A 288,358-nucleotide genomic window follows, 5' to 3' on the forward strand; every position below is an offset into this window, starting at 1 on the left:
TGTCCTTTTTAAAATTAAATGGAATTCTATCATTTCGACGCTCCCCCTTCACAAAACAACTTATTAATACAGACCAGTAAAACAGACAGACACACACCCTTCGCACGAGTTAAAAGACTAAAGGAGCTGGAAGGAGGTCCCTGAGCAAACTCCAGACTTCCACCCCTTCAAATCAATGGTTTCAACGCACGCGATTTCCCACCCACCCAACAATAAAATGTTCCTCCAAGGTACCGGTGCTCGGGGTCCAATCACGTAACTCAGAACTGGGCTTTCACCGCCTCGCTCCCTCCTTGACGAATCCGCAACCGCGCTAACTGAAAGGGGGGAGGAAAAAGAAAGTAAGCCGGTTCTCATGGCAACTGTGGCGTCTTACCCCTCCCCGACCAGTCCCCTACGGATAGCGTTGAGAGGCAAAATAGAGCTTTGGGGCGGCGGCCGATGCAAAGCGCCTTAACTCAGAGATGGCGGGGCTCGGGGAGCTACAGAAGCAGGGCTCTCTGGAGGGTCAGGTGAGGGGCTCACTCAAACCGTCGGGAGGGGGGTAAGGCTTGGGCAGGCCCCTAGCTACGAGGGGGCCTGTGGGGGCACAGCCCTCTTGACTTCTGGAAGAGGCCCCCTGACTCTGGGGCCCCAACCAGCCCCTGGGGCTTCTGCCATGGCTGCAGGGCAGTGCAGAGGTGGCTTCTGGAGTGGGGAGGGGGGCATAAGCAGTCCCAGCCTCTGGCCTGAGTTAAAGGGCCTCCGATCAGCTGTTTCACGGACCCTTTAATTTGAGGGGGCTCGGGGCCCCTTCTGCTGCCGGCTGACGGGCTGTTTTAGTGGCAGGGAAGGGAAGGTGTGGCGAGCTCACCGCTGCCCTCTCTTCCCTACCAGTGCCCAAGTTAAGGGACCACAAAACAGCTGATCCACGGGCCCTTTAACTGGCTGGGGGCTGCTTCTGCTGCAAAGGGCATTACTTTTACTGGTGGGGAAGAGAGGGCAGCGGTGAGCTCGCTGCAGGCCTCCCTTTCCTGCCACTAAAACAGCGCGTGGGCTGGCAGCAGTCACAGCAAGCAGAGGGAGGAGGAGTGGCCAACCGGCAGCAGTTGCGGCGTGCGGGGAGGAGGGGCGGCGAGCGGGGGAGAAGCGCAGCAGCGGGGGGGGGGTGGGGGGGTGAGCAAGCGCCGTGGAGGGTGGGGGCGAGCGGAGCGCCGTGGCTGGGGGGGAGTTGCCTGCCTAGGGCCTATTCGCCCTAGAGCCGCTCCTGGAAGCAGGAGCAACCCCCACCCCTTGCTACTTAAAGGGCCCGTGGATCAGCTGTTTCGGGGGCCCTTAACTCATGCAGGGACCTGCTTCTGCTGCCAGCCTGCCTGTTATTTTACTAGTGGGGAAGAGAAGGTGGTGGTGAGCTCACTGCAGCCCTCTGTTCCCTGCCACTGAAACTGTGCGTAGTCCCCAGCCCCTGCACAAGTTAAAGGGCCTGCAAAACAGCTGATCCATGGGCCCCCAGCCCAAAAGCAAGTTGGTTGAGGTGAAGGGCTGTGGCGAGAGAGAGGGGGGGGGGGGCAGGCAGGGAGGGAGCCACTAGAGGGAAGGTTGTTTGGGGCACTGGGTGGGGCATCAGTCCCCCCCCCCCCCGGAAAAATGTAAATGCCCCCCAACCTTCCAAATTCTGGCTACCGCCCTGGGCTCAGGGGAACCAGAGCTTCTTAGAAGACACCCTAAACGTTCCTTCTAGCTCCAACGCCCTCCCCTGCCCTCAGCAAACCTTCGTCTGTAGGTAAAGGACTAGAACAGGGGTGGCCGGCTGTTGCTCGGGAGCCACATGTGGCTCTTTTACACATATTGTATGGCTCTCAAAGTCACCACTACCCCGTCCCATTGTCTGCCTTGGAGAAAACATTTATCTCTTTAAATCACTTATCCAAGCCAAGCAAGCCGGCTGCTTGGAGAATGCATTTCAAGTTAAAGTTGCTTTCTTTCCACTTCTCCCTCCCTATCTGCCTTCCTTCCTTCTCTCAAACGTCTGACATTTATGTCTTGCGGCTCTCAAACATCTGATGTTTATTTATGTGGCTCTTATGTTAAGCAAGTTTGGCCACCCCTGGACTAGAAGGTGAGAGACCTTGGTTAAAAGCTTGCTTCTGCCATTAGGTTCTGGGACTAGTCAGTCTCTCAGACTATTGTGCCTCAGGGCTGGTTTTGAGGATAAGATGGAGGAGTTAGAGCTACTTCCTGAGAATGCATATTCTTCTGCATATACACATATTGAAAAATTCTGATGGGAACCCAGTGGGATGATCCACGCATAAAGTTTGTAATGTAATTTTTACATGGATGCCTCATGAAGACATTTTGTAGCCTTCCTATGCCCAAGTGTGGGAGTGAATGATGGTGGGGGGGAGGGAGAGAGAGAGAGATAAGGTACCATTTTGAAGGGAACTTTGCATATGGTTGCCAGGTCTGTGTTGGAAAATACCTGGGGTTTGGGGAAGAGAGGGGCCTCAGAAGGGCACAATGCCGGAGAGTCTACCCTTCAAAGCAGCCATTTTCCCCAGGGGAGCTGATCTTTGTCAGCTAGAGATCAGTTGTAAAAGTGGGAGAACTCCAGACCCTGCCTTGAGGCTGGCAACCCTTGCATGTCTTTTTGCCATGTGAGCTGAGGGCACAGTTAGGGTTGCCAGCTCTGGGCAGGGAAGTTTTTTTTTGGGGGGGGGGGTAAATCAGAGGAGAGGAGGGACTTCAGTGAGGTGTAATTCCAAAGCTGCCGTTTTCTCTGGTTGAACTGATTTCTGCTGTCTGAAGATCAGTTGTAATAGTGGGATATATCCAGCCACCACCTAGAGATCGGCAGCCCTATGCACAGTCCTTGTCTTCTGCATATACTATAGGGAAAGAGGTGTCAGCACTTTCAGGTACGCTGAATGCTGCAGTTTCAATCCACTTTAATGGCCCTTTGCAGGTGGATTTTGCCATTTCACACAGTAAAATGCAGTTGCAAAGTGCACTGAAAGTTGGCTGAAAGTGTGTTATTTGGTGTGTGTGAAAGCACCCAAAATCAGGTCAGATACAAATAAGCTCATAAGGTATGCCAAATAAGTGTTCCTAGCTCCTGGGGAAGAAAGAGCCAATGTGAGACTCCTAGTGAATGGTAGGATATAATTCCAATTGCCACTTCCTCCTCCTTTTTCCCAAATGAAAGCTTGATGGGTGAACTTGGGCCAGTCACACACTTTCAGTTTAGCTTACCTTATGTTATGGACAACTTTAAAGGGGATTGGATAAGGAGGAGGAGATTGGATTTATAACCTGCACTGCACTTGGAGTCTCAGAGAGGTTTATAATCTCTTTCCCCTCCCTACCCCACCCCACAACAGACACTCTGTGAGGTATGTGGAGCTGAGAGAGCTCTTTCAAGAACTGCTGTTGAGAGAACAGCTCTGAGAGAACTGTGACTGGCCCAAGATCATCCAGTAGCTGCATGTGGAGGAGTGGGAAGTCATACTTGGTTCTCCAGGGTAGAGTCTAATGCTCTTAACCACGGCACCACACTGGCTCTCTAGGATATTTCTATCAGTGAGTACTAGCTCTGGTGACTAAAGGTAATCTCCATGTTCAGAGTCAGTCAACCTCTGAATCCCAGTGTCAAGAGGGATCCCTGGGCCTAAGGAGGCCAAACTTAAAACAACTAGGGAGCTGGCCTTCTCTATAAAAGCGGCCCAATGGTGGAATCAGCTGCCGGAGGAGGTGCGGGCCCTGCGGGACCTCAACCAGTTCCGCAGGGCCTGCAAAACTGCCCTCTTCTAAGAAGCCTTCAAGACGTAACCAGACTGAATATTACACTGCCTGGATAATACAGAGACTGTAGCACCATTGTATTGTTTTTAGCTTTTTAAAATTAATTTATATTGTATTTATATTGCTGATTGATTTTACCTGTATTGTTATATCATGATACCATATCATGTTTTGTAAGCCGCCCTGAGCCTGCCTCGGCGGGGAGGGCGGGATAAAATTAAAACTAAAAAAAAAAAAAAAGAGGCAACATCAGAGGAAAGCCTCAGCCTCTATGCCCTGTTGTAGGCTGTCCCGAGGAGCTGGTTGTCTACTGTGTGAGATAGGATGCTGGACTAGATGGAACATTGGTCCAATCCAGCAGAGCTCTTCTTATGTTCTTGTCTTATAGTGTTATTGTGGGAATATATGGTGTAAGTTGCTTTGAGTCCCCATTGGAGGAAAATATGTTAATAAATAAAATCATGCATATGTACCCATCTTTTTTGTTCTTCCTGGACTGCAGTGTTGAATCCTTTCTCTAGGGCTTTATTTTGGCGCAGCTTGGGGTTTCGATGCCAGTATACAGCTCCTGAGCTTATGAAATTTAGCCATTTTCCAGTTTTGCAAACAAACTTTTTAAGCAACTGATCCACTACTTGTATTTAACAGTAATATATAAAAATAATGGTTTGGATTTAACTGAAAATCTGCACTAATGGAAGGATCCTCCCAGAAGACAGGGGATTCCCCCCTCCCCAAAAACCCCTCAAACACCATGGTGATAGAGAGAGGGCTTTACCAGCTATCTGATATATGCATACAAATTGTTTTTTAAAATATTTTACAGAATCAATTGGCTACTCCTGCAAAAATAGATCACAAACATTTCTCAGCTTCCTGATGGGAGAAAAATTAACAGCTTATAGACTCCATTAGCATGCATTCTGGTTTCACGTGTTCCAGTTGAGTAATAAGCACTGTTTTTCAGCTAACTACATGAATAGGTAGGTGAGTGGCCAACAGCTCTAGATTAATATAAATCCTGGCATTATGCAAAGCGCCATATATGTGTTAAACTACACCTGTAGCTAAACTACACCTTTTTTCTTTGTTGTGTGTTGTAGCTGCTCTCTGAAAGAGTCCTGATAACAGGCGTTCATGCCAACTTTGAACTGCCAGTTTCCACATTTGAACCATTTGTGGCTACATCCTAAATACTCACAGTAGAATTGCCCATGGACCAGTCAGAAGAAACTACAGATCCAGCAACTAAAGATGAAACTGCGGTTACTGGGCCTCCGGATGGGTCATTTCCTGATGCTGTAGAAGCACTTGGAAACTTGCTTGTGCAGTCTGGAACTCAATATCCATATAGTCTTTCTGTATCACAAACAGCTGCAGTCATATCAGCACAAGCTCTTGAGGTGGCTCAGTTATCAGAAGTGCAAGCCACTTTGGAAGAACCACATGTTGCTTCAGAACAAGCGTCAGAACCACAAGCTGCTTCAGAACAAGCGTCAGAACCACAAGCTGCTTCAGAACAAACATCAGAACCACAAGCTGCTTCAGAACAAGCATCAGAACCACAAGCTGCCTCAGAACCACAAGCTGTTTCAGATCACGCATCAGAACCACAGGCTACAACTTCAGCAACCCAGTTCCCAGAGGATACGGAGCCCATGCCTGAGGTGTATAACGACCCCTTTGAGGTCTCACTTAGGTACATGGAACAGCATCACATTCTGCAAATATTTCAGGTGAACTTTCCCTTTTGTAACTTTTCCCATAGCTCCCTTAACTGGGCGTGACTATTTGCAAGGGTAGCCTGAGCTAGCTCTACTTCCTTAGATTCTGTTTTTACACCAGCAAGTCCCATTTTATACACAGATTTCTGGGATCTCAGGATTTAGGCAGCAGCCAGGCCAGTCTTCCACCCGTTTATCTGCACCCCAGGAATGAGGGAATTGGCCATAGATCTCACACAAGTGACTCTCTGCCTAGAAAAGATCATAAAAAGCCCTGCTTTTGAAGCCAGGCAATTGGAGTGAGATCCACTCATCTGTGCCTGGCCCATTGTCACAGTATGGAAGTTAGACCTGGGAGTAATGCTATGATGGGAAATTCCCAGTGAGGGGCCTAGAATACTGGTGATTGTGCATATGACACTGGGGGTGTTCCTTGCACATGCAGGGGTAGCTTTCAACCCCAGACTTTGTTTTCTCTACTGGAATCTAGTTTTAAATCAGGGGTGGTGCAAAGGATCAGATTTTAGGTAGAGAAGACTGCTTATGAGGGGGGAGTGAAAAGAATGTAAAGTTGCCGGCCACCTGGAGAAGGAAGAAAATCTGTCCTCTCCCTTTAATAGAAGTTTAAAGTGCAGAAATGGGCTGCTGAAGCTTTTTCATGGCATGGAGGTAAATAGTGGCCCCTGGTAAATAACATCCCATTAAGTGTCCATTAAAGGGACAGGACATTTTTTTTCTACAGCCTGTTGGTACCCTAAAAGCACTACTGCATGTGGATCTTCTCATTGCAGTTCTATGGAATGGGGGGGGTCTCTTTTTTCCCTTGATGATCAGGCATATGAGTGCTGCTGTCTTTGTTTGTGCTATCATTTTTGTTCATTTAATTTGTAAAGAACTAACAATGAGTTAGGGTTAACACATCCCAAAACATGGATCCACTTCAAAATGACTCTGTACATCTAAGGTGAACAATTGCACCAAGTACAATAATCGCAGTTAGTTAAATCATGAAGGAATGTTATGTAACCAGTGACAGACAAACTAGGTTTCATTCTTTTTTTTGTTTCCTTTAAACAAAAAATTAAAATATACAATTAAAATATAAAACCAACCAGCTTTTATTTGCAAAAATAGCAAATTGAGACAAAAACAGAAAATGTGTGTTTCCCCAGTAAAGGATCCACTTATACTAGATCTGAAACTGAGTATGGGGAAATGCTCTCAAGGAAATCCTTCTGCAGAAATTCTAATTCACATTATCCTGTTGTTTGTTCATTTAAAAATCACAGTTTGGGATGTTGCTAGATGGTTTGGAAGAAAAGAGGATATGTACTACTAAATTTGATGAGTTAACAGTGTAATATCCCCAATGCACAGCTTAAGGTTTTATTGTTTTTAATTGTCCCTCTAAAATTAAGTTTTTAAAACTGATGTTTCAGAAATGCATCCAGTTTCATTTCAGTTATATTAGGCACTGTCTACCAGGAGCTTCCACAGGAAACCCTGGTTGAAATGAATGTCAACTTTCATCACGTGTCAAGCTGAATTCAGAATATGGACACTTTGGTATGTACGGTAATTTTGAAACCTTTACACAGGCTTCTATCCTGAATGCTTTGTTAGTATACACAACACACTGACCTGACTACAAGTATTTTAATTCCAAAAAAGTCCAAGGTTAAAGAAACCCTAAAAAGAACATTTTTTTACTAAAACATATTTACTAATTTGAAAGCAGATGGAGGTGGAAATGAAAAGTTGGTGTCGTTTGCTAACCAGTTTCATGTTTTCAGAATTTGTTTTTACACTAGCTCTGAGTCCTTTGCATACTATAAAATTTGTGCCAATTTTGTTGTTATGGCTTCCCCCCCCTCCCAAGGGATCTGGGTATTCTAGTGTGATGAGGGTTCTGAATATTCTATTATTTGCATGTTGGTATCCCACCTTTCTTAGTAGCTTAAGTACAATTCCTGGGAGGATTCTCTTATGTGTATCAAGTTGAGTAGCATTCACCAGGGTTTGCTTGCTTTGGATTTAATCCCTGGCATCTCCAGTTAAAAGGGATTAGATAGGAGCTGAAATCATAGAATCGGGACCTCCAGGGTCATCAACCCCCTGCACAATGCAGAAAACTCACAAATACCTCCCCCTAAATTCACAGGATCTTCATTGCTGTCAGATGGCCATCTAGCCTCTGTTTAAAAACCTCCATGGAAGGAGAGCCCATCACCTTCCGAGGAAGCTGATTCCACTGAGGAACCTCTTTAACAGTCAGGAAGTTCTTCCTAATGTTGAGCCAGAAACTCTTTTGATTTAATTTCAACCCATTGGTTCTGGTCCGACCTTCTGGGACCAGAACCAATGGGTTGAAATTAAATGATAGACCTCAGCATAAGACAACCTGGAGAGCTGCTGTCAGCCTGAGCAGACAATACTGACTTTGATAGATTCAGTATAAGGCACTTCATGTGTTCATGCATATGTGTTTGATACTGCTGTTCCACCGACCCATACTCTGGAACTGTCAGAGATTTATAGTATCTTCTCCCCAAACTATAATTTCTTGGATTCACTGTGTAGAGGAAAGACAAAACTCTGTAGCATTTAGATGCACTTTAATTTGTAAGTATAAATTATTCTTATTCCAAGTTGGAGGAATAATTTGCAGTTGTATTTTGAAGAGAATTGTATGAAGTCCATTTTACTAGTTTTGCAGTGCATAAGTGTTTACCATCAGTTGTTCTCTGTACAATTTGGAATTTCATACATTTCAGGCTGACTCTGATTTACATAATTACATGCAGTTATACAAATTATAATCCATCCATGCCTTTGGCAGTGGACTTTGGTACCCTTTCAGTATTTGTCTTCAGGTGTTAAATGTAATTCCTCATCTGTCTATTTCAATCACAGGACATCACAGAAAACTTGGTGTACGAGAAGCCTGATGACCCTTTACAGTTCATGCTGAAACAGGTATGTGGGCTTGTCAGGACACAGAGGGCCTGGTTAAAGGGCACCCTGCCTCTCTGAGCTAGTAGAGAAGAAACCATGGCTGTGAATATATTCTTACAATTGTAGTCTGGGAAATAAGAATCAAAAGATTATACATCCAAGTGTATAAGTCCACAGTTGTATCTTGGAAGGGAAAGGCCCTGGTTGATGGAAGAGATGGTAGAAATATCACACACTTCTCAATTAAAAGGGGGGTCTTTATTTTAAAGCACTAACAAAAAGGTGGTCACTAAGATGGGGCAGGGGGGAAACTTCAGGTGAGGGGGAGAAAAGAATCAGCTAAGGAAAATGCACACTAACAGCAGGAAACAAGTGGAAATCCTGAGCTTAAAAGGAATTGGGGGCAGATGACCAAAGAGCATACAATGCCCTTGTGGGGTGAACTGAGCTAAGAAGGTTATCATGATTTGATAGCCCTGAGCATGCCCAGCATCAGAAGAAGGCACTACGTCTGGTCCTTGTGTGTGTTGTGCTTTCCAGCTTATGGCAACCTTATGAATTAATGACCCTGTCGTTAACAGCCTTGTTGAGGTCTTGCAACCTGAGGGCCCTGGCTTCCTTTGCTGAGCCATCTATCTCATGTTGGGCCTTCCTCTTTTCCTGCTGCCTTCAGTGTTTCCTGGCATCATTGTCTTTTCCAGTGAGTCTTGTCTTCCCATAATGATTGCCTCAGTTTGGTTGTTTTAAATTCTAGAGAGTGTTCAGACTTGATTTGACCTAGAACCCACTGGGTTTTTTTCCTTTTTGGCAGCCGAAGGTATCTGTAAAACTCTCCACCGATGCCACATTTCAAATGAATCAACTTCCTTCCTCTCAGCTTCCTTCATTGGGATGGCATGTTTAGCCTGCTTGGGGTCAGATGCTGTTAGATGGAATTTGTGTTTGCATTGCTTAGCAGATACAGATTCAAAATTACACCTGTGGCTCCTTTTTCCCCTTACCCCAGCACTGAGAGCAGGGCTGGGGCCTGCAAGCCTACATTCAGCAGAAAACAAAGAATCCTTTTGAATAAATTGTAGGCTTTATTTGAAACCACATAAGCATCCTAGTAAAGTGTCACTCATACTGTTCACTCACCTAGGGTGGGGCTGTTCAGACTAGTTGTGTATACAGGTTGCTCGAGCAGGAGATTTCCATTGATGATGGCAGTTGGGACTCTCCTCCAACACATCTGGGTTCCCTTCTTGGTAGGGCTGATGACATCATGGTGTACCTGCTTTTTCTTCACCTTTTTAATCCTTTCTCCTTAGTCTCCAAATGTGGGTGTAGCCATTTCTTGCTCAATACCAGCTGTTCCCTGTTGACATCTTTGTTGCCCCTTTGCCAGGCTCATCAGTTCCATCCATCTCCGCGATGATTTGCCCTTACATCACCATGCTAGTGGGGCTGACTACACAGGGAGGTTCAAGCACATCACATGTGTCCTGCTGGAGTTAGCTTGTTAGCTGTTCTAGGGCCAGAGTGTGGTGTCCTCGAACTTTAGCATATTTTATCTTTTCGCACATTCTTGCAGGAATTCTCTGTTCCTAAAAACATCTTAGGAAATTTCAAGCTAAAGTTGCTGAATGTGCAGGATAGTTCGGGGATGGTCACAGTCTGCGAATTGGCTGTTTTCTTGGTTCTGCAGACTTGGAAGCAGACATACAAGCATTAATGAGGCTTACTCTATTAGCAACCAACCTGCATTCCCTATCTCACACCACGTCATGTTGTTCACTCTGTTTATGCTGGGGTGAAGTGATTTGTCTTTTGAAAAGTACCGTTTGGTTTTTGTTTTGTTTTTTAAGTTCAGTTTTTGGTTGCCCTCCATGATCTGCATTCTCAGGCACATCCAATTTTGTTTACACTTGGCCCAGATTTTTATGCAACTGTGGCAACTGGCTGTGCAGATTTCCCTTGGGGCAAAACTGCACCTCAGAGCAACCAGCAAAGAGGACTCCTTCATTGTCCCACAAACTAGGAGGGAAAAGACATCATACCTGTTCACTGCCATCAAGAAGTCGAGTTGGGGTGACAGTCATATCAGCAGCAGACTCTGTTTTATGTACACCTTGTTGAATTATGTTGAGGCAGTGAATTGTACCTTTTCTTCTGTCTGGGAGAAAATGATGTATTGATTTGGTTCCTGTAATCAGGAGGCCTCTATTTTTTTTATGACTCTTTTCACCTCAGTGGGTATGCAACTGTTATACTCAAGCTGGCAAAAAAAAATGACATAATACTGGTGTGACCATTCCAGTTCCTGCTACACAGGTGAGATGTGTGTTAAGATACATTAAAGAGGCATTGTTGTGCAGTAAGGGGCTGCTGTATTCCAGGCTGCAGGTAAAACGAGATCTCATCCTATAACTAGTCTTCAGAGTTTGTCAATATCTGCTGTGAGGCTCTACAGTGATCAACTGAACTCTGCAATTTTTGCTGCCCTTTAGGTCCAGACTATGATAAGACACAGAGAACAGGAAGAAAATGAAGAGTCAACGTACCAGTGAAATGAAAATCTGCACACCATAAGAGACTGCCTTTGGATGCCTTCAGTGCTTCACCCTAAATGGGTTCAGCGTTTTCCAACACTGCTCTTTTCATATTTCCTCTCTTTGCAGATTCCATCATTTTGAACAGTGTCAGTGATAACTGATTACTTCCACCATGGGTGCAGTGCTGGGTTATTTGGAAGGACAGAAAATAAACAGCTTTCTAGGAACACAGATGGTCCCTTGATGCCTTGTAGGAAGTGTATCACTGCTCTCCTGCAAAGGCTATCCAAAACATGTGAAGGTTCTCTGCCTGCAATAGTAAGAGCCATTCTGCATAAGCAGCAGACTCAGCCAGTGCAGTTTTTGCTGGTCGGAGCCCTTTCAGATGGGGTTTTGCATGCTGAATGCTCTTCTAATGGGAGGGGAAAAGAACCCTTCTGGGCATACAAAAAGCTAACAGGATTCCAGTATGGTGGTGGGCAGTTCTTCCAAAGGAGCATTCAAGCATAATCAGCTGCTGCACAGCATAGAAGTATAGTCCAAGAAAATTTGAGTCATATGCTTTTGATGGACACATAGATCAGCTGTAACATTTACCAGGAAATCATCTCAAAGATCACTTTGTAAGACTCCAGCATCAAGACTTCCTGACCTAGTGTTTGATCCATAGTTCATACTTTGATGTAAGGTTGTTTAGCACCATTAATAGGACTCTGAAGATTTGAGTGACAGGCCTTCTGCTGAACTGGCTTGTGAATTGGATGGGCTGACCGGCTGTGCTACTGTGAGAAGCCTTCACAGTTTGAAATCTGAATTAACTGTACTTATCTAGAATGCTGCTTCTTAGGAAAAAGTCTTTGGGGTTTCTGATTGATTCTGGTATTTAGATCTGTAAATGGAATGAAGTGTATGTCTGTTTGCAGTTCTACCTGCAGTGGTTAAACCCAGTTTGTTGCCCCACCACCACCATTTGAGAAAGGTGGAGGTGGTCCGTTGATTCTTCAGAATATGTAAGTCCAGGTGGGATAATAACCAGCAAACCCATTTTTCTTGGGGATCTTTAAATGAATTCTAGAATCTTCGGGCCGATTCCAAATTCCAAGTAGGTCTCATGTTTTTATAATCTATTTAGGCCTTTTGAAATGCATTTAAAACCAAAATACTTCAGTTTAGTCACTTGAGCTGATGGGATTCATTTACCAGTAAGGCCGCCTTTGCTGATGGTGCTTTTTCCTATGTTTCCACAATGTGCAGACTACTAGGATAGTTGGGTTTGGGGTTTTTTTGGCGGGGGGGGGGGGGGGTGGTAAGCCAAGAAATAGTTGATAGGTTCTGCCCTGAAACTTTGCATGGAATTTAAGGGTGACTATCTTTCTGAACAGGATTGCATTGCCACCTTTGTATAGCCACTGATCATGTGTATATAAAAGCTTTTGATTCTAGTGAATAAATTTATTTCACTAAGGTAGCCTGTGTGTTCACTAGTTGCAGTGTCTGATTTGGGAGCATTATGTTTCTGCTTTGGGGAACAGAACACTGCTGTCTGGGTATTGAGGTCTAGATCCAGCTTTTCTGTCGGTGTAAGAACTAGAGTTTTTAAGTTCTTACTCATAACATCCCTATACAATTTAAAGCCTCAATAAAATAGAAGACAAGGCAGCTATGGCATCTCCTGCCTGTTTCCTGCCCAATCCTGTTTTGTGTCTCTGCAGTGCCCCCCCTCCTTCAGCCGCCCTGAGCCTGCTTTGGTGGGGAGGGCGGGATATAAAGTGAATGAACTATAAACTATATTACCTGTTTATGAATGAAATGGGGAGGCAGGAGTAGAATGGAAAAGGCTGCCACTGAATCATCTCCCACTTCATCAGGGGCTTTAAAAGTAGGGATGGGCATGAACTAAGAAAATGCAGTTCAGTCTATGGTATGTAGCTTGCTTGGTTCATGAACCACAAACCTTCACAAACTTTTAGGTGCTGAATGAGCCAGTTCAATTTGTGAGGTTCGTATTGTGGTAGAGCACCCCCCCCCCCCTCCAGCATGCTACATCACCAACCACACAGAGGATCTCTGGCTGACTCTTCTCTACCTGCCTTCCAAGTTTGGTGAGGGTTGGATTTACAGGGTCTGAGTTAAGGTCCCCAAAGTGTTTTCTGGGGTCATGCCACAGGCAGTCATTTGACAGGTTCAGATTCAGAATGGATCCTGTGCAAGCTAGAGACAAAGTCACGGGGGACCTCCCCCGGATGCTCCTCTACACGCCCTCCAAGTCACACACACACACACCATTTGCTTTGGATTTGGTAAACATTTAGATTGAGTAGAAAAGAGAGTCTTTCTGGAAATTTATCCATTCATGAACAGCTGGAAAGTTCATACTGGTTGACCTTCCACAAACTTCACTTTGCAAACCACGAACTGGCCAACATTTGTAATGAACTTCATGCCTGTCCTATTTAAAAGTACAGAGGTATTCCCCTGAGGTGCAACCTGGAATCAATTAAAAGCTCCAGGACATGAAGGCAACTTTTAACAGCAGCATAAAAACTGAAACTGCTCTTCTCTCCCAGTGCAGTAGGGTGCAACAGGAAGAGTCACTCCTGCAGCAAGAGACAGGGAAAATAAAGCGGCAGAGGGACCATTTAAGATGTAGAGTGAGAAGCCCTGACAGTACATAGTGTCTTGCTTTCTCGGAGTTTGTAAAATGGCAGTCAAAATCTCCAGGAAAAGAACTGACAATATTGTCAGAAACTGACATAATTGTAACATTGTTTCTTGTGACCAGTAGGTGGCAGCAAGAGGTCATAGAAACCTCTTACTAAAGCAACTTTTAATGGGAAGGGTTTGGCTATAATGCGACTGTTGGACAAGGTCGAACAGTAAGCCAAGGAGCAACAGTTCATGTAATACCTACCTGAAACTGTTGGCAGGCATTCAGTTCAATGCGCTGTGAAAACCAGGCTTATTTCAGGGATTACAAATGTCACAGCAAGGAAACCTGTTTATGCCAAATCGGAGTAATAGTAGTGCTATGTTTTCCTTTCAGATCCCCAAAGAGGGCGGACATTTCTAAATAAGAAATACTTAGCACTTACAGGTGCTCTGTAATGCTTATAGCCTTTCACGCTATCTCAGTAACCCTTACAACAATCCTGCAAGGAAGGACAGTATTACCCTTGTAAATGGAAAGAAAGTGTCAAAACAACAACACCCCACCATGATAAACTAATTATTATTAAGCTAGGGTTTTTTAAAACAAAAAAAAAAACTATCTACAAATATGAGCTCTCATCACTGCATTGTCTGAACTGACAAACAAGATTCCAAACTTTTCCTCAGTACTGTTTCAGGGCTGGAGGATCTTATGTCAGTTTCAGAAGCTATCCAGTGCCCTTTCTGGTCTCTCACATCCTCCACAGAGCACCTCTGAAGCAAAATAGGACATGTTTCCTTCACTCTTTGATGGTTTTCTTGAATGCATGAGGACATACATGCAGCTGTGTTATACTGACCATCAGTGCATCAAAGTCACTATTTGCAAGACTGGCAGGGGATCTCCAGGGCCTTAGACAGAGATCTTTCACATCACCTACTGCCTAGTCCTTTTTAACAGGAGATGCTGGGGGTTGAACCTGAGATCTTCTGCGTGGAAAGTAGAGGCTCTTCCACTGATCCATGGCCCCTCCCTTGTTAGCTGGGCCGGGGCTGCACGTCAATGGCATACATAATCTTTTGCATACAGTTCAAACCCTAGTATTTCCTGAAAAGGTACTGGGGTAGCAGATGCTGAGGCTCTCTGCCTGAGAACCACCACCAATTGTAGTAGACAATGCTGAACTAGATAGACCAATGGTCTGTGTTAGTTTAATGCAGTTACATATGTTCTCCAGCAGGAAGGAACCTTTTCCTATAAGTATTTCTTGGCAACCAAGATTTCCTTTCTTCTCCTGTGTCTTCTATATTTTCTGTTTGTTTTTCAGGCAGTTTTCTGCTAAGCAGAATTTAACATGGGACTAAGTTGTTGTTTTCCCCAGATCCTAGTAACTGCATCTGTCATTTCCTCCAGGAGTCCTCTCTACAAGACTCAGCTAGTTATAAATTGCCCACAGACCAAGGGCTGCAAACTAGTTTATCTTTCACAGAAAGAGCCAAAGAATATTTGTTGGTAGGCAGTTCTTGTCACTTCGAAAAGGCTCTCTCTTGGTTTTTCCACTTTCCTCTTGTTCAATGAATAATCTTATTTTGGTTTACTCAAAGTCATTCTTATATGAATTTATCAGAGCTGTCTATTTCTGATTCCATCCTCTGGAATTCTGAGAGTTTGCTCTGCTCCATCTGCAAACATCAGCTTATTCTATGACACAGCATTGATTTTTATGGGCAAGATTTTCAGGAAGTGCTCTTGGTTGTCAGAAACCAGTGTCTCCCAGCAGATCTGAGAAGGACTTGGCTGTGTTAATCTGTGGCAGTAAAGCAAGGCCTGGGGAAGGGCTGTCAACTGGGCAAGAGAAATAAAACCAGCAGGCGATACTTTTCCAGGTTAGAGAGATTAATATTATCACCTGCTAATGCCTGCCCATTAGGTTTCTGACAATGCATCAAAAAGTAATCAGTAAAAAAAAGTCCTGGTTTTGTAGCCCTTTGAAGATTAACAGATGTATTGCAGCCTAAGATTAGAGGCCATTTGTCACATTTTCCTAAGCAGTCTCTGGCCCATGAAATTTTGCACCACAATCAATCCATTTGTCCTTAAGGTGCCACAAGAAGACTGTTGGTTGTTTTTCTCTGGAGATGTCTTCACTTGAGCAGCGAGAGGAGGAGGAGTCATTTGGCAAGATCCACTCAATGGGCCTCCAAGCACCAGTGAAACACAACCTTGGTTAATATGCAGGAGCTTGTTATTCGAGGCATTAACAAAGGGCTGATTAATCACCCTGACTCTCATTTCAAAGCTATTTGAAAGCACTGGTGGAAAAAATAGCTGTGTCTTCTACTGTTGCATAAAAATCAAATCTTCAGCCCTGGTTGTTTCTCCTCAGTGTCATGGAAGTACATGGAAGCCGGGTTCATTCACACACTGCAGGGAAGCAGAGCACGTTAGTTAAAATTGCCTGCAAGATGGATTCAGAATCTCTTCTTATCTGCTACATGCTTCTCTCTCTCCCTCCACCCCCAATTTTCTTATCTCTTTCACCTCTTCCGTGTATCTATATTGTATCTGATTCTTGCAGTGTATCACATCATTTATTATCTCAGTTGCTATCATACCCGTTACCCTTACAAGATACATACAAATGTGAAACAAGGATAAGAACATGATGATCTGTTTGCTGGAGAACCGTAATCAAGGCAAGACTTCCACAGTGCAATATCTGAAAAAGAAGTTTTGTGGCACCTGTGAAGACTATTGAACTTACTGAAGCATAAGCTTCTATGAGTTGGAGGTCGCTTTGCCAGATGCCTCAGACTCACCTGCCCTGTAATATATAGCTCATAGTTATGCTGGGAAAGCCGGTGGCTCAGAGGCAAAGGATCGGCTTTGCATGCAGAAGATCCCAGGTTCAATCCCTGGCGTCTACATTTAAAATTATCAGGTGATATGAAAGACCTCTATCTGAGACCCTGGAGAGCTGTTTCCAGTCCAAGTCTGCACTACTGACCTGGATAAACCAATGGTCTGACTCCAGATAAGGCAGCTTTATATGTGTTAATTCTGATACAAGAAACCAGAGAAAAGGTTAGTTTGCAAAGCAGACTCTATTCTGAAAACATGAAAAGGATCCTGGTTCTGTTGGTTGCAGGCAATTGCAAATGTAGTGCTGAAACATTGGATTAGACTATTTCAGTGTGTTCTTTCCTTTTGTAATGCTTGAATCCCACGGAGGGTCAAAATGACTCCATTTTTTGCTAGTTTTCCTTATGAGCATTTCAAACCCTGCTATTTCAAACCCAGATGACTGGATTCTCAACTAAACAGTGTTCTACCCTTCCAACTGTGTACTTAAAAAAAAAAAAGCAACTGGGCATCCAATCTGTGGCTATGGAGAAGGGCCATGGTTCAGAAGTGAAGCTTACAGATAGTCCCGTATTCAATCCCAGTTAAAGGACCTCCAGTAATGTTAATATTTTAGGGGGGGGGGAATCTGCCTGAGGCTCTAGGGACCACCAATAGTTTAATTTGGGATAAGGCTTCATTCCTCACCCAGATGAGGGACTGAGTGTGTGACAAAGACGGCACAGCATGCAAGTATCAAAAAGACTGAGCACCAGTCATTGGGCTATGCCTGGCCCTTTAATCCAAAGCACCCTGGGCCAAAATATGCAGTTTGTTTTCTATCAATGCATCTGCCCACCTGTCTTACATGCTTCCATGTTACCTGACAGAGGGAAAAAGGAAACTCAAAAATAGCTTGATGGGGAAATAACCAGCCAAGCTTGTTGAAGCTGCATCCTTAAACTGGGGTTATGATGAGTATTTAAAAAGAAGATTTGAGTGGAGCGGGGGGTGGTTAGGGTTAGGGTTACCTTGAGGTCACCCATTGAATGCTTTGGAAGGTTAAAGTGTTCTCCCACAGAGTTCTCAGTTCTGTAATTCCTAATGTCAGATTTGTGTCCATTTATCCTTTGGCGTAGGATTTGTCCTGTTTGCCCTATGTAGAGAACTGAAGGGCATTGTTGGCATTTAATGGCATATATAATGTTGGAAGATGAACAAGTGAATGAGCCTGAGATGGTATCATTAATGTTGTTAGGCCCAGTGATTGTGTTGTCTGGGTGTATGTGGCAGCAAAGTTGGCACTTGGGTTTATTGCAAGCTCTGACACCAGCGTCCATGCTCAGATGAGATGCTGTATTATTGTGGGTAAGGAGTTGTTTGAGGTTGGGGAGCTGTCTGTGTGCAAGAAAAGGTTTACCCCCCAGTGCTTTTGAAAGAGAGCTGTCACTGTCCAAAAGAGGTTGTAAGTTGTTGATGATACGTTGAACTGTTTTGAGAGTTGTGTGTGGCCACGAGTGGTATTCTGTTATTTTCTCTTTTGGGTCTGTCTTGTAACAGGTTTTCTCTGGGTATCATTCTGGCTTTGTTGATGATATGTTGAACTGTTTTGAGAGTTGTGTGTGATCTGTGTCCTGACTTCATCAGCTGGGTACTTTAGTTCCAAAAAGGTTTGTTGTAGAGCTCTCAGGTGAGAATCTCTGTCAGCAGGATTGGAGCAGATGCTACGCCAAAGGATAAATGGACACAAATCTGACATTAGGAATCCCAGAACTAAGAAATCTGTGGGAGAACACTTTAACCTTCCAAAGCATTCAATGGGTGACCTCGAGGTAGCTGTTTTACTGCAAGGGAACTTCAAGAACAGAATGGAGAGAGAAACTGCTGAATTACAAATTATTATGAAACTTGGAACAAACACCTCCCCAGGACTGAACAAGGATATTGGTTTTTTATCTCATTACAGATGCTAAACCCACTCTCAGTGACTATAGCTATACATCCACAGTATTCCAATGTGTTTTTCTTTTAGAATTGTGTATCAGTATAATTATTTGTATTGACATACTCAAAATAGGGATATTGGCTGAATATCTCATTACATATACTTTACCCATTTTCACTAAATTTTATTGTATTCCTTTTTCCTATGGCAAACTAGAATGATGTTTACATGTTAAAAAGTAAATTAGTTGGACAAGAACATCACTACCCAATGTATGTCTCTTTTAGCTGTATTGACACACTCAAACAGGGACTTTGGTTGCTTATCCCATTACATATATTGAACCCATCTCCCATTGTCATTGACAGACAGTCTCACATTTTGACATAATACTGTTTTGTTGCTTTCGCATGCTCATGCTACTCAGATCAAAGGTTTACATTCTAAACCACTGCCTACCAGATAATTTTACTTCACTGTCATTGGTTCTTAAATCTGTACCATGTTGCATTCTAGGGCCACTGCCTACCAGCTAGGTATGGCTCTGCTCAGCTATGTATGGCTTTGTTCACTGTGCTGGATTCCTCGTCTGATGAAGTGTGCTTAAGGGCACATGAAAGCTTACGTTCTAAATAAAAATTGGTTGGTCTTAAAGGTGCAACTTGCCTCCTGCTTTGTTCAACTTTCAAAATAGGTTTGAGAAACATCTTAGGAGTCTTCCCCAGTCTGCCAAAGGGAAACTACAGTCTTGTCTTGTTTCATTAAAAATGGGAGGCCGCGGGGCCTTCTTCATTCTCCACGTGCAGAATACCAACCAAGAAGGCCAGCTGCTTCAACATCTAATAGGGTTGCCAATCCCCAGCTGGGGGCAGGGGATCCCCTGGTTTGGAGGCCCTCCCCCTGCTTCAGGGTCATCAGAAGAGCGGGGAGAAGGGGAATGTCTGCTGGGCATTGCATTATACCCTATGAAGACTGGTTTCCATACAGCATAATGAAGAATCAATATGTGGGTATCTTGGGCTTTGGGGGGAGCTGTTTCTTGAGGTAGCAGCACCAAATTTTCAGCATAGCATCTGATGCCTCTCCTGAAAACACCCCCAAGTCCAATTGTCCAATTGTATGAGCCCCAAAAGAAGGTGCCCCCATCCTCCATTATTTCCAAAGAAGAACATAAGAACACAAGAACATAAGAGAAGCCATGTTGGATCAGGCCAACGGCCCATCAAGTCCAACACTCTGTGTCACACAGTGGCAAAAAATGTTATATACACACATACACTGTGGCTAATAGCCACAAGGGAAGGCATTTAAAAGGAGCATGGTCCCTTTAAATGTGATGGCCAGAACTTCCTTTGGAGTTCAGTCATGCTTGTCACAAGCTTGCTCTTGGCTCCACCCAGAAAAGTTCTGAGATATTTCTTGAGTCAGACCTAGCAAGCCTAAGCCACAAAACCTACCAAAACCCAGAGGACTACTTTGTCAGGGGTTAAAAGAGAAGGAATGGAAGTGGGGGGAGGGGGCAAGTGAAACTTCAAACAACCAAAAAGAAGAATTTTGAAAAAACAGGGTGGGGAGACAGGGTCAATCAAAGAGGGCAGGCCAGCCTTTCTTCTTGGGCCACAAGTTCAAAGGGGAATGCAAATCACGACTTTGTTTTTTTAAAAAATCAATTGCTTAGTTTGACAGCTTGTTTATATGTATATCAAATTGTGTTATTTTTAGCATTTTTATTATGGCTTAGGAGCCTCAAACCTGGAAGTGCCCTGTACCTCTCTGGATGGGGACAGGGAGGAAAGGAAGTCCATTGCTTAATGAACAGGGATACTGTTCTGATTCATCACACAACAAAAAGACTCTCACCTGAAATAGCTGTACCATGATATGCATCGCAGACTGCCTTCCTGTGAGTCACAGGTAGAGAAAAATCCCTGCTATCCTGGATAGACGGGATATGATGGAAATGTTTCCTGAAAAGCAAAGAAACGCAGGAGGGTTTCAGTCTGTCTTGGAAGCCTAAGCTGTACTTGAATCTAATTATTTGGGGAATTTGTGTTTCAGGTTGGAGTCTATCATCGTTTTCTCCTTAGATAGAAGTTAGTGTGCTCACCTCAATGCTAATTGTAGATCAGGGACTGGATTGAGCTGAAAGACAGTCCCTGAAAGACAGTCATTGTGACTTGTCACGGTATATGAGCCTTTGACCGCACCTCACCTTCATCCCCATAAAGCAGGGTTATGTTGTCTTTGGTGTGTGGAATTTACACATCTATAGAAAAATACGGTGACCTTTAAATGATGCAAGAAAATACAGGAAGGGGGTGTGTGGCTAAAACCCTAGAATTCCTTGTTCATGTTGAAAGGAGTTTACGGATTACATTGTTATCATTGCATAGGCCTGGCATGCTGAGGGTGTGATTCTTCATTCTGCCATGAAAATTCCTGTGTAACACTGGGACTATATTCTACTCTCTTCTTGTGAGGATTAAATGCAATTCATACAATTTCATCTGGTACAGAAGACATCTCACTATACTCCCCCCTGTTTTGTTGCCATTTCATTGGCTCCCACTTTGTTTCCAGGCCCTGTTCAAGGCTGGTGTTGACATTAAGGGTCTGGCTGCGTGTTACAAAGTCCACATATTCAGTGAGAACTGGCAGCGGGACTCACACCATTCCTTTTCTGTTTGTGGGCACAGCAGAGAGAGACAAGCACCTTTAGTCTCTCCCTTCCCCTGCTGTTTTCTCACCCTCAAATATCCCCATTGACCTGCTATTTGCTTCACTGTAAACATCATCTAACTTTCTTGGCTGCCTATAAGTTTCATAATAATAATGGTACCCTGGGGGTGTTTGAGGATGCAAAAACAGCAGGGGTGGGAAGAGGCTAAGGCCATTTCCCCTCACCTGCTGTTACCACAATCAGAAAAGAACCAGCATGTGTCTGCAAGGCATAAAAATCCCATAATGTGGTTCCCCAATAAGCACAAGGATCTCATAATTTATAGCTGGACCCGTAATGCCTTAAATGTCCTTGGCCAGGGACATCTCAGTACTGCTGTGTCCATATGAGCTTGCCCATAATCTAAGATCTTCTAGGGCTGGCCTAATCTGTGTCTCAGCCTCACATGGGGTGAGGAAGGAGGGCCGCTAGGGATGGGAGAGGGACTTCTCAGCTCTGGTTCCTAAGCTTTGGAATTCCTTGCCCCTACCTAGATGCCCAATCAGCCCCCATCTCTGGTAACCTTCCAGAATTCAGCTGAGACCACTCTCTTCCAGAAAGAAAAAAAGCTAAAACCAACAGAGCTGTTTCTAGCCTAGGCTTTTCTGTGACAGTTTTTGGCGATCTGTTGTTATCGCACTTGGGTCTTTTATTTGTAATAGAAGTATTTCATTGTTATGTATTCATTTATTTACCTCATTTTTATTCTGACTTTCTCCCCTATGGGAACCCAAAGTAGCTTACATCATTCTTTTATCATAGTCACCGTTCTCAAAATTTCTAGTGGGTTTTCGTGATTGAATTTTTCTGCTGATTTCATAGGGGTTCGAAATTGTTTTGTCAGTGTTGGTTTTAAAAGTCAGTTTGTTTTCTTTGTAATGTTGTAAGTGCTCTACCTGGTACTAGCTTCTAATCTCCAACTCAGTTGTGTCAGGAAGGTAGATGATACAATTCTAATGCTAAAGTAAAGCATCCACACAAGATTGCTCTTATACCTTCCATGTCAATGGACCTGGTGGAGGAGAATTTCCCAATGATTGTTCTCTGGGGGCAGGGTTGCCAACCTCCAGGTGGTAGCTGGAGATCTGCTGCTATTGCAACTGATCTCTGGGCAACAGAAATCAGCTCACCTGGATAACATGGCCACTTTGGAAGGTGGACTCTATGGCACTGACTCCTACCGAAGTCCCTCCCCTCCCTATTCCCCCTCCCCCCAAAACTCTAGGTATTACCCTATTTGTAGCTGGCAATTCTGGGGAGGGGGGCTGACTCTTTTAATTGGTTAATTTGCCATAAGCTTTCAGAGCTCACTTTATCAAATGTGCTTCAAGTGGACTAGCACCAGGCCACAATTCAGTGTTGTGAGCACACATCTCAACTCTTCTCTTTCCAAACCTGAATTGCTGTTCCTTCTCTTGTGAGACTAGGCTTCTTTATCCAATCAAGCCATCATGTTGTTCCCTTGCTAAGCTAGTCTGGCAGAAAGCGGCCTCTTGCCAAACAATACTGGCATTAAAGAAGCAAATTCCATTCCATTCTCCACACCCTGCTGTGTTTAAGGAGGGGATTTCAACGAAAAACCTGTCTGAAACCTTTGCAATATCGATATACTAGCAACAAACACTCCAAAACAACCAGAGTGCCTCTCTTTGTGGCCATAGCCCTAAAACCATACAATCCCCATTCATCCCATACAGCCAATCAGATGACTTGGTGAGTGGTGGTTTGGGGATTTTGGGTTCCCACTCATTGTACTCTTGGCTTCCCCACTCCCTTTTGCTTAGCAATTTTCAGAAATCTCATCAATGAGCTCATAGTGCCTAGTCCTTGAAAGCAAGGGGGTTCCCTACTTTGGAAAGAAGTTTAGCTGAGTGTGCCTTGATAAACTTTATGACAGGGTAGGAAATTATGTGGTTCCAATAGGGCTTTTTTTGGAGTAGGAATGCACAGGAAACCAGTTCCTGCTGGCTTGGTGCCAGGGGTATGGCCTAATATGCAAATTAGTTCCTGCTGAGCTTTTTCTACAAAAAAGCCCTTGGTTTTAGACATGATTTGCCTAGTGGCCAGCCACCCATGACCAGACTCCTGGGCAGCAAGCTGCTTTCATAGAAGAGTATGAGGGGCAATGAGCTGGCACCTCAGCCTCACCACCTTAGCTGACTTGCCAGCAAGTTCTACTACTCTACAAATCCCTTCTGTTAGCCAGAGAAGGGCAAGTGGTACTTCTCAGGAGACCAGATTTGGTCCAAAGGCCTTCAGCTGCTGAACCCCAAAATGGGGAAAACTTAAACTGTCTGTAAAGATCTGTAATTCCTCACCATGCTCATATTAAACCATTATAACTATGAATATTTTCAACTTACTTTCCTGTTGATACCCCAGTCCCACCTATGAGGTTAAACTGTGTGTTCCTGATTCTTTTTAGTGTCAGCATTTCTGCTGCATTGGCACTTTTTGAAGAGGGGCAAGTTCTGTCATGGCAGAGAGAGATTTCTTTACCTTTGTATTTAATCCATTTTCCTGCCTCCCCAGGAAGCAAAAAGATGGCCCAAAAAGAAAGAGATAAGAACAGCCTCTCCACTATAACAATCCCCTTAGAAGTGTTGCCATGGAGGCAGCGTTTTATTCTATTTTTTTTATTATTATTTTTTGAAGTCACATTAACAGCTAATGTTAACCTTTGTTTAGTTCTGGGGACAAAGTCACATTTTTTAATTTTTTTTTCGTTTCCCTCATATTCACCCCACGTTTTTTGGAGAATATTCTGAGTGTTTCCTCCATCTCCATTTCTCTACAGTACACAATACGGAGGCTCTGAATAGCATTTATGGCTGCCCTTCTTCCTGCCTTTAGCAGCTCCTAGAAAGTACAACTAGATTCAAGTCTAGAGGCCAGCAAAATATATATATATATATATATATATATATATATATATATATATATATATATATATATATATATATATATATATATATTTGGGGGGGTTATGAGCTTTTAAAAGTCAAAAATCAGAGCTTTGACTCTTAAAAGCTTTTACCCCAAAAAGAGGGTTGTCAACCTCCAAGTGGGGCCTAGAGATCTCCAGGTATTACAGTTGATCTTCAAATGACAGATATCAATTTCCCTGGAGAATGTGGCTGATTTGGAATGTCAACTATGGCATTGTACCTTGCAGAGGTCTCTCTCTCCCCCAAACCTCATTTTCCCTGGCTTCACCCTCAAAATCTCCAGGCATTTCTCAACTCAGAGCTGGCAACCCTACTCAAAAATCTCATTGGTCCCTGAGGAGCTACTGGGCTCAAATCTAGCTGTTCTACTACAGACTAATATGGCTACCCTCTGAAACTCCAGAGATGTGTTCCCCAAGAGAAAATGGATGCTTTGGAGGGTGGACTGTATGGCATTGCACCCCACTTAGGACTCTGTTCTCCACAGGCTCCATCTCCACATCTGCAGTTTTCCAACCTTGATCTGGCAACTCTACTGGGAGGACACATGGAAGCCATAATACAAATTCAAGAACTAAGATTTCCTGAGTCTCTTGGAGATATAGTGTTAAGCATTGTCTCCCCAAAAGCTGGTCATCTCACCTTTGTAGGCTGCTTGGTATACAGTAATTTCATATATGGGTATCATATAGTAAAATAATGCTTAGACCTTGTGTGTCACTTGAGTGTCCATCTGATTTTATCCATGGATGCTGTTTCCTAAACAGAAGTGGCATTTGGGTTTCCAAATGTCAGACCATGCTCCTGGGCTGAAATCTGTAGGCATCAGCAAACAATTTACTTAATCTCTATCATGCTATAAAGAACTTCACCCTGGTTATTTGCAGAACTGAGACCTTTTAAAAACACATGAGACAATCAGGCTGGTTTTTCCTCTGGTCATTTGGAGACCCTAAATGATATCCATGTATGAAATCATTTTGGTCAGTTCACAGGACATTTTTATATGTTGGACTCAACAGTGACATTTCCCACTGTAGATTTCATTGAGCTGAACTGATATTTTAAATGCTTTCACATACATAGCAATAACAACTAGTAGGTGGTAAGTCACAATCTGGGCATATATCAGGGCATTTGCAAGATCCCTTCAACACCCAAAACCACCAACAAAGTCTATTTTGTGGTATTGCTTTCATCGTATAAATATGGTTGTTTGATTAATCTCTCAAAGTGTGGTAAAGTTATTCCACCTCCTTGCTTCTTTTTATTTAGCTTTACCAAAGAAAGGAAATCTGAAGGAGGGGGAATAGTACAAAAAGCTTACATTGGTGAATAAAATGGCCTTACACAGCAGATTGGGGGAACATTTAGTGGCTGATGAACCATCTGTTTTTTTGACAATTAGAGGCTGGGGCTATCTCAGGTGCTAAAATGGAAGCAGATCCCTCCCCAGCTCAAATTTCTTGTGGAAGGATAAAGTCACAGATCAAATACTCTTTCAAACCTTCTTCTCTGATATTAACGACAGCAGGATAATTTGTATATGCTCCCCACTAGGAGTATTAGGGAAATGATGTGGAGTTTGCTGAATCTCCATTGTGTAGGCAGTGACCTTTCTTTGCATTGGTACATGAGGAGGAGGTGGGAAAGAAATGTGTTAGCCTTCAAACTGGCAGACACAACTCTTCCTATAGTTATTCTTCTATGTTGGGGAAGGTTGCAGCAGATGAATTTTTGCCTGTCACACATCTGTTAAAAATACTTGCAACCTTCCAGAAAATGATAGAACCTTCTTTCACTTTCAAATCAATGGAATAATCTCCACTAAGAAGAAGAAATTCAATTTATACCCCACCCTTCACTCAGAATCTCAGAGAAGTTTACAATCTCCTTTCTCTTCCTCTCCCCACAACAGACACCCTGTGAGGTAGGTGGGGCTGAGAGAACTCTTGAGAGAACAGCTCTGCTGAGAACTTGTGGCTGACTCCACTCCAGCAGCTACATGTGGAGGAATAGGGAATCAAACGAAGGTTCTAATTCCTGCTAGCCTTGCCAACCATTGGCCTGGCTTCTTCCTAGGCCTTCAGCAACCTAAAAATCACCAGACAATGTTTTCCAAGGCATGTAGATGAATTCTATCACCTGCCTAGAGCAGTCACAACAATTAATCAAATATTATTTAACAGATTGCACTAACAGAAGTGTTAACTATTTATATAATACTTCCCATTTCTGTGTCATGATAGAAGACACCAGTTGTCCCCAGTCTTGATGAGCCTATTGAGGAAAGAAAGTGGGTGTTACCATAAAATGGCTTCCATGGGGTGCCGAGGCCAATCACAAAATGTTGGTGTGTTCTCCTACAATGGAGGCTATTTCTGAATAAATGTTCCTTGGAGATGCAAAGTGTGACAGACAGAAAGCTGTCCTGCCCCTGAAGTGGTAAACAGCCACTCAGCTGAGCCTATGAGAGTGCTGTTCCAGAATCCAATCACCTTTTAGAAAGGGGATGGAATGTTGGAGGGAAGCACAACGGTAGTTAGTTCCAATCAGTTCAGATCTATCTCAGGAAGAGTTAGTGTTGCCAGCCCCCAGATCCCACCAGGGTGTCCCCCAGTTTTGGGGGCTTCTCTCCACCATGGACCATCTGGGAAAGTATTGTTTTGTGTTGGCCAGCATCAGATTTGACCCAAATCTAAGTTTTTGCACCAGGGGTGTCTGGAGTGCCTAAAGAGGAGCACCATGTGGGGGCACTCTGGTATCTGGGAAAACTCTATGGTTCTGAAGGTGAAAAAACCAGTGTTTTACCCAAATACCAGAGTATCCCCATGCGATGACATCACTTCTGGATGATGTCCATACCCACCCACAGAATGTCCCCCAAATCCCTCAGCTGGATGGGCAAGGAGACCTGGCAACCCTAGGGAGAGTGCAGTGATGGTCTGGGTCTGCCTCAGTTTAAAGGGTGGCATTTCCTGGTGCCATGACAAAGTGGTTTAGCTCTACCTTTATGAGAGAATAGAGTGAACATTTGGTCATTAGGCCTGCCTCTGCTAATGAGCAGACCTTGTAACATTTAGTTTAACTCTTGGATAACAGCAGGCATGTGGGTGGAATCTAGGGTTGGTAGCCCCACAATGGTCACTGTTGGGGGATAGGGTTGCAAGATTCAGGTTGGGAAACTCCTGGAGATTTGGCGGTGGATGTAGGATTTCCAATCCTTCGTTAGGGGCAGGGGATCTCCTGGTTTGGAGGACCTCCCCTGCTTCAGGGTCATCAGAAAGCAGGGGGGGGCGGAATGTCTGCCAGGCACTCCATTATTTCCTATGGCTATGGAGACCAATTCCCTTGGGGTATAATAGAGAATTGATCTGTGAGAATCTGGTGCTTGCGGGGGTGGGGAGCTGGGGGGGGGTTAGATAGAGGCACCAAATTTTCAGCATAACATCTAGTGCCTCTCCTCAAAATACCCCCCAAGTTTAAAAAAGATTGGACCAGGGAGTCCAATTCTATGAGCCCCCCCCCAAAAAAAAAGGTGCCTCCATTCTCCATTATTTCCAATGAATGGAAGGCATTTAAAAGGAGCCCGCTCCCTTTAAATGTAATGGCCACAATTCCCTTCAGAGTTCAGTCATGCTTGTCACAACCTTGCTCCTGGCTCCACCTCCAAAGTTCCCAGGTATTTCTTGAATTGGACCTGGCAACCTAGGTGGACCCTGGGGAGGATAGAGACACCTTCCAAAGCATCCAAGTTTTCCAAGGAGACTGTTATCTGTAGAAGAAGATATTGCATTTATATCCTGCCCTATACTTTGAATCTCAGAGCAGTCACAATCTCCTTTACCTTCCCCTCCCCCCAACAGACACCCTGTGAGGTAGGTGGGGCTGAGAGAGCTCTTGCAGCAGCTGCCCTTTCAAGGACAACTCCTATGAGAGCTATGGCTAACCCAAGGTCATTCCAGCAGCTGCAAGTGGAAGAGTAGGAAATTAAACCCGGTTCTCCCAGATAAGAGTCCACACACTTAACCACTACACCAAACTGGCTCTCAGTCTGGTGATGAGTTGTAATTCCAGAGGATCTCCCAGTCCCACCTGGAGGTTGCCATCCCTAGTGGAACCCAGCATCTAAGAGAGGACCCAGCCTAATAGCTAGCCAGTAAAGGACTGTTTGTATTTGAAAGCATCAAAGAAAATTCAAACTGCACTCTGGAGCCATAGATAGCTTAAATTTATGTGCCTCAGATAAGTTTCTCCTCTGACTATCTGAAGACCTGTGCTGCTGACCACTTCTTTGAAACCAGCCTATAAATACAAAAGATCCTGTTTCATTGATCTCCATATTCTACTTGCTCACTACAAAACTTACATCACGGTGGCAAACCCAAAGCCTACACACCTGATACCTTAAGATCACTTGGTAATTGAGGGTTTATAATTTAAAAGAAACCTAGTCCACCCCACCCCCCTCAAAAAAAATCATAGGAGGCTCTGTAGGCCTCTCCAGATGGTAGAAAAGACCTGTCACAAAAAAATTACACTTTTTTTTTTCTCCAGCAAGGTGGAGGAAAGCTAAGACCGGCTATTTGCTTTGGGAAAGAAACATGTGGATGCCAGGAAACCCATTGGTGGCTATCGTATTGGGAATTTCTGGCATTCATCTTTAGCAGTTATCTGTCAATATATTTATTTCAGTTATTACTAAGAGGCAGACAGCATACTTCACATACAGAAGACCTTAGGTTTAAGTACTGACTTCTCTAATTAAAGAGCTGAGGCAGCCCTTTCTGGGAAAGATCTCAGCCTGAGAATCTTGGAGAGCTGCTTCCAATTAGTTTATACTGGGCAGTGGTCTGTCGTGGTACAAGGCAACTACATAAAATAAAGTTCCCTTTCTTTTTTCCAAGAAATACTGTTTTCATTATACCTGCTTGGTAGTTGACACAATCCTTGAGATTTCTGTGAGTACCTGTGTAACTTTTTTTTAACTTGCCTATTCACTTTCAGAGATCACATATAGATGAGTCACCTGTCCATATTTGACAGAAATGCAGTAACAGAGTTTAGTGAATGGCTGTGTGTAGAACAACATTCTGGTATAATCAAAAAATCTTGCAGGCAGAGACACCCACTGGTCCCATCACAGCTGAAGAACTGGTTTGACCAGAGGCAGAGCTTTCTCATGTGATATCCCCCCCCCCTCAGTTATACACAACTGTCCTTAGGTGCCTGGAGCGCTATTAAAGAGTGATTGAGGAGAACTTGCTGAGTGCTGCAGGTGTTTGAGTCAGCACAGAGAAGCAAAGAAGGTAAGTTTTCTGGGTCAATGTGTTGCGACTTGTCTTCTAATTTCTGTTTATTACAAAAAACAACTGTAAGGTTGATAGATATTAGCAACTGGTAGATATGAGGCTCCTTTTCCTCCCTCCTTCTTTGTTCATATTTATTCTTTCTGTACAAGGTTGCAGTTCTCTACATGGCTATGCTGCTTCTATCCCAGGAAATTCAACGGGACTTCAAGCAGCACAGCTGTGTGTAGGATTTTGCCTTCAGCCTTTATTGTTTCTTTCAAGAGATGTTGCTTAGTGATAATACAGAGTTAAAAGGCTTGGGAGATGTGCTGTAGAGACAATGAAGAGCTCTCATCCCCCCTCATCTCTTTTACTAAACAATCACAAGCAGAAAGAGTTCCTCCTTGTTTAGTACAGCTGACAGAAAAGTGATTATACCGCTTTCCTGCCTGGTTAACTATTTGTAATGCTGAAAGAACTGCTTCACTGTTCTCTTCTCAGCAGCAGTGCTTTGAAAGGGATGGGATTGATTTCTTGAACAGTATTTTCTTGACAAGCTCAGAACCATCTGAAGTCATTTTTTTTTTTTTTACTAACTCTAAACTCAGTGGTGTATCTTAGGTCCAAGCACAAGCAAAGGGCTGTGTTCTGCTTCTGGTATCAATCTATACTAGGTGACTGGAAACCAATTTGTGTAATGAGGGCAAGCTGTGAGGCCTGGACCTGTGTGTGTGTGGATATGGAAATAAGTCCCTCAGCAATTAGCAGCGCTTACTTGCTGGGTAGTATGCATAGGAGGCTTGCACTGGGGAAAGGCATACATTGGCGTTGTGCATCAGTTGGCGTTCAGACTAGGATCTGGGAAATCCTGTGCTGTTACAGAAACTTGCCAGGTGACCTTGGGCCAATCATGTTCTCTCAGCCTTATCTATCTCACAAAGGTTGTTGTGTGGATAAAATGGAGAACAGGAGTGTTGTAAGCTGCTTTGGGTCCCCATTGGGTGGCGAAGTTGGATAGAAATATGTAAACATTTAGGTGTCCAGTATGTTGCCCTGCCAATATACTCACATCCCAAACAGGTGATTGCTGTTTTTTAAAATGTTTAAGCATTGGTATGTCCATTGCAAGCTCTTCTTACAAAGTGAAAGCTGTCACTTTATTTATATACTAGTATACCATTTGTGGATTGCTCCTCTATACATGGAATGCTGTTAGAAAGATGTTCAGCACAACACAGGGCTGTGTATTCCCACATGCTAAACTTTGCCTGAAGGAAAAGGAAAGGTCCCCTATACAAGCACCAGTTGTTTCCGACTCTGGGGTGACGTTGCTTTCACAAACGTTTTCACGGCAGACTTTTTATGGGGTGGTTTGCCATTGCTTAAAATGGAGAGACCTCACAGTTTGCACTGAATGTGGAACAGGCTGGGATGCTGACTGCACTGTAACTTGTGGGCTCAAAAATAAGAGAGCAATCAGCAGCAATTGTAGTGAATAATGACCACCTGTCATGAAGTTGCTTGCTGGAGAAGAGCTTCACAACAACAAAACTGTCTGAACAGCTGCTAAATGAGAAGGTCACAGCATGTACTAGGTGGTTGACAAGGTTAATACTGTCATAAATTCATACTTGTCTGTCTGTATGAATGGCATTATTTTTGCTAGTTAAAGTACACATAGCAAATCCTAATTGCTCATGGAGAGGGGGAGAGAGAGATCTATACTGACAAGCATGGAGAATAGTATAAGATGCTAAATATATTTTGGAGTTGGTCTGTGATTTCATAGAGTGGGAGGGCTGAAGGATTTAATATTTCCCATTTTCATCCTAAGTAATATACACCACAGTGCACCAGATGCTCCCATCTCACAGAGCCTTGGGGCAAAGCATTTGCTGCTGTCCAATGGGAAATAATCAGAAAGCTGTATGCAGTCCATTGGTGCAATGTAGGTGTGGCTGTGAGAAAATGGAATGGGCTCAGGGCATGTTAGTGCACAGCTCAGGGCGCTTCATCTTGTCAGGGCTTTGGGTTTGTTTTGACTGTGGTTGGATGACTCTCAGTGGGCTTATTGAAGTATCCCCACCCTGCCCTGAAAGGTGATGAATAGCTCATCGAACCAAGGAGGCTGATGAGTGGCACTCCAGACATCCCAGTGCAAAAATTTAGACGGGTCAATTTGAGAGCTGGCCAACACAAAACAGCACTGTTCCTTGGGACTTTGCACTTACTCAGCTTCTCAAATAAATCAGGCTGCCACTCATGTGAAGCAGTTGTGCATGCTCTGTAACTGCATTGTGCAGGTAGCTGCTTGGTTTAAATGAGACACTGTGCCAGTGCAAAGTCTCACACGTAAGTGCCTTTTTTCTTAGCCAGCATCAGATCTGAATCAGGCTTTATGAAGACTTTATAGAGAGAGATGGAAACTACAGACACCATAGCCTAGAAATTCTGACATGCTGTCTTATCAAGTCCAGGTCTAAGTAGAAGCTTAATATGGTTGGGAAATACCTGGAGATTTGGGGGGTGGAGCTTGAGGAGGGCAGGGTTTGGGGAAAGGACCTTAGCAAGGTACAATGCCATAGATTCCACCTTTCAAAGCAGCCATTTTCTCTGGGGGATTTTTAAAATTTATCACGTGGCAGAATTACACACAGGAAGAATATAATAATATAAAATATGTAACCAAGTTGGCACAATGGGTATACAGTCAGATTGAACAATCCCACTAAATACTGTCTAAATTTTCAGTCCACTCAATCATAGAATCATAGAGTTGGAAGAGATCTCCAGGGTCATCTAGTCCAACCCCCAGCACAATTCAGGAAATTCACAAGTACCTCCCCCCCACCCCCAATGGTCCCTTTTCCTTGTTCAGAAGATGGCAAAAAAAAAACCCTGTCTCCATGATCTCTGGCTAAACTGGTCTGGAGAAACATTGCTGCCTGCCCCCAAAGTGGTGATCGGCATTTCCCTGGGTGTGTAAGAAGGACCATGAGAACTAAACACTGATACATCCCTTCCTGCCCTCCCTCTCATTATCTCCCTAATTCACAGAACCAGCATTGCTATCACATGGCCATCTAGTTTAAAAACATCCAGAGCCCACCACCTCCTGAGAAAGCCTGTTCCACTGAGGAACCATTCTTCCTAATATTTAGCCAAAAACTCTTGATTTAATTTCAACCCATTGGTTCTGGTCCAACTTTCTGGAGCAACAAAAAAAACCCACCACCCTCTGTATAAGTACTTGAAGATGGTTATCATATCATCTCTAAGTTGTCTCCTCTCCAAGCTAAACATACCCAGCAACATTTCCTCATAGGACTTGGACTCCAGACCCCTCACCATCTTCATTGCCCTCCTCTGGACATGTTCCAGTTTTTCTATGGGCCTTTCCACTATAGACTTTGAATCCTGGTTCAACCCTGTCTCTAAAACTGACATTCTACACTACACTTGATTCCACCCCTGTTTTTATCTTGGGGAGAGGGGGTTGTTTCCACATTTATTTGAGGTCATCCTAGTTTTGGGTCCTGCTATGTCGCCCCGTTTAACAACAGGTCAGTACATCTGCCAAAGCCTGTTAATATTCTGTTAGCCATCTTCCATGCTTCATATGGCATGTCCTCCAATCCTGCAAGCCTCCTGTTGGTGTTCATCAAGTGGAACTGATTGTATCTATGTTCACAACCATTCATTTCCTAGGTCAAAATTCTGTGATTACAGGTTTGTGCAGGTCTTATTGGTGTAGGGTTGCCAAGTCCAATTCAAGAAATATCTGGGGACTTTGGGGGCAGAGCCAGGAGATTTTGGGGGTGGAGCCAGGAGACATTGGGGGTGTAGCCAGGAACAAGGGTGTGACAAGCATGATTGAACTCCAAGGGAGTTCTGGCCATCACATTTAAAGAGACAGCACAACTTTTTAAACGCCTTTCTTCCATAGGAAATAATGAAGGATAGGGGCACCATCTTTTGGGGCTCATAGAATTGGACCCCCTTGTTCAATTGTTTTGAAACTTGGAGGGTATTTTGGGGAGAGGCACTAGATGCTATACTAAAAATCTGGTGCCTCTACCTCAAAAAATAGCCCCCCTCCAGAGCCCCCAATACCCGCGGATCAATCCCCCATTATTCCCTATGGGAATTGTTCTCCATAGGGAATAATAGAGTGCCCAGTAGACATTTCCCTCCCCCCCGCGCTTTCTAAAGGGGGGGAGGGCCTCCAAACCAGGGAATCCCCTGCCCCCTCCCTCTCTCACACACACAAATACTTACTGGGTCTTGTTCCTGCAGAACTTTACTTGTTCAGAAAACGAAAGCAAAACAAAGGGAGGGGCCATTCTCCGAAGCCCTTCCTGTTTCCTGCTCAGCTTTAAAGGCACATATTTTAAAAACGGACCTGCAGGTGCTCTAAAATCACATGGTGATTATGGGGGGGCGGGGCTTCCCCCGCTGGCCAGCTGGCTGGGGGCGGGGAGAAGCCTGTGAAAATGGGGGATCCCCCGCTGGGACCTGGGGATTGGGAAGCCTATATTGCTGGGTGTTGGGATCTGAGTCTGGCTAGATCTGCATCAGCCATGTCTTTGTGGATGGACAGCTCTCTGTATTTTATGATCTTTCTGTCTTCACAAAGAACAGCATCTTGTCTTTGGATATGCAGGGGAGCAATGTGGCACAACATAGGTAGCCAATAGGTTTAATACATCTGCTGATGGTTCTCATTGTTGTATTGAGTTGGTCATCAAGTTTGTGGACATGGGGGCTGTTAAGCCGCACTGAAGCACTGTATTCCGTAGTACTATACACCAATCCCAAAGCTGAGCATCTAAGTGTTGTAGCAGATGCACCCCAAGTTGTACCACATATTTTTGGGAGAATGTTGTTTTACATGTGTATTTTTGCTGCTACATTGGTAAGATGGTTTTATAGCTCAAGGTCCTGTCCAGGGTGATAGCAAGGTACTTAGGCATATGATTGTGTGTAAGTCGGGTACCATTAAGGTAGACATTCAGTTCACAGTTGGCAAGATTATTTTTGAGATGGAAACAGAAACATTCTTACCGTTTTCGCACACAGCTAACCTCGCAGTCACAATCCTGTTCCCTCTGCAGCATCCGGTTGGATTTCGCACCATCTGCGCCGGAGTTACTGGAAGTGCCACAGCTTTTGCGTAGCAAACATAAACCACTAAAACCCAGTTTTCGTTTGCTACGCAGAAGCTGCAGCACTTCCTGTAACTCCGGTGCAGATGGTGGGAAATCCGACCGGACTCTGCGGAGGGAACAGGATTGTGACTGCGAGGTAAGCTGTGTGCGAAAACGGTATCTGCTTTTCCTGGACATGGAATGAGCTACCATTTATGATAGTAAGTCAGCCAAATTTTCAAGGTCCCTAATTAGTATTTCCTTAGACCTTTCAATTGATTTGTGCTTTACTACAATTGCCATGTCAGCATAAGAAGACTTCTTTGATATCAGGTACATCTGAGATGTATAGATTGAGAAGAACTGGAGTGAGGACCAAGCCCTGGGGTAATCATTATTCAGTTTCTTCTGCTTGCTAATTGGCCAACCCATAATTACTTGGAAAGTTCTGTCATTCTGCATGTTATTTAATAGTCAAAACAATTTTCTGCAGTGGAAAATTTTTTTTTACAAAACTTATACAACACGGCATCCCCCTAGACTGTGTCATAAACTGCAGTCAGATCGATAAAAATTGCTAATGTCTTAAGACACTTCTGATACCCTCAGTGAAAGTTAAGCCAAGAATCTGTTCTTCACAGACAAGGTCTAAATCCTGCTTGTTCTATAGGATCATGTTTGTTAATTCTGTCACTGATTCTGTTCAGGATTAGCCTCTCAAGGTGTTTATAACAGGAGCTCAGAAGGGAAATTGGTCTGTAATTTTCTGCCAGGTATTTTGGTTTTCCAAGTTTCAGAATCTTTTACTTCTTGAACTAGGAGTCTTCTTGTTATCATGATGTCAGTGATAAACTCTGGGAGCCACTTCTTAGTGAGTGTACCACTGCTGATCAAGAACTCATTATGGATGCAGTCAAAGCCTGGTGACTTCCCACTCTTGATATCCTTCAGTGCCTTGGAAATCTCACCAGCACTGAAATCCCAATAGCTTGTCTTGAGGGCAGGTGTATTTCACATTCTGGAGTTCTTTTTTTTATCCTGATCATAAAATCTTGATCCTTTGGAGCTCTGTATAGGGATACCAGTTGGGCAGCTGCCTGGTTTGATGTTACCTCTGGATTTAATCGGAGTTCAGGTAGGCTTGCACCTAGCTTTTTCAGCAAGCTTCAGGCTTTCCTATTGAAGTGCCTGAAATTTGTTACATGCTGTTGTCCTTTCCTTTCTTGACTTGTTTGAATAAGACTGCTAGAGCATCTGATTTGCACACCAATAGGGAGACTAACCCCTTTTTCATAACTCACCTCTTGCTCAAAGGAAACATGAGCATGCATGGAAGCAATCCAATGATTTGGTCACATGAGCCACTGTGGTCTTTCCAGCAGAATGTTGGGTTAAAGGTCATGACTTTGTATAAAGGCTCAGCCATCCCTGTGCAGTAGAAATGGTAGCTCTGAGTGATTACTATGCTGCAGTTTAAATACTGTTGCGCATGCTGGGAACTTACGGGTGTTTGTGATGCGGCTCATCACCCACCACCAAAACACACTGCTAGCTAGTTGGTACCCTCTCCTCCCAAACTATTTATCATGTTTTTATCACACCTTTTGACCCAAGAAGCTTAGTAAAGATGGCAAGTAGTTCAGTGTTGGGTGGACCTACTGTACTAGCTAGGATCTTCTTTTGGTAACTCTGTGGTTAGACCTGATTTGACTGTTTTAGGCTGCCCTATATGAGGGTACATCTGAAATACACTATTTCTTCAATTTCTTAAACCTAGCTGGGGCATCAAACGTGCAGCCCAAGGGCCAAATCAGGCACCCGGAGGGCTCCTATTAGGCCCGCAAGCAACTCACTATAATCTGCTTTCTTTTCCCTCTCTTGCTTCTTTCTTCATTACAGCTTGTTCTGCCAAGCATGCTTAATCACACAGGAGCTACAGAGCAAAGTCTCTATTTTCTCCACTGGCTGACCAACACATGAAGCAATTTACGTACAAAAGCTCACAACACCCAGCCATTTCATATTTTCCCCTGGGTCTTAGGCTCAAAGCATTGACCATGAGATTTTTGTAATGAATGTCAATAAATCAAAAGTGGGTTTGCAACTTACAGACACATGCCTGAACAACACCTGAACTCCTAAAATTTATATATCTGCTACCTGGCATTACATTTTACGACACACATGGCCCGTCCTGATGAGGTTGCATTTATGCTAAATATGGCCCTCCTAACAAATGACCTATAGCTTCACCAGAAAGATGAAATCCCTTTATCAAACCTAAACTTACTAAAGGATGTGGTTTAATTGTATGAAGGAAGTTTATTTTGCTCCTTTACTCAGCGCTGGCTAGTCTCTGTGTAGTGCCCTAATATCAGCTCTGTTACTTTGAGCTGACTTGTGGAGAACCAGCAGATTGATTAACTTAAAAGGACAGGATCTACTTGCTTTTCCCCTTTGTGAAGAGAAACTGTGTTTTTGGTGGTGGTGCTTTGCTTTGTACAGTGCTGGCATATCTGGGATGGGAAATCTCTATTTCACTGGAATCTAGCTGACGTCTTTGGGCTAATGTAGAGGCCCCAAATATGATGTTCATGGGGACTGTGGAGCCCACCGACAGTTCTCTTGGTGCCCACCAAGTGTTTTCAGAAAGTGGGTGTAGTCAGGTGGGGCTATTGCTTAGCAGAGCTTCTGATTAGCTATGTAAATTAAAATTATATTGTGTTATCAGTCACCACAGTGTTTGTTTTATTCTCTCTCCACCCCCTCTCCCAGTATATATATTTTAATTACCCCTCTTCTCCCCTGCACTCAGGCTTCTTCTGTGTGTGGCTCTGCAGCTTGTGGCAGCCATTTTATGATTGTGCCCACCACCCTGTGTCAGAATTCCAAAAGCGCCTACAAGTTCAAAAAAATTGGGAACCCCGATCTAATAGAACATTGGTCTGATGAAGCTTGCGCAGAATCATATGGCACCCATTTGGGATGAAATGTGTCCTGCACAATTTAAAAACAAACAAAGCAATATGGCTATGTCCCAGGCTCTCATGGGCTCTGGGTCATTAAAAATTATGCTACAATTCTTAAGCCTTGATGTCACCTTGGGATGATACTACTTCAGTATGTTCCTCTACTACAGCAAGAACTGGAATGATATAATACACTGGAAAGTCCTATGGGGAGTGGGGAATGTATTCTTGTACATTCTATCTTGATATCTTACCAATAACTTAACCTTAGAGGCATGGCTTTATTTTATATTCTGTTCGTGCTTGGCAAATAATCAAGTAATGCTGAAATCTGGCACATTTTGTGCTAGGAACAATAAATACATAAACGCATATGAGATCAGCAGGTCTGAGTAACCTTCCAGTGTTACTCTGGGGTAAATGGAAAGCAAAGCCTGTCTAACCTGTAAATCAACAGGTCTGAGCAGGGATGTTTTAGTTCCTGTGACTTCCAGAACAATGTCCTTGGGCCCAAGAGTCCTGAGGTCAAGGAACCAAAACAAACTTTATTTCTTTCAGAGAAAGAATGTAATGGGGAAGGGGGAAAACAAAGAAAAGTGTGTGTAGGCATGTAAGATCAGGCCTCAGATTCAGTGGGAGCTTACAGGAGCACAGCTCCTGAACTTTTGTGTGAGTTCCACCTCCTCCTTCTGAGAGTTCTACCTCCTTGTCCATTGAATAGTATGTGCAGCTGCATAACAATCCCTGGATGAGCTCCACCACCTATTTTTCTACAAAATGTCCTCTGTATCTCCTGTTTGCACATCTGCTTTCAGGACTGACCTACACATTGTGTGCATGGGAGACTGGTGATCAAGTCTCTCAATGTATTATATAATGTTAACTGGGGAAGAGCGCAAGAGAGTGGATTTAAGCCTTCCCTCCTTCTTGACATATTTAATCTCCCCATCAGGAGCAATTCACCTGGAAAGGAAAAGAGACTTTTATTGTAGCATTCAAGCTGTTGTTCACTAAAAAACTAGCCCTTAAAACTTTGTACAGACTTTCTGTATCTAACAAAAGTTAGAGTCCAATGGCACCATTAAGACAGAAAAAGTTTAGTTCAGGGTATGAGCTTTCATGTGCATGCACACTTCCTCAGACACCCTGAATAAAGCTTTGCTGGTTTTAAAGGTGCCATGGACTCTAACTTTCTTCTGTTGCTTCAGACCAACAAGGCTACCCATGTGGATCTTGCTGTATCTAAGTTACAAATGGGGTATAAATCAGCAGGTTCAGATTTTTCCAGCACAGAAATGCAGTGATGGAGAAATTTCACTTGTGTATTTCAGCTTGTTAAAAAGTAAGATGTCCTAGTAAAAAAAGATAAGTGGCAAACGTAGGTGATGTTGGTGTGTTGTGATACAAACTGCTCCTCTCCTGTGTAGAGAGGAAAGTGAAGGGTGGTATCCTAACAGGCTGAAGGAAGTACTTCATCCTAAGGAGACTTCCTCCAACTTAAGTGGATTTTCCACTGGAAGAAGACTCCCTAGCCTAAAAGGTACAGTAGAGTGATAGGATGCAGGCCACTGTGGTCTACTGCAACTTCTCTTGTTTTAACTGATATAGTAATACCGCCAATATGTGTATATGAGTATCCTGGTCAATGGGAGTGTACCTTCCATGCAGAATATCTTGGAGTGGAATGCAAGATAGTAAGCAAATCCATTTCAGATATGTGACTTGGAATGCTACTCTCCTGGTCTCCCATGTTCTAGATGCAACTAGTTCTTTGTGTTGCCTTCTCAAGTATGTTCTGCCAGGGCTGCTGCAGCATAGTTCTAGTTTTTAACATGGGTGGGACACTTTGAGCTAGAAAGGTTGAGTCAGATTTGCTGTGTGCTCTTTGCTGCATTAGGGAAGGCAACATCCATTGTAGGGTGTATCGCATAGTCCATAGTGAAGAGCCTCCCAATCATGGAGATGGGTTGAAAAATGATGGCACTTTTCACATAGCACAGTCTGAGACTCTTCTGGCTGGTAGCATGTACATGAGAGTGAGACTATTGTGAGCAAGAAACTGAGGATGCCCTTTGATTTGAAGAAGGAATGTGGACTTCCCCACAAACTGGGACTTAACTTGGTAACTTGAGATACTACTGTCTCTATTTTAATTTAAGTTTATTTTTATATCCCCTCATAACAGACGATTTCAAAGAGGTGTAAAGGTAAAACATGAAATATTCACTCAGTAATAAAAGCAGCAATGCTTTTTAAAATGCAATATAAAAACTTCAGAAATGTAGAAATAATCCACTAGCATCCTATTGAAATATCAAAAACTTTAACTTCTGTGATGAAGACCAATGCACTGGGTTACGACCAGTTTCCACATAGAAAACAAATATATCTCTTTATAGGAACAAGAAGTTTAGTATCAGAAGTTAACTGAGGGAAGATTTCCATGTTTTATTTACTGACATGTAAAACATTTCTATCCTGCATTTTCTCATGAGAGGATCAAAGAGACTTGGGAAAAGGCTAAGTATCGAAGTACCACTTGACCAACAAGGTTGAAACAAACAGCTGGTTTCATAAAACAAACATTTTCATCACAAATATCAACAGAACCAGCTCACTGATCCACTAAAAGTGATTTTGGTTTAGACTGGATTAGCTCTGTGTGAGACGATACAGTGTTAGTAAAGTAAACTACCTTTAGCTATAACTCAGTATCATTCTGCCATGGAATTCAGTTTTTATAATGCCATTCGTCAAGAAGTTCAGGATGACCTACATGGTTCTTCTTTCCTTCATTATAGTCTCACAAGAATCCTGTAAAATGAGTTAGGTTGAGATAGCATGATTGATCCACAGTCATCCAGCAAACTTCACAACAGAATGAGGATCTGAAGCCAGGCATCTCAGATTCTGGTCTGATACTTCAACCACCACACTGGCTCTCAAACGGCCACCTGAGCAGCTTGCTCTTCTCCAGTTTTCTAAAGTATATGAGGGTGTAAGCTTTCCTCATGGTTTCAGGAAGACTGTCTGTAATGCCTATGCCAAGTACTGTAAAAGCCCATGACTGACTAGTGGCAATAAACCTGCAATAAATAACAGTTAAAAAAAAAAGCTGCTGGGATGACCAAAGTTGCCATGCAGCTGTGTATAAGGAGAGATGGTTCTTAAAAATCACAAGCTTATTCCTCAGTTCCAGCAACCAGAACTTTGCAGTAAGGGGGAATGCTCCAAGCTGAGAAGAGAATTGGGCACCTTTTAATCATTATGCTTGCCATTGTAGAGAAGAGCAATCTGCCATAGAATAATGTTTAAAAGCTCACAACAGTGTGGTCACAGTGGGGGGGGTGCTGTCCTCACAGAAAAGGTCCATTTCAGAGGCTGATATTACAAAAAATGCCATGGGTTCAGCCAACCAAGAAATATTTTCCATGGTACTAGTGTGATTTTTCAAGGAGACCTAAGGGATGTGCTGCTCTTTAGCATCTGATGTAACTAGGTGTGTGATGCCCAGCCCACCTGCTTAGGCAAGGCTGAACTTAGAATCATCGGGTGTTTTCGCACTTACGTTTTACTGGTGCGACGACCCTCCTCACGCCGGCGGATCTGCAGTGATTTCGCACTAGAAGCGCCGGCGCAGCCCTTTGCGCCGGCTACTTCCGTTGCTAAGCCAGCGCAAACGTTTTCCTGCTTCTTGGCGGTTTCCGTTTGCGCTGGCTTAGCAACGGAAGTAGCCGGCGCAATGGGCTGCGCCGGCGCTTCTAGTGCGAAATCACTGCAGATCCGCCGGCGTGAGGAGGGTCGTCGCGCCAGTAAAAGGTAAGTGCGAAAACACCCATCGAGTTGGAAGGGACCTCCAGGGTCATCAAGTCCAACCCCCTGCACAATGCAGAAAATTCTCAACTACCTCCCACACACACCCACACCCAGTGAGTCCTGCACTAATGCCCAGGAGATGGCAAAAAACCTCCAGGATACCTGGCCAAACTGGCCTGGAGAAAATTGCTTTACTTAGGATTCATGACTGAACTCTGTTTTGAGGCTAGCTCTGGGACTCAAGTATTGATGATCTTTGTGTTATATGTAGTTACTCTGAAAATACTATGCCTCTAGAGCTTATATGAATATAGCACCCTTCGCCATGTCTTTTAAGCATTCATCAGCTCTTAAATCATTACCCAGTAACCTTCCAAAGCAACTCTATAAAGGGATAAACATTATAATCCATCTTCTACATTCTTTTAAAGTCTGTCTGTAGAAACTTAATGACAAAAACACTTCAGAAAATGCTCTATAGTTAACGTGTTCCAATGTATATTCTGAAGTGTCTGTGTGAGAGTGAGTGTTGTGAAATGATGGTTTATTCTTGAACTTGAATTGCTTCTAAATCTGTAACTGTCTTGTAGGTTTCTGGAGATGGCCAAAGGGGAGACTGGCGTGCGATGTTTCCAAGGCTTGCTTATAATGGGCAATGTCATTATTGGGGTAGGTGAACTGTGTAAATGGGGAGGGTGACTACTCTAGCAACTTGTGGGCTTATTGTGAAAGGTGTGTTATTATTTCTAGCAGACATTGGCAACAGACATTTCAAAGAGATTATAATCACAACATGAGCACATAAAATGAGCCCTGCGGGATCAGAACATCTAGTGCAGCATCCTGTCTCACATAGTGGCTAACCAATTCCTCTGAACAACCAACAGCAGGGCATGGAGGCTGAGGCCTTCATCTAATGCTGCCTTCTGGCTCTGGGATTCAGAGGATTAGTGCCTCTGAATGTGGAGGTTCCCTTCAAGCCACCTAGTAACCATTGATGGGCTTATCCTCCATGAATATATCTAATCCCATTTTAAAGCTGTTTGTTTCTGTGGCCAGCACTACATCATTTGGCAGTGAACTCCACATTTTAATTACTCTCTGTGTAGAGTAGTATTTCCTTTTGTCCATCTTGAACTTCCTACCCATCAGCTTCATTGGATACCTTCAAGTCCTAGAATTTGGGAGAAAAAATTCTTTGTCAACTCTCTCTATCCCATGCATAATTTTATAAACCTCTATCACGTTCCCCCTTAATTGTCTCTTTTCTAAAATGAAAAGTCCCAAACTCTTCAGCCTTACCTTATAGCGATGTTGCTCCAACCACTACCACCCCCAATATCACCTTGGTCGGCCTCCTCTGTACTTGTTTCGGCTCAGCAAGGTTCTTTTTGAGATACAGTGACCAGAACTGTACACAGCATTTTAAATGAGGCCTCATCATACAACTATACAGGGGCATTACAATACTGGCCATATTATTCTCAATCTCTTTCCTAATAATCTCTAACTCAGAGGTTGCCCTTTTCATCACTGTAGCACACATGGTTAATACTTTTATTGAGCTATTCACTATGAACCCAAGATCTTTTTCCCTCTCAGTCTCAGCAAGTTTAGACCCCATTAGTCTATTCTTGAAGATGGGATTTTTTTTTTCCTTCCTAATATGCATCACTTTACACTTACCAAAACTGAACTTCATTTGCCACACTGTCGTCCAGTCACACAGTTTGTAGAGATCCTCATGGAGTCTTGGTTTTCACCATCCTGAAAAATTATGAATCATCTGCAAACTTGCCCTCTACACTACTCACCCCTAGTTCCAGATCATTGGAGGACCCCGCTGCTTATTTCCCTCCATTGTGAGAACTGTCTGCTGAGTCCTACTCTCTGCATCCTGTCATTTAACTAGTTTTTAATCCATAAGAGAACCTGTCCTTTTATCCCATGACCAGGGATGGGCATGAACCAGGAAAATGGTGGCTTGCGAGAAACTATGAACCATGGTTCATGAACCTCCATGAACTTTTCAGTTTGCCAAACTGGTTTGTAATTAGTTAGGTTTGTGATTGAGCATCCAAAAGATGCTCCTGAGCATCCTCTCTAATATCCAGGGGTCTAGTTCCGGGCCCCTCCTTTGCTACTGCAAGCAAACTGTCTCCCTTTTTGCCTTCTGCTTCCTGGATCAGCACCTTCCCAAGGCACTGGAAGACCCCATTCTTTCACTGTTCACACCTGCTGGCCTTCCTCTACCACCTCCAAGGGCTGGCCCACCAGTACAACCCCCACAACCATCATCAAATCCACAGTGCCCCCATTTCCTTGTTGACAGTTTCCTTCCCCTGCATCAGTAGCTATTAGCCGCAGTGTGTGTGTATATATAAACATTTTTTGCCACTGTGTGACACAGTGTTGGACTGGATGGGCCATTGGCCTGATCTAACATGGCTTCTCTTATGTTCTTAAACCCCACCTTCCTGGGGTGCTGGGGTTCACTGGAAAATCAGAAGATACTCAGTGCCCTCTCCAGTATCCAGAAATCTGTTTCCTGACCTCCCCCTTGCTGCTGCTCCAAACAACCCCCACTTTTGCCTTGGCCCCCCTGCAAAAGCACCTTCCCAGGGTGCTGGATACCTCATTCATTGAAAGAATGAGGTATCCAAGTTCAAGATCACTATCCCTCTGGTAGACTCTGTGACCAAATGTTCCAGTCATTTATGATGTCTAAGAATCTCATTTCTACAGTGCAACTTGAGCACATGTTTACCCAGTCAATATAAGGGTAGTTGAAGTCTCCCAGTATAATAACATTATCTGCTTTCATCACCTCCCTTATTTCCTTCTTTATCTCAAGATCAGCCTCAAGGGTTTGATAAGGTGGGCAATAGTACACCCCCACCTTTTAGTAACCCTTAGAGCCCAGTATTTCCACCCATATAACTTCTGTTGGGGAGTTAATTTCCTGATGTTTTCCAGCTTATTTGATTCTGTGCCCTATTTGATTTACAACACAACACCACTGCCAACCCATCCTTCCCTGTCCTGTTTCTGAGATACCTACTATATCTAAATTGTAATTGAACACCAAGCATTCCAGTTCCCCCATCATGGCTTGGAGTCTTCTAGCGTTAGCATACAGACACCTATAATGTGTTTCCCACTCCAGTAACCCTTGCCTTCCTTGGCCACTTAGTTGCCACACACGGCCCTCAATCACCATCATGTAATCTCTCCAAAGTTCTATTACACTCCTATCAATATTACCCTAAGTTTTTGCACAATCATCCCTTTGGACTCACTTGACCCAAACTGCAGGCTCCCCAGGTCCTGTTGGCTTTCCCACCAAGATAAGTTTAAAAGCTGTCTGCCACCCTTTTGATATCAATCACCAGCAGCCTCATTTCCTTTTGGCTCAAGTGAAGCCCATCTCTTTGATACAGGTTCAGCTTGCTGCAGAAAGTTCCCCAAAGTCTAATAAATCTAAACCCTTCTTCCAGCACTGCTTTCTCATCTACTCACTGAGTAGATGATCAGTGCCTGTCTAGCTGGCCCTGCATGTGGAACTGGCAGCACTTCTGAGAATGCTTATTAACCTGTTTTCCTCCAGCACCACACAACTACATTTCCCAATGTCCAAATATGAGTATTTGCTGGATCTGGAGTACCTTTAAAAGGAACATGAGGAATATATGCAATATTTGAACATACTGGGCTTATACTGGGTTTTTGTCTAAAGGGGACGTAAAATTTGTAAGTATTGTGTTCAGATGGAATGACCATCACTTGTCCCTTGTTTGTAGCTCTGTGGCCTTGCCCTGATGGCAGAGTGCATATTCTTTGTGACAGACCAACAGTCATTGTATCCTCTGCTGGAAGCTACTGACAATGATGACATCTATGGTGCTGCCTGGATTGGGATCTTCACTGGCTTTGGTTTCTTCTGTATGTCTGTCCTTGGTATTATTGGAGTCTTGCAGTCAAACAGAACAATGTTGTTGGTGGTAAGTTGCATGCTAATCAGTAGTGCGTGAGTTCTCCTGATCTAAGGAACCAATCAGCTGGTTGAGCGTTGGTGTATTCCTGGCTTTTGCACAAAGGAACTTCCTAAACAGTGATAAGTAAATGTGTGGGGGATTCTATTTCCTTGGCAACCTAGTTATTTGCTGTATCTGCAGAGTTCCAGGAACTAGAATAATCGTGAGCTTTGGCACTTTCTGAACAAATGAAACTTGCTATTTCAGCTTCCATGCTGCAGCAAGCCTAGCAGGGAAGAAGTAGGAACTGTTTTCTAATTAGAAACGTTTGCATAGTTTGCTGTCAATCTTTGTGAAAGGTACAGCAAAAAGAAAGAGAGAAATTTCATACTCTGAATAGATCCTTATACCTTGCCATTGTCATCTCTCAACTTGGTTGCAACCCAAGAATGCCATTGGTGGAATTACAGCCATATGCCATTATTTGGATGGGGAAAACCTTTCGGTTGCTTATGATTTAAATTGCAGTGTAATGTAAGGAACCATATATTAAAACTTCAGCTCCTTTCTTAAGGAGGTATTAGCTCTTCAGTGGAAGAATAAAGTGTGACACTGATCTTTATATATAATTAGGAGCTGATGTTAAAAATGGATTTCCACCAGGTAGCTTTCCACTGCCGTACTGTGAAGGATGAAATATTTATGTTTCTAGTGAATATACACAAGCCAAGTTTGGATGCTTTTCCAAGTTCAGTCTTCATTCTTGTGTTGATGCTTACTAAGAATTTAGTATGGTAGGGAATGATCTAAGGACTGGTTCACATGTGCTTCATCATCACTTAATACTGGAGAGGTATCAAGTGAAGACTTGCATGTATTAGTAGACCATGATAGGCTGAACACCACAGATAAATACTGTGCTTTGAGCTAACATAAAAACTCACATGCTGGCTAATATTTGACACTTGTAGGTAAATGTGAAGCCATGGCAGAAACTCTTATTGAGTTTGCAGATTACACAAAATTGACTGGGATAGTAAATGCCTTAGAAATTAAATGTGAATAATTTGTTCGTTTCAACCTAGCCTTTCAACCTGACAAATGTAAAGTTTTTCATTTAGGTCCAAAGAATCAAATGCTTAAGGAGAGCCAGTTTGGTGTAGTAGGAGAGCCAGTTTGGTGTAGTGGTTAAGTGTGCGGACTCTTATCTGGGAGAGCCAGGTTTGATTCCCCACTCCTCCACTTGCACCTGCTGGAATGGCCTTGGGTCAGCCATAGCTCTGGCAGAGGTTGTCCTTGAAAGGGCAGCTGTTGTGAGAGCCCTCTCCAGCCCCACCCACCTCACAGGGTGTCTGTTGTGGGGGAGGAAGGTAAAGGAGATTGTGAGCCGCTCTGAGACTCTTCAGAGTGGAGGGCGGGATATAAATCCAATATCTTCTTCTTCTAAGTACAGATCAAGGGATATCTGTCTTAGAACTAATACATGTGGGAAGGATTTCAACATTTTTGTAAGGGTTGTGGATAACAAGGTCGATATGATTCAGCATGGCCATGTGGCTGTATTAATAGACTTAAATCATTCAAGTCAGAAAAAGCAACAGTTCCATTCAGCTGCATGGTAGTCAGACATCATCAAGAATACTGTGTCATATTCTGGGCACCATCTTTAAATTAGACAGACTGGAACAGGGTCAGAGAATGGCAACAAAGCTGGCTGGGAATTGTAAAACTAGTCCTGTAAGGGTACACTGAAGAAACTAGCATGTTTAGCATGAAGAACAGAAGGCTGAAAAAAGAAATAGTCGTGCTATTCTAAAGATCTACCACATGGAAGAGAATACAGACTTGTTTTGTGATGTGCAAGTGATAAAACTAGATCTAATGGCTTAAGGAGGATTTCAGTTGAACACTACAAACGTCTTTAACAGTGAGAATAGTTTGACAATGGAGCCAGTGAAGTTGAGGTAGACCTCAGTGGAGGTCTTCAAGCAGAAGACATCTTAACTCTGGCTCATGATTTTCTGCACTGAGGAGACAGAAGATGACCCATAAGTCTCCTTCCAGCTCTAACTGGTGGCATACTCAAGTTTTTGAAGTTCTAACTCATAATTTAAAAACAGAAAAGAAAAAGTACCCCAAAGGCATGTTTGCTGCTTGCCAGAGGGACCTAAATTTAAGATCTAACCATACCTACCATTCTGGGTGACATGTTTTGTTTTTGTTTTCTAGTATATCTGCTTGATGATGATTATCTTTGCCTTTGAAGTGGCCTCTAGCATCACAGCAGCTGTGCACAGAGACTTTGTGAGTATTCCCTTTAAAGGTGTTTTTTTTTTTTTTTTGCTGTTGCTTTAGTCTTTCAGAGTTGTTTGATTTCAGCCTTGAGACTAAAAAGATATATAAGGTGCTTGTCTACAGAAGGTTAGAAGCTTCAAACAGAAATGAATATGACAACAGTAAGGATGTATGTGGAAGACTCGCAAGAACTTTGTGGGGGGAAATGTTCTCCTCTTGTGATAAGGTTTATTTTTTAATAAGAAAGTAGCATGAAATTATATAATTCTAAAGCATGTTGGTCTTATCCCAATAAGAATGTGAGCAGTCTTCTGCTTAGTAGGAAGGAACAATGAAAGGGAGACTGGTCTCAATTAATCTACAGGGAGGTCAAAGGCTTTAATTTTTTCTATTATCATTTTTCACTTGAAGGGACTGCCTTTCTGATAATCATTCTGAAACTTCACTCTGCCTGACCTTGTGCTTCTTCTCCCTTTGCTTTGCCATCCAGCTCACTCCCAATCTATTCTTGAAACAAATGCTGGAAAAATACCAAAATACAGAGCCAGTCAACAATGATGACAGTTGGAAGAGCGCAGGTATCATCAGGACATGGGACCGTCTCATGTTACAGGTATAGGTAACTCATGGTCAACATGGGGTTTCGGACTGGGCATCTAACCATGCATGACTTTTAAAATGAAGTATTCACAGATGTACTTTATTGAGGGGGGGAACCCATAGTAACAGTGTTAAGTCTGAAAGAGATGTCTTGATTGCAAAAAGCTTGTCCTTTTTGGTAGGTTAATTAGTCTTCGATTTTCTGGAGTGTAGGATTGGGAGTAGCTTAGATAAAACTTCAGCATCCTGCCCCTTCCCTGAAGTGCTAAAGGCTGCTTACAAAAGAGAAAATTAACAGCATAGATAGAACCATGGTTTGCAATTCTGTAAAATTCCTCTAAGATTTTTAAAACCTTCAGTGTTTTTTCAGGCTCCTATATGTCTAAGCAGACCAACTCTGTGGGTTCATCTTTAGCCTGTCTTCAGTGCCAACATTCCTCATGTTAATATATATACTGTTTATGCTGTACTTTAAAAAATTCTACCACTTCTTGGCACATGGCTCCCAGGGAGGCTAATAACAGAGTATAGATTAAATAATACAGCATTAAAATCCTAAACTTGAGTAAGCGACCTACCGTTCAAAGAAAAACCACTCCTAGAGAAAAGGGTGTCTACATGCATATGCCTACACCATTGCAAGTACAATCAAATCCTGGAATTAAAAAAAATGTTGTCCCATCTGGTAGATGTGGGGGTAGAATTATACATGCAAAGTGTTATAAGAGAAAAGATGCTGTTTCTGTGACCATCCAGCTCACAGATGGGAATGCACAGAGAAGAGTCTTGGTGGTAAATGATCACACTATATAGAGATGATCTGAACCGAGGCTGCAATTCAGTTTACTCTTTTCTGGGAGTAAACACAGTTGAACATTGTGGGACTGACAGGTGTGTGACTGCCTAGGAGTGGACAGCATAGGAGTATAAGCATTAAATCCAAATTTGGCTCTGATAACTGTTAAGATTGATACCTTGGCTTATCCTTTTGCTATGTAGATTAGCACCATCTTTCAATACCAATATGCAATTAAAATTATGTCCATTGATAGCCTTGATTATTCTCAAATATTCAGTTTGCTACTTCTTATTTTCAGCTTTCCATCAATGTGAATCCTATAGAAATGATTTGGCCCATGCTTAGACTTCATCAGAAATCTGTGTTGCTTTTTTAGAGTAATAATTTTAATTTTTGCAAAGATATGATTTGGCTTAGTAATCTCTCTCTCTCTCTCTCTGGTTGTGCTACATCCCTGCAACATTATCATGTATAGCCACAAAGTTGTTGTTGATGAACGAAGTCCTGGTCAGTCTTGGGTCACATTGCTTTCCTTCCCAGCCAAGTTTTCTCCTTTTCTCCTGAATGACCAGTAAGGTGCTTAATGTATGTAGTCCTAACACACAATGTCTCTCTCTCCCCCTGCCACCAACCAAGAATAAGTGTTGTGGTGTGAATGGGCCATCCGACTGGCAGACCTATACCTCTGTCTTCAGGACTGTGAACAATGATGCAGATTTTCCCTGGCCACGACAGTGCTGTGTCATGGATACCCTAGGAAAACCAATCGACTTGGATGGCTGCAAACTAGGGGTGTCTGGCTATTTCCACAATGTGGTATGAATTGATCCTCTGTTTTTTACTTTGACAGTAACTGAAAATGTAACACTGGTTTTCAGTGATACAGCAGAGTGTCTAAAAGGCTGACCTGTGGATCAGGAAGCACATCCTCTCAAATCCAGTTTGGCTCTCACCTTGGTCATGAAATTAATAGAGAAACCACTTGTCATTCTGCTTCAGCTTTCTCATCTGTATTATGGAATGATAATACTGGCCTACCTATGGATAATGGGTTGAATCCAATTGAAATGGGGGACCAGCTTTTGTTGATTCCTCCTACTTCCCCCTCGTACTTCTCCTGAAGGGTCACAACCCCCAAAAGCAGCATTTTCACAATCATTTCAGAAGGAGAAGAAGCTGTGTTTCCTTGAACAGAACACTTAGGCAGGATTCAGAATGATCTATGGGAACCTTTTGAAAGCACTAGACAAGTGATTTATTATTATGCTGCTCCTGAATATCACTGAGATGCTGCAACCAAACTGTAGTGTATAGTGTATTATTAAAGCTCTAGGACTAGAAACTGTGCATCATAGTACTCTCTCACACACACACTCACTCTCTTGGGTTTTCTCTTACTTTTGTGGCACAAACATAATAAAAGAGACTGGTGGCTGACAATTGTGAAAAGAGCAACATGAGAGGAGTAGTATGTGTTACTAGTCCATGTATTGCTTGATGAAACTCTATGAAAATATTTTACTAAACTGGAGAAGAGATCTTTGTCACCATCAATATAAGTGGATGTAGCACTTGAGGGTGATTTATCAAATCTTTGGGCCTTGCCCTATTCACTGTTGCAGTTCCTCTACAGCCTAGACCTAGTCCCAGCAGGCTGTGCCTCAAACAGAATTTAAAAAGTTAGCTGGAGTTGGGGAATGCAAGTTGAGCACCACAAATTGTATCACAGTGAACAGTAAGCCATAGGTTACTGCCACAGAGAAATCTTCTTCCCCACTGAATGACCTCCTCTTGTGGTCATATATTGTTCTTCTTAACATGCATGCAAAAAGGAGGTATGAATACATTTGCACTAGCGGCACTTCCTTCCCCACAAAAGGCAGACCCACCTGAGCATTCCAACCCATGAGTTGAAGACAACTGTTCTGGTGTACTTTCCTGAAGATAACAGAAATCAAGTGAAAGTTAATGCTGCAAACAAAAAACATAAAGTCATACAAGGAGTGTTGGTTCCTATACAATAACTTGACATGCAAATGGATTGTGTTTTGAGAATCTTCCGGTAATGTGGCAGCAGAAGTCAGGAATGGAGGTACAGTTCAGACTAGCATGTGTGAACTAGCACCGTCCTTGATCATACAGTGTACCAAGTGTGGAAACTGTGCATCATAGTACTTATTCTCTACAATTGTGATAAGATAGCTGTTTGAATACTCTTAAGAATGTTGGTCATTTTCTTGTTCAAAGATTGAATATTCAAAGTGGTTAGCTAATAGTAGGAGGTCATCCTTAGAATTAGGTTTCCTGAAATGTGTTGCTAAGGTATTGTAAATGACTTTCTTTCTTGGCTGATTCTTCAGGGCTGCTATGAAACCATTTCTGGCTCAATGAACAGACACGCCTGGGGTGTTGCCTGGTTTGGCTTTGCTATTCTTTGCTGGACAGTGAGTATCTCATAATTACCACATCCTGTATAGTTCCACGAAAACACACAAGTTCTTTCTTATCTGACTGGGACTGCTCCAGTTCAGAGCAGAACATGCTCAAGGGCATAGCTGGGCCAATGCAATTTCCAGTTATTCAGAACCACTCTGGATTTCCTTTTTCTGCGGTGATATGATCAAATCAGATTACTTTTGATTGGTAAACCCTGCCTTCTACATCTGCTACATCTACATCTGTTCTTGTACACTCTCATGCAATTTCTTAGAGGTTCTTCTGTAGGATGTTATTGGTGCCCAAGCCAACAATTTGCTACTGATTATGAGAGGGTTTGGTGTTGGTGTTTTGTAGGTAAATTTTCATATACATGCTGATAAATTTGTTCCCTTTTACTGGACTTCAAGCTTCTAGTTTAACTATAGTAGTTGATGTTACTAGCCTTGGTCTTCTTTAACCATGGAAATGTGATGACCTGTTATCACAACAACTTCAATTTTTACAGCTTAATTTTTACACATATCAGCAGCCAGAACATCATCTTCTCTGAGGCTGCATCCATACACCACTAGATATTGTTCTACAGCAATCATTCTGGATTATCAGCAACTAGATTATCCTGTGTGGACAAGGCTATCCAGTTGTAAATGATAGCGCATACATAAAGATGCAGCCCAAGTGACACAAAGGTAATGGATGCATAAAAGCACTTGCTGTCACTGCTGTTTTCCACAACCAATTTGGATTGCAAATGCATCGTTTCAAGAGTCTGTCTCTTGCATCCAGTTGGGGCCAAGCCCTGCTTTCTACCAGCTTTTATGCTGGTTTTTATGCTGCTGGTTTTACTGGCAGCTGTTTCATTGACATTTTTCATTTATATTTTTTTTTAATTTTTCATTTAGAGTTACTTTAATTTGATTTTTTTTATAAATCAAAGTATATATTTATTGTTATAGCTGCCTCAGGCAGATTCTGGAGAGCGTGGTATAAAAGTATTTTCGAAAAATAGATTTTAAACTGGTACATAAAGTGCCAAAAGACCTCTACATGGACGGTAAAACCAGTGTAAGAAGACTACATGTTGTTAACTAGTCAAATTTTAGTCATGTAGAATCTATCTTCCTCACAGAGATTCAAAGAATATATCACTCATGAAATGGCATAGCAAAACACTGCGGGCAACCAATGTGGTGGTGTGAGTTGAGTGTCTGGGCTTTGATTTGGGCTCCTGCTTAGCCATGAAGTATGCTGGATGACCTTGGACAAGCCACATTCTCTCACTTCCCAACTAGTGTGGCCAGGTGGTTGTTTAAATAAACTAACTAAGGAACCAGGGCTTTTTTGTAGCAGGAACGCCTTTGCATATTAGGCAACACACCCCTGATGTAGCCAATCTCCTCCTGGAGTTTACAGTAGGCCTGTACCAAGAGCTCTGTAAGCTCTTGGAGGATTGGCTACATCAGGGGTGTGTGGCCTAATATGCAAAGGAGTTCCGGCTACAAAAAAAGCCCTGTAAGGAACCATGAAGAATTGAGAACGGGGACAAGTAAAAAGGAGAATGGACCTTCTTGTCTCTTCCTCCTGCCACTCACCTATTGTAGAATACATGGGACTGAAGTAATAGTTTCTTTATATTTTGAGTCCTAGTCTTCAAAGTTCTGTGAAATGTGACAGAAGACTCAGTGAAAATCCCAAATTAAAGGTGGAATAAATCTCCATTGGAGTGGAACTGGGGGAATTCAGTCTCCTTCCTTAGTTTCTGTCATCCTTTCTTTTCCCAGGTTTATGGTGTGGGGTCTTGGGGAAAGTTGCCATAATTTCAAATAACAAAGGGTAATGAGTAAATACTTTTTCTGCCTCAAAGCAGGGATTCATTGTAATTTAAAGCACAAAGGCACAAATACTGAAGGCTAACAGACTACAATATCCAGGGTGATTTTGGAGAAGTGAACAGGAAGAATCTAGATTTCTGGAAACTTTCCTGTAAAGTCCATGAGTTTGTTTCCAGCATATATTCACCAATATTTCTTCATAGCAGGTACAATATACTCGAGAAACCACAGTACAGAGAAAATCCACCCCACATAGTTATGTTGTTTGTACAGGTTTACCACAGGTTGTTCTTCTGGTCAGTGGAGTCTTAGTGTGGAAATTCTGGGCAAAATGGGTAAATAAGACATTGCAATGGCAAACATGTGGGCCATTCTTGATTTTTTTTTAATCTTTTCCTTTCAGACTTGGGTCCTCCTTTGCACCATGTTCTACTGGAGCAGAATTGAATATTAAATGAGCCACTGTGTACCAACTTGTCCTCCCTGGAATCTGCAAATTAGGTTTTTTTAAATGCAATATGTAGTCTCCCCATCTATTTCCTTTCTCAAGATTCTGAAGATCCTTCCTTAACTCTTGTATCTCTGCTCACTGGTAACCTCTTTCCAATTCTCTTCCCTTTGAATATATCAGACTCATACCTGCAGCAGTAGGATCGAGGGATGGGTGGTAGAAAGGGGTAGCTTCCTTTATCTCTCATGCTGTGCTCGGTCTGCTTGCGTTCAACACCATTTGATGGGTATGCTTTGTCCAGAAGTAGCAGTATGGAGGAAATGTCTCCAAACCAATTTGAGGGCTTTTGTCTAGAGCAAACATGTTGTGTTTTGTAACACTCCATCAAGAGTATTACTGAAATGATTTCCCTCTGCTTTATAAACAAAACACATTTTAGCATTTCTTTGCAGAGGTAATAAAACACTTCACGATGTTTCATTTTTTTTCATTGGTTGACGTGAGGGATGTAAATTGTACTAGGAATTGTGACTAAATTGGGTTTGTTGGTCTTGTTAAGAGCTTTGATCCATGAACTATATGTGTGACACTGTTACTCATGGCTACCTCTTTTAATGGATCACAGGTAACTTAGCAATGGTATGCGCACCATCCTGTGGAACTGGGCCCAACCCATGTTCTGTTTATTCAGTGACTCACTCAGAAGAGACGTTTAAGGTACAGAACATAGTAGCAGAAGAACTGTATTGGCAAAACTGTTAACAGAACAGTTATATTAAAAATGTTTTCCTTTACTCTTATTTACTTATTTGTTTTTCATGTTTTATATAAGAAAACGCCTGTTTAAACACAGCCCAGTGTGATATTTCATACCACTTAGACCAAACTGTGTGCCTGTTTTGTGATATCTTGTTCCTTGTACATAACTTTTTTTCAAGACAACCTTTTTCCTAAGGGGTGCAACTAGATAAGGTGCTAGAGAGCCTATTAAGATCTCCAGCTGACATTATTGTTCTTTAAAAGAAGCTTCAGAGAATTAATTTGGATGCTGCTGGGACAATGAGAATTTGGTAAGGTAATCATTCTCTCCCCCCTCTCCATGCTCTTTTTCCAGTGCTCAAATTGGAAGAGCCCAATTTCTGTTAATTTGATACCTAGTGGGGTTAATATAACTCAAAGGGGGATGCAAGAAATGGGGGGGGGGGGGGTACTACATCTTACCTGACACTGTCCTGATTCAAATCCAGTTACAGATCTACTGAGTCTCATCTGTGTATCCTGAGCTCCAAAAACACACCACCTGCTCTGTTTAAGAGTTCCTGTGTATTTGTTGTCCAGCCTTTAACAATAAAATGGAACTTTAAAAAAAGTCTAAATAAATGGAGTTTGTTGATGCATATTCTATACCATCTAGACACTATCACTGCGTGTTCTAGTGTGTGGAACTCAAAAGTTTGGCCGATTCAAATTTTTCAGAAAAGTTCAAGCTGGGCCTTGATGGCTATTCCAGAGAAGTGCCATCGCTCAGTGACTGAGTATCTCCTTAGCATGCAGAAGGTCCCAGGTTTAATCTCTGGAATCTCTTGTTAAAAGAATCAGAGTAGATGATGCAAAAAACCTCTATCTGAGACCCTGGGGAGCTTCTGCCAGTCTGTGTAGACAGTACTGACCCTAATAAGCCAATGATCTGATTCAGTACAAGTTAACTTCATATGTTCAAATGTCTGACTTTATGATGAAAATAATATTTCCCTGCTTCTTGCATAGAACTTAATACTTGCATATTATTCAAAATATAAGCCTACAACCTTGCCTGTTGCTAGAAATCACTTGAAGCTTCAAGAAGAAGCTTTATATTCAAGCTGTAAGCTGAAGACAAGACACCGAATGAATTAAGACTCTAGATATGTGGTATGGGGGGATACTAAGGATGATGGTTAACCATGTCAGTTTTGGGGTGGACGTTCTAGCACATATCTGAGGACTTTTTCATAAGCTAAGAAAAAGACAATTCCCTACCCTAGGGTTGCCAGGTCTGTATTGTAAAAATACTGGAGACTTTGGATGTGGATCTGGGAGAGGAAAGGGTTTGGGAAGGGGAGGGGCCTCCGCATGGTATAATGACATAGAACCCAGCCTTCAAAGCAGCCATTTTCTCCAGGGGAGCTGATCTCTGCCAGCTGGAGATTAGTTGGGAAAGCAGGAGATCTCCTGGCCCCACCTGGAAGCTGGTAACCCTACACCTACATTAAAGGAGTACATAATCTAAATGACCTTTTATTTCTTTGTTCTTCTTTTGTTCTGGGACATTGAAGCATAACAAAACTGACACACTTCCCTTTACCCTATGCTGGTAAAGGAAGCAAGATCAAGCCTTTTGCCTAGCTTGATGGATCTTATTTAGGGAATTTATGTGTCACCTCCCCAGAGGAGCACTTCTCTTGTCTCTACTACTCCCCCATGCACACAGGATAAGTTATACTGATCTGGCACTCGGCACAAATTGCTCTGAGAGGATATTTCTTGTGGTCTGGTCGGTTTTCTAAGTGTGCTTTCAACAACTGAGAAACTGCTAAGCTGCCATTTTAGAAAAGAGTTGAAAAGGCTTCTGCCCAAAGGTAGCCTCTGTGTGAGATGAAAAGAACTCATCAGTCCCCACTGTATTGTATGGGATTGATATGCTGGTGTGAGTCCTGCCCACAGCACCCTGTGTGAGACTTTTCTCTCCAGCACTACAAGCACAACACAAAACATTACAAAAGGATAGCCAATGTTCTTGATCAAAGGCAGATCCATTTCAACACTCCAGTTGCTGATTGATTAGGCCAGGAGCCAGTACTTTTTTGTGGAAAAGGGAGCTGAAACACCTCTCTGAAGACAGTGGACGTGGTGAGTTTCTGTTTCTAACAGTCTCTTGCTGCCCCTTGATAGAATAGATGGCTAAATAGTGGGCTGGTGCCAGAAGAATGCTGCCAGGCAAGCTTATCAAGAATATCTGTACAGTCTGCCCAATCCTGTTTGCTTGCTCTTGCAATTATCTCATTCTGGTTTTTACTGCCATCCATGTCCTGTCCACTTCCCCGCCTCCTGAGATGGGGGATTCCACTGCAGGGTTGGTAAAGATCAGAGCAGAGATGCAAATCTGGAGGGAGAGCAGAAGTGCAGACTAACATACTTTGTCAAAAGATTTATGAGGTTCCTCCTTGTATTAAGGTCACCATCTCTCTCTTGATGGTTCCATAAGATAAAGGCCAGTTCCAAAACAGCTGAAGTGCCTGCTAACATGATCCTTCATGAATATAAGCTGTGGCTGCCAGACCACTCCTAGAGACAACTGACCAAGATCCCTTGCAGGCATGGAGACATCAACATGCTCACAAAGCTTCATTGGTTCCATGTTCACATTTTCCTCCAGGGGAATTCCTATGACTTGGCTGTCCATATTTTCCACAGACACTCAACAAGAAAGATACTCTTACAGGTCCTTTCTCAAAGAGCCATGTAGATTTAACTGGGTGTCATACTATCCATATATGAGCCTCTCTGAGATTAATTCACATCTCCCACATATCATTACAGGAAACAACAAGCTGAAACGTGGCTCTTGTCCTGTGCTGTATGGGATCAATTTATCTATCTAGCCTTGTTTGTCTTAGACCGATTCCTACCTAGCAGTTGCTCTGCCCCCAGCTTCTGCTTTCCCCAGCTCAAGTGATCAGTTCCCCACCAGTTGTTGCATGGGTGCATTTTGATCCACAGCTCCCTACAACTTCCCTCACAGCTTCTGGATTTCTAAAAAACAAGAGCAGGAAGCCATGAGAGAAATTGGAGGGAGCCGTAGATCAAAATGCACCTGCACAGCCAGTGGTGTTTTTTACATATTAGAACATACTCCCTAATGCCACCATTGTTTCACACTTATATGAAAAAGCTCAACAGGAACTCATTTGCATATAAGTGGCCACACCCACTGACACCAAGCCAGCCAGAACTGCATTCCTGTGTGTTCCTGCTAAAAAAAGCGGGGGGGGGGGGTAAGCCCTATACAGACCATCTGGTGCGGAATTGAGCCAGGGCACTTGTTTGAGCCAGGGAATGCAGAAGCCTGGAGGCAGCAACTGCTAGTGAGGAAGCGGTCTTATTCTGACTTGCAATAGATCTCTTTCTCAAAAATCCATTAACTGGAATTTCCAGCCATAGAACCTAGAAAATATATATGACATGCCCTACCATTGAGATATGACCACCTTCAGTCAAAATGAATTTATGCTTTACATCACAATGCTTTACATCATTTGTTATTTCTTAAGCAGTGTACTGTGTTATTTTTTTTAAAGTTGTGTCTGAATGCTGGATTAAATAGGAATGACTGGGCATGTATGAGTAACTTTTCCTCTTCTGCATTTCTTTGACACCATAAGAGCACATAAGAACATAAGAGAAGCCATGTTGGATATATACACACACACACACACACACACTGTGGCTAATAGCCACTGATGGACCTCTGCTCCATATTTTTATCCAATCCCCTCTTGTATGCATGTAGCCGCCACCACCTCCTGTGGCAGTGAATTCCACATGCTAATCACACTTTGGGTGAAGAAGTACTTCCTTTTATCTGTTTTAACCTGACTGCTCAGCAATTTCATCGAATGCCCACGAGTTCTTGTATTGTGAGAAAGGGAGAAAAGGACTTCTTTCTCTACTTTCTCCATCCCATGCATAATCTTGTAAACTATCATCTCACCCTGCAGGTGACGTTTCTCCAAGGTAAAGAGCCCTAAGCGTTTCAACCTTTCTTCATAGGGAAAGTGTTCCAAACCTTTAATCATTCTAGTTGCCCTTTTCTGGTCTTTCTCCAATGCTATAATATCCTTTTTGAGGTGCGGCGACCAGAACTGCACACAATACTCCAAATGAGACTGCACCATCAATTTATACAGGGGCATTATGATACTGGCTGATTTGTTATCAATTCCCTTCCTAATAATTCCCAACATGACGTTGGCCTTCTTTATTGCAATCGCACACTGTCTTGACATTTTCAGTGAGTTATCTACCACGACCCCAAGATCTCTCTCTTGGTCAGTTCACACCCCATCAACTTATATTTGTAGCTGGGATTCTTGGCCCCAATGTGCATTACTTTGCACTTGGCCACATTGAACCTCATCTGCCATGTTGACGCCCACTCACCCAGCCTCAACAGATCCCTCTGGAGTGCCTCACAATCCTCTCTTTCTCACCACCCTGAACAATTTAGTGTCATCTGCAAACTTGGCCACTTCACTGCTCACTCCCAACTCCAAATCATTTATGAACAAGTTAAAGAGCATGGGACCCAATACCGAGCCCTGCGGCACCCCACTACTTACCGTCCTCCACGTGAAATGGTTCCACAGTGTATGTAATAGTAGGCACAAGCATGAGTACTGACAGCCAGTTTGGGGTAGTGGTAAGTGTGTGAACTCTTATCTGGGAGAACAGGGTTTGATTCCCCGCTCCTTCACATGTACCTGATGTGACCTTGGGTCAGCCACAACTTCTTTTAGAGGTGTTCTGCTCAAGAGCAGTTATCTCCTACCTCACAGGGTGTCTGTTGTGGGAAGTGGGAGGGAAAGGAGATTGAAAGCCACTCTAAGTAGGGTTGCCAATCCCCAGGTGCGGGCAGGGGAGCCCCCAGTTTGGAGGTCTTCTCCTTGCTTCAGGGTCATCAGAAAGCAGGGGGAGGGGGGGAATGTCTGCTGGGCACTGCATTATTATTCCCTATGGAGACCAATTCCCATAAAGTATAATGGAAAATTGATCAATGGGTATATGGGGCTCAGGGGGGCTGTTTTTTGAGGTAGAGGCACCAAATTTTCAGCATCACATCTGGCATCTCTTCTCAAAACATCCTCCAAGTTTCAAAATGATTGGATCAGGGGGTCCAATTCTATGATCCCCCCAAAAAGGTGCCCCATCCATTATTTCCTATGAAGGGGAGGCATTTTAAAAGTGTACAGTCCCTTTAAATGTGATGGCCAAAACTCCCTTTGGAGTTCAGTTATGCTTGTCGCACCCTTGCTCCTGGCTCCACCCCCAAAGTCTCCAGATGCTTCTTGAATTGGACTTGGCAACCCTAGCTCTGAGACTCCTTTGGGTAGTGAAGGGCAGGGTATAAATCTAATCTCCTCCTCCCCCTTATCAGCTAGTTGGCTCATGGAGTATGTATGTACCCACTTTTGTTTTGAAAGATACTAAGCACTAAAGAGTTGCTCATTATCAAATCAGTTTAATTTGTGCAAAGCAAATGGCACAACAGGGTAGTTAACAAGCAAATGATGTTCCCCAATAATTGTATTCTGAATGTGGCCCTTGAGTGGGATCAAAAAATCTGTACAGTGGACAAATGTGGTGAAAAATCTGTTTCTGGAACAGTCTCGCATTGTTGAAGAGTAAATAAACTAAACTAACATTGTTGAAGAATAAACTAAACTAAACTAAAGGAGGGGATACAATTTTAAAACTTTAAAAATGGCAGGGTTGTGGTGGCAGACATTAGAGTAGACAACTGCCTGCCATTTTCTAGGCAGTTCAAAATGGACACTACAGTTCACTTGAGGTGACTTGTGAAGAGAGACATATGTGCAAGCAGAAAACAAAAAGGAAAACTAGGGAGAAAAAGAAGCCAGAGTTGAAAAAAAATGGTTAAAAGTCTGTACTTCAGAGAGTGAGACACATCAGCTATCAGCATGCTAGGAACACAGCAGTGTCCTGTTCTTTTTATGGATATGCCCAGAGCTGCATGCATTTTGTGCTCAGTATCTTATCTTTAAATGTTGTGCCAATAATGGCTAAAATTAACAACATATACAAATTTAGCATAATTCTGCATCCAGACAAGGGGTTTTTTTTTACTATGTGCTAGCAGAACTGCAGTTTACAGAGTGCTGTCTCTGTGTGACCTGTGTCTCACATGCCTGCCACATTCCAATCCTTCCTGAGTTTTAAAAATCTAATATGTCACAAGGGGAAGCCTCTCTCAGATCACCCAAGAGCATTTTGGGGGGATTAAACTTCTGGTTGTTTTTTTGTTTTGTTTTTTAAAAACCTATTCATTTTTTTTTTTAAAAAAAAAAAACCCCTTTTGTTGTTTATCCTCTTCTGCCACCCCCACCCCCCTTTCCCAGTGCAAGCCAAATTGGTACTGGGGCTAAGTCAGCGCATGCAGGCTGAGAATACCCTCACTTCCCTTCATGCCTCCTTCCCATAGTGATGAGTTCTGATATGTCCAGGTGCTGTGTCTCAGTGGTTAGGACCCATCATTCCAGGGTGCCTAACATGGCATTTTCTGAGGTGCATAAAAGGCACTGGGAAGGGGAGAAGATTTTCTGTCCCCTTGCTGTCCTGGCGGGGATCTCAACAGCATCACCAACTCAATCAACCTTCTGTCATTTATGAGCTCTAAATTAGATAGTGATGTGCTAGAATAAGGAAGAAATATCAATATTATTTAGGGAATTCCACCACTCCATGGTCCTGCTCAGTAACAATAATATTAAAATGTTTATGAATTGAGGTACTCTGGTCCAGCCACCCTTATTAGTTTTCCTATGGGTTTTGGAGTACCAGAGTTTTGTTTCTCCAGATCCAGTGCATTTCCTAAAGAAGTCCTCAGACAGTAACTGATCAGCTGAGCCAAATAACAACCCCCAGTTTCCCAGTCATCCTGCATTTCAGTTCCACCTCAGTCTCTAAGACAATTAAACATGGCATGTTTCTCATGGTGGACCTCCTGCTGAGTTTCTGTTTATTAGTTCAAAGAACTAATAAGTTGGAAGTCCTACAGAGTGGATGCAGAAAAGCCAGTCTGGTGTGGTGGCCAGCATTCCAATAGGACCTGAGTTCAAAACCACATTTGGTCACAAAGCTCACTAGGTGAACTTGGGTCAGTCAGTCCCTCCTCTTTGTCTAGGCAACCACTTAGATTTTCTGGGAAGATGAAGGGGCGGGGGGGGGAGACAACGGACCATTCCCTGAGCTCCCCTGGAGAAGGGCAGGACAGAAAAGTATAGGGAGGCAGGGCTGAGCAGGTTCCAAGTTGGGGTTCTTTTTAAAGCAATGTGAGTGCCTCATAGCTCTTTCAAATAAAAGAACAATTCTGACCATTTTTCTTAGGGCAAAATTCCTAGGTTGACCAATTGCCTGAGGCAGCAGCAACATGATATCAAATGAATACTATATATATATAGTATATATATAACTTTTTAAAAAAATGTGGGGTTCCCTGGGCATTTGAGAATGAATACAACAGCTGGCTTCTGTTTGCTTGTTTCCATTTTGCCTTTTCCCCAAACTGCTCCTTGTTCAGGCCACTTGAATGCCGTTATTTCATCCCTCTTCCTCCTGCCTTTAATCCCATGGTTTGTTCTTCAGCAGCTGCTGTATTTTCTTTGAAGTGCTAAGGTCTTTTCCACTTGCCAAAATTAAATATTTCTGGAACAGGGATTTACTAAAGCCAAGAGAATGTGCTGCATTTCCCTTAGTCCACCAGCATCGTTGAGATTCTGTCAGAGAAAATTATAACTGCAGTGGCTGTGTATTCAAGATCAGAAATCCAGGGCAGAATCAGTATTCCAACGCAATTCCAATACACAGGACCCAGTGTTAACCATGTTCTGAAAAAAATGTATCTTCCTCCATTTAAAATATATATCTGGAATTTCTAATTTGAAAATGTAATGTAAAACTTGGAGTAAGTCAATACAGGGAGGGAGAGACTAGGTAGTTCATTCTCTCTCTTTAAAAAAAACCCTTCTTGTAATAGGCCAGTTCTGGCAATAATATGGAAAAGGGCCTTCAGGGGTAGGGTTGCCAATCCCCAGGTGGGGGCAGGAGATCCCCTGGTTTGGAGGCCCTCCCCCCACTTCAGGCTAATCAGAAAGCGGGGGGGGGGATGTCTACTGGGTATTCCATTATTCCCTAGACCAATTCCCATAGGGAATAATGGAGAATTGATCCACAGTTATCTGGGGTTATGGAAGGGCTGTTTTTTGAGGTAGAGGCACCAAATTTGCAACATAGCATCTGGTACCTCTCCTGAAAACACCCTCGAAGTTTCAAAAGAATTGGACTAAGGGGTCCAATTCTATGAGCCCCAAAAGAAGGTGCCCCTATCATTCAACATTTCCAATGGAGGGAAGGCATTTAAAAGGTGTGCATTCCCTTGTGATAGCCGGAATTCCCTTTGAAGTTCAATTATGCTTGTCACAGCCTTGCTCCTGGCTCCACTCCCGAGTGTGTCCTGGCTCCACCCCCAAAGTCCCCAGATATTTTTTGAATTGGACTTGGCAACCCTATGGGAAATATTTTGTGGTTCAGAGTGAAGCCAGGAACCATGGCTTTTTCTCAGATGTAAACTTCTGGTGCTCTTACAAAGCTCTGCAGATCTGATTAGCTATATGGAACCATTAGCTACATGATTCCTAATGAGCAGGAACATGTCACCAGCAAGAATAACCACATTTTTGCAAAGGAGGTGATTCCAAAACAGCTGGGAAGGTCAGCAAGCAGTAGCTGAACTAATAATAATAGTGTCTAGACCAAGGGGATGTCGGATACTAAGTTCAGGGCCTTCCTGACTCACTTTTTTCACCTTGAAAATGTTCATTCACAAAATTCCAGCTCAGGCCTACATAAAATTTTCCAACATTTTTGTCCTTTATCACTCGGGAATTAGTAAACTATGTTTGGGACCAACCGCTAGGTATGCTTCCCCCCCCCCCCCCCCCGGGAAACGATGCTCTTAATCGGTAAATAGAAGGGAAAATTCTGGCATGGGCCATTTCCCTGGCACAAATGCAATGACTGAAATTCCTCCTTGTGTGCAACTTCAAAAGGCACAGAAGTCTTCTTGCTTTAGTGCATGTGGATGTTACCTGGAACTGGACATGGAAGTCAACTCATACAGGATTTCAGTGGGTTGGATTCAGATTTTCCACTCCACCTTGCCCAGTTCACCTCCTTACTACATTCTGTGGCCCACATGGTGTTTGTGCATGCAGGTGGGTCCCATAATCCCCAGAATAGCCTTTTTGGTGGTGAAAGGAAACACTTCCATCATTTTGCACCAGCAGAAAAAATTAAACAGTGCAAAATAAAGTGGCAGGCAGGATGTAATAGACACAACAGCTATTGGCAAAGGAGCCAGCTGGAGCATTTCCCTTGTAACTCTAAGTGTGGTACTCAAAAGAACAACTTGAAAGACAAGATGGATCAAAATTCTTGTGTCTTCCCTTTAAAAGACAGGTAAATAACTTTTCTGGCATTTACATTTTTCATACAGTTTAAGACACAAGAAAGATCCCAAAAAACACAGATAGGTTTTCAAAATGTGTCAAGAAACAGTTGAGAAAGAGATTTGAGACCATTAAATCACTCCTAGTCACAAGCTTGTGGTGACAACAGTCAAGATGGATGCTTTGTATAAGTATGGGATTCTGCTGACACCAAATTCAATGCTAGATTTATTTTAGTTGCTGTGGAAACAAAGAATTATATTCTGCTAGTTTGCATTTGAGGAAAACTACTAGGAAAGCTGGGATATCCAGCACTTCACTGCCTTCTACTGGCCTTCATGAACAGGTAAGCCATGATGCACCTCTGTAGCCAAGTTTGTGCTTGTGTGTTAAGTGCTGTCAAGTTGTTAAGAATTAACATTCTCCAAAACCATTGTTAGCAGCCATTCTCAGGTCTTGCAAACTGAGGGCTGTGGCTTCCTTTATAGAGTCAATTCATCTCATGTTGGGTCTTCCACTTTTCCTACTGCCTTCAACTTCTCTTAGCATTGTCTTTTCCGTTGACTCTTGTCTTCTCATAATGTGATCAAACTAGCTATGTAGTAGTGGTCTATTAATAATCTTCCTTGGCTACTCTTCCTTAACAGCAAGAGTTACCAGGTTTTGAAAAAAAAGACTATAGATTTATATCCCGCCCTTCTCTCTGAATCAGAGACTTGGAGCAGCTTACAATCTCCTATATCTTCTCCCCCCACAACAGACACCCTGTGTGGTGCGTGGGGCTGAGAGGGCTCTCTCAGTTCAAGAAACATCTGGGGACTTTGGGGGTGGAGCCAAGAGACTTTGGGGGTGGAGCCAGGAGACATTGGGGGTGGAGCCAGGAGCAAGGGTGTGGCAAGCATAATTGAACTTCAAGGGAGTTCTGGCCATCACATTTAAAGGGATCGCACATCTTTTAAATCCCTTCCCTCCATAGGAAATAATGAAGGATAGGGGCACCTTCTTTTGGGGCTCATAGAATTGGACCCCCTGGTCCAATCTTTTTGAAACTTGGGGGGTATTTTGAGGAGAGATACTGGATGCTATGCTGAAAATCTGGTGCATCTACCTCAAAACACAGCTCCCCAGAGCCCCAGATACCCATGGATCAATTCTCCATTATTTCCTATGAGAATAAGTCTCCATATGGAATAATAGGGTTCCCTCCCCTCCCTCTGCTTTCTCTCGCTAACTCACACACAAGCTTAACTGCCTCTGGTGCAAGTGGGCAGCCATGTTGGTCTGAAGTAGTAGAACAAAGCAATAGTCTCTGGTGCCTCCACAACCAGGTCTGGAAAGTACAGGGGCTACCTGCTCTTTTACGCAAACACTTGTCCGAAACGAAAGCAAAACAAACAGAGGGGCTGCACTCTGAGGAAGTCTGCTGTTGCTAACCCTTCCCCATGAAATACTTCCTGCTCCAATTTAAAGGCACACACACATTTTAAAACCAGACCTGTTTGCAGGTCCTGCCCAAGATCTAGAGGTACATGGTGGGTGTGGAGGAGAGGTTTCCCCCACTGGCCAGCTGGCTGGGGGTGGAGGGAAGCTTGTAAAACCGGGAAATCCCCCGCTGGGACCTGGGGATTGGGAAGCCTAGGGCTCTCACAGCAGCTACCCTTTCAAGGACAACTCCTGTGATAGCTATGGCTAATCCAAGGCCACTCCAGCAGTTGCCTGTGGAGGAGTGGGGAATCAAACCCAGTTCTCCCAGATAAGAGTCTGCACACTTAACCACTACACCAAACTGGCTCTCTGGGGTTATCCCAGCCAGTCAAGGATCATGTAGCAGTATGATGATATGTAGTCATACAGCTAATCAGTTCTGGCTACCTGGTGATGTTACAATGCTAAGCCAGAGTCAGACAATGCTCCTCCTCCAACTTCAGATCAGTCCTAGGAAATGCCCCCAAATTTCAGCCAAATCTTTTTAAAAGGGTCAGAGAGATCTTTAGGTTTTGATGCCCTGACACCAATGAAAATTTTTCCCAGTGATTGTATAACCTCGGATTGTGAAGCACCCAGTTTTAAATCCTGTGGTACTTCAGGCTAGCTAATCAAGTAACAGAGACCGCAAAGGAAGTAAGAGAAGCAGCGTTCATTGTATTTTTTTTTAATCACGATTAAGTATGTCCCCAAACATCACCAGGACACATATATTTTTTTTAAAATATAAAACTCCAGTTTAATCTCATGGCTGAGACTTGGCAAACCTCTAAAGCAATTAAGGCACAAAAACAGATAGTCTGCAAGAACAACATTCCATGGAAACAATACCTACCAGGTCTATCAAAAGGAGTGCAACATGTTAATATATGTCCTAGACCTCTTCACCTTTTGACAGATACTGTGTGTGTCTCTTCTCTACACTGAATGGGATTAGTCAAGGCAAGGAGCTAGGTTTGGCCCCCTCAGGAAAATGGAGCTTTAAGGTAAGAAGAATATTAAACAAACTGAAAAATATTGTCTCAGGTGCTGTTTTCCCCCAGTTGAGATTCTCAGTATATACTTATCCCCAACTTTAACTAAGCTATACAGCATCCAAGCAAACCTTGTGCTAGGAGTATAGGGTGTAGACACCTCCTTGTATATAGAAACCCATGTGCCTATCTTATGGTAGAAGATCACCAGGTAGGGAGGGGAGCTCGGTGCATGTTTTTGCATATGCATGTCCATGAATGGAATAGCTTGCAATTATCCTTTAAGATTTCATCCAACCAAGTTTAAGAGGGTTAGGTCTACTGTAGTTTGAATGGGCTATAGATGAGTTGTGGCTAGACCCAGTGGCTTGGGTAGGCTACAACGTCCAGCTGTTGATACACAGCAAGAGTAGACAAAAGCATTTTGCTTGGCACTCAGAGCCAGATCTCTCCCCAAGCTAGGGTTGCCAGCTGGCAACTGGCAGGGGATGTGAGCGACTTACCAGGAGTGAGGAGGCCCTGGCTACGTTGCAAGCAATGCAGTGACATCATTTCCAGCATGCACTGATGGCATTATGTTGTGCCATCGCAGTGATACTCTGGTGGTCAGTCCCCTGCTGGCCAGCTGATCACTCAGAAAATGTTTTGGGGTACAGAACAAAATCTGCCCCAGCAGATCAGATCAGCCCTCTGCAACTGGCTTCTGATGACTGCATAAGAACATAACAGAGCACTGATGGATCAGACCAGTGGTCCATCTAGTCTCACAGTGTCCAACCAGTTCCTCTAGAAAACCAACAACAGGGCGTGGAGGCGGAGGCCTTTCCTTGATGCTGCCTCCTGGCACTGGAATTCAGAGCTTGACTGCTTCTAAATGCGGAGGAGGAACGTGCAAGTAGTCTGTACCTGTGAATACATGTGAACAAGCTGTGAGCAGCTGAACAGCCTGTTGATTAATTGGTTGCTTGATCACTGCTGCTGAATGGTAAGTATGCCGAACAGGCTGGTATTTGAGCAGCCTGAGAGATAATGCAGAAGGGGCTGGACAAGAGAGATTTATTTCTGACTGGTGGGATTAAAATATCACTCCTCAGTGTTATTCTTTATAAAAGGTTTGGGAAATAAGAAGAATTTCAGAGAAGAATAATTTTTGCATATACGATCCACTCAAGATTCATGGATGTGATGGATGCTGCTTAAACAACTGAGTTTTCAATTACATTGTAATGTATTTATATATATTCTGTTTATACATAAAATTAAACACAAAATTAATCAGTTCAGCTATTTTTAAAAAATCTCTGAAGACAGAAAAGGCTAGCAATAAGTTTGCAGCATGAGTTTTTAAAAACAGCTGTCACTAGAAACTGCTCAGGCCCTGATGCTGTTTCTGCATGTTGTCACTTGAACACATGCTGGAGCCATAACATGTCAAAACTCTGTTTCAGAAAACTTCTCTGAGGCTGACAAGTAAGTCAAAGGTCTAAAGCAAATCCTACGCTTTGTTTGCTGAAGGGGCCATCCCTTCCAACCAGGTGAGTCCTACACACCTCCCTTCCCAGGTAGATAAGCAGTTCATTCATTCTGCCTAGACAGGTAAACCTTCCCTGCTATTCACGGAGAAGAATGCCATATTAATCTCCTTTCTTCTGTTCATATAGCTTGCTTCACTCCTACACTGATTCATCATTCTTTGCAATTAAGAGGACAGTCCAACAAGGCTCCACCATGTGCACCTGCAAATAAAGAGACATCTCGTCTCTGCTTTGCTCTCTTTTCCAAATCTCATAGACAACATACTGTGACATGACTAAACCTTATGGCACCTGCAGCTGCCAAAAATTCTGACAGATACCCTATGCTCTATGAACTCAACTTGTGTCATCCTTTGGATGCATCTAAAATGCCACAGTAGCTATGGCTTCCACAGTCATTAAAAAGCACAACGGTGCATTCCTATTAATGGGTGGAAATAAAGGCAGTACCGCCATTTTTCTCCCTTACAAACCAGGAAAACAGGCTTGCTTTGGGATTGATTGAACTCTACCACCTACTATTAAATTTTGCAAAACAAACTCAAGGGTTCCTAATAGTAGAGAAGAGGAGGGGCTGTGGCTCAGTAGTAGAGCATCTGCTTAGCAAGCAGAATTTCCCAGGTTCAATCCCCAGCATCTCCAGTTAAAAGGACCAGATGGTAGGTGATGTGCAATACCTCAACCTGAGATCCTGGAGAATTGCTGCCAGTCTGAGAAGGCAATATGGACTTTGAAGGACCAAGGCCCTGATTCAGGAGATGGCAGCTTCATGCGTTCAATGGACGTGGGCATCCCTGCTGATTTGTGAAGCAATCATTTACAACACGAGCTGCGGATACTAGGCAGAAGTACATGAGTCAAAAGTAGTTAGTGAGTTGTAGGAGACTAGAGTTTTGGCACAAGGTGCAAAAGTGCAGCTATCTTGTTCAAACAAGACCTTTTTTTTTTTGCATGCTATAATATATTTCTAATCCACACTACAGCATGTCTTATCTACATCTCCTTTATCTGCAGCTGGGTATCAGAGCCAACTACAGTGCATCCTGGAGAGAAAGAAAATGTGAATATAGATTCCAACTTTGTGATCTAGACCGTGTTCTTTGACAAGATGGAATTTAATTTTTTAAAATTCTGAAGCCTTGAAGTCCCCGCTTAGTGACTCATCCATGAATTAGCACCAGGATTTATTTTATTTTTTTGCTAATCAGATCCTACATCTTTACCACTTACAGCCCTGATGATGCCAATTCAATGGCAGCTTAAAGAACACGCTCCTTCTGAACAAACAGCAGCCACACTTCTTGCTGGAAGAAAAAAGAACCCCTGCCGTGCTGGTCCTCAAACAAAGAGCAGCAGACTCTAAAAAATGCAGCTGGTGCATTGGAGTGCAGTTTATTGCAACTGCTTTGCCTACCTGCCATTCAGCAGACACCAAGGCCCGTGGCTGACAACAGAGCAAAAATTAGCAGGGGAGACAGCTCTAAAGAGCTTCAGCAGGATCAGCAGCAAGGGGGATCTTGAGACAGCAAGTAGTTTTAGATGGCTATCTGTACAATTCCTTATAATCAATTAATACAAACACCCTGCTGTTAGTTCTATATTAAGAACAACAACAACAAAAGTATAGAGAAAGAAATGCTACCGGAACAAGCCCATGGAAACAAACAGGGGCTTACCTTCAACAACTGCCTATCAGTATAGGGTTTTAGCTCAAAGACATCCTCTATCCTTTCCAACTGGTTATCTGAGTGCCTTTTACACTTATTCCAAAGTTCCTTATAAATTTGTACATAAGCAAGTGAAAGAAGATGCTGATTGGGATTGCAGGACTACTACCCAATCATGATCAAACAGGAGTCAGTATTGTTGAGATGACCCCTGTGGTCCTTATCTACTGCTGGAATGTTGCTGAGAAGCTGGGAGATGAGGGGGAGTCTGTGGCTGAGGAAACAAGGGCCAACTGCTATTTCATTTGATGCAGAATGCTACTTTCACTGACACGCCCTTTGTCCACGTAGACAGGAGGCCAAACCCACAGAATGCTCTGCCTATCAATTCAAAATGACTAGCTGTAAAATAAGGGTAGCTGGGAATTGGCAAGCAAGTTTTTTTATATATAGTAGAGGGATAATAACAGTGTCATCATTGTGGATCTCAGTGTGACCACTCTCATCTCATCCACCAGGGAAGAGAAGTGACAGTGAGTGGGCATTATTCTATCTGCCTCACGCTTCTCCCATCCAGAATCACAGACCTCCTCTGGGGTTGGTAAAAACAGCTTGTGGAAGTCTCTAGTCTCTGGCCATTCTTGGGAATAGTCATCTTGTTCCGAAGAGTGACCCCCTCCGGGTTTGTCCCTGACAAATCATTAGAAACAAGACCTGGAGATGTGGTTTGTGAGGGGCTTCTTATGGGAGAAAGTAACACCCTGGAGTCTGCAGAGGAAGATGGATGGTCCATGATGGGGAAGGGAGGACTGAATAGGATAAGGCTCTGTGGTCTCCCTGGCCTAGATCTGTATGAAGGCTTGGAAACCCCTGATGGCCTCTCCATTTTTGAGCACTGCGGGTTGTCCGTGGTAGTCTCTCCTTCAGAAGTACGCTTTCGGCGAAGAATTGGTACATCCTGGATGGAATTATGATTTGAGAGGGGTGGTTCTACCTTTCCAGTTGTTGCTGAATCCATAAAGGTCATGCTGTTATTTTCTTTCCCTTTTCTGTCTCCCTGTGGACTCTTTGGGAGCTGCAACTGACCATGAGCATTTGGAGTTGGCTTGCGTTGGCCTGCATTGGCTTCTGCTTCCTTGTTTTCTTGAGCCTTGCAGTTGGGGTTCTGTGTCTGCAGAGGCTGGGGGACCTGAGTGTACTGAATCTTAGGTGGTATAACTGGCACAGCTCTAGCCTGGCACATCTTAACCATGAAGGATGTTCTCACTGCTGAGACACTCACTGGAGCTGAGTTACGGCGCCCAGTAGCAGCATGAGCCATCATGATATAATCTAGGTCTAGGTCTTGGTGATCAAAATGAGAACCCCAAAGATCTGCTTTATCCTTGTTTGGGCAGGCAACAGGTAATGATGGGACAGAATCACTGCCCCTAATCTCTTTTGGGCCACAGACCATGTTCCCAGGTGGCGTGGGCACAGAAAGACTCTCAAAGTTAAAAAGATTGGCAGTTGGGAGAACAGATTCCAGATTTAGAGAAGTGGGCCTTGGTTTCTCTTTCCGCGAGACACCTTCATTTTTACTGCTCTGTAATTCTTTGGCACAGCCTAGATCTTTGATGACAGTCGTTCCAGTGCCACTAGCCTGCTGAACTCTGGATGCACCTTTTTCTGGACTGCTTGAACTTAAGCTCTCTTCAGAAGTAAACTGCAGCAAAGGAGACTTAAGCTTTAAAACTTCCTGGTGGTCTTTGTCCTCATATGTTTCCTTCTCCTCTGATACTTTATGAGTGTCAGGGTACAGTCCTTCATGCTCAGGTGGCAGTTCTCTAGCTGTGAAGCCTGCTTCATGGCTCAGAGGTCTCCTGCTGGATTCATCTGGCTTGGAAGCCTTCTCTGAAAGATTCAGCCAAGCTTCTACTCTGTCACTTCCTTTCCACAGTGCTTGGGAGGGCTCTTTGATCCCTGAGAGGAAGACCTCATGAAGATGCTCCTCACCTGTACTTTTGAAAGGCACCTGGACAGCCCAGTGCCTCTTCACAGAGTCCTTGCTGTCTAAGGAAAAGCTACGACTGAAAAAAGGCTTCTTGAAATGGGTCCTGCCCATTCCTTGGCCTGGTGTCTGAAACTTGTGAAGCATCTCTCCTTGAGTGTCCTTAAAGGTGGGAGAATGGAGAGGACTAGTGACCCACTGGTGATCTTCCCATGGCTCCACCAACTCTAAGCTCTGCACATGGTCTGTCCATGTGTCATCATCTTGCTGGTCCAGAAAGTCTTGGGTTTGATCACTTGTAATGCCCTCTTTGAGCTGGTGGACTCCAATATTACTTAAATGGTCTGGATCCCTTTGATCTGAAAATGCTTTATCAGCTTTCTCTGTCTGAGTTACAGCAGCACCTTCCTTCTGTCTTTGACAAAACACAGTATTATTTTCCCACTCTGATTGGTCTACAAGCTTTTCTTTGAAATGTGATGACTTATCTCTTGAAAGAGTTATGTTCTCTTGTAATTCTAATGAAAGCTTCCAGTCTTGAAACTGAGAAGGAAGGTCATTTCTGGTCTCCACTTCTTCCAGACATTGTTTTGGACAAGGTAGTTCATGTGGCACATTTTCCAGTTTTAGTAAGGTGGAAGAAGCATCACTGAGCAGTTTGGAGCCCCAGGCAGGTGACTCTGTTGCTGCTCTGGAAGAGCCACTAAACAAAGAAACGTGATGTACAGCTGGTAGGGTTTGGATCATGTTCTCTTCAGATGGTGTTGGAGGTAGCACCAAACTACATGGTAAGCTGTTTGCTTCTGGGGATGAAAGGGATACAGGGCTGTGTTTAAATTCTTTCTGTTTCTGGTTTTTTTCTGGAGCAAGTGCCAGTGGGACTGATGTCTCCTCTTCAGACTCAACGATTTTCAGCTCCTGTTGAATTTCTGGCCACAGCGGTTCCATTACAGCATTGGAATGATGGTCATCAACCTGGAGAAGAGAAATGACATTAAAAGTCAGTTGCCTTTTTTTGCTTTCTGTTTTCTCTATCTACCAATTCTCCTTTTGGGGGAAGAAAGGTAACATATTATAGCCCAATCTCATCAGATCTTGAAAGTTAAGCAGGGGTAATACTTGGTAGGAAGACTACCTGGGAAGACTCTGCAGACGAAGGCAATGGCGAACCATTTCTGCTTCTCACTTGCCCCATCAGCCCTTTGCTGAGGTCACCACAAATTGGTTGTGACTTGAGGGCACTTTAGACACCCAGTTTGCTTTCTGGGGGATAACTAAAAAGACACATGATGAACATAATTTATTTCTGTCTACAAACAGTATGTTTGTGCACCCATGCCACCTCAGTTCAGACTGGGACTGCACAGGGAGTAGAAAGATTTAACTTCTGAACTCCTTGGTAATTCTGCTAATCTAAAACAGGAACTGAGCAGTTATCCATGTTTAATGGAGGGGAGATATGTCCTTTAAAATATTTTTTTCATTTTCAAATAAGTCTAAATTTTTCCTGTACAAAGTCTAATTTTATTTAGTTAAACCAAATGGGGGTTGAAGGATTACATCCCTCCTCTTCCCACATAGCCTTTATCAAACCGTAGCTATGCACACTCACAATTTCCCTTTACAGACTGATACTTCATCTTTATCATGTCTGCTTTAGGCCTAATGCATGCAAGTATACAAATTAACCATGTGAAACATTGTTAACAGAATATATCCATTGGTCAATGAATTCTAAAGGTGGTCTTGCGAAGCAAGAGCTAAGCGTGTGCCTTGTTCAGCGAATTTCCTTCAGGCCTTTCATTCGTTTTTTTCCATTAAAAAGACTCTGCCCATTAAAAAGACATATCCCCTTAAGTAAAACCTTGACAGATAAAGAATACATCTACTGGAAGATGACTACTGAACTTTCAGCACTCTCTTTGGAACTGATGCTAAAAATCCAGAATGTGTTTGGGAATTATGGAGCAGGGAAGCAGAGTACAGCCATTGTCCCACTGAAATAATTTCAACACTTTCTGTGACTTAAGAGTTTAAAGAACTGGAAATAGCCTTTTAAACAACCCAAGAAATAATTAATTTCAAAGAGCAGTAGTGCCCCAGTGAAGGTCAGGAAGGAAACTGTGGAAGAGTGAAGATGACCTGAACTGAGCTTCTGTTTTGTATCCTGCTACAGGTATGTCTCACCATAATCAAGGGGGGGGGGGGTGTGGACACGTATGGTATAACCCAAACTCATTGGATCTCAGACACCAATCAAGGTTGGTACTTGGATGGGGGACCACCAAGGAAGACTCTGCAGAGGAATGCAATAGCAAACTACCTCTGCTTCTCACTTGTTGTGAAAAACCCCTTGCTGGGGCTGCCATAAGTCACTTGCAACTAGACAGCACATACAAACATAGGGCCAAGAGTCAGGAGCTTTTTCGTGCAAGCTAAAGAGCAGCAGCCAAAGGCCTCTGGGCCCTTGAATCTTTGCTGAGAGTTCACAGTAGGGTTGCCAGCTTCCAGGTAGGCCTTGTTTCCACTACCCTACAAAGTACCTTTTTTGAATTTCAGCCTCAGCTGCTTACTACACAGGGCTGCCAAGCTCCCAGTCCATGTGGGGGTTCCCCCGCCCAGGAGGCTCCCAACCTGGCAGTCCACATTGGGTTGGGGGGGGACCTCCCCCTACATTGCCAGCGTGATGACATCACCTGGAAGTCACATCATTGCCTTGGGGTGACATCGCACAGCTGCCACTCTAGGTGTTTCTAGAAAAATCTATGGTTTTCCCGAACAATCTAGACATTTGGGAGGAAAAACTCTATAGTACAATACGATAGAGTTTTCCCAGAAATGCCTAGAGCAGCCACATGTGGCACTGCCATCCCAATGACATCACTTCACATTACATCACATCACATTGTGGTGGACTTGGCAACCGTATCACTACATGTCCCTGAGACTCAGAGCCAAACTAAACATGAAGGCATCCACAAGGCCACTGTTGCTGTTTTAAATACACTGTTAAATGTCACAAGGGCCCATTGTTCTTGTTTTCCCCTCCCCATGCTTTTTCAAATGCTTTTGATAAGCACCCCTTTGCAGGTGCTTTGGCATTTGAAAAAGAGCAGGGGAGGGGAACAAGAATGCCACACTGCAGACCGTGAGAACATAAGAGAAAACATGTTGGATTAGGTTAATGGCCCATCCAGTCCAACGCTCTGTCACACAGTAGCCAAAAAAACCAGGTGCCATCAGGAGGTCCACCAGTGGGGCCAGGACACTAGAAGCCCTCCCACTGTGCCCCCCAAGCACCAAGAATACAGAGCATCACTGCCCCAGACAGAGAGTTCCAACGATAAGTTGTGGCTAATAGCCACTGATGGACCTCTGCTCCATATCCTTATCCAATCCCTTTTGAAACTGTCTATGCTTGTAGCCACCACCACCTCCTATGGCAGTGGATTCCATGTGTTAATCACCCTTTGGGTAAAGAAGTACTTCCTTTTATCAGTTCTAACCTGACTGCTCAGCAATTTCATTGAATGTCCGCAAGTTCTTATATTGTGAGAAAAGGAGAAAAGCACTTTTCTTGTATTGTGAGAAAGGGAGAAAAAAACCAATCAGGATCAGGCCCTCGACATTTTAAAATGGCGGCAGCATCCTCTTGATGGCTGTGAGGACACCATCACATTTGGTTTGACCCTCAGCTATGGAGAAAACCTAAGCAGGTCTACTTAGAAGTTATCCCCATTTTATTCAATGGGACTTACTCCCAGGAAAGTGTTCTTGGGATCTCCTTAAACGTAGCAGTGGATCCCTCTGCTTCCTCTTGGCACCAGGCATTCCCTCTCCACACACCCACTCATCTGTCACCCTTATCCAGATCAAGATATTCAAATTGCTTCTACCTTATCAAAAAGAGAAGAGCTCCAGGCATTTGACAAGCAGGGACAGGCTCAATAAACCTGCCTAGTTTGATTAGCTAAGATTATGGTTTCCAATTCGCAGGGGCAGAATCAACCACTGGACCATCAGCTAGCACTGACTAATCAAGCTGACCAACATTAATTGGTTACTAAGTATGAATCATCTGATGGGTGGGGCAGAATTAAACCAATTTGCAGGCACACCTACACAGTAATTGAAACTTCAGGAGGAGTGTCAAGAGGGTGCCGTTATAGCTGAAGGGCATATTTGGGACAGCAGAAGAGGTTGTGGAGGATTTTAACAGAAAAGAACAGAGGGAGTGGATAGTTAAGAGACAAGTGGCTGACGCACACAAAAAAAAGTTCTAAACTTGTATGTTCACTTAGGGTTTCCAAATTCCAGGTGGGGCATGCAGATCCCCTGGAATTACAACTTGTCTCCAGACGAAAGAGATCAGCTCCCCTGAAGGAAGCAGCCTCTTTGGGGGGTGGACTCTGGAACTCAGAAGTCCTAGAGGGACATCACACCCTTGCTGAGCTTCCTCCCCTCCCCAAACCCAGCTACCCCCAGACTCTACCCTCCTAAGTCTCCAGGAATTTCCCAACAGAGTTGGCAATCCTAACTTCAGCACTGCAGTCTCTAAAGGCTGCTTGGTGTGAGGTGAGCACAATGGAAAGGTGCATCACAAACAGACACTATTGAGGATTTGGACTTTCTCTGCAAAGTGGCTCTTCTCCTAAGTCATTTCAACAAGGAAACAAAGGGCTTTCTTCAATATCTTCTCCTTACCAGCTCCCTTAGAAGTGGGGAGTCCTCCACTTGACTGCTTGGCCCTTCCTGCTGCCAAGAGTCTTGTCCTGGCCTGTTCTTCATTTTCAGCTGACTGGCTTCATCTCCATCTGCTGGGGGTTTCTGTTCCTGGCTACGTTTTTCTCCTGAAGCTGAGCTCTTGACACTGCTCTTTATCTCTTGGATTGTGATTGCTGGCTGAAGAATACCTAAGGATTCAGGCTTCTGAGTGGGCATTATTTTTTCATTGGTAACATCTGTATTGAAGGCAAAATAAGAAGTTATTAACCCTACCCCCAGGGGAAAAAAACCCACTGAGAGTGGCCCAAACATCCCTAGAATTGGAGCATGTATCTGACCCCAACCCAAGAGATGGTCAAACAACGCATGATTTATTTATTTAAAACATTTATTAGCCAAGGAGGCTTAAAATATAAAATAAAAAACAGTTTCAAAACACATAAAAGATGTCAGTTTAAAATCTCAATTAGGACTGCAATATTTTTTTAAAAAAAATCAGTCAAAATGCAGTTTGAAATACAACTGTCCTTAGCTGCCTCCTGTGGATTAAAAGTGAGAGGGCCAGGCATACCACCCCGGTAAGGTTGTTCCATAATGATGGAGCTGCCACCAAAAAGGCCCTCTCTTGTGTACCCACCAGATGAAATTCTTTGATTGGTGGGACATTCAGAAGGGCCTGTCCCTGTGATCTTACTTCCCAGGCAGAAACATAAGAGAGAAGACAGTCCTTCAGATACTCAAGTCTCAAGGGTTTTAAAGGAAGAAACCAAAACCTTGAATTGGGTTTGGGATTGCATGCCAGTTAATTGCTGTAGTATCAGAGTTACAGGGTCATGACTGGCCAGCCCTAAAAGGAACGTGAGGGAGGAGCTCATACGGACCAAAAAAGATACTCATGTTGTGCTGGTCTTTTTCTGTTCCAAGTCTGAGGGTGGAAGCATTTCCAATTTGGGAAATGGCACAGTAGCATAATAGAATCATCGAGTTGGAAGGAACCTCCAGGGTCATTTAGTCCAACCCCCTGCACAATGCAGGAAATTCACCAATACCTCCCCCCCACACACACTCCCAGTGACTCCTACTCCATGCCCAGTGACCCCTGTTCCATGCACAGAAGATGGCAAGAAACCTCCAGGATTGCTGACCAAACTGGCCTGGAGAAGAATTGCTGCCTGATTCCAAAGAGGCAAACAGCATTTCCCTGGGTGTGTAAGAAGAGGCCATGAAAACTAAGCATTGATGCAACTCTTCCAACCCTCCTTCTCATGATCTGCCTAAGTTCACGGTATCAGCATGGCTGTCAGATGGTCATCTAGCCTCTGTTTAAAAACATCCAAAGAAGGAAAGTCCACCACTTCCTGAGGAACTGCTCTGTCAGGAAGTTCTTCCTAAAGTTTAGTCAAAAACTGTTTTGATTTAATTTCAACCCACTGGTTCTGGTCCAACCTTCTGGGGTAACAGAAAACAACTCCACACCATCATCTATATGATAGCCCTTCAAGTACTTTGAAAATGGTTATCATATCACCTCTCAGTCATCTCCTCTCCAGGCTAAACATATCCAACTCCTTCAACATTTCCTCATAGTACTTGGTCTCCAGACTCCTCACAATCTTTGTTGTTCTTCTCTGGACATGTTCCAGCTTGTCTATGGGCCTTTCCACACTCTACTATTAATCCTGGTTCAACCCTATCCCCGAAACTGACATTCTACACTGTACTCAAGTCAACCCTGTTTTTATTACTGGAGGGTGGGGTAGGGTTTGTTTCCACATTTAATTGAGGTCACCAGTTTCACCTAACAATTGTCCTGGGATATATGGATGCTGTAATAACCAGAGACAAAAGCAACATAAATGGCCACGAGTAGAACTCAGAAAAAAACGGTTTGAGATCCAAATGTGGAAAGGGCCCATATCCTTCTTAAATTGTGGTGCCCAAAACTGAACACAACATTCTAGGTGATGTATAACCAGAGCAGAGTAAATTAATACCATCACTTCATGTGATCTGGACACTGTTCTTCTGTTGATACAGCCCAAAATCACAGTTTTCCAACCTGTCAATGTCATTCTGTATCTGTCTTCTTCTGTATTTGCAACCCCTCCCAAATTAGTATCATCTGCAAATTTAATAAGAATTCCCTCTATTCCTTCATACAAATCATTTTTAAAGATGTTGAACAAAATAGGCCCCAGGACAGATCCTTGAGGCACTCCACTTGTCACTCCAAGATGAGGAGCCATTCACAAGCACTCTTTGAGTGCAATCCACCTAACAGTAATAGGATTCAAACCACATTGTACCAACCTGTCAACAAGAATATTATGTAGAAGCTTATCAAAAGCTTTACTGAAATCAAGATAAACTATGTCTACAGCATTCCCCTGATCCAGCAAGGTAGTAACTCTCTCAAAAAACAGAGATCAGGTTAGTCTGATATGACTTGTTCTTGAGAAACCCATGCTGGCTCTTAGTAATCATAGCTGTCCTTTCTAAATGTTCAAGGACTGACTGAAGATTTGTTCTAAAACTTTTCCAGGTATGGACATCAAGCTGACAGGTTAGTAGCTACCTGGATCCTTTTTCCTTCTTGAATATGGGGACAGCATTTGCCCAGTAGAATTACACTCCTCCACCATCTAAATCTGTAGTCTTACCACTCAACCCTGGACTACTTTGGAGGAGAAAAAGATGTGCCTGGATTTCCACATATAATTCCTCCCTCAAAGTTAACCTGCCCTATGTTTTAATAGCTGTTTTATTTTTATATGCATGTGTGTGTATTTTATCTCAGTTTTAATGATTCCAATAATGTGTTTTTATTTTGTTTAATGGTTTTTAAGATGCATTTTTATTATGCATGTTTTTAATCTGTTAGCCACTTTGGTAGGCCTGAAGAGGGCAGAAAGGAAGAGATCAATTTTGTAAAAAAATAAATTTTGCTTGGTGCTCTTAGGGAAAAAAATGATGACATCCCTTTTATTCTTTGAAAAGACCAACATTGTTTGAACTATGAAGATTTTCTTGGGGTATTTTCTTTTTTATCACACATGTCTAACAGCAAGTATGTAGGAAGAAATAAAGAAAAAGTTAAAGGCTTTTATAGCCCAAAATGTTTCAGACATTTTGGCTTTCTACCAACATACGTGGATGAATTCCTCCTACATTTTGGATTGGTGTAGCTCTCTTCTCTTTGGGGCACTTTATCCATCAGACTGTACCCAAACTGGGTGCTATTCTTCAAGTACAAGAGGAGTCTACACAATGCCCCCAAAGATACACTGGCTGCTGGTCCCATTGTGCGTGAAGGATTTTTAGGCAGCTGAATTCTATTTTTGAGTTTTTAAAAAAATATAATTTAGACTTCAGTTCTTTCCTCCAGCTACTTTGGATTTTCAGCTCACCATGCTGCTGATACAATCTAAGGTCCAAATTAGAAGTTACACGCCAGCAGAAGAATGTTACCTTTCTGGCCTTTAAAAAAAACTACACTAAAGTTTTTAAAAGGACAATTTGGACACAGGATAATCAGGAGGAGAAGAGGTAGGACAGGAGGGTACCTCATGTTTTCCTGCCAGTCTTTTTCTCCGCTGCCAAATTCTTATCCCTCTCCATACAGAATTCTAGATTTGTGCAATTTTGTATGCAGTGGGAGACTTTCTCTTTTGCAGTGCTTTAATGAACATGAGATGGGCCCATCTAGATCTTTCCACTGGTCTATCTAGACCAACATCCTGTGTCACACAGTGGCCAACCACTTACTCTGGAGGGCCAACAACATGGCATAGTGACCCCTGATGTTGCCTTCTATCACTGGGTTTCAGAGGTTCACTGCCTTTAAATATGAAGGTTCCCTGTAGTCAACATAGCTAGTGGTTGCTGATAGACTTATTGTCTGCAGATCTGACTCATCCCCCTCTAAAGCCGTCTATGTTATGACCTCTGGCAGTTAGCTTCACAATGCTGAGGGAAGAAGTCTTTCCTTTTGTCTGCCCTGACTTCATTATCTGTTACCCTCAGCACAACACCTTCACCAGGCCTCACAACTGTCTGAGATGTAGGAGATGCTCCATCTTTAATAGAAAACCTGAGAATAAAGATTAGGTTATGGGCAGTTAAGAGGTTAGTGTATGTGGGAACATGACACATCTCAACCAAAGCTTTTTTCAGTGATTCTCTGATGCCCTGGCCATGACTAATGACCAAAGTTTGCATGACAACAAAAACTTCTCAGGCCATTCAGGAATTTCCCTTATAATACAAGCTCCTCAGGAAACTGAATAAAATGTATCTCCTGAGCCACTGACACTAAGCTTTAGGTCAGCCGCAGTGGAATTATGCCATTCAAACCCTTCTAAAAGCAACTCCTTCAGTGAACATTCTAAATAACCCCCTAACAGCAGAACAGATCCAAACCACTGGACCTATCCGTACCAGCAAATGAAGGGCTATGGGCATTTGCCCCAGTGGCCAATTCCCAGGTTAAAAAGGGTTTAATTTGGGTACCCCTAAACCAGAAAGTTAGGTCCAGTCATCATCCCGGACTGTTCCTTCACCACTTTGCCAGGATATTTCAGCCTGTATAGCTTCCATGCTACTTTGGTACATCTTTGCCTTCCAGGATCAGGTGACTTTCCTCCTTGCTGCTCTAATCTGCTCCCACTTCGCCTCAACCTCCGCCTCCAATGCCTGGCTTCTTTGGTCTAACTGCCTTCCTGTTTTCCAAGCCCTGCCCACAGAAAGACTCCGACTCCACCTCCTGCTCCTTTGTCTTCTCCTTACCTTCACTCCCTCCCTCCTTCAATCTACTCCCCCACCAGTCTCCTCTCTCCAGAGACAACATACACTCATAACAGACATAGGTGGGTTTCCAGTCCTGACACCAAGCCATGGGAGACACATCTAGATTTAAAAGAGGTGCTTCCATTAGGAATTATTTGATTGGCTTATGGATTGCTTATTTTCCAAAGGTTTCATCATTCTATATATATCTAGTCATTCTTAGTAGAACATATCCCACAATTGTAGAACAGTATATTGCACTTCTGTTGAGTCTACCTATTTTTCTTTGTATTTTATTTCTGTATTTTAAACGTTCAATAAAAACTAAAAACCAGTTGTTGTCTTCCTCCATGATTCCACCCAAGATATTGCTCTAAGTTCATGTGCATGGAGGCGAACTTAAGAATCTTTACCCTGGGATACAGGAGATGAATCTTTACCCTGGGATACAGAAGATGTTTACTCCCTTGGTAACATGTTCCTCAACCTCATGTGATGCCACCAAGTTCTATTATGACTAAATGTGGAAGGATGATTTTACTGTAACATCTTCCTGATTTTACTGGAGCATCTTCTTGCATGCCATCCTTTGAATAACCCCTCCCAACTTTCTTCTCCTGAGCTTACCTGCTTCTGCTTTGGGCTCCACCTTCTTTTCTTCCTTGACTGTAGTATGTTCTGGCTTAGCTCCTTCTAGGACTGTAGAAATGGCACTGTCTAACCCCAAGAAAGAAGATTCTTGCAGACTGGAGAGAACAGCCTTTTCCTTTTTAGGCGAGCGGCAGGGGGTACTGTTGATACTGATGACAGCAGACACCCGAAGGGGCACTGAAACTGCAAAGGGCTCTGAGATATTCAAGGCTTTGTGCTGGTGCCGGGGGGAGGCCTCCAGGGGGAAGAGAGTCCCATGGAATCCTGATTTGGTAGCCCCATCATTGGAAGTGTAGAACATGCGGCACATCTTTGGGGAGGTCTGTTCACCCTCCAGGTCTTCTGTGGGCCGGAAGACTTTCAGCTGCTCAGGGAGGGGCCTGATTTGGGTTGGCTGAGAAGCGTCTTTGTCTCCTCTGTCCTCTGTGCCCCCCTCTGCCCCTTTCACGGCAGCCTGTGGAGCCCATTCACTCTCCAACCTGCTTAGATCAGAAGGGCCACCTGGCCCTCCCATCCGCGGTTTTGTCAATGGAACGAAAAACCCTCCAGCCGCGGCTGTGCGCTTGAAGCGGCTTTTTTCATCATCTCCTGAGAAGAAGAAAAGAGATTAGATTTATACCCTGCCTTTACTTGGGGTCTCAGAGCAGCTTACAATCTCCTTCCCTTACTCTCCCCTCAACAGACACCCTGTGAGGTAGGTGGAGCTGAGAGAGCTGTGAGAGAACTGCTCTTGAGAGAACAGCTCTGTGAGAACCCTCTAAGGAAGGGAGGGTTTAAAGCAGAAAAGTGTTGTCAAGGAAATGCTGATCCTCAACTATCCTAAGCATGTTTACAAGAAAAGTAAAAAACCCAGGCTAAATACAGTTGCTCAAGGACCTTGTCAGAGATGGAAAGCCCCGAATTCACATTAACTCAACACATCACTCACTAAGTCTTCTAAGCCACATTTTTCTTTCCAATATGTGGAGTAGTTCTGGCTGACTTCAGTAGAATCTTTGAGTACAAAATGTGAACTGATTCCTGAACACAAAACATGAGCAATCGTCGGGTTCGCTGCAGCCGGAATTGCTGTCTTCCATCAACTGCATTAAGTGCTTTGAATGGCAGCAAACAGCAATCCCCCACAACGTAGCATCATTTATGAATGGTGTGCATGCACACACACACACCCATAAATTGAGGGTTTTCCCTCAGTAAAATACTTGCTAGAAGGGGAACTCATTTTTTACTGGGCAAGCAGGTAAGTTTATTTGCTGCAGGGGGAAAAGGCCATTTATATACATGTGTGCTATTCATAAATGGCACCTGCACCCATTTTTCTAGGGTGATGAATGATACGTTAGTGCCACACATACTTACTGGATGATGCCTGGGACATCCGTCCAAGCTCCACTACCAATCTCACATTCACCAGCTCATGCCTATTTGAAAAATCACTTGCCCATTAAAAATAAAATAAAAAGCATTTTCCCATTTATGCCTTTCTTCCATGCAGGCTGTGCGTGTAACTCCAGAAATATGAAAATACCCCTTATCTTTAACCACACCACAAGCACTGTCTTTTGCATCAAAGGGAGGCTACATATCATGGCCAACTTTACAGGGAAATGAGGCAGAGGTCTCAGGCAGCAGATCTAGGTTTGAAACAACTTTGTCTTCACTCCCATTGCTTCCCACAGGAGCATGAGCAGCTAATGCTCCTTCCCCATCCTGGTTCCCCAGACATGGGTGGAAAACTGAGCATATCCAGTGGAACTCTCTGATCTCTTGTGGGTGGTGTAGGTCACAGTGGGTGGAAGTGAGAGGCAAAGGGATAGTGAGAGAGGTGGCAGTGGCAATGGGTGGCAGTGGGGATGCTTGCCTCTGGTGACACCCCTTTCTAAGCTACCAGTTCTGCCCATTCCATGATGTAAAGATGACGATGTCTTATATTGTTGCTCAGGGCTTTTGGGGTAGAAAAAGCCAAGCAGGAACTCATTTGCATATTAGGCCACACCCCCTGGCAACACCATTCTTACACGTAGGACTTCTTGTAGGAAAGGCCCAGCAGGAGCTTATTTGCATATTAGGCCACACCCTCTGACACCAAGCCAGCCAGAACTGCGTTCCTGTGCGTTCCTGCTCAGAAAAAGCCCTGCTGTCGCTAATGTGAGTCAAACACTCGTATAGAGTTGCCAAGTCCAATTCAAGAAATATCTGGGGACTTTGGGGGTGGGGCCAGGAGACTTTGGGGGTGGAGCCAGGAGACATTGGGGGCGGAGCCAGGAGCACAGGTGTGACAAGCAGACTTGAACTCCAAGGGAGTTCTGGCCATCACATTTAAAGGGACAGCACACCTTTTAAAATGCCTTCCTTCCATAGAAAATAATGAAGGATAGGGGCACCTTCTTTTGGGGCTCATAGAATTGGACCCCCTAGTCCAATACTTTTGAAACTTGGGGGGTATTTTGGGAAGAGGCACTAGATGCTATACTGAAAATTTGGCACCTCTACCTCAAAAAACAGCCCACCCAGAGCCCCCGATACCCACGGATCAATTCCCCATCATTCCTTATGGGAATTGTTCATGGAGGTGCATAATGGTTGTGGGGGTGGGGCTTCCCCCGCCGGCCAGCTGGCTGGGGAAGGGAGGAAGACTGTAAAACCGAGGGATCCCCCGCTGGGACCTGGGGATTGGGAAGCCTACACTTGTATCATGATAGGGAATGAATTTTCTTCTGGACTGTTTCTGAGTGATCACCCTTTTCAAAAGAAAATTTCCACTGGGGACCCCCTAGGTCAGACAAGCTGGTTCGATTTGGCAAGCACTTTGTTTCCAAACAGCATCCAGTTTCATATTGCTTATTTGAAATGGGTATATCCTTTTCAGTTTCAGTTTTGTTTACTGGGAAGGTTCCAGACTTCATTGTTAAAACACAATAACCGCTGTGTGACACAGAACGTTGGACTGGATGGGCCATTGGCCTGATCTAACATGGCTTCTCTTATGTTCTTAATCCTTAATAACAATAATAACAATAACAATAACAACAACAATAATAATTTTTAGAAGCAATTTTTAACTGCTGGGCAGGTTGTTGTGGGAGCAGAAGCTCTTTTAAATATTCTGATCGCAAACCAAATCTCCCCCCACCCCTGCCCTGCTTTTGGGAGTCATAAAAGCTGTTCACTGTGCAGAGCATTTGTGTAGGTTGTGTAGGTTGACTGAAAGAGGAAGAGACAAGAGAAGGGCCCTGTCAGTTGGATAGAGAACTTTTAGTGTCCTTCCAAAACTAAAATTCTATGCTCTGGAACATAGAGGCCCACACACAAGAGCAACAAAGTTCCTGGGACCCATCAAGAAACACAATGATATTGTGAGTGTGATGCATATAAGTGAAAGCCCACATAGGCTGCTGTAGGGTTGCCAGGCCCTCAGCAAGAAATAATAACAAACAATGCAGAAACTTAACAAAAGCTTATATAATATGAGGTGATGATTAAAGTAGAATTATTGCAGTCTCTTATATACACAGAACATCTCAAACAGAATCCTGTTACTCTCAACCGTGATTCTATTTTAGTTTGTTCAGGCCCCTAGCAAGGGCAGAGGATCCTGATGTCAATCAGCTGACTGGCAGGGGACTTACCAGCAGCAAAAGGAGGCCTCAGCCTACATTCCTGGCAACACAGTAATGTCACTTTTGGCACACACCAGAAGTGATAATCAGTTGCCATAGATGAAGGGACACACTGGTATTTGAGCAAAACCTCTATGTTAAAATGACTTGTATCATAGAGGTTTGACCAAAGACCAGAGCGTCTTCATGTCACAAGCAATGTGATGATGTCACTTCCAGTGCAAACTAGCACTACTGCTCCCATATGGCCAGCAACATCAGCTTGGGCTTTTCTTTGCTCCTGGTAAGTCCCCCCCATGTCCCATGTGTCATGGGGTACCTATCAACTCTAGGCTGCTACCATCACCATCCATATATATGTTTAGCATGAGCTGGTGGTTCTGCATGTTTGGCAGACAAAATCTCACCTCCAACAGGAAGCGAACACAGCGAGTCCATGCTTTTGGCTGGCCGAATGGTTGCTTTTTCTGTAGAGAAAAGGATTACAACACAGGTTAAGCTCTGAAAACATAACTCTGAAGCACAGTACAGTTAAAAGACCTAAGTGTAAGAAAAAGCCCCCTACTCTTCATACACATGGACATCGTGATCACCAGTATGGTTGCCAGGGTGCCTGGAGTTTTGACTCATACACATCTGCTCTAAGAAGTGGACTTTGCCCACAGTTTCTAAGGCTTATGTGAATACTATAAGCCTCAGCTTTGCAGCAGGATTCTACATCTCTGGATGGGTGTTAGCCAGAACTACAGACGAGCCTCCAGCCACTCCTTGCGTGCACAGTCTCAGCCGTTGCAGTGGAAGAAGCCACGCCGCCATGAACTGTACAGGCAAACAGTTTCCAGCCTGTTTCCATGAACCAAAGGCTAACACCACCAGAATCCATCTTGTTTTCCTGACTCTATTACAGCCAAGCAAGAGACTCACGTATCCAACAGCTGCTTCAACTTCTGCATAAGGCAATCAAGCTTATCTTAGGCGTGGATCCTGCCAGACTGCCTAAGCTTTTGTCCAACGAAACCCAAGTCAAAGGATGGTGCCAGCAGAGGAGTAAAGAAGAGTAAGAAAAGCTTCACTCAGAGCCATAGTTATTGTATAAATTGGGTGTCACCTTAGGTATCAATTTGGCCATCTATTGTCACTTATAGATAAGTTTGGATAGCTTGTTTAATCACCTCCACCCAATACCTCCACCCATGCCCTGCCCTAACTGTCACCCTGGAGCCTCCCCCTTTTTGGCCCATTGTTACCTGGAAGTCCAATCAGGTAACCAGGGCCAGGTCTGCTCATTGTCCAGGTATGGACATCCAATCAGGTGCCCCCAATAAACTGGCTATTGGCTACCACACAAGTCCAGCCCTTATGGTCACTGCGGAGCCTCCCCTTTTTTTGAGCTCATGTACCAGCTGACCACCTGTCATCCGCTCCTGCACCTCCTACCCCCTAACGGCTCAAGGTAGTCCTTATAACCACAGTCCCAACTCCCCACAGGTGTGCATCTAGCAGCACCCCATTCCTGCTGTTTAGATACATCCCCGATTCCTGATCAATTGAGGGTCCCTTCCCCCTAGTCCTCGTTTGTCGCCATTGGAGCCTTCCTTGAAGACTAATTATCACCCTGTTTGTCCATCCTTATCACCCTGTTTGTCCATCTATGCATTTCTACTTTTATTAGGACTGTATGTGTGTTGTATGTATTCATTACCTTGTATGTGTTCTATATTTTTCTGTAATAAATCCATGATTGTTTTACTTAATTAGTGTCCTTGGTAAATTTAGCAATAATTTCTGGAGGTGGAATCCTGTATACATAGATTCTAGATCCCTTTTTAAGCCAAAGGTGCCCACCTGTCAATTCCCCAACCTCTTTTGAGGGCATTTTGGCTTTCAACGGTGCGCCACTGATACCAGTGCGCAAAGTCAAGAGCCTGGGAGTGCTACTGGAATCCTCTCTATCAATGGAGGCCCAGATAGCTGCCACTGCTAGATCCGCCTTCTTTCATCTCAAGAGGGCGAGGCAGTTGGCTCCCTTCTTGGAGCGCAGCGACCTAGCAACTGTGATCCACGCAACGGTCACTTTGAGACTAGACTACTGCAATGCCCTCTACATGGGGCTGCCCTTATATCGAACACGGAAACTTCAGGTAGTCCAGAACGCGGCGGCCAGGCTGCTTGAGGGACTACCACGGTGGGAACATGTGCGGCCTGGGCTGCGGGATCTGCATTGGCTGCCGGTTGTGTACCGTGTTCACTATAAAGTGCTGGTTATTACCTTTAAAGCCCTATATGGCCGGGGACCTGCCTACCTAAGGGACCGCCTCTCCCCATATGTTCCCCAGAGAGCACTGAGATCTAGCTCTCAGAACCTTCTAACAATCCCTGGGCCAAGAGAAGCTAGGTTGAAGGCTACTAGGGAGCAGGCCTTCTCGGTAATGGCCCCTCGTTGGTGGAACCACCTTCCGGAGATGGTGCGAGCCCTGCGGGACCTGAATCAGTTCCGCAGGGCTTGCAAAACATTTCTTTTCCAGCTCGCTTTTGAGACAGAACCTGATTAACCTGACGTGTGGCCACCCAGCCATCTTGTGGATATTATGATTTACAGTATTTTAGCACCTAATTTATATATTTTATCTATTTTTAAAATTTATTATGTAATTGATTATATTTAAAACTGTCTACATTGTTTTACTTGAATCATGGAATTCCATGTCTGTGAACCGCCCTGAGCCCGCCTTTGGCGGGGGAGGGTGGGATATAAAAATAAAGTTGTTGTTGTTATTATTATTATTATTATTATTACATAAGTATCCTCAGTGCAACTTCAAAAAAGAATCAGATTCGCTTGCTTCCAGTTTGGATTTCATGGAGAATTGATGAGCTTTCCAGTGGGGGAGCTCACCAGACCCTCTATTCTGGACAGAGAAGGTGTTTTAATATCTGCTGTCTACATCATCTAGGCAAGATGATAGCCAAGATATGCTTAAAGTTCTGAGGAGAGGTACTTTGGCTAACGAGAAATCCCAGGGGGGGTTCTTTTGGCTTTGAAGAGTCTCCGGAGAAGAACCGCTTCCAACGTCTATAGAGGGTATCTGAGGTTGTTAAATCAACATAAATTCAACGTGTGCCAAGCTTCTTAAGGGCTAATTAATCGTGGATGAGAAACAGACCAGTGTGCTTGATGTCGGGACTTCAAAGGTAAATAAATTTTTATCTGTTGCTCCGGGACTAAATTGGGAAATATTTGGAAGGCAAATGAAGGTCTGTTCCCAACTCAATGTGTTGGCCCCGCACAATGCTTAACAAGCTGGACTTCTGCACATTCTCCCCTACTTTGTCTGGGTGCCTTAATTGTACAACATTTGATATAACTGCTCAGACCTGTTTCATTATTTGCCACTTATCTATAGCTGCTAATATTTGATTATCAAATCAGGATTCAAAATCCACAGATATCAGCCACATCATAGTCCCAGGAGAACATCCATAAGATGCTGGTTTTTTTTTCATAACTGAATGTGAAAGAAGAACTCCTCAATTCAAGACACAATTCAAGATGAACTGCTGGGCAGAGGTGGGACTATGGCTCTATGAGAGAACATCTGCTTTGTGTATAGAAGGTCCCTGATTCAATCCACTGGTTCAATCTCCAGTTAAAAGAATCAGACAATAGGTGATGATGTGAAAGAGCCATGCTGAAATCCTGGAGAGCTGCTGCTAGTCAGATTACACCATTCCAGTCTTAACAGATCAATGGCCTGACGGTATATAAGGCAGCTTCATGAGCTCAGCAACCCAACCATTCTAAGCCTCTGTAGCAAAAACAACTAGTGTAGACATACCCTTAGCAACAGAGCTATGGAAGACTTTTCTGCTTGCATCAAACTAGTCAAGGAGATACATATTCAGTGATTAATATTATTCACCCCAGTCCTATAATGGGGAGCATTCACACTAGGCAGCTTGTATGCACTGGGCTATGACTGCCTTTCATTGTCCCACTGAAGTGATGGTCTGCATGATGCAAGAGGTCAAATATGTGATCTGCTCTCTTCAAAACCATTTCACCCTGTCCGAATTCCTGTAACTTTACCAGCATGAATGGTCTTTTTTTTCAATGTGCAAAAAATGTTTTCTGCATTGCACAAGAAAGGAATAAGAGGGCCAAAGAAGTGGAGAAGAGAAAAGCCCCAGCAGTGAAGTCGAAGGATGGTCCTCACCCAACAGCTTCTGCCCTCGCACAAACACACTCCCATTTCGGCTCAGTTTCGATTTGGATTCTGATCCAGACCGGCCCAGGTTGAAAATGGACTTCCATTTCTTGGATTTCGTAGATAATTTTCTCCTGGAAGGGAAAGTGATAACGGATTCAGAAATCCTTAACTATGAAGGCAGGGAACTTCTCAGTCTCCTTCACCTGCTTCACTTTCAGGGGTTTTTTTTACAACCTACCATATTTTGAAACAAATCCTAAATGTTGCAAAGCAGAGTCAAGTAGCACCTTTAAGAGCAACAAAGTTTTATTCAGAATGTAAGCTTTCGTGTGCTCTAAGCACACTTCATCAGATAGTAGGATGGAATGGCAAGCAGTCCTAAATATAAAGTGGGCAGTGAATCAGCATGCAAAATCATGGAAATGTCCCTTAGCAGATTAAAAGAATCACAAGCCGGGGCCTAGACTGCCAGCCTATGCCCACTGGGCTAAAAAACCCAAAAAAACAGTAATAAACGTTCATTAAGATTGATGTTCATTAAGTATTCTGCAATAAATGAGAGTCTGCTCTGGGTTAAAAGAAGGGCATAAGGTTCTCAGAGGCTTAATTTAAACATGTAACACATATAAAAACATCATTCGATTTTGCCACCCGGATCTATCAAATGTTGTAAGTTACAGTTTTCCAAAACTTCATGCCAGAAGCCTTTAAGTGACATAGGAAAGAAGGACTCAAACCCCCATTCCTTTTTCAGTGGGAAAAAGTACCCTTTTAAAAAATCCAAGCACTAAAGGTTATTTTTGTTTCAAGATTCAGGTTGTTAAAAATATATTGGGGTGGTTCTTATGGTCCCCTCTGCCTGTTCATGAAGCCTTCCACCAAAACAAAGTGCATCCCTCCAGTGGAAAAGATGTGTCCCACCTGCAAAAAGTTCCTCATGTTAGAAAGCTCCAGTGCAAGCAGAACACTGTCTTAAGATCCAACCTGTGGAATTTACCTGACCAGGATTATCATAAAACAGCTGCATCTCTCGACATGAGGGCTAATGACTGATGAAAGAAATCTTAAGATGATGTATGAGTTTTAACTGATTACATTTCCAATTGAATAAAAGTTATGTTTTCTAGTGCAAAAATAAAGCATACTTCCTTTGTTTATTACTGATGCACATATGCGCACCACAGTAGGCATCATCTTTAGTGAGGCATTCCCTCCTGGTTGTGAGAAAAGGACTGCTTGTTTTTTAGATACTCTCTGTCATCTGCAGCTTTTGTAAGAACATAAATGTGTTTATGTGAATACGTGCATATACACACACTCACACATAAATTTGCTGCGCAATGACTCATAGCAACTGATCAAAAGTTTTCCATTACTTTATCTAACCGATATATTGATAAAACAAAGTGGTCCAAGATTTCATTCCCCCCTCCTTCCTGAATGCATCCTCCCAGCCATGTATCAGGACCTACTGAGTGCTCAGTAAACCTCCTGTTCTGGGTGGAAACACAAAAGCAGGGCTGATGGGTTGCATTTATGGTGGTAGGGAGGCTCACATGCTGTGCAGGCCTACTGTACTGATTACTCAATGATCTGGATCATCGAGAAGAAGTAATATACAAACAGTATTATATTCTCATCTTGCCGTTGGGGAAATGAATTCAAGAGACAGGATCACTGTACACATCCTGCTCTTTTTTAGACTTAATATGCTTTGACACAAGAGCTATCATGCAACCCACTCATATATTTTATTGCATGTGTAAGCTCCAGGAAGCCAAATTTGGCCTATGGTTCCCAGTGCATGTACATACTAATAAATATAATAAATATATACATGTAGTCATCACTCATAATACATATGTTGGTTGCACTTTAAATGTAACAAGTGTGGAATGGCTACCCTTACAGTTTGTGGACAAGCTGACACCTGACAGCCTTCTCAGGATTCATAAATTTATTACTGGAGTCTCACTCAAAGGTCACAACTCAGCATTCACATGAAGCTACCTTACAGGGAGTCAAACCCTTGGTCCATCAAGGATGGTGTAGGCCACTCTGACTGGACAGGGTTCTCTAAAGTCTAGATCTTTCACGTTACCTACTCTCTAATCCTTTTAATTGGAGGTGCCAGAGATCAAACAGGGTCTTTCTGCATGCAGAGCAAAAGCTTTACCACTAAATCACAGTCCCTCCCCAGTGGCTATGATCTACTAGGAATATTGATGGTGCCATATGGAAGATGCACACACCACAATTTAAATAACTAAAAAGGCAGTGCTAACAACTTCATCAAGGTCAGATTACATCAGTGTTCCATTAGTACTTTTGCCATCTAGCAGCAATCTCTGCACTATGCAACAGGAATGAAGAGTAGATCGTATCGACCATCCTTCACACACATGAACAACTACTGTATGTGAGAGTTGTACAAAAATGGATATTGCTTGTGCAGTTGAGACAGGTCACCAGCAGGTGACTCTCTTCTAACAGCCGTCTCAAGGCCTCTTTCGCATTTGGTTCACGTTGATCAAACATTCTAAATGAAGCAAAGCACCAAAAGCAATTCTTCCAGAACAAGCCTACATCCCTCTCTTTTACTAAACAGTAAAAGACCTGACATTGGTGAAGGACCAGAACTCAGCTGCTGTGCATATGTTTTGCATGCATAAGGTCTAAAGCATCTCTGCCTAAAATAATTTTAAGGAACAGGGCTGGGAAAGACTCGTGCCAAAGACTTTGAAGAGCTGGTGCCAAACAATACTTGGCAAGAAAGATCCATCGTCTGTCTCCATTTCATGCATTCATAGCACGCTGAGAAAACTGCTCAGACTACTGAAAATTAAAATGTATATGGATTGTTATTATTATTATTCTCTTGGCAATGTTGAGGTGCAAAAATGGAATGCAGAGCATAAGGAAGAGGCCTATTTGTCTTTTATGTTCTGCTTTAAGATACTAACAATCTACTTGCCTATGTGGTTACTGGCCTATCACTATCAGGGTGATGTAGAAGGTTCTCTCCTCTTCCATTTTATCTTCCCAACAATCCTATGAGGTAATTTAGGCTGAAAGAATTACTTTCCCAAGGTCATTCAGCAAATTTCACAGCTGACACACATGATTTGAACTCATATCCCCTAACTCTAATCTGGCACACTAGCCACTACACCATACTAGCTTGACAAAATGGGACCACTTACTTGCCATCTGGTAGGTCAAGTACAGTATGAAAGAAAGAGCCCGTGACAGGGACAATTTCAGGCAAACTGTTCTCCCTCCTCTCCTTGCGGGCAGGGTGGCAAGCTGACAGGCTTCGGGCCTGAGCTTCTTCCAGGCTCACCAGCTTCATGGGAAGAGAAGTGGAAGGCAGCGTCAAGCTCTTCACAATGGGCTTGTTCTCTGGAAAGCAGGAAGGAAAAATGAGACTCCTTGCCTCACTTGGTGGTGGGTGAGTGGGAAAATTGTAGAGGAGAAGGGAAGATTCTTAAAAAGTCTCTCAAATGTTTCCTTTCTGACTAAGCACTTAAAAGTGAAAACAATGTTTAGAATCGTGGTTAGCTAGTAAAATGCTCTTCTTTTACAGCAATTTGATCCAGTGCCCTGCTTTTCCATCCCAGCAGGTCCTTGGTCACCAGCCAAAGTACACAGTCCTGTGGTATGCATCTTCAGAGGATGGGGCCAGAGGGATGCCTGGTGCACTGAACATCAGGAAGACTCCAACCCAGAGGTGGCCTTTGATGCTAGGCAGCATTCTCAGCCCACTCCCAATAGTTTCAGGGGATTTGTTTTGAAACTCTTATCCCCCTCCTTCCATTTATTAATGACAACTATGGTTATTGAGAAGAGCCAAAAGGCCAACCCTGAATCTCAAAGAAGTTTTGTTTAAAAGGGGAAAAACCCAGAAGTTTCCTAATTCCAAAGAGGGGACTTTATGGATTAATCATTAGCAAACATCACAAGGAATGGTAGAAGATGTTCTGTCACCACAAACACGCTTTGCAGAGCAGCAGCGAAGACAAACAATACTAAACAAAAGCCAGAGAAAATTGGGGAGGAGGACGGGGAGGAAACAGGTGTGTGCATCCTGCACAGCCATTGCTTTGAACTGCTATGCTTACCAGGCATGATAATCCTCATTGGCCAGATCAGTATCTTTCAGACACTGATAGCTCCAGGGGTCATTTGTAGAGAAATAGGTGGTGGAGCTCACCCAGGGATTGTTATGCAGCTGCACCTGCTATTCAGTGGACAAGGTGGGAAGGAGGAGGGGGGACCCTCAGGTTCAGGAGCTGTGCTGCTGTGAGCTCCTGCTGAATTCAAGGCCTGGATTTTATGGAATGGCCTTTTCAAGAAGGCCTACAAAACTCTCTCTTTTCTCCAGGTTACACAAGGTAATCCTTTTCTGGAGGCTTTTGGTGATTAACAGCAAATATCCTGGTTTATTGTTGTTGCCTGGAGTAGGTTATTGTGATAACTGTTCATGATCTATGGTTGGTTCTTATTGTTAGCTGACTGGGGTTTTTTAATTGATATTGTTTTTTTAAACGTTGTTACTGCTAGAGAGCCAGGGTGTCTGTCTATCCTCTATCTTTCAGTTAAAAACGTTTAAAGCTTCTGGAAGGATTTGAAATCTTCACTGCTGACATGGAAGAAAATAGTTCAGAAAGACTCACCCTCAGTCTCCTTTGGTCTGACAGAGCCACAGTCATTAAAGAGTTCATCCGTGTGGTTCAAGATAAACTCAATCACCAACTGTTGGACCCGCACCTCCAGGAAAGCTGCATCTCCATTGCATCCCACAGCCTCAATCTCCTTTGACCTGCATGTACCACAGTAAGGGGGACAGCTGTGAGAAGTGTGAGGCATCGCTTCCCCAAGACACTGCTTGTGGGGAGGGGAACAGATCTGTGGCCTGTCATGTGGCCTGTCTACAGCCTCCCAACAGATATATATCATGTGGCCTGTCTACAGCCTCCCAACAGATATATATCATATATCTGCAAAGGACATTTTTATCTACCAACTGCAGATAGCACTACCTCTCCAAGATCTCTCATTTTGATTTCCCTGGTGATTTCCCTCCAAAAATGCATGCACTCTAGTGCTTAAATACTTTTGCCTCTTTTATTTTTCTATGTGTGGAATACATAAGATCTGGAGATGTGAAATGCAACACAGTTTTCTATTTGCATAAGAAAAACACGGTAATTGTTTGATAGAAAGATGGGCGCTGGTGGTTCAAGTCTAAAAAACTATTTTCATTACCATGGTTGCATAGCAAATACATAAGGCTGCCAATCTTCAGGTTGTTGCTGGCAATCTTCTGGGAACACAACTGATCTCCAGGCAAGCGATCAATGGCCGGTTTGGAAGGTGGACTTTAGGGCATTATACTCCATTGAAGTCCCTCACCAGACCCCACCTTCTGCAGGTTCCACCTCCCAAATCTCCAGGTATTTCCCAACATGGAGCTGGCAACCTTATTTGTATATAGTATGCAGGCAGCCAATCACAGAGTCTACGCTTTACTCAGATCACTCAACTTGCTTAGCCAACTGTCAGCAATGCTTTTGGTGAAGTGTCCTTAATCTTGTTGAGCCCACGGGCACTACTGGAATTCTGAAACAGGGAGTGAGCATCACCACAAAAATGGCTGCCATGAAGGAACACAAAATGATGTGATGGAGAGCTGGAACCCATTTCAAAATATTGTGCGCTGAGCATTCTCTTCCAGTGGAAGCAACCCTTTTCGATACAAAAAATATCTACTATTCCAATGAGATGGAGGAAAGCCAGTGCTGGCTCTTTGCTTTAGAGAATAGCTATATTGTCAAAGAAGCAAATTGGCATCAGGAAATTTATTGGTGGATATCATGGCGCCCACAGGTACCACATTGGGGGGCACTGCCTCTGGGGTCATCGGCATTCAAAACAGACCAGATGTTCTACCACTGAGCCACTACCTCTCCCCTGCACCAACCACTTCAAGGCCTAATGCTTGACTGCATTCCTTTGATCCCTAAGTCCCAGAGCAGGTCTCTTGGGACAGAATCAAAGGAACCCTTAAGATCCAAGAAAGCTTTCCTATATTTATCCACTAAGTAACTTAACAGTACACAATGACCAAAGGTCGATTTTCCTCTACAGAAACAAATTTGCTCTATACCTAAAATTTGCTGTTCAGAAAAGGCTGTGACAAGCATGACTGAACTCAGAAGGGAGGTCTGGCCATCACATTTAAAGAGACCATGTTCCTTTTAAATGTTCCATTGGAAATAATGGAGGATTGAGGCACCTTCCTTTTGGGTTCATAGAATTGGACCCCCTGGTCCAATCTTTTTGAAACTTGGAAGGGTTTTTGAGGAGAGGCACCAGATGCTATACTGCAAATTTGGTGAATCTAGCTCAAAAAACAGCCCCCAGAGCCCCAGGTACCCATGGAGTCTCCATAGGGCATAATGGAGTCTCCATAAGGTACAATGGAGTGCCTAGAGGAATTTGCTAACGGAATGCTCAAGCCTGGAAAAGCCACTTGGATGTGATCTTGTTCCAGGCTGGAAGGGACAGCCCAAGAGACAGTTCAGGGAAACGATGGCATGCCAAATTTCCTTCCCCAAAACAGCTGAGCAGTGAACACGATCAGAGCTAAGGCGTATATAACCAGCCATTCCCACAAAGGCTCTTGTTGCTAAAGCTGCATCCATCGGGGAGCCAGCAGGAAAGGCTTGAAGCATGGGGCTGAAGGAACTCACAGGTGTGATTTGCATCCTATAGCAATTGGTGATAATATTCCCAAGGATTTCACTGGGCCCACGTTCAGTCTTATGTAATTTATGACCCAGTCCTTTGAAGTAGTGAACTGAGAATCAGTTCATAGAATAACAAACAGTATGTTTTCTTTATATGCCTCTCTGAGGAGAATGCCTGCTTTTCTGCAACGAGAGCTGGTACCTTCCAGGTCACACAGGCTATTGGTGCAAAAGGCCTTTGGTGGTTATAATAATGGAGGCCTCAGGAGTCGTAGAGACCAGCCAAAAGATGCAGCACCTAATATTTCTTGTCGGGGCAGGGGCAGTCCTCCTAAACAGCTCTACTCTTCAAGCCACATCTTGCTCTTCAGCTGCTGCACTACAGCAGCACAAAAATCTGCTGCAGATGCTGCAGCTTAAAGCTGATCTGTAGGATTTAGCTTATCTCTGAACAGACCCATCACATCAAACCAAGATCAAGTAGGGATGGAAAAGAAAGCATCAGTTGTGAACACCACACATCATTTTGATGGATTTTGTGTGTCTGTGCCTTTTTTTTTTTTTAATGACTGCCTCATGTTTTCCATCGCCCCACCACTAACCGCTAAGCCAATCTCTGCTCTCCCACCCCCTCAGGAGAAGCAGAGAAGCTGTCTCTTATCTTGACATGCCAAAGTGTTCCTGAAGGAATTATCTCTGGGCAATGGATCCTTTGTAAAGTTAATGGCTGGAGTGCTAGATAAAACTCAGAAGGGACTTTGCAGAACGATAGCCATGTAAGGGAAAGCATGGCTGTGCCTCCCGCTTTTTTAATTGTTCTCCTTGGGACTTGGATTTTTAAAGAGAATCTGACTTCAACAAATAGTAGTTGGAATGAAGCTTTCCCCCCAGCAATGTGTTTGTGTAGTGTATTTGATATCACTTGTAGTAATGTGACTAGCTCTATCTGAGTTACAATAGTAGAGAATGAGTTTGTTTATTCAGGGCTATTTGGCCAGAGGCCAAGATGCCTAGTCCTGTCATGCAACTTCTTCTGCTATCTTCATCCTGGACCACCTTTATATGTAGCCAGTATTCCTTCACACTGCTATCTGTAGAAGCCAACAAAAATTGCAGACATACACACAATAAGCACACAGTTGTCCAGAAGGTTATTTTTCATAACACCCACTAAAATGAATGAGACTTGTCCAACTGTTCTGGTGAAACTCGCACATTTAATTGGGCCTCTAAAGAGACATACCTTGACAACAATATCTGGTATTGTTCACAGAATATTCCAAACCTTACCTGTGGTCAGCAATTGAATTGTTCTCTCAGCTTCTATTAAAAGCTATTCTGGTTGCTCAGGAAATGGGAGGGGGAAGCAAGACATATACTTTCTATTTCAGATGTGAAGAAAAGATTCATAAATTTCTCTCTTGGCAAAACCCATAAATCTCCAAGGAATGCAGAGAAATCTATCTACCCATCTATTGATCCCACACTTTTCTCCCCAATGAGGACCCAAAGTGGCTTACAACATATTCTCTCCTTCCATTTTATCCTGACAACAGCAACTCTGTGTGGTAGGTTAGGCTGAGAGAGAGTGAACAGCCCAAAGTCATCCATGGCAGATTGGGGATTCAAACCCAGATCTTCCAAATCCTAGTTCAGCACTCTAACCAAAACAGCACATTGTCTCTCCAATCTATTTTCACATGTGTCACTGTAGTAAGTTCTGAACTGAGCTGCACCTCAGACTACAAAGAATGGTTTGCAGTACAAGCACCATCCAATATGCAACTATCTAGTAGCCATGAAATTTCATTTCTCTACTTCTTACATTCCAACTGCCCTCAGTTTATGTCAGCTGGGCACAAGAGTTTTTTCTTTTCTCACGTTCTCTCTTCTTGCACAGGCATCCTCAAGCTCAAACACCAGAATTTTAAACACATACACACAGAGATAGGGTTGCCAAGTCCAATTCAAGAAATATCTGGGGACTTTGGGGGTGGAGCCAGGAACAAGGGTGTGACAAGCATAATTGAACTCCAAAGGAGTTCTGGTCATCACATTTAAAGGGACAGCACACCTTTTTAAATGTCTTCCTTCCATAGGAAATAATGAAAGATAGGGGCACCTTCTTTTGGGGCTCATAGAATTGGACCAATCATTTTGAAACTTGGGGGGTACTTTGGGGAGAGGCACTAGATACTATACAGAAAATTTGGTGCCTCTATCTCAAAAAACTGCTCCCCCAGAGCCCCTGAAATTTCCAGATCAATTCTCCATTATACCCTATGAGAATCGATCTCCACATAGGGAATAATGAAGTGTTCCCCCCACCCCCGTTTCTGGTGACTCTGAAGTGAGGGATTGGCCTCTCTACTCACGAGTTGCAGCCAACTTCTTCCAAGTAACACAGACACCCCATCCCAAGAGGAAGCCTTTCCAATATCCAACATCCCAAGAGGAAGCCTTTCCAATATCCAACATCCCAAGAGGAAGCCTTTCCACCCCAGCTGACGGGGGGTGGGAAGGAGCCTGGGAAAGCGGAAGAACCCCTGCTGGGACCTGGGGATTGGCAAGCTTACACAGAGATGGTTTATTTCTGTTCTCCAACAAACAAGATTTCCATTTCTCACTCAATATCTACAGGTTTTGAATTACTTATGCACATTTTCCCATGAGCTGCTAATAAAAAGCCATTATTTAAGGCAAGAGGCATACATGATGATTTTTTTTTGATGATTTTGGATTTATATCCTGCCCTATACTCTGAATCTCGAGTCTCAGAGCAGTCACAATCTTCTCTACCTTCCTCCCCCACAACAAACACCCTGTGAGATAGGTGGGGCTGAGAGTTCTTTCATAGCAGCTGCCCTTTCAAGGACAGCTTCTATGAAAGCTATGGCTGACCCAAGGCCATCTCAGCAGGTGCAAGTGGAGGAGTGGGGAATCAAACCCGGTTCTCCCAGATAAGAGTCCGCACACGTTAACCACTACACCAAACTGGCTCTCAATACAGTCTATAAGGGCAGTTTACTATGGCCTGCTGCACCAGTTCCAATACTGTTTTGCAAAATGACCATATACTGCAACTACAGTTAGAGAATCGGGTTTATGCACTTATGGCTCAAAGATTCAAAATGGACTCCATGAAGTATGTTCCTTAAAGTTTATTGAAAATGAGCAAACAGCCCTTGTCAGTTTCCCCTGACTGCTGTCTAGTCAGATGACATCACTGTGACACAGAAGGTCAGGTAGTATACACAATTGATCATTTGGAAATGACTGAATTCTAGCACTATGGATGTCACTGACTAGTTGCAACCCAGACAGGTAATCTGGAGGTTAGGTGCTGACTTAATATCTTTTTCTTTCAACTGGATTGTGCCAGTAAGTAGTGCTCTGTTTTTTGATCTGCAGCCATCCAGCATTCCCACAAACTATCCCCACCTTCTGAAACAGAACAGGAAAGGCTTATACCATACCTGAGCAGGTTAGGGGCCCACACCAAGGCCAAGTTCCTGGTGTGCATGTTGGTCATGCTGCTGAAGGATGCTAGATGAGACAAGTGCTTGATCAGGTATTCCAGTGTCCTGCAATGATTTGGTTAAATAAATAAAATAACTCTTACATGAAGCTTTGTGCAAATGTTTGTGTCATACCCTACTGGCTGCATGCAGAAGGCAGGCGACAAGGATGCCAAGAGTTCTCAAGCCCAAAAGCCACATGGGCCCAAAAGCCCTGATCAAACAAAGGACTGCTGCCTTTGCTTCTGATGCTATGCCACCAACTGCACCCCTTTCACTGTTAGTTTCCGCAGCCCATATTTATTCTCCTACCAGTTTGCAGTCAGTCTGCTGCTTCTGTCCTCTGGTTTAGGAGCTGAGAGGGGACGGCTCCTCAAAATGCTCCCAATTCCTTTCTGTTTTAGGAACTAACAGATTTTCCCAGGTATTCTATCTTTACTCCCAGGGTTCTGTTCTGATGATGTAGCAAATATGACACAACTTCCGAACAAAAAGAGTAAAGGGAGTGCGCTCTTCCCCTTCTCCCCAGGGTCACGGCATTTATAGGCCTAGCCAAGCTGCCTTATACTGAGTCAGACCATTGGTCAGCACTGCCTATGCTGACTGGGATGGATCTCCGGAGTCTCAGGAAGGAGTTTTCACATCATCTACTATTTGGACATTTTAACTGGAGGTACTAGGTGAACCTGTGACCATCTGCAAGCAAAACAGATGCTCTACTACTGAGCCAGAATGCCACCTTTCAGATGGGTTTCATTAATGCAGTTTTTGCTTGTTTTAGTTTGCTAAATTGTTCTACATGTTATTTTTAATGTTAAGGGTTTTTTGTATTGTTTTATGCTGTTAGAAACCTCAAGAGATTCTGGAAAGAAAGGGCATTTTAAAAGTCCCATAGATGTATATTTTTGTGCCTCTGAGTATCCAGGATCCCAGATAAAGCACACATATGTGTTATAACATAAAATGTTAACAAAAATAAGAGAAATCTCTTCAAAACAATCCCTTGGCATATTGGAAACATGAAAACCTAAACAATTTAAAGTGGGGGGGGGAGATGCAGAATGCTATTCTCTCTTTTTATGCCTGTTTCTATGGAACAGAAGATCAGAATTGTGTTGTTCTCACCTAAGAATACAAAACATTGTAACTTCTTTCCTGACTAGTCCTTTGTGTGCTAAAAAAGTAAAAACAATTTTTACAAATATTATTGCACACAGAAGTTTAATTTTGAAGATTCCTTTTTTTTTAAAAAAATCTATGTTTTAGAAGAATCCAACCACATTCTTGTTAATCATAGAATCAAAACAGTCCAATTAGAAACCTTTTCAAAATGGGCACTGCTGGCCAACTAGAATCTAAGAGTTCCAGAAGGCTGCTTCAGAAAGACCCTGGCTAAGTAAAAAGGGGGATCCCAAACAAACATACTCACCAGCCCAAGCCTACACATGATTCCCCTAATTCCTACTACAATTGATCTCACAAAGATCACTCTCCATGGCTTAGTAGCTAGAGTTTTACCTGTAATGAGACGGAGGAAGTTCCTGGATGGCATTCTGAATTTGGACCAGTTGCTCTTCCTCCGGACAACTTGAGACTGCCTCCTGCAAGGACACAGAAAAGAAGGAAGTGGTCAGAAAACAAAGATTAAGCTAGGGAAGAAGCAACTCTTTGGCGGGACCAAGGGGCACTGGTTGAATCTCATTCTGGGAGACTCAGTCAGAACACAAGAAGGTTGTGCTCTGTTTTAGCTGATTTTAATTGGTTTTAGTTTTGAAAATAGTGATTTTAGCTTTTGATTTAAATAGTGTTTATTCTTAATTAGTGTTTTATCCTTTTTTGGTTTTAATTCACATACTAGGCAACCAATTATATGTAAATAAAATGTGTCACATTATTAACTCACTCTCACTTTCATGGATTTGTTTTCAACAAACAAAGTCATGAAAGTGAGAGTGAGTTAATAATGAGAGTGAGTTAATACATTTTATTTACATATAACTGGTTGCTTAGTATGTAATATTTGTGGCTGAATTTTATGTAGAAATGCTTGTTCAGTTTACATGAGACTATCAAAAATGTTTGGCATACTTTACAGCAAAAATTAAAAGAAGCACCACTTACCTACTGAATCAACAATAAAGAAGACGGTCCCAAGAAGAAGAGTCTCTGCACTCAAAACAATATTGGACTGGTCTTGGATAGTGTCGGACTTGTATTACAGCTCCATATTTTTTCTATAGGACATTGATCCATCATACAGTAGGAGCAGCATGTGCTTTCGGTTCCGGAGGGATTTTGTGTTGTATAAATATGTTTGTTTATATTATGTCTGGCTATCACTGTAAGCACTGTGTTTGTTACTAGTAAATACTGGATAAGTAGGAATAATGAGGAGTATTATTTTTGTTACATGGAGAGGCTTTGAGGTGTTTTCTTTTAATCTCTGTGGTCCCGGCTTTGATTGCCCTGCCTAGGGTGCCAGAAGGGCTCAGGCTGGTCCTGCTGGCAACCCTAGTTGCTTTGGATCCCCACTGGAGAGAAAGGCAGGGTATAAATGAAGTAAGTAAATAAATAAAAAGTTACACAGGGTGTTTGCAATCCACTTCCAGCTCTAAGTGTTTTATATTATTGTGCATTGTTTTGTGCTCTAGCAACATAAAGGTTGTGATGAACAAGGTGGGGGAAGAAACAAAGTATGCTGCCACTCGGCCTGGATCCAGACCAACTGAGAATCCTGTTTCCAAAGAACATTGGCGCTGGAATTATATTTTCATTTGTGTTGGGTTTAACATTTGACTAAAAAGTGGGCTAAAATATAAATGATAAATCTGCACAATTTTCATCTAACAGGGAAGAAGCTACCTTCTGTTCTTCCCTAAACCCTTTCAAAAGAATATTGATCTTTAATACCTTTATCCCACTTCTTTCTCTGAAGGTCATTAAGGTGGTATCACATGGTCCTGCACTCCCTAGTTTATCCACACAATGATCCTGTGTGGGAGGTTAGGCTGAGAGTATGTGTCAAGCCTGGAGTTACCCAGTAAGCTTCATTGGCAATGTGGGGTTTTTAACCATGAATGTTAGGTAGGTCAGGCTGAAAGACAAAGAAACTGGCACAGTTAACATCATGGCAGAGGGCGGTTTCAAACTAGCTTTCCCTAGTCCTAACATCCCAGCAGTGCAATCCAATGGAGAGTTGCTCTGGGATTCGGGTGGAGTAATTCCATCTAGGACTGCATTGTGAGATACATCTCTTTCGTGGCTTTATCCAGTTTCTTTTACCTGCTTCCCACAACTCACTTTCCAGAGTACCTTGTGCAGAGAGAGTCCTCTGACCTGGATAGCCCAAGCAAGCCCAGTCTTGTCAGATCTTGGAAGCTAAGCAGGGTCAACAGTGGTTAGTACTTGGATGGGAGACTTCCTTGAAACACCCAGTTGAGAGAACAGGGGCAGGGTCTATTCAACCACCTCTCTGGATATCCTTCAGACCCCCAGTGGGGGTCTGTCACCAGAGGTTGAGATGACTTTCAGGTGCAACACACACACATACACACACATAAAATATACAATATACCCCCCCCCCCAGAAAAAAACAATGCAGAGAGAGGTCAGGATTTGGGGGAGACTGCCCACTTGCCCCTCTGGACTGAGTTACTGGTCTGGGCATTCCTTAGTATAGGAAGGCTGCTCACAGCAGCGGCTCATGCAGAGAGTTGGAAACTGTCTTTCCCCTGCAGGAATGTCATTCTGCTCCTTCTCTGTACCAGCTGTGCTTAGAGTTCAGTCATGTCAGGCCTGTGAATGTTGTCAGCTTCCCTGCCCCCGCTCTCCTGTGGGTGGATACTTTGGGGCTACCAATTAATGTCCCATGGCATATTAGCATTTGTCTAACAACGGAGTCGTGTGCTGTGTCACACAGTCTGGGAAATTTGGCTGTATAGCAAACCAGTCCAATGATTCACCCAGCCTAATAGTAATTCTACTTAAAAAAAAAAAAAGTTGAAGACTTTAGTTGGCTACACTGAAGTTTTGGGTGGAAACCCTTTGAATTAGTGTCCTGGCTTGTAAAAAAAAAAACCCTACACAACTAAACCAGAACCACAGTGTAAAGGATGAGAACAAACAACACTGCAAATGATTACTTACAGAGTTTTACAACATGACTCTGGAGTAATATCCTCTTGTTTTTAATTGTGTGTTCACAAACGGAGCAAACCAGTCATTTAAAATTATGTTGATATGGTGCAAAGGAGGACCAACAAACAGTTCTTGAGAAAGATTCGCCATGAAACAGGATTACGTGTGGATGTTCATCAGGCTGGGGCTCCTTGCAGAAGCTATTACAAGGCTGGGACTTTTCTTAGTTTTGATACGAATTCATACTTATTGTGGTAATGTCTTTGTTACTAAATAAGTTGTGAAACTCTGTGTGTATTACACTTAGTAGCCTATCATTCACAGTGTTGCTTGTGTAAACATCTCTTTATCAGAGTCATTTTTCAGACTCTGATGAATTTTCTAGAAATGAAGACCCAAGAAAGTATAAAATACACACCAAAAATGTACCTTTTTTCTTTTCTTTTAGTATCATTAAAAGGGGGGGTCTCAGTGAACTGCATGGGATACAGAGAATAGAAACCCATGCCATATTAAAAACAAAGCAGCAGCATTATTTATTTTTATTAATTTAAAACATTTCTGTGATGCTTTTCCCTTCAGATAGGGTCCTCAAGGCAGCAAGCTGCCTCAAGGCAGCAAGGCAACACTGAAATATTTCAACATTAAAACAGCATTTAAAATAAAGTTTTATATAACATAATTCAATAAAAGCAAACAAATACATGCAGCACCACAATCAGGGACGGAGGTCAACAAGACTTACTGGGTGTATGCCAAACCAACCAAACAAGCCTCCACCATTATTTATTTTATTTTTATTTTTGTGAATTTATTGTCTGCCCTTTCCCAAGATGGGCTCAGGGTGGATTACAACACATCTGGTGGAAGACACCAATAGAGAGAGAGAGAGATGAGTCTCCTGGAGCAGGGGTGTCAAGAACCATCAATTCACAGTCAACTTATGGTGACTTCATGGGGTTTTCAAGGCAAGAGATGCAGAGACACTGCCTGCTTCTGCACAGTGCTCTGGGATTCCTCAGTGATCTCCCACCAGCTAACCCTGCTTAGCTTCTGAGACCTGACGAGATCAGGCAAGCCAGGTCCATCCAGGTCAGGTCACCTGGGGAGGGGGTTCCAAAGTTTTGACATCTACTAAGCTGACATACACATGTACTGCTATTTATATGATGTAAGACTGTTACTCTTGCCAATCTCCAGGTAGGGCCTGGATATCTGCTATTATAACTGATCTCCAGACAATAGAGATCAGTTCCCCTGGAGAAAATGGCTGTTTTGAAGGGTGGACTCTATGGCATTGTACCCTGTTGATGTTGTCCCCACCCCCCAAACCCTGCCCTCCTCAGACTCCACCCCCCAAACTTGAGGTATTCCCCAACCCAGAGCTGGCAACCCTAAGGGCCGTAAATTAAATACAGCAACAACCACTTTATGTAACTGTAAAGTTGGGCAGATGAGTATTCAGGTTCTCAGGAAGTGTCCAATTACACTGATCATTCCTAGAGCACTTTGTTCTCACAACAGCTCAGCAAGACAAGGCCTTACATCTATTCTATTCATTTATAGTCCACCATTCACACTGAGATTTTACAGATTTAATGAAATAAAATGAAATTATTTGGCCAAGAACAACTGGAAATCTGGGACTGGGAGGGATGGTGGCTCAGTGGTAGAGCATCTGCTTGGGAAGCAGAAGGTCCCAGGTTCAATCCCTGGCATCTCCAAAAAAGGGTCCAGGCAAATAGGTGTGAAAAACCTCAGCTTGAGACCCTGGAGAGCCGCTGCCAGTCTGAGAAGACAATACTGACTTTGATGGACCAAGGGTCTGATTCAGTATAAGGCAGCTTCATATATATATATATATATATATATATATATATATATATATATATATATATATATATATATATATATATATATATATATATATATATATGTTCATATGACTAACAGGACCAAAACAAAGCCACTAAGGTGGAAGAAAAGATTCAGGCATATTATGTAGGCCAAAGTCTGCAGTGGAGGACTTGTCTCTATTGTACATCTGTGCATAATCTTTTTAACTCTAGGAACAAAGACCATACATCGATTTCCATGACAGAAGTTTTGGTCTTTTTCTCTGATCCCCTCCCTCATCTGCCTACAACTTTAAAGCTATGCATAATTTGTACTCAGTTCCTTCCTCTTCCCCAAACATCTTGCATTAAAGTTGTTCAGAGATTTCTGCTTGGACTATTTCCACCCACGTTCAATTTCTGTATTCATGGCATGATCATTTCGAACCTGATTTTCCACGGCTCTACACCTTGACTCATTAACTTCCACCAAAACAGGGAAGGAAAGTGAGCCGCTACATCAGAATTATGCTGCTTTCACCCACTTTGCACCAGAGTAAGTCACAGCAATGTCTCCTGCTGATAAAATTATAATAAGAATCTGTTGGTTTTGCAGGAGGAAGAGAAATTGCATGCGGCCTGCTTGGAACACAGTTAAGAGTGGAAAGAGAGTCTATTCTTAATACTGCAGAGGCACTGAAGAAGACCACGGTCATCAGATGTTGTGCTAATTGTAAAAAATAATCTTTGATAATGCACTGATCATTGAATTCACAGCCATTATTCTATAGGCTGTAATTTCACCCTATTTATGTGTTTGTTTGTTTGTTTATGTGTGCCCTTCATGATATAAAATTGTAGGGAGAACTTTTATTATATGGATCTATTTTATTTATTCATTAGATTACTATTCTGCCCTTTCCGGAAGGCTCAGGGTGGACTGAAACAATAAAACAATTGGATGTTTTTAAAAATATATAAGATAATAAAATCAGACACTGGTCATTCATAAATAATCAATAAAATATAAAGAAGCGGATAAGTTTCTTGAGGGCCAACAGGACAAAATAGGAGAAAGCCTCCCTGAACAAGAGTGATTTGCAAGCTTTGTGAGATTCCGAAGATCCTGCAGGGCTTGAACCTTATCTGGCAAGGCATTCCACTAGGTTGGGGCCAAGGTAAAAAAGGCCCTTGTCCTAGAGGTAGCCAAGCAGACCTCTTAGGGGCCCAGCATCACCAACAAGTTGTGTGATGATGATCACAGTGTACAAAGGGATGGTCCCTCAGATATGACAGTTTCAGACTGTTTAGGGCTTTAAAGGTGAGCACTAGCACCTTGAACTTGATCCAGAAACAGACAGGTAGCGAGTGAAGCTGCTGCAGCACAGAACAGAGATGTGCATCCCAAGTTACACCAGCCAACAATCTGGTGGCTGCATTCTGAACTACCTGAAATGTGTGGAGCAGCCTCAAGGGAAGCCCTGTGTAGAGCAAATTACATTAATCTAAGCGAGAGATGACCACAGTATGGATCACTGTAATGTCAGAACAAGATAGGTAGGGAACTCATTGGTGTGCTCTCCATAGATGGTCAAAGGCAGTCTATGCAGTGTTGGACACCAGTTTCTCAAAGCAAGGTATTCAACCATACCCCCAGACTCCTGACGGAGTCCAGCAATATAAGCAGAACCCCATCAAGAGCTGGGACAACAGGTCTGTGCCAATCCAGCCATATGATCTTACTCTTAGAAGGACTTAGCTTCAGCCAGTTTTCCCTCAACCAGTCTACCACTGTGCCTAAACACTGGAATAGTCCAAGGAGAGCATACTCCAGGAGATCTGCAAGTAGGAGATAGAGCTATGCATCATCAATGTACTGATGGCACCCCACCCCACAATCCCTGATGATATTGGCACATATAAATGTTGAATAACATCAGCAACAGGATTGCACCCAGAGGAACATCACAAACAAGTGGCATACTAGATTAACTCCTGCTACCACCAACAACCTTCTGTAGATGTCCCTGTAGGAACCATGAAAATGAAGTGCAGTACCCTGTATCCCTGGGGAGGTGAGGCAGTCAATCAGTGGCAGGTGGCCAATCATATCAAATTAGGGTTGCCAAGTCCAATTTAAGAAATATCTGGGGACTTTGGAGGTGGATCCAGGAGACTTTGGGGGAGGAGCCAGGAGACATTCAGCTTGGGGGTGGAGCCAAGATCAAGGCTGTGACAAGCATAATTGAACTCCAAAGGGAGTTCTGGCCATCACATTTAAAGGGACGGCACACCCTTCATAGGAAATAATTAAGGATAGGGGCACCTTCTTTTGGGGCTCATAGAATTGGACCCCCTGGTCCAATCGTTTTGAAACTTGGGGGATATTTTGGGGAGAGGCACTAGATGCTGTACTGAAACTTTGGTGCCTCTACCTCAAAATACAGCCCCCCCCCCCGAGCCCCAGATACCCGCAGTTCAATTCTCCATGATTCTCTATGGGAATAAATCTCTATAGGGAATAATAGAGTTCCCAGTAGAGATTTCGCTCCCCTCCCCCCACTTTCTGACGACCCTGAAGCGGGGGGGAGGGTCTCCAAACTGGAGGATCCCCTGCCCCCACCTGGGGATTGGCAACCCTATATCAAATGCTGCTGAAAAATCTAGTAAAATCATCAGGGTTGACTCACCAAGGTCTAATTACTGTCACAGGTCATCAACCAGCACCATAGGTGCAGCCCCCATCCCATACTCAGGTCTGAAGCCAGACTGGAATGGATCTAATGTGGAGGTTTTATCCAGAAATTCCTGACACTGCTCAGCCACTGCCCTCTCAATTACTCTCTGCAGAAACAGCAAATTCAAGACTGAGTGGTAATTGGCCAGCTCTGCCTTATCCAAAGAAGACTTTTCAAAATAGGTTGAACCAGAGCCTTTAAAAAGCTGGGAAAGCAGCCCCAAGAGAGAGACAAATTCACAATCACTCTTAGGAAGCCTCACAGCAAGATGGGGATTTAGATCTGAGCCTCCCAGATACTAGTGAGTATTATATCCATCAGACTGGTCCTCAGCGTGGTGACTCTCCATGGCTTTTTACGTGCTGACTCTCAAGTTATCTTAGGAAGAGATTGTTAAGGGATGTCAAATCCTGTCAGTACTCCAACATGTTTGAAGACTACAGCTAAAGGGAGAGGAGAAAGGTCTGGAACATTTTTTTTTTTTAACTAAAAGAGATCTGGGCTCAGTTTCTGCTGTTCTTATGTTCCTGGTATTTTCCTAGGAGAGGTCATAGGCATAAACTTTTACCACAAGCCCCTGGGCTCTTTGCCAGTGGCTTGGGGCTTTGAATGAGCTGACCTACTGAAACTAGCACCAGCCTAGGATGTTGCAACATCATATTGTATTTTTTTGTTGTTGAAATTGTATTTTTCCATGTTGTAAAGCGGTTTGAGTCCCCAGATGGGAAGACAAATGAGTTATAAATGCCTAAATAAATCGATAAAGCCCAGGGCTTTTTTTGTAGAAAAAGTCCAGCAGGAAATCTTTTGAATATTAGGCCACACACCCTGACATCACCATTGTTTCACACAGGGTTTTTTTCTACAAAAAAACCTCCTTTGTATATTAGGCCACACACCCTGACACCAAGCCAGCCGGAACTGCGTTCCTGCTCAAAAAAAGCCCTGATAAAGCCCATGGCTTGACACATTTCCAGGACACGTGAAGCGCAACTACGAAAATCACAGGAATGTTAGTGGTGACTTTACCACATGGCAACAGCATAAACTATATATTGCATGAACAGGATACCAGTGTCAAATAGTGTAGCGGGAATTATATGAAAGGTGGTCCTTCATCTGAAGTCAAACCATTGGTGCTTTTCAGTATTGGCTACTTGGATCGGCAGTGTTTTTGAAGTTTGCATTATTATGTTCTTTTCCAATCCCAATTCCAGATTGGAGATCTTGAAAAGAGAGAACCAAGGATTGAAGCAGAAACATCTGCTTGCAAATTGTGTGCTTGACTACTAGTTTAGAGCCCCAGGGAAAGCTTGAACTAAAACGTTGGAATGAGAAGTGCTTCATTTGTCACAATAAGGGTTGCATAGGCTTTTGCTCTACTATGTCCCCTGCCTAGGAAGCCCTTCCTTTTAACCCTAAGTAAGTGAACTGATTGAAGCTATTACATAACAAGAGACAAAAATATTTACATGTTATCTTACAAAATTTATTTCTAACCTTTCTGCCCTCATGAGAGTCATCAAGGCAGTTAACAAATCAAAACATACATAACAAAATCACATCTTAAAAACCATTAAAATGAGCTCTATATACATAATTAAAATAATTAATTAAAATAATTAATAAAACCACTGCCAAATACACAAAAAATATAAACACAACAATTAGAACATTGGGCAGGAAGGAAAGATCAAATGAAACAACAACCACAAAAGTATTTGCCAGTTTGTGGAAGATGGTAACAAAAGGGGCCAGATAAACCCTGGGGAAAGAGATTCAGAGTTTTGGTGCCACTAACAAGGCAGCCTCTCCTAGAATGCCATTGCCTGATCTCAGAAGCAGAGTCATCTAAAGCCAGGCCTCCAAAGACAACCATCGGGACTTTTTTTGTAGAAAAAGCCCAGCAGGAACTTATTTGCATATTAGGCCACACCTACTGACACCAAGTCAGCTGGAATTGCATTCCTGTTCAGAAAAAAAAACCCTGACAACCATAGGAGAGAAAGCAGAGCTTCAGGTATTGGTCCCGAACCATACAGAGCTTTAAAAAATCAATTCCATCTCCTCAAATTGTGCCCAGAAACAAACTGGGAGTCACTTTAGATGGGCCAAGACTGGAATAATATAGTCCCTATGACCCACTCCTGGCTAGAGAATTTTGCACGAATTACAGTTCCCAAGCACTTCTCAAGAACAGCCCCACATAGAACGCATTGTAGTAATCAATGCCTTGCGCTTGCTCAAAAATCGTCTGCTTTATTATTATTTCATATATCTCAAGGCCAATAACTGAAAATCAGTTCCAGAGCTAAAACCTGGATCAGATTAAGGCCCGGAAACAAACAAAGACTAAAATGCAGAAAGAATGGAGACTGTAGACAAAATAATGAAATAGGGGGAAAAAACCTGAGCAGACTGATGAATGGTTGGTTCTTCCTCCTACCCGCCACTGCACACATACAGAAAAATAGAGTAATGGAAGGAGACCAAAACTGCAATAGTTTTATCCTTTGGGAAATCCCCTGCCCCCAAACAAAATAATTACATGTGTATGCCTGGTTGGGAACAAGACAGAGAAGATCTCACCGTGAATTTCTTGTAAAGTTCATAAGTGAGGAGGGGATTGGGTAGCTCCCGGAAGTATAACTTGCAAAGTGACCCCACACAGTGAATGTCCTGGAGGTAAATTTCCCTTGTCAGGTCTGGACACTGGTCAGAGGCAAACTCTTGCCTGAAATAACAGAGATGGAAGCATAATGATGTTAATGAAGAAGAGCTGGAAACAATTTGTGTCTGATTTCTGTCACAGTAAAAAAACAGAGAGAAAGAGAAAGAATGTTCACTGATTGGGTAGCGTCAAGGTAGAATGTGTTTTCTCAGTGATGGGAAACCTGTTCAGCCAAGGATCACCATGGAAACCTACACCTCAAGGGCTGCAATGATTATGCATATTCTTATATCACATAATTTACATATTTTAAATGTAAATGAGGATTATACATTGTAAGCCACAGTTGAGATAGTTCTGTAATGTTCCTTGGGCAGGGTTACAGTCAGCCATGATGCATGTATTTCATATCTAGCATTTCAACAGGAGCATGTACCTTCCCAACCTCCTACATAGAATGTTTGAAAGAATTTACAGGCAAAAAGGTCCCACCCACAAGCTCCATCCTCCTACTTCCCTTTTTTTTTCAATTAAATTTCATTTAACACAACGAGAAAATAATACAATTAAACCCATATTTCTAATGATTAAGAAGATAATACTGAAAACACAGAACAAATTCCATTCATGAAAAAAAAAATGACCAATTCAAGGGTACAAGAATATTGATTCATAACATAAATGAATAGAGGAGACCATGTCTCTTGGTTAAAACAATTTTATTTGGTAACATATGGTAACAAATTATATTTCTTGCATCATTAATAACTTCCTTTATCTATCCCATATATTACTTTCTACCCACCCCTCCCCCCCGTTACTTGACCCCCGCCGGTGTTATTTACTTAAAGTACTAATGTTTAAAGGTACCCTTAACTAATAAAAACAAAAATTAACATTCTTCTTTTTTCTAAGACTTAATCATTATCAAAAATTGTCCAATGTCCTTTTATTTTCCACTCTTTTTCTACATATCTTCTGAACTTTTTCCACTCCATCTTAAAAACTTCTAAATCATAGTCTCTTAAAATTCTTGTTAATTTGTCCATTTCACTCCATGTCATAACTTTTACAATCCAATCCCATTTCTCTGGTATTTTTTCTTCCTTCCACAACTGCGCATATAATGTCCTAGCAGCTGAAAGCAAGAACCAAATTATAGTTCTATCTTCTTTTGGAAATTTTTCCAATTGTAATCCCAACAGAAAAGTCTCTGCAACTTTCTTAAATTTATTTATTTATTTATTTATAAATTTATTTATTTATTTATAAATTCATATCCCAAGATCCTAGAAAATTCTTGTTGAATCATCTGCCAATACTTTTTTGTTCTTTCACAAGTCCACCACATATGGTAGAAAGAACCTTCATGTTTTTTTTACATTTCCAACATCTGCCTGGCATCTTATTATTCATCTTTGCCAATTTCTTAGGAGTCATATACCATCTATACATCATTTTAAAACAGTTCTCTTTAAAACTATGACATGTCGAAAGCTTCATAGAGTTCTTCCACAAATATTCCCAAGTTTACATCTGTATTTCTTTATTTACATTAATTGCCCACTTAATCATTTGAGATTTCACTACTTCATCTTCCGTAGATCATTTTAAAAGTAATTTATATCATTTTGAAATTAATTTTTCGTTGTCTCCAAGCAGAACTTTTTCCATTTCTGTTTGCTCTTTTCTTATTCCTTCAGTTTTAATGTCATTCTCCACCAAGCTCTTTATTTGTTGCATTTGAAACCAATTATATTTATTATTCAGCTCTTCAGCAGTTTTCAATTCTATTTTGCCACTTTGTATTTCTAATAGTTGATTATATGACAACCACTTTTCTTTACCCGCCTCAGCTGTTATTTTTATCACTTCTGCTGGCACTATCCATAATGGTTTTCTCTCATCTCCATATTTCTTATATTTCATCCATGTGTTTAGCAAGCTATTTCTTATATAATGGTGAGAGAAAAAGCCGTCTATCTTTTTTCCCCATAATACATATAAGTGTGCCAGCCAAATTTATTTCCATGACCTTCCAACGCTAAGAATTTTTTGTTTAACAACATTATCCATTCTTTTATCCATACTAAGCAAACTGCTTCATGATATAATTTTAAGTCTGGTAATTGAAATCCGTCTCTCTTTTGCATCTGTTAAAATTTTCATTTTAATTCTTGGTTTCTTCCCTGCCTGCACAAACTCTGAAATTTTTTTTTTGCCATCTATTAAATCGTTTACTGTCTTTCACAATCGGAATAGTTTGAAACAAATACATTATTCTTGGTAGAATATTCATTTTAATTGCGGCTATTCTACCCAAAAGTGACAAATTAAGTTTATTCCACTTTAACATATCTTCATCCATTTTACGCCATAGCTTCTCATAATTATTTTTGAACGAATCAATATTCTTCAGTGTTATCTTCACACTCAAATATTTTACCTTGGAGGTAACTTCACAGCCCGTTAGTCTCTGCAATTATTGTTGCTTATTTATTTGCGTATTTTAACATAGAAGCTTTGATTTTTCTTTATTAATACAAAATCCCTCCAACTCCCCATATTCTTTTATTTTGGCTAACAACAAAGGTGTGACTTGTATGGGGTTTTCATTTATAAACATTATATCATCTGCAAATGCTCTGTATTTATAAGTAAATCCTTTTACTTTTAATCCTTCTATTTCTTTGTCTTCTTGAATTTGCATCAGTAATATTTCAAGAGTCATTATAAACAACAGTAGGGAGAGTGGACAACCTTGTCTTGTACCTTTACTAATTATCATGTCTTCTATAAGATCAACATTTATACATAGCCTTGCACATTGTTCAGTATATATTGCTTTTATCATTCTTATAAAGCTTTCTCCCAGCTCCATTTTCTCCATTACTGCAAAGATAACATCCCAATTTAAATTGTCAAATGCTTTCTCTGCGTCCGCAAAAAATAATGCCACTTCCTTTTCTGGATGTCTTTCATAATATTCTACAATATTTACAACAGTTCTGATATTGTCTCTTATTTGCCTTTTGGGAAGAAACCCCCTTGATCTTCCTTTATAAAAATTATCAAATATTGTTTAAACCGTTCTGCCAAGATTCTTGTATATATTTTATAGACATTATTTAATAATGAAATTGGTCTATAATTTTCTACATTTGTAAAATATCTTCCTTTGGAATCAACGAAATAACAGCTTCCTTCCACGTATTTGGTATGTTCCCTTTTGTTCTTATCATATTCATCAATTTCTGAAGTTTTGGGATTAACTCCACTTTGAGGGTTTTAAAAAATTTAGCTGTATATTCATCTGGCCCAGGTGCTTTTCCATTTTCCATTGCAATAATTGCTGCGTCAAATTCTATTTTTTCAATTGAATTGTTCAAAACTTTTCGCATATTTTCTGCTAAGGGTGCTATTTTTATCTTTTATAAGTACTCATCCATCTTTTCTTTCCTTATTTTAACACCTTTAAATAACTTGGCATAATACTTAAAGAATTCTCTTTTTATTCCTTCTTGATCTACCACCTCTCTTCCATCCACCACAATTTTATTAATAATTTAACTTTCTCTCTTTTTCTTCAGTTGCTAGGCCAAATATTTTCCCGGTTTGTTTGCTCCCTCGAAAGATTTCTGCTGCAATCTTTTCAGATTCCATTCCAGTTCTTTATTTAAAAAATGTCTCATTTGTGTTTGTAATATTGTAATCTCCCTTATAATTTTCTTTTTCCCTGGCCTTTTTCTCAGTTCCCCTTCTTTTTTCTTTGTTTCATTTTGAATGTCCAACATCTGTTTTTCTTTTGCCCTCTTATCTTTGTTATTCAATGTAATCAATATTCCTCTCATTACTGCTTTATAAGCATCCCAGACCGTCTGAAATTCTATATCCTCTTTATCGTTTATTTGGAAGAAAGCTTTAGTTTCATTTTCTAGAGATGTCACTATTTCTTTATTCTGTAGTAAATCTTCATTCAATCTCCATCTTCTCAACTTCTTATACAATTTTGTAATCCACATTATTGGGTTATGGTCAGCCCCAATTTTAGGTAAAATCTCTATTTTCTTTGTTATAAGGCCTAAGTCTTTAGTGCCGTACAACATGTCAATTCTGGAAAAAGTTTTATGTCTTGCTGAAAAAAAGGTATAGTCCTGCACTTCAGGATTAAATTTCCTCCATATATCCTCCAAATTTTCTTGTTTGACCAATTGAAAAAAAGACTTTGGCAATTTTACTTCCTTATTATTTTTTTTACCCCCAGACCTATCCAGTGTGTTCTTAATTGTTCCATTAAAGTCCTCCATTAACAAAACTTGGTCATACGTCAGTTCATCAAATTGTTGTATAATGTCTTTTTAAAAAGCATCGTTTGCACCATTTGGTGCATACAGTCCCAATAACAACGGGGTTTTTTGCATTTAATATTATTTCTATCGCTACAAATCTTCCATCTTTATCTTTAAATACTAATTTCAGCTCCAATTCTTGTTTAATACAGAAAATCACTCCTCTTTTCTTCTGTTCAGCCAATGAATAAAATTCTAGTCCCAGTTGTTTATTCCATAAAAATTTGTAATACTTTTGTTTGATATGCACTTCTTGTAAACAAACTATATTACAATCTTGCTTTTTAATCCAATGAAACGTTGCCTTTCTTTTTTGTGGTGAATTTAGTCTATTTACATTCTAAAATAATAATTTGTAATCCATCATGGTGTAAATTCTTTATGTTCTTCATAAAACCTACGCAGTTCCTGTGTGCTTGTAATTGTAATCCTTTTTCCTTGCAACTCAAAGCTTAGACCTTCAGGTATTATCCATCTATACCTCATTTCATTGTCACGTAGTTTTTCTGTCAATTTTTTATATGCTTTTCTGTCATTTATCACTTGTCTTGGCAATTCTTTCATGATTCTTACTCTGCTGCCTCCCACTATCAATGTCTTTTCAAAATTTTTATTCAAGATTTTTCTCACCATTTCTTTTGTCATATATTTTATAACCACATCTCTTGGTAGATTATTTTTCTTGGCATATAGTGAGTTCACTCTATACATATAGTCATACATGCTTCTAGTTCCTTCAGGATCTTCCTCCAAAAATTCTGCAATTAGTCTTATTATATATCCTTTCAAATCAGTCTCTTCATCCTCAGGTACTCCTCTCAGATGTATCTGGGTTTCCATCAATTTGCAGTCATGAATTGCCGCCTTTTCTTGCATTTTTAGCAAAGTGGAATCATGTACTTTCACTCTCTCTTCCACCTCTTGCACTTTTTTTGATGTTACCACAGTCTCATTTCTGAGATCTTCTATATCTTTCCTTAGCTCTTCAATGTCTTTTCTAATTTCTTTTTTAGAAACAGTTATCATGTCTCTCACCCCTTTCATCATCCTGGCTTCCATTGCTTCTAATTGATCTTGCATTTTCTCCATTGAGGCAGTCCTTGCACGGGTTAACTTATGCTCTGACATTTAAAAAAACACTGAAGGTTTTGACCTCTCCAAATTAAATTTAAACTATCAGGTTTGATAGAGTAAGGCTTGCCCTTTTCAATAAACCTAATTTCGCCATCCTCAGAGTCTCTTGGGCTCAGATATTAATTTTTGAAGTTTTTATTTCTTCCAAAATGGCGGTCGCGACTTTCTGCTTCCCTTTTAAAAAAAATTTTCCTTCAAAAGGCTTCTAAAATAATTATCAGCGATAATGTCCAAAAATATTTAGACTTATAATTGTCACCACTGTCATCTTCACCAATTTTTAATGTGCCGAACACTTTAAAAACTTTATTTAAATTTTGACCTCCTAGCAATGGCCGCTGATGTTTTTCTATGATATTATAGTCCTAGAGTAGGCTAGCTGCTTCAATGATTTCCCTTTTCCATCCGACACATCTTGCTTTTCTTGCCACCAAATCCCGTTTTCACTGGTAAAAAGATCTCGCGATGTTTGACGTATTTCCTGTGCTGACTGTGAGAACTGCAAATCTGTGACGATGGGGCTTTTTCACCAAAACCGCAAGTAGACAAAACAATAAATTCCTTTCCACTTTTTAGCACTGTCCTTTAAATTTACAAAATTCAAATTTCGCCCGTTCTCCCCTTCTTCTTCCAAGCTTTCTGAATCTCTATTTCCCACCTTCTGAATTTATTTTGTTTAACTTTAAATAGTCCCGGAATGAAGATAGTCATCAGTACCTTTTTCTTAAGTTATCCAGATCCAACACCGGTCTTGTATAGCTTTAGATGTTTAGCAGTCTCAAAGGAGGTTAGGATCCTGTCGAGCTTATGTCAAATAAATGACTCTGGAAACTTCTGCAGATGATGAATATGCAAATCATCTCCGGAGACCCCTCAAAGCCTCAAAGGAGCCCCCTCCGGGACTCCCTTTTAGCCAAGGTAAATCTCCTCAGAGTTTCCTGTGCATATCTTGGACTGATATCTAACTTAGAAAAGTAGGCAGTAGGCATTAAATTGCCCTCCACTACCCCGAACAGAAGCCCCAGCCTGCTCCCCTTCTGAGAAGCAATTCAGCTCGGCATTTTCCAACCCCAGAAGTACCCTAGAGGAGACCATGTCTCTATCAGTTGTTTATGTTTCCTATTAGATCTCACTTTATACCAGAAAAGTAACTCAAATACTTTCTTTGGCAATTCTTGTTTATTTGGACTGGATTGCAGTCTCACCCACCAAATAAGCCCAGTATAAACTCCAAAATTATATCTGCAAAAGAAAATCTTGATATTGAAAGATAGTGGATTCTCAGCATTTCTCCAATAGTTCTTTTAACTAAACCCCCCACACACACATGGCTGCTCTACTTCAGATCCATGTGGCAGAAACTGGCTTTTCTTTGATGGCAAAGCCAACTTGCCTTGACTCCTTAGTTACAGATTATTGATATATTTTCAAGATGCAAAATAGCACTGCCATTTTCAGAATCTAATGATCCATCCAGCCCTTTCTTTAATTTGACAAATGAAACCTATGGGGCCCAAATTGTGTATCAGTGTTTCTATGACTTAGTTTATATTTGGGTCCCCAATATGGTGACAACATCTTTCATGGTACCCATCTTTTTTTTTTTCAAAAGTGGGCAGTGTTGCCAGGAGGCACTGCCTGCCTCTATGGAAGCACCCCAACAGAGAGAAAATGGGATCCTCAGCACTGGAAACAAAATGGATTCTGGTCAGAAACAGACCAAGCGTCACCAGTCTTTGCAAAAAGCAGATGCCCAGGCTTGCTCCGATTACCACACAGGGCTTTCCTCCTGGTCTGGCCCTTTCCATCCCCCCAAATAAGATGTATGAAAGACAATGGGGCTTACAGGTAAGGTATGACTCATGAAGTAATCCTTTGCTACTGATTAATGGCACATCTCGCCAACTCCCTGTTCCAACTCAGCTGCTCAATGCTAATTTTGCCACATTGCACCAATTCTTCATCTCCTACTCTGACTCCATTCCATAGTGTTGAAACCAAAATGGATTAGAACATTAAACTCATCATGGCCCATCCAAATGTCAAGTACTTTGTAAGTAATACCAACTGTTTTAACCTGGTAATACATTCATGTGTGCAGGATAAGCCCATCAATGGTTATTTAGGTCTCCATGGTTACGGGAGGGTCTCCACTCCTCAAAACCCTATATAAACTGGGTAAAAATCACCTTATGGTGTGCATTCTGTAGGGCGCCATTATACAGTCTGTACCCCCCATTACGCTTTGTAATTGGTCCTACTGAGCGTGTCATGCTGGTCGTGCATGCCATTCTCTTCATTCCTCTGCTGAATGGAATGGACGTTTGCAGTTCTGGATCAGGTAGTATTACCCACTCCAACAATTCCTAAAAATCCCTATCAATCACCTCTATATTTCCTAGACCTTGCTATGTATGTATTTTATTGTGCATGTGTGTGTGTGTGAATGTACCTTTTTACATAATTTCTGGTAAAACAATATAAAATATATTCAATCTGGAGTCTTACTGTATGAAACCAGACTTTCGTATCATTGGTGAAGATCCTAGCTCCTAACTCACTCTATCTAAGTCTCCCTCTTGCTAATTTTCCCATCTAAAAGAGGAGACATCAAACATTTCCAGTAACAGCAGAGCCAGGTAAGGCATTTACCCCAAAAGGCTTCTGGTTAGCTACTGACGATTTGATTGATTGTGCAAATATTAATAAATACTACTTTGGCTGCAGTTGCCACCACAACATAAGGATATTTGCTGTGTCCTTGAAGGTAAGTTGGGGCAGTCATTTTGTGTCTGCCTCCACATCCTCTGTCAGTCATTTTGTGGCTTCATCACCACATAGAGTTTCAAAGGTATCCACAGTTTATAAAAGGTTGGGAACTACTGGTTATACTAATTCTTTATAGAGAAATCCAAGTGGGCAGCTGTGTTGGTCTGAAACAGTAGAACAAAGTAGGAGTCAAGTGCACCTTTAAGACCAACAAAGTTTTATTCAAAATGTAAGCTTTCGTATGCATGCATACGTCTTCAGACCTCAAAGTAGCTGTTTTACTGCAAAGAAACTTCAAGAACAGAATGGAGAGAGAAATTTTTGAATTACAAATTATTATGAAACTTGGAACACCTCCCAGGACTGAACAGTGATATTGGTTTTTTATCTCATTACATATGCTAAACCCACTCTCGCTGTGTATAGCTATATATCCACAGTATTCCAATATATTTCTCTTTTAGAATAGTGTATCAGAATAATATTTTTTGTATTGACATGCTCAAATAAGGGACATTGGCTGTTTATCTCATTACATATACTTAACACATTTTCATTTTATGTATTCTTTTTTTCTAATGGCAAACTAGAATGATGTTTATAATGCATAGAATGATGTTAAAAAGTAAATTAGGTGGACGAGAACATCACTAGGAAATACATGTCCTTTTGTTTTACCTAGACTTGTAGCAAAAGCAATTAATAGGCAACTTTTATTACCTTTTATTGCTATCCAGACCAAATGGTCTTCCAATTTATTACACTGTTTTGCCATTTGATCCTAACTTTGTATCAGTTTACACTCTTAACCCACCAGCTATATGTATTTCAGCTCATTGTACCCCATCCCCTCGTCTGAAGAAGTATGCATGCATACGAAAGCTTACATTCTGAATAAAACTTTGTTGGACTTAAAGGTGCCACTTGACTCCTACTTTATTCTTTGTAGAGAAGGCAGCATGAGCATAAAGCTTGCTGCTGTAGCCTGCTGCACACAGAACATACAAACCATGAGGAAACTGAACTAGACCTTCAGAAATAATGAACTGTACTTGATAATGGAGCTGGAAGCAAAGAAAGTATGCTTTCCTAAAATCTGTGTTTGACCATGATCCAGATCCTCCAGAGCACACAGGGGGATTCTTAAGGTTTATATGAAACTATAATGTGAGTTAACTAGCCTGCATTAAAAGCTGCAGTGTAAACTACAGACAGCAGTTTGTTTGATAAAACTCACAATGAACTTCAAGGTTTCTCTCAGGTATGTCCTCATTGCTCACTGGCCACTGCTTTACAACAACAAACCTACTTCAACCCGTGCATTCATAGACTGTTCTCCCACAATCAATGCCAGCTGTCTCTAATATATAGGCTCTTATCCCCCTCACCTTAGTTTCTGAATGTTGGAGGTCACTCCAGAAAGCCGGTAAATTCCATCCACAATGCCGTGAGTCTCTATGAACTCTGAGCAGCTCTTCAGAACTGGTGGAACTGACAAGGAGAGAGAGGCAGAAATTAGAAGAATTGGCACAGAATTTTCCCAGATGACCTCAAACTGAATCACCTTTTAGGCAGCAAGTCATAATAGACCTACAGTTGACAACAACAAAAAAGCAGGATTTCACACACTGATCAATTTAATTTAATTTGCAGAGTGAAATCTTCATTGGTGGGACAATCAACAGAACATCAGTACCCTCCTGCCTGAGCAAAATGAAAATTAAATGTAACATATATCAAGCTGCCTTATACTGAGTCAGACACCATTTGTCCACCCAGATAAGTAGGATCTACTAATAGCAACATGTACTTCAGCATCAAGGACCTTCAGTATTCAGCATTACATTTTGTGACACATTGGAACAACATCTCTTCCAGTGTATATTCTGAGGCATTATACTTCTGATTACCAGATTAAGCAACAAACGCAGAGAAGGATTTATTTATGTATATTTTATTTACTTCATCAATATCCCTGTTTTCACCCAATGATGACCTAAAGTGGCTTATAATGTTCTCCACATCTCCATTTTATCTTCACAATAAACCTGTAAAAATAGGCTAGTCTGAGAGTTTGTCACTAACTCCAGGTTGCCCTGCAAGCTTTGATGTCAGAGTGGGGATCTGAACTTGGGCATTCCCAGATCTTGGTCTAACCACTACACCATGCTGGTTCCCCATTAGGCTGTCATCATCATGTTTCAGTTACTAGTGCCCCAGAGGAATACAAATGGCCTCCCCTGGAAACAGAATGCTCAAGAAGATGGAGCCCAGTCTGACTCCACAAAGCAATTAGTGTATTCAAAGAAGATATTTAGCCTTTCAAGTAAAACTGCCAGGTATTATTCTGAATTTTTCATCTCTGCTGTTTTGCTTTGAAAAGTACCCTCTCAATTTTGCTCTCTCCTTGTGTGGACTGAACCCTTGATTCTTTATTTTCATGACATTCTCTATTTCCTTGCACTGAATTCCCCCGCCCCCCAAAAAATGTATGCAGTTTTCATTACCCATGTATCAATAAATCAGCATTATACATAGATATGACATACCTTAGACATAGAAATACTGTATATATTATGTATAAAAACTATAATACATACATAATACCAATTAATATACAAACCAGACAGCAAAAAAAAAAAGAAAAAGATGAGGAATAAACCAGTGGCAAAATATAAAAATATTTAAACTATTATAGGAACATTTCACTCATCCCTAGAAACCACCAGTGTTCCCTCTAAGCTGAGTTAGCGTGAGCTAGCTCACAGATTTGTATCCTCCAGCTCATGCATTTTTGTCTTATCTGGGCAGAAAGGCAGGATATATTTGTAATATGAATGAATGTGTTCATACGCTGTCTTGGAAGGATAAATTTGCACCTAGCACATGGATACACCATCATTTATGCTTCACTGAAGGAGCAGAAAGAACTTTCTTTTAAGCATGACAGTCACATCAGTAATTATACCTGTCCTATTTATTGTCAGCTAAGAGTATACCTATGCAAATAAAAGCTTCCATTAACAAATATGTTAGTATTTATTTTGCAGGTGGTCCCTGCAATCTTTATGTGCTTGGAATGACACACATTATTTCAGAAAGGTAAATGTGAAAATTGCTGCAGATTCTGTCTTGCATGACAGAACAACAGTTATAGACTTTGGACAGCATGGTCACATGGGAATCTTCTCCCATTCCCAGTCCACACGTTAACACTGAACCCTAAGCATGGTATGAAAAGATATGATGGTGTGTTGCATGAGTTTGTGGAGGTGGAGTATGTAGCTTGCATGGCTGGCACAAAATCCACTATTTCAGATGACTGATGCCATGGGGAAGGGCCATGGATCACTTATAGAGCATCTGCTTTGCCCTCCCAAGGAAGCAGGAGACCATTCCCCAGTGACGCTGGATCCGCTCCCCCTCTGGAACAGAACATGGGGCATTTCTTGTTCTCGGCCATGTCGAAGACATCCAGCTGCGGGTACCCCCAAAGCTGGAATACAGGCTTCAGAAAACGCCACTGCAGTTCCCACTCGTGTGGGGAAGCCCCACCCCTGCTGAGGGAGTCTGCCTGTATGTTGAGGACCCCTGGAAGATGTGCAGCCTTCACAAAGATGTCAAATTGTAGACACTCCAACCAGAGATCCATCGCCAATGCACAGAGACGGCGAGAAACTGTCCCTCACTGCCTGTTGATGTAGCACAGGGCAGTGGTATTGTCTGTGAGTAACACTACAATCTTCCCTGCCACCAAGGGGTGGAAAGAGCATAGGGCAAAATGAACTGCCAGCAGTTCTAAGTAATTTATGTGGCACTGGGTCAGTTTTGGCGGCCAAGGGCCCCCCACACGCAGACCTTCCATGTGAGCCCCCCAACCCCACAAGGAGGCATCTTTTGTGATAGTCACAGTGGGAGCCGGGAGATGGAAGGGAGCTCCCTGACAGATGTTGTTCTCTGACTCCCACCACTGTAGCGTCTGCAGAGTCACAGATGGGATGACGAACCTCTTTCGAGGTGAGTCTCTGAGTGGACGAAACTGGCGCAGAAACCACAAATGTAGGACTCTCATCCTCAGTTTCGCAAAAAGTAGCACGCTTGTCATCACCGCCATCAGCCCCAGCATCCGCTGCAGCTGCTGCGCTGTGCCCCACTTTCGCCTCTGTAGAAGTTGTACCAGACAGATAATGTCCCTCACTCTCTGTGGAGGCAGATATGCGCGATACAGGTTTGTATCCAGCAAAGCCCCTATGAACTGCACTGTCCTTGATGGAGTAAGGTGAGATTTCTCCAGATTGACTTGCAACCCCAAGGTGTCGAGAAGACGTAGAGTGATGGCAATGTGAGTTGACAAACTTTCCCTCGACTTCACCACAAGGAGCCAGTCGTCGATGTATGGAAAGATGATAACTCCCTGGAGATGGAGATGGGCAGCCACAACACTCATCATCTTCGTAAACACCCGAGGTGCAGTGGACAGGCCAAACGGAAGAGCTTTGAACTGGAAGTGTTGGGAACCCACTGCAAACCGAAGGAAACGCCCGAACGCCAGATGGATGCTGACGTGGAAGTAGGCATCCTTAAGGTCCAGGGTCGCCATCCAGTCCCCTTGACTGATGAGGGGCAGGATTGTTTGCAGCATGGACATTCTGAACTTCTGGTACAGAATAAGTTTGTTCAGATTCTGAAGATCCATGATTGGTCTTAAGCCCCCGTCCCGCTTGGGGACCAGGAAGTAACGAGAGTAAAAAAAACCCGTCCTGGCCTCCATTGGAACTCTCTCTATGGCTTGTTTCTGTAGGAGGTTGTTCACCTCCACCAGCAGAGGTGGGGAAGGGGGAGTGGTGATTACCACGGATTGGTTCGGAATCTGAATAAACTCTATTTTGTAGCCCTCTTGTATGATGGACAACCCTCTTGTATGTAGAGATCAACTCCCAGGCAGGTAGGAAAGGGTGGAGGCGGATAGATACAGAACCAGTGGGGACGATGACACGTGCCACGAGAAAGTCAAAGGCCCTGCTTCTAGGGACGAGTGCCCTTGGACTTGCCAGAGGCCTGGGAGCTCCTATTGTTGCCTGAGTATGGTTGTCGGTTGTCAGGCTGGGTCGAACGAGGTCACCACTGTTGTTCAGGTGAGAACTTTTGATAAGTCTTCTTGCCCCAGGGTTTGTGCCACTGCTTTGCCTTGGGGGCTCTGGAAGTTGCCTGCACGCCCAAGTTCCTGCAGGTATTCAGGCTCTTGTCTATCTCCTGCAGTGTACTATCTGTGGTGGTGCTGAAAAGGCCGTCCCCTTCAAAGGGCAAGTCCTCAACAAAAGCCCTTGTGTCTTGCTGCAGGGCTGTTGACCTCAGCCATGAGTGACGGCGAATGCACATGGCAGACGTGATGGTCTTAGCGGACACATCCACCATGTACTTTGCTGCAGCCAATTGATGCTTGGCCACAGCAAAGCCTTCTTTCTGCAGCTTCCTGGCAGCAGCCTTTTTGTCTTCGCTCAGGAAAGAGAGGAGAAGGGTGAGTTGTTCCCATACAGAGTATTGGTAGCTAGCCATGCAAGCAGCATAGTTAGATACCTTTACCCCTAGGGCCCCTGCAGAATAGACCTTTCTTCCCATATTGTCCAGCTGCTTCCCTTCCTTGTCAGGTGGGGATGAGTGGACCTTACGCGCCTTTGAGGAGGAAGAGACGATTACTGAGTTCGGTTTTGGGTGGGTGAAAAGGAACTCGGCACCCACCTCCTGGACCCTATACATGTGGTCCAGCCTCCTAGATGACACCGGCGTTGAAGATGGTTTCTTCCAGGGCTCCTTGACTTCCTGCAGAATCACTTTAGTGACCGGCAAAGTGATTGCTGTGGATGTGTCCCTTTGCATAATGTCAAAGACATTATCACCCACGACAGGTTGTGGTTGCATCACAGGGAGAGAGAGGGAGGTTGCCATCCTCTTCACCAGTTCGCCATAGGACTTCAGATCTTCCGAAGGTGATATAGGAAGGTCCTCGGCCGTATGGGACACTGGCGAAGGCTCCAAGGCTCTTTCCTGGTTGTCGGTACTGCTCTCAGAGTCCGACGAGGAAGACTCCCTTTGGATGGAGTGCTCGGAGAGAATCGGCGTCGATTCCCGGATGGGTGAATGAATCGATGCCGATGGTCGCTGACGAGTCTCAGCCGCAGGGGTGGTGCGCCTCTCCGGAGGGATCGATACTGATGCCGCAGGCCTTCTTGAGTGGTGTGAAAGCCTCAACACGCAGGATGCCTCCGAATGCTGATCCCACTCCGCAAACTCCTTCGGTGGAAACCACTGATATGGTGGATAAGAGTATGGATAGGTGGGCGGCCACTGTCGCTGCTCCCACGGTGGTAGCGGTGGGAAACGGCATGGTGCCATGGAAGGCTCCAGCTCTCGCCTGCCTCTAGAAATGTAACAGGTTAGTGAGGCAAGATCTTCCCTTACAAAACCCATGCTGGGTCTTCCTCAATAACTTGTGTTCATCAATGTGCTTGATAATGGTTTCTACCAACTTTCCCGGTATTGAGGTTAGACTGACTGGCCTGTAATTTCCCGGATCTCCTCTGGAACTCTTTTTTAAAGATGGGGGTGACATTTGCTAACTTCCAGTCCTCAGGAACGGAGGCAGATTTCAATGAAAGATTACATATTTTTGTCAGGAGATCCACAAGTTCAACTGAGTTCTTTCAGAACTCTTGGATGTATGCCATCCGGACCTGGTGATTTATTAGTTTTTAATTTGTCAATCAGTTGTAGGACTTCCTCTCTTGTCACCTCAATCTGACTCAGGTCTTTCAACACCCCTTCCAAAATAAGTAGTTCTGGAGCGGGCAAACACTTCTCATCTTCCACAGTGAAGATGGAGGCAAAAAATGCATTCAGCTTCTCAGCCATTTCCCTATCCTCCTTCAGTAAACCTTTTATCCCTTGGTCTTCCAAGGGCCCCACTGCCTCCCTGGCTGGCTTCCTGCTTCTAATATACTTGAAGAAATTTTTATTGTTGGTCTTTATGTTTTTTGCAACATGCTCCTCATAGTCCCTTTATGCCTGCCTGATCATAGTCTTGCATTTGATTTGCCACAGCTTGTGTTCCCTTTTATTAATCTCACTTGGACAAGCTTTCCACCGCTTAAAGGAGTCCTTCTTACCTTTTTCAGCTTCCATTACTTTGTTTGTTAACCATGCAGGCCTTCTCTTATACCTGTTTGTGCCTTTCCTAACTTGTGCTATATATTTCATCAGAGCTTTTAGGATTGTAGTTTTAAATAGCCTCCAAGCTTCCCAAGGGTTTTGACTGTATTTACCTTTCCTTTCAGTTTCCTCTTCACATGCTTCCTCATCTCAGAGAATTTACCCCTTTTAAAGTTAAACATGGTTGTGCTGGTCTTTTGGGACAACTCTCCATTTATACAAATGGTAAAATCAATAACGTTATGGTCACTGCTCCCAAGCGGTGCAATCATTTTTACATCTCTCACCAAGTCTTGGGCATTACTTAGGACCAAATCCAGGATCGCCCCACCCCTGGTAGGTTCTGAGACCACCTGCTCCATAGCACAGTTATTGAGAGCATCTAGAAACTCAATCTCTTTCTCTCAACCTGAACACATATTGACCCAATCAATCTGCGGGTAGTTAAAATCACCTATTACGACACAGTTTTTACAATTAGCCACTATCTTTAATCCTTCCATTATATTATAATACATGAACATAATCTACAATGCATAAAATTGTCATCTGAATAATGTCACTATTAAGGAATAAAAAGAACACATCTAAAATATTTGTGGGTGAGCTTTTTTCAAAAAAAATATTGACTATTTAAAGTTAAACAAGCTACAACAATGCAGGAAGTAGAATTACATTGAGAACTTGAGAAGCATTACATAAGCAGATGTCAACTGTATGTGAACTCCTTTGATAACATGCTTCTGACCCACCTGGCCATGATCATAGTCTTGTTCCCAAATGATCTGTAAAGCCACTATAAAAGGATATAACTGGTAATCAGTGTTTCTTTGGTGAGTTAGTGTGAGCTAGCTCACCATTTTTTAGCCTCTGGCTCACACATTTTTGTTTTGGCTCAGGAAGGATGGCCTTGGGGCACACTAACTTATTCAATAGCCAAGTTGCTCGCTCACAACGTTAATGTCGGTAGCCCATGAAGTAAAATTTTTGCTCACAAGACTTCACAGCTTAGTGGGAGAATTGCTGGTGTAGACTATTAGCTCTTTACGTTACTGAAAAGTGTTCATTGTAATCTTAAACTTGAATGCATTCTTTGGCAAAAGTAATGTATGTCAAGAACACCATCAGACGAGATGAAAGAATTTCCAATAAACTAAAAAGAAGAGACCTGCTTTCATCAACCACAGGACAGAGAAGGACAAGTTAGGTTAGATGGCCTATATAAAAGGAGGAGAGTAAAGATCACTAGAAACTCCAGTGGCTACCAGAGTAGCCTTGGACTCAGTAGAACCAGTCTGGTTAGTGGTTAAGAGCACAGACTCTAATCTGGGAGAACTGGGTACAATTCCCCACTCCTCCACATGCAGCTGCTGGTATGACCTTTGGCTAGTCACAACTTCTCAGCAGAGCTATTCTCTCCAGAGCAGTTTTCTCAGGACTCTCAATCCCACCTACCTCGCAGGGTGTCTGTTGTGGGGAAGGGAGGGGAGGGGAAAGGAGACTGTAAACTGTTCTGAGACTCCAAGTGAAGGGCATGGTATAAATCCAATCTCCTCCTCCTCCTCTTCCTCTTCTTCTTCTTCATCAACACACATGTGATTGAGGACATTTTAGGTTTAGGTTTGGAACAGTTTAGGTTTGATAATATTGTTAATCTGATAAAAACATCAGAAGCCTTCTTTATATGCACAGTAAGTAGGGTTGCCAGGTCCCCCCTGGTGGGGATGGGGGGAGGGCTTGGGATGGAGCCTGGAGAGGACAGAGTGCTCAGTGGAGTAAATATCATAGCATCCATTCTCCAAAGCATTCTAGGATGCAGCAACATCTTGTTCTCCATTCCCCTCCAGTAAAGCTATGCCTTCCCATGTGGCTGTCCCTTCCAACCTTATTGGAGACACCCCTGCCATTTTGCATCTTGAGGCAAATGTTAAGAATTATTTGCACTATCCCACCATTCTCTCCTCCCCCAATTTACCTCAGTTTTTATTTGTGATGCCTATTAGACATTCCAGTTGCACATTTCCCACATCACTGCAGCCAAAGGCTTCTTCAGACTTTATGCACACTATTTCCTGCTGTCCCAGTCCTTGAACTTCACTAAACAAAAAACGGCCTATTTTGTCAGACACCACAGTGGTTTTGTAAGAAAAAAAAGTTCACCAGGGACTCATTTCACTTGTGACCAAAAATTACAGTCTGACCTCATGTCCCTGGAGATAAAAGGGCTATGCATCAATTTGAAGCTCCTCAAAGCAGTGATTATATGAAAAAAAACCCACAAAAACTGTTCTCCTCTAGCACAACTGAAATCCAGGAGTTTGCTCTCTTGTTAGGTAACACTAGCAAGAGATGGGTTAAAATGTTAGTAACTAGATGATAGGTACTGGAATAATTTCCTTCTGCTTTACTGATTTGTCTGCTGCAGACCTGCGTGGAAACGAACCACAACCAAATTATTGGTTATAACTTTTTGTGGAAGAAACTGAGCCTCAGAGCCATCTTGAAATTTCGCAAATGTCCTCCTTCTGTAACTGTATGTACAGAAACCCTCGGATGAAACCATTCAGTTTTGAATCAGAACTTTTCATGGCTTCAAGTGTAAGTGGGAAAGTGGGGGGAGAAGGAAAGGGGAGAAAATAAAGCATTTGTTGTATGAGGGGGAAAGGAGGGATGAAGCTGGGTGTCCCAGCCTTGTGTCCATAATTGAAACCATACTGGAGGCTTGAAAGTTGGAAGAGGCAGCCAGTGTCACACAGTCCCCCGCGCGTTCTGCCAGGCAGCCAGAATGTCCTCGGTTTACAACTACAATAGAAACCAGATGCTAGAAGAAAGAGAGAGTGTGGACCCCAGGCGTCAGGCAGGAGGGAAACTGAGTTGTAATGAAAACACACCAAGAATATAGCTTTTAGTTTTTTTTCTTTTTGGACAAACATGAAACCAAAGGGAGATCAAGTGGTTCAGAACCATTCTTAAAGCAATCATTGTGTGAAATATGCATGTTTATTGTGCACTGTTCTCATCTTCCCTTTCTGCTCTTGTCAATCTCCTTCTGAAGCTATCACATATCAGGGGTCTTTATTTCATTACATTTTCATTTTGACCTTCCTCCAAGGAGTTTGAGTAAGTGAATGTACTTACTCTGCCCCCCTTCTTTCATCTCCACAACAACCATGCAGGGTATATTAAGGCACAAAAATGTGACTGGTTTCAGTAGGCTTGATAGCTGAAAGTGGATTTGATCATATGAACATATGAAAATATATGAACATATGAAGCTGCCTTATACTGAACCAGACCCTTGGTTCATCAAAGTCAGTATTGTCTACTCAGACTGGCAGCAGCTCTCCAGGGTCTCAAGCTGAGGTTTTTCATGCCTACGTGTCTGAACCCTTATTTTTTTTTAGTTGGCGATGTCAGGGATTGAACCTGGGACCTTCTGCTAACCAAGCAGATGCTCTACCACCGAGCCACCATCCCTCCATTAGGGATCACGTTAGGGTTGCCAATCCCCAGTTGGGCAGGACAAACAGGTTAACAACCTCCACGTAAACCAGCCTCAGAAATTATATAAACTTGAATTTACTTCATAACATATAAAATTAATTTTCCATATTGAACAATGTTATTGGACATGGACATATGAAGCTGCCTTATACTGAATCAGACCCTTGGTCCATCTAAGTCAGTATTGTCTACTCAGACTGGCAGCAGCTCTCAAGGGTCTCAAGCTGAGGTTTTTCACACCTTTTTTGGAGATGCCAGGGATTGAACTTGGGACCTTCTGCTTCCCAAGCAGATGCTCTACCATCCCTCCCCCAAAAAAGTGCATAAGGAACATCAGCCTCACCCATAGAAAAAGTGCATAAGGAACATCAGCCTCTCACCCAGTTACTTCACAGGTAATTAATGTCCAAATTCTTTAGAAGGTGGGTGCAAGCAACAATTCCAAAGGTAGAGTTTTCCATGGAGACCAACGCCCCTGGTGATTTCTTCTGTACAGCAAGGCACAAAATTGAAACGCAATGTGGCTGTTCTTATTCCACGTTTCACGATTGCTTCAACAAGCTTCCAAAACTGTTGAACATATTTCAATTGCTGACACTTACAAGCATTTACATTCAGTATAATCAATTTTCGAAAATTGAAATATGGCCCTCCCCCCACTTTAGGGTTATCAGAAAGTGGGGGGGAGGAGAGGGAAATGTCTGCTGGGAATTCCATTATACCCTGTGGAGACCAATTTTCATAGGGTATAACAGAGAATTGACCTGAACATAAGAACATAAGAGAAGCCATGTCGGATCAGGCCAATGGCCCATTCAGTCCAACCCTCTGTGTCACACAGTGGCCCAAAAATATATACATATATATAGACTGTGGCTAATAGCCACTGATTGACCTCTGCTCCATATTTTTATCCAATCCCCTCTTGCAGCTAGCTATGTTTGTAGCCGCCGCCACCTCCTGTGGCAGTGAATTCCACATGTTAATCACCATTTGGGTGAAGAAGTACTTCCTTTTATCTGTTTTAACCTGACTGCTTAGCAATTTCATTGAATGCCCACGAGTTATTGTATTGTGAGAAAGGGAGAAAAGTATTTCTTTCTCTACTTTCTCCATCCCATGCATAATCTTGTAAAGCTCTATCATGTCACCCTGCAGTCGACGTTTCTCCAAGCTAAAGAGCCCCAAGCGTTTTAACCTTTCTTCATAGGGAGTGCCTCACAATCCTATCTGGTTCTCACCATCCTGAAAAATTTAGTTTCATCTGCAAACTTGGCCACTTCACTGCTTACTCCCAACTCCAAATCAGTTATGAACAAGATAAACAGCATAGGACCCAGTACTGAGCCCTGCGGCACCCCACTGCTTACCATCCTCCACTGCGAAGACTGCCCATTTATACTCACTCTCTGCTTCCTATTAGTTAGCCAGTTTTTGATCCACAAGAGGACCTTTCCTTTTACTACATGACTCTCGAGCTTACTAAGGAGCCTTTGATGAGGAACTTTATCAAAAGCTTTCTGGAAGTCAAGGTAAACAACATCTATTGGGTCCCCTTCGTCCACATATTTGTTCACCCCCTCCAAGAACTGTAACAGGTTAGGGAGGCAAGATCTTCCCTTACAAAACTCATGCTGAGTCTTCCTCAATAACTTGTGTTCATCAATGTGCCTACTCATTCTGTCCTTGGTAATGGTTTCTACCAACTTTCCCGGTATTGAGGTCAGACTGACTGGCCTGTAATTTCCTGGATCTCCTCTGGAACTCTTTTTTAAAGACGGGGGTGACATTTGCTAACTTCCAGTCCTCAGGAACGGAGGCAGATTTCAGTGAAAGATTACATATTTTTGTCAGGAGATCCACAAGTTCAACTTTCCTCTTCACATGCTTCCTCATCTCAGAGAATGTACCCCTTTTAAAGTTAAACGTGGTTATGCTGGTCTTTTGGGACAACTCCCTATTTATAAAAAATGGTGAAATCAGTAACGTTATGGTCACTGCTCCCAAACGGTGCGATCACTTTTACATCTCTCACCAAGTCTTGGGCATTACTTAGGACCAATTCCAGGATCACCTCACCCCTGGTAGGTTCTGTGACCATCTGCTCCATAGCACAGTCATTGAGAGCATCTAGAAACTCAATCTCTTTCTCTCGATCTGAACTCATATTGATCCAATCAATTGGCGGGTAGGTAAAATCACCTATTACGACACAGTTTTTACGTTTAGCCACTATCTTTAATCCTTCCATCATATTATAATCGTCTTCTATCTTTTGATTTGGTGGGCGATAACAAACTCCCATAATTAAATTTCCTTTCAGGCCCTCTATTTCAATCCAAAGCATTTCTAGAAGGGAATCTACTTCTCTGACCTCAGTCTTACTGGACTGTATACCCTCTCTGACATACAGAGCCACCCCACCTCCAACCCTTCCCTCCCTATCCTTCCAATATAATTTATATCCAGGAATCACCGTGTCCCAATGATTCTCCTCATTCCACCAAGTTTCTGAAATTCCCACAATGTCTATGTTTTCCCCCAACACTAAACATTCCAACTCACCAATTTTACTTCGAACACTTCTAGCATTTGTATACAAACATCTATAATTTCCCAGGCAAGCTAGGCCTGCAACCTTCCTCCTGCTGCCTTGAGACTTTAGCAGACAATGCATACTGTTTGTCGCCATCTCAGTGTGGACAACTCTGATCCATTACCTGGCAGAAAAGTAACAGCTAACCCTTCATCTCTTTGAGATGAGTCCTCCCAAACCAGAGACATTTCATCTCCTGTCAGCTTTCCCCCAAGATTTAGTTTTAAAACTGCTCTGCCACCTTTTTGATTTTAAGCGCCAGAAGCCTGGTTCCATCTGGGGACAAGTGGAGACCATCTCTTTTGTACAGCTCCCGCTTGTTCCAGAAAGCATCCCTGTGCCTAACAAACTTAAACCCTTCTTCCATACAACATCGTCTCATCCACACATTGAGACATCTAATTTGTGCCTGTCTCTCCAGCCCTGCACGTGGAACAGGTAGCACTTCTGAGAAGGCTACCTTGGAGGTCCTGGCTTAAGTCTCCTGCCTAGCAGCCTCACGACTGTATTTCCTCACATCGTTGGTGCCAATATATACCACGACCACTGGCTCCTCCCCAGCACTGTCTATCAGCCTATCTACAACACACATGATGTCCGCTACCTTCGCACCAGGCAGGCAAGTCACCATACAGTCAGAACGCGGTTTTGCCACCCAGCTGTCTACTTGCCTAAGGATCGACTCACCAACTACCAAGACCCCACCCCCCTCTCCCTGCCAAGGGATGGTTCCTTGGCGCAAAAGGATACCTGCTCACCAACTGAAGAAGAGGTCCCTTCTGAGGGCACATTCCCCTTATCCTCAGCATGGTGCCCTGTTCCCTCTGGACCCTCATGCTCCCTGGCAGCAACGGGGCTGTCATGTTCAGAGTGGGGCTCATTTAATACTTCCCCAAGAGTCTTCTCCGAGTGCCTAACTGACTGTCTCTGCTTCTCCAGGTCAGTCACCTCGGCCTCAAGAGGACGAACTCGTTCCCTGAGGACCAAGAGCTCCTTGCAACAAGCACACACCCAAGACTTCTGTCCTGTGGGCAGATAGCCATACATGTGACACTCAGTGCAAAACACTGGAAAGCCCCCACCCCCCTGCTGGCATTCTACCTTCATGATAGCTTTTTAAAATATACAGTCCCCTTTTAAATCCTGTTTGTTTACGTGGCTCTCCTTCTGGAGGGTCTACTTACCTTATTGGGAACACAAAGGCCGTTTTCGCACTTAGCGTTTGCTCCCCTTTTTCCGCGGCGCAATTATGTCCGGATCATTTTTCTCGTTTTCCCACTAGTGACTCTTTGCGGAGTCGCCTTCCCTGAAGCCCCGGCTCAAATCGTTTTCCCACTGGCATCGGCTTGAGTCCGATGCCCTGTCAATCATTTTTTTTTTAAGCGCAAGTCTGGTTGCGTAATGACGTACTAACGTACTAACGTAACATCGAGCTGTTCCCTCCCCTTCTTTTCTTGGACAAACCGCATCACGTGTGCTGCTGCTGCTTATGGATTGGCTGCAGCTGTAGAATCCTCCACAGCCCTTTATGTATTAACGGAAGCATTCACAGTGGAGAATCCTAGCACTAGATTCCCCCCCCCCCAAATTCTGAAGCACTAGATCCCCCCCCCCAAATTTCCTCCGCTCTCTTTCCCCTCCCCGGCTGGCGCTTGCAACGGGGACCTGACTGATTCCTGCTGCCAGAGCTCCCCCCCCCCCGCTCCATTCTCTCCTTCCCCTTCTGTGGCGCGTGTGAGGAGCTCGCTCGCGTCTACTTTCTAACCGAGCGGAATGTAGCCAGGGAGAAGAATGCAGGACTCCAACTTCCCATTTTATACATGGCGATTTTGTGCAGGTCCAGAAATCCTGGTGGCACAGCTGAGGGAGGCATTCCCTTCTTAAAACACACACACATGGACGCTTTGGCCCGCACCGGCACTACATTCCCCCCCCCCCCCAGCAATGGTCGTTTTCGCATTATCGAGATAACGCAACAGCGGAATAACGCAACTAAAGTCAATAATAATAAAAAATTCTAACGAAACCAATTGAAGTGCCAATTGAGGCTATTCCAGGAGGGTTTTTTTTTTCTATTTGTTAATTTCGAAATATCGCTATTACGCAAAACTGTGAAGTTTAAAAAAAAAATGGCCGTGCCGGCACTTTGGGGAAGCGCCGCGAAAGGCTGATGATTGGCCAAGCGGGTGGATGGGGTGGGAGGACGGAAAGGGAGAGGGTGACGCCCCCAAAGCAGTCGATCCGGCGTGGATGGATTTCGCACAGGAAACTCCGCTGAGTGGATCCGGAGGTTTTCGGAAACTCCGGCAACTTGCTGAAAAACATACTCCGGCGTAAAATCCCTGAAGCGCTGGAGCAAAGCGCAGCGCCGGAGCAACATGTGCGAAATCCAAGAGAAGATCCGGAGGTAAATGGGGAGCTACGCCGGAGCAAACGCTAGTGCGAAAACGGCCAAAGAAAATAGGGATCTGGGTTCCTGGTCCTTACACAGCCCCCAGGCTAAGAGCCAAAGGCCAAGAGCCCTTTAGCTCATGCCCTTCAGCTCGCGCCAAAGGCTCATACCTCTGGCAAGGCGCAGCTTAATAATGCAAAGAGGGTGGGGCCTCAGTCTGCCCCAGGAACACAGCCACCCCTAATCAATTAGCAACAATCACCTTCAGTCCACTCAAACCAAACAAACAGCAGTTCCCCAGCAACCAGAAACTCAAAATTTTCAGCAATCACACAGTCGCACAGTCACACAAACTCAGAAATTCTCAGCAACTTCCCCAGCTGTTTAGAAAGCCAAATCTCACCCTTATAGCACTTATCTGCTCTCTCTCAGAGCTCTCTGACCTGTGAGTATCTGGGGCTCTGAGGGGCTGGGTTTTTTTAGGCAGAGGCACCAATATTTCAGCATAGCATTGGATGCCCTTCCTCAAAACACCCCCCAAGTTTCAAAAAGATTGGGCCAGGGGGTCCAAGTCTATGAGCCCCCAAAGAAGGTGCCCCTATCCTTCATTATTTCCAAATGGAGGAAAGGCGTTTAAAAGTTGTATGGCCCCATTAAATACGATGGCCAGAACTCCCATCAATTGTGCTTGTCACACCCTTGCTCCTGACTCCACCCCCAAAGTCCCCAGATATTTCTTCAGTTGGACCTGGCAACCCTATAATCTCCCTTGTACTAGTCTAGGCACTACACCACACTGGCTATGTCTCCTCCAGTGTAGTGTCGTGGTTAAGAGTAGTGAACTCTAATCTGGAGAACCTCATTTGATTCCCCATACCTCCTCCACATGAAGCCAGCTGGATGATTTTGGGCCAGCCACAGTTCTATCAGAACTCTTCCGCCCCAACTACCCTCACAGGATATCTGCTGTGGGGAGAGGAAGGGAAGGTGATTGTAAGCTGCTCCAAAACTCCTCCTCCTCTGGGTAGGATTGCCAAACCCAATCAAGAAATATCTGGGAACTTTGGGGTGGTGTCAGGAGACTTTGGGGGTGGAGCCAATTCTAGTGTGACAACCAGAACTGAACTCCAAAGGGAATTCTGCCACCACATTTAAAGGGACTGCACACCTTTTAAATGCCTTCTCTCCATTGGAAATAATGAAGGATAGGGGCACCTTCTTTTGAGCCTCTTAGAATTGGACCCCTCAGTCCAAATCTTTTTGAAACTCAGAGGGTCTTTTGAGGAGAGGCGTTGGATCCTGTGCTGCAAATTTGGTGCCTTTACCTCAAAAAACAGGCCCCTCAGAGTTCCAGATACCCATGGATCAATTCTCCATTATTCCCTATGGGAATCGGTCTGCATAGGGAATAATAGAGTGCCCAGCAGACATTCTTTCCCCCCCTCGCTTTCTGATGACTCTAAAGTGGGGGGAGGGCCTCCAAACTAGGGGATCCCCTGCCCCCACCTGGGGATTGGCAACCCTACCTACGGGATGTATATGCCACAGCTACTATGAAAACTTTGGATTGCAATTTTCACCTTGCAGAGTACCCCTCTGAACCATGCTGATCAGGATTTCTCTTTTTCTCCCCTCAGCCAGAAATATTCTACATATCTACACAACCTATTTTAAATTGCCAGCTTGCGGGTAACTGGCACCCTAGGAAGGGTTCTATTATGCACAGAATGCACAGCCTGATGTTTATATACTACAAGTAAGCAAAGCGTTAAGCATAAGATTGGAGTAATTGAAATGCATCTTTTTAAATCTTTAATGCTATTACAAGATAGCCTGGAAAATGTTACTACCAATAGTGGGGCTCTCAACAACATATAAAATGCTAAGCCACTTAACTTTACAATCCTTAACAGAGTAACATCCTAAATCCACTGAAGTCAACTCTGCTCTCAATGACACTGTAAATTTGAGGTCCTTGATATTTCCCCCCCTCATGAAAGTGTCTATCTTCAGTTTAAAAAATCAGTTTGTAGTACTCTTGGCCACTATCTGTGATATTACAGCAGCACTTTTCACACGCTATGAATAATGCACTTTCAATGCACTTTCAGTGCACTTTGCAGCTAGATTTTACAATGCAAAAATTTACTTGCGAAGAATCACTAAAGTATACTGAAAGTTGATTGAAAAGGTATTATTCAGTGTGTGCGTTGACTAGAAAGTTACAAATTATAATATATATTCAGTCTATGTGGTTTAGGGGAGAAATATAGTTTATCTTTTACAAAGTACGCCATTTTCAAGTTTAGTTACTACTATCTCTCATTAATACACTGTCCTGCATCAGCAAGTCCATGATACTCCTTCTTTTAGCTAGTTAAACTCATATCTCAAATATAAACACATACAATTGTATAAGGACATAAAGAGTTAGCCTTTATGGCCAAGATATAGTGATAATCTCGGGTTAACAATTTTCTATTAAGAGTTTGAAACACAAGAAAAAAATGTTATTTTCACTTTTTAAAATAGAGTCCACCGTGGTGATATACAGTGATTTTATTCCATATGTTCACTGTAGTGCCAGTTTGGTCTCGTGGTTAAGTGTGTGGACTCTAATCTGAGAGAACTGGGTTTGATTCCCCATTCCTCCACATGCACCTGCTCATGTGACCTTGAGTCACTCACAAGTTCTTGCAGAGCTGTTCCACCCAATAACAGTTTCTCTTAGAGCTCTCTCAGCTCCACCTGCCTCACATGGTGTTTGTTGTGAGGAGGGGAAGGGAAACGAGATTGTAAGACACTCTGAGACTTCTTTGGGTAGTGAAGGGCAGGGTATAAATCCAATCTCTTTTCTTCTTATATGTTAGATATACAACTCCCATATTATAGCTAAGCATTTTTAAAAATCCACCCAAAATACATGCATTTGTCACAAACACTACATGCTGCAACCACTAGAGATGAAGATGGATCTTCCAGATATCCACTCAAGCTCTCTTAAATGCTTAACCAGAAATTAACAAAGTAACTCACATTTAATTTCTGTATCTTTTAATTCAATGGAATGATGTACATGTGTGTGCACGTGCAAGAGACAGAACAGGAGAAAGAGGCTGGCATTAATCCAGTGCAGACTTCAAACACTCTCAAATCCCTTTGACATCAAATGAGGATTAAGCACTGCTAACTATGTACCAGGTTTGCAATCGCTGTTTATAATTCAAAGGGCTCCTTTAGGTACCTCAAAGCAAACCTCACAGTCTCTTCAGTTTGAGCAAAAAGTAATACTGTAGCTCTTTTAAGATTAAGAGATTTATTACAGTGTAAATTTTTTGCAGACTAGAGCTCCCCATTATTAGTGGCTACAACCAATCTGGTTAGATTGAAAGGAACAAGAATCACACAGCTACCCTTCTTATCTTAAACAAGGTGACATGAGAGAAGGAGACTTAGGAGCTCTGCAGAATTTGACATTTAAACATCCCTGACTGCCCTGATATGACACTGGCAGGAGAGAAGAACTTAGCCTGTCTGACACTGCATGTGATCCAATGTTTTCCTTAAAATGGGCAGCTGAATGTGAAATCCATACGTTTGAGCAACATTAGCATACCAATGCAATAACAATCTGTGGCTGAAATCCCAATTGAAGTGAGGTATGGGCCTGGAGATCTCCCAAAATTATAACTGCTCTCCAGACTACAGTGATCAGTTCCCCTGGAGAAAATGGCTGCTTTGGAGAGTGGACTCCGTGGCATTGTACCCCCACTTAGGTCCCTCCTCTACCCAGACAGCACCCTTTGCAGGCTTCACCTCCAGTGCTTTAGCAATTTCGCAATCCAGAGTGGCAACCCTAAAATGAGGTACAGTATGCATTATACAAATAAATTCTTCTTCCCAACAGCATCCCATTTAAAATTGTCCTTGGGGCCATTTTATACAAGATTTCATTCACAGCAGAAGAGATGTGTCACACTGAGTCAAAACTGGTCTTTCCACCCTTAACTTGGTAGAAGCTCCTAAACTAGTCTTTCTCAATTCAGCTACTTTGAACAAAAAATTCCTCCCCCCCCCAAAAAAAAAATCGTTCATAAAAAATATTGCTGTGATAACAGTAGGTACCATCCCCTTTGAGCAGACTTCGGAGGATGGTGGAAGACAGGAGAGCCTGGCGTGACTTGGTCCATGGGGTCGCAAAGAGTTGGACTCGACTGTGCGACTGAACAATAACAACTGTCCCCTTGCAGAGGAAACAATCATGGCTTGGAAGGGTCAGTACTGTCTACAGCAGAGGTGTTGAACTTATTTGTTATGAGGGCCGGATCTGACGTAAATGAGGGGCCGGGCCATGTCGGGTTCGGCCAAGCCATGTGGAGCCAGGCCATGTGTGTACCTATTTAAGATTACTTAGCAGAGATATAAATTTTATAAAGAACACAGACGAACACAAATATATATTTTTAAAAAACTTAAAACATGCTTAAAACAGCACTCATTGGTCTTAAAGGTGCTTTCTTTGTATTTCTTCCATGGGATCCAGGGAACTAGGCAAAGGAAGCTCTGGCTCTTTCCCTCCTTCCCCAGGGACTGGGGTGGGGGGAGGTGGAAACCTCAGTCAATAGAAGGAGGATAAGTTTGGCTCAGTACCTCTGCTGTGCGATTGAGAGAGCCTGGCAAAGCAAGCTATTCCTCCCCCCTTCCTCCCCAAAAGAGGAGCCTCAGTCAATGGAGAAAATAGAGGTTTTGTTCTGTACCTCCTGTACAATTGAGCAAGCCTGTCAAAGCAAGCTGTGATGCAGAAGGAAGCAAGAGAGAGGGAGAGGGAAACAGATGGCAGCCAGTTGCTCAGGGGCCTGACAAAAGCCCTCCGGGGGCCTGATTCGCCCCTGGTCTACAAATTGGCAGTGGCTCTCCACAGTCTCAGGTAGAGATCTTTCACATCACCTCCTATCTAAACCTTTCCGCTACACCACAGAAATTGAAGACTAAAACTGAGACCTTCTCAGATGCTCTACCATTGAGCCACAGCCCCCTCCTCCAGTGGGGCTCCAAAGCAGGTTATAACATTGTTCTCCCCTTCTCCATTTTATGTGATCTTAATGTATTTAGAGTAACCTTTCCCTTCCAGTTCCCCTCGAGGGGGGGGGGTGGAAATCCATCTCTGTTGTTGCAGTAACACCCTTAAAGGTAAAGATAGTCCCCTGTCCAAGCACCAGTCGTTTCTGACTCTGGGGTGATGTTGCTTTCACAACGTTCACGGGGTTCTCAGTAACACCCTTAGGAGCACACAATCACATTATGGCATCTTTTAAAAAGACAAAAAGGTAAAATGTACTGGCTGTAGATGTTGATTGTTATTTTATACACTTCATGTTTAGCCCACCGTTCTCACTGATGGATTACAAAATAGGAAAAAAAATCAGTCAGACAGCATAAGACTTCAAATGAGCTATTTACAGCAGGACTAAGGCTGTGCTGACTCACTGACACTTATGATGCCAAAACAACAGTCATTATTATCCTGCCCTGACATGTAAACACATTTTATGACAACAGATTTGCTAGCTAGGAGAAGAATAACGTTTACTTATCTTAAAAAGGCACGCCCAGAAATGCCGCATCCTTACCACAGATGCATAACTTTAAAAGATACCATCTGGATGTTGAGGAACAAACAGGTAACAATTACACTTTTTTCTGCTCAAGACCAGGTTTGACATTCAGCTGATTTTGAATACCTGGTGCTTATATTCACCCATCCAGATTTACACATTAAAGAGGAATGAACATATTGAAGGACCTCATGGACAGGAGAATAGTTATAAGGTCCTTTCCTCTTCAAAGACACCCTCTGGGGGCAGAGCATCCATGTGAATGGCCTTTTGCCCCAGAAACCCACATACAGACAAAACCTTGACAACTATTAATGTAAAAGGCAACTCTAGAAGCAAAAAAAACAAATGGGCCAGCCCTACTGTGCTAATGTTGACTCTAGCAGTGGCGCCTGAGCTAGAAGTCCCAGACACCTGTGTTTGAACAGTGAGATAGCTAACCAACATCAAATAGGTCTTAAAATCACGAATCTCCCTTCTGAACCTCCCTTCTCCCATGCCCCTTCCCACTTTGGCTGCCCTGCACTCTGCTTGAAAAGTGAACAGGCACGTTGGCACTGTTGTGATGCTTCCTGGGGAATGGCTGTTGCAGCTGCAACCCTCGCCCTTTCCTGCCTTGCCCTACTGGAACCTCTGCTACAACATCTGGAGGTTGATGCTGCAACATCTACAGAGTCAATTTTGAGCCCATCAGCCCACTGATTAGAACAATTATCACAACTCACAGACATCCTTTAAAATCTATCCAACTATGACCTGTTTACAAATTCAAGCACAGGAATCAAGAATCTAAAGATAATGATATCAAAATACGTTTCCAAAAATAATGAGACTAGCGGTCATCTCTTTGGGAATGTCTGCTGGGACTTCTGGCACTTGCACTGCCTGCTTATAAGCAATTGCCTAAGGCAGTAGTGGAAAGGGGAGGCAGACAATAAGTCAGCAGATAAAGTAAATGACAGGCACTTTATCCAATGAGAAGAGTTAGCAGATATTCCCCCAAAAGAGATTGCAGCGATACTATGATTGCCAGATACAACTCAGGAAATATCTGGGGACTTTGGCGGTGGAGCCAGGAGCAAGCTTGTGACATGCACAATTGAACTCCAAGCGGAGTCCTGGCCATCACATTTAAAGGGACCATACTCCTTTTAAATGCCTTCCCTTCATTGGAAATAATGGTGGATGAGAGAACCTTCTTTTGGAGCTCATAGAATAGACCCGTGGTCCAATCTTTTTGAAATTGGAGGGAGGGGGGTGTTGAGGAGAGGCACCAGATACTGTGCTGAAAATTTGGTGCCTCTGCCTTAAAAAACAGCCTCCCCAAGCCCCAGATACCCACAGACTGATTCTTCATTATACCTTACGGGGACCAGTAACCACAGGGTATAGCAGAATGCCCAGAAGTCATTTCCCTCCCCCCTGCCATTTTCTGATAACCCTGAAGCAGGGAGAGGATCTCCAAACCAGGGGATCCCCTGTCCCAACTGGGGACTGGCAATGCACACGCTGTGACTATATTCCATCAATCATTACGCTGTCTCTGACTTAGGGAAGGGTTTGTAATTTTGTACGGTTGGATCCAAACTTCATTGAATGGAACAGAGCTCATGAAAAATATTTTAGCTCCCTTCTTTTCATTTTTCCTATTCCTGACCCTCATGAAAAATCATTCCTGAAAGTCAGAAATACTGTGGGGATATAGTATAAGGAGTTGGACTGGGAAGGGGGAGAATCTTCCAAAGTTCACAGAAGAGTGCTGTGTTTGTATCCTGCCAATTCCCCATGCCCACCGTAGTTGTACTCTGCCACATCCCATACTGCTAGCGAGCGGAGTGGATTTTTTGGGTTATACAGGAGTTTGGAGAAAGAAATGGGAGGTGACTAGGATTCACTCTGAGAGGTCTGTTCATAGACGTTTGAATCCATCCTTTAAGTTAACAATGAGGACCATTTCATATTCCATAAGAAGCCCTTCGTGGCCTTGGGCCTTGAAACACCTCCTCCCCCCAATGCTCCATGATGACCACTTTGCTCATCTGAGCAGGGCCCTCTGCAGGTATCATCCTGCAAATAGGTAAGATCAACAACTGCCCGTGTATTTACATTCCCTGTCTTATGGAACAGCCTGCCTGATGAGGTCAGGAAGGCCCCTGCTCTCCTGGCATTCAGCAAACTATGCAAAACAGAATTATTGCAGACGGCATTTGTACACAAGCAGGGCTTTTTTTGTACAAAAAACCCATCAAGAACTCATTTGCATATTAGGCCACACCCCCTGATGCCAAGCCAGCCGGAACTGTGAACCTGTGCATTCCTGCTAAAAAAAAAAGCCCTGTATGCAAGTAATAGGGCGATATTATAACAGAACCGTTCAGAAATATGTTTTAAAGAAGAGAAAGGGATCATGGACTATACCACTGATAGGGTTGCCAGCCTCCAGGTGGGGCCTGGAGATCTCCCACTTTTACAACTGATCTCCAGCTGGCAGTAGGGTTGCCAAGTCCCCAGCGTTGCCCAGTGGGGGACTTTAGTGTTCTGCGTGCACAGCATGATGATGGAAGTGATGTCATCGCACCAGCGATGTTGCTCGCAGCCGCTTTAGAACAAACACTGTGAAACAAAACCTGTTTAACCCCCCCCCCCCCCCCCAATTAAACAGTTTAATCAGCACTGTACCAGCTTCTTTTGTAAGACCTGCTACCATCTGAGAGGCTGCAGATTGCTGGATATTTCAGGGGTGCTTGAACTACGAAGACAAGCTGTTGATGGAAATGTTCTGCTTCCTTATAGTGGCTGAAGAACAACCAGGGCAGGAGGTTAACAACACAAAAGGACAAAAAACACTCTCAAAAATTCAGCAACAGAATTATCTATATTAAAGTAGAAAGTCTAAGCATATGGTAAAAGCTCCATAAAGTAGAATGTAACATCACAGTCCACCACAAGTCCAATAAAAAAATCTTCTGAAACAAAGTTGACATAAATGTCTTCAACAACGTGCAAGGAATTCCAACAACTTTTCTTCCACAGTCAATTCAGTATATAGCGATATCCATCATCAATAAAGATTGATACTACAGCAAAACATCCATGATAATTTATTCTATCTCCTGTGTGAATATCTCTCTCTCTCTCTCTCTCTCTCTCTCCGGTAGTTTGATATCAACTGTTTCAGATAGTTCCTTTTCCAAGAGACGATAATACATTTCAAAAAGTTAAATCACAGTGGACTGTACCTCTTGTATTATTTGCCATTGTGCCTTGTAAGTCTGCATAGGTGTTTGTGCTCCATCTGAAAACTGTTTATATTCAATGGTTACTGACCATATTTCTGATTTCACTTTTTGGACAATACGAAGCAGGTGATATCGAACTACCATATACAGAGAGAGAGATTTACACTGGAGATCAACTGTGGACAGCTGTGGAGAGCAACTGTGGACAGTATGTTCTACTACTTTATAGAACTTTTGCTATATGTTTAGACTTTCTAATTGAATTTTTGGGAGTGTTATTTGTCCTTTAATCCTTATAGTGGCTAGCATTCTATTTCCACTTTGCTTCTGAAGGAACTAATTCTACAATGGCTCCTAGCCATGGCTTCTTCTGAACAGTGGGCCAAGGTTAAATCTAATTCAATTTCCCTTAAGGTGCCAGATGGCCTTCACTTCGACAGCTGAGGGCGGGGCCTTTGAAAAGAAATCCTCAAAACATCTTTGTAAACAGGCCCAAAACAATATTTATATAGAATTATGAATCCAATACATTTCAAATTCAGATTAGCTCTTTATCGGATGACCCACTGATCAAGAACAGTTAAATAGAGATAAAATAAATATTTCACAAGTAAATAGTAAAATCACAACACATTTTTTTAAAAATCTGCTGGCAATGTCCATGAACCTTTTGAAATTAGAATGTTTTAGTACTCTCATAGAGATTAACACCAATGACAAAACTAGATATTATGAGGAAGAGACATTCATACATGTATGTACTCCCAGCCTACCTGTTCATATGGAAAATGTGTGGTGGGGTCTATTTTATTTTATTTTGTGCCAAATGAACACATGAGCAAAGGAGGTTAATCCTGGGCTTTGCTTCTTTCCATTGGCCAAATCCCAGATTATGTCCAGTATCAGAGCCACGTTGATGAGAGAAAATATTTCAAATATCAGTATGCAGTGATGTCAGGTAGGGAAGGGACAGGGCTTCGATAGTCTCACCCATGTCCTATATTTGTATTTTTAAAGCTATCCCACACTTTACATGCGGACAGCAGACACAAGAATGACTGGATACAAATGGATTCCTTTATCATTACCTCAGGCCTCAACACTATGCTGCTATTCTACGGAAATCAACTGTAGCCAAAACATCTCCATAAGTGTATTATTGCAATTCTTACTTAATGACCATTGATCAAAGAGTACATTATATGGTGCAAATCAAGCTTGTCTAGGAAAGAAGCTGCAGTGTCTTACCCTCAGGAAGTCATAGCCCTATAGCTGCAACAGCACACTTCAGAAGCAAAGCCTCTCCTAACAATATAAGAGGGCAGGTTTGTATGGCAAGGACTACAAAAGGTATTTATTTATTTATTTGTTTGTTTGTTTGTTTGTTTGTTTAATTCAATTTATATCCCGCCCTACCCCACCGAGGCGGGCTCAGGGCGGCTTACAACATAAAACCAACAAAATCAATTTAAATATATTAAAAATACATTAGTAATTATAATTATACAATAAAATACTTAAAATACATATAAAATACATAAAACACATAAAGCTTGTAGAGCAAGTATGCAACTACGTTTTATAGGTATCTCTTTGAAAACTATTAAATGTCTGTTAGGATTATTCTGAAGGGTAATCCTTTCCCCTCCCTGTCAGAATTCTATACTGAATGGCAGATATTTATGAAGTATTTCCCTCAGAGCTTTTTTTTTTTGTAGAAAAAGTCCAGCAGGAACTCATTTGCATATTAGGCCACATCCCCAAAACCAAGCCAGCTAGAACTGCATTCCTGTTCAAAAAAAAAGCCCTGGTCTGCCCATCTCAATTTCTCCCCAGATGCTGGGGGGCTGCCACCTGGCTATGTCAGCAAAGCAACATCCCTGTGTTAGCAATCCACTGTTCTTTTCTCCTTTCATTTCCAGACTCAGTTGAAGCCACAGCGCATAAACTTGTCATAAAATGCCCTTGTCAGCTTTTGTGTCTCCCCCTCCCCTTATCTGGATACTGATGCACATGAGTGCTTATGTTCATTGATTTGAACACTGCATAAAAAGGAATCTTGAAGTGACTGCATATTCATAGCATGACTCCTTTTGGTGCAGCAGTTTTAATCAGTGCACATAAGTATTCATCCACTGTGGTAACCCCTGCAGAGGGAGGGGTAAGGAAACAGAAACCATACATAACTCTACACCAAAAGTTGTACCAATACCAAAGCATGCACCGATACCAAAAATTAATGTTAGAAGTTCTCCAAGTTACACAAAAAAGGACAGGGAAGAATGGGAGATGCAACTGACATAAAAGCACCAGAAAGCGATGGTCACCCAACTCATTACTTCACGTAACAGCTGCCGTATCTTTCCATATGATATACTTTCCCAAAACCTGCACCATGGACAGGTGTTATAATTAGCCTGCAACAAAGGCCACTGAACTTTTTCCACATATTCCACGTATTTCCATCAAGTATGTACCAGCACTCCCGGGACTGCGCTGTTGATGGGACATATGGTTAACAATGAAATCCTGAACAGAATTACACCCTTCTAAGTCCACTAAAATCAGTGGGCTAAGAAGGACATAACACTGTTTTGGATTGCACTACCAAATGCCATTTTTTCATAGCAAAATGCAGCAAAGCATTAAGAAGAAGAAGAAGATATTGGATTTATATCCCGCCCTCCACTCCAAAGAGTCTCAGAGCGGCTCACAATCTCCTTTACCTTCCTCCCCCACAACAGACACCCTGTGAGGTGGGTGGGGCTGGAGAGGGCTCTCACGGCAGCTGCCCTTTCAAGGACAACCTCTGCCAGAGCTATGGCTGACCCAAGGCCATGCTAGCAGGTGCAAGTGGAGGAGTGGGGAATCAAACCCGGTTCTCCCAGATAAGAGTCCGCATACTTAACCACTACACCAAACTGGCTCTCCCTGAAAGGCTCTGATTCATCAGGACCCTGAAAGGCAGCACCAGGTCTTAGCAGTGCCACAAGTTTTTTCTGTTATATTATAGAATGCCCCACGATGCTCTCTCTTGAGCACGTAGCAAGACTGCAAGAGAAGAGGCACTCAAACAAAATTGTAGGGTCTTCTAGATGTTTAAATGCATCTGAGCTGTTTTTAGACCAGTGTTCTTGGTTTGCACCTGGTTATAAACCACTTTGCAGACCCATATGGCACAAAGATAGGTAAAACATAATAAACAACAATAACAATTGCAAACATCTCACTGGCTTTCTCAGATTTAGGCTTTAATGAAGAAGATGAAGATATTGGATTTATATCCTGCCCTCCACCCCGAAGAGTCTCAGAGCGGCACACAATCTCCTTTACCTTCCTCCCCCACAACAGACACCCTGTGAGGTGGGTGGGGCTGGAGAGGGCTCTCACAGCAGCTGCCTTTTCAAGGACAACCTCTGCCAGAGCTATGGCTGACCCAAGGCCATGCTAGCAGGTGCAAGTGGAGGAGTGGGGAATCAAACCCGGTTCTCCCAGATAAGAGTCCGCACACTTAACCACTACACCAAACTGGCTCTAATGGATGTTGTCGCTTTGCTTTTAATTTGCAAAGCAACGGTGAGAATGAGGAATGTGGGGGAGCTAAAAGTTTGACAAAACTCTAAATTGGCTTGCTTCCAACATAACTTATGGTTAGGGTTCCAGTCCTCTCCCTTCCCGCGCCCCCCCATGCCCATGGGGCATCCCTCACTCCTAGAGCTGCGGCAGGAGAAAAACTAGAAAACAGCCATCATACTAATTGGTGGCTAATCTCAGGGTATCATGATCAATACATATTGCATGTATCAACTGTCAATACTGAGAACCTTCAGAAATAGTTCCCTCTATTTTGCTCACATGTAGCTCCTCTGAAGTTAGGGTTAGAGCCATTTTGGTGTAGCGGTTAAGTGTGTGGACTCATATCTGGGAGAACTGGGTTTGATTTCCCACTCCTCCACATGCACCTGCTGATGTGACCTTGAGTCAGTCACAAGTTCTCACAAAGCTGTTCTGCTCCAGAGCAATTCTGAGAGAGCTCTCTCAGCTCCACCTACCTCACAGGGTATCTGTGAGGAGACTGTAAGCCTCTCTGAGACTTCTTCAGGTAGTGAAGGTGGGGTATAAATCCAATCTCTTCTTCTTCCCTCAGTCTGCCTCGCTAACGGTCACTTGACCTCCACCAATGGCCCAGCTATTCTGCAGAAGAAGATGGAGACAGAACATGCCACTTTCTGCTCAACGGCGTGACTTAGAAGGAAAACTCCATTAATTTCTACCCACGTTTATTCTCTGGAAGCAAAATATTGAAAGGTGAGATATAAATATTAAAAATAAACAAATTGTCCCATGGCTTCATTTGATCCAACTCTTTCCCTTTTTCACACATCATGCTTTCTCATAGATCCAGCTACTTCTCAGCACTCCACAGGGCACAACTTGCCAAGATCTTTTCAGTGCAATCTTATGCAGAGTTATACCAGTTTAAGCCCTCCAATTTCAATGGAGGAAGTTTCTATTGATTTAGATCTCATCTTGATGTAAGATGTTCCCATATTACATTATAAAAATTTGAGAGTTGCATTTCAAATTCATAAACAAAACAGCAAAAACTGAGTAGAAAACCGAATTACAAAAGCTTAAGCAAAACAATTTTGTTTCAGTTACAGATTACATTTACACATTTAAATACATATACAATTTAAAACCAACCTCTACTAATGCCTTTGCTTGTGAATTTCATTTATGACCAGCAAGCGGGGGGGGGGGGGGGGGGGTGAGGGGGTGTCAGCATCTAGTACTCTTTGCGATCAGCATTTCCCTTCTGCAAATCCAACTTTCCCATGGACACACTGCTATATTCTGCTTAGTTCCTTGTTTTGTTTTCCATTTGGCAAATCACAAACTCAAGCCTATCATAAGGAAAAACACAGGCTTTTCTCTCTCTGCTATCTCTGCTCCATGTCAGACCAGGTAGCGCTTATCATTTCCTCCCTACTACACACATCAGTGAATATTCATTTCCTGCTAGCCAGCTCTAAATTACTCGCAGACATTGTTTGAGAGGCCTCTCTCTCTTGAACACAGCAGTAGCAAGGCTGAACAGGGCTTCCTGTTGATGTCAGGCCGCACTTCCTCTTAAAGCAATGGGACTTCCTGTTAGCATATGTAACCTTTTCCATGAGGGCTATTTGCTTACATTCATAAAGAAATAAAGAAGAAACCAGAGAGGTGGGATTGGGGATAGCAGTAGGACAAGGCAGGGCTTCCTTTGTTTTGCTTGCTTTTCAGGAGGAACCCAGCACTCACCTATCACATACCTGTAACTATGTAGTTAAGTTTTTTAGAAGCCAGTTTTTACAATGATTTCCTGAGATATGGAGAGCATAAAAGACTGGTAAAGATTAGGGATTTCCCACTGCCATGTAGCATTAATACTCCAGTTTGGTGTAGTGGTTAAGTGCGTGGACTCTTATCTGGGAGAACCGGGTTTGATTCCCCACTCCTCCACTTGCACCTGCTAGCATGGCCTTGGGTCAGCCATAGCTCTCGCAGAGGTTGTCCTTGAAAGGGCAGCTGCCGTGAGAGCCCTCTCCAGCCCCACCCACCTCACAGGGTGTCTGTTGTGGGGGAGGAAGGTAAAGGAGATTGTGAGCCGCTCTGAGACTCTTCAGAGTGGAGGGCGGGATATAAATCCAATATCTTCTTCATCTTCCTATGTCTGAGCTGTATTTTTTTAACAGTGTGATTGATCAGGAGCTTGGTTTATAAAGCTCAAGTGCACAGTTGTCTGGGGGGGGGGGGAGCATGGATATGGATGTCATTCATGCACTTTGAAAAGTATGCGCAATATTTAAAGCAGGCAGTTCATACATGAGGTTTAACTGGTATACTATATATCATGCTATGGTAGGGTTGCCAAGTCCAATTCAAGACATATCTGGGGACTTTGGGGGTGGAGCCAGGAGACTTTGGTGGTGGAGCCAGGAGACATTAGGGGTGGAGCCAAGATCAAGGCTGTGACAAGCATAATTGAACTCCAAAGGGAGTTCTGGCCATCTCATTTAAAGGGACAGCACACCTTTTCAATTCCTTCCTTCCATAGGAAATAATGAAGGATAGGGGCACCTTTTGGGGGGGCTCACAGAATTGTACCCCCTGGTCCAATCTTTTTGAAACTTGGGGGGTATTTTGGGAAGAGGTGCTAGATGCCATACTGAAAATTTGGTGCCTCTGCCCCAACAAGCAGCACCCCCAGAGCCCCAGATACCCGCAGATCAATTCTCCATGATTTTCTAGGGGAATAAATCTCCATAGGGAATAATAGAGTTCCCAGCAGACATTTCCCTCCCCTCCCCCCGCTTTCTGATGACCCTGAAGTGGGGGGAGGGTCTCCAAACCAGGGGATCCCCTGCCCCCACCTGGGGATTGGCAACCCTATGCTAACATGGAAACTTTGGGAGTGGATATGGGAGAGAGTGAATTTTGGGGAGGACAGGGGCCTCAGCATGGTACATTGCTATAGAGTCCACCCTTCAAAGCAGCCATTTTCTTAGGGTTGCCAATCCCCAGGTGGGGGCAGGGGATCCCCCGGTTTGGAGACTCTCCCCCCGCTTCAGGGTCGTCAGAAAGCGGGGGGAGGGGAGGGAAATGTCTGCTGGGAACTCTGTTATTCCCTATGGAGATTTATTCCCATAGAAAATCATGGAGAATTGATCTGCGGGTATCTAAGGCTCTGGGGGGGCTATTTTTTGGGGTAGAGGCACCAAATTTTCAGCACAGTATCTAGTGCCTCTCCCCAAAATACCCCCTAAGTTTCAAAAAGGTTGGACCAGGGGGTCCAATTCTATGAGCCCCAAAAGAAGGTGCCCCTATCCTTCATTATTTCCTATGGAAGGAAGGAATTGCAAAGGTGTGCCGTCCCTTGAAATGTGATGGCCAGAACTCCCTTCGGAGTTCAATGATGCTTGTCACAACCTTGTTCTTGGCTCCACCCCTAATATCTCCTGGCTCCACCCCCAAAGTCCCCAGATATTTCTTGAATTGGACTTGGCAACCCTACATTTTCTCCAGGGGAGTTGATCTCTGCCAGTTTGTTGAAGTGGTTAAATGTGTGGTGTGGACTCTTATCTGGGAGAACCATGTTTGATTCCCCACTCCTCCACTTGCAGCTGCTGGAATGGCCTTGGGTCAGCCATAGTTCTCATATGTTCAAAAAGCTGTCCTTGAAAGGGCAGCTTCTGTGAGAGCTTTCTCAGCCCCACCCACCTCACAGGGTGTTTGTTGTGGCGGAGGAAGATAAAGCAGATTGTGAGCTGCTCTGAGACTCTGAGATGCAATAAATCCAATATCAGCAGCAGGAAGAGGAAATCAGTTGTAAAAGGGGGAAATCTTCAGGCCCCAAGCTGGAGGATGGCAATCCTAGCAGCCACAGGACACACAAAATGTATTCATTATGGTTAGAGTGTCTATTAACTGTAACATTAACTGTTCAGTAGTAGCAGCCCAGTGGACAAACATGAGCACATGAAGCTGCCATGCTGAGTCAGATCACTGGTCAGTTAAGGTCAGTCTTGGGACACGGTGATTCCTGGATATAAGTTATATCAAAAGGATAGGGAGGGAAAGGTTGGAAGTGTGGTGGCTCTGTATGTCAGAGGGTTTACAGTCCAGTAAGACTGAGGTCAAAGAATTAGATTACGGTACCTTCTAGAAATGCTTTGGGTCGAAATAGAGGGCCCAAAAGGAAATTTAACTATGGAAGTTTGTTATCGCCCACCAAATCAAAAGATAAAGGATGATTATAATATGATGGAAAGATTAAAGATAGCAGCTAAATGTAAAGACTGTGTCGTAACAGGTGATTTTAACTACCCACAGATTGATTGGTCAATATGTGTTCAGGTCGAGAGAAAGAGACTGAGTTTCTAGATGCTCTCAATCAATGACTGTGCTATGGAGCAGATGGTCACAGAACCTACCAGGGGTGGGGCAATCCTGGATTTGATCCTAAGTAATGCCCAAGACTTGGTGAGAAATATAAAAGTGATTGCACCGCTTGGGAGCAGTGACCATAACATTATTGATTTCACCATTTGTATAAATAGGGAGATGCCCCAAAAGACCAGCACAACCACATTTAACTTTGAAAGGGGAAAATTTTCTGAGATGAGGAAGCAGGGGAGGGACGGTGGCTCAGTGGTAGAGCATCTGCTTGGGAAGCAGAAGGTCCCAGGTTCAATCCCTGGTATCTCCAAAAAAGGGTCCAGGCAAATAGTTTAAAAAACCTCAGCTTGAGACCCTGGGGAGCCGCTGCCAGTCTGAGAAGACAATACTGACTTTGATGGACCGAGGGTCTGATTCAGTATAAGGCAGCTTCATATGTTCATGTGAAGAGGAAACTGAAAGGAAAGGTAAATACACTCAAAACCCTTGGGGAAGCTTGGAGGCTATTTGAAACTACAATCCTAGAAGCTCAGATAAAATATATACCACAAGTTAGGAAAGGCACAAACAGGTATAAGAAAAGGCCTGCATGGTTAACAAACAAAGTAATGGAAGCTGTAAAAGGTAAGAAAGACTCCTTTAAGCGGTAGAAAGCTAGTCCAAGTAAGATTAATAAAAGGGAACACAGGCTGTGGCAAATCAAATGCAAGACTGTGATCAGGCAGGCAAAAGGGGACTATGAGGAGCATATTGCAAAAAACATAAAGACGACAATAAAAATTTCTTCAAATATAATAGAAGCAAGAAACCAGCCAGGGAGGCAGTGGGGCCCTTGGATGACCAAGGGGTAAAAGGATTACTGAAGAAGGATAGGGAAATGGCTGAGAAGCTGAATGCAGTTTTTGTCTCAGTCTTCACTGTGGAAGATGTTTGCCCACTCCAGAACCACTAATTTTGAAAGGGGTGTTGAAAGACCTGAGTCAGATTGAGGTGACAAGAGAGGAGGTCCTAAAACTGATAGACGAATTCAAAACTAATAAGTCACCAGGTCCAGATGCCATACATCCAAGAGTTCTGAAAGAACTCAAAGTTGAACTTGTGGATCTCCTGACAAAAATATGTAATCTTTCATTGAAATCTGCCTCCGTTCCTGAGGACTGGAAGGTAGCAAATGTCACCCTCATCTTTAAAAAGGGTTCCAGAGGAGATCCGGGAAATTACAGGCCAGTCAGTCTGACTTCAATACCGGGAAAGTTGGTAGAAACCATTATCAAGGACAGAATGAGTAGGCACATTGATGAACACAAGTTATTGAGGAAGACTCAGCATGGGTTCTGTAAGGGAAGATCTTGCCTCACTAACCTGTTATATTTCTTTGAAGGAGTGAACAAACATGTGGACAAAGGGACCCAATAGATGTTGTTTACCTTGGCTTCCAGAAAGCTTTTAATAAAGTTCCTCATCAAAGGTTCCTTAGTAAGCTCAAGAGTCATGGAGTAAAAGGCCAGGTCCTCTTGCGGATCAAAAACTGGCTAATTAATAGGAAGCAGAGAGTGAGTATAAATGGGCAGTCTTCACAGTGAAGGACGGTAAGCAGTGGGGTGCCGCAGGGCTCAGTAGTGGGTCCCATGCTCTTTAACTTGTTCATTAATGATATGGAGTTGGGAGTAAGCAGTGAAGTGGCCAAGTTTGCAGATGACACTAAATTGTTCAGGGTGGTGAAAACCAGAGAGGATTGTGAGGCACTCCAAAGGGATCTGTTGAGGCTGGGTGAGTGGACCTCAATGTGGCAGATGAGGTTCAATGTGGCCAAGTGCAAAGTAATGCACATTGGGGCCAAGAATCCCAGCTACAAATACTAGTTGATGGGTTGTGAACTGGCAGAGACTGACCAAGAGAGAGATCTTGGGGTCGTGGTAGATAACTCACTGAAAATGTCAAGACAGTGTGCGATTGCAATAAAAAAGGCCAACGCCATGCTGGGAATTATTAGGAAGGGAATTGAAAACAAATCAGCCAGTACATGGATAAATGTACACACACCAAGCAGTGATCCTGTTTGCCTTCTACATTCAAAGAGTTGGGGGGAGATGTATTTTCTGCATCCAATACTACAAATCAGCCAGTATCATAATGCCCCTTTTTTAATCGATGGTGCGGTCTCATTTAGAATACTGTGTACAATTCTGGTCACCACACCTCGAAAAGGATATTATAGCATTGCAAAAAGTGCAGAAAAGGGCAACTAGAATGATTAAAGGTTTGGAAGACTTTCCCTATGAAGAAATGTTAAAATGCTTGGGGATGTTTAGCTTGGAGAAACGTCGCCTGCGGGGGTGACATGATAGAGGTATATATATGTGTGTGTGTGTGTGTGTGTGTGTGTGTATACACGCACACATATATTGGCCACTGTGTGACACAGAGTATTGGACTGGATGGGCCATTGGCCTGATCCAACTTGGCTTCTCTTATGTTCTTACAATGACTGACAGCAGCTCTCTATGGTCTCAAGTAGAGGTATTTCTTTGCACACAAGCATCAACGATCAAGGACCGCAACCACTGCTAGCCTGATACCAGAAGAAATGACATTATAGATGACTTCAGGACCAACTTTAGACCAGTGGCTTCATCTGTCACCCTGCATAACCCAAGTAACGACGCATGCTTGGAGTCACCTCATCTCAGCACCTTTTGATGATTTTTAGAACAATGCAGAAACTTACCAAACCAGTTAGCCAGAGGTATATGTTGGATAAATGTACACACACCAAGCAGTGATCCTGTTTGCCTTCTACATTCAAAGAGTTGGGGGGAGATGTATTTTCTGCATCCAATACTACATGCACCTGCTATATCAACCAGTAGCTATAACAAAATACTACAGAGGCATGCATTCAACATCTTAGACTGCATTTGAATAAACTGAAATTGTTAAAACAACTGACATGCCCAATTCAAGCAGGCAAGGCCAGGTAGGAAGTCCAGATCACTAATGGCTTATTCCAGTTCAGGAAAAGTAAGAGTATCCAATTACTACCAATAGGACTGCTGTTCATTGTGTGAACAAAAGTGGACAAGGAAATCAATCATAAGGTGCAAGCTAAATTGAGAGAGGCAATTGGGATGCTGGGTGTGGATGCAAACAATACATCACCTTTCAAGCTAACTGAATTAGAAGTGCTTCTGAGGGCTTCGAGAGCCTGAAAAGGCACAAGGACCTGATAAAATCCTCTGCGAGTTCCTTTATCATCTTCAGCCTTATGTCAAAACACACTTGCATTTCCCTTGCTTCCTTAATAGCTGCTCAGATTACTGTATTATTGCTAATATTTGTTGGAACGGCACAATTGATTGGAGTGCCTGGTGATCCTTTAGCTGATGCAAAAAGTTATCATCAGACTACTTTATTCTATGGAAATGATGTGAGATTTTGTTTTTCAAAAAACTGTCTTTAGAACAGAACCACAAAATTCCAGCTTAGTATTTGCCATTCTGAGTTTCCCCACTTCTTCCTCTGCAAGAAGCAACAGGGAAAGTCTGAGTGTGATGATGTCAGGTTATGCTTTGTTTTACTCGGCTTCAGCAGGAAGGGAGGTTGAGCAAGTGCTGCTGGCCTGCCCTGCATCTTTAGCAACACCTAATCCCACCCTTAGGCTGAGCTGGATAGCCCAAGCCAGCTTGTCAGATCCCAGAAGCTAAACAGAGTCAGCCCTAGCAAGCATTTGGGAGAACAGCAAGGAATACCGGAGTCATGATGCAGAGGCAGGCAACAACAAACCTCCTCTGAATGTCTCTTGTCTTAAAAACCGTACACGGTCACCATAAGTAATCTGTGACTTCATGGCACTTTCCTCCACCACCCATCCCACCCTTATTTTGGAGAACATGGGATACTGGGAATCATCTTAAGTTTCGAGATCCTAACTTGCTATTGGTTCACACAACTACTGGTCACATATAAGCCCTGGGCTTTTTTTTTCAGCAGGAATGGACAGGAATACAGTTCTAGCTGGTTTGGCATCAGGGTGTGCCCTAATATGCAAATGAATTCCTGCTGGGCTTTTTTGTAGAACTATGTGTAAAACTATGGTAATATCAGGGGGTGCAGCCTAATATGCAAATTAGTTTCTGCTGCGCTTTTTCTACAAAAAAAGCCCTATGTAAGCCACATGCAACTTCTGCATGTTCCAGCTTGCTATCCGTTATTCAGCCTTTGATCTTTATGGTACTGTTATATATATATATATACACACAAGCAATGTGGCCTGAAAGCAGAATCCACACACATGGCTTGGCCACTGAGTAGAAGCCAGCATCTGTAACATTTTAAAGTGCTTACCTCCTCACAGCTACAATGCCTTGCTAGATTCAAATCCAGTAGCATCTTAGAGACTAACAACATTTGGGGCAGGGGTGTCAAATATGCGGCCCAGGGCTGAATCAGGCCCCTGGAGGGCTCCTATCAGGCCCCCGAACAACTGGCTCCTGTCTGCTTCCTTCTCCCTCTCTCTTGCTTCCTTCTGCATCTCAGCTTGCTTTGCAAGGCTTGCTGAATCGCACAGGAGCTACAGAGCAAAACCTCTATTTTCTCCATTGGTTGAAGCTCCTTCCCCTCCTCATCCCTTCCTTTGTCCAGTTCCCTGGATCCCAAGGCAGAAATACAAAGAAAGCACCTTTGAGACCAACATGCTAATGTTTTAAGAATGTTTTATTTTAAGGGTTATTTTTAAAAAAAATCTTTCGTCGTGTTTGCCTGTGTTCTTTAAAAGTTTATATCTTTGCTACCTAATCTTAAATAGGTACACACATGGCCAGGCCCAACATGGCCCGGCCCTACAAGGTCTCATTTATGTCAGATCCATCCCTCATAACAAATGAGTTCAACACTCCTGATTTAGGAGGTATAAAGTTTTGAGAATTAAAATTTCCTTCATCAGATACAAGTAGGTAGGCTTCCCAACCCTCCCGCCCTGGCGGGGGACCCCAGGATTTCCACCCTCTTCCCCTGCTCCCCCAAAAAAACGGAAGCGGGGGGAGGGGGAAACGGCGCCGGGGAGCATGGCGAGCCGCCCGATCCTGGAGCAGGCAAGGCCGCCGCGCCGCTGCCGCCCCCTCCCCGCCCACCGCAGCTGCTCCTCCGAGACGGGCCCAAGCTGAGCCCATCTCGGAGGAGCAGCCAAGAGCAGCGCAGGCAAAACCAGAGAAGGGGAGGGCGAGGCAGGCCAGGAGCATGGCGAGCCGCGAATCTGGGCCCTTCTAGGACCCGGACTCGCGGCTCACCACGCCCCCGGCCCGCCTCCACCCCCCCCCCTCCGATTCCACCCCAGAGGCAGAGCGGGCGAGGCCGCCGCGCCGCTGCCGCCTCTTCTCCGCTCACCGTGGCTGCTCCTCTGAGATGGGCTCAGGCTGAGCCCATCTTGGAGGAGCAGCCACGGCGAGCAGAGAAGAGGCGGCAGCAGCGCAGCGGCATCGCCCACTCTGAGATGGGGCGGCTCGCCACGCTCCCCGGAGCCGTTTCCCCCCTCCCCCCTAGTTCCACCCCAGTGTCTCCTGGCTCCACCCCCAAAGTTTCCTGGCTCCACCCGCAAAGTCCCTAGATATTTCTGGGGTTGGACTTGGCAACCCTACAAGTAGGAATGGAGATCCCTGAGTCCTTTATATCCCAGTCTGAAGTTGGCATCGGTGTTGCAAAGAAGGGAGTCAGGATGCAAAGGTACAATGCAAAATGTAATCAGCTTGATTAGAATAGGAGAGAAATAACAATCCCATGACTCAACCCTGGGGGGGTTCATTGTTTTGAATTTGTGAATGAACTCAAGTTTAGCAATCTCACGTTGTAATCTCCCCGTCAAGATTCTCAGTTGGAGGACTGCCACTCTTGGATCAGCAGTGGAATGTCTCCCACTGAGTGTTGTGCTTTTGATGTCAGATTTATGTCCATTTATTCTTTTGCCTAGGGATCAGCCTTGTGGTCTCTAAAGTGCCACTGTACTCAAATCTAGTTCTTCTGTTATAGATCAACATGACTACCCTCTGAAATGGTGTCTTCCCTGTTAGCTTCCTGAAGGACCTGACCTGCTGTTGTTGGAAAAGAGTCCGGGTGGATAAACTTTGGTTTGACCCAGCAAATCAATTCTTAAATTCCTAACTCTTCCCAGGCTGCTCAATTATTATAACATTTTACATTGACATTGCAAATACTGACTTGAGCTACTGGAGTACAAGAACATTGTGATGCCTGACAAGCACAACAGACTCAGTAAAGAACTCTTGATGAATTATTATCATTTATGGTGGTTCATATTTGTACCAGTCTCTGTGGCTCCTTCATCCCAATAAAAGCCAACAAATTCTATGCAAGGCGGCTGAAGGGGAGTCTCTCTCTCTCTCTCTCTCTCTCTCCAGGTTTCCAATTTAGACTGTTACAATAAGCCTTGCATTTTACAGCTTGCTCCTAAGGAAAGATTTGCATCAGTACATAGAATTGGAACATTATTTTATGTAACAGTCCAAATTTTACATCATAATGTGGGAAGCAGTTTGGCAGTGGTTCTTTTTCCTTTCTGACCACACATAAAGTAAGGAAGCAAAACAATAAATCTTAATTGATACATAATATCTCTCTGCTTCTAGGCAAGGCATATCTTATATTCTAATAATGGTCTGGATATCTTTGGATACTTAAACCCTGTGACTAGAGCTGTGAATGGCCAAGACAGATCTTTCTACAAACCTGAAAAGGGCCCTAGACTTGCAGGAAAATGTGAAATGTACAAACACACACACACACACACACACACCACTGGGCAACTTTTAAAAATCTGAAAATTATAAAAGGAGCACCTGTAGCTTTAAGCAAAGGAGTCCCTCAGTGGCTGTTGCCACACTACCATAGTATGCCAGGCTTGACCCTGTCAGTCAAAGGGAAGGCGAGGGGGTATTCCACATGTGAATAGCTACAGCTTTTTTCCTTCAAAAATTTTTTTCCACAGTCCAACTGGGGAGATCAAGGCTTGTTGATGACTGGGGAAGGCCCTCAGGGACAAGCCCCTCCCTGGATGGATCAATCAAAGAGACCAACCCTGATGAAGAAGAGGAGCCATATCATCAAGACACACAGTTTGAACTAGGATTGCCAACCTCCAGGTGGGACCTGGAAATTCCCCAGTATTACACTCAATCTCCAGGTGACAGATGATCAGTTCCCCTGAAGAAAATGGCAGCTTTGGTATATGGGTTCTATGGCATTAGCCCTGCCCTTCCCAAACTCCACCCTCCCCAGGATCAAAACCCAAAATTTCCAGATATTTCCCAATCCAGAGCTGGCAACCCTAGTTTGAACTGGAGATTTTAAAAGTCCCTGGTCAGCCCTCCCCTCTTTGGTTTGCTTCTAGGTTGCCAACTCTGTGTTGGGGGTGCACAACCTGGGGAGGGCAAAGTTTGGGGATGGGAAGGAGCTTAGGATGGATGTGATGCCACAGAGCCCACCCTCTGAAGCTGCCATTTCCTCCAGGGGAACTCATCTCTGTACTCTGAAGATCAGCTGTAATGCCAGGAGATTGACAATCTCCCACCTGGAGATTGACAATCTTATTTGCACAACCCCTTTAAAAGCAGCATTAGTCTGTGTTTTATTACTCATAAGGAAGCATTCAAATTAAATGGAAGACTGTTTGTTAAATGCTAATTCCCCTCCACCTGGCACCTCCATTCTTCTGAACATAACTGTACATATAAGGAGATCCTGCAGTTATCATACCACAGACCAGGAGTGGAATTCTATGAGGAGCTCCTTTGCATATTAGGCCACACACCCTTGATGTAGCCAATCCTCCAAGAGTGTAGCCTAATATGCAAAGGAGCTCCTGCTAGAATGCCACCCCTGCCACAGACCTATAACGGCACTTGCTGTGCATGGTTCATGAAATTTCACTTAACAAAGAACACATCACATTTCTCCTATGGCTGCAGGATTGTTCACAATCTGGAGATGTGTTGCTTCCAGGGCAAGCACTTCTTCCCTAACAATCACAGATGCTTACCCGGCCTTTTAAAAGTAGCAAACACAATCATGACTACCCACTTCCCAGAAGCAAAGTTCCTTATTTTCTTTATTGCTGTGCCCTTTACCACATCTCAGCTATTTTTCACAAAGACGGCAAGGGGGGACAAAGAGGTAATCTGTGGCTTCCTTCATTTCATCTGAAAGCTTAGTATACTGGAGGGGTAGGCTGATGCTTGGTGATGGGAGAGCAAATTGGGAGAAGCATTTCCATTTCTCTTTAAAAAGTTATTCTCTGTAGATGCTCACAGTGTGTTTATTTGTTCCTGCTTGCTTACTTTTCTTTATAGCTACATTAAAAACTTTGTTACCCACCACTCACAAGGAATGGAGGTTGATTGTTAATCAAATTTGTATGACGGTACTCAGACTTACTGCTCTGTCCCACCCCTTACTGAGAGGAATCCACAGTGACCAAACACTACCCCATTGGGAATGATGGGGTGTTAGCTGCCACACTTAGAGGAACCCTTGCTCTTTCCTCCAAGCCAGGGGTGGCCAAACTGCAGATCAGGAACCACATGTGGCTCTTTCACACATATTGTGGGGTTCTCGAAGCCCTCACCACCCCATCAGCCAGCTTAGAGAAGGTATTTGTCTCTTTAAATCACTTCTCCAAGCCAAGCCAGCTTGCAGCTTGGAGAATGCATTTAAAGTTAAAGTTGCTTTCTTTCCATCTCTCCTCCATCTATTTTCCTTCCTTCCTTCCTTCCTTCCTTCCTTCCTTCCTTCCTTCCTTCCTTCCTTCCTTCCTTCCTTCCTTCCTTCCTTCCTTCCTGTCTTGTGGCTCTCAAACATCCGATGTTCATGTCTTGCACTCTCAAGCATCTGACGTTTATTCTATGTGGCTCTTACATTAAGCAAGTTTGGCTACCCCTACTCCAAGCCATGGTGCCCCCCCTATGCAGCAGACAGACATGGGGGCCAACTGTCCAGGACCCCTTTGACAGAGCTGGCTCCCAAGAGCTCCAAGCAGGCCGAGGGGGAAGGAGGCACCCAAAGATGATGTCAACTGCCAGGCCCATCTGTCAGAAACAGGGACGGTGGCTCAAGGGGAGGGACGGTGGCTCAGTGGTAGAGCATCTGCTTGGTAAGCAGAAGGTCCCAGGTTCAGTCCCCAGCATCTCCAACTAAAAAGGGTCCAGGCAAATAGGTGTGAAAAACCTCAGCTTGAGACCCTGGAGAGCCACTGCCAGTCTGAGTAGACAATACTGACTTTGATGGACCAGGGGTCTGATTCAGTATAAGGCAGCTTCATATGTTCATATGAAGCAATACCAAGATGCATCAAGTTGGCCAACTGAAGAAAAAGGAGTGCGGTTAGCATGTGAACCAAGATGCAGCGGTATGGTGGAGGCTGAAGGGAAGAGTTTGCCCTCTCAGCAACAGCAGTGAACTGAGCATTCCGGATAATGAAGTGATGGATGCCAGAGCTTTTACTGTATTAAATGATAAAGATTCAGTAAGCAAGAGCCACAGAATTGCCTTCAAATACTACAAAATGCCGCAGAGAATGAAATCCTAGATGTGTATATACTCAGAAGACAGTCCCACTGAGGTCAATGAGACTTGTTCCTTTCTGAGTTTTAGGTTTGCAGCTTTTAATGCACTTTCTGTTCCTTGGAAGAGAAACTGCACATATACTGAAAACAGCTTACAAAAATAGCCCAGCAATCACCACAGAAACTCAAATTTTCCTTTTGCAAGCTCTCTCCGTTTTTCTCCCTACTTTTTAGCACAGATCTCTATTCTTAAATGAGTTACCTCAATCCTTCTTAAACAACATACTGGCCAGGAAAAGGGTGTGGGGATTATTAATGGAAAAATCCTTGAATCCTTTAACCCAGTGTTCTGTACAGTCACAGGGAGAGAGCTAAACAGGATACTCAGCTTTGTACAGAGAAGGATTAAACACTGAAACTCCAAGGAAAAATCTAGAACTGTGAAAGTAAAAAATTGGGGCAGACAGGACTTTTACAATGGACATAATGGAGGATAAGGAGTATTTAGTGCCTGTGAATGTTAGGGGGGAGTTTGTGGGCATGAGCTTTACACAACTGGAAAAAAAAAAAACCACCACTGTGATTTTATCCAATAAGGTCTCATGATGTTCCTTCTAGCAATGTTCCAGCTGAGCTGATTCAACTTCCAAACATGCAAAAAAGGGAACTTTACTTCGAAAATCTTGTTGGCCTCTAATGTGCTATGAGACTTGAATTTAACTCACCATGAAATGGCTTAGCTCTGTGATTCTAGTGCTGTAGGGGACATTCAGCTCATGTACAACAAGTTCTTGACAGTAATCATATTCCCACACATTGCAAAAGGACAATGTTAGGGTACCAGGGGTATAGCTCTATAGATTCTATTAGGGAGGGACTGCTAAGAAACATCCAGGCTGCAGTTTTGAAGCTTTAAACTTTGCCTCTAGAAGCTTCCAGTTAAGGCCAAGAATAGCTCCTGAGTTCCAGAGCTAGGAAAGACCTGTGGCAGAGGGTTTGGAGAGTTTTTGACGCTAAGTTGACCACAGCAAGCTACGTGGAATAAACTGCCAGCTGCATAAGACAGTTATCTTTATCTCTCATGCCAGAACTGCTAATCTATCCCCACCACTGTCCATATTTGTTGGCAATTTTGTCCCAAGCTCTTTTTACTACCCACATAGCTGGCATCAGCAAACCTAGGAGTTGTATTGTGACAATGTATATGCTGCCTCTTCCAGGACTCACTCTCTTGTCCCTCTGATGCTCTTCTAGTTATGAAATGGCAGAGGAGGTATTGCTGCCTATGCACTGATGGGCTTCAGGTTCAGATCGCAACAGGGCAAACAGTGCTCCCCTGGGGCTGATAGGGGTCAAAAAAGCATGGGTGGGAGCTGAAGCTCTTATTCTACACCTGGGGGGGGGGTTGTAGCAGGAACTCATTTGCATATTAGGCCATATACCACTGATGTAGGCAATCCTCAAAGAGCTTACAGTAGGCCCTGTAAGAAGAGCCCTGTAAGCTCTTGGAGGATTGGCTACATCAGGGGTGTGTGGTCTAATAGGCAAAGGAGTTCCTGCTACATAATGAGCCCTGCCCTACACTATGGTTTGTCCAAGGCTGACAAAGCCCTCCCTGAACTTGCCCACAGCCAGGAAATCATGGCAATGTCAGGGCTGGAGGAACCTCTCCACAAACACTAACCGTCAGTGCCAGAACCAAAGTGGGTGGCTGGAACAATGTTGGTGGAGCAGCAAAAGCCCTCTCCACATCCACCTGGCCTGGCAAAAGAGTATTTAGGGGGCTTCAGCAGCAGCATAGTAGTGGAAGCATTCAGGTAAGGTTCGCAGGGAGAGTCAGGGCAGACTCTCCTGCCAGGAGCAGCCAGGGGAGAAGGCCTTGACAGTATACCCAGGGGCATTTGGCCAGGTTTGCTTGGCTATCACAGACCAAGGGGACTAGAATGGGCCAGGGGCAGGAGACCTCAGTCAGAAGGTACCAAAAAATAGGTGGAGGCAAAGGACAGTTACTTCCTGGGAGTAGTACCAGCAGTATTTTGATGGCTCAGGTCAGGAGGGGCCATTGAGGGCAAAGCATAGAAGGCCATCCATTGGTCCAGGAACTGTGAGTGAGCCAAGACCCATCCCAAATGACAGGGCAGAGTCTGGAGTGAAATATTTTTTCAAGATTTCCTTGGACTCTCAGGAGTTTTGCCAAATGCACGTTTCTTTAGAGAGCAAAGTTGAATTGGATCCTGTGGATCTGGTTTACTAACAGTAGCATTGTTCTCTAGAGTCCAGTCAACAAGGTTTCCCCTGTTGCCAGAAGGTTTTAAGAAGCTAAAAACTGCCTGTGCAAAATCAGATCAAATATCTACCTAGTCTAGTACTTATGGAGCAATCCTTCAAAGCTCTACTCACAAGCATGTCCCATCTCATTCAATGAGGCAGCCTGACAGCATAATCTTAAAGACACTTTCTTGGTAGGAAGCCCCTGCTGAAAAGACTTAAATAGGATTCTAAGCATACCTGCTTAGGGTTGCAGATGAGACTAAATTGTTCAGGGTGGTGAGAACCAGAGAGGATTGTGAGGCACTCCAAAGGGATCTGTTGAGGCTGGGTGAGTGGGCGTCAATGTGGCAGATGAGGTTCAATGTGGCCAAGTGCAAAGTAATGTACATTGGGGCCAAGAATCCCAGCTAAAAAATACAAGTTGATGATGGGGTGTGAACTGGCAGAGACTGACCAAGAGAGAGATCTTGGGGTCATGGTAGATAACTCACTGAAAATGTCAAGACAGTGTACGATTGCAATAAAAAAAGGCCAATGCCATGCTGGGAATTATTAGGAAGGGAATTGAAAACAAATCAGCCAGTATTATAATATATAAATCGATGGTGCGGTCTCATTTGGAATACTGTGTGCAATTCTGGTCACCGCACCTCAAAAAGGATATTATAGCATTGGAAAAAGTCCAGAAAAGGGCAACTAGAATGATTAAAGGGTTGGAACCCTTTCCCTATGAAGAAAGGTTAAAATGATTGGGGTTCTTTAACTTGGAGAAACGTCGACTGCGGGGTGACATGATAGAGGTTTACAAGATAATGCATGGGATGGAGAAAGTAGAGAAAGAAGTACTTTTCTCCCTTTCTCACAATACAAGAACTTGTGGGCATTCAATGAAATTGCTGAGCAGTCAGGTTAAAACGGATAAAAGGAAGTACTTCTTCACCCAAAGGGTGATTAACATGTGGAATTCACTGCCACAGGACATGGTGGTGGCTACAAGTATAGACAGCTTCAAGAGGGGGTTAGATAAAAATATAGAGCAGAGGTCCATCAGTGGCGATTAGCCACAGTGTGTGTGTGTGCATATATATAATTGTATATATATAATTATTATTTTTTTTGCCACTGTGTGACACGGAGTAGTGGACTGGATGGGCCATTGGCCTGATCCAGCATGGCTTCTCTTATGTTCTTATGTTGTTCAGGGCTTTTTTAATAGCAGGAATTTTTTTGCATATTAGGCCACACACCCCTGATGTAACCAATCCTCCTAGAGCTTACAGTAGGCCCCGTATGAAGAGCCCTGTAAGCTTTTGGAAAATTGGCTACATCAGGGGTGTGTGGCCTAATATGCAAAGGAGTTCCTACTACAAAAAAAGCCCTGGGGTTGCTCTTGAACAATGCAATAAGGGCACTTTCCTGGGAGGAAGCCCTGTTTGATAGGCTTGAGTCAGATTCTGAGTCTACCTGCTTAGGATTGTTCTCTTCAAATTGCCCACCCTTGGAAGATCACAAGCACAGCAAGATGGTGACATCCATTGCCTAGCACAGAGATCCTCAACCTCTCTGAGCCTGCAGGCACCTTTGGAATTCTGATATTGTGTAGGGGTGCAACCATAAGATGGCTGCCACAAACTGGCTGCTGCAGGAGGCAGAGGCAGCTGCAAAATGGCTGCTTCAGCTTACTTTCTGTCACACAGTGAAAATCGAATGTAATAAATAAAATCTTATACTGCACAGTCAATCAAATCTCCAAAGGCCAATCAAAAGCCTGGCTGGACTAGAGCTGCAACTGACTCCACCCACTTTCTAGAAACATCTGGCGGGTACCAGGAAAGGGGTCATGGGCATTATGGCATCCTCACACACCACAGTGGGGAAACCTGCCCTAGCACTTGCCAGCAACTTCTGCAAATCAGCTTCTAAATATGGAAGATACATTTAGTTCTCCTCGCTAATAGTCACTGACAGAACTACCTTCCATGTAGTTTTTTTTTTAAAAAAAAATCTTGGACATCAGCTAGACATCAGCAGTATCTCTTGTGATAATGAATTCCATATGTTAAGCATACATTATGTGGAGCAGTATTTTTGTCAGTTTTTACACTTGATAAATCTTCAAAAGACAAGACTCTTCACTTTCCTTCCTTGAAAAGAAGCAAAGGAAAGCTGGAGGAGGCCAGAAATATAAGACTGGTGACTAGAAAATGCAAAAGGAACTAACTTGCTGAGATGTGTCCCATGCAAGTCACTGATCTTGCTGAACAGCCCTGGGTAGGGTTCACTGCCCCGCTGCTGAACAAGCCAACAAATAAGCACAGAAATGGAGCAAGAAGCAGCCTCATAGATTGTAAAAGATAACACAATCGCAGAGGAAATCCCAGGAATTTATGAATGTGGCGTTACTGCCAGTGATCCAAGAAAGCACTATAAATCACCTCAAAGAAGCCATGTTGGCTGAGAGAATACAACAGCTCGTAAAAATACAGAGAACATCCATTATATGCTTAGTGGATGACATTTAAAGTCTGTAAAGTTTTACATTTTGTACATCTATTTTCTACGTACAGAATATATGCCTGAATGTGACTCTCAAGAAGAAAGTAAGTTGTGCATCATCACCTTTTAGAGAAATTCAGATCAGGTATTTTCTCTCCTCTAAACCATAGGTCCCTGAATGGTTCAAAGGAAATCTACCATTCCAGGCACAACTGGTAAAAGAAGAAAAAGAAGAAGAGACTGGATTTATACTCCACACTTCACTACCTGAAGGAGTCTCAGAGCAGTTTACAATCTCCTTTCCCTTCCCTTCCCCACAAGAGACACCCTGTGAGATAGGTGGAGCTGAGAGAGCTCTGACAGAAACTGTTCTTAAGATGAACAGCTCTGTGAGAACTTGTGACTGACTCAAGGTCATATCAGGAGGTACATGTGGAGGAGTGGGGAATCAAACCTGGTTCTTCCAGATTAGAGTTCATGAGCTTAACTACACCAAGGAAAGTGTCTGTGTGAGGGAGGTGTTTTTAAACAATGTGGAAATTATTTTTTTTTAGGTTCCACATATGTCAATTAATGCCAAGGACATAAAAGTGGGTTTTGTTCATTTTAACAAAAATTATTAAAATATTTTGTTAATAAAGGCAAAAATCATAACAAAACATTATGAAAGAGACAAAATTAAGGCTGGAAGTAGACATTATGAAGAACGCATGGCTGCCACTGGAAAAAGCTGCATCATTGCACTTTGAGCTTCTCCATTTCCTCAAGTAGCAGCCAATGAAACAGAGTGGGGACCAAGAAACTGGCAGTATGCTATGATGTATGGGCATGGAGCAGGGGTCGCTGAGTGTGGGGGGTGTATTTGTAAATTTCCTGCATTTTGCAGGGGGTTGGACTAGGAGACCCTTGAGATCCCTTCCAACCCCAGGGCTTATTTTCTGCCAGAGCTCACAGGAGTGGAGCTCCACCTGGGCTGGTCAAGGCTCTGCCTGACTCGACTTGCCATGTGGCAGGCAGGCAGTGTGGTCTAATATGCAAATGAGCTCCTGATGGACTTTAAAAAGAGAGAAAGAGAGCACTGCCTATTATTCTAAGCAGCTATGTAGGTCAATGCTGTTACCTCTGTGTTACAGTTAGAGTGTGAAGGTGAGCTGATCCTGAGGTACAGTACTTTGGCCAAAGGCAACACAGGCCAAGTGATGTTGCATTAGAGGATCTGAACACATGAAGCTGCCTTATACAGAGCTGGACCACAGTCTATTAAGTACACTATTGTCTATTCTGAAAGGCTGCAGTTCTCAGGAAAAGGTCTTTCACATCACAAATGACTTGATCTTTTGAACTGGAGATATCAGGGATTGAGCCTGGAACCTTCTGCATGCAAAACAGATGCTACACCACTGAGGCCTAGCTCCTCACCATAGACTCCCAGTTAGGGTTGCCAGCCTCCAGGTTGTGGCTGAAGATCTCCGGGGATTACAACTGGTCTCCAGGTGATAGAGATCAGTTCCCTCGAAGGAAATGGCTGCTTTGGAAGGTGGACTCCATGGCATTATACCCTACTCAGGTCCCTCCCTTCCCCCAACCCTGACCTCTCCATCCCCCAAATTTCTAGGTATTTCCCCTGCTTCTGGTTCTGGTTCACAGATCAGTCTGCTAGCCAGTATGGAGAGCCAGCTCTAACTTTTGCAGCACCAATTATCTCTCCCCCCCCCCTTGTTGAAGGTAACAAGAGCAAAAGCTAAGGAGTAGAGAAAAGCAGCAAAATTTTATATGACAAACTCAGATGATTTCTGGAAGATCAAATTTAGAAAACTGAGGGGTTTATTCTCCAGAAAAGGTTTTGAAGGCTTCAGAGTTTTCAAAATCTCCTTGGAGATGAATCAGGCAGCTGTGTCATCCCAGGGGGCTGCCAAAGATATCACAAAACACAGTCAGATGAGTTGCATTAAAGGAGGCATGCTTAAAGCAGAAGGGTGCTTTAGGAATTCACAAACTGAACAAACCTGAAGAAGACTCAAGACCTAGTAGAAACACCCAATGAGATCTCTGAAAAGCACCTGTGCATTTTGGCTCTTGATGCAGCTGGCTCCTTGTGTAAAAGACTCTTGGCAGCACAGTCCTAAGCACAGCTACACCCTTCTCAGCTCACTGACTTCAACAAACTTAGAAGGGTGTAACTCTGTTTTGGATTGCACCATGTGCAGCAATTTCTGGCCCAAGACAGAGATTGGTCATCCAATGGCTAGTGCAGAAGATACATCAGCCACCTGGAGGAGGGCCTACGTAGAGTTGCCAGCCCCCCAGTGGAGGCGGGGGTCCCCCACAGTCAGGCCCTGCCCCCCAACCGCCCATCAGCTGGCCAGCAGGGGGACTTACCGGTATAAAGAAAAAGGCCCAGGCCACATTGCCAAAATGGCACAGGAAGTGGTGTCATCATGCCAATGACTTCCAGGCTATGCTCTGGTATTTGGGCAAAAACTCTATGATAGAAGCCAGTTTTACAATAGAGATTTTGCCCAAACACCATAGCATCACCCAGAAGTTACTGGTATGATGACACCACTTCCTGTGCAATCCCCCACCAGTTGCCAGGAGGGACTTGGCAACCGTAGGACTACACATCAGTGCTTCTTAGTGGCTGCATTACAGGTGTCATTTCCCATAATATGCAGTTCATTTGTTCAGTCTTATCGCAGATCTAACTGGTTTCTACATGTCCATAGCACCTGGAAAGGCTGAAAGTAATTTCCAGCAGCACATCCACCACTGCTGGAAATACTTCTGTGTATTTAGTGGGGCTGTTGCAATTGGACAGTGCCCATGATAAATAATCCACTCCCACCAAGCCTGCAGCAGTTTTTAGACAGTATTTTATTCCTGTATACATGAATGAACTTAGTAGCACATAAAGCAATTTTAAAAGAGGGGACGGAGAGCAGTACAATGTGTACTTCCCATTCTTGTCTTCCTTCCTTCTAGAAAATCAACTAAACTAGAAGATGTTTGCTGTTAATTCTACTCAGTTTCACCATTCCACTTCTTCATAGGGAACCAGGAGAAGCCTGGGATTAAAGATCAGGACAGAAACACACAAATCTGCCCACTGCTCACAGTCCCAATTATATTTAAATTGTCATCATCAGTATAACAATACTGGATTACAGTTACTGTCCTGGTAGCTTGAAGGGGAAAATCAGCCCCATGACTCTTCAGAAACTGCCATCTTTACGCAACTGCCTGACAATTTTTATGTAACTGTATGAGCTTTCATATGCGCAAAGACTTTCTTCATCAGATGCTGTTCTTAGAACCTCTTCACACATTAAAATTTTTTCGGTATATAGCATACTTGTTCAAGCTAAGCAGGTCTGGGTTTAGTTTGTGTCTGAATGAGAAACTTTCGAGGAGTCCTAGGCACATTACTTTGAGTTTCATGATACACAAAGGCGAGATGGTGGCATGTACCTCACCATTTTGCTCAGCAAAGTTTGATGCCTTCCTCCAGTCTTAAGATCATTAGATCAAAATTAAGATCAAACTTTGATGAACAGAATGGTAGGATAAGGCCATGAAGTTGCCAGACGAATGGAATTTGCTGAAGTTCTCTATAAGGGGTACCCTGAACGGCAAACCTAGGTATGTTGCTATGGAATGTACAAAGAGGGCTTCAGTTTCTGTCTTTTCCCCTCATTCTCAGTATTGTCTAACACTTTTACAATATAATTCCATGGTTCTTGGGAAATACCCAAGGGCTCATTCACAAATGCCTGGGCTGAATAGGTCTGCAGACCATGACATCTGTAGTATCAGGAACACTAAGAACCCCACTAGCACGTCAATAGCGGTGCAAGCAGAAATGAAGTGTCATCTTTTTGTCCTCTCTGATCCAGCACTCCATACAGCATCACTGAAATAATATGTCGCTAATGGGACTTTAACACTCCACATTGCAAAAAGTTTTTTTTTTTAAGTTGGCATGGAAGCAGTTCCCAGCGGTTCAAGCCTGCTAAGTACATTTTTAGTGCAAAGTCAGACATGAAAACAATACAAGGAGAAACTATGTACAAATTGCCTTTTATGACCAAAGTGCCATGCTGGTTTTTAAAGCAAAAACATGAGGATAAATGCTAAGTCTTTAAAGCAGGAATTCATAATCCATGGATAGCAAATTTGAGACTTGCTTAGATAGATGGAGATGGCATTTCAAAAGACCTGGCAGGCATATGGAACTGCCCTAGAATAAGCATCCCTGGCTGGGACAGCAGTAAGCAGAGGTGGGTAGCAGCTCTCCACCTCCTGAGGTTGGTCATGGTTCCATTTTGTCCTCCTTCCAGTTCAACATGCACACAGGCAACAAGCAAGGCTGTTCAGAAATTAACAGTCCATCAGTAATCTTGAGGACATTGGGCTCTAATTATCCTTCTCATTTTGTCCTGATCCTGCACTCTGGATGTTCTTCCAGTGTCTGGCTAAATTTGGAAAGATGTCTAAAAACCTATTGAGAACAGGTTCATTTAAAAGTGAAATAATAAAGGCTGGCCTTGCCAATTCTGAAAGGAAGGGTAGGTGAGACTTGTTATCATTGTAGAGATTTATAAGCAAAGTTACACTCTTCTAACCCACTGAATTTAATGCACTTGCAAGGATGTAACTGGCCTTGGGGTGCCTCTGCATTCAAAGTATCCCTCAGCTCAGATGCCCCTGTCATACCTAGAAAGACAGCTATGTGCTCTCTCGCTCTCTCTTTCTCAAGCTTAGACCTATAGGATGTAATCATGTACTTTGTAACTTCAATGGTAGTTCCCTGTAACATTCTTTATGTTGTGATAATTCTAGAGCTTCTGGGTGTTGCAAGTTGCTTCTTACAGAAGCAGAAAATTAGGAGCAAATTATAACAGTACTCCAGCATTGGTATTGGCCCCACAATGCCTTGCAGTCTTGATTTAAGATGTTGCTTGTTGTAAAGTCCTAAAGCCCATTCTGCGCAAGACTTTGGCCTCCACCTCCATATCCCACTGCAGCCTCTAAAATCAACCCAAAACTTCTTAACTTCATCATGTTTCTGCCAGAGATTGGGAGGTGGGGGCAGGGAGTGTTATATGTTAGGAATTTATCATTTTAACACTTTGTTGCCAATGTAAAAACCCTGATGCAAGGTAAGGAACAAATCCAATCACGAAATTAGACTAAGCTTCTGAGGCTGTGACCACATGATGGAAAAACTGTGACAGTGCAAATCCAATGGTTTTCTTTTTAACAGATCCATGAGACATAGGTTAAAACTTTATCTAAGGCATGCTAAGTCTTGGGCAAAACTCTTTTGGCCTCTGTTCCCCACCATATTGATTGAAACTAATAAGATTCAGCCTCAAGGGACATTGTAAAGGCAAACTCAGTAAGATTAAAAATTAAAACTGTAACAGACTATTTTGAAAATAACAGTAGCAATAGCAGCAACAGGAAAATCTCCCTACAGTCTACTGAAACTAATGCATGGCCAGGATTCTTTACTGTTTGGCTGTTGTTCTCTAATAATGAGAAACCCTGGCTGGTATCTAAAATAGCAAGCCTGCAATGGCTTCCTACAGCCCTGAATAAACAGACTCTCACATGGATGCCTCTGTGCCCTGGGTCATTATGTAGCCAGCAGAGCCCAACAAAATGGCTTTGGTGCAGGCAGATCTGGGCTTGCCCCCCTCTATAATATGAAAGAAGCATCTGTTGTGTGCTCTGGAAAGACCCCAGGCAGCAGAGGCTCTCTGCTTCAGCATCCCTGATTAAAGGGCCCACTACTCAGAGCAATTTCCTATGATCCAAAAATACATATCTGCACAGATCTTTGCAGTGCAATCCTCAACAAGACTTACAGCCTTCTAAACCTACTGATTTCAGAGGGTGTAACTCTGTTTAGGATTGTACTGTAGGGGTGGCAGGGGAGGGGTAGTTGCTTTTTTAAAAGCAGAGGCTGTGATACAGACCTTACAATTCTGTTGTTAATCCAGGAGCAACTAGTGGTTTTCTGTCAATGCCTTCCTAAGCAGAGATATACCCTTGGAAGCCCATTCACTTCCATGTGTAATTTTGTTTTGTATTTGAACTGTAAATCCTCCAGGGGTTTTTTTTTCCTTTGTCTATTTTAGAACAGGTCTCTAATCCCACTCAGAATACTGAGCTTTATCAGCATCCATAATGTACCAGGACATGAGAAAAGGTGTTGCAGAAAGTATGTACAGAGTTCACATTTAAGCCTTCTCATTTTTGATAGCTTTAAACGGCGATTTGTAATGAAAATTCTCACAGTTCCAGTATTCACAATGCCAAGCTTAAATTTTCCAGGATGGATTTGTGTGTGTGCTTGTGTGCAACAAATGAAGAGGGAAGGTTTGCTTGGCTAAAATTTTATTTTATTTCTTTGCTTTTTCCTGCATACCAAAAGCTGTATTTTGCTTCTGGAAAATGAAGTTCCTTTGATTTGCAATTTATAAAGAAGGGAGGAAGACAGACATGCATGCTACTTAACAAGCTGGACCTTTGCACATCCTCCCCAACTCTGCATGAGTGACTTAACTGTATACCATTTGTGATAACTGCTCAGACTTGTATCGTTATCTGCCACACTTATCACTAGCTGCTTGTATGTGATTTTTGCTCAGGACTCAAAATCCATGGGCATCAGCCACATCCGTACTCCAGATGACACTGCAAGAGAATTTCTGTAAGATGCTGCTTTCCCCATAACCAAATCTGGAAGCAGAACTCTACTCCAGTAGATGCAACTCAAGATGAAGTGCAGAGTAGTGGTGGGCTGTGGATCTATGACAGAGCATCAGCTTTGCATACAGAAGGGTTCTGGTTCAGAACCCTAGTTCAATCTGTAATTAAAAGAATCAGCTATTAGGTGACATGAAAGTCCTCTCCTTAGGACCCTGGAAAGCCACTGATAGTCAGATTAGACAAGACAGACCTTGTACCAGCAGCTCAGTACAAGGCAGCTTCACATTTTCATGTTTTGGGGTTCTTCCTCCAGGTACCACAGTATGATTGTGTCATTAATATGACTGTGTTTACAATCACAGGCATTTTGTGAATGATATTTTAGGACTTAAAAATTCAGTGATGCTATGGGCACCATAGTAGCTGCCTGTGATACTATCACAACCTTTTTCCCCACAGAAAATCCTATGCAATTGTGACATGAGGCAAGAATTGCTCTTTCCTAGCAACTAAGTGCTGGCAAACAGCGGTTTGGCCAAACAGTGGTTTACCCACAATACCGGAGCTGCAGAGTCAATATCACTTCAGCAGATCATGAACAGCTGCCCAGTCTGCTCAGTGCTTGCAATGGCCTCTGTCAATTTCAAGGAGAGGGAGGGAAGTGAAATTGACAAGAATTTTAAAACTAAAAATGGTTCTAGGTTTGCTAAAGTTCTTGTCTTATTGGTTGAATTTTTACAAGTTCTGCCAGATAAATTGTACTAAATTTTAAAATGTGGTAATTGCCTTGTATATATTGTTAGAACCTATTTTATACAATGCTATCTTTTATCTTCTTGATACCACATTGTATGACCTCTCTTAGTATTGAACGTATATTGAATTTTTACCTAATGGCCTTTACCTAATGAATAACTACTGACTGACTGACAAGCCTCTTTAAAAAGTAAATAAATAAACATTACTTTCAGGAAGAAAAGAAAGATTTTGCAGATTCAGCACAAATCCTGCTGAAGTCTCAAGTCAGTAGGACCCTTTCTTGACTTCAACCAACCAGGCAGTGAGTTAAGAGGTTTCTCCAGAGACTTTCCTAGGTTTGCTAAATTGAAAGGCAAAGCAAAACCTCTATTTATTAGATTTGCCAATAACCATAGATGTGAAATTCACAAAGCTCGCTGTGGTGCTCCAGCATGAAAGAGCCCATTTGGACCCCCGATCCCATTCAACACATCCACACTTTTTGTGAAGCAATGCAGACAGCATAATCATCCTTTAGAAGGAAGGCCTGAGTATGTGACAAACACAAATTTGTGACCAGCAAGGACTTGTGAGGGGCATCTTGTTTCCTCCTCCCCCATTATTTTCTATTTCTCTGCTCTAAAAGCCCTCATAGCCCTTTTTCTGCTTCCTTCTTCTTCCCATCCACTGGCCAACCTACCTTTATCTGCCCTCATATTTAACTTTCACCCCTTTCCCTCCCCCTGTCAGCCTTTCCATTGGAAAATATGTTGTTGGCCGCTGGGATGGAATGGGCCTAGTTGGGGTGGAGCCTGCAAGGATGTGGAGGAGGTACCACATTTGTTTCAAGAAGGAAGAGGAGGAGGAGATGGATTTCTATCCCAGCTTTCACTACCCAAAGGAGTCTCAGAGCAGTTTACAATCTCCTTTTCCTTCCCCTCCTCACAACAGACATCCTGTGAGGTAGATGGAGCTGAGAGTGCTCTGACAGAAACTGCTCTTTAGAGGAACAGCTCTATTCGGAACAGCTCTATTCTCTATGAGAATTTCCCCCTGCATCTTTTTATTGAGCCAAAATAACCCCAGGAGGTGCTTTTTGTCTCATTGAAGGGTTCAAGCTCTATGAGACCTTGTGACTGACTCAAGGTCACATCAGCAAGTGCATGTGTGTGAAGGATTGAGGAATCCCACACAAGAGTCTGTGCACTTAACCAATACACCAAACCTAAGAGTGTTGTAAAACTCAGTTCTGTGCCTGCTGCTACATTCTTTGCCTTTTTCTGGGCTCCTGCAACACATAAATGCAAACTGTGATGCCAGCATACTACAACATTCCAAGCCACAATCAGATAAATGACTTCTGTATGCAGTAGTTCAAGGCTGAAGAACACTAATGCTGTGAACTTTTCTTAATTGACAATTACTGTTATTACAAGAATGTCATAAACCAGTAAGACATTCTCAGGTTAAGAGACTAGACTGGGGAGCAGTGTAAGAAGAAAGGCTTGAACCAAAATATTACTCTTCCATTTTCCAAGTATAGTCCTTTAGGGAACATACCCCCAAATAAAGGGGGGGTATTCTTGGACCACAGCATCCTAACCAAAACACAGGTTTTATTCCTCTCAAAAGCATTTGAAAATGCAGTTTGAGGAAAACGAAAACACCATTTTGGCTTCACTTCCAATCCTTCTCTAGTATCATCATTTCCAGTGTTATTGCTCAGTCCTTTCCTAAACATTAACTTGGCCCATGCTATTTAGGACTGTGCTTTTTTTTTTGTATCCCATTGCATAATTACTAACGTAAGATGTGCCAGAGCTTAAATTGACCTGGAAGTCATGCCGTCTGGACTAGAAGACTTGCAGTACAATTCTAATCAGAGTTATAGTTTACTAAATTCATTGAAATCACTAAACTTATAGAACTGTAATTCTGCTTAGAATGGCACTGCTAGTTCTTGCCCCACCCATATGTATGTATAATCATACAATAACAGTAGCAATCATACTCATTCAGGTCTGTCAAAAGCACTCCAAATAAAATGCCTGGCCAGCTACTTCAAAACCAGAAGAGATCAGGGCCCATTAATTAAGAAAGGAGGTGTGCAACCAAGGTGCTGCCACTGAAAAGGTCCTGCAATTTGTAGCTAGACTGCTTATCTTAGAAGACTAAGGCACTTAGGACCAGCGGTCATTTTGTAGAAAAATAGGTGGTGGAGCTCATCCAGGGATTGTTATGCAGCTGCACCTACTATTCAATGGACAAGGAGGTGGAACTCTCAGAAAGGTTCAGGAGCTGCACTCCTGTGAGCTCCCACTGAATCTGAGGCCTGCTTAGGACAATGTTTCTCTTTAGATAACCTGAAGCCCAGACGTTTCAGGCCTCTCAACAGTAGAACTGAACCTAGGAACTAGATTTAAAAAAAGCACCAGTTGTTTCTGACTCTGGAGTGATATCGCATCACAACATTTGCACAGCAGACTTTTTTATGGGGTGGTTTGCCATTACCTTCCCCAGTCATTTACACTTTACCCCCAGCAAGCTGGGTACTCAATTTTACCAACCTTGGAAGGATGGAATGCTAAGTCAACCTTGAGCTGGCTACCTGAACCCAGCTTCCACTGGGATTGAACTCAGGTCATGAGCAGATAGCTCGGACTGCAGTACTGCAGCTTTAGCACTCTGTGCCATGGGGCTACTTAGGAACTGGATAGGAGCCATCAAAAAGCCTGCAGAGCATGGAAATAATATATACTTTATAACCAGCCTGGCTAAGAACTAGGATGCTGCATCAAACCTCACACAGACAAGGGGAAGGGAAGGAAGAAGAGGGATTGGGTATTGGTTAAAATGGGGGAAGTGGAACTTGGGGGCAGGGTGGCTTGTTAAATTGTAATAGTGGATCATTCTTTATGGACATCGCTATAGTGCATTACAGTAACTTTAATGGGGCATTACCAAACCATGTTTAGCTGCAGATTGGCCTTTTTTCTGTCACCCAGATAGATGAAAAAGGTACTTTGTACATGTGCAGAGAAGGGACAAAGTCCTGATTTTCCAATGACAAAAGCTTAACAGAGCTGAGTTTTTCAGCATTTTCTTCTGCTGAATTTGCAGCTCTCTCTTCTTTAAAAATACCAAGCCTTTCCTTCCTGTTAGTCTACTGCACTATAGTCCATGATAGTCTCAAATTTGGGAGACGGATGAGAAGGATCCTGGCCAAGAACACCCAGTACCCTCTACATGTGCAGAATGGGGATTTGAACCTGAATCTCACAGATCCTAGCCTAACATGGTAATCATTAAAGCCAGGGGTGGAGCAGCTGTTCAATTTACTGGGAAAGTTCCTCATTGGATGTTGCCCTGGAGAGCCAAAGGCAGGCAGAACAAAGACCAAGCAGCTTTGCCTGCACAGCAAAGGCCGCTTGACTCAGATCATTCATGGCAAAGATGACTGGTATCAGTTTAACAGATGCTCCCTCGGACACACTTGTTGGGGACAATGGGAGTGTCAGCACCACGGGCAGAGTCTGAGCTGAAAGGCCTGTGTAGTGCTGGCTCATATCTGCTCAGCTTGATTTGCTCCTGGGCTCATCTGCCTTCCCAGTTCTCCACTCCATCTTCAGTTGCACCACACTGGCTTCTAACACCTTTAGCTACCCTATTGTTCTGTCTGGCCTGGGTCAGTTTTCCTCCTGCTTTTCAGCTCTCTTTTTTATCGTCCCTTTTGAGATTTCCCCGATTTCTTAAAATGGCCCCAATGACTGGCTGGCAGGTTTCCAAGAAAAAAAAAATCAGGAACTGTTCTGAATGACTCAATAGGTCAAACGCTTATGGATGAATCAGAATTGCACAGAGGCCCTGTTATTAATATGCCACTGGAGTCCTTAACATCCACAATGGAACACAAAACAGAGATACTGTTCCCTGAAAGCTCTTGCTGTTATCAGAGGCAGGGTAAATTTGACAATTTCTGAGACCAACTTCAGGTAATCCCTTTTGCTATTTCACTTAGACACCGTATTCCTGATGTTATGCAATTGGCTGCTAGTCTCAGAATCCTCTTAATTAAAATGCACCACATTGTCCTTCTCAAGAAATAAACTGTCAAGGTTCAGAACAACTGGCTAACAAAAGGGTGACAAGACTTTCAATAACAGGCCATAATAAAGTCCTTTACAGCAGCTTTTCCTCTAAAAGTTTCAAGGTTGGCAATTTAAAGGTGGGCACATTACTGTGCAGATACTGGTTTAATGAAATAAGTCTTCTAAAGGAAATATTTAAGAGGAGAACTAGACTCGGCTCTGATCACATAGTGGCACTTGAAAACAGCAACCTTGCACCTAGTCCCCAGTTTTCTCTAGAGAAACATGATGTGAAGGCAGGGAAATACACAATGTGATAACTTCATGCAGCCTTTCTAAACATGATAAGGAAAGAAGGGTAGATTGGGCAGATTTATTTATTTATTTATTACTTTACATTTATATCCCGCCCTCTCCACAAGCAGACTCAGGGTGGCTAACAATCAATTATAAAACAATTTAAAACCAATAAAATACATTTAAAACATTTTGTGGTGCCATACACTTGATATGGCAGGATCTTTCTTTTTTTCTGTTAATGACCCCATGATATTCGTAGCTCCTCAGCAGTGAGAGGTGGTGGTTCTCTCCTGGATTCAGATGTTAAAGGCCCTGTTTTACAGGCCCTGCAAAATTGTGAGAGATCCCACAGGGCCCTTATGGCCTCTGGGAGGGTGTTCCACATTTCTGGTGCTGCCACCGAAAAAGCCCTAGCCCGTGTAGAGCATAGCCTCGCTTCCTTTGGTCTGGGGATGGACAATAGATTTTGTGTCCCTGAATGCAGTGCTCTCTGGGGAACATGCAGGGAAAGGCAGTCCTGCAGATAGGCAGGCCCTCAACCATAAAAGGCTTTAAAAGTCATAACCAACACCTTGAAACGAACTCGGAACACAATAGGTAGCCAGTGCAGCTCTTTCAGCACTGGCCGAATATGCTCCCATCTAGGGAACCCCATCAACAGCCACACTGCAGTGTTCTGCACTAGCTGTAGTCTCCAGGTTAGGGTCAAGTGTAGCCCCATGTAGAGAGCATTACAGTGATCTATTCTCAAGGTGACCATAGCATGGATCACCATAGCTAAGTCGTCATGCTCCAGAAAAGGGGCCAGCTGCCGTATCCGCTGGAGATGAAAAAAGGTGGATTTGGTAGTGGCTGCTACCTGGACCTCCATTGTCAGAAGACTCCAGGAGCACTCCCAAGCTCTTGACCTTAGGGGCCAGTATTAGTGGCACCCCATCAAGAGCTGGCAAGGGGATTGAGGACCTCCATCTTCATCGGATTCAGCTTCAACTGACTCAGCCTGAGCCAAGATGCTGCGGCTTGAAGAGCCAGCTCTAGGTTTTCTGGGGTACAGTTGGAATGGCCACCCATCAGTAGATAGAGTTGGGTGTCATCTGCATATTGGTGACATCCCAGCCCATACCTCCTGACAATCTGGGCAAGGGGGCATCTTTGGGATGATTCTTCCCCTATCACAGATGACTTCAGTTTCAGTTTATTTCAATTTATATCCCGCCCTTCCCACCGAAGTGGCTCAGGGCGGCTCACAACATAGAAGATCTAACATAACTCATGATTTAATTTAATTTAATTTTTAAATTTATATCCCACCCTATCCCTCAAGCGGGCTCAGGGCAGCTTACAACAATAAAACAACAGTTAAAATAATATCATAAAAACAGACATTACAAAACAGGAGCAGATTGATGTAGTTCAATCATGAATGCATTCCATAAAATTTCACATGCAGTACCCATTCTGACTGTCAAACAGTACCTCTGATTTAAAAATATGCATTGATTTAAGTTGGGGTGAGACAAGGAGATAATTGCTACTAAATCTGTCTCTCCATTTTTATCCAAGGTAGTCTACATGCTCTTCCTTCATTAAAAAATCCAATTTTGCCCACCAATTCTGTGTTGCAGGTTAGGCTGAGAGAGTGATTGGGTGAAGGTCACCCAGTGAGATTCACAGAAGAGTGGGCCTGTGAACTGTGGTCTCTCAGGTCCTTTTTGTTGTACCCCAGGGCAATAAACAGTATGTATGCCACACTGGCTCTCTATAGCCCTAGAGACAGTCTCATGAAGTTTTCACAGTTTTCTATAGAAACTTAAAAGCCAATTTAAGGGGGAAAGCCCACTGATTCACTGGATATGTGATTTTCATAATTCAGATTCTGAGATTTTAAATGATTACTAAGATTGTAAAATATCATCCATCTACTAACCTGTGGGATTCAACCAATGCTCCCTGTGAGCTGTGGAGTCTTGTGAGCAAAAAAATCAACTTCATGAGCTACTGGCACTAAAGTTGTGAGTAGTGTTGCCAAGTCCAATTCAAGAAATATCTGGGGACTTTGGGGGTGGAGCCAGGAGACATTGGGGTGGGGCCAGGAGCAGGGGTGTGACAAGCATAATTGAACTCCAAAGGGATTTCATATTTAAAGGGACCACACTCCTTTAAAATGCCTTCCCTCCAATGGAAATAATGAAGGATAGGAGCACCTTATTTGGGGGCTTATATTATTGGACCCCCTGGTCCAATCTTTTTGAAACTTGGAGGGTATTTTGGGGAGAGGCACCAGATGCTATGCTGAAATTTAGTGTCTCTACCTCAAAAAACAGCCCCCCCAGAACCCCCGATACTCACAGATCAATTCTCCATTATACCCTATGGATATTGTTCTCCATAGGGAATAATGAAGTGCCCAGCAGACATTTCCCTCCCCTGCTTTCTGATTATCCTGAAGTGGGGGGAGGGCCTCCAAACTTGGGGATCCCCTGCCCCCATCTGGAGATTGGCAATCCTAGGTGCGAGTGAGCGATTTGGCTACTGCATAAATTAGTTTGCTCTGTGACCATCCTTCCTGAGTTAAGACAAAAATGTGTGAGCCGGAGGCAAAAAACCTGTGAGCTAGCTCACACTAACTCAGCTTAGAGGGAACACTAGATTCAACTATGCTTTAAAAAATAACAGCAATATTGTTGCTATAAAAACATACACACATTTTATTCACAGTGTAAGAGGGGCCTATATCTGTCACAAAGTTCAAAGCCAGATTGTTGAACTTGAGTTGTTCGTTCTCCATCTTTTAAATGGAAAAAATAGGCAATAGGCAGCAGACAGATAAAACTTTGGGGAGAAATCATTTCTTGGATTGTGCTGCAGAAGTCCACACACAGAAAACAAAAAAAGGGAGAAAACATTCCTAGTGACTGAAGTTGGTTCAGATGCCACTGTATATTTTATGTACAAAAGAAAGCTCTATTTGAAAGGAAGCATTTCAAATTTGACACATTGATTGTAGTTTTCCTCACCTGTTTGTTATTGTCAGGAAAATTCATGTCTTTCACCCATTCTAGAAAATGTAAGAACAAGGAGTTTTTAAAAGTCCTTCTCAGCATAGCCATGATTATGTTTTAGCATAGCACACTTTTATTGTGGGCATTTGGTTTCCTCTTCAGTTTTTAAACCTTAAGGTCAATCTATACTACAGCAGCTTTTACTCACCCTAGGTTAGCTTTCAGTTGTGCTGCCATAACCAGTAAAAAGAAGGTAGTTTATCCCACGTGGTGTTAATCATGCCACATTCTTTATTTAAAGAAGAGTTCCTTTTATTAGTGCAGCAGTATTCAATGATGTACCATAACTCCAAAAAGCAATGTTAATTTAATATAAGGATGGTATATTCTAATAATATATGATTTGTTCTGACACATGTAACACATCGTTTTCTCACTGTCTCACAATATGTTCCTTATTTTGCAGCTCCTCAGATGGCAACCCTATTTAGTGTATCATTAAAAAATAGCACACTACCAATAATTAATTATAGAAAAGCTTCCTTTGGATTTTCTGCTTTAGTTTCCAACATTCCATGTATTGGGGCTAAGACGCTAATTCCGTGTCTATCAGCTCTCAAGTGCACAATTAAAACCATTACACAGACTGAAATCAATCAACATTAACAGGAACTAAATACTATGAAAGTAAGGCCTTCATCCCATGACCAAATAAGGTCTTGCCCCAAGAAGTGTCATGATTCGGGATGATGGGGGTTTGGCAATTCTTTGGACTCAAAGATCACCACCTCAAGCCACAGAAAATTTCAACCTCAGGCTCAAGTAGCCTCACTTTGCCTCAAGATTGTGTGGAGGATTAAAATCAATTCTTCAACCTCCCCACAGTTTCACTTTTCAAAAGGAAAAAATGTCCTTGTGTAGTCACCTCTTGGCAACTTGCCTAAAATTTGCTGCCCCTCTCTTGAGGCACCGCTTCATTGGTATCTAACTCCCCTAAAAGGTCTAAGCTGCTTCTTCTTAAATCAGCAATGTATCAGGGGCATGGAATACAGCAATGCCTGCTGAGTCACCAAATTGGTGGGGGGAGTGCCTGCAGGCCACATCTCAGGTGTTGGTGAGCTGCAAGTGCCCCCCCCCCCAGGCTGTACATTGTGCTCCCCTGTCCTACCTTGTAAAGCAGACCCTTTGGGATGGGGCCTCAAGTTTCTGGCAGTGGAGTTACAAATTTTGGATCTCGTCATGTGATCCACTGTTGTGGGGTATGGCACAAGCTGTTGTCAGGCAAAAGTAAACAGGACACAAATGAGGGAGGAGGAGGTAAGACTTCTATAAAGTTATTTCATCTCTATCCTGCCTTTCTACCAAACAGGAGTCTGAATAAGCTTGTCTGTTCACATCATGATTTCTCTAATGCAGCAGTGGTAGGCATACCTTTTAGGTCCATTTTCCCTAAGCCCACAACAGGCAGCCAGTGTAAGGATGGGTACTTGGTGTCTTAGATGGCAGATTGAGTGTAGACAGGAGGGGCAATTTCAAATCTCACAAGCTGAAAACTGCACAAGTCAGCTTTTGAGTTTTGACCGCAGAGTAGTTGCAAATGAGTGCCAGAAGCCCATCCCTGTGAACTTCATTCTAAAATGCAGTGCAGGATGATTTCTTAAAATCACCACTAATGATTTTGCCAAGAGACAGAAAAGCTGGGGGGACTTGGCCCTGAGCCCCTTTTCCACCTCTGGTCAATCCAAAAAGGGGTAGCAATGTTTTTGGTGGGAGAGAGGTTGCTCAGCTAACAATTCTGTCACTGGTAGTATAGAAGAAAGGGCTGCGCTAAAATTGCTGATGCGTCTCAAATTCCCCCCAAGCGGCACTGCCGGCCCAAGCCAAGCAAGTTCAAGGAGCCATTTGGCTGAAGCTGCAGTGTCCACGTGCCAGCAGCCTGCTTCTCGCTCCCTAAGCGGGGATAATTGGACATTGTTCGGTTGCTGAATTGACCCTCTGTAGGTCTGCCTGCTCCTGACTTATAGACAAGCTAATTAACATGCAAACTGCTTGAGGAAGGAGCAGGTCAGAGAAGGCCTTACCTCCTTCCCTTTCCAGATAATAAAGACGAGGATTATATGTAACCAGAGCTCCTGTTGGTGCCAAGTAAAGGAATGCTGCATGAGGAATAGAGATCCACTGTGAAACATTTCCGTGAAGCTGCTGCTTGATAGCCCAGAGCTCCAGATTCACACCAAAGCCCAGAGGGCCACAGCTTTGTGAATGGAGTTAGTACACTATTATTTGCAGTTGTCACAGATACATGCAGAAAATCGGAGGAAAGGGCCAAAAATGAAGGGTTAAACAGGTATACTTTTCCAGGCAGTCAGAGCTCCAGCTTATTACTATGATGCGGTCTATTTACTATATTTCAAGAAACAAAATGAAACTTTTCTCTCATGCATGGGATAGAGGCCCAAGCTGTATGTTTGGACTAAACCCAGAAAAATTATGCCTGGGCATGTGTGGAGGAATCACCGAAGCATAGAAGTGGAAGGGACCACCAGGGTCATCTAGGAGGAAGCTCATGTTTTGTCAATTTAGAAGTTCAGCAGGAACATAAATCTTGCTGCTTCTTCTTTCTCCTAATTCCTGCTACAATGAAGACCTGTCTGCTCCTGACTTATAGACAAGCTAATTAACATGCAAACTACTTGAGGAAGGAGCAGATCAGAGAAGGCAATGAAAATACGCATTTTTCACTGCTTCTGCCCTTCCCTTGGTAGAATGAAGAGATGAGGCCTTTCCCCTCTTATACATGCCACATGAAACTGCATTATACAGAATCAGACATATGGTCCCCCAAGGTCAATATTGGCTACTCAGGTGGCAGTGAAGCAGAGAAATAACGAGGTCCGCACAATTACTGGTTTGAAGCGAGGTTTACTTTTTGGTACCAAAAGGAGGACTCAGTCAGGCATGGGCCCCCAAAATGACTGAGCTGCATTTCCCTGAGTGCATACAGTTTTCTTAGCAAGCAAGCAAGCGAGTAGGCTGGTGCAAGCTTATCTGATTTCAAAGATCCTGCCTCACGGCGCTCTCCCCAGTAAATTTCCATGACATGATTCCTTTACTCTATCTATTTACAGCAAATTGCCTGTAGGAGGCTGCTCCCTTATCTAATCTTCCAGCTGGAGCTCACAGCCAGTGGTCAATTTCTAATGGCAGTATTGCAACAGACACCCTAGTTTGGGGGCAAAGCATGCTCTAATCCAATATACCAATTATTATTATTGGGGGTTGTTAGGAATCAGTTCTAAAATGGCTGAACTGCTTCCATCTTGAGTACTAGTGATGTAGTTTCTGCAAGTGTATTACTGAGTCATGCACTAGGTGCTTTTTGTTACTGTTGTAAGGTGGAATGACCTCACCTGTGATTAAGCTTTGTTCTGACTCACAAGCTGATGCAATCTCTGGTTAGATTGCATGATTGGTATGAGTATAAAGGAAGGTCAGAAAGATCGATCTGCCCGCCTGGTAAGGATCGTGAGTACTGCATTGCTTACTGTCCGTTTGGCAGCGAATACTGTGTGTTTGACCTAGGCTACTGTGCTTGGATCATTCTCTGTGTACTATCTGTTATTTACTGTTAACTGCTGTGTTTGTGGACTGATTACTGTGAATGACCCTGGCTTGGCAATGACTTTGAATATTGGATACTGTACTGGTAAATATATTCACTGTACCTACAGTTTTGTCTTTTGCCTACTCACTGTGTAGTGCTTGTGTCTCCGTACCTTTCATTCAGCAGCAGCTTCTGAGAACTGCACTCTGCCAAGTTCTCTATCAGGGGTATTAATTAATTATTCAGAGGCTCTCCTTCATTTCCCCCTTTTCAGTCTTCTGAAAACTTATTTAGTCTGAAGGAGACTGACCATCCTCAAACAAATTAATAAAGTACTGTTTCCTTTCCTCTGGAGACATATACATAATGTTAACATTTTTCCCTAAGGGAGTGAGTGCCTTCACGGCATTATTAATACTACACCTAATAATAGGAATTAAACATGGCAATAAAATTAAGCCTCCAAAAGAAATACCAATTAGAAATAAAATACGTTTCCAATCACTCATTATTTGTCCAAACCATGATACATCCAAATTTTTCCATGTCTACACTGGTACATGAGCAATTTTATGAATTTCAGATGCTATATTCTGTACAGCTTCTCCACTATCATCAGTATTTAAACAACAATTTGAAAGATTAAACTTTCCACAGACTCCACCTTCCTCGGCTAATAGATAATCCAATGCCAACCGATTTTGATATATTGCAGCACGCTAACAGCTCTAATGCCATTTGATTCATTATAATCTCTACCACAGCTTGCAATCTAATAATTTGATTAAGCATATACAGAGGTGTTTGGAAACCCCAATACCCATCCTGTGCCCATGTGGCTGGGCCATAGCATTCAATAATCCGTTGTGGGGGCCATTCATCTCCCCACTGTGTTCTCTCCAATGTCCAGAAAATGCTTTGATCTGACATAATCATCAAACACTGGGGATCCTAGAGCTGAACCAACATTTGAAGGCAAACGGAAAAAGCTGGGACGTATTGTTCCAATAATGCAAGTCTCATGCCATCTCCTGGGCAGGAGAGTATAAGCCACTTTACCACAGATCCAATTTAGCCTTCAGGAGTCATCCATTGATCAGAGGACTCTGAAGCAGCATTGGAATATTTATTTATGCTGCTAATAGTTTCCCATGGCTGAAAATCTTCTATAACAGTGCCATCTGCGTCTACCCATTTTGGTTTCTCCTTAGTGGAACTAACTAGCAGGGTTCTGCGGCACAGAGAATGCCCAACATGTTTTCCATTCATCCACAACACAGCTCGAAAAATGCACAATTCTCCATTCACAACTGCCTGCAGTTCCCAAATTTTTCTCTCTTCTGGCCTTGACTCCGATCTAGGTTTATTCCATTGGACCAAGTTTGAAGGCAGAACTCCGTACCAACCCAAGGCCATCTTTCACTCATCAGCGGACCTCCACACACCCAACAGTTTGAAATATTTAGGGAGACGGCTATCTGTTCAGTCAGGGCTATAAAAAGATTACTCCCAGGCTCTGGAATAACAAATTTCTCATCCTGAGTATCATCAAACACAGTCCTATATAGAATTTTCTTAGTCTCCTGGACAGGTGCCTTAAACTTTGGCTTTTTCATTTTGTGAGACTTTAAATTAACTGGCCAGCATACCCACTGTAAAGTCAGGCAGCAGTAACTCCCTCTATAAGGTATTGTCCCTCCTGAACCGGGATATTCAATTTTTGCCTGATAATATGACACTTCACGTTTTACACAAACTATTTTTGTATTTTGTTCTATGCAAGCTCCATACACTTCCCTAGATTGAACACACAGCATGCATTGTGAACTCTCTCCTTCCCAACATTTAGAACATCTTACAGTTTGGGAACTACACACATAAGCAAAAGCACAGCAGAAGAACACAGCAATAAAAGTGCTTGAAGCATGCATGATTCTTTGGTTACACACTCAACACAAGGAATAATGAGGGAGGTGCAAGAGATTCAGAATAACTAATACAAGGAAATATCTAACTCTATGTTGCTCCAGAAGACTTCCTCAAAGCTTCGGCCGTAAAAGGACCAACCAGCTTCCGGGGGTGGCTGCAGCAAGGCATGCCAGTGGAGGTCGGGGACACTGGACCTGCTTTCAAGCAAGTCCCACCAGCTTCAAGTTATTGACTTTTAACAGTCTTTACTAGATGACTTAGGGCTGGATAGAGTCTTTAGTAAGTTTCAAAGTCAATTGCTTCCCCAGGACTGGCTGTGCCTTCCAATGGTCTGCAGCTGGCTTTAAATGAGACCAGTGAATCCACGTTGCTACTCCTTGGACCTTGACAGCTGTAGGGGAACTTAAAAGAACAGTAAACAGGCCCTTCCATTTAGGTAAAGTCTTTGCCCTCCAGCTTTTAACCACACACTGTCTCCTGGCTGGTAAGCATGTACAGGAGAGTAAATTTGATATGGCAGAGTCTCAAACACATATTTATTCACTCCTTTTACAGCTTTGCCCAAGGCTTCCAATTCCTCATAAGTTATAAGGCTCCCTAACTGAGAGAGGTCGCCCTGAACTCCCTGAACTATAGGGGGTCGTCTTCCATAACTTCTAGGCAGTCATGTTCTAATTCTTCCCCAGGAGTTGGCAACAGGGAAGCTGGGTTCAGAGTTGACACAGTCACTATCTTCACGCGAGGATTTTCACACAAAAGAGCTTGGTATCTGACCATGCGGGCATTAGTGAACCAATAGTTGCCTTTGTGCTCAAGAAGCATTTGCACATAATGAGGCACTCTCACTTCAAGCTGGCCACCGAAGGTGAATTTGTCAGCTTCCTTCACAAGTTTTGCTACAGCTGCTATTGGATGCAAACGGGGGGGATACCCTTTAGCCACAGTGTCTAGCTGCTTAGACAGCTATGCCACTGGTCAGGGCCAGGATCCCAGCAATTGAGTCAATACGCCTGCAGCTATTCCTTCTTGCTCATGCACATACAGAGTAAAGAGCTTTTCGGTATTTGGTAATCCCAGGACTGGAACCTTCATGAACTGGCAGTTCAAGGTTTCAAAAGCATTCTGACATTGCTCTGTCCAGTCAAAAGATGCTTTTTTCTCCCCCCTTTGTGGCTTTGTACAAGGGCTTAGCTGTTATAGCAAAATCGGGGTCTCCAATTCTGCAGAACCCTGCTGTTCCCAGGAACTCTCTTAGCTGGCGCCTGGTAGTGGGCACGGGAATGGCACACACAGTCTCTTTCCATTCTCTGCCTAACTGCCATTTGCCCTGGGATATATGGAAGCCTAAAAATTTCACAGTCTCTTGGCATAGCTGAGCTCTCTTTCGAGACACTTTATACCCAGTCTCAGTTAGGAGCATTACCAGGGCAGCAGTGTCATCTTGGCAAGTATGTAAGTCTTTGGTCCCTATCAGCAGATCATCACAGTTCTTTGGTTTCCACCATTCATTCCTTGCCCCCGTACAGCCCCTCTGCCTCTCATAGATGTCTGCCCAGCCAGCGCCGCTGCCAACAGATCAGCCTTCTTTTTCATCTTTCTTTCCGCCTCCCGCTTTTGGTCTATATCTCGATTGGCATAAACTTTCTGGGCAATCTCTAGCAGTTGGGATAAATTCATGCCGGCAAAGCCGCCTTGCTTCTGGAGCTTCTTGCAGATGTCAGTGTAAGATTGGGCAACAAAAGCTGTATTCACCTTGTGCAAGTTTTCTTGCAGCCTCAGGACTGAATGGAGTATACATTCGAAATGCTTGCATCAGAAGCTCAGCAAAAGCTTCTGGGCTCTCATCTGCTTTCTGGAGAACTTCACTGACTTTTGACATATTCATAGGCTTCTTGCCTGCCTCTTTCATGCCTTCTAAGATTGCCTGTCTGTATTCTGGTAGACGCTCTTTGGACTCATGGCCATTGGGATCCCAATTTGGGTCTGTTGTAGGAAAACGACTAGACGACTAGAGAGGCAGTGGAGGCATACTCGGGACGAAGCAACGAGAACATCCTATAGAACGTTTATGAAGTCTTATGAGGTGGCAGTCAAGGCTGCAAAGAAAGATTACTTTGCAACCAAGATTGCATCTGCAAATTTGCGCCCAGCACAATTATTTAGAATAATTGGGGATCTTACAACGTTGCCACAAGGCAAACCAAATGTTAGAGAATTAGAAATAGGCTGTGAGGCATTTGCGAAATATTTTGCAGATAAAATCTCGCTGCTCCGCCAAGACCTGCCTACCACATTGGATACAGTGAGTGAAATTGAGGCTCCGTGCCTGTCTTCGGGTTTAGTGCTGGACCACTTCGACTCACTCAGCCTGGAGGAAGTCGACAGAATCCTCTCTGCTGCTCCCCCGACAACATGTGATCTGGACCCTTGCCCCTCTTGGCTGATTAAATCTTGCCAAGGGGAACTTAGATGTCCTTCACATCATAAATAGATCCCTTTTTGAGGGGCATTTTCCAACACCTCTGAAAGAAGCTTTGGTCCGCCCTCTCCTGAAAAAAGCTACAGCAGACCCGGCCGAATTGGCGAACTACCGGCCGGTGTCCAATTTACCGTTTTTAGGTAAAATTATTGAGAGGGCCGTGGCGTTGCAGCTACAGGGGTTTCTGGATGACGCTTCTGTCCTAGACCCATGTCAGTCTGGCTTCCGGCCGGGCCATGGGACGGAGACGGTGCTGGTCGCCTTAGTGGATGACCTCCAACGGCAACTGGATCGGGGCGGCGTTGCGGTACTGATGCTGTTAGATCTGTCGGCTGCATTTGATACAGTCGACCATCGGCTACTGACGCGCCGCCTCGCCAACATTGGGGTTGAGGGGTCGGCCTTGCAATGGCTTTCCTCCTTTCTCCTAGGTCGGGGACAGAGGGTGGCTATTGGGAGTGAGCGGTCCCGGAGGCGCACACTGGATTGTGGGGTGCCCCAGGGAGCAGTTCTCTCCCCGATGTTATTTAACATCTATATGCGCCCCCTTGCCCAGATTGCCCGGCGGTTTGGGCTGGGTTGCCATCAATATGCAGATGACACCCAGCTCTATCTACTAATGGATGGATGGCCCGACCCCGCTCCAGGGAACCTCGACCGGGCATTACAGGCTGTTGCGACATGGCTCAGGCTGAATGGGCTGAAGTTGAACCCAGCGAAGACAGAGGTCCTATGCGTGGGTCGCGGCGCTCTGGGAAGGGAAATAGCTCTCCCGGCCTTCGATGGTGCGCCATTGAAAGCAGTGCACCAGGTAAAGAGTCTGGGTGTTTTATGGAGCCTTCACTATCGATGGAGGCCCAGATAGCAGCCACTGCCAAGTCAGCATTCTTCCATCTGAAGCGGGCAAGGCAGTTGGCCCCTTTCCTTGAGCGCCGGGACCTCGCAACAGTGATCCACACAACGGTCACCTCAAGACTAGACTACTGTAATGCCCTCTACTTGGGGCTACCTCTGTGCCGGACCCGGAGATTGCAGCTAGTGCAGAACGCGGCGGCCAGGCTGTTGTTGGGACTCCCGAAGCGGGAACATATACGGCCGGGGCTACGTGAACTGCACTGGCTGCCGATTATATACCGGGTCCAGTACAAAGTGTTGGTCGTTACCTTTAAAGCCTTATATGGCCGAGGACCCGTCTTTCCCCATATGAACCCCAGAGAGCACTGAGGTCAACGGAGAAAAACCTAATGACTATCCCTGGGCCGAAGGAAATTAAATATCAGAGTACCAGAGCACGGGCCTTTTCGATCGCGGCCCCTACCCTATGGAACCGACTCCCCGAGGAGGTGCGGGCCCTGCGGAACCTCGAACAGTTCCGCAGGGCCTGCAAGACCACCCTTTTTAAATTAGCATATTCGGACTGCTAAGAAAAACGGTAATCAAGGATCCACCAATGCGGTCTAAAGATCTATACCGCAGTATAACTGTATTTACTGGATTGGTTTTAATTTAATGTTTTAATGTCTTATTGTTCTATATTGTAAATCTAAGGCTTTATTTATTACTGTATGTTTTTAATGGAATGTTGTTAGCCGCCCTGAGCCTGCCAAGGTGAGGGAGGGCGGGATATAAATAAATAAATAAAACGGGCCTTTATCCACTCCTCTCTATCTGCAGTTTCTGGGGGAACTTTTCCCTCTAAATGCTTTCGGGCATGATGCAGGATGCGGCTTCTCTCCTCTGTTGTAAAGCGGGACAGTAAGAGCTGTTGACAGTTTGCATAGGATAATGTGTAGCCATAATACTGGTTAACAGATTAGTCATTGGGATAGGATTGTCAGAAAATGCTACAGTATGAACCTTCCAATTTACTAGATCACTTGAAGTGAAAGGCACGTACATGTATTGGGTTTCATTGCCAGGCCGGGCTGTAGTGGGACGTGGACTTCTTGGAGGGGAGCTAGCAAAGAGTCCTCTGTGCTAGATATAAAACCCGGAAAAGTTGAGGGGGAGACCGTGGAGGGACTAGAAGTTTGCTCAGTACTGGGAGAGAGTTCAGTGTTGGAGGAGAATTCTAGGGGTGAACTAAGACCTGCTGCTAATCCTTGACTGTCAGACACAGGCATGGAATAAAGGGGAGCTGTTGCATGGAACGATAGTTCAGAAAACAGCTGCTGGATTTAAACTTCGCAAAGATCTTGCTCGCCCTTTCACAGCCCCAGCTTCCTCATTTGTCCCTACTTCCTGGTTCTCCTCATCAAAGGTTTCTGGAGCACTTTTAACTGGCTGCGCTTGGCTCTCACCTTCAGCCTCACCCTCTGCTGCCCCGGCACCTCCTCCTCGTTGCTGCATCGGGAGTGGTAAGTACACTGGAACATATGGTGGGGGACTAGCCAAAGGGTCTTCTGGTTCGGCATCTAACACTGGGGGCTTTTCCTTCTTTGGAGAGGTTGTTGTTTTTGTTAACACGTCCTGACACAGCGCCATAACTTGACTTGCAGCTTTGGCCGCAGCCCTCTGAGCCCATTTTTCCTTCATCCTCTGCAACTTTTCTGGCCACCAGTAAGACTTCTGCACCGTTGCTGCCCAACTGACGATGTAGGGGAACTGACTTGCGTGTCTCAGGGACTGTATTACACTTTTATAAACTTGATAAAGCAAGCCTTGGTCAAAGCTACCCTCGGGCAGCCATTCTACATGTAAGGCCACCCAGTGTTTCTGACATAATGCTTTCAGAGTTCTGGGAGTCAATTTGACTCCATAATCATCACAGACATGTTCCTCAAAGTTTTTACACATGTACTCTAGTGGGGTTTTTGACTGATTTCCACCCATGGCACCAGACATTTAGACAAGACACTTCTAGGGAAAACAGAAAACAGCAGCCACCAGTAAGGGATCTGGACAGCCAGGGAGCCCTGGGGGTTTTCACTTCCTCTCTCTCATGACCCAGTGGGGCGAAGAGAGTTGAACTCAATCAAAAATGTGACTGTGGTGCCTAGTTCGGTCTTTCCGCCACGAGGGTGGAAGGCAGACGGTTATGCAGCCATCCCAAGGGGAAGGAAATGTCCTTACCTCGTTACTTCCCAGCGGCCAATGCACCAAAATAAAACAGAGAAATAACGAGGTCCGCACAATTACTGGTTTGAAGTGAGGTTTGCTTTTTGGTACCAAAAGGAGGACTCAGTCAGACATGGGCCCCCAAAATGACTGAGCTGCATTTCCCTGAGTGCATACAGTTTTCTTAGCAAGCAAGCAAGCGAGTAGGCTGGCGCAAGCTTATCTGACTTCAAAGATCCCACCTCACGGTGCTCTCCCCAGTAAATTTCCATGACATGATTCCTTTACTCTATTTACAGCAAGTTGCCTGTAGGAGGCTGCTCCCTTATCTAATCTTCCAGCTGGAGCTCACAGCCGCTGGGAGGTGGTCAGTTTCTAATGGCAGTATTGCAACAGACACCCTAGTTTGGGGGCAAAGCATGCTCTTATCCAATATACCAATTATTATTATTGGGGGTATTAATTAATTATTCAGGGCTCTCCTTTAGCAGCAGTTCTCTAGGGACTCTGATTGAGGTCTTTCACATCATGTAGTGCCTAATCCTTTCAATTGGAGATGCCATGGATTGAACCTGGGATATTTTTATGTCGCACAGATTTGTTTATAGACTTCACCACCACCATCCCCGGAATGGGGCTGCTTTCACTCGGCAAGACACCTAATTTCCTCAGAGAGTTTAGGGATGCAAGAACTTGGAGTTCCTATCTTTGTGCTTGGTACACGTCATAAAGCAATGTCCAGAAACAAAAGTGAATTTGTTGCTACAAGCCTGGAAATCTTATATGCCAATGAAGTTGCAATATACACAATTTGAATCACACTTCAAATCTCTATTCACCTTGTATAAACTACTGTCTCTTCAACTAACCTATCTCAAAGGGTTGTGGCAAAGATAAAATGAGAGACAAGTTCTGTGATTTTACACCAAGTCACAGGGCAATGTTTAGATTGCATCTGAGAGGAATGATGTTTTATAGCTATGTAAATGCTACTTTCATGTCTAAACACCTTAGACAAATCTTTGGATTTGCCGCTTTATCCCTCTTGAAAAATTTCTCCTGATTCATTTAGCCCCATTTGGCTTGATCTTTGCTTACAAAATGAGGCATGAAGCAGCCTAATGATGGGACTGTCTCACATAATTAGTATCTATCTAGAGGTGTGAAGATCTATAAAACGTTGTATAACATATGATATATTGAGTAATAATAACATATTACATTTTACATATATCAGTTCAATAATCCTCATTGCACACCCTGTAAATGAGGCCAGCATTATTATCACCGTATCATCTTGGCTAAAGACACCTAGGAATACCTGTCTAAAGCAACCAAGTGAGTTCACCATTGCAGGAAGATTCAAACTAGAAAGCCCCATATTTTATTCACTGAGCTGCCTCCTGCTCAGGCTCTCCATGAGGCTGACGTGCCCAATGTCTTCTTGGGTGAAAAATCTCTTGCTTATAAAGCTTAATAATGCCAAAGAGAATTTTATATCCATCCCACTGAGATTACCCCAAAATTGAATAAATGCTTTCTCCATTTATATTATTACAGGCTCCCTAATTCCTCACAGCCCAAATAGACCACCTTGGCCAGGGCTTGCCAGATCTTGGGAGCTAAATAAGGTTGGAATTGGTCAGTAATGGGATTTGAAATCACCAAAGAAGACTGAGCTTACTCTGCTTATCTCTTGCTGGAGTACCTCATATTTAGGGTTGTCATGAGTTGGTTGTGGCTCAATGGCAAGTTGTTGTTCTTCTAATTCTCCAATGTGCAAGACTTCCTGAGTAGGTTTCCTTTGAAAGGGAGAACACTAGAGACATAACATTTTTGTAATGTTTACTTCATGTACAAATATACAAGTAAACCCCTGTAGAGGAGTACAAAGTAGAGGAGACAAAGAAGTGTTTCTCCAAGACAGAAGATTCACTATGCTGCACCTCATCCCCAGAAAGAAAGAGATGCTGATTCTGCACTCACCTTGCTCTGGGGCAGACTTCCGTTTCTGTGCAGAGCAAACTGGCAATTTTGCACCAGTTGCTCCGTGCCGCCATTTTGTGCGGGGCAAACCCACAATTTGCTGCGCCGCAGTGTAAACCTGTTTTTTTTCAGGTTTACATTGCGGTGTGGCAAATCGCGGGTTTGCACCATGCAAAATGGTGGCACGGAGCAACTGGTGAGAAATTGCCAGCTTGCTCCGCACAGAAACGGAAGCCTGCCCTGGAGCAAGGACCCCCCCTTCGCTCACCAGCCGTCCCCCCCCGTCACTGCCCCGAGAGCTTCCTGCACCTCCCCAAGCCCCCACTGAGGCCCCGCCACTCACCTGGGCTGATGGAGCCCCGACGGCGGTCCGAGCAACGCCTCCCAGCCAACGTGCTCATCTCTGGGTCCGAGGAGCGTGGCCGGAGCGAGCCGTCAGAAAGCAGGAGGGGGAAGCCGAGCCCAGCACCAGGCAAAGAGGAGGAGAGCCGCCTGACCCGCAGTGGCAAGAGAGGCCGCACCCCAGCATGCTGCAGAGGCCCAGGATGCCCGAGGCACGCCCAGGCAGCCCAGCCCCGGCATGCCTCTCCCGGGCATCCGTTGCTTTGAAAGGGGGCGGAGCCAGGGAGGGGTGGAACCCAGGAGGGGGGGAAGGACTGGGACGGGAGGATAAAAGGGAGGGAGGCAGGAGGTCGGGGAAGAAGCTGGCCAGTGCTTATTGAGGCTGCCTCCAGAGAGAGAGGGACAGGAGCCACTGCACAGCCAGAAGGGGAACGGGGGCCTGTGGTGAAGTAACCTGGCTCCCACCCCTGTTTCTGAGACCTCCGGGGAACATCCACAAAATACTCGAGGGGGGCCGCCCGGGATAAAGGGACGACGGCTGCATCGGGAGACCGGGAGAGGCGCGCGGGGTGCGACACTTTCTTTCTTTCTTTCTTTCTTTCTTTCTTTCTTTCTTTCTTTCTTTCTTTCTTTCTTTCTTTCTTTCTTTCTTTCTTTCTTTCTTTCTTTCTTTCGAAGCTGATTCACCCTGTACATTCCCTCCATTCTACAAGCCTGATTCTCTGTATATGAAGTTCTTATTTATTTTGATCATCTTTTCTTGGTGTTATATCTACCTCTTGAACGTTGTCTGTCTGAATCGGATCCCATGATAATTGAATAAATGTGTTTATTATAGGTTTTTGTCTGGGGGGAGGGGGATTCAAAGGGTTAAGTATTTTGTGAATTTTTGACTGCAATTGCTGTATGTCCCTTAAAAGTTTAATTAAAATGATATTGGAAAAAAACCTGACTCACACCAGTCTGTCTGTTGTGTCATTCTCTGTTACAGTTCAAATCTCTGTCTCTCATATGTGCACACGCACAGACACCTGCTGCCTCGCTCAGCAGAGAAAGGCCAAATCCCTCCAACCCCGAATAAACCCATTCGGGAACCATCTCCTAACAATCATCTCCTATTGATGAAACTTCTACAGTCATTAAAGACTATTGATATTTTTTTTTTCATAGGCCACAGCCCCAGTCCCTGTAGGCCAAAAACTGATTAGATATCAACTGAGAGGAATGTCTCAGTTATATGAAATATTCTGCCGTCTATTTCTTGAATGCTTCAGGGGCTAGTTGCCTCGAGAGCTGGTTACCACTCCAGCCTTGCCATTCAACCCTTCACCATCTACTGCCATTTTCTAAATATTTTATCAGCTTCTTTTCTTCTGTTCTGCCACCCTTGATACTACAAAACTGAGAATCAGTTTAAATCAGTGAGGGCTTGGGAAAAGGGAATAAAATGTGTTATTACTAGTATTCTCTTCTCAGCTGATTATTTTGTTTGCCTTAAAACAGAATCCCTTTTTAAAAAAGAAATGCTGAAGAAAATTATTTTTTGATTTTAAAAAGCTTACCAGGAAATCATCAGAAAACATATCTGCATGAAAGGAATTCCAATATTTTTAATTGACTGAAAACATTTTTAGAGCTTTCCTTTTACACATCAGGTAAAGAAATCTGGAATGCTCTCATCACATCAGCTAAGAAGAAAAGTATTTAGTCACCAACATTATTTCCTACAGTCCTCCTTAGTGAACCACTGTTCAAGAACCAATCTGGCCTGATTTTGCTTATTTTATTAGTAGCGTTAGCTCAATATTTGACTCCAATATTTCATGCTCAGAAGGCTGCCATATTGGGAGGGGGAGGGGAGAGTAGAATCATTAATCTCCCTTAGACTGATTCTTGTGACACAATGAGTGACAGATGGCTATTTAACTAAGATAAAATTGAGACCTAGTTAGGAATTGCCACTTTCCTGTCTACCGATTAGATGCTTCCTTCCCTCCTTTTAAAGCAAACTAATTGATACTGTCAGGAAGGCAGAAGTCTGCAATTTTAAGCTGTTGTTTCTGTAAAGACATGGGACTTCAGATTCTGCCCAGTATGTAACCTTATACAAAGCAATTGTTATAATGGGATGGGATAAAGAGTCAGTGTTCAGTCCCCAGCTTCATGAGGTGGTACTGAAGCCAAACCCTTAGTATCCTATACATACTCTAGGTTTCATGTACCCTTTACCTCAAGAAAACATACACACATGCAGGCCATGAGAATCTCTGACAATGACAAGTTGTCATAATTATTTCCTCAGAAAAGAACACCAGCAGGCATGACACAATGGACATTTTTGACCCACTGCTCTTGTCAAAGCTGACTTAGGTATGTGTTTGATCTGGCTTCCCAATAATTTCACTGGAATGAAAACAACAGCTATCAGGAATAAGAAATTACTTATTGGTAAAATAAAAACAGGGCTTTTTTGCAGAAAAAGCTCAGCATATTAGGCCACATCCCCTGACGTCACTATTGTTTCACACAGCAGGAACTCATTTGTATATAAGGCCTGACACCAAGCCAGCTGGAACTGCGTCCATTCCTGCTCAGAAAAAGCTCTGAAAACAAATTATTTTAAAGTTTGATTTAAAAAAAATAAAATCCTGGAGTATTAAAAATTGAATATGTTGTCGAAGGCTTTCACGGCTGGAGTCCACTGTTTGTTGTAGATTTTCCTGGTTTTTCACAACTGGCCTTAGGTTTCTTTATATCTCTGTGCTATTATATACTTAATATTCATTTTTCTCACACAAAGCAAATGTATATTCCACCTATGAAGTGCAGGACCTACAGACAAATAGCCTGGCTATGAGGGAAACTGGACAAATCTTTTTCTTTCATCCTCAACTACTCACCCTGTAAAATGAAACTACAGACTTTCCTCACAGAGCCTTTGATAGGACAGCCATGGGCAGATATGAACCACAAGTCTTCCCTAAAACAGAACTGGAGCTGATGGCAATGAGTAACACTGGTGCTCAGCAAGCCTACTAATAACAATAGCAGAGAAGGTTGAGATGGACTTACAAATGGCTTGCAGTTTTCCAAAGAAATTTATCTCTTCTACTTGGTAGGAATAAACCCTGCCTCAAAGAAAATTGGACCAAATGATCTTCAGATTCTCCTGCCAGTTCTCTCTTTCAATAAATTCAAATATAAAATTGTACTATATTTACAGAGAAATCTTAGACAATGTTATTCCTTTTAAAGTCCACTGAAGTCAATGGACTTCAATAGGTTAGAACTGTGTTTAGGGCTGCACTGCAACAGCAATATCTTCAACCTTATTGGACCCAGGGCCTACTTTTAACTTCAGTGTGCAACATGAGAGTCATTTTTCTATTTTTAATCAAACATGTTGATTTTCCCACTGTTCTTTAAGGTGACAAGGTGTGATGGAGAATTCCTTTAGCTGCACAGAAGATGGAAGGTGGCTATATCATATCATGTAATGATGAGGAAAGCTACATCTGCTCTTTTTTCCCTATTAATTTAAGGGTGCAGGAGGCTTATCTTCCTTAGAGCCTCTGGCCACCCTTTCTCTTTAAAAGAAGCTGTAAGCAAAGGAAGAAAAAAGGGACAATGCCACTATCACAACCTGCCTTAGGTTCTGCCACAATGCAGCTCACTCACTGAAGACCAACCATTTGGTCCTCTTCGTCCATTTCAAACACTGTAATGTATTTTAAATGTGGCTGGAACCTGGGCCTGTAGCTAGGGATTCTAAGATTGGAATAATACATGCATTACAAAGCACAGGAAGGCCAGAATACAATTTTTAAATCAATCTTCTTGCATGGCTGACTACCCATTGAGACACAAGCTGATACATGCTTATTTTAAAAATGCCTTTTTGTTTCTCACCCAAGGATGCCAGCAGTAGCAAAGCTGAAAAAGCATCTTTAACTTATTAAAAGTTAGTGACAACTCCTTTCTCAAGTTTGTCCTCCACATAGAAGGATATTTTCATTTCACCCCTAACCTGGATAGCCCAGACTAGTCCAATCTCATCAGATCTCAGAAGCTAAGTAGAGTCAACTGTGGTTAGTACCTGGATGGGAGACCTCCTTGGATTGCCAGAAGTTGGGAGGGCAGGCTTTATTCAGCCACCTCTCTGAATATCCTCCAGGCTCCCAGTAGGGGTCAGTCACCAGAGGTTGACATGACTTCCAGGTGCAGATACACACACACACACAAAAATATACCAAAAAAATTGTTGTTGTTAACCACTCAGTCGTATCTGACCCCTGGCAATTCTAAGGGTCAGCTCTCTCCACGTTTTCTGATTTTGTACTGTTCTTTCATGCTCAGGCTGGTGTCAACTCCCTAAAAAGGATACTTGTTTCACAAAACTGGATTCTCACGGCTACCCACCGTGTGCTACTGAGATGCAGATGAGACCCACAGCACAACTTGAATAAAAACCAACCTCATTGTTTTCTGTGCGTCTCTGGTAGGGACTGCCAAACTCCTACTCAAAAATTAACTGATAATTATATTGTTATTTTCTTTTTTCAACATTCAGTCTATCTCCCAAGCAGACAACTTTACATTCCCTTTAATATTACATGTCAGGAGAAATTTGGAGGTCCTGCTAGGTCCCCAAATGAGAAGGGATTGCATGGAGAGTTTATCATCTGTACAGGCCACCTTCCCAGTACACTGTTAACTGTTAGCACTTGGTGTCAGGGACTTGGCCAGTCCCCTCCTGAACTAGGCAAAGCTGTTACATAAACCCTTCTATTGATGGAGTCGTAATTGGGAAGAGTGGAGGGATAGCCCAGGGACTAAAAAGTAATCTTTGTCTGTTTTTCTTTTCTTTTTCTTTTTACAGTCACATAGTTGAAGAAACAGATAAAAATTTCCTGATCCACTTGATAAATTTTACAGATGCCTCCAGCCTTGTACAGCGTGTTGGATAATGGTATCTCCAAAGACCCTGAGAGAGCTGCTCAGCCTTGAATGCGGCATAGGTGAGGAGGGAGAGAGAAAGGAAGAATGGGGAGGGGGGAGCAGCTGAAGATGAATGGAAGTTAACACTGCTCAGCTGCAAGGGCAAAATTCCAAGAGGCCCAGCAGGCAGCTGAGAATCCAGCAGCAGGACATACAGTCCTCCCTCCTCTTTTGGTATTACAAAGAAAGGGTGTATTAGGGTTGTTACTAATAAAAGGTATTACAGGGATTGTGTTGTGTTTGGGAATTCTGCTCTCGGCTGCAAAAAGTTCTTGTATATAATGAAGGCTCTCCAGAGGAGCAGAGGTTTTGTATTAGATGTAGGTGTGCAAAGGATCACATTACAACAGGAAAGAACAAATCCACTGTTAATTGAACAGGAAAGATGCTACAGACCAGTGTTCCCTCTAAGCTGAGTTAGTGTGAACTAGCTCATAGTTTTTTAGCTTCCGGCTCACACATTATTGTCTTCGCTCAGGAAAAATAGCGTCTGAGCAATCTAATTTATGCAGTAGCTCACAACTTTAATGCCATTAGCTCACAAAGTAGAATTTTTGCTCACGAGGCTCCACAGCTTAGAGAGAGCATTGCTACAGCCTCCCCACAAATTATTTCTCTAGGACAAAGTTGTGCCCAAATAAAGCATAAGATGTTAACAAAACAAAAACAGGCGAGTGACCATGACACAGTTGGTAGAGCATCTGCTCGGTAGGTAGAGGGTCCCAGGTTCAGTCCCAGGCATCTCTTGTTAAAAGGATCAGGTAGTAAGTGATGGAAAAGATTCTCTACCTGAGATCCTGGAGAGAGTCACTGCCAATCAGAATAGACCCCACAGACCTTGATAGAACAATAGTCTGACTGAGTATAAGGCAGCTTTGCACAATGAATCTTTAACACCATATTTTACTAACGGCCACAAATGCACACACAACACAAAACCCTGAAAATCAAAATGAAACACAGGTATGTTCAACAATGCCTCTCATCAGCCAGGCTTGAACTCTCTGGTTCACAAGTTTCCACTTCAGTTTATTTCAGACCTGCACTGCACAAGGAAGTCAATCATTACTACGGCCACAAGTGAGAATAAAAAATTCCAGATCTTATTTCTGAAAAAGAGATAAGGTCAACAAAATATCACCATCTGTGAAGATGCTGCAGCAGAATTAACAGGGAGGAAGGCTTTCACAGTAGCATATGATCATACAAAACTGCCTTCTGCTGTGTCAGACCATTGTTCCATCAAGGTTATTGCCGGATCTGACTGGCAGCAGCTCTCCAGAGCCTCAGCTAAAGAGTTGTTCATAGTATCTGTTACCTGATCCTTTCAAGGGGAGATGCTATGGACCTTCCACATACAAAGCAGATACTCTGCCCTTGAACCACAGCCACTCCCTGTTAGGCTTCTGATGCAAGCATTGTAATTGTATTGTTCTAGAATTCACCAAAAGCATACAACTCTTCTACTGATACATGAAAAAAGTTTCTGTGTAAATAGACCACCCATGTGGTCAGTTATTGGGGTGTAAAATAATATATAAACCTCTCTGAGCCTGGAGTAGCATTGTCATATTACTTGATCTATAACCTTGCCAAGGTAGCATTCTTAGACTGTTTCCATTAACAGAAAAAATCCAAGCATTCCATTTTAAATCAGCAGAGGACTCGCTTAAATATTTATTTAGTGACAACGGGGCATTAAGTCATTAGTTTTAAAATAAGTATAAGTATAATTAAAGTTCTTCTGGTACCTTGAGCAACTTCCAACTAGTGACGCAAGCCCCCCCCTTTTTTTTCATACCTCACCTTTCTCTCCTTTCCCCCCACAAACAAATGACCTCAGACCTATGAACCTGCTCTTTGGCTCATGACACTGAACAAAAGTAGCCTGTCCCCAAAACATCTGAGAATTATAAGCAAGAACCATTGCAAAGCTGGAGGGTTGCCTACTCTGGTTCGGCAAATTTTGGGGCTGGAGCTCGAGGAGAATGGGGTACGGGGAGAAACCCCAATGGGATATGATACCATTCAAAGTAGACATTTTCTCCAGGGAATTGTAGTCTGGAGATCAGTTGAAATTCCAAGTGAACTTCAGGCCCCACCTGGAGGCTGGCAACCCTTTTTTGGAATGACATCAATGTATGTGAACTCAGCATCTATACTAATATCAGTAAGGTGAAGCACACTTCAAAGTATATTAGGCAGTTCCCGTTGTCTACACGGAATGTGAAGATTAGAATTTTTCCCATCAGCAGAGAACCTAATTGTCTGAAGAAACCTCAAAGCATTTCTCAATATGTGTCCGGAAAAATCTGCATTTTTGGACCGGAAGAGTTTTATATTCAGTTAAACATGGCAAATAAACAGCTGCTTTGCAAAATACAAAACCTTCTAAATTTTTTTCAAGCTAAATATCTGGGGCACGGTTCTGCCCCTCCCCCCACAAATGGCAGTACATGTAGCTAGATATTCATATTGCCAAGGAAAACACAAAACATTTGAGACAGGAGTAGGGAATGAGGGGAGACAGGACTGCCTGACACTAATATGAAGATAAATTGTGGTTATGCAGGAGCAGACAAAGCAACTGAGCCAAAAGTACCACTGAAACCTGTATGGATCTTGCTAATCACAGTTTCATATATTAAATGGAAATCACTGCTAGGGCTGCCCTTTCAGTCTCACAGCTAATCACATGGTCTTAGGGCCTCTTTCACAGCTACAAAGACTTTAGAAGCACCTGTAGCTGGTTCACACACACACAAACACACACATATACATGTTCCGTCAGCTACAGCATCAAGCAATGACTAGCATGTATGAATCAGCCACCATAGACAGAACATTCACATTACTGCCCATCAGGTCACATGTGGTGCTTTTCAGTGGCATTCAGCTGGGAGCCAAGAAGTGCTGTACGATCAAATGATGGGCGTGCATATGCAAACCAGCACTTAAGCAAACAGGTCTGACTGCCTGAATTTACAATGGATGTGTGTGTCAATTTCACAGCAGCTGCTGTCAACTGATGCAACAAAAAATACCAGAAGTTGTTATATTCGAGATATCCTGAGCCAAAACCTCAAAAGCTCCAGACCACAAAGTATTCCATTACTTTTCCTTGTGAATCTGCCTTCACTCATTTAGAATATCTGGGCAATTTTACATCTGAGACATCCTATATGCACCAGAACACCCATTCAGCTTGTATCTTATGTAAGTAACCGGCTCCCCCCCCCACACACACACACACATTTGAATATCTTCTATTTGAAAAATGTGCCGGCTGTGCAATCTAGTTTTGAGAATATGCAGCCAAAACATGTGACTTCTTTAGCAGTCTGGAAGAGAAAGTAGGATGATGCATTTAAACAATACACACACCTCACAAAATAACTGCTAAGGGAAATGTAAAATAGGAGGCAGTGTGGTGAAACACAGAAGTTTGCAAAAGGAAACGCAGATAACACAACTGAGAGCTGTGATGGCAACACAAAAGTTCAAATGCAGAGACTGTTAAACCACAGCTCCCAGGAAATGAGAAAAAGATTGAGGAAATAATGAAAACCTAATCTCAAACACACAAAAGGACAGTGAGGTAACAGCAGTAAACAGATGGCTATGGCTCTAAGTGATATCAGTTGTAATGCATAGCTTTGATTGGCAGGTCTTCTCAGTTTCCCTTTGTTACAATAGGACTAACTTCTCTCTCTTCTCTTGATAAACTGCTAGCAAAAGTTTAAGGGAAGAGTTTTTCTGTTATTAAAAATTTCCATTCTAGAGCAGGAACTAAAATGCCTCTTCCACCAAATGGGAAACCCAAATATGTTTCCACCCCCAAGTGATTAACATTATTCATTCCTTTGCTTCTTATTTATTTATTATTTACATTTATACCCCGCCCTCCCCAGTTGGGCTCAGGGTGGCTAACAACAATTAAAACAACAGTAAAACGACAGTGTTAAATTATTACAATAAAACATTATTAAGAATATAACAATAGAAATTAAGTAGTTTGTGGTTCCAAAAAGTACAGGCTCAGAAAAAGCCATCACTCTGATCACCTTTGATGAATAAAAGCTGTCTCCAGGTGAGTAGACAGCTTTTGTGAATTAGAGTAGATTTTTTCTTTCTTTCAAGACATCCAAATTACTAATATATAAGCATAAGGCTGGACTAAAACTCTGTGAGCTTGTAGTTTTTGTGAGTTTACGGTAAATCTGAATTTGCATTCAGAAGGTATTTTCCTTCTGAAGGGGGGGGGGCTCATCTCTAGACACCTTGATCACAAGAGGCAGCAGCTAAGGTCAGGATCCTATACCTCATTTCTGCTACTGTTTCACTTTATGTGTTGAACAGGCAGTCCTCTGCTTTGAACATGCAGTCCTTCAGCGCTAGGTACTTCTGCTTGCACAAAGCCAGTCTCTTTGAAGGAGATGAAGAGTGTCTAGAATGACAGAGATGTGCTTTGCAAAGCAGACAGCAGCTTTGCAAAGAAAGAAGGAAGCACAAGTAGTGATATGATAGAGGATCAATGGCAAACTATTTACTGGGTACTGTGGACAACAAGTTCAGGGAAAAGCTCTCCCTTGAACCAACACAGCATTACCAGAGCAGTGGGCACTTGAACACATGAAGCTGCACTTACACCAATTTGAAGAAGAAGAAGAAGATATTGGATTTATATCCCGCCCTCCACTCCGAAGAGTCTCAGAGCGGCTCACAATCTCCTTTACCTTCCTCCCCCACAACAGACACCCTGTGAGATGGGTGGGGCTGGAGAGGGCTCTCCCAGCAGCTGCCCTTTCAAGGACAACCTCTGCCAGAGCTATGGCTGACCCAAGGCCATTCCAGCAGGTGCAAGTGCAGGAGTGGGGAATCAAACCCAGTTCTCCCAGATAAGAGTCCACACACTTAACCACTACACCAAACCGGCTCTCCTTAATTTGGTCCTTAATCTAGCAATGTCATTCCTGTCTACTCAGAATGGCAGCAGCTCTTCACAGTCTTGGGTAAAAATCTTTCACATCACCAATTACTTGATTTAAAAAAAAAAAAAAAAACAGGAGATATCTGGTATTGAACCTGAGACCTTCTACATGCCAAGTAAATGCTCTGTCACTAAGTCATGGCCTTTCCCCTAAAAAGACCAAAGGAAAATGTTGAGGGAGAAATAAACCTAACAGCCTATGAACATGACAGGGGGAAATATGCTGTAAGAGCAAGGAACGTTGAGACCTTTGATGCAAATGTGATGACAATTTGATCATTTGGGGGTCATACCGATAGTTTACACCCAAGCTGAGCCCCTGGATCAGATCATGCCGTTTCCCTCGGTGTTCTAATCAGACACCATGTAAACACAGCATTGTTCCTGCTCAGAAACCCCTGCATAAGTTGTTTGGAATGGGGTCATAGGCAGATCAAGCCTTTGCAAATAAGCTACCCTCCACAGGCTTCTTAATACTGCAGCCTTTTATGCCTGAAAGACCTTCTCATTCCCCAGAGAAGGCAGGTATTCCCCAAGGCCATGACTGAATCTAGAGCACTCGTTATTTTCTGAGCACAGGCCATTTACATTTCACACACACAGGTCACTTGCATTTCACTCACACACACACACACACACACACACACCTTAGGGAATGTGCAGTCAGGATTCATCTTTTCAGACATTTAGGCTCTAAATTTTAGAGTACACATGCTGCTTTTTGCAACTGATCTGACAGGAAAGTATTATTTAAATATTCCCAATCTGAGTCATCTATCTCCCCTTTCTGATTGAAAACTAGGAGGTGATGTGGGTATAATGGGCCTAGGAAACAGGCCACTGCAGCCCTCAGAAACCCCTTCCATTGACTACAAATGCGAAGTCAGGCAGCCATAAAGAGACACACAGAGTAATCTCCCATCTGTAAATCACTGTAAAGGATTGGGGGGGGGGGGGTGTATTTAAAGGATGAGGCAAACTCCAGGCCTGCAAAGGGCAGGGGGAGAGAACTTGCAGGAAAGCAGAATGGGAGGGTGCAGGAACCACCAGATTTTTAACAGAATGTAATGCATTCAAATGTTTAAACCTCACTGGATGCTTGGTGAATACTCAATTGCTGACCACAGCAGGTGAACAGACCATGAGCCAAATCAATGGGTGATTGGCCATAGATTTCATTTATACCCCACCTTTCTCCCCAAAAGGAAGACCTGAAGCAGTTTACATGATTCTTTTCCCCTCCATTTTATTCACACAACAACCCTATGCAGTAGGTTGGGCTTAGAGCATATGATTGACTCAAGGTCACCCAGTGAGGAGGAGGAGACTGGATTTTTACCCCACCCTTCACTCAGAGTCTCAGAGCAGTTTAAAAACCCCTTCCCCTCCGCACAACAGACATCCTGTGAGGTCAGCAGGGCTGAGAGAGTTCTTTCAAGAACTGCTCTTGAAGGAACAGCTCTAAGTGAACTTGTAACAGATTCAAGATCACACCAACAGGTGTATGTGGAGGTGTGGGGAATCAAACCTAGTTCTCCCACGCTCCTAACCACCACTCCAAATGAGCTTCCATGGCAGAGTGAGGTCTCCCAGATCCTAGTATGCTTGATGACAGGAGATATTCCAATTAGTGGTTATTTAAAGAAAAAGACAATATTGTCTGCTCTAACTGACAGTGGCTTTCAAGGATCTCAGGCAGAGCTGTTTCACATCATGTGCTACCTGATCTTTTTAACTGGAAGTGCCGACGATTGAACCCAGGACCTTCTGCATGCCAAGGAGATGCTTTACCACTGAACCATGGCCCCTCCCCTACTTTATTTTTTTAAGCCACCCCCCATAGCAGGGACAGGAGGTGGCCATCATGGGGACAGTGGCAAAGCAAACAACTGCAATATGGATGGAAGTAGAAAATTCCAAACTTTCCTGCCCACAAAACAGTCATCCAGGCTTTGCTTCAGTCTTTCACAAAACTTTGGAACAAAACAGGTTTGGGAAAGACAGATGTGGAAGGGGAGCCAGAGAAAACCAGGGGGTACACAAATACTTCCATAATGTGGAACTGAGGGAGGGGAAACACTTCACAACAGCATCAGTGCTGCGACAACCTGTGTGGAAATGGCCATAGATGCAAATTTATAAAGATAGTTTGCACGTATACCAACATCTACTGCAGAGCCCGCCTACAGAGTATACTTAGTGCAGCCTAAGCAGCAATTTGCATTCCATTATGTGCCATAAATAAGGACTCGCTTGCTTGCATACTATGCTCACCTAATAGTGTCATTCTCTCTAATAATAATAGTAATATGGGTGGCCCCCACGCTGATCAAGAGGGCAGAAAAAGGAAGCCAACCATAGACGTGAGGGAAGAGGAGAGTAATGCAAAAAAAATTTTTTTTTAAAATTAATAAAAAAACACCCCTCTCCCTCCATGCCATCATGTCAAGGGCTATGCATGTTCATTGCGCAGAATGATTGATAGCAGAAAACTGGCCTGATTGAGCTTCCCTCAGTTAAAATTAACCTGCCCTTTAGGCTGTGAGGGAGACAGACCCCTCCCAATAGCTGAATGGGAAAAATCAGGGTGGAGGATTCACACCATCAGCCCACCTCAGCCTCCAGTGCTGCAAACTCTTAAAATTATAAACTGTGCTCTTTTCACAGCTGAAAGATGTTGGGGAGGGGATTAAATAGGATTGGAGGGAAATCGCTTCCTCTGACCCTAATTAATCCCAACCCCCAGGACTCTTTAAGCTGCAAAAAAGTGCTAAGTACCTAAAGCTTAAAGTATTCTAGAAAAGGGGAGGAATGGAGAGGGAAGGAAGGAAGAATGAATTATGGTCAGGCGATAATATATCAGATACTGCAGGCAAAGACAGTTTAAAACACACCATCAACATAGAGGATCGACAGAAGGATTTGAAGGTAAATGAACAGCAGCCTATGCGGGCAGCCAAGTTCTAGCTATAGCATGCAGCAATGAAACTTCCTACATAGCACATGCTTGGGTATTAATTGGGATCAAAGAGCTTTTTCTCCTTCAACCTCTGGTTGAGCCCCCTGCCGATCCTTGTGGAACCCCTTTCTGTATGCATCAAATGAACATTTATCCATGCATGAAACCAGTAAAACAACAGACAAATGTATGCACAGAAAAACGTCAAAATACATCTCTTCCATCCCCCTATGCTGCCATGTAACCAAAGAGGAATACATCACACCGTCATAAAAGCGTACTGCAAATACAAGCATAAGCATGCCGAGAAACAAACCACATGATACAGACAACTGAAATCCACATCTGGACTGCAGGTTTCCAATTTGGCTCAGAACAGAGCTTCTCCTCAAATCTGACTCCACAGAAGGTATCTCAGTTCATCAGAACAAAGACCATAAATACAAACTATGCAGCAAACAGCATGAAGCTCAGTTTCCTTCTCACAAGTACCTGATGCCAAGATCTGTTGCTCTCTCCTAAGGAGGGACTAAGGGCAAATGGCTAAGGATCTGGACAGGAGCCAGCATTTTCTTTTGTAATACTTATTCTCGTCACCACGTGCACGACAATACAAAGTTGCAAGGAACACGCAGCATTGAGCAAAGAAAGAATGTGGGCATCAAAACTGACACCTCCTATTGCTACCTTAACATGTGGAGGTTTTCACTGCTGCCAGAGATCTTCTTGGCACAATAACAGGGAGATGAGAATTATGATGACAGATTCTTCACATCCGCCCTCATACATGTGTGTCTTCCACAGCTTGACTATTCCCATTGTAGAAAACTCTTCTTTAAAGTTTATGTTGAAGCTACAACTTTCCTGCTGCCAAAATCCGTAGCTACTTGTCTCCCTCTAAATGGTTGCAGAGAATCAATGTGCTGGATCAGCGGTTCTCAAATATTAACATCCTGAGGGACCCTTATTTTGATTTAAAGTTTTTCAAAGACCTCCCATATCCTCTCATACTCCCTTAACAGTGCATGCCATCACGTGCTGGCCCTGCATGCCACACGTCAGACAGCCAACCCCTTGTCTTAGAGTATGTGGCAACAAGCGTGCCCAGGCTGTTGAGACTTCCATCCTCTTATGTCTGTCAGATAGTTATTGTCTATGCATGCCAAAAGATACCTATCTTTATGCTGAGATACTTTGCACTGGAAAACAGGGTGGGAAACAGTTCAAATATATACCAAAAACAGCTGTGACACATTTGGACAATTCCCTCCCTGGTGCCACTCAGCTAATTTAAGTAGCCAGGGCTGAACTACTAGATCTCTGCTGTGTATGTGGACTCAATAGAGGACTGAATTAGGGCGTTCCTGTCTGGCTCATTGGAGCCATACGAATGGGGACTTGGGAACAATGGGCAGTAGGATCCAAATCCCTGCTGTCTTACACCAATCACAAGCCCCCGCCAGTTTGAATGACCCAATAATGTGCTTGCACAAGAACCCTGAGTTGTATATAGTTGGCCTCGTTGGGTCAGTTTTCCAGTCTTTACAGTGCAGCCATCTACAATGCTGTACCTAATAAAGAGCTGTTATTCACTATCACCTCGCCTCTTCCATGTGTAGAATCCACTATATTATAATCTCACCGACCAAGCAGCACATCTTCTTGCTAACATCCTGAGGTGGTCTGGTAGTTAGTTGACTGATGGGAGTCACATCTCCATGAGTTCCTACCATTTAAAAGAGCAGGAAGGTGATTCTTTTAAGGCAGATATTTTCTTCCCCCACCTCGCTTACCAGACAACTAAGCTCCATTTTTACACTGGAGGATGCAAGAAGGGCTCAAGAAAGGTCTGATGAAGGGCTCTTAGAAAGGTCTGATGGCCCCCCTGGAATAGCCCCACAGACTTCCCCTCTACCCCTAGTTTGAGAAACAATGGGCCAAATCAGATCATCATCATCTCCTCACTCTCTTCATTATTCTCATGATGTTTCTAAAGAAGAACTGCATGTAGCTGTGGCAGGTCCATTTTTTAAAAAGCTGGCAGAACAACAGCAGGGGAAAAAAAATCAGCCGCAGAGAAGTGGCAAGCAAAAAGAAGAAGATGATGATGATACTAGATTTATATCCCGCCCTAAGCTCTGAATCTCAGAGTGGTCACAATTTCCTTTACCTTCCCCCCCTCCACAACATTCTTCTGCCCACTCCTCACAGCACCCACACAGGCTGCTGTCACCCAACCCAGGCTCACTTTCTGGCTCAAACTCCACCAAGGTGAAAAGCAGCTGGGGAGAAGGATTGCAGCAGAGTTAGAAGCAGTGGCATTGCCACACTCACTCATCTGCCTGGTACTTTTTTTATTGTGAACTGCCTCTAGGGTTTCCAGCCGCCACTGGGGCTTGCAGACAGGGTTGCCAACCTTCAGATGATAACTGGGGATCTCCTAGAATTTCAACTGATTTCCAGACAACAGAGATTAGTTCCTTTGGAGAAAATGGCTGCTCTGGAAGGTAGACTCTATAGCATTACGCCCCTCTGAAGTCCCTCCCCAAACCCAACCCTCCTCAGGCTTCACCACCAATTTATCCAGATATTTCCCAATCCAGAGCTGGCAATCCTATCTAGAAATCTGGAATTACAACTGATCTCCAGACTCCAAAGATCAACTTCCCTGACTACTTAGAAGAGTACGCTCTATGGCATTATATCTCACTGAGGTCCCTCCCCTCTGCCATACCCCACCCTCCCCAGGTTCTACCCCCAAATCTCCAATAATTTCCCAATCCAGAGTTTGCAATCCTAACTGCCTCCGAACTAGCTGCTTTAACACACATTCAAGCATTTGGATCTTGTGCTGAATTTTGATTTTTCATGATAAACTCTATTAAGCTTCTGCACCCCTGATATGGTGCAGAATGAAGAACTGAACTCAAAGTGCTTGTCCTAATCTGCTGCTTCTGCTAATGTCTCCCAAAACGCTGCCAGCCTTTTCAGAAGGTAGCACAACCTTGTCATTCATTGCACAATTCATCAGACCCTGGATCCCTTTCAGCAAGGAGGCCATCTAGCTAGTGATAAATAGACAGCAGTTTCCTGGTGATTGTCTTTCTGGACATTTCAGCATAGCATTTAGCCAAATCCTGATGGTCTGGCAGACTTAAAATGATGCAGCATTAGCAGGGGTCATTTTGTAGAAAAATAGGTGGTGGAGCTCACCTAGGGATTGTTATGCAGCTGCACCTACTGCTCAATGGACATGGTAGATAGGTGGGGAGGAAGAGGGGGAACTCTCAGAAAGGTTCAGGAGCTATGCTCCTGTGAGCTGCTGCTGAATTCAAGGCCTGAGCATTAGCCTATTCATGTTTGCTTGGGAATAATCCACTGTGTCCAGCACATCTGTCACTCAGTAAGGTGCAGACAGGATTGTAGCATTAGTCTGTTTACTTACATTCAACTACTATGAGAATAATCCTAAGGAGGTCTATTCAGTGAGTACTGCAGGAAATGTACTATAATTAGGTTTGCCAATCTCCATGTGAAACCTAGAGATCACCCAGAATTTCAATTGATTTCCAGGCAACAGAGATCTGTTCCCCTGGAGAAAATGACTGCTTTGGAGGGTGGACTCTATGGCATCATATCCTGCTGAACTCCCATCTCTCCCGAAATCCCACCCTCCCCAGGCTCCACCTCTAAAATCGTCAGGAAATTTTCCAACCTGGAGTTGGCAACCCTGTCTTCCAAAATCCTGATGGATGATAGTTAAATGGCTGTTCATTTTGCTTACAGAAGAAATTGTGGGTTAGCGTTCATCAGACAAGACAACTCTGGAAAGGTATGGGGTCTCCAGTGCAAACTGCATGATGGGATTTACAGCCTACACTGCTGACACCAGTACAAACTAAAACTTTTTTAAAAAAAGAATATAGAAGTTTTCATCTCTTGTGGTCACTAAATAAAAACTTGAAAACGTATCTGCAACCACAAGTGTTGCAGAAAAGCTGAGAAATTCCTTTTTATTTAAAGGAGCATTTTTAAAAAGTGCTGCTGTCATCATGAATTGCCCAACTTCACAGTAAACAAGTCCTAACCATGGTGAACATGTCCCCCACCCCACTCGGGACTCAGGTGGTTTCAAATATTATGAGGAAGAGGAGAGCATGGATAACAAGATGCTTGTGAATCCCATTTTTACACTTTTGTTATAATGTGCAAAGAGGGAAAGTTGAATTTTTTTTGTGGGCGAGATACATGGGCAGCAGATGTTGCATCTGAGATATGTAACATCCTTCTTAGCACATTCAGTACTCTAAGTACTCTAAGACATTTTTACCTCCCTTTCCATCACTGAGTCTTCAAAGTGGCTTACAATCCAAACCAAAATAATGCAAATCCAAAACTCACACAAATTAAAATGCTTGCAAGACTATAACAGAACCAGCAGTAGCAAGACAGGCAAACAGCAAAATGGGAAGGGGGGGAATGTTGTTACATGACAAAAGCTTGAGACATTAACATGTGCATCAGAAGCACAAGGGAAAAAATCAATCCAATATTTCTGCACCCAAAACCATTTGTTCTACTCCAGGTTACTCTTAAGGATTCAATACCAATTGGAAAGCCATGTTGTAGGGAGACAGCTAGTGTGGGGAAAGTGGACTCAGACCCATGTTTGAGGTGCCCTAGATTTCTCTTCAACTATCTGGACTATTGGGGTGGGGGGTGTTTCATACATTTCTTGCATTATAACTTGTATTACAGAAATTAATACCTGAGTCACCAGTACTTTCATAAGAGGCACATACATAAAACACCTTGTAGAAAGTACAGAGCACCTATTTTGCTTTCTTGATATGTTCCACAAGTGGCACAGCTGTGGCAGTTCTTGCATGGGTAACCTCTACAGTTTGACGAGTACTTCTGAAGAAAGAAGCAAAAAATGCAAATAGAGACAAGGAAAAGGGTAACATAGGCTGCGAGCAGACCAGCACTTTGGGCTGACTCAGAGGCACCTCTGAAATAGACCTAAAAAATCCTTCCACACACAAACATCTGCTGCCCGTCCTCGTTCTGTACTCACCCCGTCCTCTGGTCTCCGCAGTGCGACTCAAAAAGCTACCACTTCCAAATTGGTAGCAAATTTTTGAGCCGCACATCAGTCGCCTCCTTGGCGTCTGGAAGCAGAAGGGCATAAGCAAGGCTCCTTGGTGGTGTAAAACCATCAAGCTGCCCCAAGTCACATCTGGCTTATTAAAATAAAAACTGTTCAGTGCTCATGAGTGCATGAGCATGTGTGCGCACATGCATGCATATGCATGAATATGTGCGTACACATGTGCATGACTACTGAAAATGTATGGGGAAGCTGAGTGATGGGAATGGTGTGCAACAGCTGTCTGAACACACCCATGTCGCCCCATTGGATGGGATGTCACCCCATGGATGGGATGGGGATGGTTTGTGGGGGAGCATGTGGAGGCATCAGGATGGCGCTTTTTGAGCTGGCCCAATTCAAGATGCCTCCCGAGTCCCAACTGCCCCAAAATGCGGGTCTGTTATCAAACATACAACGGTTAGGGGAGACACAACCTTCTCTATCAGTCCACCTCTTCTGCTATGTTCTACTACAACAGCTCCACTTCTCTAAGCAAAGCTTTCTGAAGGTCCCACCCTACAACACAGGTAAAATTGGCAATTGCTCATTCATGTGTATTCTTGGTGTGGCTCCTATGTTGTGGTATGGTTTACCTGAGGCTCTTAGAAAGGCCCCCACACTTCTTTCATTTTGCAAAATGGATGAAATGAAATTGTTCAGGAGAGCATTCCGATAGAAAGAGCAAAGCTGGAGTAACTTTTTTTAGTGATAGTCTTTCCTACACTGATTGTCTTTTGCCCTAAATAGGGATGGGCACAAACCACAAAAATATGGTTCAGTCATGGGTGAACCATGAATCGAACCACGAATCCAGTTGGAACTTCAGTTCGCAACCACAAACCAGGCAAAATTCATCATGAACAAAGGTTCAGAGGCTGGTTCATGCCCATTCCTAGCCTTAAACAGATAGGTGTAGGCAGTACTGATTGTCCTTGTCTTAAATAAATATGTTGTTTGGGGTCTTCCTTACTCTACAGTCCCAGCCCAACTGTACCATTTTATGTGACTTGGAATCTTTGCTGTTAGATTAAACCGTTATCATACTTTGTAATCTGTTCACTGTCTTCATGGCATTATCATATTTTATAATCTCTTTACTGATTGACTGAATTTTTTTTTCTTACTTGTTATTTGCCTTGAGTCCCAGTGAGAAAGGCAGACTAATAATAATGATGACTCGAAGGATTATTGTTTTGTGGCAAACCAGTTTGCCATTACATGCAACAACAAGAAAACTATGTTTACAAAAATCATTGCTTGCTAGCAAGCCAAAACTGAAATCACAATGAAACCATGGTTTCCACATACATGCAAACTATGGTTTAGAGCAATTTATTTTCATTTCATTTTATTCAATTTATATCCCGCCCTCCCCACCGAGGCAGCTCAGGGCAGCTCACAACATAAAATTCTAACAATAAGATTAATGAATATTAAAATACATTAAATAGTTTACAGTAGTTAAAACAAGAAAACGATCTATCAATGTGCTATCCTACAACCTTCCTTTGGGGTGTTTCAGGTACCGGTCAGTTATATGCCAACCAGAAGAGGACTGTCTTACAGGCCCTGCAGAACTGCCCAAGGAAATTTATAATTTCCAGTTGAGACATAACAACAAACTCTGGTTTGCCAAGGATGAAACACAAGGGGTTAAGTAAGAGAGAACATGTGACTCCAAACCTTGTTCACATAATGGCTGAACTGAGTGAGTTCGTCAAGTGTCAAAAAAATTCACAACAGATCCAAAAGCAGCCCCATGGGGTGGTGTACACAGATGAAAATGGGGGTGGGCAGGCTAAAGCCACTTTCCTGTATGCTGTAGTCTCAAACAGAAAAAGAGATGATGTGCATTTGGAAGGCACAAAACTTGCACTGCACAAGCAGGGCCTTTTTTCTAGAAAAAGCCCAGCAGGGACTCATTTGCATATTAGGCCACACCCCCTGGTGTCAAGCCAGCCAGAACTGCATTCCTGCTCATTAAAAGCTCTGTGCACAAGTAATACAAAGTCCTCATGTTGTTCCGAATGAACATAAAGACTTGTATAGATGGAACCGGTGAGTGTGCATTTTCAACTGTTCCAAAGATCGACTCATTTTTCCTTCCTCCTGCAGTTGTTCTGCCTCTCTCTTTGCTTGAAGAGTTTCATCTTCTCTTGAGCTACAGAAAAAGCCCAAGAACCCCTGCAATAGGAGCAAAAGCAGCATTTGCTCTGTAAAAGCAAGCCAACAGGAAGTTAAGGCAGGCATCTCAGCCCAAAACAAGCAGTTATGGGAGCACAGATTCTTCCTCTCCTTGGCCCTTCACATAAGCCTAGCAATGATTACTAAGAGGTGGCCCAGAGGAAAGTAAGACGCAAAGTTCTGCCAACACCGCTTCCTGTGACTTCCTCAAATTATTCCTTTTCACAGGGATCTCTCTTCCAATCACAGAGTTCCTCAGTAGCCTTCCCTGAATCATCAAGACAAACCGGAAAGATCACTGTGCAAAACAACACCAATGCATGATGGAATAAAGCAAAGACAACATGACTTGAATCCTCAGCACACACACGCGCGCGCACGCCTGTTGTTCTGATTAATTCTTTTGAATGCATTTATTAAAATAAATAATTTTTGGAAGGTATTTGGCTTCACATAGTCCCAGTTCTGAAAGTTTCTTCTGGATACAAAGTAATGCTCTAGCCTAAGTTACATGTGCAAGCTCACCAATTAAATACAGTCTCAAGGATCCCAAACTCCTTTCTTACAGCTGAGTAAATTGTCAGGTCCATTACTGCGCTTCTCCATCCCCACACAGAAGATAAAAAGAACACCGTCAGGTTTCCGTACCCAATCACAGGTCAAAAAGGACCCTTGGATTATTGCCTTGCCCCATGTTGATGGGAAGGGTTCAAATAAAATTACCCATCAATGGCCAATTCCCTATCAGAACTGATGTAATTTCAGCTCAGAAGTTTCAGACAGGGAGATCTGGAAGGTTACAAGTCTTATGCTACTGACATTTCACTCCCCCCTGCCACCTTCATTTTGCCCTCACAGCTATCTGATGATAGATTTTACCTTAATATTATTCTACCTGCTTCCACTGCAACTAAACAAAGGAGTGAAACTCCCACATCTCTGCTGCTGACTGTGATCCTTACAATTTAACCTACACCCTAAGAGCTGCCTCCCAGCCTTTCAATGGCCTGTGGTCTAACAGAGTTTTTATTTCTGGACCATGCAGTGCCGCCAAGGGGAACACGCCAATCAACATGAAGAACAACACAGATTTTACCCATCCTGATCCTTCTAACAAGCCATGCCTGATGGACTTAACTGTCCTGCAAAAAAAGCTGTTGACAAAGTACCCATTTGCAGGAGTTGTATAGCCTCCCATTATAACCTCTGATGTAATAAATTTAAAAAACCGGATTATCATTTCTATTTCCACAGCTGCACTGAACTTGAGAGAAATGCTGCTCAATTTGTGACCTACGGCCCACCAGGGGCTCTGATCTATTTTTTGCTGCCTGCCTAGTCTGCAAAATCAGAAGGGTTGTGTCACAAAGGCACAGGCTTGAAACTTGGCTTAGTAGTCCTCACAGACATGATCTCCTAGACCTTCTCCTGCAGTTTTTCCCAATCCACTCCTCACATGCCTTTCCTGTCTTTGGTGGGAGAAGCCTGTATTGTTGCTGTGGACAATCCAAGGGGAAAAGCTGTACAATGGAGCTAGCTGCATTTAGGCACTGCTTGAGAGACACACACAACCAGGCTTGGCAACCTACCATCACACACATTTGTCAAATACATTAAGCTCATATTATGATGAATCTGTGTTTGTGGGGAAAATGTTTTGTGCAATGATCAGGAACAGGAGAATAACACTGTGCACTCTGGCAAGCTACAGTACCGTGTAACAGGAAAGACCCTTTTCACTTATATAAGCATGCTCCCCTATGGAGGCGTGCCTTCCACAGAGGACCGTCACAACAGTTTATTGGATAAACAGCCTTTATAATTGTTGCTGAAGTTGCCTTGCCCTGGAAACTCTGAGTCTTAAGAAATCTAATAAATCTATTCTGAGAACATTATGTCTACCCAGATGGCAATAAGCGAGGAAGAAAACTTCAGTAATTCCCCATCAAATTTTCAGTTTCTAAGGGGGGGGGGCCACCTCCTACTTCCGTTCAAAGAATCAGCAGCATGTGTCGTCACCCAGCCCACTTTTAAGAAAGCTAATCTGTTTCTCTCTGTGTCTCCAACCATTCCCTTCAAAACCAAATTGGCGCTGCCACCTCCCACAGTCTGACGCACCATATGCTCATCTGAAGAAATGTATCACAGGCGAGGCAGGGTATGGGTTTCTGGTAAGAAACACAGGAAGCACTGCTCAGCCTCTCACTGTATCTGAACTCCCCCCCCCCCCCGTTATCTGTTGTTCAAGAAAGAAAATTATGTGGATTTTTACCAGAACCTATGAACCAGTCCTGATTCACCTCCCCCCCCCCCCCCCCCGCAAAAAAAACAACCCTGCCAAACCACCTTCTATTCCCACTTATTTTGGTGGAAGTTCAGGGTTTGTTGCATCTTGGAAAAAGTGTCCAGATCTTGAAGGACCAAATTCTTGCTGAGATCAGAAAGTCTTCTGTACCCCACCCCTGGGTGCGAAAAGTCTTAATAATTCCTTCTCTGAATACATCAAGTTGGAAATCTTGGTAGTACATCCTTAGCTTTCCTCTCTCTGCCACACAGTAAAATATTTCACTAAACTAAGAAGACTGTAGGTTGGTCACTCCTGATAAACAAATCAGTAGGCAGTATTCACATGCTTTACAGTAGCAGACCAAATAAACCTGGACATTTAATCCTCCCTGTCCAAGAGGACCCATCACTAGACAATGTAAGAAATAAAGAAGACTTTTTTTATTACCATCTTGTCCAGAGCTCTCAAGATATTCCGTCAGATCACAGCCAAATACGCTTGTGGCTCCTTTCCTTTTGAGTTTCGGCTTTCCTCCCTTGTTCTTCATGAGTTAGTTCCAAAAAGAGGTTTGTCCCCCTCCTTCCTTTCCCCCCCACCCCCCTCGTTTTGCTTGGGACAAGTGCAAAGGTCCTCCTTTTTCTTCAGACCCTCGTTGCCTGGGTCCTGTTTCCGGTCAGCGACATCAAACATCCAGAAGAACTTCTAGCTGGAAGAATCAACATTAATCCCCACCAGATGTTGAGCTGCTGTGGCTTCTGCTCTTGCAGGAGGGAGATGTCAGGACAATACAGAGATCTCCAGCAGGCAGCAGCAGAGAGATCATAGCCCAAGTTCAGAAGGGTTCTCCTCAGAGGGAGGTGGATGGTGGTGGCCACAGTGAAATTGGCAACAGGGGGCAGATGTTGGCCAAGGGTCTCACTTCCTTGCCACTTACTCCCAGGAACTTCACAAGCCAAATCAAGCAGGCAGTCCAATTAAATCAAGCTGGATCTCACCAAATCCTTCAGAGAGTAGTTATCGGACACTTCGGATCTTTTCTTCCATGAACTTGTAAAAAAGAAAAGAGGAGGGGAGAGTGAAGGAGAAAGACACAACTAGGCAATTACTCTTCTCTTTTTTCCCTCCCAGACTTTTCAAACTATGTTAGAACAAGGAAAGGGTTTTCTACATTAATGCCCTCTCTCTCTCTCGCTTTCCCCTTTCCTCTGTTTTTACAAATCCTGGGATTATCCAGCTCAGGAAATGCTGGAAGGAAGTTAGCTGGGGAGGGGGCGGAGGATGAACTTTTTTGGCAGTGGTCTGTGTGTTTAAGAAAAAGTCAGGGCAGGGGAGAGGCAGGCAGAGGGTTTTTAGAGCAGGGAGGGAGGGGGGATGTCCTGCCCGCTCAAAGATAACGGGACAGCCTGAAAGGAAATCGTTCCACTGAGTAGGGGCCCGGAGCAGCTCAGAGCTCTGACGTTTCCTGTTCCACAAATGGTCAGCTCTGGGGGAAAAAATGCCTAGGGAGGGGCCGGGGAGGAGGAAAGAGCATAACTGGTTTCAATAAATGGCCAAGGCTCCTTCTACACCGGGGCACCGCTCAGCGTAAATGTTGCTTTCTACATACTTTGCCTGCTGTTCTCTCCTGCAAGAAAAGGGGGGTGGGGGGAGAGGGACACTGGTTAGGCTGCGGGAAAGACCTGGGAAACTGTGAAAAGGCAGGCAAAAGAAGGACGATCTTGAAGTCCAGCAGACAAAGGCGCTTTCTCTCTCTCACACACACACACACAGGCGCGCGCGTTATTGCAGACCAGAAACAGATGCTCTCCAGTCCTAAATCTGCACTCTGGAATCAGTTCGCAGCCCCTTCTCTTCAGCGAAGTAAAACAAGTTACCACAGAAGAGAAATTCAGCAAGCTCTGAGAGGCAGGGAAACAATTACTCTTCTTTCACCTCCAAAGTATGCCAAACACCAATATTTTGTATTACAATGGCTTTTTAAACTGACAGGTGCTATGGCCCTTCACAGAAGCGGGATGAATGGAAATGTTGCTTTCATTTCATGTTGGGGGGTAATGAAGGGCAGGGTTCTACCTTATGGTTTGTAGCATTTTATTTCCTGTTTGATGAATGTCTGTCACATCTCTTTTCCCCCCAATAATTAAAAATCAAGACAGATCATAAAGTTAAAATGTACCAAATGCAGAAAATAGTATTATAGAAACTTTCCATCTACCAATGATAAAAAATATAAAAGACCTTTCTTCTTTTACTCACAGATCTGACGCCTTCAAACAATCTCTGCAGTTATGAAATAACTGTAGACACACTTCCTTCTCATCTGAATCATTCCTAAGCTGTCAGAGATAACACTACTATCAAGCACTTAGCAAACTAAAAATATTACATTACTATTATCATTAATGTTCAGAAACAAAAAAAAATATTCTGGGATTTTTCAGTAATTGTTTCTGCCACCTTCCCTAGGAAACTCAGTCTGCGTCATGTATTTATTTCAAACTTCTTAAGAGACCATGATGCTTGGTCATCACATGACGTCTCAGGCCTTATGACATACAATGTTATGACTGTATGAGAGGGTAAAACAACATTCTGGTGGGAAGACTTGTGTACTGTAACTGGTGAGGAATAGGCTTCAAAGGGGTCAGATGTCTGATTCAAACAAAGAACTCCTAAGAAGCAGATATTTCTGAGAGATTTTTTTCAAAGATAGGAGCCAGACAGTAACTTGATTTTGCAAGAGAGGCAAATCCCTCCTTACACACAGAACTGATGTCTCTGCAAAGTAAGGAATTTTGAAGCTAATCCAAAGTGCAACCCTATGTATGAACCTTTGTTGTGTGAAGAACAAAAGTTATATGAACCTTTGCACATGCATTTAGATCATATTTCACAAGCCTGTTACTACCTGTGCTATCCTAACACTTTTCTGGGAGTAAACCCCTTGAGTAGACGAGTGGGATTGAATAGACCTTCTTTAGGACTGCTGGTTAAGCATATCATGGCAATCAAAATGGCCTATAACACAAAAAAGGAAAATGGAGGCCATGGAATGTTTGAACCATACACAGTGCTGCTCTCTCATCAGGTCTGCTTGGGTGTTTGGGCTCATTATTAGGGTTGCCAGCTCCAGGTTGGGAAATAACTGGAGATTTTGGAGGTGGAGCCAGAGAAGGACAGGGTTTGGAGAAGGGAAGATCTTCAGTGGGTTACCATGCCATAGAGCCCACCTTCCAAAGCAGCCATTTTCTCCAGGTGAACTAATCTCTGCTACCTGGAGATCTATTGTAATCTGAGGAGATCTCTAGCCACCACCTGGAGACTGGCACACCTACTCATCCCCGCTTCCCATCACAATGTATTTCACAGGACCGTTGTGTGGATATACTGATATAACAACATGTAGTCTATCCTGACCTACTAGGAGGATACAAATACTTTCATTGAATACCCTCTCCTTCATTTTGACTTCCTGCATCCCATATATGGACTTCTACCTGAGAGTAGTCCAAATCAGCAAAGATGGTGCACCCAGCCTGAAAAATGGAATACAGCTTCTTCCCCACAATTATGAGATTTCAAAACTTGTTTTATGTTTCTTTCTTTCTTTCTTTCTTTCTTTCTTTCTTTCTTTCTTTCTTTCTTTCTTTCTTTCTTTCTTTCTTTCTTTCTTTCTTTCTTTGGGTTTTTGCTTTAAAAACTCTGACCACCACTATTCTAAGACAACTACCGCATTCAAACGAGAAACAACATTGTGGTTCAGACCCTTGTCACAACCATCAAAGCTTTCTCTCCATTTGATATAAATGTCTTTAAAACTGATCGACATCTGACTGAAACTAGATTGGGGGGGGGTGCTTAAATGCATTCCTCAGTGGTCCTTTGAAATGTAAGAATAGCCTTGGATTTAGCAGAATTGTAATGGGGTATTTTAGATCTGTTTGTAATGCATTGTTTTTTTGTCCAAAGCTGTCAAGATGGACCATGCTGTAATTCCAGTAAACCAGCTAAAATAAAAGAAGCATCTTTTAAAAGAATACATGAGATGCTTTCCAGCTTTTGAAAATGTGCTGTTTAAAAGATCAGTCAGTACCTTGTTTTCCCAGGCTGAAAAGCTCTAGTATAGTGAGATGGAATCTATCATGAGAACCTAACCTATGACATCCAACCAACCCAATCACTGGAATGCCCTCTCCCAATCAGCCTGCCTGCCAGCCTCAATTTCTACAGACCACTTTGAAAGAATCAGCTGGTTTTGATAGTGGCTGGGATCTGCTCTAACCTAACTCACTGCTGACTTGAAAATCCCAGTAGTAGAAACAAGGGCCTGGACAAAAGCTGTGGTTACAGGACTGGCCTGTGCCTTCCTCTTTTGGAGCAGATGGAAGGCATCCTTCCAGGCCTATTTTGAGGGACTCCGCTTCTGCTTTTAGCATTTCCAAGACTGGCACAAAACTCATTTCCACTTCACATACGAATTGTTACATCTCCACTTATCTGCCAGGTGCCTTGTAAAGCAAAAGCAAGGTAAGGGAGGAAAGCTTGAGCTGCAGGGAAAGAGACAGTGTGTTCTCCCAAATATAGCTCTGCTGTTAGGATCATTTTCCTGACACAGACAATTCATTGTTAGACCCTGACACATCACTGTGACCTCCTTCCTCCAATCTCTTCCCCAACTTTCTTTCCCTCCCCACCCCTTGTCCAATTTCCTGTCTGCTTCTGAGTCATTTTGTTCCAGAACTTAATTCGACCACAGAACATCTGCTTCTTTGGGGTTTCAGCAGACCTTTGAAATCTAGATAACTTCATTTTCTACAGGATAAAGGAACATCTGGAATGAAAAGGAACCACAGTTCTAAGCCATTTATCATTGTTTTAGGTTTATCTTAAAGCTCTGGCTTGCTTTTGTTAAGATGTGGATTTTATGGCTTATTTTTATGCTGCTGTTTTTTATGATTTTATTGTACCGCTTTACTTGAGAGCTGCATGAAAACTTTGTAAAGAAATGCCCCTAATTTCCAGAACATCGTAGTCACCCGTCTGGTTGCCAGAGTGCCTGGAGACAAAGCTCTCACACATCTGCCAGAAGGATGTGGGTTTGTCTACCAGAATGGAAAGGAATACAAGCAGCCACAACGCTAAAGCAGTGCTCCGTGTCCCTGGAAGAGCGCCAGCAAGGAGAACGGATGGTTTCCAACTGCTTCAGGTGAACGCCATCCCTATCTTGGAGCGGAAGAAAGTGCGCCGTCAAGAGCTATCCAGGCCATGCGGTTTTCAGCCTTGACCATAGAATCCACTTTGGGAGGCTAATACCAGCTATCTTCCAGCAGTGCCAAGACTCCATTTCAGCACAGCGGGAAACACACGTACGCAATAGATGTTACCCACCCATGGAACCATCAAGCTTATCCAGGCCTGGATCCTGCCGGACCACCTAAGCCTTTGTCTAACGGAACTCAAGAAAAAGATTGGTAGCAAGAAGAACACAGAAGAAGAGGAAGACCATCTTCAGCCAGAGCCAAGTTCCTTAGTGTAAACTGGGTGTTACCTAGGCAATAATTTGGCCATCTATTTTAGATAAGTTTAATAATCTTAAGCACCCCTCCACCCAGTAATTTCTCCCATTCTTCTCCCCAACTATCATTTTGGAGCCTCCCCCTTGGCCCATGGTCATCTGCACTGCCAATCAAGTGACCCAGGCCTAAGCTTGTTCATTGGTCAGTTATGGGTACCCAATTAGGTACCACCAATCAACTTGCTACTGCAGAAGTCCAGCCCTTATGGTTGCTGCAGAGCCTCCCCTTTCTCCTCCCTCGTACCTCCCATCCCCTGAGGGTCTAAGGTAGTCTATTTAACCTCTGACCCAGCTCCCCACATGTGTGAATCTAGCAGTACCCTATCTCCGCTGTCTAGATCCATCCCCGATTCTTGGCTAGTTGAGGGTCCCATTTCCCCCGTCCTCTTTCGTCACCATTGGAGCCTTCCTTGAAGACTATGATAGGTAATTATCACCGTTTGTCTACCCATGTGTTGTCTCTATATCTCTCTCTATTTTTCTTAGGACTGTATGAATTATTTTATGAGTATTGTATCTTGTATGTAAGCCTATATTTTCTGGAATAAATTTTAATTGTTTTACTTAATTAGAGTCCCTAATATTTTAAGCATTAATTTCTAGACTTGGAGTCCTGTATACACAGGTAAAAGATCCTGATTAAGCCAACGAAGACAGAGGTCCTTTGCTTGGGCCGTGGTGCCCTGGGGGGGGGGGATCCCCCTTCCGGCTTTTGACGGTGTACCGCTGAAAGCGGCCCATAGAGTCAGGAGCTTGGGGGTTCTTCTGGAGCCTTCATTGTCAATGGAGGCACAGATAGCGGCCACTGCCAAGTCCGCAGTTTTTCATCTTCGACGGGCGAAGCAGTTGGCCCCCTTCCTTGGGCGCCAGGACCTAGCAACAGTGATCCATGCTACGGTCACCTCGAGACTGGACTACTGTAACGCCCTCTACATGGGGCTGCCCCTGTGCCGAACTCGGCGGCTGCAGCTGGTGCAGAACGCAGTGGCTAGGCTGTTGTTGGGGCTCCCAAGATGGGAGCACATACAGCCGGGGCTACGCGGACTGCACTGGCTGCCGGTGGCGTACCGAGTTTGTTACAAGGTGCTGGTTATTACCTTTAAAGCCCTATATGGCCGAGGACCTGTCTACTTGAGGGACCGTCTCTCCCCGTATGAACCCCAGAGAGCACTGAGGTCAGCTGGAAAGAACCAGCTGAATATCCCTGGGCCAAGGGAGGCCAGATTGAAGTCCACCCGGGATCGGGCCTTCTCTATAGCGGCCCCCCTACTGTGGAACCAACTCCCGGAGGAGGTACGGGCCCTGCGATGTTTAGATCAATTCCGCAGGGCCTGTAAGACCCACCTCTTTAAAACAGCCTTCACTTAATACCGAGCCAAGAAAGTCCTGCTGGATATGTTTTATGTTTTAATCACTGGATTTTATGAAAGATCTTAATTATAGCACCATAATCTTAAGTCTAATGTAATTTTAATGATTTTAAGGATGATTTTATAACTGAAATTGTATATGAATCTAAAACTGGAATTTATAATTGATTATTGCACATGGTTTTATTGTACACTGTATTTACATGTTGTGAGCCACCCTGAGCCTGCTTGCGGGGAGGGCGGGATACAAATAAAAAGTTATTATTATTATTATTATAGGTGCCCACCTGACAATTCCCCATCCTCGTTTTGAGGGCATTTTGGCTTACAACTTTTCAAACAAAATTAAAGCATACATTGCTGCAGAGCACCAAACAAGACATGGAAAACCTCTCTTACATTACTGATGTTAGTTGTTCCTGACAAAAAAAAGGAGTTAAACCATTTATGTTTTCTGCTAGTTCCGTTTATGTTTTCTGCTAGTTCAGATGCAACAGTTTTTTATCATGCCACCTTAACCCATGTTACAATCTTTTAACACCCAGTAACTTCCAAGGAACTTAATGGGTGTAATTCCACTTAGGATAGCATTGTTAGTGCAGTGATTTTAAGCCAGCTGTTCACAAAGTACCCTAACTGGCACTCTCCCTCTGAGCATTTGGATTAAAGGACCCTGTAGCATGCAAATAGAAGGTTTTAGAGAAGCATAACTGGTTTTATATATCTGTCTTGCACACTTACTTTAAAAAGCTGCTCTTCCTACCACAGACAATTCCCTTTCACCCCAATTACTTCTCTCTGCTTGAGTAAAGAAAACTGTTTTTAGTCCTCAAGGGAAAATTACAAGGCTGAGACCATGAGATATATATATGTATGTGTAACTTTTCAGTTTTATTCTGAACTTTTCAGTTATTCTGAACACTATTTTTGTCAGAGGAGAAACAAATTGAGCCTTTGCTTACAAACGTTCATACCCAACACTTAGATAAAAGCTGAATTTGCAAAGAAGTCTGATTTGGTCTACATTAATTCTGCACTTTGTAAAGTTAAGGGGTCCCAAATGCTGCTTAGGGTAAGTCTAGACAGGAATCCCATAGCCTCCATTGAATAATACTCTGGGAGATACCAATGTATGTATAGGGACAACAAATACTTATGAGAAGCAAAACATACCAGCAGGAGTCCCAAGATGTGTGTGTGTGTGGGGGGGGGGGTGGCGGGCAGGGGAGCATCATCAGCAGTGGTGTAACACCACTTCAGTCTAGGGCTGCCAGTTCTGGACAGGGAAATTCCTGGAGAATTGGGCGGTGGAATCCAGGAAGGGAGGGGTTTGGAGAGAGCAGGGTATAATGCCATACAGCCCACCTTCCAAAGCACCCATTTTATCCAGAGAATGATTTCTGTCACTTGGAGAGCAGTTGTAATCCCAAGAGATTCCAGCAACTTCCTGGAAGTTGGTAACCCTACTTCAGTCTGCTCTAGGAACTACAAAATGCTATCATAAAACCTAGGGTTACCAAGTCCAATTCAAGAAATATCTGGGGACTTTGGGGGTGGAGCCAGGAGCAAGGGTGTGACAAGCATGATTGAACTCCAAAGGGAGTTCTGACCATCACACTTAAAGGGATCACACAGCTTTTAAATGCCTTCCCTCCACTGGAAATAATGAAGGATAGGGGCACCTTCTTTTGGGGCTCATAGAATTGGACCCCCTGGTCCAGTCTTTTTGAAACTTGGAGTGTGTTTTGAGGAGAGGCACCAGATGCTATGCTGAAAATCTGGTGCCTCTACCTCAAAAAACAGCTCCCTAGAGCTCCAGATACTATGGGTATTCCCTATGGGTATAGGGAATAATGGAATGCCTGCCCAGCAGACATCCCCACCCTGCTTTCTGATGACCCTGAAGCAGGGGGGGGCTCCAAACCAAGGGATCCCCTGTTCCCAACTGGGGATTGGCAACCCTAATAAAACTGCAGAGTTTCCAGCAATTTCTGGAGTGGATTAACATTGCTTTTGCGCTTTCCCTGGAATTGACATCACACCATCACCAAATGATGACTTTTCCCTCTCCCACCAGCAGCCAGAATGGCAACAGGAAACAGGACTTAGGGCCAGGGGATTCCCCACTCCTTGTGGGAACCTGGGAGCCATGATACCAAGTAGGGTTGCACATTCTGAATTAGACAATTCTTGGGGACTTTGGGAGTGGAGCCTAGTAAGCATGGAGTTTGGGAAAGGGAGGGAACTCAGCAAATGTGTAATGCCACAGACAACCCTCCAAAGCAGCCATTTTCTTCAGTGGAACTGATCTCTATAGTCTGGAGATCAGTTGTAATTTGAGGATATCTTCAGGTCCCAGCTGGAGGTTGGCAATCCTAATTCCAAGTAAGGTATTGTAACTCTTAGTCTGACTGCATAATACTATTAATGTCTACTCTGAATTAAATCCCATTATACTCAACAACAGGGCTTACTTCCAATTAAGTGTACAGTCCTACCGAACTTGGAGGAAACCCTAATAGAAAATGGGCGGGGGGGACAAATGTAAAGAGTTACCATGTAAGAAAAAGTGGAAAAGTTAAAGCCATCTCTTCCTACAGCTTCCTGTCTACTTCTCCTCTAGTATGTATCTTCTAACTAAACAAACCACCACCTCTAACTAGGAGATTCTCCAGCTATGGGCTCTCAGAGCAGCCTCATGAGGCAAGAAGGCTAAAGTACAGGGGAAATAATTTCCAAGAACACCCCTGCGAAAATTCTAGTGGGATATCCATGCTTGTTGTCTGTAGCAGGAAACATACCAAGTTTTAGAAAATTGGTGCCTTAAAGACTAACAAATGTATTAAACAAATAACCTGTTATGCACTAGACCCAACTTCATCAGATTCATGAAATAAAATCTCAGCCAGAAAACAGATGAATACAGAATCCCCACATGCACTGAAGGGGAAAATTATGAGTGGTGCATTAACAAGCCACAAAAAACTAGAGGTGATGGAACAGTACACAGAGTCAAATAAGGGCCATGGTGTAGTGGACAGAGTGTCACAACAGGATCAAATCACCACTCTGCCATGGAGCTTGCTAGGTGTCCCTGGGCCGCTCTCACACTCTCAGCCTTACCTACCTCACAGGATTATTGTGATAATCAAATGGAGGAGAGGGGAATGATGTTAGTTGCTTTGGGTGCCCACTAGGGAGAAAGATTGGGTATAAATATAGTAAATAAGTAAATAAATAGCCAGGGAATTAATCTGGACTATTGAAAGCAGATATCAGATGAATTTACAGTGGAGACTGTTTGCTAGAGCTCAGAGAAGCAAGTAAAGTAACTCCTGCTCAGATTGAAGATGGGAAGTAATAAACTGGTTGTTGTAACAGTTTTTTATGGCTAAGGGGCTTTGCTCACGCAAGCATGGAGAACTCTAAGGCAACTTCTGCCAGCCATTTGACACTGATACAAGCAGCAGAGTTGGCATTTTAGTGGTACTGCCTTCAAAAGCTGCCACCAGATTGCAACCCAGAGAAATATAACTGGTGTCAATTTTCCTGGTGTGCAAATAACACTAGAGGTCCTCCCTGCTTGATTTCTACATGTTGGACTGTTGTTGAAAACCCAGGAATGGGGCCATTAAAAAGAAAAAAGTAGCAAGCTTGGTCAGCAGAAGACCTCTTCTGCTGTTCACAAGGGCCTCCCCTGGCATTCCGGCCCACCCACAGTGCTAGGAAATACACAGAGTTTCTGCTGGTGCAGAATACTGAAAGTCAAACAATAAGGAACCACAGCCTGTGTTTATCCTTATCTATGCTTTCCTTAGAGAGGCTACTGGCAGTCTTATGAGAGGCTCTGAAGACTGATACTGCTTCCTGTAGGAGATCTGTCCTACACACACACAAACCAAAGCAGTGGATCACTCAGTCACAGGAAGGGATGATGCTTCTCTCTGCATATAAATTGTATTTCTGTCTTCCACATCTGAAGCTGTTTCTTCCTTACCTCATTTTACTGGAGAAATTCAAAGTGTATGGTGAAGACCTTTGGCTGATTGCCTCAGCACAAACAGTGCTGAAGTACAGCTATGATTGCAGCAAAAAAAATATCCACACTACAAACCACCTGAACCGCTAAAACACAAAACAACTGCGCTTCATTTCTGCTTCCTTTCAGCCCCAGAATACGTTTCCAATGCCAAGAATGAGCACTAGAATACAGGGCATAATAATGAATGTGCCAGTAAACATGTAGCAGGTCTGGAATAGATGAAGAGATGGTGCCAGTCAGACTAGAATAGCAACCCCCAGTCTGTTGGCCACGGGCACCACAATGATCACCAAGATGCTTCCTGGTGCCCACTTTTGTCTCGGGGTAGATCATCTGCTTTGAAACCAGAAATGCCTGGGTTCAACCCTTGACATCTCTGGTTTAAAAAGGACCTGGTAATAGGTGATGTGAAAGCCCTCTACCTGATGCCTAGGAGAGCTGTGGCCCGTCATGGTAATAGTCTAACTTAGTATAAAGCAGCTTCTTGTGATACCTAAAACAAAGGGCAAATCCTGGTTTTCCTTCATCTGATTGGAGCAAAAGGTGCTTCAGAAAACTCCAGGAGAAATTAGGGTTGGCAACAGACCTGCAAAAGTGTCCTGTCACTTTAACAGAGGTTTAGTGTGTGGAAATAGGCAAGTAATCATCATCATCATCATTTTATTTATATCCTGCCCTCCCCCCTGAAGCAGGCTCAGGGCGGCTGAGTGTTTTCATGGCGTGGAAATAAATATTATCCGATTAATTCTCTGTTAAAGAATCTTGCTCATCACTTTAAAATTTGCAAGAAGCACCCATTCAGAAATAGCTGCCACCAAGCATTGGTGGGAAATTTAAAACAACAACACAACCTCATATTTTTACCAGACATTTTTACTGAAAGTGAGCTTCCAGGAATCTCCAGAAGCTCACTGGTTTTACCATTGTGTTTTCAGCAACTTGTAGAGCTATCCTTTGTCACTTCCTGGGCAGTTCTAAGAATCACCAGAACCTCTATGACTTAACCACAGCTCAGACATGCAAGGTGCTGCTGCCTCATGAGCTAGGTGGGTGGAAGAGGCTTGGCAGGGGAGGGTGTCAAATGAAGAACTTAGCAGAGGAGTAGGAGAAAATGGCAGTCAGTCACTTGCTCTCCCTTCCTCTATTGGGGGTAGGAGAAATGAGATTTCTTCCTCCTAAAGTACAAGGTTAATGTTCAAGGTATACTTTTGAGCTAGTGTTGCCAGGTTGGTCAACTCAGTGGGCAGGGGATGGGGCTTACCTTTCTGGAAGCAAGGAGGGAGGAACAGGAAATAAACGTGACATGTTTGCATCACCAGGAAGTGATGTATGCACGTCAGTGATGTGGGGGGAGATGCTCTAGTTTTTGGGCAAAACTCTATTGTTTGAAGCTAATTGATGTCATGCCTCTCTAGGAATCATCAGAAATCTATGATAAAACCATAAGGTTTTGATTATTCCTAGAGAGGCCTGGTGTCAGTTTCAGATTTTCACCAGATTTCACCATAGAGCTTCCAGGGATTTCAAGAGAGGTGTGACATCACTTCCAGGAAACCTGAAGGCAATTAAAAATATTTTCCCTGCTAATTGCTGCAGTGCTGGCAGGAAGACCTATGGAAGGAGGGAAAGCTCCAAACTCCAAGGGGCACATGGCAATTCTACCACCATCCTGTGCTCCTATGTCTTGTTCTGCAAGCATTAATGTTGATTTCCACACTGAAGAAAGTTTTGCCTGCTTTCTGCTCAATCTCTTATTAGGTCAGGTTTGTTCCTTGTCAGTTGGTAACTATGCTGGCAAATCAGCAGTAGAAGAGTTTAGCACACAGTTGAAAGGCAAGTAGAAATAAAAACAAACTGTCCTCAGATCATAAGAACATAAGAGAAACCATGTTAGATCAGGCCAATGGCCCATCCAGTCCAACACTCTGTGTCACACAGTGGCCAAAAAAATTTATATATATATATATATATATATATATATATATATATATATATATATATATATATATATATATATATATATATATACACACACACACACGCACACACACACACTGTGGCTAATAGCCACTGATGGACCTCTGCTCCATATTTTTATCTAAACCCCTCTTGAAGGTGGCTATGCTTGTGGCCGCCACCACCTCCTGTGGCAGTGAATTCCACATGTTAATCACCCTTTGGGTGAAGAAGTACTTCCTTTTATCCATTTTAACCTGTCTGCTCAGCAATTTCATTGAATGCCCACGAGTTCTTGTATTGTGAGAAAGGGAGAAAAGTACTTCTTTCTCTACTTTCTCCATCCCATGCATTATCTTGTAAACCTCTATCATGTCACCCTGCAGTTGACGTTTCTCCAAGCTAAAGAGCCCCAAGCGATCCATTCTCATTATTGCTCACAGGTAGCTTTAGGTTAGACAAACTGCAGCTTTTTAGTCCCAGACCACTGCTTATATCCTGGAGTTAATAACAGGGAGCTATTTAACAGGATTGATGTAAGGATTACCAAATAATGACCTGTATCCAACCACACCATTAACAAAAAATTATCTTTTTCTTAAGAGGGGGCAGCAGTGATTTTCTTCTGCTGCAGCCTACTGAGCCCTCCAAAATGTTGTTCCTGCAGAGTAGTAGACCCTCAGGAACAGTCTACTGGGGAACGTCAGAGGAAAGGGGGGATTGGTGGCAATTAGTACAACCTTGAGTTCTGGTAACTTGAGTACAGGGATATGCCACTACAAATGCCTTTGTAAGGTGCTGTTATTGATCTTTAAAGCTCTATTCAACCTGGAGCCAACATATCTTGAGGATTTCCTCCTCCCATGTGAACCTATTCAACCTCGCCAATCACTTTTGGAAGCCTTGCTTTGGGATCCTGCCATTGGAGGCTAGACAGGTGGCAACCAAAGAAAGGGCCTTCTCGGTCATGGCACCAAAACTTTGAAACTCCTTTCCCAGAGAGATTCATCTGTCTCCCTCCATATTGTCTTCTAACAGTGGGTGAGGACAATTCCGTTTGGTGCTATCACTCCTCTTCTGTGTTTGGGTGTTTATCTGTGTTTTGTGTTTAATTGTTTTAAATATTTTCTGTATATTTGTGTTTTAAATTCTGTTTTTTTAGTATTTGACATTTGTAATGTTTGCCACTGTGGGAAACCCTGTGTTGGGTTGAAAGGTGGCATAGAAATAGTCATCTCCATGTGGAAGCAACCTAGGATGGGAGCCACGGTAGTGTGCCTTTTGCTGCATGCTGAACTCTGTTTTTGGCACTCCATGGCACATGTGTAGGAAAGGGTGACAGCTCAATTCAGCGCCTCGTAGCAAATGTACACCACCAGCTCAGCACCTGCTGGGTGTAGCTAGGTTACAAGCTGTTTTTTGTTTGTTTGTTTTGTCTTCCCCACAGTCACAACATGCTCAAGTGGTCCTGAGAAGGGGCTCTTGTTCAGTCTGAATTGCTGTCATTCTTCAGAGGATGCCAGCAAATCAAAACACACACACACATATATATACACACACAGGCTACACAGGAATAAACTTTTGCCTGTATGATCACATTAGACTCTTTACTGGCTATAAAAAGTATAGGAAATTCAAGGAAAAATCCCAGAGTTTTATTTCAAGAGGTATCACAAGGCTGAGGCCTTAATATATAGACACTATTTGACCGGCTTTACTCAGCATGCTAAAAGATTTCAGGTTTGTCCTCCCCTTCTTTTTTCCCTCAATTTCATGCTTTCTCATGCTTTCAGAGGTGAGGAGAGTCTGAAATAACCTGTTGGGTACCTCTCCACAGCAGAAAAAAAGAGATGCAGGCTGGATCCCATCCTTCCTTCATTCACAGGGGAGGGGCAGAAGGGAAACAGCTGAGCCTCTTCACTATAGGGATTCCCTCAGCCACATTCTTGGGGCTATATTTAACAAGTTGGAGACCAAAAGGGGGAAGGAAGAGAGGCAGGCAGATGGAAGTGCTCTCCCCACCCCCCATCAGCAGATGAAGGCTTTCTCTGCATACCCTTTTTTAACTAATGTTATCAGCAAGAGAGTCCAAAACAGGGCAAACAGTTACCCCAGAACATGGTTATGCGTCCAGCATAGGGAACTCTGTAAGGTACACTAGGTTCCATAGTTAAATTTGCCAGTTCTGGATTGGGAAATACCAGGAGATTTAGGGGAGTGGGGTTGGAGCTGGTGAGGAAAGGGACCTCTGGAGGGTATACAGAGTCCACCCTCCAAAGCAGCCATTTTCTCCAGGGGAACAAATCTCCATCATATGGGGATTAGTTGTAACTCCAGGAGATCACACCTGGAGGTTAGCAACCCTAGCTGTAGGTTTGATCCTATGGAAGATTTCGATGGATGGAATAGGGGGAAAGTTCAATGTTTCCATCCTCCCAGTGTAAACATCTCTACCCCCCCCCCCTCCACACCAATACACACACATTCCTGGGGGTTCCTTGTCTGTCAAGAACAGCTTTTCAGGCCACATTTTATGCTGCAACAGGAGTTAGGAGGCAAGAAAGCCCTGTTAGGCAGTAGAAACTGTTTGTGGAACCCAATCCCATCATTTTAACATTCAAATATTTTTGAGAGCAATTCTAAGCATGTCTATTCAGAATCCTACTCAGGTCTATTCAAACAAGGCTTCATCCCAGGAGAATGTTTTTAGGATTGCACTGCTTATCTATGAAATTTTGAGCAGGAAAACTTAGTGTGGGAAGCTATGCAGCCCAATCCTGTGTATGTTTACTTAAAACTAAATTCACCTGTGTCTACTAGAGTTAACACTCAAGCATATGTGCATAGAATCTCTGCTTTAATTGAACTTAATCTTAAATTAGCTTTCTTAAATTTTGGGGCTATAATTCAGCTGCTATTAATGGTTATTTTGACAGTGCCATTCTAAGCAGAGTTAGACCCTGCTAAGTCCACTGAAATCACTGTGGTTGGAAGAGTGTAACTCTGCTTAGAATGGCAGTGTGGATAATTTACAAGCGATATATCATCTTAATGCTTTGTTTTATTGTATGTCACAGATATTTTGTAGAAAAGTAACCAATGGGTTTTATCAGTAACCTTGTTCACAAGTTATAGCGAATGTGTGTACAATCTGTGTTAGGTATAAACTTGATTTTTCTTTATACATGAGTTTAGTAATTGTCATGTTACATTCATGTCCAGCTAAATACATGATTGAAACCACACATTTATCCAGGTACCAGTCCCCAATTCCATTTGCAAAGCGAATGCACATTGACTGTTTCTTACAATAGGCATATGCACATACATAGGAGTGTAGTGGTTAAGAGCAGTGGACTAGTCTGGAGAACAGGGCTTGATTCCCCACTCCTCCACATGCAGCCTGTTGGGTGACCTTGGGTCAGTCACAGTCTCTCAGAGCTCTCACCCCACCCACCTCACAGGATGTCTGTTGTGGGGAGACGCAGGAAAGGGGACTGTAAACCACTCTGAGACTTAGTGAAGAATGGGGTATAGATCCAACTCTTCTTCTGCATGAGTTCACTGTAACATGTGAACAGGGCTAGTAAGTTCTTGGTAAGCAGAAATGATTTACTGAAGGAATTAGTAGTAGAGAAACTCCAGGTGTTTCAGTCAGGATACTTGATCAGGAGACACTCACACAATCAGTGTAATATAAAATGGGATTATCATCTCCTAGGTTCTGTTATATTGTTCAGTCATTGCCCATGGTGGTAAGAGGAACTGTTCCATGTTAGTTTTATTCACCACAGAATGTTCAGTTGTCAAATGAGGAAAGGTAATGCATGAATTCACTAAAATTAATAAATGCATGGCATTAACGAAAACCAGATTTATTTCCATACAGTCCTCACCTGCTAAAGCCAGAGGTTGCAATCAATTCAACACAAGGAAAAATGCACACAGCTGCCTATACTGGGTGGCGTCATGGCGATGTTCTTCACAAGCAACTGCAGGCCAAGTTTTCTACAGTGTTTTGTCATTGTTGGGATAATTCAGTATGGATGGTCCAGAGAGATTTACAACCATTTTGAGGCAAAAGTGGCTTGAGCTGAACATGTTTCTGAGTTTCCTTTAGGGAAGGCTTGTGTGGTTTGATCAGTGGAGGAAGCTACAGTCAAGAAGCTTGGCTCCCCGAAGCTGTCTTTCTATTTTTAGCCCACTTATGTGCCCACCCAGTGCTGTTCCCCTTGTTTACTTCCTACCAAACAATGAGACCTGAAAGAATTGTTTGGAATGGGGCCAGCTTTCTGGACGGTGAAACTGTCAGCTTCCAGCCTTTTTGTAACCTCTGAGGTTGCATGAAATAGGATGGAAATGCAGTTTGTGCTCCGTTACAATGCTTGATTGTGTTCCCTACTTAGATTAAAGGATAAGAAATGAGAATTTAACTCCAAAACGGCAGAGGGGATTTCTGGGAACATGTCTGCCACTTTGCACAACATCTAGGCTGAGTTTCTGTTTCCTTTCCTGTTGAAGGTATCTAAACTTGGGCATAGGCAGAAAGGCACACCTTTAGGAAGGGACAAAGGGCTCTTGGCCAGTGGCTCACAGTCTGTCGTACTGAACAGAGCTAGCTCATTGCGTCTAGAATATGGTTGTTAACCTCCAGGTGGGGGCAGAGACGGATTAACAATTAGGCCAAGTAGGCACTGGCCTATGGGCCCTCACACCTTTAGGGACCCTGGGCCAGCTTTCCCCCCTGGTTTTCCCCCTGCTTGCAGCCCTCCCAGCCTGCATGTGCAGCCAGCAGCTGAGCTGTTCTTTGCCCAACTTGACTGGTGCGGCTGCTGCTGGTGTTGTCACCAAGTTTCCCTCTCTCTGCCTATCCCCTGCGGCTTAGTAAAGGGGGATTTTAAGAAGGTGCCCGCAGGCTGCAGCAAGGGCCGTGGGCGGTGGGGCAGGCTTTCGACTCAGAGATAATTTGTGAGGGGCCCCCCAAGATCTTGACTGCCTAGGGGCCTCCACAGGGTTTAATCCGGCACTGCGTGGGGGCTAGAGATCTGAAATTACAATTGATTCCAAATTTCAGTTCCCCTAAAGAAAATGGCTGTTTTGGAGGCTGAACTGTATGACTTCACCCCAAACCTCTAGCAGTTTCACAACACACAGTTGGCAAACATAATCCAGAACCAGCCCCAGGTGTTAGTATATTTTTGTTTATTCTGTTTATTTTAATTGTAATTTTAACAATTTACATTGCCAGTTTATTTCAACTGTATTTGGGTAGTTTTCTAAGCTGCCTTTGGTTTCCTATTGAGGAAAAAAGCAGGATAACATGCCTAAATAAAAACATGCAATAAAAACTGTACAGCACAAAAATATCTTAGGATACTCTTGCAGCCCATCCAACCTCTTTGTAAATTCATCTAAGAAAAGAGGAAATTGTTAGCACAGAATTTCATCCTATTTTTATTATTACATTTATAGAACTAATCCAAATGCCTAATAAAGGTTTCAGTATCAGGTACAGAACTAATCTGCAAATCACATTTGGGTCCTGTTGTATTTGGAGTTGATTAGTCTCTTGCCTTGAAAACCCTACAGGGCAGCCATAAATTGCATGAGACTTATTAGCACTTTACACACACATACACAAACCATCCCCATACATTACCACCTTCATTTTAAGTTGCCACTGGGCTCTTACTCTTTTCTACTGCTACAAACAGACTAACACAGCTACCCAACTTGATCTAACACCATCCCCAGTTTCCTAAGGTACCATCTCAGTTTCTTCCATATTCCCACTTGCATCTCGGTGCCTTCTTCTTTTACCCCTGGAGGTTCTGGCGGTTTTTGAACATTGTAGCAACACAAGATGTCGCTTTAAGTTAAGCGACCATAAGTGACATTGCAGCATTGTGCAACTCCTACCCCAAAAACCTCCTGTGAGTTGCCAGCCCTTGGCAGGTAGTTTGCTTATGTGTTTTCATTACCACATCAAGACTGTATCATCAAGACATAATAGCTTGTCAATGGGAAATAACCAACAAACTTCCCAGAACTGCACCCTTCCCTTGCATCACTTCACATACTATGGCTTTTACATGTAGATGGTTTCCACTATGGTATTCTGTCCATGTTGCCAGTGGGACACCCCCACGTTTTCTGGGAGCCTGTTATGTATTGAACATAAGGGACCAGGCCGCATGGTGATCGCTACTGAAGGCGACCCCCGAGTCCCCGGATGGAGCTCGCCTGTCGCCCCGCCTATTAAGATCTGTGGTGGGAAGTTTGACCGACCAGGATTGGCCTGGTCAGATGAGGGGGCTGTTCCAGGTAATGTATATAAGCGGGGCCCAGCCCGCGTGTTCTCTTCTTGTAATGTGCTACTGAATAAACTATGTTGCCTTCAAACCATCTCGGTTCTCAGTACATTACAGAACCACCACATGACATCACACTCATTCAAAGCACCTCTCATTGGGATCCTGAGGTTTCCCCTTTTAAAGAAAACACTTCCTTTGCTCAAACTTCAAGTGAAACAGAGGAGTAGCTGCAAGCAAAGGCTCTGTGTGAAAGTTCTTCTGCAACCAACTGTGGAGGGGACAGAGCTCAACAACACTTTCAAAAAGTGAAATCAAGTTCCATTTCCTCCCCCCTTGTGCGCTTCAAAAAGAGGGGGGGGGGGTTATTGTTGTTCAATGTCTCCTAAGCTACAGCTCAGTGGTGAAGCAGGAAAGGGGCTCACGTGATTTGTTGCTTCAGGGCAACACCATTTTTCACTTCCATGGAGAATGCACTCTAGATGGCTATGTAATCTTTTCTCTGGGAGAAATTCCAGATTGAGTAAAACAAGAATGGGAATCAAGAAGAATCAGGAAAAGAAATAGGACTCCCACCTCTTTTAATCTGGACTAGACCACATTTGGAAGCAAAGAGTTCAGCAAGTCTGCCTGTGTCCATTAGCACACTTAAATTCTGTATCTCTCTTCTTAAGCTGCCATGTTGGAAGAATAACCTCCCCAGGAAATAGGGGCATGCTTGCAACACTCCTATTTTCATTACACTATGAAAGCTCTAATCTGCTTGCTGTTTCCTATATTAGTTTACTCAGCAATTGCCTGTCCTCCACTGATTTAAAGGCCAATATGGTGTTTGTTTCTCCTGCTTAAAGAAAGGGTGAGAAAACATAATTGTCCCACAGTATGCTATCAATAGTTCAGTGCAGGAAATAGCAAACTGTACACTCCATGGCCACTTTCACATGTGCATTAGGGACATGATGCACCACCCACACAACCCATTTAAGTTCTGGAGACCCCCAGGAGGAAACAAAATGTGTAAAGAATGATAATTCTAACATCTTTAAAAACCAAAAAATTAACAAGGCAAAAACAGCTCAAAACAAGGCAAAAACAGCTCAAAACAAAAACAACTCCAGAGAACAGATAGAGAAAGGAAGCATATATGGACCTAGGGAGTCTTTCTTGAGTTCTGTATTGTTATTGATGGCCACTTTTCCATTGCCTGACTGAACATTGTGTAGAAACTGTACACTAGACTCTCTTGACCTTGCCAGAGTGTCTCTTCATCCTTTCCTGCTTGAGGTTTTCAGTCTGTCCTTGACTTTCTGGAGTCATTGTACAGGGTACAATAACATTGGCTTAAACTACAAAATGGCAGAAACACAAATATTTTAGACAATGTTCACACATGAGAAATGAGAAGATAAAAATAAGTCATGATAGAGCCCTGACATCCTCAGGCAGAGTATAAAAAAATAAAATTTGTCCATCTTTCTTCCTCAGCATCATCTATGAGCTTTATTGTTGCTGTTCTGGGTTTAAAGGGCAAAGTAAAGAAGGACATGGTTACAGAGAAATCATATGTTTTCAAATACTGAAAAAGACAAGACACATAAGGGAAAGCAAGCAGGAACTGACTAGGCTAAGTATGACAGGTGAAACCTAGAGGAATAAAGAAATGCTCCTCATGTGTATATATAGTCTGAATCACAGCTTTGTTCCATGTTTTACCAGGAGCATTTTGTTGTTGTTGTTGCTTTTGTGACAAGTAATGTGGAGGTCCATCCTGAAGGACAGAATTGCTACAACTTGTAAAGATCCCCACAACATAACACATCAGAAATCTAGGCAAGCTGCTTTTTTGCAAATATCATGTTACAGCCTATGTACATGTGCAGCTGCAAGTACTTTGTAGCTGCTTGTGTTTGCCATCCAGCAAATTTCTTTCTGGGCATAACTGAAGTGTTGGTTTTTTCCTACATGGCTTGGGGCTAAGTTACTTGAAGGACCACTTCCTTCCATATTGGCCCGCCTACCAGTTAAGATCTGCCTCATAAACCCTGAGTGCCCCAAATTCAGATGTGTGCCCTAAATTCAGGTGTGAGGTAGGTGGCAAACAGAGACAAAGCTTTTTCAATAGTGCCATCTTTCCTATGCAGTGCCCTCCCACCTTGAGGCTCACATGGTACCTGTGTTATTCTCTTTTAGGGGTCAGGACAAACTATTTCAGTTTATCCTGGCTTTTAATTATGAGGTTGTTTTTTAACACCATCTTTACAGCATGTTTTAGCCACTGTTATTCATTTTAAGCTATTCAGTTATATATAGATATTTGCTCTGGCTGAGTTTTTAATGCTAGATTTTAATTAACCACTTAAACTGTGTAATTATTGTTTTAAAAGCACGGAACCTGCAAGGACTAGTGCAGGTACCTCTCCTCCCCGCACTAAAAACATAAGCACATAAGAGCCCTGCTGGACCAGATCAATGGTCCATTTAGTCCAGCATCCTGTCTCACTCAGTGGCCAACCAGGTTCTCTGGATGGCTAACAAAAAGGCACAGAGGCTGAAAGACCATCTCCTGATGTTGCCTCCTGGCTCTGGGATTCAGCGGTTTAGTGTCTCGGAATGTGGAGGTTCCCTTTAGTCACCATGGCTAGTAGCCATTGATAGACCTATCCGCCATGAATCTGTTCAAGCCCCTTTTAATAATCCATGCTATCCTTTTAATGTTTTTAATAATCCATACTATTTCTTCTTTCCCTCCTGCTGCAGGTCCCCATATTATCTCCCCTTTCCCTGCTTCCTTCTCTCCTTCCACCCACCCAACAACCTATATTTTACCTGTCCTCAGTTTTCAGCTTTATTTTCCTAATTTTTACCTATCTTTCTCCTCAATGGGAATCCAATGCAGTTTACACCATTCTTCTCTCCTACATGTTTTCCTCATAGCTAACCTGTAAAGTAAATTTGCAAAAAGATAGTGACTGGCTGAATTTCACCAAGCAAACTTTCATGGCAGAGTGGGGATTCAAATGTGGGTCTCCCAGATTCTAGTTCAGGGGTGGGGAACCTCTGTCCCAAGGGCTGTATATGGCCCTCGAGATCACTTGGTGTGGCCCTCGGGGATTGCTGGACCAAACTGAGCCATGTGGCAGCCTCCCTGGGGCCTGGCTGGCCAGCGAGGATCATGGGGCCCAGCCACACTGTGCAGCAGCCTCCCCATGGCCAGGCAGGGATCGCAGAGGGCAGATGTACTGTGCGGCAGCTTCCCTGGGGCCTGGCTGGCCAGCCAGAATTGCTGCAGGGCCTGGAAAAGTTACTGTCACAGTTATGTTTGCACATGATTATCCCAGATGGTGTGGCCTAATATGCTAATGAGTGTGTGACCTAATATGCTAATATTAGGGGATGTGCTCTAATATGCTAATGAGTTCCTGCTGGGCTTTTTCTACAAAAAAGCCCTGGACCTATGCATTTGCCTAGGGTGGTAGGCCTGGTGTGTGTGTGTGTGTGTGTGTGTGTGTGTGTGTGTGTGAAATTAGGCTCTCCCACATGACTTCAAATAGAAAAACAATTATTTGCATTAATTTTGCTGGTCTGAATCATTCTCCCTCGGTGGAGCATTGTTTTTTAAGCTGATTTTTTTATGGCCCACGAATGATGTTATAAATATCCATATGGCCCTTGGCAGAAAAAAGGTTCCCCCACCCCTGTTCTAGTTCAATGCTTTAACCACTATGCATGAAGGCTGGTGTATGGTAGCTACAGTTGAATAGTAGCAAGGTGCCAAGTGGTTGTCACTGGACCTGGGTGAGTCATGCTAGTTACATGGTAACAAGTCACCCAGTGGGTACTGCAAGGCCTGCTCCACTGAGTCCTCCCCCCAGTGTAGAGGTAGGAAAGCAAGGGTAGATTGGGAAGTAAAACAGCTTTGGAAAAGGTCCCTCCCCTTTGCCTTTTTTACTGAAACCAAGGCTTCAAGGTTGCCAATATTGCTGTGGTCACCTAGTAACCAATCAATCTATCAATATCTTTATTGCATTAGCAAAAGTATTGCCATAGCAACCAACCAAATACAGCAATAAGATGAAAGGGACCTAGTAACCAGTACAGTAGACATTGAGACTCAGGGAATATTCCTTTCTTAAAGCTACAGGCACGGATTCTCATTTTGGGAGGTTTTAACACCCCAATGTGTTTCTTCTTGATTTCAGAGTTTTCTGCAACCCTGGGAGTTACCTTTAATTTGTGGAGAAATCTCCCTATCTGTACCCAACTCTGTTTTGCAGATTCAGTTATCATATAATCTATAATCTAGATATACAAATTTTGCAAGCAGCCCCAAGCAGGACCCCTAGACAGGCAACATTTTTTCCCCTAAATCAACTGTTGTTTTCGCATAGTATGGTTGGTCTGTTGTTTTTCGATGCCAGTTTCAATCCCATTCTTTTTATTAAAAAATCAAATATTAGAATATTACATTATTAGGACCACAGAAGCATTCTTGCTATGTGGTACCTGAAATGCATGAGTGAACTGGCTTGCTTTAGTGCACCTCTGAACCATCAAGTCTGATGGCACAATAGGTTATTTTAAAATAGTTCTCCTATAACTGCGTTAACCGGTAAAGCTGTGCTGCTGTGGATCCCTAACATTAGTAGAAATGGCAGTAGTTAAATGTTATTGCAGAACCTTTTGACCATTACATGGAATCAGGTCATAAAGGAATGATTTAATCTTTGACTTGTGTCAGAGTACCTATCTGTCCTTCTGTTGCTTGTCGCAACATTCTTTTTTTGATTGTTGTTCTACTGTTGTTAGCATGTATTTGAATATTACAGTAACAAATGTGTAGCCAAAAGAAACCTTGCCATTCCTTATTATGTGGCCATTCAATAACTATATGTTTTTGTAATTCTCAAGCTATTTATGCAGGAGCAGTCCACTTTTCCCTTCTTGGGGGTGAATACTGCAAAATAAATGCTTTAAGAAATGCAGTCTTCTGTCAAAAAGAATATTTTCTATCTCATAGCACTATCATAGCATAATATTGCACTTGGCTTCATGCATGAGTCACATGGATTTCAGGAAAATTTAAACACATGTAACTGTATGTGGGATTGCAATCATAGTTCCATGCTCCCTATATTTGTTTAAAACATCCAGCAATGATTTGAATCAGTGCATTGATGTAGCAATATTGGCAACTTCTGTTGCTCTGGAATGTTTGCAAAGTGGTTATGTATGACTTCCTTGTGCTTTTAGTTGAAATTATTCACAGGAGCATGTTCTGTGTGTGCGTGGGAATGCTGAACGTTGGTGATTTCCTGTTTAAGCTGGCCTTCAGTTAGGTTTAACTGGTTGTGTTTCTGTTGAATGAACCCCTTGTGTATAATTTTAATGACTGGTTTTTACAGGTCCTCACAGCATTTTGAAATTCACTCGCTGAAAGTGTTTATACGAATATACTTCAACCCGTCAAGTAACCAAAGACGGCAGCTGCAACAAATGGGCCACTGTTGAAAATACGACCAAAAGAAGATAGCTATTGACACCACCACCTCCAGAAGCCCTATAAAGCCACTACCAGAAAGGCAGCAGTGTGGCAGATACTAGAGCACAGGTATTCAACTGATGTTTCATGACCCACCAGATCTTACACGGGTGATGCCAGTGGCAGCACTGCAGATTTCACTTGTACAATAAGAAGAAAGGGAAGAGACAGAAAGAAAGATAAAGAGAAGGGAAGGCAGATGTGTTTAGTAAAATATTAGAAGTAGGTCTCTATGATGTCTCCCCATTTCCTTTACTACTTAACCAACCAGCTCCTTTTTCTTCTTATTTATTTCTCTGTCTGTATCCACACCCCCACCAATGTTAAAATGCATATAGATGTATTTTGACCCAGTCTAGGATACAGAGGAACTGCAAACCCTCTGTCAATCAAGGTTCCCAGACTGGTATAACACATCTGCACTTAACTGTCCATCACAATCCCATTTTGCATTTTGGAATTAAAGACACATCCTTAGGTCTTAAACAACTGAGGACTAGTACTTGATACAGATATAACATATAGCTGTTATTATTTATTTCATTTAAACCTGACTTTCTTCCCAATGGGGAACCAAAGTACAGCCTCCCCTTCTCCATTTTATCTTCCATTTCATCACACTGTGATATAGGTTAGGGTGAGAATCATCCAGCAAGCTTCAATGGCAAAAGTGAGGCGTTGAACCAGGGTCTCGCAGTCTGATATTCTAACTTCTAAAACCATAGTCCCTGCCCATTGTGTTTACAACCTAAATTAGATGGAAAGAAGGGTTAGGGATATGTGTAGTAGAGAATCATGTATGTTTTGATGGTTGGGGAATTGACATTTCTTGTAACAGAAGCACTACCTTGAGGAAAGCAGAGTGGCCATCTCTAGATTACCAAAAACAGGACAAGAACCCTCAAAAAGAGGCAAAGGGGGCAAAATGTCATGTTAATTTATATTCCTAGATGCAAATTTGCATGTAATTCCCACAATTTAAATAGAGCTATAAATCACCATTAGGCCAGGCTAATCTCAGAAGTTAAGCAGGGTCAGCCCTGGCTAGTATTTGAATGAGAGACCTCTAAGGAATACCAGGATCATGATGTGGAGGTAGGCAATGGCAAACTACCTCTGAACATCTCTTGCCTTGTAAACCCTATGGGGTTGCCAAATGTCGGCTATGACTTGATGACCCTTTCTACCACCACCACAATTCACCTTGGTCCCAGGTCTGGCTGATATCCAGGTGTTATCAATTGATTTTTTTTCAAAGCCTTCTTAGGGCTCATGATATTTAACTTACTCCTAACAGGTTTTGTAGCCTTTAGCTTTTAGCTTTTGTAGCCTTTCTTCCAGTTACAGGTAGATCTGGGTACCCTGTGGCTGCTTAGGAATATAGCTTCCACAGCCACTTTTACCGATTTTACTATTCCATGAGTCCCACACAGAACTGCTACTTTGGAAGAAATACAAAAGTCATTCATTTTTGTACCAAGTAAGTGTAAAAGACTGGGGAAGGCAATGGCAAACCACCCCGTAAAAAGTCTGCTGTGAAAACGCTGTGAAAGCAACATCACCCCAGAGTCGGAAACGACTGGTGCTTGCACAGGGGACATTTCCTTTTCCCTTTCCAAGGCCATTTATGTCAGCGGTTTGGGCTGGGTTGTCATCAATATGCAGATGACACCCAGCTCTATCTACTAATGGATGGCTGGCCCGGCCCCGCTCCAGGGAATCTCGACCGGGCATTACAGGCTGTAGCGACATGGCTCAGGCTGAGTGGGCTGAAGTTGAACCCAGCGAAGACAGAGGTCCTATGCGTGGGTCGCGGCGCTCTGGGAAGGGAAATAGCTCTCCCGGCCTTCGATGGTGCGCCATTGAAAGCAGCGCGCCAGGTAAAGAGTCTGGGTGTTTTACTGGAGCCTTCATTATCGATGGAGGCCCAGATAGCAGCCACTGCCAAGTCAGCATTCTTCCATCTGAGGCGGGCAAGGCAGTTGGCCCCTTTCCTTGAGCGCCGGGACCTCGCAACAGTGATCCACGCAACGGTCACCTCAAGACTAGACTACTGTAATGCCCTCTACTTGGGGCTACCTCTGTGCCGGACCCGGAAATTGCAGCTAGTGCAGAACGCGGCGGCCAGGCTGTTGTTGGGACTCCCGAAACGGGAGCATATATGGCCGGGACTACGTGAACTGCACTGGCTGCCGATTATATACCGGGTCCAGTACAAAGTGTTGGTCGTTACCTTTAAAGCCTTATATGGCCGAGGACCTGCCTACCTGAGGGACCGTCTTTCCCCATATGAACCCCAGAGAGCACTGAGGTCAACGGGGAAAAACTTAATGACTATCCCTGGGCCGAAGGAAGTTAAATATCAGAGCACCAGAATACGGGCCTTTTCGATCGCGGCCCCTACCCTATGGAACCGACTCCCCGAGGAGGTGCGGGCCCTGCGGAGCCTTGAACAGTTCCGCAGGGCCTGCAAGACCATCCTTTTTAAATCAGCATATTCGGACTGCTAAGAAAAATGGTAATTAAAGATCCGCCAATGCGGTCCAAAGATCTATACCGCAGTATAATTGTATCTACTAGACTGGTTTTTAATTTAATGTTTTAATGTTTTATTGTTCTATAATGTAATTCTAATGTTTTATTTATTATGGTGTGTTTTTATGGATTGCTGTTAGCCGCCCTGAGCCTGCCAAGGTGGGGGAGGGCGGGATATAAATGAAATTAATAAATAAATAAATAAATAAGAAGAAGTGTATCTATACAACAGTCCAGCACAGCCATCACAAACAAGCTCAGTTGCTTGCACAACAAAGAGAAGATACAAAATGTAGGATGCCTCAGGCCCCAATGTGCTTGGAAATTGTACCAAATCCCCATCCTGAGGCTTGCTTCCTTTTAAACTGCTCCTGTGATTGTTTTCCTGTGGTTTTGTTTCTGATGTTTGCAGCTGTCAACACCCTTTTCACTTGCTCCTTCCTGCAGTCTCCACTATGACTTCTGTGCCTTTTGGTTGCTCGAGAGTAAAATGGAGATTAACAGGAGCATCAGTATGACCTGACAGCAACAGGGAATGGATGGCTGGAGTGAGCAGAGAGATGATGAAGTCTGTTAGCTCATGAAGAAATGGCATTGGCAGCCATAACGAAAGCCATTTAACCATGTCAAGCATATTTCTGTCGAGAGAAAAAAATGAAATCGGCCCTTGAACTGAAAAGGGCAAAGATAAAAGTGCAAAGACACTTCCTAATAAGTTCCTTGAGGCCTGACGGGGGAATTGGGGCAGCAGAGGTTGACATCTAGTGGCAGCTAACACTGCAGGGATTGCATGCAGAGGCATAAAGATGAGTTACGTTACAGGACTGCAACTAGTCTGCTTATGCGGAAAAGCTTCTTAATGATACCCCCACCCCTGTTCCAGAGAGGCATCCAGAACTGGTCTTCCTTTGAATCCAGAGCAGTTCAGCACCACTGCCTTGGACAAGCTACCTTATAGGGCATGTCGTACTGTATGCAACATGTGCCCACTTTAGGTCTTTGTTTTTAGCTTTGGAGTGATCTGGATATTGATGGGGAGACAAGAAACAGTCAGTTTGACTACAGCAAGAACTGTATAGAATAGTGTAGAAACAGATAGGATAGAATAGTACCTTGAGTGACAGCACAAAGACCAATGCCAGTTGTGCCTGGTCTGGAAAACCTGCTTCAAGATTTCTGGACAGAAGTAGTGTGGGATTTGATCATGTTTTCTGATGGATAATATGGAGAAATGCTGGGGGAGGCGAGAGGGATGTATACATCTAAATGGGTTCTTTGGATCCCAGCCATATTTTTTTTAAATGTTTGGGGCTTTTAATGCTTTTAATAGGTAAGAAAAGCTGATACATGATACTGTGCTGGATTGCATTCTTCAGAGCTTTGCAACGGTCTTAACTTCAATCTTTTGGAGTTAGCCATAGTGAGAGGACTATCTCTAAGGGCATATTTTGCACAGAAGCACCCAGGTCTCTGTTTTTTCCTGACTTGAGCAGAGACCGTCATTGGACCTCTGCAGACCACACAAGGATGGTTCCAGGATTTGGGCAAACTCCTCTCCCCCTCCAATTGCATTTTTTTCTGCTGCGTTGAAAGGCATTAAGGCATGAGGGGACTCAAAAACCTCACTGCTTACAGGAAGATGAGTACTTGATTCTTTGCACTTCAATTTGTACTTCATAATAATTCAGCGCCAGCAAGTTCCACCGACTCCTCATGTGGTTTTCAAGTCAAGAGATGAGCACATGTGGTTTGCCATTGCCTTTCTCTTCATAGCAACCATGGGATTCCTTGATGGTCTCCTATCCAAGCATAGCTGACTCTGCTCATTTTCCATGCTCTGACAAGCTAGTCTGGGCTATTCAGACTGGGCTTCATACTTGCCCTATGGAAGGGAGGAGGAGGGGGGGAATCAAACATGGCAAATTTTCAATAAGAAAATGGTATCTCAGATCAGGTTCGAAAAAGATTTAAGAATTAGGATTGTGGAGTTTTGGATGGGGCACATATGACTGGAAGCCCTGAACAAAACAGGGGTTAATACAGTATGTACAAAAACAGGGCAAAATTTTACCTTCAACTGAATGCATGTACATGGGGTAGCACTTGCCACTGTGACCCCTTTTTATAACCCCCTGCATCATTTTTATTGGGCACATAATGTATGTATGTATGCAAAGGGCTTAGGTTTGTCCTTAGCTGGAAATCTGATTCTAAACTAGATTTAGATGTTGAATAAACTGACAATGAGGTATAAGCTTTTGCATCTAATCTAATAAATGAACATGTTAGTGGGAGAAGTATCACTAAAATTGATTTAATAGTAATATAACATGAAATTACCACAGGCCTTAATATTTACAGTGAACATAGACCAGAAACATTCTGCTATTTGAAAGGGTGGGGGGACAAAGACTTCTATCATTGTATTACTTACTGTTATAGATTTGCTGCCTGCTGACTGTGAATGGGTTATGATTTGCTTAAAGTGACTCTGGATGTGAGTCAGAGATTTAATAAAATAACTTTAATGCTCCTGTAATGGCTCTGAATAGTACCTAAATGGGCAATTCACCCGCAGAGGTGAGAAGAGTGCTGTGCAGATGGAATGGTACCTGAAGGTGAAGCACCTGGAGCAGAAGGCCTCTCTCCCTGGGGTTCTGATGCAGGATCACAGACCAGCTGCCTAGCAGGCGTGCCTCTTTGCTACTCCTTATGCTTCACTTATGGGTGTTATCAAATATCACAAAGACATTGTAAGTGTTCATTGATCTCTCATCCAAAGGAATCCAAACAAAGTAATGCTTCTCCTGAAATATCTCGTTGCTCAGGGAAGTCAGGAGTATGTGCCATTATAAATCTCTTCTACTGTGTTAATTTTAAAGGCCATTATTCTTAAATGCTCATTCATAATTCATACACTGTATTCATGAATTCATGGTATATTATTGGACAGTCACAAAGCTGAGGTTATGAACCTCTGTTTAACTAACTCGTTGCCAGCTCATGCTGTACTCAATACTTCCAGATAATTCAGGGTTGGCTTTTCTGTGTGCCTCTCAATTCGGCGCATAAAGGTCTGCAATGATTTTATAGAAGTCATCAGAAATAAATTAAGTGCAAAGTCACTGGCATTTTGTTAAACAGTGCTGTGGTTGCCAAAGTGAACAAATTGAAGTCAAACTTCTGAAAGGACATGCTCTTGAATGTGAGGGCTTGTCTAACAAAAAGAAGACTCATATTTGATTTGCAAAACACATTTCTCCCCCCACCCCAGCTAAGTCCTGTTAATTTGCTCTGAAATTGGGATGTGTTTAAATTTCTTTTGGTATTTCAGTGACCATTTCTTTGTTCTTTCACACCCATAATTCTTTGCAAACCCCAGAAGTTTAGAGACAGTTGAAAGTAAGCTGAGCCACCCAGGTGGAGTAGCTAAGGCCAACAGGAAAAGGACCTACCCTATAGCTTCAAATGGGAATAGCCTACTTGCCTTGGTCTTCTCTGGCCTGGAAAAGCAGCACAGTGGCTTTCATACAGATCTCTGGAGAAAGAAGCATGCTATATAGTGCTGCTAACTTCCAGGCAGCACCTGGCAATCTCCTGTAATTACAATTGGTCTCCAGACAACCGAACTCAGTTGCCCTGGAGAAAATGGCATTATATCCTGCTGAGGTCCCTCCCCTCCCCAAGCCCCACTCTCCCCAGGCTCCACCACCAAAATCTCCAGGTATATCCCAACTCAGAGCTGGCAGCCCTAGTGCTATAACTCCCTTCCATGACTTTCCATCGGAAAGTCTACCTGCAGTTGTAAGGTTTCTCTTATATATTTACAAATGTTCTATACAAGCTGGTAACTCAGTTTGTATCCCCCAAACCCTTAGAGGCTTCCTTGAAACCTTCCACTTGGGCCCTGCCTCTACCTCAGCTTTCCTTTTTGAAAAGAATGTCTCTAGCCTCTTTCTTTGTGGAGATATCAAAGAAAAGGCAATGCAAGAAGCTAGAGACTATTTAAAAAAAAACACCTGGGAATTCAGAGAACCTGCTTTACACATTGTAATAACAATCTAACAATACTGAATCACTCACTTTTTTAAAAGACCATGGTAGTGAGGAAGGTGGAGAATGGCTGCTGCCAATGGACTGGAATATGGAAACTACCAGGAAACCTGCCATGGGGAAGCCCTGTGGTCACTGTGCTGCTGCACCAGCAACAGGGAAACCACCCAAACCTGTCCCCCTGTGGAAAATATCTCCATTTCTGTATCTTCATCTCCATTTCTCCCCACTCCCTGACTCCTCCTTTCCTCTTCCTACTTTGACTGGCTCTGTCACCTTCTTCCTCTTTTCTTCCAGCCAAGCTCCTCTCATTTATTTATTTAGTAGGCTTATATTCCGCCCTTTCCCATAACAGGCTGAGGGCAGATCGCAACATGAATTGAACAACAATAAAAAAAACCCTACCATTTAAATGTAAAAACAATACAATAAAATTAGCAAATCAAAACAATAAAACAATAAACTTGTGTTCATCAATGTGCCTACTCATTCTGTCCTTGATAATGGTTTCTACCAACTTTCCCATTATTGAAGTCAGACTGACTGGCCTGTAGTTACCTGGATCTCCTCTGGAACCCTTTTTAAAGATGGGGGTGACATTTGCTACCTTCTAGTCCTCAGGAACGGAGGCAGATTTCAATGAAAGATTACATATTTTTGTCAGGAGATCCACAAGTTCATCTTTGAGTTCTTTCAGAACTCTTGGATAAAATAAAGTGCATCATCAGGCGGGAAGGGTACATTTCACAGGATACAGCAGTTTTCGGCCCAAGATTAAATGATGGTGATAATAAATAGGATGGCACCACAGTCTGTAAAGCATGATGTCCCGACAAGGGAGGCCAACTGATGGAATACCTGCTGGAATAGGATGCCCGCTGCTTCAACCAAAGGCCCGGTGGAACAGCTCCATCTTACAGGCCCTACGAAATGATAGTAATTCAGGTAGGGCATGGATTTCCACAGGAAGCTGATTCCACTAGGCAGGGGCCAGAGCTGAGAAAGCCCTGGCCCTGATCGAGGCAAAACGGATGTCCTTTGGGCCAGGGGTGGTCAGGAGGCATTGTGTAGCAGACCACAATGACCTCCAGGGCATGTATGGGGAAAGGCAGTCCCTCAAGTATGTTGGTCCCAGGCCATATGACTTTAAATGTCAGTACCAAAACCTTGAAGCGGTACTCGATTGGTAGCCATCTTTCCTTTACTTGGTCAGTCTGAGCCCTCCCTCTATCCCATAAGAACATAAGAGAAGCCATGTTGGATCAGGCCAATGGCCCATCCAGTCCAACACTCTGTGTCACACAGTGGCCAAAAAATTTATATATATATATAGAAATGTATATATATACACACACACACTGTGGCTAATAGCCACTGATGGACCCCTGCTCCATATTTTTATCTAACCCCCTCTTGAAGGTGGCTATGCTTGTAGTCGCCACCACCTCCTGTGGCAGTGAATTCCACATGTTAATCACCCTTTGGGTGAAGAAGTACTTCCTTTTATCCATTCTAACTCGACTGCTCAGCAATTTCATTGAATGCCCACGAGTTCTTGTATTGTGAGAAAGGGAGAAAAGTACTTCTTTCTCTACCTTCTCCATCCCATGCATAATCTTGTAAACCTCTATCATGTCACCCCGCAGTCGACGTTTCTCCAAGCTAAAGAGCCCCAAGCGTTTTAACCTTTCTTCATAGGGAAAGTGTTCCAAACCTGTAATCATTCTAGTTGCTCTTTTCTGCACTTTTTCCAATGCTATAATATCCTTTTTGAGGTGCGGTGACCAAAATTGCACACAGTATTCCAAATGAGACCGCACCATCGATTCATACAGGGGCATTATGATACTGGCAGATTTGTTTTCAATTCCCTTCCTAATAATACCCAGCATGGCGTTGGCCTTTTTTATTGCAATCGCACACTGTCTTGACATTTTCAGTGAGTTATCTACCACAACCCCAAGATCTCTCACTTCGTCAGTCTCTGCCAGTTCACACCCCAGCAACTTGTATTTGTAGTTGGGATTCTTGGCCCCAATGTGCATTCCTTTGCAGTTGGCCACATTGAACCTCATCTGCCACGTTGACACCCACTCACCCAGCCACAACAGATCCCTTTGGAGTTCCTTACAATCCTCTCTGGTTCTTACCACCCTAAACAATTTAGTGTCATCCGCAAACTTGGCCACTTCACTGCTTACTCTCAACTCCAAATCATTTATGAACAAGTTAAAGAGCTTGGGACCCAGTACTTAGCCCTGCAGCACTCCACTGCTTACCGTCCTCCACTGCGAAGACTGACCATTTATACTCACTCTCTGCTTATGAACATGAACATATGAAGCTGCCTTATACTGAATCAGACCTTTGGTCCATCAAAGTCAGTCTTGTCTTCTCAGACTGGCAGTGGCTCTCCAGGGTCTCAAGCGGAGGTTTTTCACACCTATTTGCCTGGACCCTTTTTTGGAGATGCCAGGTATTGAACCTGGGACCTTCTGCTTCCCAAGCAGATGCTCTACCACTGAGCCCTTGCTTCCTATTAATTAGTCAGTTTTTGATCCATAAGAGGACCTGTCCTTTTACTCCATGACTCTCGAGCTTACTAAGGAGCCTTTGATGAGGAACTTTATCAAAAGCTTTCTAGAAGTCAAGGTAGGCAATATCTATCGGGTCTCCTTTGTCCATATGTTTGTTCACCCCCTCAAAGAAATGTAACAGGTTAGTGAGGCAAGATCTTCCCTTACAGAACCCATGCTGAGTCTTCCTCAATAACTCGTGTTCATCAATGTGCCTACTCAATCTGTCCTTGATAATGGTTTCTACCAACTTTCCCGGTATTGAAGTCAGACTGACTGGCCTGTAGTTACCTGGATCTCCTCTGGAACCCTTTTTAAAGATGGGGGTGACATTTGCTACCTTCTAGTCCTCAGGAACGGAGACAGATTTCAATGAAAGATTACATATTTTTGTCAGGAGATCCACAAGTTCAACTTTGAGTTCTTTCAGAACTCTTGGATGTATGCCATCCGGACCTGGTGACTTATTAGTTTTTAATTCATCCATCAGTTGTAGGACCTCCTCTCTTGTCACCTCAATCTGGCTCAGGTCTTTCAATACCCCTTCCAATAGAAGTGGTTCCGGAGCAGTGGTTCCATAGCCACACATCCCAGGGAATGTCTAACACTGAGCAGGTCAAATCAACCACCTCACAGCATCGGCTGATGGGCCGCTTCTGCTGAGGCAAGAACAGTGCCCAATCAGCTGATGGGCAGGCTCACTCTTTGGGGCATGAACTAAGGCTTTTCCTCTCTGTTTCACTGAGCTGGCTTATCAGCAGCTCCCTCTGACTCCTGATAACCCCTCCAAAGGGAAGGGGGGCTCAACTGGGGTGGTGACCTGGCAAAGTGGCTACAGTTTGTTTCAGATAATTGTTTTGCACTATCCAGCGATTCTGTGAATGAAAACACATTAAATATTCTGTTAGCATTGCTGCTTTCCATCCTAGTTGCTGAAAATTGCCTTCTTCATAATTGTCGCAACTCAGGGGGGTCTTTCCAAATTGCTGCCACCACTCTGGGTTAGGGTTCCCCTTGAGAAGGCCCTGAGTACCCTCCCAAGCCCTTCAGGCCTCCCTTAGCTAGGCCAAATAATGGACGTGAGGACTAGGCAGAGTGAACAACAAAAACAAAAGGTTTATTTTAGTGCAATATAAATTAACAAAGTGCATGAAACAGTAAAAGGGTGAAGGGAAAATAAACAAAAGCCCTAACACGTCTGAACTTACAGTCCCTAAACTACTAACCAGCACTCACTCCTTTCCTTAGGTGAGGGAACTTTCCCCTGCTCAAGCTCTTCAAGTGCAGCCAACCTCCAGCTCAGCCTTCCAGGGATAGAACACCCACTTCCTGGGCTGGGTCTTTATATTCTCTTCCCAGGCCCCACCCCTCTCTGAGCCTGTTTCCCTCCAAACCCCTTGCTACCCAATCAGAGGGACAGAGGGGATCCTGGGAGATGTAGGCTTTTCCCAGTAACTCCTAAGCAGGCTTCCCTGGGACCTGCAGGCCTCGCTAGGCCCAGGATCATGACAATAATGTAAGAACAGGATTTTGCATGACAGGCAATGTATGGAATTCATTTTGGCACAAACCTGTCTTCTACTGAATCAGACCACAGGTCCATCAAGGTCAGACTGGGAGTGGCTGTCCAGTGGTTTAGGAGAAATCTTCCACGTCACCTACTGCCTGATCCTTTTAACTGGAGATGCCAGGGGTTGAACTTGCGACTTTCCATATACCAGCAGACGATCTCCCACTGAACCACAGACCCTTCCAGTGCTTCCAATTAGTGTAGTAGTTAAGTGCACAGACTCTTATCTTGGAGAACTGGGTTTGATTCTCCACTCCTTCACATGCAACTGTTGGAATGACTTTGTGTCAATCCCAGAGCTCTTTTGGGTCAATCTCCTTTACATGCAACTGTTGGAGTGACTTTTGGTCAATCTCAGAGCTGTTCTGCTCAAGAGCAGTTCTTGGAGAGCTCTCTCAGCCCCACCTACTTCACAGGGTGTCTGCTGTGAGGAGGGGAAGGGAAAGGAGATTGTAAACCACTCTGAAACCTCATTTGGGTAGTGAAGGGCAGGGTATAAATCCAATCTCCTCCTCCTCCTTCTCCCTCCACAGCGGGAGCATTGTGCAAAGGAAGCTGAGGTATACTTAACTGGATTGTGCAAAACAGATCTGTCAGCTGCTTCATTTATGTATTTAAGAAGTAAGGAAGGAAGAGCCCTAGGGTTGCCAAGTCCAATTCAAGAAATATCTGGGGACTTTGGGGGTGGAGCCAGGAGACTTTGGGGGTGGAGCCAGGAGACATTGGGGGCAGAGCAGGAACAAGGGTGTGACAAGCATAATTGAACTCCAAGAGAGTTCTGGCCATCACATTTAAAGGGACAGCACACCTTTTTAAATGTCTTCTTTCCATAGGAAATAATGGATAGGGGCACCTTCTTTTGGGGCTCATAGAATTGGACCCCCTGGTCCAATCGTTTTGAAACTTGGGGGGTACTTTGGGGAGAGGCACTAGATAGTATATTGAAAATTTGGTGCCTCTATCTCAAAAAACAGCTCCCCCAGAGCCCCCAAAACCTCCAGATCAATTCCCCATTATATCCTATGAGAATCGATCTCCACATAGGGAATAATGAAGATGTTTCCCTCTCCCCCCCCCCCATTTCTGGCAAATCTGATGCAGGGGATTGGCCTCCCTACTCACGAGTTGCTGCCAGCTTCTTCACAGCAACACAGACACACCATCCCAAATTGAAGCCTTTCAATCAAGCCTCCGGAGGTGCAAAGGCACATGGTCCTTTGCGGGCGGGGCAGGGCTTCTCCTCCCCCCCGCCAGCCAGCTGACTGGGGCGGGAAGCAGCCTGGGAAAATGGAAGAACGGCTGCTGCGATCAGGGCTGGGTGGGAAGGGAAGGGCAAGGAGAAGCTGCTGCGATCCAGGGTGGGAAGGGAAGGGACGAGGAGGAGCATCGGGGATCGGTGGGAAGGGAAGGGGCGAGGAGAAGCTGCTGGGATTGGGGCTGGGTGGGAAGGGCCGCCATTCCCCCTCCCCCCCCACTTTCTGGATTTTTGACGAGCGGGGGTAGGAGGCTCCAAATTGGGGGTCCCCCGCCCAGGCGGGGGATTTGTGAAGCCTAAAGAGCCCCGTGGTGCAGTCGGAGCCCTCTGCTCACGACCTGATTTCAATCCCAGTGGAAACTGGTTCAGGTAGCCGGCTCCAGGTTGACTCAGCCTTCCATCCTTCCGAGGTCGGTAAAATGAGTACCCAGCTTGCTGGGGGGGAAGTGTAGATGGCTGGGGAAGGCAATGGGAAACCACCCTGTAAAAAGTCTGCCATGAAAACGTGAAAGCAACATCACCCCAGAGTCAAAAACGACTGGTGCTTGCAAAGGAACTGGGGGAGGGGAATGGCTGGTCTTCATAATACAGGAACTGGTAGATGTGAGGCTAACATGGAAAGCTGCACAGTCCCTATTCCACAAATTTCATGTGTCTAAGCAGTTCCATATCTCAAATATATCAGAAGCAAAAAGTAAAATTGGGGCAATCATAAAGCAATTATCCTAAGCTCATTTTCTAAGAGGTAAAATTAGATACAGTCAGTGGGCTAGGCTCCTGAATTCTGGAACCATTAGTTGGAAGAAAGTGGCTAGGGAGAGAACAGTGAAAAAAGCAGAGTGGAGTTTCCTCATTCCAAGGAAGCCCATGTTTTGGGTACAATAAGCATGCATATCATTGTGATCTATATAATAGCATATTTGATGGTAGTTTTAGTCAAGGATAGACTGGGAAGTTAAAGTGTCCCTATGCATGTTCCTAATCAGCATAAAGGGCAGAGTCCAGCACATCATGGGCCATAGAATTGTGCAAGATTCTGGTATCTGATTCTAAAATGTGAATACCTGGCTTAAAACCTCTTTTCAGTTTTGTGTTGTTTTATTTTAAATCTCCTGATTTCTCCTCACCTGCTTTTCCACCAAATTCACTGTTACTTGTTTTCTTTAAATAGCCCAATCCTCTTCCTTTTTAACTAGTGGAATATCTATCAGGACAGGTAAGATGGATCTGTACAAACCTATAACACAGTCTGCCCACATGTATAATTGTGTCCTATGGCTTGGATCCCACAGTGAACTTCCACCAACAGATGGCATCCCCACCAGTGGGGCAAGATTTCCTCAACTCCCCCTCCTACAACAGCTTCAAATATGCTCTTGGGGGACTGAACCCAGAATCAGAGATCTACAGCAGGGGAAGAAATCAGGAAAAATTGACGCATTTCCTTTTTATTAGAAAAAGAAGAAGACTGTAGATTTATACCCTGCCCTTTTCTCTGAATCAGAGTGGCTTACAATCTCCTTTATCTTCTTCCCCTACAACAGACACCCTGTGAGGTAGGTGGGGCTGAGAGAGCTCTCCCAGAAGCTGCGCTTTCAAGGACAACTCCTATGAGAGCTATGGCTGACCCAAGGCCATTCCAGCAGCTGCAAGTGGAGGAATGGGGAATCAAACCCGGTTCTCCCAGATAAGAGTCCGCACACCTAACCACTACAACAAATCACTACACCAAACATGGAATTTGCCATGGGATCTAATCCAAATATGTTATCATGAGTTATTAAATTTAAAAATATCATTACATCACTGAAAGGTCATGTGTAACTAACTATATAATAGTAAGCAATTTAGGCCCTCTTGATCCCACTAAAGAGTACCCATTCCCTCTGTCAGTGTCTGGGACTTTATAATGTTGGTTTGCACAGCTTCCAGGGCACCATTGCTACCAAGCTGAAGGTTGTATTATAGATCTCCCAGCGCCGTTCTCCACACACCCTGCCCACCCCCCCGAACCAATATAATTACACTTGCCATTTATTTATTTGGTATTTCAAATGTCCAGATGAGAATATTATTTACAAACAGGAACCCACAAGGAGATGCAGGAGGGCATCCCATTTCACCAGATCTGGCCACATTGAGATTTATTTATTATTTATTCCACCTTTCTCTCTGACACTCATTTATTAGGTACCAAAGGAGATTATTAGGGATGCACACAAACTGGGAAAATGTGGTTTGTATCTGTTTATGGCATGTGTGGTTCACAAACCACAGACTGTCACAAACTTTTTGATGAAAGACTAAGAATCAGCACAAACCAGGAAAATGTGGTTTGGTTCATGGTTTGGGATTGAACCACAAACCAAACCATGAACCAAACCAGGAGGCCTGCTCTCAAACTGAACTGATTCATTGTTTGTGACCCTGCAAACCCCATTCAAAGGGACTACAGTCCCTTTGAATAGAAGTGCAGAAAGCCCCCAAAATTACAAAGTGATGGGGAGCAGCTGGCTCCCCACCACTCAGCTGATTCAGGCTGTCCTATGCAGTCTCTTTAAACATTTAAAGAACTGCAGAAGTCTGTCCAAAAAACAGCTGAGACACCATGGAGCAGTCTCCCCACTGGTCAGCTGTTTTGGGCTCTCTTCTGCAGTCCCTTTAGATGGGGGCTGTACAAGGAAGCCCAATGCAGCTGACCCTGGACAGAAGACCCCCCGCCACTGGCCCAAATATGTGCACTCCCATTTAAAGGGGCTGTGCAAGACAGCCAAATACAGCTGAGCTCGCGGTGAGAAGGCTCCCTGCTAGCCCAGCTTCAGGCACCCTTCTGCAACCCCATTTAAAGGGGCTGAAAAAAGAATCTCAGGGCTGGGCCAATGAAAAAACTTCTCACAGGCTCTGCTCTGATGGGCTCCCTTATGGTGCCTATTCCATAAACTTTCAGCAACTGTACAGCATATGAGGTAGAAATGTTCTTTTATCTCTTGGAGAATTCCTTAAAAAAACTTTTTTCAATAGTTAATTAGTACTTATATTTATTATAATGATTTGGGCCGAGATCAGACACACATAAACTGATGAGATGGGCATGGATGAAAACCATATGCATGTCGGTATTTATGCAGTTGTCCAAACATCAGCATCTGGCAATGGTCGTTGGCTCATTCGTGTCCTGCACTGCCACGACTGGGACATGGACTTTTTTGATAGTGCATTAAATCCGGACCAAGAATGCTTCCGACAACTCCCGTATGTACTTTCAATGTTTGAATGCTCCATCACTACCGACTCGTTGCAAGCACACATCTGCTTCCCTGCGAGAGCCCACTCCAAATGATATCATTTAACCAGCGATTGTGTGATCGATAAATCTGGTAACTGCTCTATGCCCGGTAACACGATCAGTTTTTTAAACCAGTCCAGAAATGATGCTTTAATTCCTGTGCAATTTTTCCACTTTTTCCAGCACGCATTGTTCTCAGATTTGGAGGTGTTTAAATGGGGAGGGGGAGGCAGATTGCCCACCTTTGCTGTCTCCCCACCAGGAGGGGAGATGGCAAAGGCAGTTCCAGGGCTCCCCCCCCCAAACACCAGGTGGGGTGTTTTAATGTGTGGGAAAGGCAGATCGCCCACCTTTGCCTTCTCCCCACCAGGCGAAGAGGGAATGTACTAAAATGAATGACAAGATTGCCCATAGGAAACAATGGGAGAGCATGAATTGCCCATTGGATATAGTGGGAGGGAAGATTGCCAGTTGACTTACATGGGCTCCATTGAAATACACTGAAGCACAGAAACAGCTGCAACAAAAATCTGGAATGGATCTTCCAGGAAAGTCAACACAATGAACAAATGTCCTGGACATGGATAGACAGGGGAAGGGCAGATTTCCAGCCCCTGGACTGGCACAGGTGTTCTGGATTTGAATTGCCAGGGGGGAGGGTGGGTTGCCAGCCTCTGTGACTGGATTGCAAGGGGACAGAGCACAATACCAGCCTCTGGGACTGGATTGCCAAGGGAAAAGGTAGTTTCCCAACTTCCAGGACTGGATTGCCAGGGGAAAAGCTACTCTGCCAACCTTCAGGACTGGATTGTCAAGGGAAAAGGAGCTCTACCCACCTCCAGGACTGGATTGTCAAGGGAAAAGCTACTCTGCCCACCTCCAGGATTGGATTGCCAAGGGAAAAGGTGCTCTGCCCACCTCCAGAACTGGATTGTCAGGGGGAAAAGTCCTCTGCCAACATCCAGGACTGGATTGTCAAGGGGAAAGGTGCTCTGCCGCATCTAGGACTGGATTACAAAGCAAAAAATTCCCTTGGCAATCCAGTCCTGGGGGTGGGCAGAGCACCTTTCCCCTTAACAATCCAGTCCTGGAGGTTGACAGAGGACTTTTTCCCTGACAATCCAGTCTTGGAGGTTGGCAGAGGACTTTTTCCCTGACAATCCAGTCCTGGAGGTTGGCAGAGGACTTTTCCCCTGACAATCCAGTCTTGGAGGTTGGCAGAGGACTTTTTCCCCTGACAATCCAGTCCTGGAGGTTGGCAGAGGACTTTTCCCCTGACAATCCAGTCTTGGAGGTTGGCAGAGGACTTTTTCCCCTGACAATCCAGTCCTGGAGGTTGACAGAGGACTTTTTCCCCTGACAATCCAGTCCTGGAGGTTGACAGAGGACTTTTTCCCCTGACAATCCAGTCTTGGAGGTTGGCAGAGGACTTTTTCTCTTGACAATCCAGTCCTGGAGGTGGGCAGAGTAGCTTTTCCCCTGGCAATCCAGTCCTGGAGGTTGGGAAACTACCTTTCCCCTTGGCAATCCGGTCCCAGAGGCTGGCATTGTGCTCTGTCCCCTTGCAATCCAGTCCCAGAGGTTGGCAACCCACCCTCTCCCTGGCAATTCAAATTCAGAACACCTACATCAGTCCCAGGATCTGGAAATCTGGCCTTCCCCTGGCAATCCATGCCCAGAACACTTGTAGGTTGTGTTGACTTTCCTGGAAGATCCATTCCCGATTTTTGTTGCAGCCGTTTCTGTGCTTCAATGTATTTCAATGGAGCCCATGCAGGTCTATTGGCAATCTTCCCTCCCATTATATCCAATGGGCAATCCAGGTTCTCCCAGGGTGCACCCACACCTCACATTAAAAGCGGGTGTGTAGCGCTCAAATTTGAACAGCTGAATATTGATTCGATGCAGGGCTGTTCAGACGAGCATCCAAGAATGCAACTCATTCTGTTGTTGAGCGATCACACATCCAAAACTATCACGCTCTTTTCTTGGAGCATGCGTGATCAGATGTTGATTTCTGGGAGGGGGGGTCCATTGAACATGTGCCCTACTGTTTGGAGGTGGGAAGTCAAACAATGCTTCAGAGGCAGGGGGGAAGGGGGGAAATTTCCGGAATTAACATTGCTGATTCAAACCAGGAAACTGCCAGGAATTAATTTCCTAGAAATTGGCAGTGACAATGATATCTGGAAATCCTCCACATTGAAAAAAAAGATTTTTTTTTCCTGTTCTGAAGAGTGGGATAACGTTTCCCCCCCCCCCCCCTCCGATCCTGTGTTGATTGGAGAAGCAGAAGCATCACCTCAGATTCCCGGATGATCTAGCAATGCGCATGTCTGCTGGGGCTTTTTTTAAAAAAAAGGTGGGAGGGGGGGTAAACATTCCAAGGGGCAGTATCGCGCGTGAGCTGTCCAAACAAGAAAAGGCCGATTTTGTGCCGCTGTTTTGAAAAAGGGCCGGACTTTCTGGGCTGTCAAATTAATGCGGCACTGATGCGCAGCAAGTCGGAATGACCCTGGATGACGCTCGATTGCCAGATGTGGATGTCTGAACGAACACCCATTGTTTCTTATGGGCAATCTTGTCATTTATTTTAGTACATCCCGGCGGAGAGACAGCAAAGAGATTTCCCATGCTCTTCCCCCCCCCCCATTTAAATACCCCGGCGGGGTGTTTAAATGGGGGGGAAGATGTCCCACATTTGCCATCTCTCTGCCAGGCAGAGAGATGGCAAAGAGAGTTCCTGTGCTCCCCCCCCATTTAAACACCCTGGTGGGGTGCTTAAATGGGGGGGAAAGGAAAATGACCCACCTTTACCATCTCCCCACCAGGCGGAAAGACGGCAAAGAGAGTTCCCGTGCTCCCCCCCCCCCATTTAAACACCACTAGGTGTTTAAATGGGGGGCAGATCGGCCACCTTTGCTGACACCTTTTTAAAAAAAAAAAAGCCAAGCACGATATCGTACGGTACTGCGCTTGCACGAGTGTGGAATGCTATCTCATAAAATGAGGTCTAGTTGAGACCTCTGATCAACCAATGACGGGACCAACGCAGCTTAGAACAGAAGGATGGAGGGATGTCTGATCGGGAAATTTGTTGTAAAAAAGCTGCAGAGTATAATAGCATTGGATTTAATAGTGAGTGTGACCATGGTCCTGGTTTTCTTTTTTGTACATTTTCAGAAAGTAACACCTGGCTTCAATTTATATATATTTATATTATATATATATATATATATATATATATATATATATTTGCTTCTGCAGGTGTGTGTGTCATATCATAGTATTATTGACCACTGAGGAAGACCCTGGAGGCTAAAAAACATGCAAAAAACATCAACTATGTATGAAATCATCAACTGTGTATGTAAAATGACTAAAGCTTATTGGAAGTCTGATCTTGTTTTTAATCTTTTAATATTTGCTACTGTGTACACCAGAGTGGCAAGCTGCAGTACTGCAGTCCAAGCTCTGCTCACGACCTGAGTTCAATCCCAGAGGAAGCTGGGTTCAGATAGCCAGCTCAAAGTTGACTCATCCTTCCATCCTTCCAACGTCAGTAAAATGAGTACCCAGCTTGTTGGGGAGGGGGAGTGTAGATGACTAGGGAAGGCAATGGCAAACCACCCCGTAAAAGTCTGCTGTGAAAACGTCTTGATGTGATGTCACCCCAGAGTCAGAAATGACTGGTGCTTGCACAGGGGACTGCTTTTCCCTTTACACCAAAAATAAAAATATATTTTGATAATATTTATCTTTAAGTTAGCTTGACCCTTTGAACAGTGCTGATATATTTTAAGATTGAGTTCGTCTTCCCCTTTTTTATCTTCTATTCACAAACCACCACGAACAGCACCAAAGTTTGTGAAATGTTCATCTTCAGCACCCTTCCATGAATATTGCTTCATGAACCACAAACTGGCCAAAATTTGTGATGAACTCTACTTCATGAGCCAATTCATGCTCATCCCTAGGGATGATAGAGTATTCATCTTTCCATGGAAGGAATGTAAAATGGCTGAATAAAGAAGTTGTTGGTAAATTACTATGACTGTGGGGTGCAGACTTGTTTGTTAGAGACCAGAAACATAATAGTCAGCCTCCAAATGCTCTACTTTGGGCTATGGTAAACAACAGCAACAGCAGCAAGTTGTGTCTTATCTCTCTCCCCTCTGTGCAGAAGTCCCCTTTAGCCTCAGGGCCATACCCTATCTCAGCATAAACTCACTTGAGTGTTTCTAAACTAGCAGCCTGAATTTTGCAAGAACATGTTGTTCCGAAAAATATACTTGCTTATTTGGCATGCCTACTTTCTCAGCTCGACATTTGACTTTGTGTAGATTGTTGGAATTTTTTTTCAAGGAATGGCGCTATAGTAGGAGGAATGGTATGTCTAAGCAAAAGACCGCTGGGGTGCGTGAGGCAGGTCATGACAGAGAGACGGTATGCATGTAAGACACAAACAGCAGAGCCACAAACAGACAAGAGAGATCATACTTAAAATGTGAACAATGCCCCAGGTTTGCATAAAAATCTAACACATACATACATATATAAGTTAAAAACACCCACAATAATAAAGAAGTACCTAAAGCATTAAGAAACAGATGCCATCAGTGGCTGTATCTTGGTAACCACCACAGTTTTAGCAGCACTCTACACTTGGTTTCTATGAGTAAGAGGCAGGGGGAGGGGGCAGAGTACTTTCAGGGCTATTTTGGCCTTTGAGGGAGGACTTGTTGGGGCCAGATCTGGAAGCAATCACCAGGCAATTTGATACCATGTGACCAGTGTTCCCTCTACGCTGAGTTAGTGTGAGCTAACTCACAGACTTTTAGCCTCCAGCTCACACATTTTTGCCTTAGCTCAGGAAGGATGACCCCAGAGCAAACTAATTTATGCAGTAGCTCACAGCTTTAATGCCAGTAGCTCACAAAGTAGATTTTTTGCTCACAAGACTCTAACTTAGAGGGAACATCCAGGACTGGATGCTTGCTACTGTTCAATAGCAGCTAGTCTATGGAAGCCAGTGTCGATTAATGGTTAGAGCTTCAGACAAGGGTCTTAGAGACCCAGGTTCAAAGCACCAGTCTGCCATAGAAGCTCACTGAGTGAGCCTTGAGTTGCCAGCTCCATGTTGGGAAGTTCCTGGAGATTTAGGAGTGAAGTTTGGAAAGGGTAGGCTATGGAGAAGGAACCTCAGCAGGGTATAATGCTACAGAATCTACCCTTCAAAGAAGCCATTTTCTCCAGGGAAGCCAATCTCAGATACCTGGAAATCAGTTGTAACTCTGGGCAGGGCCAGATCTACCGGGGGAGGCAGAGGGGGGTGCTTGCCCCGGGCACCAATGGAGGGGGGGGCGCCAAATTGGGTATGGAGCCCATTGTATTCTATGGGAGCATAAAATAGAATAGCCCATAACAGGGTGCCATTTTTTAATTTTGCCCCCCCCCCCTCAAAAAACAGGTAGATCCAGTCCTGACTCTGGGAAATGTGCAGGCCCCACCCGAAAGTTGGTGCTTGGTGACATGGATTGCAATAAGATTGTAACACATTTGTATGAATGTCTGAGCCTGCTTCGGTAGGGAGGGCGGAATACAAATTAAATATTATTAATTATTATTATAATTATAATTATTTATATTTCATAGGCTTTCCTTGCAATGGCTTTCCTCTTTCCTTGATGGTCGGGGACAAAGGGTGGTGATTGGGGGAGAGCTGTCGCAGAGGCACCCACTTAATTGTGGGGTGCCTCAGGGGGCGGTTCTCTCCCCGTTGTTTAACATCTACATGCGCCCCCTTGCCCAGGTTGCCCGGAGGTTTGGATTGGGTTGCCACCAGTACGCTGACGACACCCAGCTCTATCTACTGATGGACAGCTGGCCTGGCGATATCCCAGAAAATCTGGATCTGGCGTTGCAAGCCATGGCAGGTTGGCTCAGGCTGAGTAGGTTGAAGTTGAATCCAGTGAAGACAGAGGTCCTTTGCCTGAGCCGTGGCGGCCTAGGAGGGGAAATTCCCCTACCAGTTGTTGATGGTGCACCACTGAAAGCAGGGCGCAGGGTCAAGAGCTTGGGGGTGCTACTAGAGCCTTCTTTGTCAATGGAGGCCCAGATAGCAGCCACTGCTAAAACCGCCTTTTTTCATCTTAGGCGGGTGAGGCAGCTGGCTCCCTTCCTGGAGCGTGATGACCTGGCAACAGTGATCCATGCATCGGTCACCTCAAGATTAGACTACTGTAATGCCCTCTACATGGGGCTGCCCCTGTGCCGAACCCGGAAACTACAGCTAGTGCAGAACGCAGCAGCCAGACTGTTAATGGGACTCCCTAAGTGGAAGCATATACAGCCTAGACTACGGGATAGGGTTGCCAAGTCCAACCCCAGAAATATCAGGGGACTTTGGGGGTGGAGCCAGGAGACACTGGGGTGGAGCTAGGGGGGAGGGGGGAAACGGCGCTGGGGAGCGTGGCGAGCCGCCCCGTCTTGGAGCGGGTGATGCCGCTGCCGCCTCTTCTCCGCTCGCCGTGGCTGCTCCTCCAAGATGGGCTCAGTGCGGCAGCCTCGCCCGCTCCGCTCTGCCTCTGGGGTGGAATCAGGGGGGGTGGAAGCGGGCCGGGGGCATGGCGAGCCGCGAGTCCTGGGCCCATCTCGGAGGAGCAGCTGCAGTGGGCGGGGAGGGGGCAGCAGCGGCACGGCGGCCTCGCCCGCTCCGGGATGGGGCAGCTCGCCATGCTCCCCGGCGCCGTTTCCCCCCTCCCCCGCTTCCATTTTTTTGGGGAGCGGGGGAAGAGGGTGGAAATCCTGGGGTTCCCCGCCAGGGCGGGAGGGTTGGGAAGCCTACTACGGGAACTGCACTGGCTGCCAATTGTGTACCGGATTCGTTACAAGGTGCTGGTTGTTACCTTTAAAGCCCTATATGGCTGAGGACCTGCCTACCTTAGGGACCGTCTCTCCCCATATGTTCCCCAGAGAGTACTGAGATCTAGCTCGCAAAACCTGCTGACCATCCCTGGCCAAAGGAGGCCAAATTGAAAGCCACGAGGGAGAGGGCCTTCTCGATTACAGCTCCCCACTGGTGGAATCAATTACCAAAAGAGATACGGGCCTTGTGGAACCTTGACCAGTTCCGCCGGGTCTGCAGGACCATCCTCTTCCAGCTGGCTTTTTAATGTGGAACTATTGTACCATCGCCATGAGCAATTGTATCTTATTAAGATCGTAGCACCAAACTAAATTGTGGTTTTGAACTGTGGTTTTAAATTGTTAGTTTAATTGTTGATTTTAATGTAATATTTAATTTATATTTAATTTATTTAATTTGAGGATTATTGTATTATAATGTTGTATTTTTATGCATTTCTTGCATTGTAATGTTGTATTGTATACTGTTGAAATGTGGTATCTTATGCTATGTGAGCCGCCCTGAGCCTGCTTCGGCGGGGAGGGCGGGATATAAATTAAAAATTATTATTATAGCCACAGTGCCCGTTTTGTGTTTTATTGAGGGGCTCACCTGAAAGTTGGCAACCCTACCTTGGGCCACTCACATACTTTCAGCCTAACCTACCTCACAGGGATGTTGTGAGTATGAAAAGGAAGACAGGCAAATGCTGAGGTCAGGTCTAAGTCCAGAGCTATCTCACCCTCCATGGTTGCTTTTAGTTGGGCAAGTGTCCCAGGATAGAGCTTCAGAACAGAGCAACAAAAGGGTGTTTCTTTTCACCCAATTTCCATCCTCTGCTCTGCCAATTACCTATTCCTACCTGCCAGGGAATGGCTCCAACACTTCCTCCCCGGCTGCTCCTGGGCATGCCTTTTAAACGCTTCCCCAAATGAGAGCCAACCCTGGGATCAGCCAGTCCTCCTTTCCCAACCCAGTCCTGGGGAGTGACAGGATACTTGTCTTGGATTGGTGAGCTTACTGGCCCTTCCCCTTGGACTTCTTTAAAGAGCTGGCTGCCCACCCAACCTCCCCTAAGCAGGGTAGTGATATTTGCTCTCCCTGCCCTTTTGCCAAAGAACCCCTGAGTTGCAGTGCCAGTGTCATCTCTGGTAGAAGCTCAGATGGGTTGATTCTGCTGTTCAGCGTGCCCCTGGGAGACAGCTGAGCTCCTTCAAGCTGGCTGGCACCTGAGTAGATTCTGACAAGGCACCACCCTGCTGCAACCAGACAGACAACTTCCCAGCCTCAGGGCCTCCTGGCACAGCAACCTTTGGTGGGGCTTGCAGTTGACTGGGGTTAGTGCAGGGAGCAGAGTCACTGGTCCCAAACAGCTGGGGTTCCCACTGTAGAGAAGGGTGTGGCATAAATGAAGAGTTAAGTTGTATTGCCAGGGCATCTCCAGGCCCCACCTGGAGGCTGGCAGCCCTAGACCCTTCTACACAGCATTACCTGCTTATGTGGAGGCCTTGCTCAAATTATCTTGCTCCCTCAAAGAGGGATAGCAGGAACTGAGAAAACAAGATCTATGCCCAACTGGACTTACATATTCTTTGAGGCACGTAGTAAAGGGAAGGAATGTGAATTCTTTGCTAGCGCTCAAGCTAATTATTTTGTGCAAGGAAGGAGAATGCAGCTCTTTCCCAGGAGATCCCATTAATTCTTGTAATGAATTTCAAAATCCTGAAAGCTCAGAAGGCACTTTCAATAGCTTTTAAAGATAAGTTTCTTTATATAATTTCAAACCCAATTGCATGATTTTGAAGCTGTGCTGCCCAGTATAGTGTACAGTTAGAGGGTAGCTTGGTAGAAACTAAAATAGGTCTGGTCATTGCTTCGATAGGAGACCTTCTGGGAATCTATCCAGTAACTATCTATTCCCTCCTTTCTCCAGAGAGCTCAAAGCAGCATCCCTGATTCTTCCTTCATTCATTTTATCCTCTCTGTGTGGTAAGCCACCATGAGACAGAGAGAGTGGACAAAGTTCACCCAGCAAGCTTCAAAGTTGAATGAATAATAGAATCATGGAGTTGGAAGGTACCTCCGTGGTCATCTAGTCCAATCCCCTGCACAATGCAGGAAATTCACAAATACCTCCCCCTAAATTCACAGAATCTGCAGGAATGGGATTTGAACTTGAATCCTACATGAACTGCCTGGAGTTCCACAAAATATAAATACAGTAACTAAAGAAAACTCCTATACATGCCTAATTGGAAGCAAGTCACACTGTGCTCATAAGGCGCTTGCTCCCTGGTTAAGTGTAGATAGGCATTTAGCCTTAATTTTAATAAATTAAGCATGCATAGACATTTAGTCTTTTTTAAAAAATTACATGAGAATTTGCCAAAGACGGGTTTTAAAATGATTGATTCTTAAAATAAATGACAAGCAAAAGAAGCAGGTGAAACCATTAGATTTCTTCTGCTCCAGAGGGAAATAAATCTCTTGTAATTTCTCCTCTCTGCTACTTGGTGCCAGAGACATCTTTGAGTTCCTTTTAATTCCCAAAACAACCCCTGAGAGATGGTCAAAAAGTTCCCCAAGTCCTGGTCTAGGACAGCTGCCTGCATTGTTATTACATAAGTGCTTTCTGTCCTTCCCATGTACATGAAGAGCGTTTTTTAAAAAAACAAACAAAAAAACAGGGCTTTTTGAGCAGGAACACACAGGAATGCAGTTCCGGCTGGCTTGGCATCGAGGGTGTGGCCTAATATGCAAATGAGCTCCTGCTGGGCTTTTTCTTAAAAAAAAGGTCTTGGGAAAAAATCATGTCTTTTTAACTGGTAACACATGTATCTAACACACAATGTGAATCGGAAACAGAAGGAGTTATCAAATCAATCTGCTCCTTTTCTCCTTTCCCCCTGCAGCCTTCTACACTTCACCCCAAAAGTTATTGTTGAAGGTCATGGGATAGGAATGCCAGCCTCCAGGTGGGACCTGGGGATCCCCAGAAATTTCAGCTCATCTCCAGACTACAGAGATCAGTTCCCCTAGAGCAAATGGATGTTTTGGAGGGTGGCCTTTGTGGCGTTGTATCCCATTGAGGTCCCTGTCCTCCCCAGGATCCACCCCCAAATCTCCAGGAGTTTCCCAACCTGGATCTGGCAACCCTATCCCCCACCTGTGGCCAGAGAGGATCTAAACCCTAGGATCCTTCGGAACAGAGGAGGATGCAGAACGGAGAGCTGCACCTTGAGGAGATACAGACAGCAATCACCTCATCCTCTCTTGCACAAGCTTTCCAGTGGATGGAGAAAGTGCAAGCCTAGAGGTGTGCATTGGGGATTTCTATGTTTACTCCTTCCCACCTACATCACATCCCAATCTGGTCTCCACAGGTCCCTGACCTTCTGGAACAACTTTTGAGGATGCACAAGAGGCAGCAGGTAGAAGGGGGAGAAATCATTCATGGTTCATAGGATCCATGTTGTTATTATTCTGAGCCCAAAGGTATGCTGTGATCTATTCCATAGCTGAAAGTGACATCGAGAGGGAGGGGGGTCAGCTAAAGACACCAAAGGGAAAAGTGCCCAAGGCTTGTGTTGTTTTGACTTTTAAATTATGTGGTGTTATCATTTAATATTAAAGGAGAGTTTAGGGGGTAGACATTTAGCAACAAATTACAAAGACTTTGGGGACCAATTTGTCAAGAAAATGACTGGAGTTTTCATTGAGGGTTTATATTATGAACTTTGGGTTGTAGATGTAAATTTTAGTTATGTTCCTCAGAGTTTCTATTGTTTTTAAGGATTCAAAATACTGAAATAAAAGGGTGAGGAAGAGGAACTTGTTCAAGTCGGGCGGGGGAGAACACCTGTTTGCTAAAATTGAGGCCATGACCAGTAATTCGCCTCTGTGTGGGGAAGGACTGGAAGAGGGAGAAAAGAAATAGTTGCATCTCATCTGATTCTCTCCCCCTCAGAATGCCTTTTGAACTTCTCCCCCCCCCCTTGTTGCCTCTTATGCCTGAAAATGCATGCCAGAACACCTACAAAATGCCATCCCTCTCACTTCCTTCAAATCCCTCCTCAAAACCTACAGTCAATATGATGCCTTTGGCATGCACACCACCACTGACACTCAATCTAAGCTTCTGTAGATAGAATGACCATACGTTTCTTTTCCTATTTATCCTTGCTTCCACCTCACTCTTCCCCTTTGTTTTTCTTTTATATCAAATTTTAGATTGTCTGGTTTAGGGAACAGGGACCTGCCTGCTCATTTTCTGTTGACTCCATTACCTAATAATTTATGTTTTATTGTTGTCATTGCTGTAAATCGTTCTTATTGTAAAATTGCTCAGATTGATTATAAAGAATGCCACAGTAGAATTGCAGCTATGGTGCACTGGAAACTTTGCAAGAAGTACCGTATGTCTTACCATCAGCCAGAAATTCATGGGAGCACAAACCAGACAAAATCATGGAGAATGGTGAAACAAAGATTCCTTGGGACTTCCAAATACAAACAGATAAACACCTGGAACATATCACAACTGTAAGCAAAAATGAGAAAGCTCATATCCTCAGAAATCTTGTTGGTCTCTACAATGCCACTGGATTTGAATCTAGTTGCCTTTTAAAACATTTACTATGTTTTGATCCTATCCTTCCTCCAGTTAGCTTGGGGTGATGTACATAAATATCTCCTCTTCCTTTGAACCATCTCAACAACCCAGTGAGGTAAGTTAGGCTTTAAAAATGTGACTAGCCAGTCACCCAGTAAGCTCTGAATCTAAGCTGGGTTTTGCTCTGAACTGAAATCAAAGTCTTACAAAATTATAACATTTGTTTAAATGCATACAGTCTTGTCCTGTAATATCCTTTTAGCTGAATACAGTCCCTCTGGGACAGGGAAAAAAATGATAACAATGTACGAGCAGCAAATGATAGAACTGGGTCCGATCTAGTCTTAATATACCGTGAGGAAAGGGCGTAACAGTGTCTGGCTTCCCCCTGAAGTGTCATCCCCATCATTAACAAATGGGTCATAAAGAAGCACTACTAAAAGGCATCCCTAACAAGCCTCCTTAAATCAGGAAAACAATCAATACACCCTCCATTAGTCTTTGATCTGACCTGCCATAGATTACAACAATAAACAATCCCCATGATGAACAAAAATCTTAAATCAATGCTCAAATCTTTAAACTTTTGCCAAACCTCTTTGTAGTTTATAGAATCAAAAGCCCTCATCCAATCAATAAAGGCAGCATAAAACCTTTCTCTCTCTCTCTCTCTCTCTTTTTTTTGCCTTTCAAATGATTGAATTAATGGGTCAGAGAGGACAATATAAAAGAATTGGAACTGCTCCAAACCTGCCTGTTCCTTTACTAATAAATTGGTATAGACACCTAGCTTTCCACCTGTAATAATATAAAACTGTTTCATAGTCTTTCCCCACAGTACTTAGGCTAATAAGTCTAAAGTGCAAGTTCTCCCCACCCCATCACACTATTTAAAAGTAAATAGTTTAATACTAGAGCCCAGACTAGGCCAGAAAGGAAGAGAGTCAGCTGAAGCCAAGAAATAATGTGACATCATAATTCGCAACGCAAGGAGACAACAGAATGCAAGGGATGCTATCTGGGTCACTCCTTAGCTGGCAGCCCCATAATCAGTAGACTTGGCACAGCACTGTAATGCCACACAGGGGACATCCAAACTGTATTCTAATGGAGGCAATACTAGACTTGTCAGGTTCCCACCCTCCAGTCACCGGGTGGGGGAAGGGAGTAGGGGTGCCAGATTTAAGTTAGGAAACTCCTGGAGATTTAGGGATGGAGCCTGGAGAGGTTAGGGGCCTCAGTGGGGTACAATGCCATAGAGTTCACCCTCCAAAGCATCCATTTTCTCCAAGGGAACTCAACGCTGTAGTCTGGAGATAAACTGTAATTCTGGGGGATCCCCAGGTCACCTGGAGGTTGGCATCCCTAATCCACACAGCTCTGAGGCTAATTTCAGAGACAATTTTCTATCAATCCTAGTTCAAATTGACAAAGCACAGGCTGGCACAATGGATGAAGATCTAACAAAAAAAAAACCCCAAAAGGGGATGGCAGTGTCTTGCCAAGATGTCAGTTTTTTCTCCTCTCAATTATCATAAAGCTAGGTGCCTTTATCAAAACTTCCTCCCCAGACATTAGTCAATGGTTCCTGAAACCAAGCTACTGTGTAAAGACACAAGAGTAAATTACACTGTTATTGTTGTATATGTGGTTGGAATTGTATCTATTATATGGAGTTTTTGCCTGGCTCATTGGAGACTTTAGGACTGAGCTTGGGGACTCAGGAAAAATAGGCAGTAGGATCAAAATTCCTGCTGCCCTGCTCCAATCACGAGCAATCTGCTGGTTTGAATGGTCCAATAGCATGTTAGTGTGGGAACTTTGTGTGTATATATAGTTGGCCCTGTTGGCCCAGTCTTCAGTCTTTTGAGGAAGCCCTATACTATGCTGTATTCAATAAATGAGCTATGATTGCTACCACCTCACCTCATCATTGCATAGAACCCACTATATTATAGTTATGATGACCTTGCCTTATTCCCTCCCTTGCATGCAGGATTTTCCATTCAAGCAGCCCCTTTATTTTTCTTCTTTTTTGAAGGTTTATGGCTGTCTCACCCTGACATTTTATTGCATTTTGATGCTGGCTCAGCCCAGGAACTTGAGGGGAGAGACAAGCTCACCTCTTTAACTTAAACTTCTGAAAATGGCACACAAGAGGCTTTTTAAAGTTCAAAAATAAACAAAATATTTTATTCAACATAGTGGAGAAAAGGTCAGGTGAAATCAAGGTTAAAATGTCTGAGGTAACTTGGTATAATCACAAACTCCAGTTGATATGTTTCCAGCATATGAGAATTTAAAGCTTTACACGAAGTCCTAAAATCTTTGAGATGAAAGGCTTTTGTTTCAGTGTTTTCTGAACACTGCAGTTCTTGCCTTTATCTCACTTTTCTGGTTTAAGGCAGGAATACACTACCAAGTACCCAAATTTCTTCTCTAAACAACTGGGCAGGGAATTTCTTCACTCTAACAAGATCTATCCCTTTTCCTGGCCCAAATGGGGGTCTTCATTGATCTACCCACTCCTCCTTGCCAACCTTCCCAGACACCTGTCAGTGTTAAACTGAGTTATCTTCAGCAGTCAGTTCCCAAGTCTTTCTTCTCAGCTAACACTAACAACTCAAATCCCTTTGAGAAGCCTGTCACTCAACGTTCTCTGGCCCTGTGAGGCATTAACCCTTCACAGTCCTTCACAAGTTTACACAGCACTTATGAGCTTTTAAAGTACACTCCATCAACTCTTCTGGTCATTTGGCAACTTAGATATATATAAAGCAACAGAAAGACTCCACACTCTGGTACACACAGACATGTGTCCCTAATTAAAACTGAGAAACGTCAAAAAGATCTCCCTTGCAAGCTCTTTCCTTCTATTTTGCTAATTGAGGAGAAGGCTTGCTTCTGGTTATGAGGAAAGGGCAAAACTTTTTTTTTAATGGAACAGCATCCTGGGGATTAAGCAACTTGATGGACACATGGCTAGTGATGAACGTGATGGACACATGGATGGCTCATCTTCTGCCTACACACCCTTACCTTAAAACTGGAAAGGAAACCCTCTATTAGAACATCAGCGAATCAATTTCTGCATGCCCTGCTTGCTTTGTCATACAGCTAATCTGCAACATTTTTTAGATTTCAAAGGCAAAATCTTTAGATCGTTGGGTTGAAAGGTTCCTAGCTAGTGATATATTACTAAGTACAGTGGAAATAATTAAATTGCAGAAAATGTTTAAAGTGAGTTCTGTCCAACCTGTATGCTTTGTTTCAGGTGGGGGAAAGGATTGCTGTTAGCATCTCTGGTAGAAAATTCTTGTTAGGCCCCAGAGAAGCACATGGCTGATCTCTCAAGGACATTAACAAAACCCACAGAGTACCTTTGGAGAGTTTATTGACAGGTTGACTAGCCTACCAGCCACCAGGGGGCAGACAGCCCAAGAAGACTCATAACACTATTGCCACAGTAGCTGGAGTGCAAAGGAAATACAACTAGAGGGTCACAAAATCCCTCCCCCACCATGCTATGGAATGAGGATTTTTTTTTCTTCAGAACAAATAAAAATGATAATCCCCATGCTCAAGTCATAATTTTCTTCAGAAAAATAAGAAAGGAAAGGTCCCCTGTGCAAGCACCAGTCATTTCCGACTCTGGGGTGACGTTGCTTTCACAACATTTTCACGGCAGACTTTTTACGAGGTGGTTTGCCATTGCCTTCCCCAGTCATCTACACTTTGCCCCCAGCAAGCTGGGTACTCATTTTACCGACCTCAGAAGGATGGAAGGCTGAGTCAACTTTGGGCCGGCTACCTGAATCAAGCTTCCGCCGGAATCAAACTCAGGTCGTGAGCAGAGAGTTCAGACCACAGTACTGCAGTACTGCTACTTTACCACTCTGCGCCACAGGGCCACAGAAAAATAAAGAGGGCTTATAAACATCGCCCTGACCTCTTAAGAGACATATCAAGTGCCCAACAAGATAAAGGATGCTATGGCTAGAAAGAACTCTTCATTAGACTATGTTTTAATCACAGTAGATCTCAACGCCCTCATACCAAGATCAAAGGAGCCCAATCCCATGCAGTTAGGAGTGCTTAAGGCTACCAAATTCAGTGGGAAATAGAAGGAGTTAAATCTACACAGGATCACAACAGTGCTCTGTTAAATAGGTTTCCACTGCAAAAGCAGAAAAAGCTAGTGTGGATCCCTGGGGCTTCTCACTCAGGAATTATCTGGACTTCTCGGATAGACCTGAGGGCCTATTTCAGGCCAAACTGGTGTATTATTGGGCAAACTGTAGCCATCATTCTAAGGGAATGGTACTCAGGCCACTGAGATGTGAGACTAGGGCGACAAAAGGTGTTCTAGTCCATCTGGAGGTCATGAGGTAATTTACACTTGCATGACAATTAGGTTGGATGGCGATAGGGTAAGGAATCCCATAGAAAAAAATAATTTCTAATGGCTATGAGGGCCCTTGACAGTCCTGCGGAGACTCATCTCTTACAGAATCTCCAAAAAAACAGTAGCACCAGTTTAGGAAGAAAAATTGTGGTCAGGGTGACAGAGGAATGCTGCTCCCCTGTCTTATTACTAAAGACCACCTGCAACAGTCCCCCAGCTCCCTGCACCATCTTTGTTACCTACCTACCTGTAATCTCTTCATTCCCGTGTTAACGTAGTTTCACATCCTCCCCTGGCTCCTCTCATGGACCGTGTGGCCTCTGAACCTAGGAATCTGGCTGATGAAGCCAAGTCACAGCATCCCAGAGAGAGGAATCATCCAGTAGCCCAGCCTTCACTGTTGATTTCAGAGTGAAGTGCAGAGGCAGAAAAGAATGCTGGGAGCGGTGTCTTAATTGTCTGTCACCATCATGATCACTATTGGAACTGCAGGGCTTGTTTCCCTACCTGAAGAGAAGAGAGATTGTTGTTTACTTTTTCTCCTCTCGAAGAATAACCTACATTGTCACCTTTTCCTACATTTGTAGAACTTAAAGTAGACACAGATCCCTGAACAGCCAAATAAAATAAAAAAACTTTCCAGGATAGAAGCATTGTAATGTGCCAATACAATTTTGAAAATGACTCATTTTCTCTCTGCAGGAACCTTATAATTCTTTCTAATGAAGCTAGTGGCTGTTCCAGTTCTAATTCTCCCTGCTCAGCTTGAAAGTGGTTTCAGCATCCCTTTGATCTACACCCAAGGGCCGATGGGAATAGTGAAGCCTGTGATCAAAAAGGCCTAAATGAGAAAGGTGGGAATCTCAGCACTCAACAAACTATTTCTCTCTGTTCTAGGCCTCCACCCAGGTCAACATACTCATAGGTAATTTCCCAGTCACATGACCATGTAAAAGTCTGAGTAGGCTTCATAACCCCTTAAATTCCATTACACAAGGCGGTAGATCCTAATACTGAGACTCCATTACATTCAACCATCTCACCCAACAGTTTTCCATAAGACTGAGATAAACTATTTTATTCTTTGAAGCAATATTTTTCACTTTTGGATATGCTAATATATGTCAGGTTTAAGAGGATTACTAAAATATTTTAATTTTAGTATTTTTTTAAAGCCCCCTCATAATTTGAGGTCCTCAACTTTTCCTTAATTAGCTAATTGTGCATAAATCCAGGCCTCATTTTGGGCAGGAGCTCACAGGAGCGGAGCTCTGGAACCTCTAAATTTTATTGTGCTCTTTCTTTCTTACTCCCCCCCACCACAAAAAAACAACTTGCTTCTGGGCTCCAAACCCCCTGTGAGAATTTTGCTGAACTCTTAAGATTTGACAAACTTTCTAATATTTTCCCCCAAAAAATGGCAAAATAACCAAAACATATAAAACATACAAATGGAAATCTTCATTATGCCACTGTGGCCACATAGGAGAAAGTAATTGGAAAAATATGATGGGAGTAAAGTTTTATTATGACAATTATATTTCAAGAAGCATTTTAAGGTAGATGCTGAGCTGATATAATTTAGTACACCTTCTGGTGATGTCAGTGGTATGTGGCATATGCAAATATGTTATGCAAATGAGTTGTGCTAATGAGCTTTTTCTATGAAATGACCCTGCATAAATCCCACTCTGCCTTCCTGCTTCATGTTTACCCAGGAATCTCTGTGGATCTGTGTTGAAGTGGGAGATGTTCAAATGGATGCAGACATGGGTTGCTAGCTGAAGTGACTGAGTTAATAACAACCTAATAACTACAGGGGCAGTTTCAGTAAATGAAAAAAATGCAGGGGTTGAAAGGTTAAATCCTCTCTCCTCTCCTAGGTTTGTCTGGGGCCTAATAATATCCCAGAATTGCAAGTAATCTCCAAACTCTGAACCTTTGGAGAAAATGGCAACTTCAGAGGGCAAACTCTATTGGCATCACATCTCCACTGTGGTCCCTCCCCTTCCCAAAGTCCTCCTTCCCCAAGGACTTGTCCCCATTCTCCAGAAATTTCCCAAACTGGTGTTGACAACCCTTTACCCTCCCCTTGCAATCATTGTCCAAAATTGGACTCTCATTGGCGCAATGTACTTTTAAAAAATGCTTCCAGCCTCTCAACTAAGTTGATTCAATGACATATGAACAACAGAAATATTGTTGTGAAGGATATCCTGGGGGGCTCGCCAACACTCCACACAGGATTTTCTCCTGCCATCTCAATTTCAGTTTCTTGCGTACTCAACTGCACCAGGGTTCAGTGAGAAAGTAAAAAGAAGACTATAAAATAGGTTTGAGGGGATAGGATCTAGGCCCAAGTTAAGCTTATCAACTCTGTATTGTGAAATTCTTGGAGATGTTGGGGTGGAATTTGGGTTTCAGGGAGTGGAGGCACCACAATGGGATATAATGCCATAGAGTAAACTCTCCACAGCCGCCTGGAAGCTGGGCTAGGGATGCCAGCCTCAGGTGGGACCTGGAAATCCCCTGGAATTAAAGCTTATCTCTGGACTACAGAGATCAGATCCCCTAGAGAAAATGGCTGCTTCGGAGGGTAGACTTCATGGAATTGTACCTACTGAATTGTCCCTTTCCTCCCCAGGCTTCACCCCCAAATCTCCCAGAGTTTCCCAACCTGGATCTGGCAACCTGACCCCCACCCCATCCCCCATCAGTGGCCTGGAGGAACCTGGAAACCCTGAAGCTGGCCTAATAATAAATCCATCTGTGCCTAGAACAGTCACTGAGGCACAAGATGATTTCTCTGCAAAAGTGCGTAAAAACAAAGCTTATTTAGAAAACTATAATTTAAGGTAAATATTGACACCTCTGTTGAACTAACCCTCCGACCCAAGCTTTTTTAGCCTTAAAATCCTCTGCATTTAGATTTTCCCTGTCAGCTCCCAGCTCCATCAGTATAGCCCCTGCTGGTGGAATTCCAACACTGCTCTCATTGGCTGTTTTGTCTCTGGGGTACCTTTCTTAGCTGTCATAAAAGTTTTAAAAGTTTTGAGCTTTTACTGCTTGTAAAAAAACAGCCTTCTGAATCTGGCACACCTTCTTCAGGGAGCTGATTTAAGGGAAGGGTTGCCAATTCCAGTTGGGGCCTGGATAACTCCTGGAATTACCACTGATCTTCAGAATACAGAGATCAATCCCCTGGAAGAAAATGTTTGCAGAGGTCCCTTCCGCTTACCCAAACCTTGCCCTCCACCCCCAAATCTCCAGAAATTTCCCAACCCAAGGTTGGCAGCCCTGTTTAAGGGTCACTATAGAGGCCCCTGATTTAGGGGGTCACTATAGAGAATGGTCCCTATGCAGGGCTTTTTTTGTAGCAGGAACTCCTTTGCATATTAGGCCACACACGCCTGTGAGGTGGGTGGGGCTGAGAGGACTCTCACAGCAGCTGCCCTTTCAAGGACAACCTCTGCCAGAGCTATGGCTAACCCAAAGCCGTTCAAGCAGGTGCAAGTGGAGGAGTGGGGAATCAAACCCGGTTCTCCCAGATAAGAGTCCACACACTCAACCACTACACCAAACTGGCTCCCAAAAAAAGCCCTGCCCCTATGCAATGAGCACAATTTTCTGGATAATGGAATCACCCAAAGATTTCTTTCTCTTTGATCTCAAGGAATAAGAAGATACACATGGAAGAAAGCACTCCCTCAAGTGTCCTGATTTCAGGCCATAAATAGGTGTGAACATACATTCCATAACCTTGAATTTACCAAAGAATCAACCACATACCCAGCAAAAGCTATAGAAACCTGTGGCTACCCCTAGAGATCACTCTGGCCACAGTGGCAGTCTGAGCTCATAAAACTTTCTAACAACCTTCAAGGGTAGGCCCACAGAGAGATTATCAGAGTAGCCCTTTTAAAAGATATCTTTATAGGTCTCTCTTCTATGTAGGAGCAAATATCTCTCTTTGAAAAAGCACATTCACAGTAAATCAAGCTATTCTTCTCCCTGCCCATGAAGAGTTCTCTGCTGCAGTAAATTTTACCTCCCCACTATGGCACTATTGTCAAGAAGACAAAACTAATGACTGCTGGGGAATTACACAACTTGAAGGTTGATGATGAAGGAATTGTTGAAATTGTTCATGATTTTCTATTCCTTAGCTCCACTGTCAATCAAAGAGAGCTTGCAACCAAGAAAGCAGAGAAGGAGATTGAGAAGGAAGGACAGCCATGAAGGAGCTGGAAATGCGTAAGGATGTGTTGCTGGTGACCAACATCAGGAAAATTCATGCCACAGCATTCCCCATTGCTATATAGTGGGTGTGAAAGTTGGACACTGAAGAACAGGAAGAAAGGTGATTCCTTTGGAATGTAGTGTTGGAGGAGAGTTTTACAGAGAAATTACAGCAATTTGTGCTGGCCCTAGATGAGAGATGCACTCCATTTATTTTCTTACCTACTTCATTTACACTGAAGGTGGATTACAGAATTCCAATCCAAAGGTAACCCACTCAGCCCAACTGCAGCACAGGTTAGTGAGCCCATTGAAACTATACTTTGAGAATAAAGGGAAATCTGATCAGTCCTGTACAGCTCCCAGGGAAGACAGGCTGACTCATTCCTGAAAACTGATGTTACGAATACTTTAAGTCCTCAAAAGGACCATTGAAATAAAAGCTAACAACATGCACATGGAAACCAATGAGAAGCGATACAATCAATTAAAGTTTCAGATGATGGAAACCACACATGCAGGCACACAAAAGTGAGTGTTAAAAAGGCAGGGGGAAATATATGGGTGTTTATTAATGCACAAATGTTAGATGCCAAAGAGCCAGTGTGGGTGAAGTAGAATGCTTGGCTTTTAAGGAGAACACAGACAATCACAGGCATTGCAGAAAGCCACTTGGGACAATTTAAAAACCAATGGGATGCCTGTGTCCCAGGGTATAAAACTTAGAGGAAAAGGAAGGGTAGGTTGTTCTGGAGGTGGTTTGATCCTATATGTTCAAGAAGGCATATAATCAAGTAAGTACGCATTAGATAATTTAATCAGAAACAAAGCACACAGCAGAATCACTGTGGGTAGAATATTAGGAACACATCAAAATTCTGCAAGTGATCTTGAATGGAAAAAGAAAAGTCACTAGCCCAATGACAACTTTGGTCAAAAAGTATCTGGTTCATATTTCACTGCAGCAGCCACAAATCAGCTACATTGGTTTGGATGAGCCACTGATGTGTCTCTCAATGTCTTACCTGCAGTATGGGAATAATATCAACTTAACTAATAGGGTGGTTGTATGGATTACTGTGAAGATGTATGTGAACCATCTGAATCATGTGCATATCACAATGCTGAGGCTGAGGGGGGAAAGATAAAAATAATCATGTGCCTCATATTTAAATTACCCTTTTTGGCATTTTATTTGTAACTTACAGTGTTTATACTGTGAAGCTCCATTGATCACTACAATAAGAATGTAGCTTAGTACATATGTTCAGGACACTGTTCCGTATTCCAAGACTGACTGATACATTCAGCCACTCAATGTACATAATTAGTGTACAGACCAGCGATACAGGGCTAGGATCTGCGAAACTCAGGTCTGAATCCCCACTTGTGCCACAGAAACTCTCTGGGTAACTTGGGCCAGTAACACACTCATCCTAACCTACCTCACAGAGTTGTTGTGAGGAGAGGAGAATAATGTAAACTGCCCTGGGTCCCCAGTGTGGAGAAAAACAGGGTATAAATGAAGCAAAATAAATAAAATAATTATTTATTTATTTATTTATATTTTGATTTATATCCCGCCCTTCACACCGAAGTGGCTCACACAAGAGCTAAATATTCCTTTTCTCTGTCCAGCCCTAATGTTGCCCTATAGGCAAACTGATCCAGTGGAAAAAGAGTACCCAACTTTTCAAACACTCACCAATTAGTCCTAAGGAAACGGAACCCATAAGGCTAGATGAATATCAAGTTATCAACTGCAGTTATCACATGAATAAAAGATCTTTTTTGTCCAGAAAATAACCGAGTAATAGGAAAAACTCTCCTTTGTGCATAAATATGCTGGAAACAGATGTTCTTCAAACATTCAAGTGAAATCAAAAGAACTTTGATATGAATGCGCAGAATTAGCAGATAAAAGGGGATGAGCAGAACAGCTGCTCAGAGTTTGAATGAATGAATGAATGAATTCTTCCAAATAGTGTTTTGGCTGCATCGTTTCTGTTGTAAATGTATGGTTGGTATATATGGGTATGAATGGACAAGCAGACAAACAGCTTGTCTTAAGAGTATGAGCCTGTAGTTACATTTTTCCGTTTGTTTGGTAGAACACTGTAAGAATATAACAGTATACAGAGTGGACTGCTTGAAACTAAAGCAGTTGTGTCCAGTTGAATGTCCTTTTAAATTTTAGCTACATTTAACATCTGGGGGGGTTATTTGAGATACGTATGTTGTTCAACTCATGCACAGTGTTTTAATAGCAATGCTATCATTCTGTCAAAATATTCCTAAACGAGTCATGCATTGCTCAAACTATACAATGTTGTTGATTACTTTGTTTTCTGAGCATCTTCCATCATTATCTATGATCTCTAGCAAATGTGCAGACTTACTAAAATGAGGATGGCCCTGAAGAAAAATTTCCTTAGCAGCCCTAATAGCCCACATTTGCCCCATCTCATCAGAGCTTGGAATCTAAGCAGGATCAGTTATGGTCAGTATTTGGATGACAGACCACCAAAGAAGACAAGGGTTGCTATGCAAAGGAAGGCAACAGCAAACCACCTCTGCTTATCTCTTGCCTTCAAACCCCATGAGGTGGAACTTTATGGGACTGCCATGAGTTGGTGGTCATGCAACAATACACTTTGTGTGTCTTTTAAGTGTCTTCAAGTCGCTTCAGCCTTATGGTGACCCTATGAATTAATTACCTTCAAAACATTCTATCATTAACAACTTTGTTAAGGTCTTGCAAACTGAGGGCCAGCTTCCTTCATTGAGTCAATCCATCTTCTGTTGGGTCTTCTTTCCTGCTGCCTTTAACTATTCCCTGGGCTTTTTTGTAGAAAAAGTCCAGCAGGAACTCATTTGCATATTAGGCCACACCCCTGATGCCAAGTCAGCCAGAACTGTGTTCCTGTGCGTTCCTGCTCAAAAAAAAGCCCTGACTATTCCTAACATTATTGTCTTTTCCAGTGACTCTTGTCTCCTCATAATGTATCCAAAGTATAATAGTTTCAGTCATTTTAGCTTCTGGAGAAAGTTCAGGCTTGATTTGACCTAGACCCCACTTGTTTGTCTTTTTGGTGATCCACTGTATCCATAAAACTCTCCTCCAAAACCACATTTCAAATGAATCAACTTTCGTTCTCTCAGCTTTCTTCATTGTACAGTCTTCACACCCATGGATAGTAAGGGGAATACTATGGTATGAATTATCTTGATCTTGGTTGCTGATAACAGATCAGCACACTTTACCTTTACATACCCTAGACCACTAATGGTTGGAATACTTGATGAAAAAAAGCCATTTTCAGCATTCTCGGTATTATAACACATGCAAGTGCTGAAAATAGCAACAAATGATAATCTCTGGAAATCTTTCAAAGCATCCATTGTAACTTCTGCTACAGATGTCTGCTATTGGAGTGTGGGTTGCCATAGGTGTCCAACCTTCAAGCCAAAATTTTGCTTATACCACTGGTACACTGTTTCCTTACTGTCTGAAATGTGGCAGATATGAACCAATGGATTAGGACATTCAGTCTCTGAGAATGTCATCCCAGTTAAATGAGAAAAACAAAACCAAACCCTGGAAATGTGTTTTCCAATTAATTGCCTATAAATGCTTTCCCCTATTTGCAGGGCTTTTTTTTGTAGAAGGAACTCCTTTGCATACTAGCCCACACACCCCTGATGTAGCCAATCCTCCAAGAATTTACAGGGCTTTTATTACAGGGCCTCAACCTTCCATCCTTCTGACTCAGCCTTCCATCCTTCTGAGGTTGCTAAAATGAGTACCCGGCTTGCTGCGGTGAAAGTGTAGATGACTGGGGAAGGCAATGGCAAACCACCCTGTAAAAAGTCTGCCATGAAAACATTGTGATGTGACGTCACCCCAGAGTTGAAAATGACCTTTTACCTAATATGCAAAGGAGTTCCTGCTACAAAAAAATCCCTGCCTATTTGCCTGCAATTTGTTATGGGGACTCCTGAAATCAAGGAGTACAGTTTCGAAGAATTTCATCCCAACACAGATCTGGCAACTCCACTGTGGTCCCTCCCCAAGCATAAGAACAGAAGAGAAGCCACGTTGGATCAGGCCAATGACCCATCCAGTCCAACACTCTGTGTCACACAGGGGCCCAAATACCCAGGTGCCATCAGGAGGTTCATCAGTGAGGCCAGGACACTAGAAGACCTCCCACTGTTGCCCCTCCCAAGCACCAAGAATACAGAGCATCACTGCCCAAGACAGAGAGTTCCAACAATACCCTGTGACTAATAGCCACTGATGGACCTCTGCTCCATATGTTTATCCAATCCCCTCTTGAAGCTGGCTATGCTTGCAGCCACCACCACCTCCTGTGGTAGTGAATTCCATGTGTTAATCATCCTTTGGGTGAAGAAGTACCTCCTTTTATCCATTCTAGCCCAACTGCTCAGCAATTTCATTAAGTGCCCACAAGTTCTTGTATTGTGAGAAAGGAAGAAAAGTACTTCTTTCCCTACCTTCTCTATCCCATGCATAATCTCCCCAGGATCCACCCCCAAATCTCCAGAAATTTCCCAACCTGGAGTTGGCAACATAAGTAGAAAATGTCAAGAGTCCAGTAGCACCTGAAAGACTAATAAAATATGTGGCAGAGTATGAGCTTTTGTGTTTCACGGCTCACTTCTTCTGCCAGTATCTTTAAGGTGCTACTGGACTCTTGCTCTTTTCTGCTGCTACATATGGCCCACTGCTGGCATACAAATCATAATATGTGAATAGAGGAGTAGGTCAGGCAATTTGCACACTTGTCCGAAAGACCTTTTGGGGAGGGAGCCAGATGCCTTGGACACAATCCAAAATAGAGTAAAGAGAAGCATTTAAAGCTTGTCTGTGTAGGTTTATAGCTATTAGCTTCACCCAACATGCCTAATATAATGCAATTATACTTGAGATAACAGGATGATAATTAAGGTAGCGTAGCAGGTCAGACATGCAGCATTTAGTTGTTGCTATAAAACAGGTTCCCCCTTCCTTTCATAGCATCATAGGAATGCCAGACACAATTACAAATATAATATCTGAGCTGGGTGAGAATAATGAACTTTGGAAGCTTACACAGACCTAGAGCTGCCACGGTCCCATTTCTATCATCTGCTGCCACTCTGAGTGGTGGCAGAGTTTTTAAAAATCCTGCAACACCAGCCGTGGTGTCATGTTACTTCTGGTTAAAAAAGGAAGTGACATAGGGTAGTCCTAGGAATCACTGGAGACTCTGTGGTAAAACAACAGAATTTCTGGCAATTCCCAGAGCTACCTATGCCACTTCTGATGGGGTTTTTTTAACAGAAGTGATGTGACACCACAGCCAGAGCTGTGTCCATGATTCTCTTCTACAGCCCTCCCACCAATTGTACTGCCTGGCAACCCTAAGCAAAATCTGACCATTTTTTCTCTTTGTCCAACAAGGACAGACATATATAATGGCAGGTGTGAAGGTGTACCTGCAAATGAAGTATTCAGTCTATGAAGAAAGGCATTCTTTGATAAGCAGGGCTTTTTTAACTCCTTTGCATATTAGGCTACCCCCCCCCCCATGTAGCCAATCCTCCAAAAGCTTACAGGGCTCTTATGGGACCTACAGTAAGCTCTTGGAAGATTGACTACATCAGAGGGGTGTAGCCTAATATGCAAATGAGTTCCTTCTACAAGAAAACCCCTGATGATCAGGGGAAAAGTACAGTTTGAAACATTTTATCTAGTTCCAGATGTTTTGTGAAGGGAAAGAGGAGGTTTCAAAACTTACAGTGTATTTTCAGTTGGTGAACTTCAGTTGAGAGGTTAAAAGGTCACAAGGGGCTTTCAAGCTCAGAATCAGGTTTCAAATTAGGACACTTTGAGGGAGATTCTAAAGTCCAGAATTCCAGAACCAATCAGAGCAAGACTTGACAAGTGTTAGCAGCTGATTCAATGGAACCTTCCTGAGTAGGTATATAAGGGGCAGTAGAGAGAGGAAGCTGCCAGCAGCTGAGAAGTAGAAGACCTTCAGCTAGAACAAGAAGTGAAGAAAGCTACCAGCCAAAGTCTTCCAAGTGAGAGGCTGAAGGCAAGGAGAACTCCCCATCAAAGAGAAGGCAGAAGAAAATCACAGACAGACTAAGGTGGCTGAGCGTGTATGATGAGAGTGAAAGAATGCTTCAGCAGAACCTGAGTCAGTCTGCTTGAGTCAGTCAGTAACCAATACCACAAGGAAGCAGTGCAGCCAATCTAGACATCATTCTTCATCCATCAGTACTCATGAGAAGTACCACCTGAGGTGGAGGAGTAGGGAAATCTGCCTAATAAGGAGTGTATCTATCAGACATTACCTTGGTATAAGTCCTTTCCTGAGCTACAGAGTTGTACGTACATTTGATTTGCAGTTTCTTTTTAAATAACTCTTTCCCCAATTTAAGACTTAAGTTTTTATTTCTAGAGGACCCAACTAATGACCTGATGAAAGCAACAAACCTTTAGATCTTGTCATCACACAATCCGCTCCATTCCCACTGAAGTGCATGTATGGTATGTTTCTGCTCCTCTGTCCAGCATTCTCATTTTTCTGTGTGCTCCTCATTCCTTCATCCTCATTTTTTTCTTTCTTTCTTGATTCATGCACAATGATTATGTTGACCATAACTATAAGAGGACTTATGTATTTATAATCTTCACCGGAAAAGCCAGTGATGCTGTCAGACAGGTCCTAAGCATTCAAAACTCACAGATATGCAGCCACAGAACTGGCTGTGGAGAATCCAGTGAAGAAATACACTGAGTAATTCAGGTGACTGACCAGCACACAGAAATTTCCCCCACACCCACTTCACAGCTCTAATGAAGATGCTTCCAAGTGTGATTCATACAGGAAACAACAGGAACTCCCATGTAAAATATAACAATGTTGTCTATTTGTACAATATCAGTATCTCCCAAGCATATATAGTTTCCACAGTATACACTTCTTAACCATTCTTATTACATTTCCATTATAATTATCAAGGTTCTTTACAAAATGTCCATTCAAGGGTGCACTCTGTTTAATTTTTTTTTTTTATGAAGACAGTCAGTTCTCACTTCATGAGAGACTGATTTTCATATCCTTCACATCAACCACGGACTGTAAAGTGTCACTCCAATGAGTCAGCGACTTGATGCACTCTCTGGACATGTTGTAAGGAACACTGAACCTTGAAAATTATAATGGAAATGTAATAAGAATGGTTAACAAGGGTATACTTTGAAAACTATATATGGTTGAGAGATACTGATATTGTGTAAATAGACAATATTGTAATATTTTACACAGGAGTCCTTGTTGTTTCCTGTTTCCACACCCCATAGTCCCTTAGTTTGCTTGGAAGTGATTCATCCAGGTGCATATACACGTGTAAGCAAGTTTATTTATCTATTAGAACCAATTCTTACTATGAGGACTTCAGAGCAGAGAGCATGTGGTTTCCATTCAGGCAGCCAGATCTTCTTAGCTTTAGCCAAAGGATGATATTGACATGCCTTCAGGCCATTCTTCGGCACTAAGCAAGGCCTCTTCCCAACCAGTACCCCCAAAGCGAGTGGCATTTTTGGCATGTCACCTCTCCACTTCCGGCAGTTGTACAATGACCATTTAAGGAGTCACAGATGGCGTCTCATAAATTACCGTTTGCAAAACGAATTAATTGTAAAAATGTAAGCACAGTCGCCACCTGCTCCACCTCCTTTGCTAGTAATTTCTCTGCTCACAGCTGCCATTTCCAGCAAATCTGCCTATTAAGTGCAGGGCAGACGTTGCGGGGGGGGGGGGGGGGGACTTTAGCATTTGGGAATCAATGTTGAGCTACAGAGATGGAGGCTCAAGGGGCTAATTCCAGCATTACATTTTGACAACACTTCTCCATAGAGTGCCCAGAGGGATGGCAAGTCTTTTACCTCCTACTGGCCTTGTGTCACATGATGAAAGTGTCTGCATCTGTCCCATCATTCAAAGTCTACCCCATGTTGCAATGAACCTGATAGGATGAAAGAACAAAACAAAATAATCAGTACAGAGGCCCCAGGGGTGATATCACAGAGCAGGCTTTTAAGAGGAATTCTCATTTTCTATCCCTTGCTCAGGCCAGGAAGGGAGAAATCTGCAAGAAGAAAGCCAAAAGTTCTCATTTAATTTCCCCCAACTACATAAAGTACAACATCCTGCTATACCCTATATGCTTATCTCTCCTCTGTAGCTAACAGAGGCCCAGAAGTAACACCTACCAAAAATACAGAGGCTCAGATAATTGAAAAGATGTTTCATGACTGGCAGGCTGATCTGATGCAGGAATACTCAAAAGTAAGGCTTTTGGCATTCATTGGGACTTGCTGTCTATCTCTAAGGAGTCCAACCTAAGGGTCAAAACCACTCAAGATGTTGGGAGAGCCACCATGGGATCTTCCCAGTAATGTTTAAAAATGCTAACAGAAGTCATGCTGGAGAGGGTGACTGATGCCTACTGAAGGGAGTTTAACTCTTTCATTCCAGTGCATTTTTTCTGATTAAAACCAACTCTCCTCACCACCTCCTTCAGTTTTTAGCCCGGAAAGGAAAGGAAAAGAAAAGGGGAAGAGAAGAGTTAAACTCCCTCCACCATGCAATCCCAATCAGGCTTCTGTGTGGCTTCTAATTTGCATTCTAAACATATTGATTAGATACTGGCTTTAATTTTGAAAACCCTGAATGTGTCGGGGTCCTTTGTGGCACAGAAGTCATTTCCACTAGGGTTGCTGACATCCACATGTGGGGCAAGTAAAGTTCCCCCAGAATTAGGGTTGCCAGGTCTGTGTTGGAGAATACCTGGAGACTTTGGGGGTGGATCTAGGACAGGGTGGGGCTTGAGAGGGGAGGGGCCTCAGTATGGTTCAATGCCATAGAGTCCAGCCTTCAAAGCAGCCATTTTCTCCAAGGGAGTTGATCTCTGCCAGCTGGAGATCCGTTGTAAAAGCAAGAGATCTCCAGACCCTGCCTGGAGGCTGGCAGCCCTACTCAGAATTACAACTGATCTCCAGGCTAAACAGATCAGCTGCCCCTTAGGTTTGCAAACTCTGGGTCTAGAAATCCCCAGAGATTTAGGCATATGGGCTGGGAAGGGTGGGGTTTAATATGGGGAGGGACCTCAGCAGAGTATAATGTCATAGAGATCTCTCGGCTCCACCTGAAAATTGGCAACCCTGAGGAGATTCTCCATCCATACTGTGTGCCCTAAGGTTGCCAAGTCCAATTCAAGAAATATCTGGGGACTTTTGGGGTGGAGCCAGGAGACTTTGGGGGTGGGGCCAGGAGACATTAGGGGTGGAGCCAGGAGCAAGGGTGTGACAAGCATAAATGAACTCCAAGAGAATTCTGGCCATCGCATTTAAAGGGGCGGCACACCTTTTCAATTCCTTCCTTCCATAGGAAATAATGAAGGATAGGGGCACCTTCTTTGGGGGTTCATAGAATTGGACCCCCTGGTCCAATCTTTTTGAAACTTGGGGGGTATTTTGGGGAGAGGCACTAGATGCTATACTGAAAATTTGGTGCCTCTACTCCAAAAAACAGGGCCCCCCAGAGCCCCAGATACCCGCAGATCAATTCTCCATGATTTTCTATGGGAATAAATCCCCATAGGGAATAATGAATGCCCAGCAGACATTTCCCTTCCCCCTCCCCCGCTTTCTGATGACCCTGAAGTGGGAGGAGGGTCTCCAAACCGGGAGGGGGGTCCCCTGCCCGCACCTGGGGATTGGCAACCCTATGGGGAGCAAGGGCGTGGCTGGACAGAAGCCATTTCTTAAGCCTCACCTCCCCTTCTTGTGCCTTCCAGGAGAAGATGGACACCAGCCCCATGGTTTCCTCCCTGCTCAGCGGGCTGGCCAACTACACAAACCTACCCCAGGGCAGCCGGGAGCACGAAGAGGCTGAGAACAAACGGGGGACACAACAGCCTGTGTGTGTTGGAGGGGAGCTCTCTCAGCTTCCAGACTCTCTCTGTGCCACTGGGGAAAACCTTGGGTGCTGCGCCGGGGCCATGTCTGCCGGGCCTGAGCTGACTCTGGAAGCAGGTGGGCCCTCTCCCCTCCCCTCCCCGCTTCTCTTCTCTCCTCTTGCGTCAGCGCCAAGAGGTAGGTGGAGCCCACGCCCCCCCCCCCCCCCGCTCCAGATCCCGGCTTCACCAGTGCCTTCCGTCCTCCTCCTCCGCCTCCTCCCGCCTGGCCGCTTGGTGGTGGGCTTCCAAGTGGGGGGTGACGGGGCTCCGCGCTGCTGCCGCCGCTGCTGCCGCCGCGGGTTGGGGTTGGTGGGCCTCGGCCAGCGGCCTCTTCCTTCGTTGGGGCCTGGTGGGACGGAGGGAGAGGAGACCTTCTGCCACTCTCCTCAGGCAGCCTGTAGCTCAGGCTGTGGCGGCGGGCAGCAGCTGCGCCTGTGCCTGGGCCGGCGGCGCTGGTGTTGCTGCTGCAGCGGCGACGGCGGGGCACCAAAATTGGCGCCGTTTCCCCCCTCCCGCTATCAGATTGTTTCAGAGCCGTGGAGGAGGCTGCAAATTCGGGGGTCCCCCGCCAGGGCGGGGGGGTTGGGAAGCCTAGTGTGACCCCAGCCATGATGTTCGCACCAGGAACATTCACTGGGGAACTTATTTGTGCTTCAACTAGCTGGGATCAAAGTAGGGCTTTTTCTGCTACTGTTCTTCCTCATTATGGAGATAATTATGGAGGCCCACATGTTCTTCCTCATTATGGAGGCCCCACATGTGAAACACCCTCCCACAGGCAATGGGAGCAGCCACAGCCTTAAAAGCCCTCTAGATGGGTTTCAAGACCCACCTGTTCCAGATAGTCTTTGATTTAAATTAAGGGTGTTTTATGGATATTTACATTTAATTATAGATATTTATAGTTATAAAT

The 288,358-nt window shown here is 43.6% G+C and overlaps 2 protein-coding genes across 5 annotated transcripts; one reads left to right on the plus strand and one right to left on the minus strand.

Annotated features, from left to right (window-relative positions):
- Positions 1-242: 242 nt before the first annotated feature.
- On the plus strand, positions 243-55,089 carry LOC132568640 (uroplakin-1b-like). Of its 4 annotated transcripts, XM_060234662.1 has the most exons (10): positions 361-512; positions 4,884-5,516; positions 8,418-8,480; positions 41,910-41,988; positions 45,120-45,320; positions 47,523-47,597; positions 48,079-48,201; positions 49,624-49,803; positions 51,348-51,431; positions 53,662-55,089. In XM_060234662.1, exons 4-10 carry the CDS (start codon positions 41,920-41,922, stop codon positions 53,710-53,712), a joined length of 783 nt encoding a protein of 260 aa, XP_060090645.1. In that variant the 5' UTR covers positions 361-512; positions 4,884-5,516; positions 8,418-8,480; positions 41,910-41,919; the 3' UTR covers positions 53,713-55,089. The 4 variants fall into 4 exon arrangements, with proteins under 4 accessions (XP_060090647.1, XP_060090645.1, XP_060090646.1 ...); XM_060234661.1 differs by lacking the exons at positions 361-512; positions 4,884-5,516; positions 8,418-8,480 and adding an exon at positions 29,001-29,405; XM_060234664.1 differs by lacking the exons at positions 361-512; positions 41,910-41,988; positions 45,120-45,320; ... (3 more) ...; positions 51,348-51,431; positions 53,662-55,089 and adding exons at positions 243-341; positions 10,949-12,461.
- Positions 55,090-69,759: 14,670 nt separating this feature from the next.
- ARHGAP31 (Rho GTPase activating protein 31) lies at positions 69,760-217,772 on the minus strand. The gene is made up of 12 exons (XM_060234660.1): positions 217,624-217,772; positions 120,924-121,026; positions 111,202-111,346; positions 101,421-101,503; positions 99,861-99,968; positions 94,309-94,454; positions 92,836-93,034; positions 89,639-89,763; positions 85,832-85,891; positions 81,781-82,392; positions 76,348-76,604; positions 69,760-72,618 (listed from the first exon to the last, which is right to left on the minus strand). The coding sequence occupies exons 1-12, from the start codon at positions 217,721-217,723 to the stop codon at positions 70,198-70,200; spliced, it is 4,359 nt and encodes a 1,452-aa protein (XP_060090643.1). The 5' UTR covers positions 217,724-217,772; the 3' UTR covers positions 69,760-70,197.
- Between the last annotated feature and the right edge of the window lie 70,586 nt (positions 217,773-288,358).

The sequence above is a fragment of the Heteronotia binoei genome, chromosome 3, assembly GCF_032191835.1.
Source record: "Heteronotia binoei isolate CCM8104 ecotype False Entrance Well chromosome 3, APGP_CSIRO_Hbin_v1, whole genome shotgun sequence".
Classification (NCBI taxonomy): Eukaryota; Metazoa; Chordata; class Lepidosauria; order Squamata; family Gekkonidae; genus Heteronotia; species Heteronotia binoei.

What these genes read in the sequence shown, in the direction of transcription:
- LOC132568640 (XM_060234662.1), top strand. Translation starts at nt 41,920, where the DNA reads ATGGCCAAAGGGGAGACTGGCGTGCGATGTTTCCAAGGCTTGCTTATA. An exon ending in ACAGAACAATGTTGTTGGTG is followed by an intron (nt 45,321 to 47,522) that starts GTAAGTTGCATG and finishes TTTGTTTTCTAG; the next exon opens with TATATCTGCTTGATGATGAT. An exon ending in CAGCTGTGCACAGAGACTTT is followed by an intron (nt 47,598 to 48,078) that starts GTGAGTATTCCC and finishes TTTGCCATCCAG; the next exon opens with CTCACTCCCAATCTATTCTT.
- ARHGAP31 (XM_060234660.1), bottom strand. Translation starts at nt 217,723, where the DNA reads ATGAAGAACAAGGGAGGAAAGCCGAAACTCAAAAGGAAAGGAGCCACA. An exon ending in AACTTTACAAGAAATTCACG is followed by an intron (nt 101,504 to 111,201) that starts GTGAGATCTTCT and finishes GTGTCCTTGCAG; the next exon opens with GAGGCAGTCTCAAGTTGTCC. An exon ending in CCCCACTTCTAAGGGAGCTG is followed by an intron (nt 72,619 to 76,347) that starts GTAAGGAGAAGA and finishes TCTCTTCTCCAG; the next exon opens with GTTGATGACCATCATTCCAA.